This window comes from Sylvia atricapilla, chromosome 10 (genome assembly GCF_009819655.1).
Source record: "Sylvia atricapilla isolate bSylAtr1 chromosome 10, bSylAtr1.pri, whole genome shotgun sequence".
NCBI lineage: Eukaryota > Metazoa > Chordata > Aves > Passeriformes > Sylviidae > Sylvia > Sylvia atricapilla.
In genome coordinates this window covers 24,005,042-24,293,399 of record NC_089149.1, presented here as the reverse complement: position 1 = coordinate 24,293,399, position 288,358 = coordinate 24,005,042, and the positions used below count along the sequence as shown (strand labels likewise).

General features: G+C 39.6%; 2 protein-coding genes and 1 long non-coding RNA gene across 3 annotated transcripts; 1 reads left to right on the top strand and 2 right to left on the bottom strand.

Annotated features, from left to right (window-relative positions):
• Positions 1–50,245: 50,245 nt before the first annotated feature.
• DIPK2A (divergent protein kinase domain 2A) lies at positions 50,246–69,822 on the bottom strand. The gene is made up of 3 exons (XM_066326368.1): positions 68,952–69,822; positions 55,639–55,942; positions 50,246–53,207 (listed from the first exon to the last, which is right to left on the bottom strand). The coding sequence occupies exons 1-3, from the start codon at positions 69,603–69,605 to the stop codon at positions 52,876–52,878; spliced, it is 1,290 nt and encodes a 429-aa protein (XP_066182465.1). The 5' UTR covers positions 69,606–69,822; the 3' UTR covers positions 50,246–52,875.
• A 22,200-nt stretch (positions 69,823–92,022) lies between these two features.
• On the top strand, positions 92,023–267,027 carry SLC9A9 (solute carrier family 9 member A9). The gene is made up of 16 exons (XM_066326367.1): positions 92,023–92,333; positions 97,910–98,112; positions 100,973–101,050; positions 101,634–101,710; positions 130,210–130,325; positions 137,570–137,675; positions 160,207–160,345; positions 161,185–161,290; positions 171,341–171,429; positions 190,623–190,736; positions 191,919–192,030; positions 197,178–197,331; positions 221,465–221,513; positions 226,653–226,732; positions 264,535–264,640; positions 265,138–267,027. The coding sequence occupies exons 1-16, from the start codon at positions 92,159–92,161 to the stop codon at positions 265,357–265,359; spliced, it is 1,926 nt and encodes a 641-aa protein (XP_066182464.1). The 5' UTR covers positions 92,023–92,158; the 3' UTR covers positions 265,360–267,027.
• On the bottom strand, positions 107,270–208,962 carry LOC136365681 (uncharacterized). Its single transcript, XR_010744388.1, has 5 exons — positions 208,380–208,962; positions 181,256–181,403; positions 118,934–118,999; positions 114,688–114,857; positions 107,270–107,524 (listed from the first exon to the last, which is right to left on the bottom strand). It is a non-coding gene; the product is annotated as an uncharacterized lncRNA (long non-coding RNA).
• Positions 267,028–288,358: the final 21,331 nt, after the last annotated feature.

The window sequence follows — 288,358 nt, the reverse complement described above, 5'->3', positions numbered from 1 at the left end:
AGGGAAGTTTACATGACACACCAACTACCCAGAGCATTACTGGAATTTTCTGGTGAACTCTCACTCAAGGCAAGAATTGCTCAGGAAGGTTTTCGGCAGAGGAACGGTGGATGGGAGCTCTCCAGCCCTCAATTTGTAACACACTGTCCTGGCAGGGAGCAGGGTGGAGAATAAGAGACAACATTTAACCAAGCAGAAGTTTCACAGAACATTTTCTATGGTTTCTGTTTTTAATTTGATCAGTGCAGCCCACACTAACATATTCTTTCTAAATTGAAATGCAGTGTTGTGTGCAGTGAGACATCCACTGCTTCCTTCCTCTACATTTCATGTTCAAGCTTCTCTCAAACTGCTCCTCATCCCACATGGAAAACAATGTCTACTCTGATTTCTTTTCCCAATCCTCTGCCCCTTTCTGCAGTCAGAGTGTTTGTACCTCCCTCTCAGCAGGCAGGAGACTATAAAAATGTCTATTATGTCATCTGGAACACTGGTTATATTTGAAGTTGAAACTCACTACATTTTAATGGAATGGAGCTTCACCAGTTTCCACACCCAAAACTTTTGTGCCATTTAGCAGAGCTTTTCTACATGTACAGAGTCTCAAGATCTGCTAATTTATTCTTGGAAAGGCATTGCAGCGTCCTATTTAGTGTTTGATTTATCTGTTTTACCAAAGGACACCTACAGGAAGGTAAGAGGTTACTCACTTTAGAGGCTTTACCAGCAATACCAACACTGCAATCTTCGAGGAGTTCATGCCAAAACAATTCCTCCAGTCTAGACCCTCATGGTCACCTGGGGGGGAACAAGCACCTCCCCACTGCAGTGTGTCATTGCCAACACCACAAACCAATGCTCATTCCTCAGAACATCCTCGCTGCCAGTACTTGTCACACCACTTAAGTGAATGCTCATAATTTTTGGATTCCCTCTCCCAACAGTGGATACACTATCTGACCTTTTAATGCTTTCATTTCAGAGAGAGAATAAAGGGGAACGAGAGGCATTGTTTAAAAATCAGCCCTGCAATGTGGATTTTATTGAAAGTTATTGGAACATCATTCATGCAGTCACATCATCCTCAGAAAAAGAGCCCTGCATTCCAGCCTTCCTCATTCATTGTCAGAAATGGGTAATTGGCATCATTAACATTCTTCTCAGCTAGAAAGAATTCCCTCCTACATCACAGGTTAAATAATATTTTGTTCAGAGATGCCTGTTCTTCCACAGACATTCAATGGCAACTTAAATTTTCTATTTGTTGCTTTTATGTAGTAGTATTTTAATAAAGAATGCATTCCTTGTATTCTTAAAGAAGCTAAAATGTATCATTCAAAGAACAAATCCTGCAACAACTATAAACCAGCAATGACTATTTTGGCATTTCAGCATGACTATATCATATCCATTCCTATGACTGGGAAAAACAGAACTATAACTACTAAAAGAATCTCACCGTATGAAACCAAAACCACAAAGCACTTTTAAACAGAGAGCATGCAGTGGAAATTAGCACCAAGTGACAGAAACTTAGTTTTTTGTTATGGAAGTTTATGCAGGCTGTGATTTGTATGTCTATTTATATGAAAAGCCAGTTCTCTTCATATAATTAGAACATCTCTCGAGGCAGAAAGAATATAATAGGCAGTAATGACTTCGAAGGGAGAAAGCCTCTCTGGAGTTAGCACTGCATCACAGCCAAAGCACGTTGCATAAGGAGAGTTCTCAGCACAAGAGACAAAAGCAATCTGGGGGAGGAGCAGCATTCAGCTGCAGACATTTTTCCTACTCCTTGGCTGTGAACATGAATGGCTGGAAAACTGACAAGTTTTCACAGGCATGACTGAGCCCAGTCTTGACTCAGAATTAAATGGGACATCAGGCTTTGGCTGGCCAAAATCACTAAGCATGAACAAAAATTAAAACTAAATCATCGCTGTCTTTGATATTCACTATTTGTATCAGGGTAAGAAAAAAAAAAAAAAAAAGCCCAAAAGCAATTGGGAATGGCACTGTTTACTGCTTGGCAGGAATCCATCATTACTATGGGCTAATGAGAACTGAAAAGAAAGAAAATTAACCTGAGTGTTGTTCCAACCTGGGCAATAAAAAGTAGTAAATTCTTTTTTGCCAAAATTGAAAAATAAGTTAACTTTGTTTACACCTCTGATTGCCATAGATTATGAGTTTATTTTTGTAAGCTAACATGATCACACTTCGGGCATTTCATACTTCATCTTCTTCTGTATTTCCAGCTCCTGCAAGTGCCCTGCTGAGGTGCACAGAGTCTCTACATTTCTTCACTGGGCTGGTGAATCAGTCAGCGGGAAGGGTCCATAGTAAAGCTGAACCAAGGTTTCAATGTTAATGACACTGCGAGATTGGTGTGAGGCAATTATTACTGCAGCTCTGCCTTCAAGACAGTGAAGAGCAGCAGCACCAGAGCCCCCATGCCAGTGCTGGCAGCTCTCACCCACAGCCCTGCAGGTGACACCCAAAGCGGGTGTCAGAGGTAGCTGAGCACTACCCACACGCCCCATCTAGAGCTGTGCAGCTCAGAGCTGTTGCCTTTACACTCAGCGACTTCATAAAGCTACGGCTTACAGATTAAACGGAACTTTTCCATTTGCTCATATCAGAAAATAAAAGGCTTTGTATTACTTTGTACTTCTTAGAAATGAAACTGAGCTGACAGGCTTACTGGCACTCCTGACACTTGAAACCATGCTGACTGGACAAAAAACCTGATGAGCAAGTTCCCTGGTGGAGTCTGGCAAGCAACTTCCAAACATGGTTATCTCTTTACAATCAAACAGAAAACTGCACCGCAGTCACACTTAAAAAATACAAGCTGGGAGAAAAATAAAAAATTATGAATGAAGTTCTCAATTTCTCTTTAAGAACCTCTAAAAATCTGGGTCCATTCATATCATTTGGCTTGCAAAATTATCCTTTACCACCCCTGTTCCAGCCAATGTAAGCTAGCTACTTATCCACCTCAAAAATAACTTCAGCATTAACTGACACAAAACCAAAAGCTCAAAATAATTGCTGCAATTGTAGGTTTTAATCTTGCAAAAAATTAAGTGGATGAATAATTCTGCATCCAAGAGTATCCCTATTGACTTCAATATATGCAGAGTCAGCTTAAATATCGAATTCTACCTACATGTAAATTCCACCAACTGAGCAGATTCTACAAACACAGAGTAACAAACATTGCTTTAGAGGGCTACAAACTGCATGTAAAACAGACACAGGAAAAAATACTATCTAAATTTCCAGTTCTAAAAGTTATAATGTCTACAGAAACATAGTCCTAGAACCAGTAAGAGGAAAGTGTGGTTAGGAAATGGGGAATCAGAATTCATTAAAAACGACCTGCTAGTAAAACTGCAGAATTATAAGCAACTTCTTGGTTAAATTTGGACCAATGATGAAAGATAGGAAAGGTTATAGAAACCTACAAGTTTAAAACCAAATTGCAGCTAAAAACAGGGTTGAATAACAGATAAGTCATGATGGAGAGCAAACATATAAAACCTCACAGTAATACTGATTAGCTTTCATCAGGTATTAGCATTCTTTTTCTGAAGGCTGCTCAGGAGATATATTTGTTTATTTGGCTTCATATTCTCCACTACACACACGCTGCTGTGCATCAAAACAACTCCCAAAATATGCAAAAAGAAGTTTCAGTACCACTTTGATCTTACCATCTCTGACAGCACCAGGTTTTTGTAAAGCTGTTTAAAAGTTTTAAGTTTATAGAAACCGAAGTACTACTCCCAGAGCTGCTGTCCTATGAGATCACAGCAGTCATGGAAGACAGTGACAAGAGCACTGGAACTGTTTGCTGTTCTATAAAAATACAGCAAATCATAATGGTGTCACAGGGCTGTGTGTGGCTATGGTTTGGGTAGGTGATCAGAAGAGTGTTGGGGATGACAGGGAGGTTTTAGCTCTTGCTGGTCCAGCATCAAGGCCTTTTCCTTTTGTCATGTTCCCTGCAAGCAAGGAGCCTAGGGGTGCAGGAAAAGCTGGGAGGGGGCACAGCCAGGACAGCTGACTCAGGGATGGTCCATACCATAGCGCATCATGCTCAGCATATGGAGGTGCGGGAAGAAGAGGATGATGTTTGAAGTACAGTCCTAGTGTTCCCAAGCAACCATTACATATGGTGAACTTCAGCTTCACTGAAAATGGCTAAATATCTGCCTTTCCACAGGAAAGCAGAGAATGAATTCCTTATTTTACTTTGCTTGTGCACCCAGCTTTTTCTTTACCTAATGAGCTGCTTTTATCTCACCCCTGGAGTGTTCTCACATGTATGACACAGTTCAGACAGCTCTGTAGTCATTGCAGAGCTTCTAGCTCAGGTATCCAATCAGGGAAATCAGAGGTGGATAATGCTGGTGAACTGGTATCACATAATTCACTTCTGTTCTCACTGCCAGTGTAGGGCAATTTTTTTGATGTAGATGACAGTATCCCTTCCCATCTCGTTTATACTCTTTCAACTGCTCCCATTCCCCTCAGGAATCTCTTGTGCAGTAGTTTAATCTCACTGAGCTAAACTGAAATGTAGACTATTCTCCCTTCCTAGGGAATAAGAACAAGGTACAATTTTCCTTTCATTCGGTGCTGTACTCAGACCTCAAGTTGTAACACATAAAATTCAGCAGGATACCTATGAAAGTACTGAAAGAGCCCGGTGAGCACTGCAGAGAGGTTTGGCTTCAGTCTTGCTTCTCAAGAGAGGCAGCTGAAACAGTACAGGAGTTAAATACCACTGCCATGTAAATCACTATTGCCCTAAACAAGTAGAAAAGACACTTGTGACTCTTTCTGAAGTAATGCTTCCTGAATTTTTCCTGAAGTACTTGCAACTTGCTCAGTGTTTTGCTCCAACAAAACCAAAATTTATGAAAAAAAAAAAAAGTATTCCTTTGCACTACTGAAAAATCAAAGTTATTAGAAACACAAACTTAATTAGCTGTGGCATATGAATACTACACTCAGTCATTTTAGTTCCTTGTATGACAAAGCTGTAAGTCTTCACATTTTAAGCTGCCTTCTTAAGCTTTAGGTCCAAAATTCCCATGTATTTCCAAGGCTCTTAATCTGACCCCAACTGTGGAAGATCCTGTTAGCTATGCAGCTTCTACTTGTCCCTCTTCTTTATTCTAACCACGAGAATGAAAAATTTTCAGAGACCTTTTACAGAGGCAATTAAGCATTTCTTAGGACATTTTGGCAAGCTGGCAAATCATCTCCATCAGCCTCTACTCACAGGTGAGCCTTTGCCTCTGAATAACTGGTAAATGCTCTTCACTTCCCAGCCAGCACATCCAGACTGACACTTGCTGTCCCCTTGCTCTGAGAACGGTTGGGTTCAGGACAGGGAGGTCAGTGCATGGGGCAAATATTAATAAATAATAGAAGAGATTTAAATCTCACTGCTTGGAGGTTATTCTTTAAATTTAACCTCAAAACTCTGAATCCAAGAGAGAATATCCCAGCCTTGGAAAATAGCTTAATGTTATGATTTTTTTTTTTTTTTTTTTAGCTTTTAATTCATAAAAGAAATTTCAATTCCTTCTCCCTCCCTATTAAGAAAACAGACCTTACACAGATCCAACTGTTTACCCAATAATTTACCACCTTTCCCAGTATTTTCAGCAGCATCTTTCAGCTGATCAGAGCCAAGGCTAACATCCATACATAGAATCCATTCTCCATTCTCCAGTACAGCAAAAGGCCAGAATGACATTTCACAAACAGCAAGTTTTTTAAATCAGGCATCCATCAAAAATGCATTTTGCTTCAGTACCTTGGCCTTGAAAACACCCCATTTTCCAATTTCCTACATGCTGCTTAATGTTATGCAGTGTCAGTCACACCACATTGTGTCATTTGATAGAGCAGGTCAGCAGGAGCCACCACGTTCAGAGGTATCTGATATTTTGCCAAATCATTTGGCACATCTCACATTCTCATCAGTTTGAATTACTTGTAGATCACTTCAAAAGAGGCACATAATTATTGGCAATCATTCAGAAAATGGCAGGCAGTCTGAGTGCTTTGCTGGACTTTTCCTCCATCTAGAAACTGCAAGATGGACAGATTTCCCTGAAACAATGCAACTGCATGTCAGATTAATACCTGTGCAATTCCTGCTTACATTTACTATTTTGGGAAAATGTTTTACAGTTCTTCCTTCCAGTGAATAGTACTTTGCTCTACAGCTCCCCTGAAGGCAGCTCATAATCTGTGTTATTAGGAATACCAGATTCTAACCCTGAGGCAGAGATTAAATAATACTGGATTCAAGTACTAATTCACTACCATATACTTTCTCAACTAAGCATATGTCTTCCATTCTTTAAGACATTTAATTTTTTACGGTAATTCTACACCAACTGGAATAATTACAGCATTCTTTACATCAAACTCTAGGTGACAAACCCCATTATGCACATTTGGTTTTGTGTCACTTAACCCATTGCATGTAGGAGCACAATAGGTGCCACACTGATGCTTAAGTTCTGCTTACACAAACAGGAACATCCTTGAAAAGGCCACAGGTAGCGAGAGGAAAACAAATCCCAGACTGTATGTATCATAACAGTGAGATATTTTCCCACTGAAGGCTGCAAAACAGAGAGCTGCTTTCTGTGTAGAAGGACCTTGCCGCTGGAAACTACAGGGAGCTGTACTCCAACCACAGCTGACTGCAGGTCAGCAACGAGAAAGCACAGGAAATGAAACTGGAAAAGCATTCATTTAACTAAAACAATACAAACTCTTCACCTAGTTGCAGAACAGGTTCCCATACATGGAGAAAAGGCTGCAGAGCAGCAAACAGACCAGAGGCTACAGATCTATAGTGAGTTTGCTCTGATGAAAACACGGGCCAAGAAGATCAACCAGCAACTGAAATCTGATGGATCAGACAGACAATGTGTTTGGGGAATGTGCCAGGAGCCTGCAGCTTCACCCAAGGGCAGCCAGTGGGATCCTAGACTGAAATGTCAGCACACTAGAGCCCATTTTTGAAATACAAACCCCCAAGCAGAGAGGACTTGACATTTTCATAGGTTCTTCAGCATACCTGCTTTCTCCAAGTATAGTTTTTAATTTAAAAGCCTTGATTTTAGTAAGCAGTAATTTTAAAATGAGCATAAAAATTGATTTATATAACTAACAAACCAGATTTACAGAATATACTCCAAATCAGGGCCAAATCTAAAGGTGCCCTGAATTAAATTGTAAGAGTATCTGCATCCTACAAGCACATAAATGTTTGTGGTGTTTGACCATGACAACAAAAGCTGGCCATTGAGTGCATGTTTGTAGAGATAACAAGGAAGATGGAAACTATAAACCTCATTCCACGTTGACGAAGGTGTGGTAAATATCTCCTCACAGGCAAAGAATGAGAGCAGTTCAAGACTGAACAAGCAGCTTTCATTGTGATCTGCCAAACAGTGACAATTATTTCAAGTGAGAATATTTTAGCTTGTGAGGGGGATAAAATAATCTTTAAGTGTTACAAGGCAGCTAAAGGTTACTCAAAACTCTATCTAATTTCCACCCACAGTTTTCCTAAACCCAGAGATTCAAACATAAGGAGTTTGAAAGCAAACCTGAAATCTATGTGACCTAAATGACTGTTAAGAAAGCATTTTGTTGTCAGACAGACATCACCTGTTGAAGATGAAGGAGTAGTCCACAAAGTGGAAGGAAAAAGGGAGGAAGAGAACTGAGAGTTAGGAGAGAAAAGGAACTGTTGTGTCAAGCAGAGGTGACACTGCATAATACAAACCTTATAAGAAACCGGTTTAATTTTTTATAGTTAAATTAAATCCATGGTCAAAAGGATTTAATTTTGCAAATTCTCAGTGCAAAAGGCTTGCTTAAGATGTGGCGAAAGTGAGGAAAAAATGGTTTTTATATTCCATTCTATATTGGACAATAGCACTTGTCTAAAAATGGGCTTAGACTCATAGTACTTGTAATTGCATTTTCCTTTCAATCACCATCTTTTCCCCAGTGAAGTTCCCTCTAAGTGAATAGTATCTTTTTTCCACTGTCTATAAAAGCAGCTGTGCAGCAAATCTAAATAAGGCTAGACACAGGAATATACCACCAACATTTTTTTTACTAACTTCTCCTGTTCTATAGGCACTTCAGTTAGGCTACTATCATAATATTAGTAATTTAAAGCCTCAAAAAAAACCAGTACAATAAGTTTTCTGATCAGAGGTGACACAAAACAGAAGGTTCATCTCAAAACACATATGCTTTCAAATTTTGCTTCCAGAAATGAATTAAATTTTTAAAAAAAACCAGTGGTTGTTTTCAGTCAAGCAAAATACTTGATCTTCTCCCAGAAAGTAATTTTTTCTCATTTCCCAGCATTTAAAGAACAGCAGCAAAATCTTTGGACACAAGTAGTCAGCATGAGATACAACCACATACAGTGCTTTTGTCCAGATGTTCACTGAGCATTAAAAGCTCCAAAGAGCAGAAATGTGAAAAGCAGAAGTACACAGTGAGAAAGATAAATCCTTTCAGAGGCCATCTAGTACCCCTAAACTACATTGGATAGATAAGGAAGCATCAGCATTTGTCCTTCTAATCCCCCCCAAAATTACTTTCATTTTAAGGTTACATGTTTCTCATCATCAAAAAAGAATTTCAGTATAGACATTAGCTAAAAACCAGGGCAGGACAGGGGTTACAGTCTTCTAGAAATGGGCAGGTATTTATTTCATTTCAAATTGGTGTCTTCTTTCAGCATTACGGTTCAGCTTTAACAGCCTTAGAATATGACTTTAACTTACGTCTTTCGTTATTTATAAGAGCTCCTACAAACTAATTCATCTGTTTCCTTGGTTTCTACCCACATTTGGAAAAGTTTTGGAAGACAGAGCTCCAGTCAGTCATTAGCACTGTCAGAGCACACGAGAACCCAGCCAAGGTCTGCTCTGGGACAACGAGGCACTTTGGATGGGGCCTTTGGCCCAAGGACCTTAAACTTTTGAACTAACACCAAAATCTGTTGAGCACAGATTAAGCCAGGGTTAACTGCACTGCAAACACAAGTGTCAGGGCTCACAAGTGTAAGATTCTAACAGATAATTATGGAAAAAGAAAGGATCAAGCTGAAAATAAGATCACTTAATTATACAGCTGGGTATTATATAAGTACAGTACAGGCTGATGGCACCTGAAGGTACTAATTATCATTACTATTTCAAGAAATATCTTCTGTGCAGATGTAAGCCATCACTTCTTCATACATTTTGCCAGCTACAGGTACCTCAGTGGAATTTTTTTCTTATTTATTTTGAAACAACAATAAAAGTTTAATTTAGTGATCATTTTTGTTCCGTCCTAGTACTTATTTCACTAGGAACACTTTTTGTGCTTGAAACTGAAAAGATATTTTAGCGTTTTTGAGAACTAAGCAGGAACATATAATCCATAGGCTGTCCTATGAGACAGGGTCCAACAAACACAGGCAGCATCCCTGCAGCTCATTGAAAGAGGCTCAATAAGAATCTCTAGGGAATACTGACTAACAATAAAGTTCTTCTCAAATAATGGACACACAGAGGACTTGGCAGCACCGTGGCAAAAGAAGTCCAGACAAAAAGGTTGTTTCCAAGGTGCTGTGTGAACAGACCCCACGTTCTGTCAAAGGAGCTGCTTGCACAGGACTGATAACAGGGCTCTGCACGGGATGCTGTGCTGGGGAGTTAATAAGACAACACTGCCATGCCCCCTGCATGGGGAGAGGCAGATGGACTCAGCGTGTTTTCATGCTTGGTCAGGTGTTATTAATCTACGACCAAGAGAGCAGGTGGCTGTCATAAATTGCAAGAATTTTTCAAAAATCATTCAGCTCTCCAAAGCCTGAATATGTTTTTTTTAAAAATGGAAAAAAAAAAAAAAAAAAAAAAAAAAAAAAAAAAAAAAAAAAAAAAAAAAAAAAAAAAGAAGAGATTGCAACCAAATGTTGTTTCAGTAATTGCTAAGTTTAGACACTGGTGCATAGTGAACATAGTGTGGCAATTTTCCCCCTCTAAAACTCAGCCTAGAATAGTGCTTGCTCAGCACAAAGATACATTTCAAAATATTCAGGGTTTTTTAAAACCTTAAACCACATATCATCTTGATAGTAGGTTCCTCTGAAGGATTACTGTGGCAAACTGCAACAAAAAAATTCCAATTGCACTGTTCCCTGAAAGAACATATACAAAATCAAGAGACAACACACAGAGGTCAGGTTGTTGTCTCACCTGATACATAGCAAGCAGGACAATTTTTACCAGGATAGTATAGGAGAGAACTTATCCAGTGGGGATTTTATGAACTCATGTAATTAGAAGTCACCAGCTTTTACCTTCATAATAAAAATAGAATTGTAAAGTATATTTCCCCTTTTCATAAGTTAATGCATCTGGTTACACTTTACTTTTACACTCAAGACTCAACAACAAAAATAATGTTGAATAAGCATAGAACATCAGTTTCAATGTTTCATGGGCAAAATTGTCTCAGAAACCCTCTTATCTATACTGACTACAGTATCCCTATTCAATATAAACTTTTACATTTTATCCATTTACATTTCAAAAAAAAACCCATTCACATTATGTACAGAGTACATAATGAGAAGTCTAGAAAAGGCAGTTTCATTCAAGCACAATGGAAAACAGATGTTTTCTCAAAAACCTCTAATTCTGCTATTCTTCTATGTAACTTGGATCCAGTGAACTAAACACAACATTGCAATACTGACATTTGAAGTAATTGTGTAATTATTTTTCTGTACTCCACACGGTTAATATTTCCTTGGAGTACTGTTTTTCACTTCCACTGTGTTTGGGGGATTGGACGGCTCAATTAAAAGAATAAATAAAAAAGGAGCTAAACTTATCTTGTGTTTCAATCTAGGCAATGTCACTGGACATAATGACTCCATTTCCCATCTGTAGGAACATAATGCAAAATTATCTACTGCATATAGGCATATTTAAGCAAAAGTATCATTTCATTGAAGAACCTCTAGCCTTTCTCCTAGCAAGGAAGTGGCTGTTTTTAGCTCAAACAAGATCTTCACCCTTGTCACCAAGCTGACTGCTCAAACAACGGCAACTGAGAAGGCACAGCATAGAAGAGAACTGACTAATCCTATCCCACAACTGAAAAAATAACTCCTGGATATGTATCTCCAGTGTCAGTGCCCCCAAGACAGACTGTGTTAGACAACAAACTCTAGATTTGCTGGCTAAGTACTGGCTAAAAATCCTTTTGAGAATAGAAGCAAACACATATTGTTTGCTAATAAACACAAACCAGCAGTGATGTTTGAAAGCAAAGGAGATGCACTATTTCATTCACAATTCAGTAACAATCTGATTGTTTCCTTCCTAAAACCAAAGGCACTTTTCTTTTGAAGAAGGAAAGGTTAAAAAAAAAAAAAAAACACCACACCACAGAAATCCAACTTTGCTCTGTTTAATTGTAATGATTGTTTCCGTCAGCAAGGTCATTCATTAACTGCAGCACTGCAATAATTGCCACTTTTTATTGCAGGGGTTGCCCAAGACTTGATATTCTATTACAGCATTGTTGAATAGTAGAAATTGGACAGAGGTTCAAGCAAACAATGTGGTCATTTAACCACCACAAAAATGGATTGCTGTTTCTTCCCTGTTTGCAATAACTGATTACCTCAGTAGGCATTTTCCATATGGAGACTAGCGGCTTTAATTTTATATATAATCATTAAAATCTAATTGGTGTGCTCTTTCCTTGGAGCAGACAAGGTATCTAATGTAGTAATAATTGCTGCTTAAAACTTACATTATCCCAGGCTATTTTAAATGCAAAGGAAGGAGTACTGTTAGGACAGTCACAATCTTAAAAGATAGAAAGTTACAAAATACGACCATTGGAGAGGCGCCAAATTCCCCTGAAATATCTACTGGATAGGCAGTGCTGAGGAACTGGAGATGGTTCTTTCTGTGATGCACAGGTCTGCAAAGCTAGATAATATTAACCACAATACGTGAGGCAGTACTGTCACAATGATACAGTGCCTGAGAGAAGTAACCCTGACAGACCCCATCCAACACCATCCATGACACAGTCAATCTGCAAATAAGTGCAAGCTGACTACCTTCCTTCCCAAAAAAGCCAGTTTGGAATACTGCTTGCCAAAGTATTTGAGAAGTCATGCTGATGTGTTGAGGTAGATGTTTCAAAAATATGAGTTTCTTCAACTGTTTAGCAAAAGACTTTAGGTTACACTTTCCAAAACAAAAAGCCTTTGGAATTGCCAAATTTAACATACAAAAGCCTACTTAAATACTAAAAGGATTGAAATTTTACATTACTATCTAGACTGAGCGGTGAAGAGGTTTTATAAATTCTTTACCTAAATGTCATTAACAGATGTGAGCCATAACCACCAACATCAGAACACCAAATAGTTTTAGGGAATATGAATAAATTGCAGAAGGCACAATTCTCAGACAGACCACTTTTGCGGGGAATAGTTTAAGCAAGACTCCAGGTGGATGCAAGGATCTAAAACTGCAAGAAGAGATGAGTTTCCTATTACCAAGTATTTAATGACAAAGAAAAATGAACAGTCTTTCTATAAAAACAGAGGTAGGGAATTTATTTTTCTCTAGCTTTCATCTCTCATTGCTGCTGTAGGCCTAGATTAGTATTTGCAACAATCACAATCTATATGCAAAAATATCACACTATTCCTCTTTACAAATTACTTTGGCTGCCCTGTTCTCTGAACAGTGTCATTTTTAGCATGCTTTTAACACATACTTTTCCTCTAAAAGCTGTTAAAAGGCCTCAGCTCTGTTAATGCAGGCATCCCTTTATCTGACACCAATGATTTTTACCAGGTCACTGGTTTAATGCCTTTAAGCCCTTTATAAATTAATCATCAGTGCGGCCAAATGATTTTGTCAACTTCCTAACAGTATCTGCAGTATAACTGGCTTCCAGTGGAAGATCTGCAATGAAAACCCCGATTTTAGCAATTTTTAAAATCTCCTGTCTATGAGAGCTAAGGACCACAAGCAGCACCCTGCCATCATCACAATGCCCCGTCCCATCCTTGGGGATGGCAAGGCCTGACAAAGGTGGGAAGATGGAATTACATCAGGGCAATCAAGGCATTTTTATTTCTTAGGAGTTAAACACCCACCCCTGTCTGCCCCTCTGGACCAAACCCAGGAAACCATTTCAGCTGCAGATAGCCCTTGCTGATCTCAACTGGCCATGTGCATTTTTAAAACTAGGCATTGTTTCAATGCTTGGATCAAGCTACAGCAGTAGTTCCTGGATGAAAATGTAAAAGCACAGTACAGAAATCTTCTACACATGTAATTGCACTTATAACTCAACATTATACATCTTTGTCTAGTTAACAACCCTTAAAAAAAAAAAAAAAAAAAAAAAAAGAGGTGGCGTGATAGAACAGAATTTCAGTCTCCCTTCCAGAAATCAGATTTCTTCCTAAAAAATTAGAACTCTTAATCATATACAAAAGCAGTCCATGTGGGCCTAAAATCAATGATAAAACAGTGCTTAAATGAAGAAAACTTATATTATTGATGGTTCTTGTGGCCTGTGAAAATCTTCTGGAGAGAAGAACAATTCCAATTACTAAACCATTCAGCACTCTAATAGGATCTGCATTCCTCCTTAGATTATTAGAGGACTTTGGGAGCCAGCCTTAAACAACGCCTGCAAGATGTATCTGTGTGGGAGACGTACAGAACGTACTGATCTGAAAGCACATCTGTTTGGGTCAGGAACCACCACCAGAGAGAGTGGTGGATTTCCAGCCCCTGACAGAGCTGCCTCTCCCCGAGGAGGACAGGGCTTGGGCAGGGCAGCTGAGTGACCTGCCCACACTGAGCAGGCCACAGCCGCACGCTCCAGGGAAGTTGTGACGTTCTCAAAGCAAGACAACAGCAGAAATATTGCCAGAGGTGCTGCTACTACAATAAGAATTTGTGAGAAGGGGAAATGAAAGAAACAGAAGTTGTTGGGAAAAAGGATCATGACAGGGGATGAGTAACCAGCAGGCCAAAGAGAAAGAACTATGTGATTTGCATACAAATCTACTTCATAAAAATAGCAACATGTTCTGTATTTTCATAACACTCTTGAATGTCAGGCATGATGCAGTTAAAGTACCAAGGAGCTGTGGACAGATGATAATCTTATTCTGTGTGTTATGCTTGTGCTGAACAATTAATGATTCACTTTTTCCTTACAGCAACTAGAAATCACTGGAGGTAGAACTGTCTGTAAAACAGACCTTGACCAGGGAGACACCGCGTTTATTTCTCAAGATAAAATGTAATGTCTGAAGTTATATGCAAGTGTCTAAAGCAAGTTTTATTATACATATTCCTTTTCTTGTCCCCCTTCACTCATTTCTAGTTTTCTATTGGTTTGAAAAGGTGGTAGAGCTACAACATGAACTCTGATTTAAAACACCTGCACATATCTAAAATTGCCATTGCCCATTCCTGTACCAACACAACTCCAAATTAAACAGGAAACTAAAGACATTCACAATTAGCATCAGCAAGCAAATAATTTTCTATTCTGGACACTTATGTTGAAACCTCAAAGTAGTGGAGGGGAAAAGGGAAAGAGGAAGAGGCAGGGTCAAGTCTCATTGCTTTGAGTTGCCTTAGAGTCATTGTTGTCCTCATTCTTTGTTGGAAACATGAACCCCACAGTACTTATCACTGGGCTAAACAGAAAGCGTTTGGTTCACAGCATTGTAACTCCAGCATTAGATTTGCTTGCTGGCAATTTCTAGCAATTTGTAGCTGCTGTTGCCAGCAAGTGCTAACAATCACCAGGAGCCAGATTCCAGCTAATCCTGTCAGCACTTCAGTTTTTGGCAACCATTTCACTGACAGTGTTTTGACGCCTCTGCGATCACTTGCAGTCCAGTCAGATTAGAGATCACAGGTTGAAGTACACTGCACTATTGTGCCTTTACCCCAGTTACCCTCTGTTAATCTTTGAAATGGAGGAAACCAGCACTGATTTCTTAACAGATGTTTCAAAATAGCATACAGTCCTTATAACCTTGTAGGGGAATTGCACCCACCTCCATGATAGCTTCCACAAAACACTCGCACACAGGGGTTGAACAAGATAACCTTTGAGTTCCCTTCCAATTCGAATTGTATTAAGCTATACAGAAAAAAATGAGTTCTTAATTGAAACATGGGAAAATTTTAGTACACCTCCTTAAGATCCAGAAAACTTCCACATACAGAAATGCAAAGGCACAGATGCCACCTTTGCATTGCCAGGGCACCTTGCAGTTGTAACCTTGCACTTAGTTCAAACTTAAAGTTCAATAGAGACGTATTCTAAAAAGGGCTCATCCTAAATCTAACATCTTATTCTCCCTCCTTACCTCCAATCTGGGTCTCTCAGCTTCTTGTGGCCTTCCCTGCCCACATTGCCTAGTGTGAGTCTTTCATGTAATTCTTGCCTGACTTCACCTTAGAGGAAAGGCATTAATATATTGAACTCTGGCCCCATAAATGTTCCCACTGGAACACATTTTGTACTGGAATGTGCCCCATTGTGACAGCAACTGGAAATTTCAGGCCAGATAATGAAACAGATTTTCAAAAAAGTAAAATAATGTGTAATTAACCTTTAAAACAGCTTATCAAGGTATGCGGCGGGCTTCCAACACTCACCGTGTCTCAAATCAAAATCTGAAAATTAAAGATCAGCAATAATTTTAGCTAGTGGGCATGATACTGGAGCTATCTGTGAAATATTCACATATATTATATAAGGCCAGGCAGTAAGATTCCTCTTGAATGTACAGACAAGAATATCAACCTGTAATAACAAAGAGAGCTTTGATTATGGCAGCGTGGCTTTATAGATTTCCACGAGAGAAGACTACCATGTATGTTTTGACTGCTCAGAGCTCTGTGATCATTTTCAATAAAAGGACAGGGTTTTGTTGCTCCATCAATATTCTTTGGAGACAAATTCTGTCCACAACTGCCTTAGGAAAAAGCAACATAAATCTAAGACTAGAGTCTAAATGGATTACGAGCAAGACACTAACAGTATACAAAGTACGAAAGGCATCTTTTTCACAAACCAGCAACCATAATCAAAACAGAAGGACAATAAGGCAGATGGAGTTAATACAAAGTAATAAAATTCATTGTCTCTTTAGTGATCCCAGCAGTATCATTCAGATAGAAAATAATTATCTCTTATTTTACCTAGTTATACTTGAAAGTAGTCCTAACATTCTAGGTCATGGAGTTACATCCAAACAAATTAAATGTCTTAAATTTTTACTTGGTACAAATAGTAATTTCATATAATCTCATTCAACAGACTATTTGTTCTGATATTAAAAAAAAAATAATAAAATAAAAAATAAAACTCAGATTAGAAACATTACAGGTATACATGACCAGGGAATAAAACTGCTAGCTATACTAACATATTGACACAATATCAGAACAAACTGCTGCTGTTACTTGAAACTAATATTAAAAGTCACATCCTGCCTTTGGCATCACTACAAAAGGTTCGTTCGTATTATGATAGTATGTAAAAAAAAAATTAATCTTGTAAACCATTGAAGGGTTAAGCTTAAATTATCTCCATAATCTGAAATGATGCCTGAAGAGTGTACTACTCTCCCGAGTACTTTTGTTTTCTGACAGCTGCTTAGGCAGCCGAGCTGTGTGCTGAATACAGTGATGATGAGGCTTTCACGAGCTTAAACTGAAGCACCACTTCACCATATTCTTGTGGATCAGTTTCACTGTGTGCTTTTGGGATGATTTTTTTTAGAAAGTTTGTAGGCAAAAAAGAATTAAGAATTGGAAGATTTTTGGTTTAAAACAGCCACCCTAGTGAGGTACTGGGCTGGTTTGTGCCTTGCCCCAAGAGTCCCATGGCCGGGCCTTAGAGCAGCGCGGAGAGGTTTGGATTTCAGTGCTGCTGAAATCGGTTCTGCGCTTAGAAACAAACCCAAAGCACAAGGCAAAGGCCAGCTCCAGAGGAGAGCCGGGACAAAGCTCCACAGCAGCACCCTCAGAGGAGCTCAGCGCCGCCTCCTCGGCCCGGCGGTGACAAGGGACATTTCCCCTTGAGAGCTGCCAGCTCTTGTCCCCGGAGCCGTGCTGCCAGCCCCACCCTGCTGACCCTCAGCGGTGTGACAGACCCCTCACACACACAGCGACACTTTCCACATCCCCTTGTCCCCGGAGCCGTGCTGCCAGCCCCACCCTGCTGACCCTCAGCGGTGTGACAGACCCCTCACACACACAGCGACACTTTCCACATCCCCTTGTCCCCGGAGCCGTGCTGCCAGCCCGCACTGTGCTGACCCTCAGCGGTGTCACAGACCCCTCAGACACACAGCGACACTTTCCACAGCCCCTTGTCCCCCGGAGCCGTGCTGCCAGCCCGCACTGTGCTGACCCTCAGCGGTGTGACAGACCCCTCAGACACACAGCGACACTTTCCACAGCCCCTTGTCCCCCGGAGCCGTGCTGCCAGCCCGCACTGTGCTGACCCTCAGCGGTGTGACAGACACCTCAGCGACAGACACACAGACACACAGCGACACTTTCCCCAGCCGCCCGGGGCAGGGCACGGCCCCTCGGGGACACACGGCTCCCTGTCGGTCCTGCTGCTGTCCCCGCACACCCTGCCCCATCCCGGTGCTGCCTCTGCCTCTCCTGTTAGCTGTCACCGCCATGTCCCTCTGTGCCCACAAACGGCACCTTCTGGGGCAAGGCAAACACAGCACAGGCCGCGGCCCAGCAGGGTTCCCGGGGGGAGCACACTCAACAACCACCACCAAACAAACCAAAAAAAAACACAACAGAAAGGCAGATGAAAAGAGAAGCGTGTGAAAAGCAAGGCTTTAGCAGCCAGAACGCTCGGTAAGTGTTGACCACAGCACAGTGCAAGGGATGGTGTAGAGAAGACAAGTGGTGCGCTTCAGGGACAGGCCCAAAAGCTGCAGACAGACCAAGCTCTGTGAACAGCCACCTCGTTTTAAAAATAATTGTTCCTAGAGGAACAATCAAATGGATCCATGAACCAAAAGTTTTTACGCAAACATATGCTTAACCGAGGGCTTACTGCAATGTTCATTTTTCCCACTCACCCAGTGAATGATCAAATTCTGAGAAGTCAAAATTAGTACTGGAAAACTCATCAGCCATCTCCAGAATCTCACTGCCAGTACTTTTTTTATATTGGAATGGTGTCAAGGAGCATCCTTTGCTGGTACAGAGCTATACCAGTGCAGCACAGACACGGAGCTGGCGCTTGGTGCCTGACTCCACAGCACTTCAATGCTGAGACAGAGGAAAGAGCAAGGCAAAAAGAGCTATTTGATTTGGAAAAATAAATAATTCTGAGAAGATCATGGTGCTTCTTCAAAGTTTATGTTGATGAAAATATGCTGAACTGTTCGCTTTTCTTTTCAAGCTCGACAGCCGCTGACTAAGCTCTTACTGAAAATTTTGAGGTATGTGTCTTCAGGGTATTTTGCCAAACTAGAAACTAGTAAAGTCATTGCACAAATAGCTTGTGAGATTAAGCTGTCACAGGTTATAAAGAGGGTCAATCATCAGAGTATTTAATACAGATTTACTCTGCCATACTTTAGGTTAGTTTCATATGGAGGAGGGCCATTTCTTTATCTCCTCTTTTGTTTCTCTATTACCTGAAATAAACCAGAAACTTGGTACCTGGTACAAAACAAACTGAAACCTGAAAAAAATTTGGAGTACTGAATTCTCCAATAACACATTTCATGAGATTCCTGTAAGCTTCGTTAGGCACAGTCTTGAAGAGAAGATGGATTAATAGGAAATTGCAAAGTATTGTGTAAGATAATAGTCAAGGCAAAACATAGCTATTCCTTTTTTTCAAGTTTGTAATAATAAATATTTCAGCTAAATTGTCATTCTGAATCTGTTTCTTTTTCTTTAAAAATAAAAGTTCTATACTCACATGGCACTATGGTTTGACCTCTGTCTCATACAATAGTACACAATGCCAGCAATACCAAGGAAGAAACTATCTTTACACAGACCAATTTTTCTTTATATTTCATAATTTAACTTATAAATAGTTCCACACACAATGTGTCCATCCAGTTAAACAATCAACATACAAGCAGGACAGTAACCAGCCAAGATCAGATCTTGGAAAGGAGAATTAGACAGGAAAAGCAAAAGGAACACTGCCTTTTGGATTTATTGGTCCACAATTTGCTACACAGCCCATAAAATATGCTCCCTGGTAGACCTTTTAAACTGGGGGAATGAGATCAATCTTCTTTAACATAAAACAGAACTGCATCTATTGTGTATTCTAAATAGTAATTGACTTTGAGATCATTTGAAGAAATGAACTAAATTTCATTAAAGATGATAGTATCTTTAACCAAGAGGCCCCAGAAATGATGGGCTGACATGGGCAGTAAGTGTGCACACCAGAGATAACAACCACCCTTGCAGGAGGCAAATTGATTTTCTGCTTCTGTGAAGCCTAACAAATGCTACCACATGCTTTGTTCCCAAATCACTCTCAAACCAACTACCATGGTTGTGAGATTTACTCAGTCTCTTAAAAAAAAAAAAACCCTTCAAAATTTTTTGAAAAGTTAGCTATGTATCTTTTGAACCTCGTATCACCTTTTTAGACCTCTAAAAGCACAAAAGCTGGTAAGTGTGCTAGGAAGTTTCCATTCATCCCCATCATAACAGAAGCAGTTTCTAAAAATATTGTCAAGCATAATGAGATGATTAGAAATGATTGACTGGCTTTCTGCCTTCATACAATTTCCTTGCCCCTGATTTATTATTTACACAACGTTACACATACAGTAATGGTAGGCAGATCCAGTACAGGATTGACAAAAGATCATTTCTTGCCTGTTTGCTGAGCTAGCTTTTTGATAAGAAATATCCCACTAACATATAGCTGAAGCATGCTGGCATAAGTTCCTACTTGTGTTTTCATGTGCTGTGTGGGTACTTGCTATATTTAAAGCAGATTACTGTCCACAGGAAAAATAATTCATTTGGATCCAGTAGAAATGCACTGAGGTGTACAGCATACTTGTCAAAGAGATTAATGCAGACCTCAGTAATAAGATTCACCTCAGCACTAGGGTTAAGCTCTATGTCAGCCTCCCTGCAGACAGACCAAGAGAGCCACAGCAGCAGAACACACCCACAACACTTCCCTACACAGAGGCCAGCAAATGCCAAAAGCCACCCGCAGCCCAGACAAAAGCAGTTAGTCACTTGTGTGACCCCAGCAGCTGCCTCTTCCAGGGTTTAGGCAACATCTCTGAGCTGCTATCAGGGCTGTTCAGCCAGGTAAAACCCAGAAGGAGCCAGTGTCAAACACTTTGCTACCCTTGGGATGAACCTCAAATGAATGCAGTGGGGTCCAGGCAGACACCACCTGGGGAGGCCCAACCAACATGCCTCCAGTGCTTTCTGTCAGCTGGTCATAGCTCCAGGGTTTCACCCCAAAGTATCAGTATGCACACATGTGAGTCACTGCTCACAATAACAAGAAACAAAAATCATTCTTGGTCATAGCTGCAGCTCTATATTCTGATTTATCTAATGTACTGATCTTAAACAACAAACAAGAAGTAGAGCTAGGACACACCTAAACAGACTCCTTCTAGGCAGCCACCTAGAACAACTTCTCGATTAAGCAGGCACAATTTAAGCCTGCTTGACGACAACAATAAAAAAACAGCTAACAGGAATCAGCTACGCAGCTGCCACAGTCACAAAGGTGTTAAGCCCTCCTCCAGGACAGTGGATTCTGCAAGCACAAATTACCACCATTTTTCTCTCCCATCAAAACCTGCAGCTCTCAAATACTTACTCTATTTGAAACGGTTTTTATTTCCCGGGTGTGAATTCAGTTTCCTACAGCATAATTGCATCACTTGGAGTAACTGAAATGGCCCAAGCTGTCTGACTAGGCGGTACCAAAAGCTGCTAAGCCAGTCTTGGATCACAAGCCAATTTCTAGCCAGATGTGCTATAAGTGAATAAGCTAAATGGGGTTACAGAGAACAAAACACAAACACATTTTGTAGGTGTTCCATACCTCTTGAAGACATTTGATTCCTGTGAGCACCCAGGAACACCAAACTGCTGTGCTTTAACAGTAATTGGAGCTGAGAACAGAGAATGAAGGTTCTTTCTTTCATTACTGCCTGTGACAAGAACAGGCTTTCCTAATGTAAAGTTAAAAAATAGGGAAGCTGCAAATTTCCCCTAATAGAACCTAATAAAATGAAACAGTCTTTAAAAAGCAATAACAGATCTCCTGTTGCTTGGAGAATTTAAGGCTGCCTAGCCAAAACACCAAAACTGGTACAGAGCAATTTTCTTATTTCAGGAAATTGATGTAAAAGAGGATCTTTTTGGTTACAGTGAATTAATATTTATTACACTGAAACAATGCAATTGTACTGAAGCAGTAGCAAGTGTTTCATTTTGCAAGACTCAAAAGGCACAGTAAAAGACAGAGATGTTCAGCTCATGTGTTGGTTATGTGTGTTGTCGTGTGCTGTCACCTGCAGAGCACAAATTGCTGCAGGCCAGCCTGTCCTCAGTTACACCTCTGCAAATCCTGCTGAAAGCTAATAGATTTGGACAAGTTTATTCAGACTTGCTTCTTAAGAAAGAAAAAAATGGGGGCAAAAAATATTTTAATGATGGCCCCATTTAGCCTGAGCTGCTCGTGCAAACAGCAGAGGAGTTGGAAAGGAAAGTATCCACGCTGGCTTTCAGATGTCAGTCAGGTTTACAGAGCTAACAGGAATCATAGAAAATCTTTAATTCATGAGGAGAGGACAGCTGATAAAATTCCATGACAAAAGAAAAAGGCTCTTGACTCATTGACACCTTTACAGACCTAAAATAGACAGGTTTGAGTTTGGCTTGAGTGACTTTTTTTTAATAGACCTACATCTAGAAGGCAAAAGTATACCCTTATTCTGTCATTCCCTGTCCACAATAGTACCCTACATTCTCTTTCTAGAAACTACATTTACTGAGATAATGAATATTAAAAACCTGACAACTTTTCACGCCACAGAAGTAATAACTACAGGTATCTACATACGAAGATTTACAAATCAATTAACTAATGTCAGTAATGATGCTATCAAATCCAAAGTAAAGCAATAAGGATAAGGCATGACTTGCATGGAGGAACAGCTCAAAATGAACAATGAAAATAATGTAATGAAGATTATTATGTCATCTCTCATCAAGGAAGCCATGGCATTCCTGAGGGATTACTGCTACTAGGGAGGAACATGACTCTTAGATTAAGGTCAATCAATATAGAGCTCATCAGAAAACCATTGGCTCACATTGATCTCGTGCAGCAAAGCTGAGGTTAAGAACACCCCAGTGCTTGATCTATTGGCACTTGAAGATGAACTGAGTAACGTTAACATTTCCATAAGAATAAATTCTTTAAAGCAAGCTAGCAGTAAGCTGGCCTCTGCACCACAGTATAGCAACTACGCCATTGTCCTTCCAGAAAAAAAACTTTCTTCAGATTCTGATGGATTTTTTTCCCCTTCACATTTGATATAAGAGTGAGCCCTCTGACCTCACCAAGCACTTTTACCGCAACTGGCAAATCAACAAAGACTATGAATGCCAAAGGAGGTGGTGATGACCAGCTGGAGACAGTAATCTCTGGGATCTGTAAGAAGGATACAAACCACAGTCTCACCCTAACATTTTTGCTTATTGCTCTGAGAGAAAGGGCCTACAGAGCCAGTTTTTCAATCCTGTCCCGGCTTGTGGAGCAGCATTTACTCCACTTTCTGTTTGGAAACATGCCCAGAAACAGTGTATGTGAACTGCCTCAGGAGATGAGCAGGTCTTTGCCAAAGTACCTCTAAAGAAAGCCAGGATCTCTGTTCTGGCTCTTACATGTGGAGCTGACAGTACCTCTTACAGTCAGCACATTCAAAGCCTTCCATGATAAGACCTATTTTTAGTTGTTTATAACGTTGCCAGTGTTGACCATTCTGAGGAATTTCCTGTGCTGCTGGGTGCTTGCCTCAAGCTGAAAGATTTTGGAAAGCGTCAGCTTAAACAAATGAGCCAGTTTCAAGAAAGATACAAGTGAATAATGATCTACAACTCGAAGAAAAAGAAAAAAAAACATATCTTTTGATACCTTCTAGCTAGAGAGTAAGAAATTGAAATGTGGCAGAAGGAAAACATCATTGCAGTGTCATGGTGTGAAAACCCTCCCAAATTTGTTTAAAATATAAGCTTCCAAAATTCCAGTTCCCACATGAACAGTTGAGACTTTTGGTACAGCCTGACAGTAAAATGCTTTGAATATGCAATTTCTGGCCTGAATTAAAGAAAGGGGTTTTTTTCTGCAATTGCGCAATTTCCATGGTTAATTTAACACCACACTTGAGAAACAAGAAAAGAGAAACTCCTTCTGTGTTTTTTGTAGTTTTGGCTCTGAAGACAAGAGTGAGCCGTGTAACTCAGCAGAAAAAAAAGCTGTGACAATTTGGAAAGACAAGAAGTTAGAAAGATTTGGCAGTGACAGGGAATAGGAAAAAAAAAAAAAAGTTTAGTAAGAATCACTGAAAAAAATAAAAAGAATACAATTTAGAAGGGAAGGCACGAAAGTAAGTGGGAAATGGTGTAGAGACAGGATAGGTACAAACACAGTACCAGGACAGGGCAGGGCAGGTGCTGCCAAGGTCCCTGTAGACACCCCAGATGGTTGTCTCAGAACAGGTGACATCCCTGACAGGCATGTGCTAACACATGCCAACTTTTGGACCTCTGTTATTTATGTGAGGATCTGTGATGCTTCACATCCTTTCTACTCTGGCACAGCTGGCAGGATTTGGGTCCAGTCTGCTTTTTCTAAAGTCTTTCACTGCGCCCAGTCTCACCTGAAAGGAAGTGATCTGCTGAAGAGATCAATAGTTCATCAGCATCTCTTTTACCCAACTCACAGTCATAAAAGATGGAGTGTTTTGTGGGGTTTTTAAGCATTATGGAAGCAAGCAAGCCCTTGGCAGGTATTTAGTCCCAGCAAGGGCATTAAATTGCATAATAGCACTCTTCTGTTCTCTTTTTCTCAGCAGGGTCCAGTTTCTCCCTTCTCATGCCAACGTGACACTTTGTTGGTGAATTTGGCCATGCCCTGCTAAACTTTAGGCACAGTCTAAGTTATAAAGTAAAGCAACAATACATTCTCTAGTTTGCAGGTTTCAGAAATTTGAAGCGGTTGACCCAGGTATATTTGGCCTCAGAAAGGCTGTTTTCCTTTCCTGTTTTCTGCTAGAATGTGTAGGACTGAAAGCTTTCCAACAGTATACTGAAAACCTTGATCTTCTAATCAGAAATGTAACGAAGGAGATAATTTATTACCTCGTGAGTTTTATGTGGAGAATGATTCTTTTGTATAGCATGATGGAGGAGCAGAAGGGTAAAACTCACCAGTTGCAGTTATCAAGGCAATGCAGACATCACTAGAACCACAATATAATTAAGGAGATGTCTCTGATCTAAGAAAGTTGTGCTCTTGCTTTTGAACTCATTCTGAAGAAAGGCTCAGTCAGCACTTTGCTACTGTAAAACTGAAGCCCTCAACCTTTGAAGTTATTAAAGGTTTTAGAGCTTTTTTTTTACAGTGAAAAAGCAAAGTTTAGCTAAGTCTCTAAGTACATTATATTTGAAGTAAGCATTTCTTCTAAAATCTTAACTAAGTATTTCACTTGCTCTTCTGAAGCATTTTTGTGATGTTACTTCAGACATCTAAGCAACAACATTTTAGCTTTTAGTGGTTCAGTCAACATAGTCCAATTTACATAGAGAAAGACATTTTGGAAGGTACAAATTTGCTCCCTTCAGCTGCCTGCAGAATTAAATAATACACGTGATTATTTTATTTCAGAGACATCCAGTTCTCCCCTACCCTTAAGGAAAGGATGTCTGGGATATTAGGTAGGTCATCTCTGCGACAGTCTAAAGGTAACTGCAGTGCAGGCACAAGCTGCAGTGCTGCCAGCCACTGCTAAAGACAAGTATTGTGTTTGTTCTTGTGCCCTAGTTAGCAAAGTGGTGCATTAGAGGAGCTGTATCCCCCAGCCTGTGTTGAAAAAGTGACAGTGGAGATCACCATGGTTCAATTACAAGTCCATCTCCATAGTTAGATTGGCCCTCTTCAGTTTCCTCATGGATAATGGATACAGAAAGGCAAAAGACATTTCTGCAGCTTGATTTTGGATGAAAATCACATGCATGTCAGATTAAATTACAGATTCGATGTTTAGATTCTGTGTGAGTAAAACCTTTCCATGTTCACGGGCAAAATGCTCTCAAACTGTGGGTAACTTTGCACCACTTTGTCATTCCTCAAGCAGAAAATCCCACAGAAGTTACTGGTAGCTACATGAGGCTCTGGCAACCTCCACAGCCATCTCTGGGCACTCTGGACTGTTTCCTTTGATGTTAATAAAGACTTGGCTGTCTGTGTTTCCCCACACCCTGTAAAATTTTAGGCAGCTCTTAACCCAAGCCGTTTTCTGTTCATCGCAGAGCTTCCAGCCACCAGTCAATGGATATTCAGCTGCTAAGAAAGAAATGATCAAGATTTCAGCAGGATCCTTCAAGATTAATTTCAGATTCTGCATGGGAGAAACAGAAGGTTTATGTGGGCCTTTAAATCTATTTTTAATGAACTTGACCAGACAGTTGTTTCTACTGTCAACAATAAAATATCTTGTACACAGTCAGTGTAAGACCAGAGCTGATTGAGTTTTACAGCCAAACAGTTGCTGCTTATTTAGTTCCACGTTTACTGAATGTGGTCTTCTTTCATTTTACTTTCCTCAAAGGGAAGGAAAAAGATAAAAGAGAAATGAGCATAAATTAGTTCTGTTCCTTACCTCTGAGCTCCAAAGACAAGTATTCTCTAGCAGCAGTGATTTGTATTCACTTTATGTGAATTTGACAGAGTTAGAGCTGTGCTCAGACAGAGTTTTTGCTGAGGAATGCTACCAGGTAACAACAGGACTCCACAGAACTCGACCTTTAACCTCCCTTTAAAGCAGACAAGCTGTCACTCTATGGGCAGTTGGAGCTGCATTGCTTCCCTAGTGCTAGTTCCTTCTCAAATTATATATTTGAGATAGTGGCAAGAGAGCCTCTGTTTTACTGATCAGATTTTTCACTGAACTACTGAGCATCCAGTGACTTCTGACAGTCATATGGTGAGTGTACATCTTCACACCTTCACCATAGGCCTGACAATTTATCAGTGCATCAACTTTGTAAGCTGCATTGTGTTAATTATGCTAAATTACTAAATGCACACAGCTAAATCCAGGCACTGGAAAATGAGCCTTCTGTTGTAAAGCAGTTTCTCTTGAGAATAAAGTCATTATAGAAAGCTTAAATACATATCGTTGTTATTATTATATACTAATAATAGTGTTCTTGATATACAGAATATTTGAATTCTACAGAGTCTTTAAAGTTCTCTGAGTTGTTAACTTCACTAGTAAATTCCACACGCTGCCTAGAAGCAAAGATCTTCTTGTGGCATCGGTCCACAATGACGGATAATTGGACTGCATCTGCAATTATGGGTTAAAGACAGCTTCCAAAAGTCTTAGAATATGCCTGAAAATTATTCTAAAAAGGGGCCTGCATTTTTCTTGGGCATTTGACAGCTTTTGTTCCTTATTCCACAGTTTTAAATATGAATTTTTTTTTTTCATTGACTCTCTGTTTAACTTTAAACTTACTAGCCAGGAGTCTTTTGGGAATATCTGATAACACACAGACTGAGTTCCTACAAATGGTAGCATTGTATTACACACTCTGAATTCACAGAGTCCAAATTTTCAGCTCTTGGCTAGTGAAGTATTTCTGAAAATCTTCAGATACCACCCCAGAAATATTACCTTTTTTGTTTGCTTCTTAATTTGGAATTTTGTGATTCAGACTTTTCCCAGGACATTTTCCAAGACAAGTTAAAATTTGAACTTGCATAACTTCTAAGTTGCACTTTTTAGATGTATTTCCATTGCCATCAGTACCATGAGTCAAAGCTATGGTAAGGAAAAGCAATTTATTCTGCTTCAAGTATCAAGTTTTCTATTTTCTCATGGCAGTAGCATCTTATTCTTTAATATTTTTTGCAGGTTTTTTCCAAGACCATTTCAAATATTTAATCTTTTTCTTAAAGCATAATTCATTCAGGAGAATAACTATATTTAACAAAACAGAAGAAAAAATTTGTGCTTGGCATGATTTATAAGTCAGATTACTTTACATTCATATATTCCAGAATGATTGCTGACCACTCATAACTGAGACAGGGTTCTGGTCTGACTGAAACTGGTATATTGCAGTTACTGATAATCTAAAAATATTCTAGTATGAGAGGCTGCTTTCCTTGGTAGCATTTGCACTGGCACCCAGTGATTTTAAATATCCTTTTTAAAATGAAATTGGCATTTCTGTAGGAGCCCGGTTTTGAATGTACCCCCAGCATTCAGTGCACAGACCTGCTGCCCATTGGATCACACAGGAAAGCATTTGCATGATTTGGGAAAGCCCAGTGTGTTTTTCAGGAGGTCTTTAGGCAGCTAAAAACATCCAAAATCTGGCATTAAGTCATAACTGACAGTGAGACTTGGTTTATAAACTTCTTTGATTCTTTCTCTTACAAGTATCCACCTACTATTTGACCTGGTAGAGAAAACCAACACAGAGCCTCCATACAGCACACTCATGGTTCTGTGGGGGGATAGGAAAGACAGCTTAAATCACTCTAAGGCTTCATTGACTTCAACAGGCTTTGGATCTGCCCACAACTGACAAAAATCTCAGCTGATTACCTTCAACAATGCCACTTTTCATCTATTTAATTATTCCCCACAAAATCCCTTAAAAGGTTTTCTTTTCTATATAATGCACAGCTAAACTGTACTGATAAAGCATAACGTGACACCATTATTTCCCAGAAAAAATGGTCAAGGCTTTTGTTTTATATTCTAGATGTTTAATGCTTAATTCTTCTATTTCTTTGAGCAGAGAAACCTATGTATATGGTGGTTTCCAGCAAAGATCAAAGAAGAGCTTAATTTCATGGCTTATCGATAAGAAAATCTTTCATTTTCCCAACTAATGTTTTTATTCATAGGTTGGAAACTGAGATAAACTCCCACAGAAGAATAAAAAGGCATTTACTCTCCTGTGAAGGCTGCACAGTCAGAAGGAAAGCAGACTGATAAATCCATGACTAAATGGAGAGCAGGAAACAAGGACAGTGTTAGTGCTGCTTCTTCTGCAGTACTGCGCCAATTAGCACAGGGAATTCCTCCACCAAATAAAGGAGGAACAAGGACTAAGCATGACTTCCTGGCTTGAGACAGCCAGAAAGGTGCTGTCCCTTTTTTTTTTTTTTTTTTTTTTTGCAAATGGCATTGCTGTTGTTCTTCTGTTTGTTCTCCCAAAAGATGAGGCAAATAGGATTTACCTTATGCAATATGTAGGCATTTGAGGAAAAAAGCACAGAAAGCATTGATGTTACAAGCTGCTGAGCAGTTCTCTCAGGTAATATGCCATTGGTCCAGGAGCTGACAAGGACCCTAACCTTGAATCTTCAAAGAATTCTGCCATGAATATCAGGCCACTAGGGACAATCATGTATGTTTGACTAGGGTATAGGAACAGTGGGTGATATAAGATAAGAATACATATTGACATGTTCTGAACCTGAATTCAGTAACAAATTCAGAGCATAATTAATTACTAGCCAAGGTTATGTCTCCAAAAATAACTAAGTATGACTGGCAGAACTGCTCTGATTAAACCAATGTCCATCCTAAAAGCGAAGGAGCTGTGAGAAATAAGGAACACACAGAATCCCAGGGAGAATGAAGCACATTCATCTTGTCTGTACTTGCAGAACCATCAGCCTTGAGTAAGAAAAGACACATGACTACAGTTTTCTAATAAAAGCCTGCTTTATATGAGAGTGAGATTCATTATATTGATAAGGATTTTAAAGTCTTCATTTTGGTTACTGGGGAAAAGTCAGGAGCAGAAGCAGAATTGTTTAGTAGTAATTTTTTCGCATAAGAGGCAAGTATTGGGATGGGATGATCCTTGACTGGCAACACTGCCAAGTGAATAAACACTGCTCAGTGTGTGTGTGCTCAACCCCAAATCTCAGGGAAACACCAGAGGCTGTACAGAGCCTGCTGCAAGGAGACAAACTCCCAACAATGTCGTTTTGACTGCAAATCCCCTTCCATCCTGGGTAAAAAGCCTGATGTCAAAGTACATTTCCTTTGCTTACAAGAGGCAAAAGTGTTCAGGTCTCCTGGCCTGCAGCCCTGTGCCACTCCACTACAAGGTTTAAAAGTTTTCCAATGAGGAGTGTGAATTCCGAGTTCTCCAAAGGACCAAGATGAAGTTAGGGGAAAATGAAATACATATACATATATATACACAGATATATATATATATATATATATATATATATACAAATATATATATATACACATATACATATACTTGAACTCACCAGAGAGCTTTTTATTGGAAGAAGACGGTTTGGCTGCAGTAGAATCCTGTGCTTAAAATGTAGAAAAGGATTGTGGGTTTTCTTCCCTCTGAGATTTTGTTTTGTTTGTTTTACAAGGCTAACATCTCAAAAAGATGACTTATGTTCCAAAGCCATGTGTAAGTAATTTATATAATTTGGTATAATTTAGAAAAAGAAAACAGATCACTGAAACTCTGACTCAGTAAAGTACTGAATGTGTGCTTGAATGCCACTATGAATAGTTGGCTTTTCCTATAACTAAGCTGAGCACTTGAGCGGGCAGTGGCATGAAGAAATAACTTCCATGAAATCCAGTTATTCATTCAGCAGCCCCACAGTGTATTCCCTGTTCATCCCCTGTGTGTCCCCTGTTGCATCAGCACACGCCAAAGGTAGACAAGTGCAGGACACTTTGGGACAAGCCTTCCAGGCAGCACTGCAGATTCTTCTTGCATCAAAGTGTCCAAGTGTGAAAGAGAAGTCAGGAAATGAGAAAATAAACAGCTACAGAAAACTGATGCAGTGGCCCAGGGAGTAAACTTGTAGATTAAATTATGACATAAGAGATAGAAAGAAAACCTTCCAGTACATAATATTTTAACTAAAAGTCTAGAAGAACGCCAGGAAAGTTGTGCTGACAACCATTCTCACACAATGCTTTCCTACATTTCTTAGTCTATCCTAATGTGTCAATGTAACAATACTGCCTATCTTGTCAAGGCTTAGAAGGAAAGGCACAAAAAAGGAAAAGCTGAAGAGACAACAGTGAAAGAGTAAACATCAGTAAGACAAATGTGACTTGACAGGAACGTTTCTGGTTTGTTTTTTTTTTCCTCCTTTCTCCTAAATATAACTGCATTTTCTTAGGGTACAGTAGTGTTGAGATTCTGACCCTCTAGTGTTTATCATACAGGAGTCAATGACACTCAGCCTTCACTCTGATCACATTAGTCATTACAACAAGTCCATGTTACAGATTCTCACCCTTCACTTCAGGTTTCTGGTTATTTCTGTCAAAGCCCCTCACCACCAGTGAACTCTGATGGACAGAAAGGAGTTTAGCAATTAGGAGGAGCCGAAGGCAGGAAGAGCTGAACTTCTCCTGCCCTGCCGAGGCCTCTTACATCTCTGTAGCCTAACACGAAATCTAACAAATTGCTGTGACTTGTTTTCTAAGATCTTACTTTAGAAAGACTTACTTTGTTTCCCCAGACCTCTTCTTCCTCCAATAAAAATGGATGTGACCTGGCCTCTCCTCTTTTCTGCAAGGGAGTTGCACATGGTCACAATTTTGGAAGACATTCACACTTCTACGTAAAAAAGAAAAAACCCAGAAGCCCCAGTACTGCAGTTAGGCTACACAGCTCAATTATTCCAGGGAAGAAAATGTGATAACAGCAACTAGAGCAGGAGCAGTTCTTCAAAGTGTAAAGTTTATTCCAGTCCATTAGTAGTGAGGACAATACATCTCTAGAAATTACTGTCTGCCATATGCATCAGTATTTCACAGTGGTCTAAAAATTCATGGTTGTATCTATCATTTAAAAACACACGGACACACAAAGCAAGCCAATTTTCAGCCAGATGCAGCAGTACAATTTTCACAAGTAAACCATGACCTTATGTAAACACTAGTCCCAACTCCACTTCTTGTGCTCAGAAAGACAACTTTCAGAGCAAAGTGCACTGATGATCTCTGCTTTTCCAACCATTCCAAAATATCTTTTTCCCCCCCCTTTTCAATAAAAACACTATTTCTGTGTTTCTGCTTAAAAACACTTTAAACTTAGCTCTGCCATTTCCCATATTATTTGGGGGGGGCAAACAACAGGGGCTTCTCAAATGATGTCAAAATTCCATTGAAAATAATTTTTACATAAAAACATGTCAGTAATTATTGCAATTTCAGCTTCCAGTGTGCCCACTGTTCACAGCATCGTTTACAGTCCTTGTCGTACACGGTGCTGGAAGTGTCCTCCCACAGTCACTGTCACTGTACCAAATGTGCCTTGGACCTGAACTTGGATCCATTCAGGCACATTTTCCAAGTTAGCCAAAGCAGCAAGTCTGAAATTTAGGCTGCCTTACACTTTGATGGAACATTACTCTGGCTGCAAAAGACAAATAATGCCTGTTCAGTATAAATGAACTGGTACAATGTTAACTTGTCAATAATTTAAAAACTTATCAGAACATGCACAGGTTTTACACAGAGTCAGCATTTTTGCCGTGTGCCCATAGCAATTTTTCCAGTACTCAGAGGGAGTGCTAAATTGGGATTTATTATATCATTAAAACACTGCCCAACTCTGCCAGCTCAGTATCTGGATAGAAGTACAGTCTCCTGAGTGGGAAGGCCTTAAAATCCATTGACAAATTTAGGAATTATCATAAAGGGAATGCATAAAATGATAATGGAGACATTGGAATGAAACAGATTGAAGTTTAATGCTGTATCTGTCAAAGTTTAATACTACGAGAATTATAAAGGACCCAAATACCTCCAATGTATCAAATGCTCCAAGTTCCATGCTAGGCACCGTAGGGAATTGCAGCAGGCACTGAATCAAGAAGGAGCAGAGGGACATTACACTGCTGCACCTTGACTGGGCATAAAGATCCAGATGTCCCTGCACAGCTGGAGGCTCTGTGTCCCTCACCTGCCCACATCCCCAGGCCTCAGGAGCCACCAGCACATTCTACCTTCCTTCCACACATCAGAAACACCTCTGAATCCCTGGGAATCCACTGAAGTTACTTATGTTTAATACCTCAAGCCCAAAGCCTGCTGCTCCCTTTTAAGGTTTGACAAGACTTGGCAGCGTTGCCAAGAGGCATCGACCTCCACGAGCAGCTTTAAATTAAGTAAGAGCCTCTAAACTTCATTACAAGTGCTACCCTGGAAGCTGAATGAAGAGTCTGCAATAATAGCTCAGCACAATAATTACACCAGTCCCAGGTCTGTTGGTTTGAAGCTCATCCATAACCCTCAATTTGGGTTTCACACACACAGTTACCATTGTAGAATTGTCATTTTAGTTCTGGTTTGTGCAGATTTTTGTTTCACAGTCTCAGTTGCCACCTGTGATACCGCTTTTCTTTGTGACAGCTTTCTCTCAAGTTCTCAGTTCTTGGCAATGCACGGTAGATTAATATAATTGTTATTAATATTTTACCATACTGGTACTTTTCCAGTACAGCTTTGTCATTTCGTTTCTCAGCACTGGTGTGTTTTTCTCTGCGCAAATTCAACCTAAACTGATTACTTTAAAAATTATGCAATTTTTTATTATAGAATTTTCTGTTATGCAGTATTTTAGTAAAGGGTGTAATGATCAAAGTTCTGCAGTTCCTAGAACATGCTCTTCTCACAAAGTTTTTCTCCTAATCCAACTAAAATAGGAATTTTTATTACTTTGGAAAAAAACCCCATTTCTGATACAAAATATGTACTTAACATTTTAAAGCAACATCTGTTGATTGCATGAGCTGTTAGTCTAGCATTTCAGTATGATCTGCCCAACTGACTTTACACTCTAAATATTTAAGCCACTACTTTCTCAAAATAAAAAAAAAAAAATCCAGATATATGAGAAATTGTTAATTATTTATAGTTTATATTAGTTTTCATGAAGAAACATTAAGAATAGTTTTATGGATCATACTGCTGCCTGCAAAGTAATGTTGAATACAGGAACCATTTAATGATAGCAACCTCTCACAGAAAGGAAATATTTATCCAACTGAAGCTGGAAATTCAATAATTTAATGTCAGTGTAGTACCCTAAACCCACACTGAGGCATTGGCTGATATTGGAGTGGAGAACATCCTGCATGTAACCCTTGGGCAGCACTCCACTTCAGGCATCCAGACCTGAGCCTGTGCAGTCTCTGCTGCTGTGACAGGTTTGTGCTGCTGTTTGGGGCTGGCTGTCATGGTGATGATGGCTCTGTCACAGTGATGCTGGAAAACAAACTCAGAATCTCAAATGTCATTTTTTTGTTCCAAATTCCACAAGCATGGATGAGAGCCCTGGCTCTTACAGTGCTAGAATGGCTTTCAGCTACAACCTAAATGATTCTGTGATGCCAGGGGCACCTCTATTGTTTTAAGCACATTTTACACGTGGCATTTCCCCTATCGGTGACCCCATATGATTTGAGTGTCATGCATGCTTTTGGTGTGCAAAATGACACCTTTTTTTCATATGATTTATTAACTGCTATCCACATTACCTTCTACAGTGTCTGGTCAGCTTCTGCAAACCTCAAGACAGGGCACATATTCATCTTCAGAACGAAACAGGACAAGACAGCAACTCAGAGGGAATTTCTGTAGAGTGCAAGCGAGTGACATGAACACGTATCCAGTGGGTGTTTCACAGCAAGCAGGACAGAGCTAGGTGCAGTTTCTGACCTAAGCCTGGTCAGATCTGCCACCTGCCTGGATGGGAGGCTCCCTCTGGCCCCCAAAGCCCTGCTGAAAGCAGCTAATGCCCCGAGGCCAGCCCTGCTCTGTAAAAATAAGAAGCTGCTCCAGCACCCCTCCTATGCCTCTGCCTTACTGACTTTCAATAACCCCCTGCCTGACCGAAGGATGTGCTGTGAGGGATTTGGGTACCGTGTTTTCAAAGTGCTGAAGGACACTGTGCCACAGGGACAGGTCATTAGTGTTAATTATCGGCTCTGCACAGTGACTCAGTGAGATATTGGGTGATTGCTACTCTACTTGTTTTCTTTCTACGCTGATTGTAGTGTTTATTCATCAGTTTTCTGAGCTTTAATTTAGTTGATTGACATGCCCAGAGAACAGAAAGTTCTGGTCCTTTCATAAAATTCAGAAGAAAAACTAACACAAAATAAATCAGCCCTGGCATTAACCTACATTCAAAAAAAAGTTAACTACTTAGCTGATGTGCAGTTTTAATTGTGCTTTTTCTGATGCAGGGTAAAATCTTATCCTCAGCATAAAATCCAACCCTCAGTGGAAGAAGCCATTCTGGGGACAGGGACAAATGCCAACCACATGTTTCCAGAGCCACCCTACCATCCCAGCTCTGCAGCCAGCCACTCTGGGCACAGAGCACACGCTGCTGGGCTTAGGAATCACTAACACATTCTCCATCAGAGATGACATTAAACTCCCAGCTCACTCAGGCCAGCTCCAGGAGCATCCCATGTCCTACACCAGCCCCACCCAACCCCTCCCAGCCTTCTTCCCAGCAATGGGAAAAAAAACTGGAATGTAACTGCCAAGTGAACCGGTTCGTGGAGCTGATTCAGAAATCCTGGAGTTGAAAGCTTGGTTTTCCTCATGAGTTTTCAGTTCAGCTGCACGGAGTGGCTGCCCAGACAGCTGCAGGTTTGCCTGAGTGAGGACAAGGGCAGGACTGCAGAGCTGAGGGTGAACCTGCAGGCTCAGCTGCTTTCTGGAAACTTTCTTCTGTGTTTGGTTGGCTTTTCACAGCTACAAAGGCAGGGAAGGAGCAAAAGGTTCTTCTCCCAGTAGCATATGTGCAGATCAAAGAGGATTCTTTTCCTTACTCTTATTTCCTGAATCGGTATTTTAAATCTTTTCTAAAACATAAACCTGAATTTCACATCAGTAGTATCAGAAGTATTTGGACAGGAATTAAGATCCTCCTCTCTAAAATCTCATCTCCATCCTACTCATCAACAAATACTGTAGCTAGGTTCTGTTTTTCGGTCCCATCTAACCTAGACTAACAGCACATAAATATTTAGTTATTTTAGATTCATATCAGTATAATTGAAAGCACAATTTCTTTCTCTCTTAACTAACCAAGCAGGGACAAAGAAAACCCAACCCAAATAAATGCTCTCTCCAGGAAAAACAAAACTCCATAGCTTCAACCTAACATCATTTGCAAAGAACAAGGAAAAGCAAAACCTGAAAACTGCAAAACCTAAAAACTGCAAAACCTAAAAATTCACCTCCCATAACACTGGCAAACATTGCCAGATTTTGCCCCACCCTCTCACTGCTATCAACCTTCTCCTGCAACCTCTTAAAAATATTTTCCACATTGGTTGTGAGTTGTATAAATTCAAATTAAAAGGTAACACTCATATCTTAAGTCATCTAACAAGCTTTGATTGTAAAATTAAGCTGCTCAATAAACATTCTTGTGCAGAAAAGTCTGTCAACTTCATAGCCTTAGAAAGCCCTGAGATCCTGAATTTTCAAACAAGAAAGTAAAATATTAATAAGTTGCTATTATTTTAGATAACTTGGAAAGGTTTCTGAAAGTTACATACAGTGCCTGAGGCCACTACACTGGAAATCTTAATCATCAGTGTCTCCAACACTTTGGATATGAAGGTTTTATTAAAACAGAGCTAATAGATATTTTTAAGAGTCTCTAGCCTTTAAAAGTGGTAGGTGCACACATAATGTGCTATCCCCCGAAGAATTGTTGGCACAGATTTGATATGACCTACACAATTAAGCCATGGCTTCACTACTTCAAACTTGAACTCATTAAACCCCTGAACTCATTACATTATTACTCTGTTCTACAGATACAGAATTGAATTCAGATCAATACATAACCCAATTAGTAAACTTGTGAGCAACAGAGAGGTCTTTCTCAATATTCTTTCCCCCTACTGTAAATGCATACACGGGCCAACAGATTTTTGAATGTTTCATTGTTTATCACTTGTTTCAGGATTGCAAAATAAATGCCATTTTGACAGTTCTCAAACCAGAAATCTCTGATTAGAAAACATTCACCGACCAAAAAATGAGCAACACCTAAACAAAACCTCCTCAAAAACCAGGGCATCCCCATCTCCACCATTTGAAAATAAAGCTCTGTGTGCATACTAGAAAGACACATTGCATCAGTTCAAGCCGAGACGCTGAGCACTGCACAGGACCTCTTGGGGAGGGAAGGGTCTTTTGATTCTCTTTGGTTTGCTCAGCATCTAGATTGCCAGGCTTGACTTACCAGTTTGGCCTTCACTGACGTGCTGTAGACCTCACTTGGGAATTAAGAATGGCATTTTTTTTCTCATTTCTCTTAACAACGATGCAGTCTCGGATGCAGGGATAACTCAGTGTGGCTCCAGGCAAAAGTCTCCTGCAGAGACTCTGCTAGAAATGCCATTAGCACCAAGGTCACCCTCAAAGCCTCTCAAGAGCAGCTGCACAAGTTCCCACCTTTTACTCATGCTTCAGCTCTAAGATTGATTACATTAACAGATGCACGTAATATCTGATTTTACCGAATGAGGTGTAACATTTGTTGCCAAATTATTTAATTGCTTGGGAAGCAGAAGCTCCAGACGTAAATGTATCTCCAGCAGAACCATTAATAGACAGCCTCATTTAAAAGTTTGCAAAGACACTGTATCTTGGTACCCTGACCCATATAATGTTTTGGGCACTTTAGGGAGTTGAAACTGTGACATCTGTATATTCGCTTACATACTGATAAAATAAACTAAAAACTTAAAACAACTCATTACTTAAATTGCTTGCAAGTTTTAGGCAGTTGGCAGTAAATTTCCTTTTATATAAATAAATGTTATCTCATTACCAACAATCTCCATTAGGATCTAGCAGACCATGAAATAGACTTTGCAAGATCAAGCAGTGTGCTAAGGCCCAGAAAACCATTACTTTAGCTCCCAGCTCCAGAAATTATGAGGGAAATGAAGCACTATATTACAGTGTGAAGCACACACACTAAACAAGCCTTTTTAGTCAAGGCATTAGGAAAAGAAGCACAGATTACTCATTACTGTGAAAAGTACAGTTGGGTTATTTGGCACCTGCCTCTTTGCTTAATTTCCTACTGTTATTAACTTCTTACAGAATGTGCTTTTTGCAGAGGAGAGTCTGTAACACTTCTAATATGGGATAATGAAGAACTCATTTTAGACACTAGGGGAGGCAAATCTATTCTAACACATTACCCAAAACTACTTACCTGTTCAGAGAAAAAAATATTTACAGATCTATGGGGGGAGGGGGGGGGAAATCAAAGTGCCACAAGAAAAGACAAAAATATTGCTCTGAACGCTAAGTAAAATATTTAAGCTTCCCTCCTGTTTGAACAGAAATAATGTCCAGTTTATAAAACACACTGAGCATTAATTTCTCCATAACAGAGGATAAACTTTGCTTCCTAGATGCCATGAGACACCTAAAGCTCAGACAAAACGCAAACTGTCACCCAAATACAGTACTGACCCATCCTATCCACACACGGTGGGAGAACAGTGATTTTTATTCTGTAATGGAGCTGCCGCTTCAAACTTAACTATACTGCTCAAGGTTTCTTGTCAAGTTGGCTTTGTAGAGAAGAGAGGCCTCAATTAGTGAATCCCAAGAGAGGAGATTAGCAGAATCCAAAACTAAAGATATTTGCCCAGCAATAACTATTTCAGGGTCAGCAGCCTTCCCTCCAAACCCCAGCGCTGCTGTTCTTGTCCTGTGGTGAACAGAAAATGGAAAACCAACTTCAGGGGCCTTAGATTACAACACAGCCCACAGCAAACATTTTTAATTCATTTAAGACTTTAAGAAACAACTTTTCACCCTTGCTTAAAAAAAAAAATCTATTTTCCAGTTTATTAATATTACAAAAAAAAAAAAAAAAGTAGCAGGTTGACTACTACTAAAATGCCAGTGGATGCGCAAGAATCACCCACTCATCTAAGATAAAATGTTGTGATCCACAATAGAAATGCTTTTGAAATTCTGTGTTTAGCACTTCTTCCAGCCTTACTTTTCCTGAATCCATATTTACCAGAATCAATTTTAAATTGCCACTTAATTTAATATGATCTTAAATGGGCAACAATTGAAACCAAAGTTTTGTGACACCGTAATCAAGCCATCACAATAACATTATAATAATCATAATGGCAATACAGTAGCTTCTACAAATGCATTCAAATACAGGCCTACAGGAGCTTTAAAATGTCCAAAACTGATAACTGCACTGTAAATTCTCACAAAAGCATATTTAATTTATCCAGAAATTCCAGCTTTTACTTTTCATAATATTAACAATATTAAAAATTCTTTTCAGAATCTGCACTTATTCTGTACAGTCGGTTCTGTTATAGCTATATCATTATTATAAAATCAGAACAAAAAGAAAAAAATGTATGTGTTTTCCATGATAGTGACGCTCACAGTAATAGCAATTCTACAGGTTAAAAGTCAAGGTATTATGAACCCTGTATTCTTAAAAAAATAAAGGAGGGGGGCATTTCCAACCAATTTAGCTGTATTCTGTCCTTCAAATGTCTCCAAAATTACAGTCTCTAACGTATAATATTATTTCTTGCACTCACACTCTTGAAATCAGTTGAAAAGCTTCTAAACTGAGAGATCCTGAGAGCTTAAGACTAAGACTGTAATTCCTTCGGGCGATTATAGGTTTTTCAGCTTTAGCTGATAAACAATAGAGGCCAGAACAACCAAGCAACACTTTTACTGAAAGTCCCTCATGCTCCATCCCTGCAGCTCCTCAGCCACGTCACACCCTCAGACCCGCAGCAAAAGAACCCCAAAACAGCCCCTGCTTTTCACCCCTCCCTTGGCCCAGCTTCCAGGGCTTTGGGACAATTTGCCATCAGTTTTACTATCACACAGCCAGTAGGAAATCTGTATCAAGCGTGGGACTCTGTGGAAGATCACATCCTCCACCAGTGATTACTGGCATATTTCAGGGTATTTGAAATAAGGACTGAGCTGTGCAGCCCATGGGACCTCGTGTTCAAAAACAGAGCACAGCCCTTTGGGGTTGCTGAGGTAAGGAGCAATTGTTCATTTCTGCGGAGGGAATTTCAACTGCTACAAACTCAAATCCAGTTGAGAAAAACGCTCTGGGCGCTAATTTATCTGTCTGTCTTTGAGAGATGTAAATTCGCTCGCTGCAGAGCACTCCAAAGAAACTCAAGGTCACGCTGCTGCTCTGAAGGGGATTTAACCCCTCAATGAGTTCAAACACAGCTGAACTGTTCTCTCTGGGTTCCTGTGCAGCACCCATCACCCAAATGCCTGAACCAACCTCTGAGGAGTTGATTTCCATTCATCCCCTCCTGCCATACCAAGACAACCTCGGGTAGCTCTTTCCTACAGAGATTTTCTGAACCCATCAGAAAATATTTCCCATTTCCCTCAGTAAAATTAGGTCATGTTCAATAAACCACTCATCATCTGGGCTGATTCATCAGCTCTCCTATCAGGGAGGACAAGATCAACCCCCAAATCCAAGAGGCTTAAACTAAGCAGAAATTGTTGAAATTAACACATTTCCCCTTGTAGCCTTTGTGAGTCTCTGTCCCACGGTTCCACCTGGATTAATTTATATTGCCTTTGGCCAGGCCTGGGTTAATGTTTTACGGCAGCCCTGTACTGTGGTGAGGTTTGGGGTTGTGACTAAACCAGGCTGGGTACTGAACACTTTCTCCAAGGCTTTCTCCAGTCCCCAGTCTGACCCCAGGACACAAGGTGGGGACAGGAGGCTGGGAGGGGACAGCTGGGGACACCCCACAGCCATCACTGTGGCACAGGACGGAGCTGGGGCTGTCTTGTCTGGGGGGATGTAGTGGGTGACTCCCCTCGTGTCACTGAGGTTTTCCCTCCACCCATTAAAATGTCTTTATGTCAACTCAGGATGTTAGGAAAGGTGAGACAGGAAAAGCCTACAAATATGATTGCCTGGCAAGAGATACTAAAAATATAAAACTTGTGAGTGAAATAGAAATGAAGGGCAGCTTTGAGATGTAGGCAAGGCAGGCAGGAAGACGGTGATTAACTGGAGATAGGTTGAAGGACAGAAAACAAAAGGACCCAAGAATGCAGCCCCTCTCCACCCTGCCAAGGCATCAAAGCAAAAGTAGGTAAGAAGAGTGGTCTTTAGAGTTTAGAATATAGGATGACATGGTAATTTAGTAGTTCTCATAGGTTGCATGCAAAGTTTGTAGGTTTTGTATCTTGTGCCAGTTGGTCACTGTAAATTAGAATATTCGACACAAAAGGAGATATAATGTGTTGGAACAAGGTCCTCGCTCTCTTCTCGCCCCTTTTTCCTCTCTTGCCTCTTTGCCCCTTCTCTTGCCCACTCTCTTCCTCTGCTTCTTCTCCCTCCCTCTCTCCTCCCGCTCTGACCCCGGCACTCTTCTTACCTCTCTTAGCCCTCGTAGCTCTTTTACCCCCCTCACCTCACACCCCTCTCTCTCCCCCTTCTCTTTAAGGGCTTCCCTCCAGCCGAGGCTGGGGGCTGAAAGCAGCTCTCTTTACCCACCACCCTTGCAATAAAACCACATGTTTCTAGAATATCTCAGGTCTGCAGAGCTCCTTCTCCCTGCCGTCCACAGATACCCCTACACCAGGAGCTTTCTTGCTTTTGCTGTCCCTGTTGTCCCACCAGCCTATTCCTATTACAAGACTTCACTGCCCAATCCCAAAGCCACTGGACATTTAGCACAGATATTTCTGCACGCAGTTTCCTCCCTCCTTCAGAAATGATTATCACAACTTATAGAATAAGAGTCATAGGAGCAGAGGGATCCAACTGCTGTTAAATTTCTGCCTCAAAACAGGTTTTTTTGTTCTTTTAAAAATATTTCTGGAAATGCTTCTATCCCCCCAAAGCAATACAGCTTCAGTGCCATGTCATGCCATGGCCTATATATGCACAGAGGACACTTGGCAAATAATAAACTCAACAGAAAAGCCACTCTTCCAAAATACTGAAAAAGACTGGGGGATGCAGGCTAGCACATATTATGCAGAGATTTTCAATCCAACAGAGAAAATAGATTTCCTGGCTGAATCTCCTCTATTTTAAACAGTCAGGTTGAAAGATGGACAGTTCCAGATGGCACCTGGGTGAAAACATGCAGCTTCACTGACAGTGTTTACCAAAGATGTTTAAAAAACCACTCACAAATAAAGACAAAGTTTTACAGCAGCCTTGTAAAAAACACTTTCTTAGCTCTTAACAGAAGAGCTTTAAACAAAGAACTTTAAACAAAGTTTAACAGAAACAAGAAGGTAGCACTGCAGATTGTATGGAGCTGGTTTTTCTTGAGGACAGATTTTTCTCAGTTTCCTTAGAGGGAAAAGAAAAAAATCTGCATTTACCTGCTAAAAGGCAAAGTGTCTCTGTGGAACAGACCTGTGGAAACCCCAGTGACCACATATGAATGCTTGGAGAAAATGACAGCTCTGCACATCTTTCATCAAGGATTAGTGTGTTGAATCTGAAATACAATTTGGTTTACTGTAACCACACTTAAAGGTTATGAGCCATATGTAATGGAACTGTGACATTTCAGGAAATATTCATCTTCGAAGTTCAAAAATACTGAAGAACCTTTTTCAATTTTAGCCAGCTCTCCTATGCACACAGTACTAGAACAATCACTTTTAACTTTTACCTTTTCAATCCCATTTGGGAAATAATAAATGACAGTATCTCTTATGTCAGACAATCCACAGCATTAAATTTCATATCCATGCAGCAGCATTTTTGCTTTGTTTATTCCTTCAACAGAATTTCTGGAATATTATTCAGAAAAATAATATGTTAATAATAGGTTTCAATTTTTTATTTATTTTCTTTTTTAGGTAGCATTTAATAAATCTTTTTTCTAGAAATAGGTTTCAGATTAATCTCTGAGACAGCCTCTCCATTATGTACAGAAGGACCAGACTATAAGAACTTAGACTGCTAATGGGTGGTATTGAAGTGCACCCTCAATGAAGCCAATATTTTAAAAAATTACAGCTGTCATACCAAGCTAAAACAGGTTTTATTTTCATTAAGATTAAAGTTTTACAATAACTACTGCAAAGACAGTTTTAAAAAAATTAAGTCAATAAAATTATGTCTCCTCTGTAAACCCAGGAAGAACTTTGCCACACCACCTATTAAGGAGACCTCCTCCCCCTCTGCAAGTTTCTTTCATAGCTACATAGATTCTTTGCTGAGAAGATGCTACAAATATGTGAAATTCTATTAAATCAGTCCACTCAGTTTGCTGGCCTCCTTCAGTCAAATATTACCCCAGTTTACAGAGCATAATCTTCTCACTATTATTAAAGCTTTTTACCTGCATGATTAGCTTGATGTAGTCATAATAATAGTTTCCTAAATATTTTGTTCCTTTTCAATTTTCTATTTTGATCATTAAACCCAAAAACTAATGGACAGGCATCCCAGTGCCTGTTAAGGTTACACAAGAACTAGATGTAATCAATTTTCTCTAGTGTCTAATACAGGTTTCCTAAAAGGATGAATGTGCTAATGGTCCTCAAATGCATTCTAAACAACCACAAATGCAAACTGACTACTGTGCAACTTCATTTAAACCTCAATTTAAAGTGTGTGTTTAAGTGCTTTGCCAATTCCATTCAGCCCTGTGGTACAGGGAAGATCACAGTGTTCAAATCTTAATCTTTCAAAACCAGTTCTAGCAGGACAGAGCTCCTCTGATCCTTTCACGCTGACAGGAAAGCACTGGAGCAAACAGAACTGGGAACACAAGTGTTTATCCTTTTCCCAAAACAGAACGAGGAAAAGCTCCTGCTGCAGCTCTTGAGTTACCTTTTTCCACAGAGGTTTGCATTGTGAAACTCTGTACAAGAAAATGTTACCTTATTATGGCACAGCACATAAAGACATCCATTCAGAGCATTGTACATCTGGATTTAAAAGCTAAAGAGAAACTGTAAGGAAAACTGTACGCATAACCTGGGAGAAAGGTGGGGAAGAAGCAAAACATTTTCTGAAAATCAGAATCGCAGTCCAGATTTTTCATGTGCTTTACATTTCAGGATTAACTAATTCTTTGCTAACTTTCAGCCTCTCTCCTGCACTTTGACTTCCTTGCTACAATAAGCTATTTTTTTCCACGAGCTATTTTCAAGCCCTCTTCTCAGAGGACTCCTGGACTGCTCTGGGCGCACACACCTCTGTTTTCCTTCCGTGAAACCCGGAATGGGCAAAGGAAACCAGATGGGAGATGGTTATGCCTTTGCTACGGGGCTTGGAAACACTTCCTGCTTCATTCTTCAAACAGAAAGAAGCACATAGATGTTGTAGCACAAACCTTGAGCATTCAGTCCTCTGTGAGAGATTTTCACAGCTGAGCCACACTTTACTCACCCAAAAGTATTGCTTAGCACTGTTCCATAGCCTCAGCAACTCCCAAGAGTTCCCTTCAGGGAAAGACTTGGCCTGGAACAGTCTACTTAAAATCCTCACACTGTACAACAACTGCAGTGATTTATTTTGTGCCCTTCACCGCTGGGAGCTCCCCCTTTCCTTGCTGATTCCCTGGTGCCCTGGGCCAGGACAGGCTGGCAGGAGTTCAGGCAGTGAGCTCCAGCAGCAGCTTCCAGAGCTCACCACGTCTGTTTGCTGTCACCTCCTCCCACATCATCTCCTGACCCATCCATGGCCACATCAATACTCGACTTGAGCAGATTCTTTTTTTCTTTTCTTCCTTTTTAATTTCTCCAGGCACTGTTTTGTTCCACTGAAAACCCAGGTGGTATCAAAATCTTTTTTTTTTTTTTTTAACAGAAATCTTACTGTTGTACATGGGTTAACTGCAATGAAGAGATTCTCTACCCTGTATTGTACAGAGTATAGAGACATTATGCACAGCAAATAGGAGAGGTGAAAGGTTTACCACAGCCTTTTGTCCAATTTAACCAGCAGTTAATGCACATGTTCTTTTATTCTATCTTTTTTCACTAGGAAAACAAGCTGGCAGTTAGGAGGCTATAGTCTTGGATTTACACTATCAAAACAGTTAAATATTACTAGATTTCAGCATATTCAGCAAGGATGGTAAATGCTACCAGATTCCATTCAGCTTTGAAGTGTGATCTCTAAGTATTCAAACATTCCAAAACACACTGGGAAAAATACCTGCAGATATACAACCAGGAAGAATATAAAGGGTATCTGTGAACATTTTGACCCCAAAACTGTACTCAACATATAAAGTAAATAAATTTTAGAAACACTGTTTGGCTTTAAAGCCCCTGAATGCATGAAATAATTTTCTTAAAAGACCAAATTATTTCAAAGCACTTCTGACACCTCGGACATCTACCTAAATTACAAAAGGCATTGGTGGGCTGTCGTTCTTGTTTTCCCTTGTGGCTTGCTACAAGCATCAGGGGCTACTTAGGTGTCTGTAAGGAGGACAGCCAGCAAGAATCTAGAGGCTTTGAAAAAGCCTAGAGAAGAATAGGCTTCGATAAATATAACATTCAATAACACAGATATCTGAATTACAAACATATGGTCCAAATGCTCCTAAGTGGTTTGCCTTTAGGGGAGTCGTCTGACCACACATTTCAGCCACTGTGAATTACATCCTCTGATAGATATTGGTGGAGAAAAACTTCCCTGGAAACTGGGCTCAGTCCAGCTACAGGAATTGCAAAAGAATTTTCAAGGCACATGGCTATCCCACAGTGAAACACTGATCTGGTTTTAACTGGTGCCTGACAAGGTGCACTGGTACTTGACAAGCTGCCCCAAAGCTTCCTTTGGCAAGCTCCTACTTTGCATCAGCCTGAACTGGGAAATAATTCCCCCCAAGGCCTTTGCAGTCAGGAGGGCTGTGGAGGTGAAGCCCCTCCTGCAGGATGCTGCACCAGGAGCCACCACCAGCACCCACCAACTTTTGTCACTTTGTAAGTGAGGCTCCTTTGTCACCAGGTAAGCAAAAGCAGGAGTCAAATTTATTCTGGCTCTTTAATGCAAAGCAGAAAGCAGCTACCAAAATTAAATCAACAGAACAAAAAAATCAACATCTTCATGGAACACAGGATGATCATGGGCTGCTGAACAGATTTCCTTCTGCAGACATCTGTCAGCTGCCTGGACTGAGGTGCTATTTCAGCAAACATCCTCCCTTCATTGTTTCTTCTTTGGAAAAAAAAAAACTCTTACCCTGGTTCATGGTCTTCTAATTATACTTCTTTTCTTTTTGCTAAATATCAAGCACAAATAAATCTTAAAAACAGATCCTGACCCCCCAATACCTGCTCTTCCTGCAATTCATATGCTGATACCATTGTATACCACATACAGATTACCATGTGTAGCTCCTGGGAACAAAAGCTCTTCTCTCTGGATGGCTTTCCAATGTGTGGGTTATTTTAAACATGCTTCACTCTGCCTGCAATGCACGTGAAGCGAGTTTAACTTCAAAACCACTGCTTTTGTATCTTGTTCATTACTCTGCTTTCTCTAATTTTACCAGCTCCTTTCAATTCACACCAGCACACCTCAGCCTGTGGCTCATGTATTGGGACCCAAACAGTGCAAAAAATGCAAACAGTGCAAAAAAATCATTTATTTGTTGGTAGAATAGAGAAGTTCTGGTAACCTACCACTAAAGAGCTGTGCTACAGACCAGAAACATACACTACTCCATGTGTAACTGCAATTGTGTCCTTACTACACATCAGTTTTAGTGATAGCAGACAGGGAAAAACTCTGCCTCCTGGGTAAATCCAAGAGTGATGCCAGTGATGGTTTTGGTGGGCAGCCAGCGTTCAGTGTACAGAACAAACTGCTAGCCCACATACAGAAAAAAGCACACGCACATCATAATACAAAAATGTAGTTACACTTGGCAAAAAAGTTTGTAATTACTGCTTATTTATGGAAACACGTCACAGTAAAATTTAAAAATTCTATTTAAAAGGCACTAATAGAAATTTCTAAAAAGAAACTTACGTAAGATTTTAACATCATAAAGACAGCATAATTAGATTAATCTCACAAAATGTAACCAGTTGAACTCCAGATAAGTATGGAATAATAAAAATCCCAACCAAACAAAAAAACCAACCAACCATCAACCACAAAATCACCTATAAGAATGTATCTTCTCCTTTTCAGAACGCTCTGCCTTAAGGGAGATGGGTTACAGTTTCTCATGTCTCAAAAATCCAGGCATCAAAGGAAACAGTTTGTCTCAATTCTACATTTAGTGAATTACAAGAGATGTGGTCTTTGTGGGAGCATTTCAGAATTCCTACGATGGACTCAGCTGAGGAATGCTGGACATCTAAAAGCCAGAGCTGCACTCTTTCTCTTACAGTACTAACAGAACATCTGCCAGTCTGTAAGAGTAGTATTCCAAAACAAAATACCTTTGGAACTACCAAAACAATCAGAAACCACAGTTCCTTTTCAGTAAAGCGCCAAAATATAAATACGACAGTGTCATGTAAGTTCAGTTACCACATTGCAAATCAAAAAATTTAACTTGAAAATAACTTAAAGTAAGAAAAGGAAGATCCTGAGTTTGTTCCAAATAACAGTTGGTTACAGATCAGTTTTTAGGTCCTTAAGGCATGAGATCTGATGAACAAAGTCACATAAAAACAAGAAAGCAGGGAAATCAGGTTAGCAGACTTTCCACAAGTGAAGCAATCGAGTAAAGCATCATGAGCTGTGAGCCTGAAGTCTAATCTGAATTCTGCAATAGCAGCTCATGCTAAATACACATATATGTGTACATTTATATATACATTTGTATATACAGATAAAATCTGAATATGACATTAGCCGAAACTAATAGATAAGTAACATACAAATTTAACTCTAAGGAAGATCAGTCAAAATGCAGGGTGCTCGTTCTCCCTAGTGAAGAATACATTTAGCTCTCAGAGTCTGGGTTTACACTGACCCTGTTCAGGAGTAAAGCAGATTTAAAATCAATGTCTCAATCCTATTCCTGCTTTGGCTGTGGGGCAGCGTTGAGGCACATAAACCGAGTTCCTTGCTCTCACCCTCCACACCCAATGTTCTCCAAGCTCTAACAAATACCAATCAGAACTGCTAATCGAGCATAACACACTGAAGAGGTTCAGGGAGGAGACAAGTCCCGGCTGAGGTGGAGCAGGTCTGGGGCAGGCACACAGAGAGGATGCTGAGCCCTGCACTGCAGGGAGCAGAGGGCAGTGCTGGGGCAGAGAGGCCCTGCCCAGGGCACAGAGACACCCCCAGCCTCTGTCTCCTTCCTGCTGCACTCACTGCTCAAGCCCCTGGATAACGCAGTCATGACATGACAAGCCTTTATAAATTCAGACAGCTGTGTCCACAAGCAAAGGATTCCTACTGGATTCTGACAAGAGCCGCTCCTGATAGCGTGTGTGGCCCTGGGGCAGGCACACACCATGGCGAGGATGTGCCATGGAACATTTCCACAGTGCTTTCACCTTTCAGACAGTGAACACCACCACACTCCACCAGCCAGCTCCTTTCCACCCAAACCCCACCTTCCTGACAGGAACAGGGAATGAGGTGACCCCAACAGTTCTACTTCAATTGCCAATTAACTATTCAGAAAAAAAGACCATGTTAGCAGAAATCTAATCCAGTCTATTTATACTATAATAGTGCTAAATTATGCTGAAAATAAACAGGTTATATAAAGATCAAACATAATTTAGTAACATCTGTATACATAATTTTAGTATTTGGCAGAGACAAAATGCCATCTCTTCTAGGACGATGTTAACAATAATCCTAATATGAAGTTTTGTATAATACCTTTGGGGAAAAAAAGTAATTAGAAAAATAATTAGGAAAATATTGTAATGGACTGCTGACAGTACCTACAAGAGACACTGGGGAGAACTGCAGGAGTATGTATAGCTGAGGACAGGAAAGAAAACAGCTGAAGGGAAAGCTATTAAACTGGTTTTATCTTCCCTGTCAAGTTCTCCTCCTTTGTAAACTAGGAAGTTTTTTTAAACAAAACATCACCACCAACAAAAATAAACACAACCAAGAACATCTAAGTCAAAGAATGTAAGAAGGTGGTCTGAGAAGGGAATGTGTTTCCCTAGCCTTTGTCAACTCTCACCTTCCTCTAAAACACATTGAGAGCTGCCAGGTGTTTGCAGATTTTGATTTTATAACAGTAAGTAAATGGAGACTTTTTTCAAGTATGTTGATACATATTAGAACTGGGTAAAAAGCAGGATGGAAATCCCAGGACTAAAATGCAGAGTGTGCTTTGCCTTATTCCTGTAACTGTGTGCTCACTGTACAAACTCCACTCCTCACTGTAAGTGTGCTGCCTGTCGATAAGGACAGCAACTCTTAGAAGTTGTTAAACCTGCTTTTTGCCTGAGCTCTAAATTTACCCTTAGGAAAGTGAGCAGGAGTGTTCTAAGCTCAACCATCTCCACATACAGTTTCTTAAATGAGTGTATCTAAATACACAATTAGAATTGCTCCCAATACTCAGCAAGAAGTGGAATAATTACGCCCATTATTGCTACTCTCATTTTCTACTGTGAGGCACTGAAGTCAGCAAGTTTCCCTTCATTCAATTCCCCAGCAATATTTCATTTTTTTTTCTCAGAATTCTGGTCCTATTTTTCCATGCCCTGTCTTGATGGAGGTAGGCCCTTCCTCTCTTAGGGAAAATGAAAACTAATTTTAAACAGCAAACAATTTTTTTAACATGCGAAACTACAAAAAAAAAAAAATCCCCACAAAATAAGGAAAGTGTTAAGTTTTCTTCTAAGGAAAACACATTTACTGGGCTCCAGGTGAAATAGCTGCATGCTGATAACTGGTACATTCTACAGAAAACCAAACATTCCTACCCCAGACTGAAAAACAAAGCTGAGAACTTTCAAGTCAAAATTAAACTGTATTCATGGTTAGCAGCAATGAAATCAAATGTTTAACTGTTTTGAGGAGTTTCAGAACTGTTTTTGGAGAAGAAATCACCCCCCAAAATAAAAATGCACTACATTTTGAAAATTTTAAAAAGTCTCCTATCCGTCACTTCTGATGATGGTGCGTTCTGTAACACTACATTCTGGTTCTACGGATACTTTAATGCATCCTAGACTGTTGCAGCAGCCCTCTTGTTAGAGGCCAGAGATGAGCCAAGACAGATTTTCTGTTTCTCACAGCATGAAAAGGGTCCTGGTTTATTCCTGACTCCAACCATTCCCTGCCTGCCTGCAGCAGCTGCTGCTGTGGGTTCCCTTGCAGCCTCTGACTGCTGGGTATCTCCTTGTAAACTCTGATTACACGTGTTAGTTTGTGGACTGACTGCAGGCTTTTCCCTGGCCAGTCTGTGACTGCAGGTTCCAACAACAGGCTCCAACTGCAGACCCACACTGACCTCACTGCAGGGATCCTCTCCACTCAGGATCATCCTCCTCCTCCTCCTCCTCCTCCTCCTCCTCCTCCTCCTCCTTCTTCTTCTTCTTCTTCTTCTTCTTCTTCATGAGCCTCTCCTTCCCTCTTCCCCAAGGCTCCTCCTCCTTCATGCTTCTCCCCTCAGCAGCCTTTTATCCCCTTTTATCCCCTTTTAGCCCACGTGTCTTTACTGGATGCAGCTGTGACTCCTCAGGGCCAAGGTCACCCCTATTCCCTTCTCCCACACTAGACTAACACAATCCTAAAAGACTTACTGGTATGACAATGAATAGATGAGATGAGGTTCTTAAAGTGTTCTTTATTAATATCATTAGAAGTTGCAGAAACAACTTTCTTGTAATATAAAGGCACAAGGGAGACAGTTTTGATAAAATATTCCAAACAAACAGTAACTTACAGTACAAAAGGACAATTTTAATGCACATACAAACCCCAAACATCTCATTCAAAAATATTTCACCATGTTCATCAATAATAATGGGCAATGACTAAAAATATAAATTGTTATTGTACAATAAATATCTGACAGGTGCAAATGGAACAAGATTTATTGCTCTCCACAATGTTTTCCCTGTAGTGTTTTTGCTGTAGTGGGGGTTTTGGGGGGTTTATTTTCCTTTCACTTCCAAGCTCCTTTTACAAGCAGCTTTAGCAACTTGTTTCTGGAGGGACTAAACCCCAAACAAAATCTAAGAGAACATTCTGACAGTTACAGAACCGTCTCATGTAGTAACCAGAACTGGCAGTGTTTGTGTCTTTCACGACTTTAACAATCATAGTCCACTCTCTCTTTGGGAAATGTGGTAGATATTTAAAAATCAACTGTAGTGGTAAGTCAAGGCTTTTATGGCAGGATGGCAGTACCTAGTCTGTTTTCTTCGAATAAGTGGATTTAATGAAGAAACGTAACATGAACATTCTCCAACAGCTCGTGCCAGGACAAGCACATAAAAATGTTCAAATGAGAGGAAAAATTAAAATTAAAAGCTGCATTGGGCATTCTAACTTCAGAAAACAAGACAAAGGACTGGGAACAAATTAAAACTACAGAGGCAATGATGACATAAAAGTGAGAATTTCAAATTCTAAAATATCCTTAATTATGGAATCTTTAAGTTGGAAAAGACCTTCAAGATCATCAAGTCCAACCGGCAACCCAGCACCACCATCACGTTCACCATTAAACTGTGTCCTCAAAATACAGTGACCTAAGAACTCAAAGAGCACTCTGCAGCTCCGTGTGGCTCCACTCTGAGCTTTGAGAAAGGAGGGCAAGTCAGTGAGTTTGCCATCTTCCTCCCTTGTAGAACAATTGCCACCAGGCTTCGAGGCAGTACAGGAGCAGCTCAGCTCTTGGAAGCAGCACACATTACTTTGCTCAGAATTAAGTTTAGCTTGTAGAAAATAGTGTTTTATAGATGCGTTTAAGAAATATTAGTGTCCTTCATTACTGTTACTAGAAGTAATATGCACACATTTCCTAAGAGTATCTTTGCATGAACAAGATTTCAGGAAAATGAAGCATAGTAGTTGTAAAAAAAAAAAAAATAAAAAGGCAAAACCAAAAACTGAGGAGAAAGCTTTCAAGTGACTTCTTATAGCAGTAACTGAGGCTTTTATAAAAACTGTGATTTATGAGAACAACTCCATATTTACACAAACCTCAACAAGTCGATTTCAATTGTACTGGGAATAGTCAAACTTAGTTCAAGAAAAGGTACCTAGAGTGAGTACAGCTTACTGGTAAACCAGAAAATGAATATTCAGAAAATTCCATTCAACGCACTTGGGAAGGATGTAAAACAAACTGCTAACTCGCTTGACATTATTCAAATTAGGGTTTTCTCTAGCATAAGTACACATAAATTTTAGAAGTTCTTCAGAAGGTAACCAAGAACCATCAATATCTGAATTTTGAAAATTATTCGTTTCATCGCAGTATAGCATTCTTTGTTTACTGTATGTTCAAAAACTAATAAACAAAACCATTTTCTTTGGCTTATACTTAAACTACACCAGATTATGATTTATTATTTTTAGTCAATCTTCTATCCCCAATTTAAATTAATATAGATCTTTTTATTATAGTGTCTTTCCAATTTTCAAATTATCTCTGTCAAAAATAAGCATTTGCTCATACCATGATTTCCTGTTAGAGCCATGTGCATATACTGGCATGAAGGGTAAATTTTGTACAATAGTTACATTAAGTGAGATTTCCAATGGCAGAACCACAGAAGACATTAAATGAATGTTACTTCGTGTGAGATTTGAGCTTATGATGATCTTAAAAAAAAAAACAAACCACAATGTCTAAGCACAGTAAAATACAGTGTAAAACCCCCTAAAATCAGACAGGAAACTCGGGAATCCTGCACTCACAGTAAGAATGTTCTGCACAGCATTAACATGAAAGCCTGTTCAGTTTGAAACAATGCAGACAGCTAGATTTACCTGGATGTAAATGCCACTTCAAGGTGTTTAAACAAACACAAAAATGAGACAATGATGTCAGCAAAAAGGCCTTTAAAACAGGCCACCAGTCTAACTTGACTTTCCAAGTAAGAACATCAGTTTCACAAAACTGTGACACTAATGCAGTTTTAGGTAAAGTACCCTTTGACACACAAGCTGTCAATTAAGCTATCACAGTCTTTTTTGACCTATTCCCTTTTAAACAGTTAGGGAGGACAGTCAATAGTAGCTCAAGTTTTAAGTCAGTAAGTACCTTGTTTGTCTGCAAAGGAACATTATACCACCATAAAATTCTATTTTTACAGTATTTAGAAAACTGATAAACTAAGGTCTTTTACTCTCTCTTTTTAACACAGGAGTCCAGATGTTCTGTTTGTCTATGTGTCTTTGCGATAGCGCTCCGGCCAGCGCCGCAGAAGGATTTCACTGCGGACTACCTCCCGTTGTTGCTGAGCTGTGCGAGGTACTCCCGGAGCTCCTTGGCGGCCTGGAACCGGCCGTACCTCTTCTTTGGGTTGGCACACTCGTCCAGCAGGGCCTCCAGCCGCCCCTCTTTGGCGATCTCGGCCGGGGGGTCGTGCAGCAGCCCCCCCGAGGTGCCCCGCCACGTGGCGTGTCTGGACAAAAGGTTCTGACAAACGGCGTAATAGTTGTGGTCCACAGTGACGCGAGCACAAAGAATCTCTTTAGAGAAGGACAGACAAGCTTCTTTATCACAGTCATCAAACTTGCTTTCGTACCACACGTCCCAGTTCTCAGGTTTATCTGCGAGGTACAAGGAGACAGGAACAGCAGTGAGAGAGGGGAGGACGAAGCCTAGGTGTGTCTGAACGCAATCAGAAGCTCAATACACAGCAAACTGGTAATATTTAAACTACAAACCAGTTTTGTTTAAACTCGGAAATGTTCGAGCCTCAGCATCTGACAGTCTGATACATCCTTCTGCTGAAATGGCCCTGGCGAAACAAAACATACGGAAAAGAAAGAAAGAGAGCAAAATAGACAGCAAAGAGAGGGCAGGGAAAAAAAGCAGCACAGTAAACACATGAGATCTACATTCACACATACCCAGGGGAAAAAATGTAGCACGAGCAAGTACAAGAGAACAACCCGGAGCCAAAGCTAAGAGGAAAAACAAACGAGCAACACGATTTATTTTAGCAACATAGATTTGGGTTCTCCAGTTGCCCAGGAAACTACTGCTGGCAAGTGGTCTACCAAACACTAAAACAGCATTACAAAGTAAATGCTAAAAACTTCTGGAAGTTTATCTTCTGTCTTACTTTTGACATGGCAGTAACCAGCAAGAATACAAAAAAGCAGATACATTACTTACAGTCTTTGAAAAAAACTAAAATTCAACAAGGCAAATGCCATTTATGTATACGTACAGACCATTCTCCCCGTCACAGCTTTTCAACTTAAAACCTGATTTACGTAAAATACCTCATGCAGTAACAATACTTAAAAGGTTTCTAAGTGTGAGCTCTTCTGTGTTCTTACTACTTTTTGTTAGAAAACTTTCAACTTAAGTTTCCAGACTGCTGCCAGCTTTGAGAAGAGGTCCTTATGGAGTTCCATAGTTTTGCACATCTCTCTTAGCAGTGTGAGGTACAAAGGAAAATTAATCTGTGCTTGGCTAGTCTCTGAGCTGACTATTGGTCATCTCATTCACGGCACACTGAGAGCCAGTTCAGGAAAAAAAAAAAGGAGCTGAAGGATGACAGCTGAAACTATGAAAACATGATGTAAGATCTGTAGAATTAACAGCAAATTCAATGTGGAAAAATAAGCCAGCAAAGGAGAATGGGAAAAAAGGGCTTCAGCAAACTCAAACATGACAGCCCACACAGAGAACAATTAGGTGTTACTGTACAGTGCAACTGGACAGAAGATACTTATTGAAATATCTAAACAGGCATAGTGACCACTCTGGACAGAGACTGTCTAATGGAACTTTCCCAAAGATCCATGAAATCAATATTACACATCAACCACAACACAAGTTTATACAAGGGCTGAGAATTTTCTCATATCCTCTTTTGTTTTCTGTGTTCTTGATTGCTAGATCATAAAGCACACCAAAACCCTGCTTGGGACAACAGATGTGACACTTGCAGCATTCAGGTCCTGCAAGGAACTCCTGCTCCTGTTCCACGTATCTATCGACATGCTCAGAGCTCATCTGGACATGTTTCTGCCCGAGCAATTCAGACATACTCCAAAAATGAAGCCTTCAGTAGTATTATTTTAAGAGGGAGGGAAAGGAAAGGGTTCTACAGTAAATGTACTGGATATTCAATATATTAAAAGGTTTCCTTGGTAGGCTTATATAGTTTTAATCTAAGCTGCTTGAGAACATATAATAGATCTTATAAAAACAAAAACCCAACCAAACAACCCCAAAACACACTTCCTTGTAGAATAGTGTGTGGACAGAAAAACACAGCCTAAAAGTTAATTCTGCAGCACAACATATGAAGCCTATTTTCAAAGCTTAAGAAAATCCATTCACCCAAAGCAAACTGGAACCACTTGGCTTGTCACCATGAACTTCTGCAGAATCCAGAGTTTCATGTTCAATATCTCCAGCTTTCCTTAAAAGCTCAAAAAGAAAATAAACCTATGTGATGCCACTTTGTCAAACACATCTCCTGATGCCACTGCATTGAGCTTTTGCAGCTGACAGAATAAAAATGAATTTGGAAACAGCACTGGAATCAGCCATTCCTTCGGTTCCATTATCACAGGGAACCAACAGGAAGCAAAGTCAGGCTATGGGACCAAGGCCAAGCAGGCACTAAAGCTGTTTGTCATTCACAGAAAGAAGAATTCCTAGACTTCCATTGTTATGCAGGTGCCTGGAAAAGACAAAAAAAAGCTCTCTCTCTTAGTTAAGGTGGACAAAACAGCCACCTTAACTATCTGTCTGTCCATCCACCTGTCCAAACACACCCAGTGCAAACACCCTCTCTTCTCAGCCCCACCTCTTCCTTTATGCAGCTTTACAGTACTTAAAAGAGTCCAGGTATGCTCAGCAGTTCACAAAATTGACAAACTGGTCAAGCTAATTAGTAGTCTAATTGCAGAAGAAAACAAATTCATTTGTTAATTAGTAGTCTAGTTGTAAAGCAAACAATATGTGTATTAAGCAACCACACATACTTTATATGTCGCAGAGAAAGAAGATACTTACTCTGTCTGATCAACCTTTTGTCTGCTACCAGAACGTTTTCTGCATCTACAATGATAACCTTCCCATCTCTTGGTCCCACTGCGAAGTTGTCAAAGCTGACATCAAGGAGGTAGAGTGCAAATTCAAAGTCATTATTTGTCAGCTGCTCAGCTATTTCCATTAACTGCCAGGCCAGATCCACTCGTTTCTCCCAGGGGGCATTGAAGTAACTCCACAGCTCCTCTCCCACGTAGTTGACAGCCACCATCCTTCCACATGCTCCCAAGTACTTTGCGAATGGCCAACCCTCGTCAGATGGAAAACTCTGTACACAAAAAAAATTTAGAATTCTTCATTAATAGAAACAGATTTTAAAAGGCTCTTCAATAAAACTTAGAAGAGAATGCTGCAAATATCCATCAACACAATAATCTGTGTATTTTTAAGTTTTGAAGGGAAAGGAAAAACAATACAAAAGTTATTTATGTGACCTAGAGGCCTTGCTGGACTAACACAGGGAAAAAGTTGGATGACCTGAAACAATATATAACCCATATCTAGCTTTCCATCTATACACTACACACACAGATATATTTACACAGACAATTTCACCAAGCATCTTTTTCTCTTGGTTTTTTTTACACGTCTGTTGTAACAATGCAAGTATTCTCTCCGTCAAAATATTTTTGCATTTGATCTTTTAATTAAAACAATTTCTTTTAATAACCTAAAGAAAAAAAAAACTCTACAGAGTGGCACCTCCTTCTCTCCACCACCTCTCCTTCCATTTTCCCAGATGATGGGCTTCCTTTGAAGTTTCTTAATTTTCTAGTATACCTTAACAGTCTATCTCTGGGTTCATTACACACAGACACATAACATTTTTATCAACAGTAAAATCTGTCTCCAACACATCCTTTCTTGCAAGTTAGCATAGGAGACTGAATAGAAATGACACACTACAAGGAATTACAAAACAAGCCACAAAACACCAGCATGCTTTTCCCAATTCAGTTGTGCTGAGTGTGGCCTCAGACTTCAAGAACAGACAAGCACTTAAAAATGGAAGAATGCTGAATGGGAATGCAACAGGAAGAAACCAGGAAAGCACTAATTTAAGAAACCCCACATTTATAGAAGTTAGCACTCTAAGAATATGTACACCAAATTTAACTAATGGGAGACACCACCATGTCCCCATGCTCCTTCCTCGTGTTCTGCCTTGCTGTGGTGTCACCAGACACCACTCATGATCAGCTCTGAAGTAATGATGCAGTGAAGGTTTCACCACAGCTGGGATGAACACCAAGGTGGGTTTCAGGATGAAGGAAAGCTTTATACCTTCGGGAACCCACAATGGCAGGAAACATCTGCTGTCAGCTGGGGAAAGAGACTGGAAGGGAACACACCACGTAGAACAGGTCTGAACTACAAAACCAGGGAAGAGGTGCCTAACATAACCAACCATCTCTATATAGTACACCTGAAGAAACTAAAATCGTAATTAATATACTAATTAACAATATTCGCCATTTTTATGGCAACAGCCATGAAGCTGCTCTCTAAGGTGATAAATCTTAGAAGACAATTTCTGGGTAAGTAACCATGTTTTTTACCATGACAAAGAACCACCTTTCTTGGCTGGGCAAAAGGACATTAGAGTCATACTAATAACAGAATAGGTTCAAAGTTTTTGACATCTCTGCATGTTTGAATTTCAACTCTATTTTTATCACATGCTCTACTCACATAATCAAAACAGGTTGTGATAAATCCTGAGGATAATACGAACTAATTTGACAGGTCTGAGAGCAGTATGGTATTTTCAAGCTGTGTCTCTCAGCAACTAAATCTACCATGCAATAGGGAAGACATTATCCAGCCTCCAGGCTTATTCACCTGCAGGATTCAGGGCAATTAATGCAGGCAGAAGTACAGCCAAATAGCCACCAGTTCGGGTCAAGTCAAGTGTCACATTCCACAGTTAAGAGGGTTTTCGGGGTTTTTTTCACCTCTTCTGTGGTTAACAAAATAACCTTCCAACAACTGAAGTATGTGCTAATTTAGTGTTCCTTACCCATTCTGAAAACACTATATAACAAAAACATGGCTGTGGCATCAATAAATGTCAGCAAAGGGGTATTTCATAAGCATTTATTGTGACTGTATTCAGTCCTAGACCAAACCAAAACAATAAGAAAATAGCTGTTGTCCCTCAAACAAAATTATTTGTTTTACCCACATCATATAAGCTTCTCTTTAAACTGGAGAGAAGTTACCTGATTAATCTCCTGATAAACACATGCTTAACTAACTTCCCCAACTGTGCATGACACTTTCATATTGCTCCATTTTATCAGCACTCAATTCAATGACGCTCAAATATTTTTATTTAAATATTACTTTGGTCCACTCCCTTCATTTTCCACAGTTTTCCTTTTTTATGCTCCAATCCTGCTCTGCTCGTGACTTCGCCTCCCTTTTCAAACACAAACTCAACCACAAACAGCTGAACCTGGCAAAGGACGTGCTACCATAGGAAGCATAGGTGTCTGTCCCTCCCGACCCAGCAAGGACACTCATTTCAATCCCCTGCACACCATTGATTTGTTAAAAAAATATGGATATTGATCTAATACCAATATCCAACTATGACGGACAAAGACTCTCTAGCAGTTTGAAGTTACAAAGTGTATGTTTATTACGACGCCGGGCAGCGTGAGGAATAGCTCCCAAATACACACCACAATTTACAGATGATCACAGGGTCTTTTTATGTACAAAAGTGTTGAATACCCAAAACACAAATGCATATTCATGACTCTGGTCCATCCCATTCCCCGCTTCGTACGGTAATTAACCAAAAAGCAATTAAGCATGCGTAGTTTGTTCTTTGAAATGGGTCAGTGGTCCTTCTTATGGGGTGGGGTCTCAAAATGATGAAGTAAGATGCGTCTTCCTCACTTTGCCTTTTTAACCTTTTAGTGTTGGTGACACCTGGATCCTGTTTTCTCAAGACTATCTGATTTATGATCACATTGTGCTCTTGGAGTCTATTGATTAAGTTGACAAGTCTCCTGATTTATCGGTTCCTTAAATCCGGCTTATGTTAAAAAAAGGAAGTTTCAATGTAAAAGGGGAGTCTACGTCAGCAATGTCTAGTTTAACTAAAGTAAAGGGAAGTCTACGTCAGCAAGTCCACGTCTACTTTAACTAAAGTCCTTAATTCTTTAAAATTAATATCTCACCATCAGGACAGCAAGGCTGGTACTTGCCAGGCTGGAGCTCCCTTGGATCAGAGCCTGACCCCTACCACAGCACCACTGTCGGGGGGGTTTCCTCACCTGAGCTTTAGGTGGTTTAAAGTCCTTGGCCCTCTAAAAAGCCCCGAGTCGCGTCCGTGTAAGAAAGCAGAGTCCTCAAGGTTTGTTTTCAGGTTTCTCGTGTTGTTTATTATTTGGTATCTCAGAATTTTCTCTGCTCCCAGCCGAGGTCTGGACAGCAGCTGGGACACGAGGTGACTGCCCCACAGATGGGACGTCCCCTAACATTTATACAGATTATTACGTACTAGTTATTTACTATTTTGTGCCAATGCCCAGTGCCCACAGCAGAAGTGACATTCTACTTTGGTCCAATCTACTCTAACTACTTTGTGCCATCACCGCCCCAGAAAATGGAGGATGAGGAAGAAGGAGAAGTACATAAGGTACCACCCAAATTCCACCATCTTGTCCCCATTTACTTCTATTCTAAAAATTCTAAGACTATTAAATTCTACATCATCTACTGTGCTAGACTACAATTTTCACATCCTGGGAGTTTGTAATTACTTCTGCAATGTTGAAAGCTTTTCCCATGGATTAAAATCAAACCCGGTGTCTCCCTGGGTTCTGTGCCAAGGTCTCCGAGCCCCCTCGACCGTCTCCACACCCCCCTGTCCAGGGCTCAAACTCCTTTCCTCAGGTCCCAGGCCATCCAAGGGGATGTCCTGGACTCCAACACACCACCTCATGGCAGGATGTGCTGCTGAGAGGAAAAGAGAAGACTCCACAGCTGGGTGCAGAAGAGGGAAGGAGCCAAGAGGACTTTTCCTTTCCAGCAGCAGCAGGGATTTATGTAATGGATTAAACTGATTTTCAAAATACTGCGTTAGTCACTGATCTTCCACACACATCTCTAATGCTTCCTGCTCTGTGTACGCTGAATTTCATTCCAGACAAGAAATTCTCGGAGCAGTTTGGTTTATTCACAAGTGCGCACCTTCGTGTTACCAGCAGAATATCTACATGCCATGCTGTAACAGATACATTTATAACGCTGTGGCAATAAAAACATCTTTCGACAACAGGAGTGCGGGGAATCCTGCCAACATCTGCACATGTACAAACAACATCTCTGCTTTGGATCCCTTCCAACTGGCATGTAACAGCCACATCTACACTTCATTACCCAAGTCAGTAGCGGAAGAAAGGGATAAAAATATGTACAAGTGCCTCATTCAGTAGTTTTTATATTCACTTGGTGAATTTGACAAGAATATTAATTGAAGTGCAGATCTCTTGTCTTTGCGAGCAGCGGTTTGTAACTTTTTGTACCCTTCTATTTTGAAAGCTGTTTTCTAAGAGGAAACTGCAGCTATCTTGACAAGGATTTTTTGGTTCATGTATTAAAATTTTGAAAGCCAGTAAGAAATTAAAACAAATTTATATGATTAATAAACATGCTTTCCATGAACAAGGTGCATTTACAAACAAAAAGCTTCTTAGATCACAGTCAAAAATCTGATTTCTGGGGAATAGTAAGTAACTTTATTTTAGGTTTTATTTTAGTAGTGTGGATATTTAATTAGATAATTTTGTACTTGAATATGCTATTTGCAGACTTAAAAATCTGCATTTGACAATCAAGGTAAAAAACTAAGCTCTTGTTCAAAACCAGAAACAGCTGTTTGACAAAAGAATCTGATTCTGATGCACCCACTCACACTCTATCTGTGAACACACACACAAATGCCATGGAAACCATAGACAATTAAACTTTTTCAACTGTTTTAAAATAAAGTACTGCACATATGAAAATCTGAAAACAGGCAGCTTAGTAAGATTCCCATCCTTAACGTTACCTTTCTGTTTTCAGACAAATATGTATAATCTTCTAACAAAAAGATGTAAAACAGTAAAGATACCAAAAACTTCTGCTAGCTCCACTCTCAGCGACAAAGCCCCAAAACATATTTTGGCTGCTCTAATTACTGTAGCTCCAAGATTTCTCTAAGCAAGGTTTAAAAACCTAAACAAACCCTGACAAAAAGACAGTGGACATAGTGTTCCTGAAAGAGTAACACTGCATTTATGCCTTTAAAAAACACACTGTGTTCTCAGAATAAAATATTAAGAATTAACTGAGCAAATTTAGCACTTCGCTGAAAACAAAACACACTATCAGTGCATTTGTCTTCCTCACTTCCATCTGTCTAAACCTGAGAAGACACACAAATGTGCCAGTGCTTTTTGTTCAGAGTTGTGAATTAGATCAGGCAGGGAAGACTCACCAGCTTGAAGCTGATAAGGCCCATTGTATTCTGCAGTAACACAAATCCCCTTTGAATTAAACACTTAAAAGAATATTAGTTTATCACAATGAAGCGTATCATTCATCCTCATAATCAAGACCAAAAAGCCAAACCACTTTAAGTAACTGACACTGAACAATTGACATTTTTGTTCTAATATACCATTAAAAACCATGCTTTTTGATTTCAAAACTATTCCAGAAGGTGCTCTATTTGTCACCTCCAATGTTTGCATAAAAATGAGTTCCAGCTCAGAAAAAGCAGCCCAGACAAAACCTGCCCAAACAAAGAGCTACAACTTAAATGTGATGAAATTTTGAAAAAGACACACAAACAGAGAGGGGACTTGTCCCCGTGGGACCCTGAGGAACTTCACAGAAAACGACACCTGACACAGAATCATCCTGCTGAACTGCATCTGCCCAGGCACAAACAGGCAGGGCAAGGAGAACTCAACTGCTCTTCCTCAAAAGGAAAGTCAGGTCTGTCTCAGAGTACTGCTGATTCTGCAGGGTAAACCAAAGCAGCACTTGTATTAGTCACAAAGGGAAATAAGCTCTGGAACCATGAAGAAGAGCTGGACAGCAGATTTCACCATGAGGCTTTTCCAATCAAAGGAGTTAGAAAGCACAGTCTAAACTCCTTTTGTCAGGAATTGATCTGCAATCTGGAAGATATGTATTCAAATGTTTTTCTGAATGCTAGTGAGTAAAAACCGTGTAATTCTCAACTCTATGCCACACCATTTGCCATTTACCTAGAACTCCCACAGAAGTTACACATACACAGCCTACACACACAGCGTGCACAATGGATTTCACTGAGTACTCCAGGTATTCATTGGTTCCCAATGAAACCTTTTTTTTTTAATTTATTTGACTTTTGTTCAAGTTTGACTACATTTCAACCAGTAACTACATACAATTCATGCCAACAAGAGGTTCACGCCTGGCTTAATTGACACACTATAGAACAAAAACACACAAAACTCTAAATACTCAGCTGAAGATGAACATTTCAGCTGCAAAAGTTATATTTCACAATGTCAGCAGAGATATGCCTCTTTTCCAAATAAATAAATGAACGATGATTAAATTCGAGAGCCACAGTAAAGCAAATTTAATGTCATTATTGGTTGCCACCTATTGAAATTGGTTTGTAGTTCATAAATGATTTTTTAGATTCAATTTGCAACAGATGAAAATAATCACTGTATAGTTACTTCTCATCAGTAATGAGCCTGGAATACATCACTATAAAGGAGTCTTAGCAGAGATGGTCTTATTTTAAAGCTACTTTGCAAAACTGGAGTCTAAAACAAAGCCTCAATTACTTAATTCAGGGAAGTAACACAAAACTCCCCCTTTACATCTGACATACCAGAACATCAGTATTGCAAGGTTTCTAATGTGGGGTAACAATTTTTTTTTTCTGCTACTGAAAACTGCAAGAGTGAGAATTTCTCAAGAGAATTTCTATTTAAGTCTGTATAGTGACTTCCCAGCAGCCTTTAAATTCAGACAGTCATTCATCATAACAGACACCCCACAATAACTTCAAGAATTTCTCCACTATTTTAAAATATCCCTTATAATTCACCCTACATGTTTTCACTCTAGGGAATTTTCACTACAAAAGAAGGATGGAAATAGTTTTGATAACTTAAGGAACATAATTAAATATGACAGTTAACATGACAAGTACAAGCCAGTTCTGGTCTAACATGTACAGTCATATGTCACTGCAAAAAATGACTCTTCAGTTTTCAATACAACCACACCAATGGAACACTTTTGTAACATGAGGCCACTCAATTTTAATTCAACAGAGAACAATTTCTCGTTCCTTTTTAAAAGGTTTCCAATGGAAAATCAGTCTATCAAAATCTTAATATCTGTATGAGCCAGGACTTAAATAACACAAGTCCACCCAAGGACAAACCTGGTAGTGCAGGTAACCACTTTAAATCCACGACTTGGTTTATGGCATCAGAATTATGGAACAGAAACACCAAATCCAGTCATGAAGAAAGTTTAAAAAGTACCAAGTATTAAAACTAACTTGCCATTCTACATTCTACCACGTATTTAGAATAGAACTACAGAAAATAACTTTTGATTAGAAGAGTGTGTACAATAAGAGAGAAAAAGAGGAATTTGCCCATTTACTTCTTATATATAGATCAGCAAAAAGATTCTGTGAACCCTTGGCTGAATTGCTACTTTCAGTGAATTCTGTGCAAGAAATTGTTTCAAATTGATCAGTTAAAGTTTTAATCTGTTTACCAGATGTCAACTATTGCTCTTCCCATAACAAAACCAAACAGAAAGTCCAACAATGACATGTAGAGAAACCAGAAGAATTTTAGGTTACGTGGCAACAGACTGTTCATGCAGAGTAATTATACTAAGAATAGAGATACAGCTGTTGGGTTTGTTTTGGTTTGCTTTTTCCCCCCCACAAGGAACAAGAATTATCAGAAGCTGTGAGAAAAATAAAGTCATTAAGCCTAAGCACTTAGAAAGCTCAAACCATATTTGAGGGAAGGGGCAATGATTTACAGAGTCTATTAAAAATGCAGAAACACTGCTATTTGGCACATAGAGATTGGTATTTCTCTTAAGAGTCAGAGAAATAAAAGTCCTTGAGACTTGCAATTTACATACAAGATACAAATGTTCAGCATCATTCTTTGAACAGTGCTCATTTAAACACGTTGTTAAAAACTACAGCTTGAGACAAAGTTACATTAATGCACTCTGGATTTAATTGACAGATACCTTCGATAGTTTGAAAAACTCTTCATTACACACAAGCCTTTTATTTTAACTGCGAAGTATGTGAGCAAATTTCAAGTTTGCTTTGTGTGCTGGTCTAAGTTTTTCCACAGTAGCTGGTATGGGTGAGTGTTTTGGATTTGTGCTGGAAATGGCATTGGAAATGGAGGGATGTTTTGGTCATTGCTGAGCAGTGATTATGCGGAGCCAAGGCAGTGGTGGGGCACAAAGAGCTTGGAGGGGACACGGCCAGGACAGCTGACCCCAGCTGATCCAAGGGATTTTACATTCCATATGGCATCGTGATCAGCATGTGAAGCTGGGGGAAGGAGAAGAAAGAAGGGGGGGCCACATCCAGAGTGACAGCATTTGTCTTCCCAAGTCACCATTCCACGGAACGGAGCCCTGCTGTCCTGGCCATGGCCGGGCACCTGCCTGCCCATGGGGATTCTGAAGGAATCCCTTGTTTGGCTTGGCTTTCTTACACCCACAAGTTTTCTCCCAGTTCTCTTCCCCATGGCAGAGTGAGGGGAGAGAGCTGTGGGGCTGAGCTCCCAGCTGGAGCTAAACCACTGACGTGCTTAGTGTTACTGACCATGAAAACAAAGCAAAGGCAACGTTTTCATATGGCACCTGGCAATACTGTAAACCAAGACCACAGCCAACACAAAGTCAAGAGTTGGTTGCAAGACCAGCTCTAGATGCACTTTTGCCAAAACAATTTATAAATCTTGTATTTCAGTTTTGCCAGTACAGATGTAAACTGTCTTTTCAGGTAAGCTCAAGATCTTAGAGGAGAAATACAACCACCTTACTGAGAAACAGCTTTCTTATCTAGAAACAATTTCTTATTTCAGCAGTCTTGAGTCACACTGTGCTTTCTCCAACTCCCAGGACAAGGATTCGGGGAACTGTTGTTTTATAGTGTTTAAGTACAAAACTCAAAAATCTCTCACTGGCAAAATGTGTCAGACACCACGTGGCTGCACACCATGGCTCACAGCAGGGCAGCTGCAGTGGCAGGACAGCAGCAGCTCAGGAACTGTCATCCAAGGCTGGCCACAGCACCTCCAAAGAGGAAATCTGGCATCAGTGCAGGAGCTCTATGAAAAACAAGGTATCGCACCTTTCAGTTCTATTAACTGCAAGTTTATGTTCCAGCTTGCAAATGAAGATAAAAAATTAAACAAGTTACTTGATAAAGCTGAGTAACATCCACTATTTAAGCAGATATCCCTGTTGAAAATATTGCAAAAAACTTTCTCCACTGCATCTATTTTACAAGTAGAAGCTGGTGGTTTATAGAAAGTCAAAGGACAAGGATAACTCCACTTATGTCCACAATGTTTCTATGAATTGTGCAAAGAGTGAACAGTCACACTGCACTCAGTCTCCAATTCAAGTTATTTTTTCAATTTTTCTATTTATTCCCAAGGCAACTTCAGCCAACTTAACTTTGCAAGTGTTTGATGCACACCATCATCACACTCAGTCAGAAACAGGATGCCATGCATAGATCCTATCCTCCAGGTGATTCCCATTTAAAACACTGTTTACCATTAAAGGAGTTGAAACAGCAGCAAGTTTCTTGTTGCTATTGTTCAAATAAGCTGTTCATGCCTATATGAAATAATTTAGATGTAGCATTTTAATTACAAACCTGACCTTATTTTACTAAAAAATACTCACCTTTATTGCAGAAAAGAACTATTAGGAGGGGAGATGAAAAAATCGAAACCTATCAGAAGTTAAATCTTTAGCATGTAAACTCTTTGGTTCAAATGAGAATTCAGATGAAAATTGTGAAAGAATTTAATTTTTGACTAGTTTAGCAAGATTCTACAGAAGAAAAATTAGTATTTTAGTAACCAAAAAAAAAAAAAAGTAAACTGTACTTGAACAATACTGCAGCTGTCATTCCATGTGCTTAACAAAGTAAACTGGGAAAAGGGACTGAGTTCTTCCCTGAGTACATCTACACAATAAATAAATTAAAGAAGGTTAACAAGAAAGTTATAAAAAACACAAATAGTGAGTTAGGATTACAATATGTAATCTATACTGAACTGTGCAGTGTTTTACTTTCTATACAAATCCCTGAACAGTAATACCATCCTATGGGTTAAAGCCCTGCCTGAAAAATTCTCAGAGCAGAAGCTGTAAATCACTTGTGACAATGCTGTTCACAAGCAACACCACTTCAGGAATAATCCACACTCCACATATGCAGAGGCTTCATGGTAAAATCCCAGTAAAATCTGATGAAAAGCCTCATAATCCACAGATTGCTGGCTCTTGTGGACAACAACAGTGAATTTTCTATTATAAATTAAAGACCAAGCTTTGAATTCCTACTATATTGCCTGTTTACATTTGTCTATAACACTATTAAGCAGCACAGAACTTGCATGGACTGTACACCAAGAGTCCAGACATTACCTCCACTTCTAAACCAAAACTGCTATGAATAACAATGCTCAGCCACTGTAGCATTCCACGACAGGCTCCAGGCAAAAACAAGCAATATTTTTCCTTGTGCCCTCTGGTGACAGACAGCACGAGTTAAACGCATCAATTTATTGATTGCTTTATTTTAAATTAAAATCTGATTCTTCATACAACATCATGCAGGGTTGTTTTTTTTTTCTTGGAAGCTGCTGATTTTTAAAACAAGCCTAAAAGTTTCATTTCCCTAGCACTACCTGTCTTCATCAGTACTACAGAAACTACACCATAAAATGTTTTACAGATGTTATGTACAAACACAAACAACCTTCTCAGTAGTCAGTGATCAGCTCTAGAAAGTAACCACCTCTCAGAGTGTCCAGCTTGTTGCCGTTCCAAGAGCAGCAGAGCACAGAATTACCCATTCCTTACGTGTTTCTCAGCTGGAGACTAAACCTGGAGTACTATGGAATGGGAAGAGCTCATAGAGATTCATGTATTTTACATACTTCATTCCAATTTGAGGGAAGGTCTTCAAACCTTGAGTACCCAAAAACCAAAGTTAATTAACACTCTTCTGGAGAAACCACCAGGAGTGTTTAAGGACACAAAGCTGACCTGAACCTCCCCAGAAATATTGTCCAAGATATGCCTAAAGATCAAAGTTTACAAGACCCTATGAAACACTTTTGATCTGTTAAAAGGTGACAGACTTGCTTTACCTCACTCTGAGCTGGTAAAGGCTGCTTCACTTCCCACGAATTTGACCTGCTCTGCTCTCAGCTGCGCCCTTATTGAGATAAAAGTCGAGCAGCGTACTCAAGTCCACCCAAGATTTTCTTCTCTTCAACAGATTTGCCTGGCAATCTCAGGACTCATCTACAGTTCAACAAGAAGCTGAAAGGAATCAAGGCTCCTACTGAACCCACCGCGCACCATTTGTGATCCAGCCCAAGTGCCACAAGTGTGCCGTGCCCTTTGTCTGTAAAGAATTATGGAGAAACAGAGCTGTTCTCTGGCCATCGAGGTCTACACCCAATATGCTGGAACCACTGTTTAAAACCAAAAAAGTAGATTGTATGAAACACAGCCAAAGCAAACCACTGCTCAAAGAATTTCCGAATATACTCAGCAGACTGAAGCAGTTTTGATTTTCCTACTAAAGTGGAGTTTCCCTCTCACTGCGCCCAGGAGGAACTTCACAGCAAAATGGGACATCTACTGTATCCTCAAGTCTGCTGAGAAGCAAAGTGGAAACACACTCTGAAAACAAAACTAAAGAGCTGTACACGGAGAGACTGAAGGGCAGAAGGCATACTACTGAAAAACGTATTTGTAATTAAGTTCATAAACTGATTTTCTAGAAATTAGCCAGTAGGCAAACTTTCTGGAGGGTAAAGCCTGCAGCACTGCTTTTTGAGCATTTCTTGGCCTCTCAGTAGAGAAACAGCAGATGTTAATAGTAATCACGAGGTAGTGTTTTCAAAACACACTTGCAAATATTATTTTAATCATACGTTGGATAAAGGCAGCGACAGTTCAGTAGTTAGACAAAACAGTTTTGATTCCAAACCTACATGCTAAAGGCACACTTGGGAGTTCTCTTGATAATGCTAAAAACCAAAATGCAAAGCTCCCCATCTAAATAGATATGTAATAGAAACAACCGAGTGGTGCCACAGAATAGAGGTTTCCTACGCATTTTTCACCTAAAAATTCACGTAACATATTAAAGCACAAATTTCAGGTGTGTGCACATAACCCATCTCCCGAATTAGAGGCTACAGAACATGTAATCGCCGAAAAGAGAACACTGTTCATTTATTTGCCAGTCTATTTTCAGGCTACAAATACCTATCTCTAATTTTTACCAGCACTAACTATATTTAGCTCACATTAAGAACATGACAGAGCACATGAGTCAGTTTCTGTCAAGGAAAGCACAACAGCACCGCAGCACAGTGTCCACGCACTCCCTCTTAAACCAGACCCTAAGGAATGGATCACGAGCACCCAGAGCTGCCTGGGAACGTGCACTCCCTCTTAAACCAGACCCTAAGGAATGAATCACGGGCACCCAGAGCTGCCTGGGAACGTGTGAATCGCGGAGCACCGACACCGAACGGCGAACGGCACAAGTCAGCGGAGCATCAGCCTCCAGCACCGACCCGCACGCTGCTGCTCGGTCCCCAGCGGGACGGGGACGAACTTCAGACCCCGAGGAGGGCGGCAAATCGGCAAAACACACGCAGTCTCTGAGGGAGGAAGGACGGAGGAGAGCCGATCAGGCTGAGCGAACTAAAAGAACGCCTCCTGCCCGGAGGCAGGGACCGGGACCCTGCGCTCAGCCCGGCCTGCCGGTGCCCGGGCAGCACTCAGCGGGGCACGGAGCCGGCGGCGCGATGCGGCGGGTCCGGGGCCAGCCGCCCGGGAGCCCCGCAGGCACGGGGAAAGGCAGCAAGGGCCACGCCGCCCAGGCTCCCGCCGGGACCGGCAGCACCGGGAGCGCCCGCCCGGGCACCGCCGGCCGCGCTCACCTGCAGCACCAGCGGCTCGGGGTTGAAGGCGAGGGTGATGAGGAGCTGCATGCGCTCCGAGTCCTTTAGGTTGCGCAGCAGGAAGCTGCCCGAGTCCTTGGTCTCGGCGTAGCGGCGCACCAGGCGGTCGAGCAGGCGCTGCGAGGGGCAGTGCACCAGGTCGGACCAGCCCTCCACGGCGCCGGGGGTGAGCAGCCGCACGTCGCCGTTCAGGCTGGCGAACTCGGTGGCGGGCAGCGCCTGCAGCAGGTCGCAGCGGCCCCTGCCGGTGGCGCGGCGGCAGATCTTGGTGTCGATGTCGGCGAGCTCCTGCGCCGAGCCCAGGCGCTTCAGCACGACGCGGCGGGATCCCTCGCGGGGCTCCCCGTACCGCGCGAAGTACACGTTCTTCACGTTGAAGAAGTCCAGCAGGCGCAGGCGGCCCCAGCTCTCCAGCCGCAGCTGCCCGTTGAGGAACTTGCGGCACCAGCTGGTGCCCCAGCAGGCCGGGCACTTATTGAGCTGCAGGAAGCGCCGCTCCGACAGCTCGTTGCGCTGCAGCGAGGCCAGCAGCGAGTGCGTGTTCAGCACCAGCGCCGCCGCCAGGCTGCCCAGCACCGCCAGCTTCACGTAGCGGTACAGCCGCCCCAACTTCAGCGACACCAGCCGCAGCATCGTCCCGGGCCGCGCCGGGCCCCCCGCCCTCCGCCGAGCTCGCCGCCCGCCCCGGCCGCAGCGCGGCTCCGGCTCCGATAAACTGCCCGCCTCGCCGCCCGCCCGATAAAAGGCGGCCAAGTTACTGAGGGGCCGGCGGGGAGGGGGAGGGCAGGGGACGGGGGGGCGGCGCCTGCCGCGCGCGGGCCCGGGCGGACCCGCCCCCGGGGAGGGGCTCCGCCGCCGCCGCCGCCGCCGCCGCCGCCGCCGAGCCCCCCCCGCCCCGGGAGGCTCCTCCCCCGCCCGCCGCCGGACACGCCCCCGGGGGCGGAGCCTTAGCGCCAGCGCCGCCGGCGATTGGCTGGGCGTGACGCGGCCCAGTCGGTGCGGCCCCGCCCCATCCCGGAGTCGGGGCGGGGCCTCACGCGCGCGGGGGCGGGGCGCGGCGCCCTTCCCGCCCCCTGGCCCCCGGAGCCCGGGCCGCTGTGGGAGGGGGCGCGCCGCCATGTTGCGTGTGGCTGTGGGCGCCTTGGCCGTGCGTGTCCCCTCAGCAGCGCTCGCCCGGTGCCCGCGGAAACCGCCCTGCCCGAGGCCGGCCCGGGCCGGCCGTGCTGCCCCAGCAGTGTCCGCCGTCCCCCGTGTCCCTGCCCGCCCCTGGCCCGCCGCCTCCCGGCTTGGCTTGCTGTGCCACCGGATAGGTGCTCTCTTTCCCAGTGCTGGGAAGGGGCGGTTCGTGTGTCTCGTTTCACCTGACCCTTTACTCCTGCCGCTCTGAAATGCGTTCACGCTGTCCCCGCTGCGGGCAGGAGAGCCGGCCGGTCTCCGTGCCGAGGAGTGCCGTGCTGTGGGGCGGCGGCCGCTGAGGGCTGTCCCCGGGCCACCGCCGCTCCGGGAAAACAACGCGCCACGGAGGAACAGAGACTAAGGAAAGGGGTGGAAGCCTTGATCTCGTCTGACACCTTGCTCTCACAACTTAAAGACACTTCATATTGTGAGAAGTAACCCCCTTTATTACCTGTTCAGTCCCAAAAGTACAGTAGGGTCGTTGGGAAAGAAGTGTAGCAGAGTGCATAATTTCCAGTTATTTTATATGCACTATACAAAAATTTAGGTGCTTAGTACCTAGAATATTTGTCATAAATCTGTCTTTTTATGCTGGCATGTAATGATATCCCTATGTAGTGTGTTTGACATTTCCATGTCTAGTCTAAAATATTTCTCATACTGAGATTTGTGACTGACTGTATCTGTTTCAATACGCCTTGTTAAATGGTAGGGTCAAAACATTCCATCAGCAAATTCTGGTCTACAAAGCAGTGGGTTTATTACAAAATAAGTACATACATAAATATATATTATCTCCCTTAATTCAAGTCTGCATTAGGGGATGCACTGCTTGATGCCGTATTTCAAAAAATCATAATTGATACTGAAAGATGAACTGGGTTTTTTTCTGCATAGAAACTCCAAACTCACTAGCTAAATATGTTTGGTCTTTACATGTTGGTAGTGGGTTTTTTTTTCATCTAACAATATCTAGCCTGTATGTTATTAAATCACTAACAAATCCAAATATAAACAAATATACTGAATTAATGTTTATTTTCTGCATTGCTTTTTTTCTCAAGCTTTCTCATTTGCTCATTTATAGGGAAACAGCTTGATCCTTCTGAACACGAACGGAACATTTTAATCTTTCCTAGATGAAAACATTTTAAAGTACAAAGAATCGTTTAAATAGTTTAATGCGCTCTTTCAACAATGTGTTCTTAAAGCATTTGACATTGCAAATTCATAAGCAAATAAATCTCCTGTTTCTAAATAGATCAGAAAACTTGTTTTGTGGCTATTTCTGGTTTCACTGGCATTCACTGGAGACCGTGAGGGTTGTTTGTGAGGGATAAGGGAAGGTGGAGGCTGCCTTTCTACACTTGTCTTTAGCTTGGTTTCTCAGATTTACGAATTTTGGGTAAAGAAAAAAAGGAGACTGAAGGAAAAATGCAACCATTTGGACAACTAAAATGTGTGGATAAAAAAAGTTGAGGCAAAGTTGGAAAGAAAAAGCAAAGGAGGGGGACCAACTGAGTAAAAAATAGTTCATTTTGAAAGAATGACAGATATATCTTGTAGTTTTAAAAAGCTTGATTGTGAATGATCCATTTCAAAGTGCAGGGGGATGCAAAGTACACTAGATAATGCAAAATAATCTAGATAATGCATTATAATGCATGCATTTCCTGTCTTTCTAGAGTTGCCACCTTCTGACTAGCCTTCGAAACCAACTACAGCAGTTTTCCTGTGAAGACTTCATTATCTATGACAGTGTAATTCATCAAAGCTTGCAGTGACTGGGATGCAAACACAGGCCAGCAGTGGAGTGCCAGTGCAGAGGTTCTCTGATCTGCAGCAGCTTCTCACAAGGGGCTGGGCTGTAGCACAGCAACAGGGTCTCAGTTTGCTGTCTTATGTGAAGGGCCATTCCAACTATTATCTAATATTGCTGCTTCCATCCTGGGATTTTTCACACCTCCTGTAACAATGGTGTGTTGGAATTTTATTCAAGTGGACGTGATATATGCCCACTGTTTTCAGAGACATCGAGATGCCTCGTGGTGATCACAGGCTCTACAGCTGCAGAGATGTCCCACACAACATTAAATTATCTACAATATTGATTTGAAAGAAGACTTGAATAGATCCAGGCCTCCATAATGAGAAAGCAAACAACTGCTCAGAATTTAAACAGTTTAGAAAGAAAAGATAATCCAGCAGCTCTGCTGAAAGGTCTGATTACAGACTCTCCCTTATTAGGGCACTTCACTCTGAGCTCTTATTTCAAACTACAGAATAAGCAGCTGTTCAAAATGGCAGCCTTCCCAAAATCCTTGCAGATACTGCAAAAGAGTTTGTACTATCTTTTTTTCCTTAATTGTCTATACACACTTATTCCCACACCAAATCACCAAATCACATTGCCACTTTCAGAATAGAGATCTCTGTCCCTTCAGCCAGGCAGCTCTGAAAGATGTGCTGGGAAGAACAATTCGAAGTTTGCACCTTTCTACCCCAGAGTTTACATATTTATGTTCACATGCATCACTGACCACATATACATAGTTCAGAAGCCTGTGTCCCAGCAAGGGCTGCACTGGGCGTGCCTGACATTTCTGAATATTTTCCCTTTTTATGTTTGGGGGATACATTCAGTGTCCTCAGACATCTTTCAGATTTGATCCTTGAGCAGAAAGCAGAGCATATCTGAAGGAATCTGGCTATATGGCTGGACTATGTAAAGGATCTATCCAACCAACCATCCATCACACTGAGAGGGACGCTGTTTGCTGTTCTCTAAGGATAAAATGTAGCACAACTTCTGCTCTGTGCTCTACCTTCTGCAGATCGAAAATTTATTTTGTTATGTTGTGCCACTTACTGATGGCAAAATAAAATTAGTATTCTGCTTCTGGAAAAATAACACATAAAGGTGGATTAGGTTAGTCTGTTCATCTTACTAGTAGAAGGGAATGCCTTTCTTTAACCAATAAAAAATTGCAGTCAATTGGAGTTTTGATTGTCTGCGTATAAAACTAATTCTTGCTTAGAATGCAAGCAAAAATAGGGAAAAAAGCAACAAGATGACTTTTTTAAAATCATAAAATTTTTAATTGTGTTGAATTTTATGCAGATAACATACTCTATTTGGTGCAGTGTAACAGAAATACTGGCTGTCTAGAATTTTTTGCCTTTAGTAATCTAGCATTTTTACTCAGTTTCTTCTTCCTTTTAATTGCTGCCTATTGCAGCCTTTGAGCAGCTGAACAACATTACAGATTATTTTGCTGAATCAACATCCTAGCAAATGTGCTTTATCATCATGAATCGGACAGTGCCTGGTTATTGCACTGAAACTGAATATCAAAAGCTGCAAAAGCATTTTCAAGTTCTCTTTTCTCTTTCCTCATGTCTTCAAGTAGAGGTTAAGGATGGTCTTTGTCCTTTTAAGTCAACATCTATTTTTATCCTGATTTTGTGCAGTATGTTCTTTATATTTGAGTAAGAAGACGGTGACAGTGCATATGTCCTTGTGTGAAGTCTAATTATTTTGTTTCTGATGGAAATTTTGGGATTCTCAATGAAATCATGTTTTCATCTTCAAACATTACACAATAGTTTTACCATAGACACATAATATCTTTACTTTCAGTGGAGAATTTTGCTGGTTTTATGTGTAACTGGTTTTTCATCAATTAGCTCTACATTTATTATACAGCATCTGACATCTGTTTATTTAGAAGTATCATTGCTTAACATGGATTTCCAGGTTTGTCTGCTAGAAGAGTTTAGGTTGGATTATTTATTTTTTCCTGCATACCAGTTTATGATCAGACTGTTTTATGTTACACTGATCAGAATTTTCACGACATGGAAATTGTGGGCTTTATTCTTCTTTTTGTATTATTTTTGTATAAGTATGAACCTAGTAAAACAGCACCAAATTTAATATATCATTGTTTGGATATTGGCTTGGACTTTTATGAAGTTGTCCTGTGTCTGAAGTAACTGATTCAAATATTAATTTACTTCATCATGTTCTTTCAGTGGGGACTGTCCGTCAGATAATGAAGTCATTTTATTGTAAACATCTAAAATCCATAACACAGGAAACCACATGAATGCTATCAGCAACTTTGCATTCTTGTTTACTAAAGGCACTGTTATTATAAATGAATTTGAAAATGTCTATGGGAATGCATTGCTATGGTAACTGGGATCCACAACAGCAGCTGCTTGCTCTTCATTGCTTTGCATATATACATTAAAGCTGACAATGCCTCTTCATTCAATTTTAACATGTGTAGCCTGAAAAAAAGACATCAGCATTTCAAAAGCTACACATCTGATGTCAAATGCAGCCAATCTGAGTTAGGTTTATTTAGTTTTTGGTTTCAGTGGTAGAGTTGTTGAAAAATAGATAGAACCTTAGCTTTAACATGATTTTGTGCCAGGAGAAGTTACTCTTCCATACTGTTTTGTCATTCAAAACATCAGAAGATTTTCTGGTAATTCAGTTTTCAGAAAATGCCTTTGCTATCCATACTTATTGTTACGGCAATTATGTCAATAGTTAAGAAGTTTTTGTTCCCTGCCAGGATTTCTGGGAGGAATCTATAACTGGGGCTTCTGTTCTATTTTTTAATGTCCCATACTCTAAGAACCAAAATCCAGTCAGTTGTCCTCCAGCTCTGTGCTGTATTCTGTTTTACATTTCAGAGATGTCTTTAGATCCAAACTATGCAATTGTGCTGTGCCATTGAGACACTTCCTAAACAGAGTGTCTTTTAGTCCAGTGGGCAGAGGAAATATGAAATGTGTTCCTTGTGTCTGTAAGAGTAAAATAATCACATTCATCTTCTTAAAAATCTTGTCAGAGAAGTGTTTTATGTTATCCTTTCCTAAAAAAGATGAGGAAGATAAAACACAGAGAGATTACAAGTCAGACTGAAATCTCTAGTATTACTTGTAGAAGTGGAATATTATGTGGCATAGAAAAGGGTTGAAAGAATTAGAATCTGAACTTACTGTTTGTTGTGCTGGTCCTGTTGAAAAGAACAAACCACAAACTAGAAAGGACTAGAAAGGATTCAAAGAGCTGAAGGTTGACCAAAAATACAACTTCTTCCCTAGGAGCCATGAAGTAAACTAGGACTGTTGGGTTTGAGAAAAAGATATCATGGAAGGAAATGATAAAGTACAAGATGATGAGTGTGATGGAAAGGCTGGGCGTGCCTCAGAAGTTCTTCAGCTTTTCTACCAGCAGAACTGCAAGAACCAGTTAACCCTGCCTCCCCAAATTGAGCTCGTAGGATCCTGTTTCAGGGCAATGAGTGCTGCACTGGGTGACAGAGCTGTGGAACTCCAAGCCAAAAGGCATTGCAGATGACCAGAGTTTCTGTTGGTTCTAAGGAAGAGTGGAGAGCTCACGAAAGAGAAGCACATTGGGGCTAACCAAGTGCATGGAAACTGACTTTGGAAGTCCCTGAGCTGAAAAGGATTGCTCGGGTACAAAAAGTCTGCAGAAGTATGAGGCGACAGTGCACGCACAGCCTATTCCTGCGGCTTCCTAGACATCCATTTCCTGGATACACTTGATGACAGGCTACTTGTCCACAGGGATATTTGCTTTGGCCCACCAGCTTGTCCCAAAGTGGGACAAACAGCAAACAGCGTTGCCTTTCAAAGTATAAAACAACTCTAAGGTATTTAGTTTTACTATATTTGGTTTTCACACATGAAACAAATGCAAATATTTGAACACTGTCGGAGGATCAACTGTTTGACAGTAGGTCCATTATTATTCTGTTTATAAAACATTGCATCTTCAAATGCTTCAACTTCAGTGTAAACTGAAGGGCTAAAACACTTGCTTTCATGTCCATTTATTGATACATTTTTTAAAACCTAATTGAAAGTGCTGCCACCAGGGTGAATCTTGTAAAGGATGTAGAAGTTCCCCTAACTGCGTTTTGATAACTTCCAGGAGTAGAGAACATGATGTGAAATCACGGAGCTCATTAAAATTAAGTCCTACTGGAAGAAACAAAGAAACAGTTGGTGACTGAAAGTACTTACCACAGTCATGAAACGCAGAACTTGGCTTAGAAATAGCTGCCACAAAGGACACTACTTTTTTAACAGCTGAGGTTTTTTTCTATTCCTTTATCCCTATCACTTAAGGTACATTCATTCCACCCCTGCAGCACACAAACACACACCACGCCCCTGCCAGCAAAATCTTTCCACATAAACCCAATATAGAAATTGTTGAGAAAATTAAATTTTAATATGCTTATACTTGCCAAACAATCTTAAAGCTTTAGCTAGTAGATAAATAATTGCCTAAAGTAAAAAAGAAATTAAACAAATTTTACTTTGGTACGAAGTATGTGCTAGAAACATTTATGAGAGCTAATGAGAATAATAGTAATGAGAAATATAAAACTAAATTTTAAACTACAATAATAGAAGTTCAGTTTTTGTAAGGAGGGTTAAATACAAAGAATGAAAGCAGAACATACTACATAATGATATATGTTTAAAAATTAAGATTTGATGTAGAAAAGACAAAACACAGGTAGGAGTTGGTAGATAAATTCAAGCTTTGGCATAGGGCTGCCAATATAACTGTCTTTAAAAGAGCTTCTGAAAACACTGCAGAATATTATAAATAATTATAGTCAAGGGACTGCACCATTTTAAGAATATTTGCTTAGGAAGGGAAGATCTGAAATTAGCTTCTAATTAAAAAAATGTTGCAGTCAAGTTCAGATTTCCAAAGTAAAGGATTAAACTGTGAAAGTGTTACCAAGATTCACTAATGGCCTACATGTGCCTCCTTAACTAAGGCTACTCTTTTTTTCCTGTGAGGACTCTTCCCGAGTTGTTTTCTCCTGTGTAGGTCATAACTGAAATCACAGATGTCTCAGTTGTCAGCATTGCTGCAGTGTTCTGGAGGCACCAGTCCTAATTCCTTACGGGTTCAAATGTCACGGATAAATGAACCACTCATTTTAAACACAATTATATCTGATAAGTGAGAGCATCAAGAAAGTATGTGTTAAGGCAACAAACAGCAGAAGGTTTTGAAAAGGTATGGAAGACACAGTCCTGGAAGACAGCATGAAAGTATTTCCATTTTAATGCTGAATGTTGGATAAAGCTTGAATTTCTATGGAGTGGAGAAAATCCACAAAAGGTGAAATGAGGCTTTTACATCTTACAATAGTGGATAGTACCAAACTAGAAACTAGTTTTGTCACTCTTACATGAAAGAGAACACATAGAGAAACAACCTGGAGAATAATAAACCACACCAGGATATACAGATTTCAAAAAATTGTAAGGGCCATGCTTTCAAAGAAAAGTCTTGACCACATAAGAAATTAGCACACCTCTTCTCAAAAAAATACAATTTAAAAAGAATGTAATTTTTTTTTTCTTAACTGTTAAAAACATTACTTAGTGCAGAATCAGCACTATTACTATGTAGGAGCTATGAGAAGTTCCACATTGTCTCATGAGATGGATTAGTTTAGTCTAGGAAAAAAAATCTTTCCAAAGTGTTTGTCTAATAAAAGAGTAATTTATCTCCAGCAAGGAAATAATTCTCTAGAACAATTTTGCCTCGGCTTATGCAGGCAGGTTTTTCCTTCTTCTTAGTCAAGCAACCACTGAGGATTCTTAAAAATTCAATAAAATAACCAAGGTGTATTGGGAGCAGAGTTTTCTTTCAGCGTTGCAGACTGGTTTACAAGCTCGGAAAGTAAATTTTTGCTGAGAGGTGGAATGCACTGTGTCAGTCAGCAGCTGCTGCAGCCAATGCCTGTTGGTTCAGAGCTGACACCAGCTCTCACCACGGAGGCACAGTCCATTCCCACCTACCTGCAGAGTCCCAAGGACACATTACAAGTTGATAACAAGCCTAGAAAGGCTGGAGTCTCATGGATAACACTGGGCATACATTCATCAGGGAAATGGACTAGATGAGCTTCTGACTGCCTCTGTGTTCTAAATTAATCTGTGATTCTGTGATTTTTCCAATTCACACTTGCAGAATAAACTGTTGGTCAGGTAAGCAGTGGATTTAGCTTAATCAAGAGGTAGCTTTCTTAAATTTAATTGTATGCAGTATGTAAGGCACCAAACTGTGTGATTTAGTGTCCTTTCTGGTCTAGGAAACTACGAAGCTCATGAAAACCCAACTTTATACAATATACAATACAATAGTAGATATACCCAAAGGGGAAAAATGTATTGATGTATGTAGTCATCTACTTCACACTCTACTGAGGCTTTGCTGAGGAATAAATAACAAAGTGCTGTCAAGTGGTGTAACTTGAAAGCCAGTTCTAGCTAGTTTTTGCTTCAGCCAACAGTTTCCCATATGGAAAAACATATAGTGCTTACCCAGCTTTGCAGATGGACATGGCAACAAGGCCTACATGTTTTCATAGTAAGGATACTAGAATAAGGAGATCATGGTTACTCATGCCTCAGGCTTTCCTGAAAGGTGGTTATGTCCACACAGGTGGGTTTAGGTAGGTCACAACCACAGCAAATTCAGCTCAAAGGTTGGTACCTACTGGCGACTCTGTGTCAGATCACAAGGTGTTTTAGGTCTTCAGACTGAAGTGGTTTATCCAGAGAAGTTGCAGATAAATTACAAAGCAGCCTAATTTTGTGTCTGAAGTTTGATTTCAAGATCACAATATGAAATTACACCATTTCTAGCATGCGCTCATGAAAAATAATAGAGCTGTACTTTGTAATGTGCAGTCCAAAGAAATTTACTTTCAGGGATCTGAGGTCATAGGATTGAGCAGCAGTATTAAAGAGTCCTATTTTATTAAAATGGCATTTCTTTCAAGTTCACAATTCATTCACATTTCAGAGCAAGTTTTGCAGCAGTCCTTATCATACCACTCATACATCTCATATGAAGGAGAGAAGAAAAAAAGGAAACGGCCTCACAAAGGAAAAACATCAAGAGTTTCATCCTCTGATCTGAAAATTCCTACAAAGACAAGGTCAGTTAAATTACATACTTTCTGTACTTTACTCCAGCTGACAATCTGCTGGTTATAATGCAGGAACACAAGGGCTCAAATAGATTTTTCTGCCATGGTGTGCCATCTGGCACAGAGCAGCCTCACAAATGCTGCTTCCCTGCTCTGCTTCTGCAGATCCACTGAGATGGCATAATCGTAAGCCCTGTCAGTTTTCAGCAGCAAAGTCAGCTTAATGCAATCTAGCTGTAGGTATCAAAGTCACTCATGCCAGATGCAAATGTTTCGTTGTCCAAACTTAAAGATGTAATTATATATCCATGCAGAAAAAGATCTCCAACATTGGAAGTACATTTGAAAGTGCAGGAGGATTAAAAGAAAAAGAGATTATATCTGGGACTGGTTGGTATATCGCTGCTTAACGGAATAATGCATTAGGCAGCAGATGAATTATTTCACTGCTTTGGTGCCAAATTGTGATCTTGTTTTCCTCTGATATGAGAGATGAGGATCTGCTTTTAATAAGTGAAGCAGTAGCACAATGAACCATTATGCAGTCACTGCCTAAGTGTTCCCAAGCAGCACTGTCAGTACCTCTCACTACAGAGGCAAGGATGTGTGTCCTTGTAACTTGGGTTTCTGAGCAGTCGGAATGATGCTCCAACGTGTGGAAGTGCTGGGGTGCTGCACAGATGGTGACTGGCATAAAATTACTCTTTCATTTGTGATTCACCTCAGAATCCAACCTTGTGCCTTCAGCAGCGACAGGACAGAAAACCACCTCACTGCAACAGCTCTTCTTCTTTTAATTATTTTTTTAAGTATCTGTCTAAATGCTGCTGTTGCAAATCAAAATCTTACTGCCTGGACATTAATGCTACAAAGAAAAAACATTGTAGAGTTTATAATAAAAACATCGTGTATGAAGACGTGCTAAACTTCAAGGTCTGCTGCACTGAAAAAACATCATTTATTACACAGATTCCATCCTAGGTTTTCCCCACACTTATTAATATATGGCACTGACTGTGTATGGTGTTTATTTCATATTCCTCAGTACATTAATCAGTATTCAAGTGAACAGAAGGCACTCCTTCAGCCCATTTATGATACAATATTGTTCAGTGGAGTTAATATACATCTCACACTTGCAGGTACACAAAGAAATTGTGTATACTCACATTTGACAACCATAATTTTGTACTCCTACAGGCAAGGTTCCAGCTTTCTGTGATTTGCAGTTTTAGAAATGCCATTCTCCCATGGAAACCTCTGTTCACTGCGGAAGTAACTAAAAAATGGAGGCTTCTGAATTGCACTCCATAGTTAAGTGTTTAGAGAACAAAGACACCTTAGATTACTGAAATGGGACTGAAGCAGAGAGCACTTGGAAGAAAAGTTTTCTGTACAGCTGTTGGCAGCATTTCTTCAATAGCATATCCATATTAAGGGTGGGGCATGCTGGCATCAAAATATGAAGCCCCTCTCCAGCTGGACGCGTTACTTCAGAAAAATGTTGAATTACTTGGCAATTCTTCAACTACACTTCTGAACGCTTGAACTGTAACTACTCAGGAATCCCAGCATCATTTGCAAACAGAAATAAATTATAACTACTCATAAATTATAACTATGGAAAATATGGGGTGAAGTTAGGAAAGGAATTCAGCTGTTCCAGCTCTCTCATATCTGGGCTTTAGAAGAAGTTGGCTTCATTATTTCTACATTTATTATTAACAATTTTCACCCTGAGTTCGTCCTACCAAAAAGATCATTTTCTGAAAAAGAAGTGCCATAGCTCCCAAGACAGCCATGCTGGGTTCAAAGAAAAAGCAAACCCACTCAGTTATTGGGAAGCAGCTTCCTAACACCTCTGTGCTTTTGAGACAGTTTTTCTCTTGATATACAGGATCCATATTTTGACTGATGCTGCCTGCTTCCAATTCCATCTCAACATTAGTCTCAGTATTGAGGGCTCAGATTTTTCCTTTGATTCTGCATTTTAGCTGAATTTGCCTGATTTTCCTGTGTGAGTTTTCTTGCAAGGCATTGTTACTGTCCCATAGGAAATGGTTTCTGCTTCTTCATGAAAGAGAGATGGGACCAATTCCCACTTTCTTTGTGGATGTACTGCCATAAGCTGTGGCAGTTGTCCAATATCTCAAGAAGACCAAGGTGGAAAAAATAAATGGTGATTTGTTGTGAAGAGTGGTTTAATTCCAGAAGCCCTTTTACATTTTCCTTCAAGATTTCTTAATCGCTGACTGGGTTTTGTTCTTTTTTGTTTGGTTGGGGTTTTGCAAGAAAATCCCATCATGTGAAAAGGAGTAGGAGGAAAAATATTATTTATAAAGCCCTAAGTTTTTACTGTTATTTAAGAAATAAATATCTTTTCCCCCACTAAGTCACACCATATTGACTTCTATTTGCTTGGCAGTGGAAGCTCAGAAAGCAACTTTTGCTTACAGATATGAATGCTGGAGACAAAATCTATTATTTACAGTACTTTTGAAAAATGTTCTCACTTACAGGAAGATGTTTGAACTATTTAAAGAAATTTTACTGCTTTCTTAGGACAAAGAAGATACTCTATTTAACCATAGTAGATGGTATTTTAAGAAAATAAAGGCAGCCTGAAGCGGCTAAATTCTGATGTAAAAATATCAAACTGGATTTATTTTTATAATGAATTCAGATAGAATGACAGAACACAAGTAACAAGTAGTGATTGTTTGTTTTCATGGGAGTATCACCTCTATGAACTGCAAAAAAAAAAAAAAAAAAAAAGTGTCTAGTTTAGATTTAGATTGTGCAGAAAGAAAAAGCCAAGCTGAAAACAACAATAATTTATGGCCGAGAGGATGGCAAATCAAGCTAACTCTAGATTTAGTTTCTGAGCAAAAGTTCTGTTTAAAATACATGGTTTATCTGGCTAGCTATTCTTATGGTACCTTCCCATCCACTGCAAATGAGTGATAAATCTGGGGATTGCCTCAGGAGGTTCTTGCAATATCAAAAATGCTACTATTTTCCTTTACAAAATTATAATTTTAATATTAATTCTAAAATTGTTAAGGAAGGACATAATTTGCCAATTCCTATTCAGTATCAAGATATTCCTCTATTTGTCTATTGTGACTCCAATTCAGTTTAAAATCGCATCTTAACCTATCTTATAAAATGCCATATATCTATTGAAATATTGCATGAAAAGGTACATGACACACTTTCTTTTAAAAAAAAGCAATATAGCAAGATGTATTTCTCAGCACACAGTATTTAATTTTGAGGATATGCTGAATGATGCTTTAGTAACTTTAAATAATACATCAAAACATTTTTGCTAACTTTTTTCCTAAGCAGTCTAGCTCTTATGTGAGATGGAAATTATTAAATTCCGTGGAATTGTTTTCTATGGGGGATTCAGGAGGAGATTTTGAAATCTAAATTTTCACTGGGAAAATGCAACCCATTGTATTATCAGAATACCAACACACTGTTTTCTTCTATTATTTTAACAAGTGTAAAATACCTATCATTATAAAACATTATGATAGCCACATTCCAAATGTTGTTAGCAATAATACTATATTTTTAAATTCATAATTCTTAGATCTAGGAACAACTCCCAAAGCCAGATAATGGTATTTTCAGTTTTACTTCTTTTAAAACCCCAAAAATTAAATCAATATGCAAGATGTCAATGGAACTCAAGGAATTGCTTTCTTTCAGAGGCAATAAGTGACCATTTGCTCACCCGTGTTGAAATGGATCTTTCAACAAAAGGCCATATTCAAAACCAGAGAAGAGATAAGCATAATAGCCAGTGTTTTGCTGGCAGAGTCTTCCAGAGTCACAAAGAGAACCTTTAAGCCTGCACAGGAATGTGGCAAACATGTTTTATGATGTAATAGATCCCATTTAACACCCCAGAAGTACCCTGGGTTGTTGGGTTGGTTTTTTTTTTTTTTTTTTTTTTTTTTTTTTTTATGGGGAATATTGTGAAATATATGAAAAACTACATTCAAAGACTGTTTCTCTATTCATTTAGAAGGTGGGAAGAAGATCCAAGCGACAAGAAGAATGCTCAATCTTTATGACTCTTCTGCCTCCACATCCAGTAAAAGGTTGGTCAGTAAGTTCCAATTTCTCCTCTTTTCCAAGACCAGTTCAGTTGATTCCTCTTTGAAGTGGCAGAATATGTGGATGCACAGAAGTTCTGGGGTTGGCTGCTACCAAAACAAATAAGGACTGCTGTGAAACGTTGATCTAACAATCCCTTATTTATGGTTCTTTCTGTTTTAGAGAATCTTGTTTCTGGTGGGGGAGGCCCTACCCTGCAGACTTCTGTACACCTGCAGGGCTGTGCTTTTAATAAGTGAAGCAGCAGCACGATGCCAGGCTTGGACAGTCAGACATGGTGGAGAGAACATCCATGGAAGAGTTCCAGCTGTGCTCCAGAGAAGCCATGCCAAGCACCAACAGTATGTAAATCTGAGTCCAACGCCCTGTTTTCCTTTCTAGAGCTGTTTTAGAAGGACCAACTGTTTCGCCTGACCTGCAATGGAGGCAGAAGACTGGCAAGAGAAAAGGACACTTAACGGCAAATCTGAGAACAAAGCAGGAAAGCCACAAGTCCTGGCTCAGCTTAAATAACTTCCCACCCCTTTCTGTCTGGGGTACTTAGCTGATTCATCCTAAAATTGTTTTCTTGAACTTCCAAAGATGTTGAGCAGACATGCTGTTTCTTCCTGAACAGTGTCTAACCTGTGAGAGACAAGCACATCCACTGCAGTCTCGGTGTCCTGGGAGTGCACTGTTTAATCAGCTGAGCATTTATCAGGGAACACTTGTCAGAAAACAGGAGTGATTTGAAGACACACAAATCTAGCTGGGTCCAAGCCTTTAGTACCTTGGGATGGTGAGCCCCTGCAGTTCCTCTCCCTACCAGGGCCAGAGAACTGCTGCAAGGTTTAATATGGGGTGTGGATGGGAAGAACAGCCTCAAACAGGGAATAAGTATCTGTTTGCCACTGATAGCCACAAACACAGCCTTGAGTTTGTTTGTTGCTCAGGTCAGATAATGTAATTTTACTAGAAGAGCATAGAAAATAGTATCTCTCTTTCAAATACCAGAATGTACTTTGTCTGTAAATCATACAAGAATTCAGTAGACATCCAAACAGACTATATGAATAATCTAAATACATTGTGTAAGCATAGTAAAGACAGGAAGAAATTCCTCATATGGCTGAGAAATAGAACAGATTACACAGAACACAATCCATAAAGCTTTTTCTAGCAAAGCTGAAAATATCACAGATATTAATGGTCCCCAAGAATTTTTAGTATTTCAGTCTTCTGTGTCTTCCATAACAGATGGTGGAAGATGTTCATGTAAAGCCTAAGAAAGTGAAACCTTAACAAGAAAAGCAGAAGTTCTAATGTTATTCCATATCCAAACTGCCAGAGGAATGAAAATGCTGGAATCACCGTAAGATGTTTTGGATATGATGGAGTTTATTTTTGACTTTTGAATTTCATCCCTATATTATAAGTTTTTTTGTGTCTGTAACTCAAAATGCTGACATTACCAAATGCAGGACTTTTTTGCTTCCCCTCTTTTATACCTTCAAATTAAATACTCAGAAAAGAAAAAAAAACACAGTGAGACGCTGAGCATCTTAGAGCTCAATCTAAGCTGGTTCAGACTTTGGATGAGATGACCCTTGAAGTCTCTTCAAATCTAAATTATTCTTTCATTCTGCTTTTTGTGCTAAATTAATCAGAAATTCAAGAAGATAATTGCACAGGATTAACAATAGATCATTGTTTGCTATTCATGAGCCTCTGCTCACAGAAAGCCTGGCATTCATAAATAGCAAGAACAATCACTTTGACCAACAGGCTTGTGTCAAAACAAAGGAATGCCTGAATGGTCTTTGGTCAGCAGAGGAAACTGATCACTAGAGGAGAGCAGAATTCATAAGAAAGGATTTTTTTCATGATTCATCTTAAGAGTCTTCCACAGCTTATCTTTGGAGAGCAGAAGAAAGAAATAAAAAATACTTCTGCAGCAAGAAAAAAAAAAAAAAAAAAAAAAACAAGCCAGGTTTTGAGGAAATTATATGAAGGGAAAGGAGAGATAAGTGAGTCTGGATTCCTTCTGTATCTTGGTCTGGGTACAAAAAAATGCTCCAGAGCAGTAAGCACACCAAAAGCGTGGGAGTACACAGAGTCCTAATGTTCTGCAGGTGTCTGACAGTACCTGGGGAGGGACTCCTGTAGAAATGTGTACACATTATAAACTGATGCAATGGTTCTCCATTTCTTACTTCTCCCTTGGCAAATGAAAAACTCTACTCTGTTCATTCTGGCCTAGCTCTTTCTAAGGAGATCAATGACACTTCAGGTACTTTTTTTCATCTAGTCATGACTGCTTAAAATTAGCAGATTGTCACGCAAAATTTGCATGGTAGAAGTCTGTGAGAGGACTGCTTGGGTCTGTAATTTTGCAGCAGCTGCTCAAGTGGGCATATCAGAGTTGCTATTCTGGGCATGCTGAAAACTAGACATTTTGTATTCTTGCCTGTAACTTAACCCTTATAGACAGGATCAAGGGTAAGAACTGTTCTGACACAAACTCATAGCAAATTTCCCTATACTTCACAGAAACAGTGAAAGAGAAAGAAGAAAGAGGAGAACAATAATGAGTTCCTGAAGGGGCTGCCAGATAAAAGCACAAATGACTACAGCAGTTATGTGATAATTTGGATATAACCTAACAAAACAAACATTTGTGGATGGACACACCAAATACAGTGCTTTTCAACCTCTACTTCTATTTGAATGGGATTCCTGTGACTTTGAAAGTATCTCCAGGATACCTTAAATAGAACAGAAATAGCTCAAAGACAAAGTTGACTTTAAGACATTCTTCAGAGGTCATTCCCATAGTGTCGAAAAGGAACTTCAGGGATACTGCCAAGAAATAACATCCTTTGCAAGAACAGCATTATATCTACCTTTTCAGTAAGGATGCCTCTTCTGTGATGATATCTCCTTGATCAGGTTTTCTTTCTTTTCTATTTCCACAAAGCAACAAAAGGGAAATATTTCTCCTAGAAGAAAAACAAATAGTCTAAGTATTTTAAAGATTACGTTTTTGTTTCACAATTCTTCTGTTTAAAAGAATATACATAGGTCCCCACAAGGACTATGATATATTTGATCTGAGAATTGACTGTTTAGTCACAGAATTTCTGTGATATTCAAAAGAAAAAGGTGATCATTTAAGTCAGACTTTACTGAAATCCAGTCACAGACATCAAAGCTTTGTGCCCAGGTTCAGTGTTACTGACTGGATGAAGCCATACCCTGTTGGCCACAGTGCTGAAAGTGGATTCCTTTTGTTATTTATGGACAGAGGAGTTTAGGATCAAACTGTGGTCTCGCTGAAGCTAATGGCAAAACTCCCACTGACTTCAATTAGAACAGAATTTGGCTCACAGTCTCATTACTGAGCATAACAATTAAAAGAAGCTCTTCCAAGCTGTATTGCTGTGTAAAAGGGCGTGAACCACGGAGCAAATTTCATTGAACCCACAGCCAACAGTCATCACTATAGCAACTGAGGTTCTAACAAAGGTAGTCACTGTCTCTGTAATCATCAGGTGTCTCTATAGCAACTAGAGTTTCCAGAGAACAAGAGAAAAATATTTGAAAACTGTCAGTTGGAAGAAAAGAGGTTTGTGAATAAGGAGGTTGGAAGCAAGAGCAAGGTAAGGGTAAAACATGGCTCAGAGTAAAGAGAAATGATTGTCCCAAACACACGCAGAGAATGGCAAAGGAAGAGAGAGCACAGGCCAAGGGCTCAGCTGGAGATGAGAGAGGGCTTCCCCTTGAGTAAGGAAAAAAAATGGCACTCCAAAGAGATATTCCCCAATCTCAAAAAGTTACATTTCAGACAATTCTCGTAAAGAAAAATCGGTTACTATAAAAGAGCACAGGGCCAAACTTTGTCTGCAATAGGAGTTACAGTCCACCAGGATTTTCAAAAGCACCTGCCTGCATTTCTTGTGCCCACATTCCTTTACAAACATAGCCCTGTTTGTCCTCAAAATGGAAGAACACAATCTGTTCTCAAGAAACACTGCTGCAGATAGCACGGTACAATTATGTAGAAATTATGATTAACTGTTCCTAATGTTACTTATTTACAAGTTTTTAAACAGTGCTGAAATGAAAAAAGGAACAGCTGCTGTTTGGATACTGATAGGGATGCAAACAGCAGTGTTAATTATAGGTCTGCTTCTGTAAAATATACTTTTAGGCTCTGAGGTAGGATGCCAGGGTTATCTGCACACAACAAAGCACAGCGTATGTAAACAAAGTCCCCACAAAAATAGTTAATGATATTGGCAGAATCTATAAAATAACTTCAGACTAATCTGATTCCTACTGATCGAATGGAAATAAGAATTGGGGCAAGATGTTTAGTTTATTAGGGAATTATCCAAAACGTTCTTGTTCGCGCACTAAAAATAATTCAGTTGGATCAGCACGCTTCCTCTGAAAGTCACAAAAGTAATTGTGAATTCCAAATGGGATCCAGTCCAGTATACTGATGCACTACAATGCTTTGTTTAAATAAAGCAGAACCTATCTTTAACCTGGAGAGTGGATACAAAACGCGGTGGTGCTGGAGTCAGGTCTCCGTTTCACGTGTAACGAGAGCCCTCTAGTGGGATGTGCTCTCGGATTCACCCATGGAAAAGAGCAGCCCTTGTCAAGGCAGTCAGTTCAATCAGGTGTTTGTCCCTGCGTTCCTTACTAGCGTTTTGTTACAACACAATACAATGCAACACCATTTGTATCTGAAACAGAGGTCACAAATGACACACTGATGAACAATGAACCTGAGTAAAACGAAAAGCACTGTACCAAAATACTTTTTCAGGGGGCCTTTGGGAGGGGCCGGGGGGTTGGTTCTGTTGGGGGAGGTTTTCAACCTGAAATGGCAATGACAGTCGGTGTGTTTGCTGCTGTGGTGTGGCAATCCTAAATTCAGCGGTTTCTCGGTAGTTGCCATTTACTAAACACAATCGAATCAGTGATGTGGTGTCACCACTGATATGGAAGTGTGGGGTGTTAATATCAACAGCCCAGGAGAAATTGATCTCCGTGGGAGCTGCTTCAAACCACAAAGACCTCCCAAGATGCAGAAAGTCAGGAAACCTGGCAGAAGGCTGATGTGGATGAAGGAACACCTGGCTGAGCTCCAATGGGAGAAGGAAGTAGAGAAATGGAAGCAGAAACAGGTAACCCAGGAGGAACATAGAGACATTGCCTGAGCATAGAGAGGAGTGCTGAAAATTCAGTAGGGAGATAAGGAAAAGTGGCTCCTGGAAGTGCAGACCCAGGCTCAGTGGGGCAGAGGAACTAGTGACAGAAGACATGGAAAAGTCAAAGGAATTCAATGACCTTTTTGCCTCAGTTTTTAGTACACACCTTCCAGCTTGTAGCACAGTCTGTGAGACTGAGGCGTTGCCTGCTTTTATAGGAAACTAAATTTAAATTACCATATATGCACCAGCTCACAGTTTAAGAGTTTAACATGGGTCAGTTCCCCAAAGCTCTACCACCAGGAAACTGTAATTTAGAAAGATTTAACTTAAAATTGTAACAATAAAAATTACCTAGATTGTTTTCCAGTTTATTACAATATTAAAAAAATAAATACCAGAGGGCAGCAGTTCAAGCTGAAAATGAGTATTAAACCCACAGAAGTAAACATGGAAATAGTTCCTTCATAATCCTGACATTCAATTGTGGGGATTAATTTAAATTGCATAAACAGGTAATATCAGTTTTCTAAAGTTTTGTAAGAATTCATTTAGTTTTGAACCTGTTGGCTAAGACTGTCTAAACTGGAACAGATTAACTGTCCTGTAGCAATTCATAGAACCAAAACGCTTTCTGTGTTTCAAAGCTTTTATTTCTTAAGACATGCTGGCATTTCTGTCTTCTCAGTGAGAAAAGTACACATGAGCATTTCAGGTCTGATTAAAATTAATTTGGTCTCTGAAGGAAGATTCCAGCATGATGAGCTGGTTGTTACATCACAGGGTGCATCAAATTAATTCATGCTCTAAGAGGAGAAAGGATGTTTCTGTGTTGATACAATTCCTCTAGACAGTGACATATGAGCAGAAGGATCACAAGTCTTGGGAGATTAAAAGTCCAGTTCCATTCACTTCAATGTATATTCATCATAATTAGTACAGTATTTTAATAAGTCAGTAAAACAGTCTCTGAACCAAGGAGAGAAAAAGAAAACCCAAGCAGACTTTACCTTCTGGATAGAAAGCTGCATTCCAGTAAGCAGAAATTATTTTTAAAGCTATTTCAGCTAAGTGTAATAGGTGTAGCATAAAGATACATCGATTATATGGATTTATTTCTGTCTCTAGAGGCTCTGAGACCCACGTAGATTGAATACCAGCAATATCAAATAATAAAAACCAGAGTCTGACCTCAGAAAAAAAAGAGAGAACCAGATCAATAGTGTGCAACAAATAAACTGGTTTCATAGGAAGTTCTAAGCAGTAGAAGAGATTTTAAAATGCACAGAGGCCTGGCAGGTATAAATGATGCTTAGCCCTTACTGTGGGTTTAGTGGCCTTAGCCCAGTGTTTCCTGGGCAGTTGTGTGTCAGAGCAGGAGCTAGCAAGGCAGATCTTCTTGGCTGGAATGGATTAGAGAAGGATAACCACGTGTGAGCCCACTAATCCTGTTCCAGTCTGTCTGGGGATTTTAGGCAAGTGAGCTGTGACAGAACATTTGTTATCTGTGTACTCACAAAGTGGTTGATTTCTCCGTTTCAGAGTTGGTTTGGCTTGGTCTTCTAATTATATATACAGATGCACTTGTTTTCAAAGTTTGCTTTTACTCTTGTCTGTATCTTTCCTATGTAGAATTGCCAGTGGTGCTAAAGCATAGTATCTTTGCTTGGAATTCCCACTAACTATAATTTATTACAATTTTTACATTATGCTCCTTTTCTGACTTTGTCTTCAAAGGTGAGAATCCCTCTACTGATTTACAAGACTCTTCTTGCTTTCTATTCTATCTGTATAGTTTCTGTGAGAGAAGACTTCTACATCTGCCAAGCTAAGGATTATTGCTCGGTGAAATGTATATAAGGTGGACACAGAAAACAAGACCACTACCTCTTGTTCATTAAAATTCCATGCCAGAGGAGATGAAGCAAATATTAATTGTAATAAGAACACAGTATTGTGAGAATTACTTGATGTACTGCCTTCCACAAAAGCTTCCACTTGTTTTGTCTCTTTCACCTGTTAAGTAATATTCAAAATATCTTCCCCATGAAAACTTTCTTCATTCACCTGGTGGTAGCCTGCTCTTAAAGCCAAAATGTACCTTTCTATTTTATCAAGTTCCCTCCCTTCTTAATTTATCATCTGTTATCAATATTGGAAATATGATGCAGCTGTTGCAACAGATTGTTTTCCTCTGTAACCTGCAAACCAACTAAAACTTGGAGAGAAGTTATTCCATTTTTAGAAAGGGAAATTGCTGAAGGCCCTTTATAACCCTAAAAATAGGTTTACCTGAAATGATGTGGAAGACCTGAGGAAAAAAAAAAAATCAGATTACCTGATCACATTGCCAACAGTTTTTCAAGTAAGACCTTACTGCAAACCCAGGTAAGGTTTTCTGAGTCCGTGCTGTTTTTCTGTGTGTTTTCCATGGGGTCATTTTCTCAGTAGAACTGCTCCTAATGTACTCAGACTCATCCTTCTTTACAAAACTGTAACATAACTGTACATAAAAACTTGCTAAAGAAACACTGGAGAGGTGATTTGGCTTACTTTAGCTCAAGAAGTTTCTGGCTCTGTGTAGCTCTAATAAAATCACATGGCATACAAAGAACAATAATACAGCCACGCCAGTCCAGACAGGTGTAACAAAACTAACAGGACTGAAACACTTCATACAGGCTCTTCTATTACCCACAGCTTTCGCTTCATCTCTGCTCCATGTACAGCTCTGAACATTTGAGGCACCCCTCTACATAGCCTGTAGGTGCCAAATGACACCAGATTAATAAAAGCAAAAGGTATTCTTAAGGTCCTGCACCACTTAATTCCTATATACTTCCCCCGACAATGCAAGTATAAAATACAAACATCTTGCAACAGTTATCCTGCCTTTTTCCAGTTTCTGCCTTAATGGAATTAAATAAATCAAAATGTGTGAATAGCAGAAATTATGAAAAGTATATTCCAGTGCATTTTATTCAGTTCACTATGGGCATTTAAATACTTCTAATTCCAGGTAATTGGACTCTTGCTTTTATGGAGCTCTGTCCTCTGGCAGGATCAATACAAGTGCCTAAACCTTGAAATCCTTATCCATTGATATGTTTTCTTCTGTCTTTCCACCACAGTAAAGTGCCACCTTTATTCTATGTGATTTACATTTAAACGTGGGAAAGAAGAAAGGTTGTTAAACTTCCAAAATGTAGTAAAGGTTGTTATGCTTTTTTTTTAACGTAATATTTTTCTATCTTAAACTGTGAAGACAAAACAGGACTCCTAGGATTCAGATGGGCTGTAAACGCCATGAAAAAAAGCATAATGAACACACACTGAGTTTTACAACAGAATTTTAGAAATGGAGAGTCTGATCCTGGGAGGCAGTTTGTGCATCCACAGCCAGAGCCAGCGCAGGCCAGCGACACAATCGTAACATTAAAAATGAGACAGGGCAGCTTTAAGAGAGAAACAGGAAGCTGTAACTAGAATCCAGCTGAATTCTGAGCTGGGGCACTTTACCATGAGGCTGCAAATGAAACAGATGTGCTTGCTGTGAATTTCTGTAGTGTTTGGAGTTTTCGTACTAAAGGTGACAACTCTCCTTCCTGTGATTTTTTTTTTCTTTTTTTTTTTTCTTTTTTTGCATACTTTCTAGAAAGGGAATGAAATGGAGAAGTTGAAGAAATATATGTCAGTGAAAGATGAAGATCACTTCTATCATCAGGGAGCTGTGGAGCTGCTAATCTTTAACTTTCTACTCATTCTTACAATATTAACAATTTGGTTGTTTAAAAACCATCGATTCCGTTTTCTGCACGAAACTGGAGGAGCTATGCTTTATGGTGAGTATAAATTCAAGTGCCAGCATAACATCAGACTAGTTGCATATTTATGATCAGGCACTTGAGATCAAGTGCTGACAAAGCTCAGAAATGTGCTGAATTAAATGCCATCAGCTCCATAAGTGTACAGTCAAATAATGATGTGACAGCATCTCTCCTGAAGCAGCCAGAGGCTGCCTTGACAGGGGAGCAGCTGTGAGGAGCTGGTTCCCCCCAGCATGGGCATTCTCCTCCTCTGGGCTCAGACAGAGCTGGGCAGTTTCATCTTTACAAAAGCACTTTGCCTGGGTTTTTACAACATTCAAAGCTGTTAGTCTAAGGAGCCTTGTGGATACAGACATGTTGTCTAATAAAGTTTAAATGATCTCGGGAGCTTTCTCTTGGCTTTGCTCTATGCCTTTGAAAAACACACTGAAGAATGTGTCTCGAGTTTGCTCTCAATGCTGTCATTGTGGGGTAACTTTGGTTTGCGTGTCTAGCTCTAATCTTTTATGAAGTTTTGCCATGTTGCATTTGGCTCTGAAGGAGAGCTCTCTGCATTATCCCCTGCGTACTCTCTGGTTCAGTGGTACACACACGTGTAATGCTTTCTCTTGTCATTCTCTCAGTGCTGTTTCCCTCTGACTCTGCTGCCATCAGGTCCATACAGGGGGGCAGACTGTCAGAATGGGAGACAGGAACCAACAGCTCAGTCATTACCTGACTGCTGGCCTGTTCTGACACATTCTGTGCACACCACATCCTCTGGCAGTGTAATACCCCAAACTGATTTTGAAAAGATGGGTGCCTCTGCTGCTGTGGCTTCCTTCTCACCATTGTGCTGTTTGCCACGTGCAGCTGATGGCATTTTCTGAAGATTTAGACAAAAGCCAGTCAAAACAGAAATTAAATATGGGCAAATGCAAAACAAACAAACAAAAAAAAGTATGGAATTAGAGATTTGTCATTTGGTTCTGTTTTTCTGCCTGCTCAGAACATACTCTGTGCATTATGAGGATAACCTGCTGATATTATTTTGATTGGGTAAAGATCAGTGCTCTGGCAGGACAGAGCTTTTGAATTATTAAAATATTCCTCATGATTGTAAATAAACTATCTCTTTAGTCTTGCATTATTTATGGCAACCTTCAAACAGGGAAAAAAAAATTATCTGCAGGATGCAAAAAGCTAAGGAGGTGCTTCTTATCCTTCAAAATTTGGGGTATGTGTGTAGTTATAGCTACCATAGAATGGCATTATTAAAAAGAAAGTGACATTTCAGAAGTCATAAGAGAGGTTGTCAGATCAACAGGCAGCAACTTCGGAAGAAAATCCTCATGACACCAAGCACTGACAGTGGGACAAGTCCTGCCCTCACTTAGTTTTGCCTTCCCTATCCAAAAACTCTGATTTCTACCTTTTCTGCACAAAAAGAGGTCCCAGTCCTTACAGTTTGCTTTGCCCCAGCCCATTGAGCTCTTTATTGGATATGTGGATTGCAATACAATGAACTGATAATTTGGCATCAAGTGACAGGATACAGGCACTTATTGCAGAGTGTGTCCCACAGGATGACAGGTGGGTCCGTATTCCTCAACTATGCCCTTAGGGAAGTAGCAGTGGAGATGACAGGGAAGGCAAAGTGTGAGGAACACCAGGGGAAAAAACAGAAAGTCAAAAACAGGAAGTTTTACAGTTGCTGCAAAGTGCTGAACAGCCACAAATTGAGCATAGCCTGATAGAACGTTCTATTTAAAGTAGAGAACAAATGAAAGGGTGGATTGGCTTTTCTTTTTTTTTTCCCTTTTTTTTTAATAGGCTCCATAGGAAAACAGTTTTAGGCTGAATACTACCAGCTAGAAAAAGAGAAAACCATGCTGTTCATTTAGAAACTTGAATAGCTGAGGTGGGTTTTTTTTAATCAAAGCAATGGCTCAACAATAAGTATAACTATATTTAATTTTAATATCTTTCTACAAAGTAAAAAAAAAATTTAAATAATGCCAAATTAATTCACAAGAACTAATTCAATATTATTTCACAAAGTGCATATATATAGAGAGAGAGAGATAGCAAGGCATTTAGCTTGAAAGTATTTAAAGAGTCAAACTGTTTTGTTTGTTTTGAAACCAAACTGAAAAGTCACTCACAAACAATGAGGAAGAACACAGACTCACCTGTTCATTCATTCCTTCCTTGGTTTTCCTGAGTCTCACAGAGCAAGTTTCTCTGCCCGTTGTAGTTGGGTTTGACAAACAGACCACAAATAGCAAACTCAGCTTAATTCCTGATTCCTGTATCCCAGATAGGAGAGTTTCCTGTACAAGAGCACCCTCAGGAATAGTGTGGGAAATGATCTACAGCAGCACTGATGGAAGCAAAGCCACTTGCCTGCCGATAAAACACCAAAACGCCTGTAGCCACCTCCTGCAAGGCCAGATGTCTTTAAATGCCTCAGCCATAAACCATTAGGTACCAAATTCCCCATACAAGAGCTAAGTCCCGGCCCTTCACATCAACGCAGCAATAGTCCAGAGCTGTACAGTGACAAACTGAGTGCAAATATCCAAATTCCTCATTCTCCCCTCAGGCATCAGGCTCACATAGAGGTACCACCACTCAGCTCCCAGTGAGAAGCTAAAACACTCCTGCAAATAGACAGCCAGAATTGAACTTCAACAACAAAAAACCCAAACGAGCGGCATCCCAAGCTGTGCCTTTTATATGGGAGGTTAATTACCAAATTTCAATTGAAATTGTTCTCAGCTTGAGTAATTGTCTCCCCTAGGGAGTGGGAGGTACCCCCGAGGTGGAGCTGAGGCTGGTTGCAGATGTGCCAGCCTTCAGTGTTGTGCTCCATGGGATTAGTTGATCAGACTGGAAGAAAAACATGAAAAGGCTGAATGACAGAAGAGCCATTGTAGTATTCACATAAAATGGCTTTGGGTTGCAGGGGTTAGAGGAGTTTCAGCAGGTTTTGAGGGGCCAGGTTTAGGTTTTGACAGGTGTGCAGAGGGAAAGCTGACTTCACAGCAGCCCTTTGCAGCCCCTTCTGAGGATCCCATTTACTGTGTTTGAAAGTGAGGCACAATCACTCCTGGAGTCAGCTCTGGGGGAGGTGTCTAATGATGAACGCCAGGGTTCTCATACCTTCTAAACCCAGTATGCCTCTTGTGTGAAATAATTGTCGTTGCCTTCTTGTTGGTGTGTTCTGAGTATCCCTATTTCTCATAGGCAGAAATGGATGGAACAGGTCCCAGAAACAGGAATCTCTGAGCCTCAGTAAAGCAGAGTATTTCACTGTATTCCTGATTACAATGTTCACAATGAAGAAGCGTTGTTGGGACTCAGAAGACAGTATGGGAAAATCACAATTAAGGCAGAAACTGACTTTTTGTAGCGGTGAGGTGAAGAGAGGAGCATCATTCTTGAGACAAAGAAATTTGAAACAAAATCTTAAATATTTGGAAAAATCAAGTCATTACTAAAACTGCATCCCTGAGTGTCATCACTATGGAAAGCATTTAACAGATGACTAGATGAAATCCTGAGGAAAGAACGGTCCTGTTTAGCTCAGGAGTTTGGCACAATGACTTTAAAAATCCTTCCAGTGGTCACATCCATTATTAATGATTTTATCCTGCTTCTACTGAAGAATCTGGAAAACCTGTATTGTCTTCTATTGAAGCGAGACTGAGCTGTAGTTAAAATGAGATTTTGCTGCAAGATCCAACTTCAAAGTACAGTTGAGACTTTCTTAAAGAAATGTGTAACATTAGTGACATCCTTTTCTGTTTCAATGCTGCATTTAAATAAATGTGCTTAAAACACTTCTCGAATAGTCTTTTTCTGCCTGTGTCCTTGCACAGGCCTTGGTGAATGTCTACAGAATACTTTTGTTACCTGAGCAGATTAAGTAATACCTGGTAACAGAGGTGTATCAGAGGCTGTAGTTTAAATCATTGAGTCATAAGGACAAACATGGTAAAGGAAAACCTGTAAGTTTTCTGCTCCAGAAAATGAAAAATATCAAGTCTTGTTCAAGCATAAAATTAAGTTGAATTTTTAATGTATTTGAAATTGAATTTAAAAATTAAATATGTGATTCTTCTAGAGGAAATCTAGTAAAAATAAGCTGAAAACCCTGACAGTTTTAACTAATGAATGGTTTCCTGGTTTCTGACCCATGATTTTGGCCATCTGGGCTGTGGAAGTCGTATTTCATAGCTGCACATGCAGTGCTTGCTTCCCTTTACATATCCATACTTTCCCCTAGCATTCGGAGGGATTCTGCCTTTTACTGCAGCTAGATTTATTATCTGATTTATTGCAGGAATGCTGTGTAACTTTAAAAGGAGGTCTTGGGATTTTCTGCAGCTTATTGTAACCCTTTATCATTTACAGAAAGCAACCATAGTAAACAATAGGTTCTAAACAAGCACAGATGCATGCACACACTAAACCAGGCAATACAGCTGTTACTCAGCATCACTCCAAGAAGCTCCAAACTTGACTTACAGGTATGCCAGGAATCTGCAGTTCCAAGAGTCTCTGTTAGGAGAAGATGTGACACTAACAAGGGTTTTTCAAGGTCCTTGTGATCACTTGTATCGCCTTCTGATTATGGGATCAAACTAAAACTGTAACATCCTATTTTGCAGATGCTTCTCTGATATTTCATGTAATTTAATTTCTTTCTTATCTTTTAATAGTCAGTATATCTATCTAGATGTTTGGGTGTCTTCCATCAATATTTCATCTGAGCATTCTTAGCACTTTATGAATGTGTTAATAATTAGTAACTGTAAAGCTGTTTGTTCTATACATGGGACTTAAAGCATACAGGACATAAAAGAAGTATGGAAATTAAATTTGAAACCAAATCAAAGTCTCTGAGGGAGGAAATAATCTCAGTAATGTTATCTAGCTAAATATTACCTCTCCAAAAGCAAACATGCAGCCTCCCACTAGAGCCAAAAAAAAAGAGCCATACCATCCAGAGGATGGCTGCAGTACATTTTGCTTTCTGTTAATTGTAAAGGGAAACAAAATATCTGTCTTAGGTAAGAGCCCACAATTGTAGAGAGTCTTATTGTTCCTTTCCCTTCTTCTTGGTTTTATTTTTCTATGTTTATACAGTCTCAAAAACGCAGTTTTCTACAGAAAGCAGAATGTGCCTGAGGATGTGTCAGAGTTTTGTCCCCACAAATGAAGTGTGTAAAATACCCAACAGCACAGCTGATGTTTATATGCTCTGTTCAGCACATGTGTTGTGCAGACATTTCCCTGGTCTAAATAACTATTGAAAATGCAGTGGATGAGAAAACCCAGTTAATTATTATGCCAGCAACAGGATCAGAAAAACAGCAGCACGACTGTGCACATGTCAAACCAACATTGCATTGTAATGAAATTACCATTTTGGAAGAATATTTTGTGGTCATCCATGAAGTGTTGGGACGTGTTCTGTAAATGGAGAAACACTGAGAGGTATCTTAGCTTTGGCATAGCTATTTTTTTTTTCTCTAAATGTGTGGCATCAAATGCTTAAAAGTACTAGATTATCTTTCATTTTTCTTTTTTTCTTTATTCTCCAGGCCTTGTAATGGGATTAATTATACGGTATGTGACAAAATCACCAGATGTTGAAAGTGGCACTGTTTATGAATGTGAAAAGCTGAAATCTGGGCCATCCACTCTGCTTATTAATATAACTAATCAGGTCTACGAATATCAGTACAAAAGAGAGATCAGCCACCACAATGTCAATGGTCACCAGGGCAATGCAATGCTTCAAAAGGTAAAACCTATCTTATTTTTTGCTCTGAACTCTGTCAGATATTTATTTTCACGCTTGTGAGAGGAAAACAAGCTTCAAGTTAAAATGAGACAGAGAGTCTATCCTGAATTAAGAGTGGGCAAGGCAGGTGAGGAAGAAGAGCAGTAAAGGAAAGGAAGTGTGGTACAACCCTGACCATCATTTATCTCCAAGCTGACTGTGCACTCCACAATGTGGCCTGAGCAGTTCCAAATGACAGTCCCAGCTCCTGCAGACACTGTCATTGCACAGTGTTACCTTGGATTCATTGCCACTAAGCCTTTATAAATGCCACTGATACCTTCATTTTTCATCTGTCTTCAAAGTGACTTGCTCTGGCAGGATAATGCAAGGGGAGGTTACCTCCTGTGGATAACACAGGAAACTGCAAACTCTAAACATTTTTCAAAACACAAACTTGTTAAATATGTACTGAATGTACACTTAAATTCATCACAGCATTCTCGTACATTCTTCCACTCCTGCAGTGGTCCTCAGTAGGGTCTTCACTGCCATGGGGAGACAGCACTGAGGCAATTCAGGCTGGACACAAAAAGGGAAGTGTGGGAGAAAATTTACAGTCTTTCACAATGTCATACCTTTTCTTTTTTCCATGCATAAAAAAAAAATTACTTTGTTACTATAGTCTTTCCCTGCCCATGTAATATTTGCTTCTTATAATGTTCACTTTTTTTTGTTGTTTTTAATGGCAGCCATTTGAAGAACACTGGAGTGCAGAGGCACTTTTAAAAACCTGCATTTTGTGCTCAAATACCTTGTGTATTCACATGAAGCTCCTAAACCTTTACCAATGGCTTTTTTACAATATTGCAATGTATTATTTTGCTTTTTTCCAAGTATTATTGTTTGTCTAGCACAGTAATACATGATCCTGCATATTATATGGTTACTGCTAGGAAAACTTTTAAGTTATGCTCAGAATGTACATTGGGGAGCTCAGCAGAATTAGGATTTTACCATCTGCTCAAATTTCTTGCTGATGCAGCACCATTGTGTGCCTGTCTGCTGTTGCTGCCAGACTTGCCCTTCTCAGAAGGAACTAGACTGTCAAGGACCATTAGAGTTGTGGTGGGTGGAGACAGGAAAATACTGTGGCAGTCAGACTGATGAGGTTTTGCTGAATCTCCATCCTTTTCCCTGCTACTTGGTTGCATTTGCAGCTTTATCTTGGTCAAAGTGCAAGTTTAGTTTCCAGGACGTATGTACTAATTCATTAAATCTGATCAGCTTTATCAGACCTGGCTCTGAAGCTGACTTAGGAGAAAGCAGGAGCAATGACTTGCACAGAAATTTCTCTTGCCCTTACAGAGAACTGCCCAATCTTGTTTCCATAGTCTCACTTTGCTGGAAGGCTCTTAACTGTGAATTTAGTTCCTCTGAATTATCGGAGAGACCTCAGTCTGCCTGGATTTTCAGTTGTTTTTCCTTCAAAATTACCTGGCAGATGCCCTCTTGAAAAGAAAATAAATTAAAAAGGAAAGGGGGATGAATCCAGCTGCATTTAGGAGACAATAACAATGCCTGGCAGCCTTTCTGACTGGCAAAAGCACAAATGTAAAAAACAGAAAGCATGATCACACCATGCTCTGGGCTTTGTACAACTGCAATTCCCTTTTGACTGCACTAAAAGCGTTTACTTAGTGCCTTTTACCAGAGACAATAGATTGTGCCATGACTTACAAACATGTATTCTTCAGAACTTGATTTTGAATAATAAAACATGCAGTCAGGATTTCTGATGCCCACAGAAAAGATATTTTAACATATCTGCTGAATTAATTCCAGAATTAGCATTTGAGAATGTTGGTTCATAAATGAAGAAGATCCATTTTCCATCAGGTTTTCAGTGATGGTGCCAGCACAGCGAATGTTGCTGGCAGGTTATTTAGCTAGATGTTTTAGCTTTGTAATTCAAAGTGAGCAGGATGGAAAAAAGTCTCTGCTCTCACTTCCTGTTTAGTGAATCAAGCTGTCTGTTAGTAAGAAGGCAGAAGTAATTTTGTAGGCAAGTCTTACTCTTTTGAAGGAAAATAATCTAGAATACTGTAGTCTTAAAATATCTCTTCATGTGAACAAAGGAGCTGCAAGCCTTTGCACTAATTACCTCCTGTCTCTGAAGAGTATTGATATAATATAGCCCACTGACAGAACACTAAGCACTACACAGGCTTATTTAATTTGGGGGGGTTTGTCTCCAGCAACACCGTTATTTTAAAGAGAATTCTCTTCTATGGAAAGCTTTTTTGTAATAAATTGCAATGGCTGAGCAATGTCCTTGGTCTTTCTCTGTGCCAGAAGTTGAAGGCCAATAAGATCAGTGCATTTCTTCATTCTAGCATTACTTTAAAACTTTTGATGGCTATTTTATAAATAATTTCCTTCAAAGGAAATGTTACATTTGTTTTGGTGGAGTAGGCCTTTTATCACCCTTCTGTACATGGGGAATTGAGGCACAGCACTGCTGATGTGTCTTTCCTGAAAGTGACCAGGAGATCCATGTCTGAGCCAGGAGTTATGTCATGGGACTGTCAAGTTGGATGTGTGGGAGGGCAGCTGCTGTCACAGGTATGCTGCTTTTATTGTGTAATGTAGCAGATGACTGATTTCCTTCTTGAAGGAATACTTGTCAAGTAGTAATCTGCATCTGTAAGATGTAAGGAGCTACACATTTATACTTGCAAAAAACCTACTCAGAATAATCCCACAAACGGTGGAGGTGAGCCTGAGATCAAGTCCTGATAAGAAGATACAATTAAAAACTATCATATCAAATGAAATGCTGCTTTATTTGTCCTTACCTCTCTTTTGTCCTTTCTAACAGATGACCTTTGATCCTTCCATCTTCTTCAACATTTTGCTGCCACCCATTATATTTCATGCTGGATACAGTTTGAAGAAGGTATGTGTCTTTTCCTCATGTGACAAAAGGGACTGAGTGTGGCTGCTGCTCTGCAGAGCCAACAGCCCAGTGACAGAGGACAGTCAGCTAACAGTTTTATTGCCTGGGAAGAACTTGGCAAGAGCGGATTAAAATGAATGATTCGTGGCCCTCATTCTGCTCTCCTTCTGTCCCTGTGCAAAGATCTGATGGTGCAGTTTATAGCACTTAGGCCACCCTGTTTTCATTCACTTGGAATGCTGTGAGCTGCAGGCAGGAACAGCCTGTGTTTCATGTCCTGCCTGATCAGGACTTTGCTCAAGGGATGGGGTTGTGATACCATTTGCATCAGGTATTTCCAAGGTGAGCTTATGCTCTGATTCTGAAACATTTGGCCAGATACATAAAAAAGAGGGAACTTTGATGGCATTCCACCAGGGGGAAAAAAATAAACGCCTTTAAGTTGTACTTTCCAGTATTGCTCCATCTTCTATACAAGAAATGTGTTGTAACAAATGGCACTTCCAGATGTGTTTCTACTTGGTCTGAATGCTGGTTTATTTACTATACAACAAAGGACTTTCTTTTAATCTTTCCTCCCCAGAGACATTTTTTTCGTAACTTAGGATCAATTTTAACCTACGCCTTTTTGGGAACTGCCATCTCCTGCATTGTCATAGGGTAAGTGAGTGCCTTCTGCTGTTATCATCTGCTTGGTATTTCTTTCAATTAAAAACTAAACTGTGAAAAGAATTGCAGAGCTTCCATGGTCAATACACTTAGCAACTGGTGTATCAGATAAAGTAATTCCTGCTCAGGGGATGCCAAGATGGAAAAGGCAAAACCTGTGGATAGCCAAAAACTGTCACAGGCATTGGGACAAATAATAATTGGGAATAAATGCAGATAGAATCTACTACAAAAAGAGATAAAGATCCAAAGGATCTTAAGGTAGAGAGTAGTAAGCACTGGGCCTTGCACTGTGCTCCTGTACAAACCCACAGCCCCCTCTGGAATCGCTGCAGAGAAGGCAGTAATATATTCAGAGCAGGGCTTGTGTGAATGTTTGCATAATGTACATGTCAGGATAAGAAGGAGATAATGACTGCATGAAGAAGAAAGATGATATGAAAACTTTACTGAAGGGAATGAAAAGCAAGTCCTAAAAGGAAAATATGTCCTAAGAGAGAAAGGGTGAAGAACTAGCCGCTGTTAGAAAAAAAAAAGGGCAGAACCTTGAGGTACTTCTGTATTTCAGTGCTGTAGACAAATATTTTGTGCGCAGGTATGATAAAACTTCTCATTATATGAGCACAAGACACAGATGTGCAGTACTTTGATACCCGCAGGCTGAAGCTGTGTGTGTCTGCAGCCTGCACTGGGGCTGTGCTCCTGCTGCCTGAGTTACAGAGCTCTGTGTGAGCCCTCCCGGGGCTGCCTCAAGTGCCAGGGCACAGCCTGTAACAAAGAAGGACCAGACTTCTCTTTGTCAACCAGAAACAGCTGGGAAATATCATTAATAAAGAACAGAAACATCATTTGGGTTCGCTGCAAACTCTTAGAGGGCTAAAACGTTGCCATGGAACACACGGATACAATGGTGCCTGTCTGCTCTTTGTGAGTCTTTTGTGTGAAAGGCCTCAAGAAAGAGGAGCTGTGTGGAATTTGAGTGAAAAGGCTATAATCAGATATTCCCACTGGGGCTGGGGGAAGGAGAAGAGAGATTGGTTTTTTAGTGAAGATTGTGCCAAAATGTACTTGCTTTCAGCGAAGTGCTGCTCTAAGGAACGCCTGCCTGTATTAGCTGTAAGACTCTCCCCAGCCACTCAACACACATGAAAGACTCAAAGCTTTCCCAGCAAAGCAAAATTATGCCCTTCACACCAAATGTGACTAGCAAGGATCCATGCAGAGAGATGCCATGGGGGAAGGGGGAACTGCCCCTCTGCCAGCCCTGTTGTCTGCAGAATTGCTGAAGTGGTCCCCTTCATGGTGAAGTCTGCTGACTCCAGGTCTGCATGACATGAGATCGTATAAGATCCAGTCTTTCAACAGATCTCTTCTCTGTTAGTGGTCCCAGCTTCCTGTCTTCTGATGAGTAGTGTAGAATAATCACTGAGACAGCGCTTTCTTCCTGAGAAAAACCACACAGGCCAAGTCTCTCTGAGGCCCAGACTGACACAGGGCAGTCCTTTGCTGTAGGAGACTTCTTGAGTTTCATACTCAGAGAAAACTTTGGTTGGAAGCAATGCCTGCATGTCTGCAGCCATCCAGAACTCTGGGATATCTGTTCCAGTCTTAACCACCCTCACTACCGAGTGTCTTTCTGTTTATCCAGTTGGAATTTCCCTTGCTTCACCTTGTAACTTTTGCCTCCCATCCTTTCCATGTGCAGCCTTCAGAAGGTGGCTTCGTGTTCTCTGTACCCCCCTGAAGACAGCACTTAGCTCCTCTCCCCCATCTGCACGAGAAAGCTCAGCTTCTGTCCCTTCTCACACTCCACAGCTCTCAAATTTCCTTGGTGGCTCTCTGCTGAGCTGTTCTCTCTCTGTCTTCCCCGTAGTGGAGTCCAAAATGAAATATTCTATTCCACGTGTCACCTCCCAGCTGCCAACAGAAGACTAAAAGGCTTCTCTTGGTTTGCTCACTGTTCTTCCATGAACACAAATGTGGTTTGCAGTCACAGTTGCTCTTGTGAAGTCGCATTCTGATTTGTGCTCCATTTGATATCCTCCAGGACTCCGGGGGTTTTCTGCACATACTCGTGTGGGACTGCTGCACAGGGCTGCTCTGCTCGTCCATAGGTGCCTCACTTTTGCCTGTGTATTATGGCCACTGTCAGCTGGAGCACCACTGAGCCGATGCTACTCAGTGAGTGCATGAAAACTGGGCTCCTGAAGTACCAAATGAACATCTGCCCCCTCTTTCCTTTTCTTATTTTTTACATCTTAGGAAGGAGCGGGGAGAAGGACCTAATGTTAACTTCTAGACTCTATTTTTAATAAACTGTGCTGGGGTGCATCTTCCAGAGTTGGCATCTGTCACAGATATTTTCTATTTCGATAATGGAAGAGTGCTTAAGTATTTGGAAAAATCTTGACACTGTGGTAACAACCTATCAGAGCAACATATTGAACGGCAGAGGGTGTAGAACTATTTGCATTTTTTCCCCTCTTGAAATCCTTTTGACTTCTTTGATCAGCATTCTCAGTGGCAGCCGGGGCCAATATGCCTGTGCATGGGAGCACTGACATCATTAAGTTGGTCTTATCTGTGATTTTTCTTTTGGTTTCACTTGGGTTCTCTCCCAAGTGAATTGCAATGCGAAAACCACATTTTCACTATTCAGAATGCAGCATGTTTGCAGTCACTTACTCATATTGTTCCAGGCCATCTACTACATTTGGCAAGGCCTGATTTTTCTGGAATTTAAAGCTCTCTGTGTGCAACTCAAATAACAAATGTATTTGCAGAAAATGTAGGCCAAGTTTTATCTTTCTTTGTGGCTGCAGTTAGAATTTTGCTTGAATAAAGCTGAGATAAAAAATGGGTTTTGGATCAGAAAAAGTAGAGTAATTATAGTTTTGAGCAAATGAAGTTACGAAATGCAAATAACTGATAGTAGTGGTGTCAGGAAAAATCATTCCGGGATGATTCCTGTTTGAAGAGGAAAGATTTTTTTATTAGCTGCTCAGTTTGCACAACCTTCTCCTGGGGAGACAGGACTTCATATTTCAACAGGAGCCACAGGTGGTTAGTTTGGCTCAATTCATTCCAGTATGTCTGTGAGCACGTGGATGCTGCATTTACAGTAATGTCAGATCCCTTCATAACAATCAGTGCTCAAAATTCAAGTTCTAATTAAAAAACCCTCATAGAATCAAAGTATTTCTTTTGTGCGTCTGTGTTTAACTGCAGTGAGTAACAGTTTGGACAAAGTCTCTTCTGACATTTAAATTCAAGTGTGAGGAATAAGTCATCATACTTTATTCTCACAAGCAGTCAAGAATCCTTTCCTTTGCCATTCCTCACCATTCTACAAATGAATATTCAAATGCTGTCTGGATGTGATCACTAAATGCTGGGACTATAATAATACATAATAATAAATATAATTAATATAATATAATATACTTTCTAAATTCTTTCTTTTAGAAACTGAATCTTAAATGGTGTCACTTAAAAACAGAACATTTTTTCATTTCTATACAGAGACAAATACATAATAAGTAAATTTTTTTAAAAGAGAAGAAAAAAGGAGCATCAAGAATATCAAATACGAATCGAGATTTTGTTTTTAATCATGAGATTAGATTTCCCATCATAACTTTTTATAAAAGTAGACATTCTTCTTTCAAATGTCTGTGATATCAAGATTCCACCATCACATGAAATTTTTTCTTCACTCTTAACTGTATTGTTATAGCAGTGCCTCTTTGTGCCTTCTAAACAATGTCTTGGGCAGAATTAATAAGATTGCTGCTCAATTGCAGCACTAGCAAGAAACATTCGACTTCCCCTTGAACAGTTTACCTGGGTGAGATGCCTCCTGACACAACTGTCAAGTCAGAGGTTGAGTTCTGTCATTGTTATAGCTACCCAAACATTATTTTAAAAGTGAGGAGATGTACCCAAAAGCTTCAGCCGGAAGGAATTGTGGTTACTGAGCTCTGCAAGACTGGGGGATTTTTTTTTTTTATTTTCAGAAGTATTTTGGTAGTTTGGCAAAGGCTAGAGGGGAGTTAGTGAGGTTATGGGTGTGTTTATTACTTTCTGCCGGAAGCTTAATGGGATCTATTAATGGGGTCTGCTGATAGGGAACAGCACTGAGTTTATAATCTGGCTGTTCTTTCTCACTGGAGGGCTATGGATAGACTTTACAGCTTGGAAATGAAACACTTGTAGCTATGTGCTCCAGCAGAGCAAATGTTGTTTGGCTTGAATTTACTGTGTGGTGCTGTGGGATTATTCTTCTGGATTTTGGAACTCTTTCTGCAAGGGAAAAAGGGGCCAGGTTAAGGGTAACAAAAAACAAAACCTTCTCTGTTAAAGAGCTCTCCACAAACTAAAAAAATACCTTTACAAAGATTATCTGCTGCTGCACCATCTAAGTTCTTGCCTTCCAGGTGATAACTTTTGTATTAATTTAGGCCTAATTCATTTACAAGTAATATTTTTTCCTAATTAAAATGCATGTACTGCATGTTCCCATCAAATGACATAAAAAAAAAAACCCAGGTCCATCTTTCCTCCACACACCACTTGTAAATAGCAAATGCTTAACCTCCCCACAAGCAAGAATAAAAGCTTTATTTTTGGTACAAACAGAAACTGGGTGAGGAGGAGTGTTAAAGTATCTCAGTGCTGTTGGAATTAACTGAGGGAGAAAGAGGGAAAAATTATATATAGAATTGCCTTCCTCAGTGGTAAACCCCCCTGAACATCAGATGTCTGACTTCAATAATTTCTCACACTCTTTTGAAGCCAGATACTCAGCCTCTGAGTGGAAATAAAGACAAGACTAGTAAGAAAACTTTCCCTGAGTGTAGTATAACTGTTGTAAGAGTACAGTGGCTGTGCTGGTACCCCTTTTTGAGGTTTTGGCTGCTTCCATGTCCCATCTTGGAGTGAATGCAGGCATTTTCTTTCAGTCATGAGACTGTATTGCCTCGGTTTTGCATTGACTTGAGGAAACAAACCCAACAGAGATTATTCAGCTGAAAAATCAAGCTCTGTCTCTCCACATTTCTCCAAAGGCAGATGAACACCGAGCCCCAGCAGGAAAAGAGCTGATGTTTAGTTGTTCATGTGCAGCTTAGTTGCCCAAAGCAGTATCTTTGATTCTTTGGTCAGTCCAAATCTGAGGTAATTCCACTGCAGTCTGTGGAGCTGCCACCTGCAACTCAGAGCTGCAGTTGCAAGAGGTAGTTGCTGCTTCTCACTTTTGTTCAAAGGTGTGTGTTGAATCCAAAACGGGCTTGTAAAGTGTAATTTTAGAGAAGTTTGAAAATATACACCGACAGGGAGTCAAGAGGGAAGGGGCTTCCTCATAGCCATGACTTGGAGAGTTCTGGCAGGTCTAAAAGTGACAAAGTTATTTTTAAAAGCACCTCCTATTTGTATGACATGTGAAATTATGGATAAGAAGCTGGATTAAATCAAGACACTGATATAAAATAGTGTCTCCCAGACATCCACACAGAGTGGAAAGTTCTTCCAAGAGTACTTTGATGCCTTCAAGTATGTGCTGCTGCAAGTTCAGCCAGAATTTGTTGCTATTTCGCAATAAGCATCTGACATTGTTTACTGCAGCAGAGCTGATCATGCAGAAAACAGTTTTTCTTCTCATAAGCAGATGTGCCAAGCAGCAGGATGTAATTATTTGTATCGTCCAGAAGAATGTCTCAGCATACTAAGGAGAGAAATGTATGATACGGAACACCAAAGGTGTGGGGCTGCAGAGGCAAACAAAACCTGGAATAGCAGGAGATTCATCTGAAATAAAACAGATGTTTAATTTGGTATTTGATACCCAGGAATCCATCAAAAAATTTAAATCATGCACTCTTCTGAAAAACATGCAAATTACATTTGTTGCAAAACAGGGTAAGCACTCAAGAGCAGATATTTCCCAAGAAGAAACCCTATCCTGGAAGGAAGGGTTTGTTTGTGTGGTATTTGTTTGGTTTCGTGAGGGTTTTTTGCAAAGTGTCTTCCCAGTTGCCTTGAAAAGATTTAACTGCCGGAATGAATACTCTTGACTAGAGCTCCTCACGTCTGATATTCATACATCCTTTAAGAATTAACAAGCAATGTGGCTTCCAAAAATTTCCAGTCCCCTATTGCTCTGGCTGTAGACCATACACCAGTGCAAAAAAACCTCTCTTGGCTGCAGCATCATTCGCAATCTCAAGTTTGCAAGTCTACTCTTGCATTCCCTACAATGACTTTCAGGGAAAACATCTTTACAGAGCTGGTGAAATGGAAAATATGCATCCCTTATGGCCCCTTATCCTGAAATCCACTGCCTTTCTCAGTGCATCCTAATTTTCCAGGACGATTCCAGGCTACAGGGGAGATGAAAGCAGAGGGAAGTGCATTGACTCTATTGTGTTAGTTCATTTCCCACCTCGTACAGATATTTTTCTGTACTGCATGAGAAACCTGCACACCAAGCCTATAACTGGGGAAGGCATCTCCAGCCCAGGCTGTGCATTGCTCCAGGCCACAAACACCTGTATGGCTTTGCTGGGTGGTGAGCCAGGCCCTGTATCCTTCTGACTCAAAACAGACAACCACATGACCTCTATCAGGAGCACACCGACTTGTGAATTGGTTGCAAAGTGCTGCCTCATGGGGCAAGATGCAACAGAAATTTAAAACAGAGTGGGAAAAACCTATTCCACTACAGTAGCATGGAGCTACCTGCAACATGCAGTCTCTTCAAACTGACACGTTTACTCCTAGACAGATCAAATGCTGAGCAACACTGGGAAGGGTACAGGCAGCAAGGAGCTCATTGGAGCAGGGAGAGAGTGGGTGACTGAGATCTCCTGCCTGTTACCTTGAAAAATTCATAATATGCCAGCTCAAAGGAGGCTTTGTTCTCCCACCCACCACCATTTTGCATACCCCACTTCTGAGCCAGTTGATCAAATGGTGCTCTTGTTTCTGACAAGTCTTTTACAGAGTACAGCCGGCTTTGGCCTGAAATGTTCTGTAAGCACACCAGTTTTCATGATGGCCCTGGGACAGATGTTGCATTCATTGGAGACAGAACCTACAAAAGCTGGTATCCAGATCCTACACAGTGAGAGGCGGATGACATTCAAACAGTACACAGAGCATTTCTTCTGATTATTGAGATGACAATAAATCGTATAAGGTGTGTTCCTAGTCTTGCCTCTCCTAAAATACTGATTGTCTAAGAACTCCATTACATTAGACTCATATTCCATGCATTTGACAATGACGCAGTTGATAATTGCAGCAAGTTCAGTGAATGGCCACCAAGATGGACAGGGGCTGGGACATTCACCCCATAAAGAGGAAACTGAACAAACGGAGCTCATTTAGCCTGAGAGAGGCTTTGAGGGGAGATTACCAAGAAAGAAAAGCCAAGCTCTTCACAGTAGTACCTGATGAGAGGAAAAAATTGACAGACAAACTGTATTTTAAAAAGGTCTTACCTGATATAAGCTTTTTTTTTTTTTTTTTTTTTTTTTTTTTTCTCCATGAGGACACTCAAGCATCAGAGCAGGTTGTCCAGAGATGCTGGATGTGTAATCTCCATCCTTGGAGGTTTTCACAACCTAAGTGCCTAAAGCCCTGGCTACTCTGAGCTCATTGCTGATCCTGCTTTCAGTAGGAATTTTGACTAGAGACCTTTTCTGGTCCCTTCTAACATAAGTTACTCTAAATTCTATGTTGCTGTAAATAACAAAATAACAAATACAGCAGAACATACGCTGCCCCTAGTCCACCTCTTTCAGCTTTTTTCTACTTTAATTTTTCTGCCACTTTTTCTGATTCAATTATCTTGGTTTCCATCGCCCCATCCCCAACAGTTATCTTGCAGGATATTTGTCTTTCTCCTCATCTTTTGTTGAAATATGGAATCTGCAATAAAAAGGTCTTTCTAAAAAAAAATTTAGGATTATTTCACTTCCTTCCAAAGCAAGGACTTTATGCATGAAGATGGCTCTTAAAATGCTAATTAGTCTCAATTCTGAGTCAGCTCCATACCTTAAAAATGGAAAAAAAAAAAATCACTTTCCATTCTGTAATACATTGATTGGGCACTTCCTTGCTCTCTGCAACACCACCTCTCCCCAGCTAACCACTCTCCAGCTGAAGCTTAGCAGCAACCAAAATTGAAACATCAAAAGACCACAATTGCCACTCCTTTTTGACTTCACCATTGTTGAGAGCATGGGTGCTTTTATCTCTGATATGCTTTTTATGTGCACACTGAAAATTTTGAGCAGGATTATGTCACTGGTAAAAAAAAAAAAAATTAAAAAAGCCACCAAAAAAACCCCAATAATGAATAACAGCAAAACCTCTGCAACAAGAATTTAAGGCCATATACAGAATAGTGACGGACCCAGAGACTGCAGCAGTGATGTCTTTTCATAGCCTTGCTGAGGTATGAGAGAGTTACTATTCTTCAGACTTAAAATTAAAAACCATATCTTCTTTTTACTTGCTCACATTCCTTTCTTCCATCCTTACTACCCCTTCATTGACGAAAACAAGGAAGGATTTCATTTCCTGATGAATAGGAATTATTTTTGGAGTTCTGTTTGCCTATTTCATTTAATCCAAGTGGGACCGCACATGAAAACATTAGGTGTATTCCCTGTGAAAGATCTGCTTTTATTTCATTTGGGGAGGGGAAAGAGTGAATGTTTATTCAACCTCAATGAAAAATAAGCATCATAAAATGAAAGTAAGCAAGAGGGGAATCTGTCTGAAGTTGTTCTCTCTAGATATTCATGTTGTGGTTTGTGCAGTTGCCCTCTGTTGTTCATGAGGATGTGAATAACAGCTGGTTTCGGTTTCTTGCCCCGCGAATAACACTCAGAGTGAGATTGCTCTTCACCACTCTTCTGTCACACTCAACAAGTAAATGAGGATGGAATTGACCTTAGGTCCAATCCCTTGACAAAAACAAGGTTTAGTTCAAAAGCTGGAGCAGGTAATGTGGAGCCTGCTGGTGACATTTGGAATGCACCTTGGTGTCCGTCTCTCAGGACCCAAGTGCGGCTGGGTTTCAAACCAGGGGTCATTACTATCCGAGCCCAGCAGGAGGGAGGCTGGGCCACCTTCCGAGTCTCCCTGAGATGGGTGACTTAACCAGCTTCCAGGAATCTTCCTAGCAAAGTTACCTTGTCTGCCCCATACAAATCCCTGGTTTGTGCTCAACTATAACACAATACCTGTCTAACCTGCCTGCTGCTCAGACCTTCTCATTCAAAAAATACCTTTTAAGCTGGGCTTGATTTCTAGGAAGCAGAGTATTGATCTCGCTCTAGATGTGGAAAAACAGCCTTGCTGACAGGGGACAGGGTGAGACTGTTCAGCGGTGTCAGCGAGAGCTGCGGGACAGCCCAGCCCCCAAAGCACCTCTGAAAAGCGCCTTTTTGCCGTCACATGGCTCAAAAATTCAGGTCTCACGAAGGGAGAACAGCCTCAGAGAGACGGGCACCAGCGAGCGCTACACCGGAGCCAGGAGCCTTACGGCTGTGGCTGGGACACCGAGCATCTGCCTTCCTTGCCGTAATCCCGTTCTGGCACCTTTCCGAAACACCCTCAGCAGCGGCCAAGTGCTCTTTTGTGTCTGATCACCCGTCAGAGCGGTGCAAGAGGCTCACTTCTGGTTTCGTTCGGCACCGGGATGGTCCCATTCTGCTGCGGGTCGCGGTTTAAGGCTCAGCACGCGTGTCTGGGGCTGGGCGGCTTTAACCCCTTCCGCCGCCAGACCCGGCTCCGCGTCCCCCGCTCCAGGCCCGGGAGAAACACTCACCCCGGCTACTTCTACAATGCGGGCAAAGCCCTGAGCAGCAGCGCCAGGTCCTGCAGGGCTCGCAGCCGGTTTACCCCAGCCGGTTTATGGCAGTCGGTTTATAGCAGCCGGGTTATCCCAGCCCGTTTAACACAGCGGTGATCACAGCCGGTTTATCCCAGCCGGTTTATCCCAGCCGGTTTATCGCAGCCGGTTTATGGCAGCCGGTTTATCCCAGGCGGTTTATGGCAGCCGGTTTATCCCAGGCGGTTTATCGCGGCCGGTTTATCCCAGGCGGTTTATCGCGGCCGGTTTATCCCAGGCGGTTTATCCCAGGCGGTTTATCCCAGGCGGTTTATCGCAGCCGGTTTATCGCGGCGCTCGGGGTCCCCGCAGTGCCCGCAGCCAGCGGCAGGTGGCGCCCGCGCTCCGCCCGAGGCTCAGGCGGGATCGGGGCACGGCAGGAGCCACGGGAGGGATGGAGAGATGGAGGGATGGAGGGATGGAGGGATGGAGAGATGGAGGGATGGAGAGATGGAGGGATGGAGGGATAGAGGGATGGAGGGATGGAGGGATAGAGGGATGGAGGGATAGAGGGATAGAGGGATGGAGGGATGGAGGGATGGAGAGATGGAGGGATGGAGGGATGGAGGGATGGAGAGATGGAGAGATGGAGCGATGGAGGGATGGAGGGATGGAGAGATGGAGGGATGGAGGGATGGAGGGATGGAGGGACGGAGGGATGGAGGGATAGAGGGTCAGAGAGATGGAGGGATGAAGGGATGGAGGGATGGAGGGATGGAGGGATGGAGGGATGGAGGGATAGAGGGATAGAGAGATGGAGGGATGGAGAGATGGAGGGATGGAGGGATGGAGGGATGGAGGGACGGAGGGATGGGGAGATGGAGGGATAGAGGGATGGAGGGATGGAGGGATGGAGAGATGGAGGGATGGAGAGATGGAGAGATGGAGGGATGGAGAGATGGAGCGATGGAGGGATGGAGGGATGGAGAGATGGAGGGATGGAGGGATGGAGGGATAGAGGGATAGAGGGATGGAGGGATGGAGGGACGGAGGGATGGAGGGATGGAGGGATGGAGGGATGGAGAGATGGAGAGATGGAGAGATGGAGGGATAGAGGGTCAGAGAGATGGAGGGATGAAGGGATGGAGGGATGGAGGGATGGAGGGATGGAGGGATAGAGGGATAGAGAGATGGAGGGATGGAGGGATGGAGGGATGGAGAGATGGAGGGACAGAGGGATGGAGGGATGGAGGGATGGAGGGATGGAGAGATGGAGAGATGGAGGGATGGAGGGATGGAGGGATGGAGAGATGGAGAGATGGAGAGATGGAGGGATAGAGGGTCAGAGAGATGGAGGGATGAAGGGATGGAGGGATGGAGGGATGGAGGGATGGAGGGATGGAGGGATAGAGGGATAGAGGGATGGAGAGATGGAGGGATGGAGAGATGGAGGGATGGAGAGATGGAGGGATGGAGGGATGGAGGGATGGTGGGATGGAGAGATGGAGAGATGGAGGGATGGAGGGATGGAGGGATGGAGGGATGGAGGGATGGAGGGATGGAGGGATGGAGAGATGGAGGGGTGGGTGAGCGCCACAGCTCAGAGCGAGCAAAACTCTACACTGCTGTATAAAATCAATCCCAAAATTACTGCAGTTCATGGTATGTTTGTTTCACGCCCATCTTTGTTTCACGCCCGGGATTTCTATTCAGGGCTTCTCTAGGCTGCTCTGGGGACACCAGACTGCGTGGGGGGGCCAGTCTGGGACATCCAGACCCAGGATACGCTCCTGTTCCGGATCGGGGCGAGCTAGCGCCTCCTCTCTTGTTTATCCTGTGACTTAGCAGTTTCCAAGGTCTGCAGCAGCCAGGACTCTCACTTCTCTTTTCTCAGACTTTGAGCACAGGTTGTACTGCGTTTCCTACAAGTTACTAAAGGACCATCATCCTTTACTTGTCAGTTTGCAAACACTGATCTACCCAGGGCTTCTGAATAATATGATAACAATTGTATTATTGGATATTAAAATAATTCTGATGAAGGATTGTTAGTAAACTAGGGATGTCTTGAGGATACAAGCAAAAATTGCCCAGTCTGCAAAAATATCAGAATCAGTCTGATTTTCAAAAGTTTTCATGTAGTTTTGTAAGCAGGGATTTAGTTACTGGAGTTGTGACTCAAGGATTTAAGGACATCACTAACAAAGTTACACAATTTTCGGGAACACTTGGAAGACTGGAAGCGACTCGGAAGCCTGCAGGAGCTGTTACAATGCCCCTCTAGCAAAAGGAATAGACTACAAAACCCATTACAGTTGCAACCTCTCTCTGGCAAATTGCAGCCTCATTAGTAATCTTGGCAAGTTGACGGGGGTTTTACATTACTGATCCTCTTGTTAGCCCCTCAAGTGTGCCACTGAAGCGCTCTTTTGGGAGCAGTTTGTAGAAGTGAATGTTGTAAATATATTGCCTTTATAGGCAAACAGCCGCTCTCTGTCTTTGGGGCCATCAAACTGGCACATTCACGAACTCACGACTCACTTAAAAATAAATGGAAAGAGAAGGTAGTAGTTAAACCTGCCAAAAATTAGGCTTTAATGATAATTGTAAGCACATAAATTTTGTAGTGTTTTCCCAGTGAGCCAAGACACATGCAGTAACATAAAGTAGTTTCCTTTCCCCACAAAACTCTGTTTAGTGGTGTGGATGTTCTACTTATTTTTATTGTTCTGCTTAAGAGTTATTACTTATAACTCTTCTATATGCAAGGATGACATACGTACATATATACACACATACATATATATGTTTTGGGTTTTTTTCAATTGAAAACAGAATTATCAATCAAGGACGTAGTGACTGACTTAAATGCACTAGCATTACTGTCGGGCACTAGCAGTTGTTCTCAGGCAGGCAGTAGGGGGTCCTGTTCAGGTATTTCACTAAGACAAGAAATTTATATAATTAGGAATCCGTCTGTCACAACTGTCCCCGAGTGTCCCTCGCACCAGAGTCTGGCTGACAGCGTGTGGTGATGCATGCAGCCAAGGAACATCATTATCTCTCCACCGTGCCTCAGTTTTTCTCGTAGATTCTTTAAACCTGGCTGTTCTTCCATGAAACTCACCTGGGAGCTGGGGAGCATCCAGAGCAGACTCCTTCCCCTTCGGCAGAGCGCTGGTAGCAGTTTAACACATCTCCCAGTAATTGCCCACAGATGCTCCATGAAGGACAAACAGTCCCACAAAGCTTCTCAGATAATATTCTCCCCGATTACGGAGTCTCAGGAGGACTTTTCTGCCAAGGAGAAAAAAATGCCACACCTTGAGGTTACCTCCTCGCAGGCTGTAAAACAAGGTGTCCTTAGGCCACACTGCTCAAAACTTTTTCTCCTCTGTGTTTTTCCTCTGTTCACTACTGGCCTTGTGTGGCTTCTGCTTTGAAAGAATTAATTATTCAAGCTGCCTGCATGTCTCTTTTCAACAACAACTAGCCCCATTGTGTTACAAGGACAAAAACCTTCCATAACAGCCAGGACAGATGGCTGAAGCCTGGCAACACATTTCAGAGGAGTGCCACACCTCTGTGTTATCAAACCTGCCTTTATTTGCAAACCTCCTTATCTCTGATATTTTAATTATAGTGCTATTCTTGAGGATATTCTTGTTGCACAAAAACACTACTTTGAATTATTTTTTAGTGCTTCATTAAGACAAAAAACTAGGAAACATGATCCAGATGCAAACTAAAAGCTGAACAATCCAAAGAATACAAACTACGTAATTTAATAAAAATCTCGTTTAAGGACTTATTATTTATCTTTTGCTGGATTTTTAACACGTCGGGGATGGAAACACTCCAGGACTATTCAGCAAATATCCCCGCTGGAATATTTTTTCTCTCCACAGCGATACTATGTAAGCCGTGCTATCTCAAGGGAATGTATAACAGCGCAGTGCCAAGAAACTCTGCTGAGGTATCTGTGCCTTCATCCTTCCTTTCCTGCAGGGTTCTCTGCCTCTAAAAAGATGTCTGAGTTGCTTTCTCACACTTCTTTGATCCGCTTGATCGTTACATTCTGACCTATTATTAATCTCCTCTTGCTGGCCCGTTTTGAAAGCCTCATGTACGATTTCCAGTGGATAAAATTGCCATTGGGATGCCCTTGCTCTCCCTTTGGCGTTGGTCCTCATCACTCACGAACAGAGGCTGGGGAGGCAGATGATCTTTCAAATGTGGCCAGGAGGACTGGGAGGAGAACGCCTGGAGGCAGATTCAAGCACTTAGAAGGCTGTAGTCACACACGGCGGTGTTGGCTTCCTTCAGGGAGGGAGGGGAGCGAGAGCTGAACATCAAAGTGCAATGGAAATGTAAAATCCTTAGTTCTGTGATTCCTCCTTTCATCTGTGCTTTTTCTCCTGGCAAGGTGTTGCAGGCAGTTCTGCTTTCTGTGCCACCGAATAGACTCAAGCTTCAGTGAATGTAAATGGAGCCCCTGGACCAGTTTTTTATCCTTCAGAAGTCCTAACACCCTCTGAAATTAATTTGAGACTGGACATTTTAAATCAGTAAAAGCAGGTACAAACAGGCTTTCTAGGATAAACAAGGCGCACATATTCTTCAAGCTCAAGCTGCGACAAGATGAGGAAGAGCAGGAAAATTGGGAATAATCCATCCTAGGGAATGCCTTAGGCCGGTTCAAGCCATACACATGGTGCTGCCAGACCAGCACCTGGGACAGAAGCCTTGATGCAGGACCCTGGACATGGGCACCGTGTCTCACCCCAGATGTGGGGTGGCAAATCACAGGCTCAGTGATTTGGGCTCCCCCCAGCCCGGGTTCCACGGCCAGGCCAAGATGCCACAGGCACTGCCCACCCTGCCCAGCCTGCCTGAGGCAGCCTGATGTGTCCTGGCTTCTGGTTGCTGGTGCTGCTGCCTGGCTGCAGCCAGCTCTGCTGTGCCCACTCAGGTACCAGAGCAAACAGTGGCACCCTTGTGCCCTTGCTCAGCCCAGGTGAGTGGTGCCTGCAGTCTGGGGAGTAAATCTGTGACACCTCTGTCAGTGCTCCCACAGAACAGTGACTTTGTACGCGAGAGACTGCCGTGAAAAAGGAAAAGGCTGCACGTACAAAAACCACCTGACATGTAATATGAACCATATAATATAAAGTTAACACAGCAAGATCTCCAAACTGAAGGAAGTGGAGATCTTAAGACCAGTTTTTAAAGTTTTGCCTAGAAAATCCAGAAATAATTACTAACTGAATTACCTGTAGCTATACCAACAGGCAGCCTAAAACAATGCTTACTTATTCCTGAAGCATTCTTAAGTTTTGTGAGTAGCCTCAATTTTTTTTTCCATCTGTGAAGGCTTGGCCTGATTTAAGAAGGACTTCTCTAATGTGACATGAGCAGTATCTGATGAACTGAGGTTCAACCTATAAAAAAACCTGCTACTGGCAAGAATTTTGAGTAATCAGTTGTCCATATGAGATTAAAGGGTAAAAAAATATTTCTGCAACCCTCGGCTTACAGTGAGGTCTAAATAGACCCTGTTAAACTGTTCTTGTGCTGGGCTGACCCTGCTGACCCACCAAAGCTCTCTGTCCCTGCCCTCCTCAGCTGGACAGGGGAGAGAAAATACAATGAAAAGCTCTTGGGTTGAGATAAGGGCAGGGAGAGTTCACTCACCGGTTACTTTCACAGCAAAGGAGACACAGCTTGAGGAAATTAGCTTAATTTATTGCAAATCAATTCAGAGTAGGATAATGAGAAATAAATACAAATCTTTAAAAAACCCTTCTCTCTTTCCCTGGCCAGCCAGTCACACCTTCACTCCCTTCTCCCCATGGCTGCACGGGGGGACAGGGAATGGAGGTGGGGGTCACTTCATCACACCACTGCATCTTGTCTCTGCTGCTCCTTCCCTCTCGGGGGGAGGATCCCTCACACTCTTCCCAAGGGGTCACAGCCTCCTTCAGGCACATCCCCGTGCTCTGCCCTGAGGGCTGCAGGAGGATCTCTGCTCCCCCAGGGACCTGCAGGGGCACAGCCGCCTCTCCAGGGGCTTCAGGGGAATCTCAGCTCCAGTGCCTGGAGCACCACCTGCCCCTCTTTCCTTGACCCTGGTGGCTCCAGGGCTGTTTCTCTCCGTATCCTCACTCCTGCCTCCATCTGTGCAGGTTTTGTGCCCCTTCTGGAGCACCTCATGGCAGAGGTGCTGCCACCACTGCCAGTGGGCTCGGCTTGGCCAGAGGCAGGTCTGTCCTGGAGCCTCCTGGCATTGGCTCCATCAGTCACTGGAGAAGCTTCCAGCAGCTTCTCACAGCAACCACCCCTTTAGACCTCCTCGCTACCAAAACCCCACTCCACAAACCCAGCACAGTGTTAAACAAGTTTGGCTGCAGCTGCTGTATAAAATCAATCCCCAAAGTTACTGTAGTTCGTGGTAAGCCACGCTCAGTGAGGTAGTATCAGTTAATTTGTCTCGGTGTCCTCCCAGTGAGGGAATGTACTTCAGTCTTGCTCGTTTAAGAATATAATCTTTCTCTGATCTTTGAAGTGATGAAATGAAGGAATAGATCATGGAAGCGTAGAAATTAGAGCAGTAAAAGAGCTATTAGACTGTAGAGCTCATTATTTCACCCCTAAAAGGCTTTGCAGTTCATTCTTGGGTGCTTTGTCCAGTATACCTAAAAACCTGGGAGTACAGGAAGAATCAAGGAGCGATTCTAGTGCGCAGAAATGTCAGTCCTTTTCTCTCCGCTTTGATCCAGCTATAGGATAAAGCAAAGCAGTAATTGCTGCCATTATAGAGAACAAATCTATTTGCATTTCTACAGTGCTTCAGCTCTAGCTGTGAATGCCTAATCAGGCCCATTGCTGGAAAAATGTTTTCCAGCCTCTTGTCGAATCTGTGTCTGATTGCAGTGCATTACTACAAAGCCACTTCACCCCTGCCCTGGCCCACATCACCAGAGGGCTGGCTGAGAATTTTTGAAGCCAGTGCTGATGTGTAGGAAACAACAGAGCAGTGCCTGTCAGTGCTTCAGTAACTGGGCCTCTAACAGAATCCTGCCAGCATAACATGCAAAGGTGTTTGTGTTTCTAGACCTCAAAACCCTAAATAATGGGTGTGCAGAGATCCCCTTACACGCCTCTCCAGGAGCAGTAACATTTACCCCAATGTTCATGCTGGCCTTAGCCTTAATAATTCCATTGCATTTTCCTCAGCCAGACTTCTCCAGCAGTTTTGGCTGGTTCTCATTCCCTGTTCTGCATGCCTTATCAGAGTGATAAGCACTGTCGAGCCACAGCTACATCCTGATGCAAACGTAACTCCACGGTGTGACACGTATTTGTGTATTTACCCTGAATCCCAATGAGTTGCACCTGATTTTCTGCTAATCAGTAGTTTTGTTCTGCCTTCACAAACTCTGGAAATTTAAGGACAGTTTAAGCTTAGTATGCAGTTCTCAGGGCTGATATAGCTGCTTAGTTTCAACAGAAGTGTTGTAATCCCATTTTTTTTTTTTCTTATTTACACTTTTATTTAATCAGATATGTAATGCATGTGAGTCAGACAAAAATCATTTGTCCCATGATGCTTTTACATACACATTTAAGAATTTTATCGCCTGTAATCCACTGTCACTGTTAGCACTATTCCAAAGTCAAAATCATTTAAACAAATTTCTCAATCCTTTCTCATCAAAACCATTCATTTTTCCTGTATTTACAAAGTAAATTTTTCCATGAGAAAGCAGCCAGTACCCCACAACTGCATTTCCATTTAATGAATTTAATTATCGTTCTTTCGCCTCACCCAGGAAACATTTATGGCAATTTTCCATTTAATCATTTCAACAAAAAGCTACAGCAGTAGCTTTGGATTTTAAAGACTGTCAAACCTCATCCTGTAGAATGGGGAACTTTGTTTAATGAGACACAACAATCAGGAAAGACACTGTAATGGGAACAGCGTGTCCTAAAACTGGGCACGTGCACTCCTCAGTTAGAGAGGTGACCTCCAAGAGATGCCCCAAATCAACCTGCCCTGGAGGTGTTGCTTCCACAAACTGTGCAGGAGTGCCACGGTGGAACTCTCTTTTATACATCCAACTTGTGCCTCTGTAAGCTCTTATCAGATCCCAGTGCTAGAAAAATAAAATACATTTATTTAGAAGGTTGTTCTGCCTTTGGGGGAAAGGAAATGAAATCCTGGACAGGGAGTGAGGTAGGTCTTGACACATCTGTAGATTTATGCTAGAGGTTCAATCATATATCCTACAGGATCCTATAGGTTTATATCCTAAATCTCAGAAGGAATAAGAAATAACTTCCACCTACTGCCTTCTGCTAGCAATAACTAACCAAATGTTTTGGCAGTTCCTAAGCTTAAATGGAGTCTGTCCTTGGCTGTTGTCAGTGAGGAGCATGGATATAGGACAGAGCCACGGAGCAAACTCATGCTGCTGTGTGGGTGGGCTTTGTGCAGTGTGATCTGTGGCAAAAGGAGGGAAAAAAGAACTCTACAAAGGGCTTTTTATGCGGTTAAAGCCTGTGAGGATCCCCTGGTATGTCCAGATCTGACAGAAAGCAGCTTGCACTCCAAGTATCTAGAACCTTCTTGGTAGTGGGAACAGGATGTTTTCATTGGCATTTTCTATCACTACCTTGAGCTAGTCAAGTTGCTCACAACATACTTAAAAGCAGAGGATTAGGGAATGACTTCTCTTGTCCCACCCCTCACGTTCTCCACAAACAGCAGTTGCCTAATGTTCCATGTGTTTGGTTATCATGAGTCTTTGCCCCAAGGGATTTACCGTGAAAATGCTGCAGCTCTTGAGGCTGAAGGTAGATATTTTTGGCAACCAATGTGGCAGAATTTTTTGGAACGTTTTTAGGCCAGTCACTGGCATAAACCCTGAGGCTCCCTGAGGAGCAAGCACTGGACTGGACAAGCAATAGAAATGTTCTGTTGTCTTACTTCCCTCTTGTTGCCCAAATTCACTCTTCCCCCACTCCCAGAGCTGCCCAGGTCTTTGCCATATATGTTTTGAGGCATCAGGAGAAGACCTCAAATCTTCTGCACATCATTCTCGTTATCATAATTAGCCATAATTAAAGAACAGATGCATATTTGATGCACTTTGACATAAGAATAACAAAACTGCAATGAAGAAATGGCTGTGTGCTATGGAGAGGAACCAACAGGACTGTGTGAAGGAGCTGACGGAAATATTTGTGTTCTACTGGCATGGAATCCATGTGATGCAGGAGCATAGCCTGGGGGAGAAGAGGCAGCTCCCACAAGACAGCAGACTCCTCCTCTACAGGACACTGAGACTTGTCAAACTCATTATTACAACTTCAGAAGCCACAAACTTATTAAATCAGTGTTTAAAATAAAAATACAGTAGCACAATAGTAGGCTTCGGGGGACCCTGCTGCTATATTTAGTGTATAAAAACCATTTCTATCTAGCACACCACTTAAGGATAACTGTAACAGCAGGAGATAACCTGCTTACTACAGGTTAAGTGTTTTGAAGCCCATGTCCTGCTGATGCATTCTGAATCATATCACCACAAATACTTACACCCTGAGAATTTGTTTATTGGCTTTGAAAGGTTCCTGTTTCTGAAAGTTCATCACAGTAGTTTCATGTCACTGTAGGCCTATCTGCATGCCTGTCCATCAGTTAATTTTTCTTTTCCAACAGAAACACTATTTTCACTTGACTGATGAGCATCCCTGCCCATTAATAATCTTATATCCCTAGAAACAGGAGCCAGCCTGGGCACAAGAATTTTATCATTCTCCTCCATCTTTGTTCATCAAGGATTGATGAAGAGCAAGGATTCTCTTTAAAAATAAACCCAAACTTTAAATGTTTGTTAAAGGTTGAATGTGGTTTTTTTCCTGTGTCTACACTTGTAGAAATTCTCACACTTTCAGAGGTCTAAATTTTAGAATTTCATTACTAAGGCACAAGACTGATCCATCTCCTAAGATGTAACCACACCCGAATTTAGAAATTTGGAACTTTAGTATTTTAAAGTTGGTTGATATTCCAAAGTGTCCCCTGTTCCTAAGGGAGACTGAACCAAGCCCAGGTAGCTGCCTGGAAACTCTCAAGCCTTGGCAATATCCCTGCCTGTCCTAAACACATTTAACTTTTTCATCAAACAGTAAATTTTACTTTTGAAAACTTCACTGACTTAAAGGCCTGTCAATGGTACCTGGCAATCTTCATTTATTGTGCAGGTATGAATTCCTCTTTTCTTTGTTCTTGAGTTGCTTGTACCACTATTTGATGCAGCTAATCCAATAAAAATGCTAAAACCGTTTCAAACACTTTTCTTTATAGTTCATTTCATGCCCTATTTTACAGCAGGTTATTCTCTAATCTAATTTACATTATTCTGAAATCACAAACTGATCCTAATTGCCTTTTAATGACAATATAAGCTAATTTAAAGCAAACATCAGGTGCTGCAGTGAAAACCTGTTGTAGAAGTTCCTTGCAAATGAGATCACGGGGTTTATGTATTTTGAGATGAAATATAAAATGAAAATAGTTTTATGTGTTGAATTCAATATTTACACTGCAGTTTCAAATGTGGGGCAAAATTATTGCTGTTTCAGGATCTTTGGAGGAGATCATTCCGAAATTTAAAGAATAGATGAATTATTCATTAATTAGTTCTGCATGAATAATAACCAGGAGCATGAGTCTGCTTGTAACACAGATTGATAGCAGGTTAGGATCCAGGGATGTTTCTATAATTGGAGAGGGAGTTCAAAACATTTTTGGCTCTCACTTTCTTGACTCAAAACACTATTCTTCTGAATTTCTGCTGAATCAGACTTGTTTTTTTTTCCTTTAATCACTCAGATCTGAGAGGTCCAAGGACTTTTCACAGAAAAGTCTTTTATACTAACATTCTTGACTGTCCTGAAAACTATTTCTGAAGTAGGATTTTTCTCTCATAGTTCTGAAGAAAACTCAGAGGGTTTTTTTTTCACATATGGAATGTTCTTGAGGTTGAAAGAATTAAATTATCCTTATATATCCCTCTGTCAATATAATAATAAGGTGATACACAGAGATATTAAATTTTGGCACATTTGAAGCTTCACAGGGGAAGTAAACAGATGCAAAGTTTGTTTCTGGGTTCATAGCTGGCCCGTGACTCTGAAATGCTATCAGATGTGGTTAAAGCCATGGGTTTAACAGAGTCTTTAATATTAAAGTCAGACATTTATATAGATAATGGGATGGGATTAGGGGCCTTAACATTTCAGAATACAAAGCACCCACTCAGCTGAGAGCTAGAGAGAAACTTTTCATACTGGAGACAATTTAATGAGCTGCAACAGGTATTTTCTTGAATTTACAAACTCCCTAACTATTTAGACCAGACTAAATTCTTCAGAATATTGACTTTATGTGGGTGAGAAAGGACCTTGTGTGTTATGATTGCTTGAATTATGGTAATCATTGATGTATCTCATTGGTGAAGTGAATTCATTGCTGACTGACTGACTGAGCCAATTAACCAGTGAACCCAAATTGCCAACCCCTGACTGACTCTGTGTGTTAGTTCAGGATGAGACACTTGTATAATTTGAGAACTCTGAGTTACTGACATTTAATTACATTTAACTCCTGTAGATAATACAATCACTGTCTTATTTTCTCTCCGTAAACTGGGTATTTTCAGTCTTTCCTTTTTCATAATGAAAGTCTCTCGGTGTCACTAATATTTTTAGAATGCCACCACCTTCTGTGCAACAGTGATTTAGGAATTTCTAGAATAATTTTCATTATTGTATCTGGAAAATCTGTTTTTTCTAGATTCAGTTTTTACTGTCACGAGGCAGTCCCAAAGTATGCATGTAAGACTGTCAGTAATTCGTCACCTTTTTGAAGGTTCTTTCAATTTATAACACTGAGTAAAGTAAATCTTGAGGTAATATTTACATTTGTGTAGTGCAATAAAACATGAAGTGGCACTATGATTCGGACACAGTACAGTTGACAGTGTTTCATGGATTATTTACCCAAGTAATTATTACATTTTCCTCAGCACTCTGAGATCAAGTGCAGATTTTTCATTGCAGAGGTTCAGGTTGTTATGTATATAATGTCTAATGGCTATAATTTAAGTGGAGCTCAGGAACACAGGGATCCTGAAGCTGTGTCACACTCATTAGAGAAATATTAAAAATACATTAAATTATAGTGTGCAGTCATGAGTGGTGGTGAATTGGTTTGCATGCCTGTGAGGCAAAGTGTTGCAAAACTCTAATACAGTAAGGGCTATTTGAAAGCCAGTCTGAAAAAAGAGATAAGAGATTAAAAAAAAAAAATAAAAGAAAACCAAACCGCATGAAATACCATTTCTTGACTGTTTCCAGTGATTGGTGACCTCAACTAACTTTCATCTCACGTGTGTTCACACGCTACTCCCTTTTTTTCACTTTTGTTACACACTTAGCATTTACCAGCAAAGTCTACAACTGTATCTTGAAATTCTGAACAATGGATTTTTCCATTTTAAAGGAAAGCATCTCTGTATTTCAATAGATATTTCCCATGGTTGTATGTACTACAGAAGACTAACAAAAATAAAATTCATACTGACATGTAGCTATTCTTTACTTTCATGAGGACAAATCCATAGGAGGATATTTTTAGTTAAGCAAAAGCTCAGACACTGAGGCTTTCGGAGCACTCAGGACTTCTGCATAATCTTGTTCAAGCCAGTTCTAAAGCCTCCAACACAAATATGGTTGGCCTTCCCTCAAGTGAAAAAACAGCCCTGTAATTTTGAAGCCTCTTTCAGACCTCTTCATTTTTCCTGTAACCAGTGGCTCCCAAATTGACTGGCACAGAAACCTGGGCTGGACTTTTTATTTACATTCAATACCTGTTTGCTTGATTGAATAACTCTCAACAGCCTTCAACTTTCCCCAAACTCCAGTGGCTCAGGACTGTCTGAGGAGCCAAGGCGGCTGTGGACCCGAGGTTACTGAAACAGCCTTTCTTTCTCTGTCTCTGAGGTGGGAGGTGTGTTTCTCTCCATTTAGCCTTCCCGTCACAACCTGTGATGCTAGAAGCAGACAGAAGGCGGTCTGTGACTACCACAAAGCTCAGTGGTAGATCTTTTCCCTTGCTGGTGGGGAAAAGCCAAGCGAGGGCCCTGGAGCAGAGCGGAGCTCTCTGGAGCTGTTTCAGATCTGCTGAAGCCCTCTGAGACCTAAAGCTGTGCTGTTCTACTGCTCAGAGCTCTCTGGAGCTGGGTCACATCTGCTGAAGCTCTGTGAGACCTGAAGCTGTGCTGTTCTACTGCTCAGAGCTCTCTGCAGCCGTGTCACATCTGCTGAAGCTCTGTGAGACCTAAAGCTGTGCTGTTCTACTGCTCAGAGCTCTCTGCAGCTGGGTCACATCTGCTGAAGCTGTGTGAGACCTGGAGCTGTGCTGTTCTACTGCTCAGAGCTCTCTGCAGCCGTGTCACATCTGCTGAAGCTCTGTGAGACCTGAAGCTGTGCGCTTTAATGCTCAGCTGTTGGACAGTCACTGTGCTCCAGGTAACTGGGGACACAGTGAATTTGTAAAGTCGGGTTCTTTTCTTCTCTCTTTTATTTCTGTAGCCAGAGGGGTTTTCTTCTTGTGTGATTTATACAGAACATAACTCTAGGTAATGTTACCGTTGCTTTATTGTTACCTGACACACTTCAGTGAGGTTTTCTCCTGCTTTGATTAGTGAGGAAACGATTTTTTGGAGAAAAGCCCATGATAGTAGCCTTTCTAGTGACAAAACTGATTTAAAAGAGGGCTAAAAGAAGGAAGTAGTTGCACATAGAGCAGTTTGAAATAACAGATCACTGCGGCCAGAATATTTGATGTGAAGAATTCTATTGTGTGGAAAAAAGTATAGAAATATATGAGTATGGCAGAAATAGAAAGATCAAAATAAAGGAAAGAGTTTTTAATTTTCATCTCTACTATTTGTGGTTTTCAGCATATATTTTAAATTCTGACAAGTGACTTCTTTTTTTTTTTTCCTATTAAGGTACCAGCCAATCACTATGTTACTTCATATACAAGCAGGAGTAAAATCATCCCCTTTTCCTATTGTTGGCTTATTAATATCACTGTTCCTTGTGAAGAAGAAGAAATGTGAAGGAAGAAATATTTTTTCATCTTTTACTTGCATGATTACAATCAGTAGGCATGTTCAACTGCCTTCAAGCTACAAGATAATCATGTCTAGATAGGGTAAGATTCTTTAGGGAGTTCGACTATGAGATAAAAATTTCTCTGCAGACTAAAAAACATATTTTGGAAAGAAAGATTTAAATTACAAGTCTCTTCCATCCTACACAGCATAACTGCACAAACACTTTAAATCTAGAATTATGCTTTAAACATCTTTAACACAATAAAGACCCATAGTGAGATTCCTCAGTGATAATGCAACGAATAACAAAGAAGAAAATACAACTGCTGATAAAATCATCAGGCAGGATGGGGCTATCTGTATTGAGGCTAGGGCATGTGTGTGTGCTTTATATCTTCACTTAGCAGGTTCTGTTACATTCTATTTTTGTTCCCTAGAGCTCTAAATTAAGAGTAGATTCCTTTAGAACTGGTAGGTTTTCGTGTTTTAGTTTGCATGAGAGGATGCAGCTAGTTTTCAAAGAAGCAGTAGCCTATAAACCAACCTGCCAATATGTATTTATTGCCAATTTTTTTTCAGTTTGCTCTGTTGCAGAGGGATAGGTGCTGTGATGCCAGGTCCTGCAAGCTGAAGATGCGGCTGGGATTTGTAGGAGGCAAAGCTCAGCACAGATTTCTTACCTGACTACACCACTGAGGCATATTTTGACCACCAGGGATTTGAAGGGGTTTTTATTCAATTTGCGTTTGTCTCATCTCACGTGTACCTGAGGTACCTCATGCACTGTCATCTGGTCCCCCCGTGTGCACTGTTCATGCACACAGAGCTGCTCAGCGGTTCCTGTGGTTCCCAGGAGTGCTGTAATGACTCTGGCTGCCTGTCAGGAGTGCCCTGCTCACTTCGTGTTGTTTCTATGGCCTTAGCCACCCAGAGGAGTTTTAGTCAGCATTTCAGCCTTCCTTTCTTCAAGACTCCGGTATCTTTTGCCTTCCCACTGTGGTCTGATCCTGTTTGTGGCTACTTTCAGTGCTCCTGCCCTTTGCATCTTTCCTGCACCCTCCTTATTCTGCTTCAGACATACCCCACTTCCTCTGCTCTCAAACCACCAAGTATCTTCTACTATGCAGAAGAGAGGGTTTGCTATTGAGAGCTTTCTGACAAGAGCCTCCCAGAAACCCCCAAAGCAATTTTGCTGTCTCTTTTCAGATCCTTTAAAACCAGCTGCTGCTAAAGGAAGCTATTGCAAAAAAAAAAAAAAAAAAAAAAAAAAAAAGCGCCTCACTTGAGCTGCATCTAAAGCTCTTCCTGAGCATTTAGAAAGTTTTGTGTGTAGTAATTACTCCTTAAAGGCTTTAGGAGATGGGTCTCTTTTTTCCCTCTGCATGTAAACAGCAGCTAGTTCTCGGATGTCCCAGTGCCAGAGCAGCATTCCTAGAGAGCAGCTTTATAAATAAACTCACTGGACCCTTCCAGCAGCACACAGACAGCCAGTGTGCTTTCCAAACTCCTTTCCTCAATTCTCTGCAGAACTGTGGTAGGAAAAAAGACTGGCCCCTGCACGAATGGAGACTCTTCACCCCTATTTTTTTACACCAACAAGCTTCAAAATTCAGTCTGGCTCCAAAAATCTAAGGACAACCCAATGCTCAGAATAATTAAAGCCTTGAAGAGTTTTTGTTCTGGTTCTTCAGAGCCTGTTATTTACTATTATTTTTGTTAGTTTTGCCAGTTTAAAGGGGAATTTTGTGTTGTTATGCTGAGATTTTGTGTGGGTTGTGTGGTTTACTTGCTGGTTCGTACTGGAAATCGTGGTACTTAAAGTTCAGTTTCCCAGAAGATTCTTACTTCAGCAAGTCAAATATTTATATGGTGTCTCCTCTACTGTGTAATGACAGCATTCCATGTAGCATTTTTCAGTGATGAGGCACTCTGTAAGTGCCAGACTTGCGTAATCTGGAAAATCCTGAATTCTCATGTGTTTCATTACACACTATTTTTCTCTTTTCCTGCTGAAGTGGTAAAATACTTGCTCTAGCTTGATGGGCTCCTCCCCAGACTTTTGAAAAACATTTTTGGGTGGAGAAAATGTCAAGTCTCCTGCAGCAAGCTAATCTGCATTTTATTCTTCTGTTTTCTTACTTTATTAATGTTCCAAATCGATGGCAAATCAGTTATTCACAAACATTTTTTGAAGAACCAAATCGTCACAGTCCAACTGAGAAGTTTTCAGCCACTTTTAATTACTCAAAATTTAGCTGTAATTTGTTTCTAAAGTGCAATGTTTCTAATCATCTACTTTCTGATCACACAAATACATTGCTGAATCTGAAGATTTCTTCATGACAAAAAGAAGCTGATAAGGAGGTATGACAATTCCTAATCAACTCCCTGCTCTGTACTGATTCTGTGTAGCTTCTAGAGCAGACGTATATACCTAGATGCAAAAAAATGGCATTGTTTGGGACACTTTGTCACCCAGCAGAATCCATAGCGTTCTCTATCAGTAAAAATGTTAAAATTATGATCTCACAGACAGGAACTGGAAACGGAAGTGTTATCCTACCCAACAGATTCAGAGCTTCTTATGTTAACTCCATTGGTGTCCGTAGCTGCTCTGTGTCAGCAGTGAGCACTGGGTGGGAGCATGTTCCTGCAGGAAACTCAGAGTCTCTGATGCTTTGATTTATTTACAACTTACTAATAGATATTACATAAAATTTTTAACATCTATTAAATGGATGTTTGATTAATAAAGCAATCAGATTTACCGAAATGTGGTGTAAACTTGCTTAAAATATACTAAATGTATGAAATTAAATGACAGAAGCCCTAAAAATCAGTAAGACTATTTTTTCCAATTCTACTTTATAATGTCAGTAGTACCATCAGTGAAGAACATTTCTGTGGGATTAATGTCCTGCTGTCTTTGGGGTGTCCTTCCCTTGTTGGGTTTCCATCAAGAGCAGCTGCATTGGGCACTACTGGATGACAAGTAACACCACTGCCATTGGGAGCTCAGGTATCCAGCTGGGATCCAACTTTTCAATATGTAGAATTATCATTAATAAATTTGCCAAATAGAACTCAGATTTATTTATGGTTTTCAAATATTTATAAATGGGGAAGAGGAGTATCTCCAGTCAAACTTGCAAGTAGGTTTATGCAATTATTTCTAAAAGACATGGCTGTGCTCACTTCTTTTACTGTGGCTTTGGGTACAATTGAAAATCGGGTAAGCAGCAGCACTGTCAGGTTGTGAAGGAGTCATCCCTTAAAGCTGACAAATTTTGCTGGGGATAAAAACTTCTCTTCAAGGTCTTGGGTCATTATTCTTTGGGAAGGGAGAGAAAGTGAGCTCATCAGTCAAAGGAGACCCACTCTGGACACTGTTTTAGGGCAATTGCCGGTGAACTGTTTGCTGGAGAGCTTTGTAAATACCTACACTAATACTCGGTGCCACTGGGGAAGGCTGCGGTGACCTATCTGCTTCTCTCCTTGTGCAATACAGTGAGCTTGGTGAAGTATCTGAAAGCGATTTGTAATTAACTCGCGGGCTGATTGCTAATTGCAGTTTATCTGTCCCTCAGATCTGTGTTCATGAGACTCCGGGAGCACCTTAGGAGAGAGCGGAGGGCAAAACCTAGCTGAGGATGAGCATGCATGGGACTTGTTTAAATGATTGCTTTAGAGTCTGAAGTTAGAAGAGCACAGTTGTCGACTTGTTTATGGAACAGGCATTGAATGCAATGGGGTTTGTTATTAACCGGACTGAACATGAATAATATTGCAAAAAATCTGCAAGAGGTTCTAAAAACGAGTGAATCTTTTTTTCCAAGTTATTTCAAGATTCTAATTGGAATGCACATCTCGGAGGGCACTGCCTAGTTACATAAACCAGTGATAACATTTCCTGTGAAACTGGTGAGGCTGTAGCAGTGCAATTTGAAGTGTGACTTTGTTGGCTCACTGTCACTGTGAGTTGTTAAATATGCCCATTTAGAGACCTTATGTGAAACTTTGAGTGCTTCTAACATTTAAAAGCTGATAGAATAAAATAATTCACTTAGAAATACAGAGCAAGCCACAGAGCTGATAGTAGAATTGCCTTTGTTTAAATGTTCTACATTAGACAAATTTGTCTTAATAATGTCTTCTCTAAGCTTACCTTATCTTTCCTTTTGAAAAATAAACAGCCCAAACCATTGTTCTCTGCTAACAGCAGATGACAATTACCCAGAAAGCCTTTGATTTGGAACTGTCTCTGATGTTTCAGTACAATATTTGACAGTTGAACAGGAAATAGAATTTTTATATGATACCAGTTTATGTTCAGTATTCATGCGATACATTAATTGGAAAGAAACTGAAAAGAATAAGAACCTGTTTAATACTGTAAATTAAGCATAAGTATCAAATACTCTGTCTAAATACCAGTCTTATCTTTGCCCTGGCAGGTTGATAATGTATGGCTTTGTGAAGGCCATGGTTCATATTGGCCAATTAAAGCAATGGGAATTCCACTTCACTGACTGTTTATTTTTTGGATCACTGATGTCTGCCACAGATCCAGGTAACCATTTCAAATAAATTACTTTTTCAAAAGTCCGAAGAGTAAGTAAGAACTGTGTATGCCATAGAAATGTTTAAAGTCTGTGTTCTTGGTTTTTTTTCTTTCCTTAGCTGTTAAATGTCTGATATCTGATAATCATAAGTCAATCAAAGTTAAAGTCAGCTCCAGAGGTTTTTTTTTGTAGCCGGTTTTCCTAGGTTGAGATCACAAACTTTATAATTGGGGTTGCTGAAAAGATTGGGAAAATGTTTTGCAATGTTCAGGGCACCACCTGTTGCTTGCTGATATGAGAACTGCTGTAAGCTGGAGCCTCACAGATAATAATCACAATCCTCCTGTGACCCAACCCAGGTTAAAGATACGGGGAATGGAGCGTTCAAATTTGGCAATATAAACACTGTTTATATCGCATCAATGAAGTGTTCATGATAAACACAACTCTAAAAAACCAGATACCAAGAAATTGACTTGAATTTCCAGATGTGAGATTTAAAGCCCGAAGTTCCAGTAAATAGCAAAGTCTGGGAAGTAAACTCAGTGCATTCATTTTTTAGGAATCACAGAATTACAGAATCATTTCGATTAGGAGGGATGTTTGGAGGTCTTCTAGTCCAATCTTCTAATTAAAACAGACTAATCTCAAAGTTAGCCTAGGTTTCATAGATCTGTCCAGGATTTGTTATGTTGAAAAGGTCAATAAGAGTACTCGGATATTAAAAGTATTGCTACTTGCAGCTGTGGGAACACAGTAAAGGAGAAGGTGAACAGATTTTTTTAGAGGTTATCCACTAAGACAAATTACAAATTCTGCAAGGGTGCATTGGACTTTTGCAAAAATTTCAGTTGAGCTGTTAAGGGAGGCAGAACAGAAAGCATTTTGCAATGCCTGTGAAATGCTGCATTAGTGTTAAAAAACTACTCCTGAGAAGCTTCTCTGAGAGACTCAGGAATAAAGCTTTCAAAGTCCTAGCTTTTAAAAGAAATGAGAAAAAGCAATTCTACAGTTCTACATTTTTTTTACAGTCTTTAAATGAAGTCTCAATATTTAACAAATTTTGGTCTTGTGATTCATCATTCTGACAGCTTAAAAGTATGGTATAAAACAATTTACTTCCACAAAACCAGTTGCAAGATTACTGTAAAAGCTGCGTCAAATTGTTGTTCTCAATTAATCCACACATCCAATATGCTGCCACTTCTTTGATCACCCAGCTATATTAATAAGATTCAGCACATGATTGAAGCCTATCCTCAGAGCAAGAGAAAAACACAGAAGTTGGAAGCACAAGGAAAACCTAGGAAAATAAACTGCTTATGGAATAAAAGCATCCTTACCATTTCCAAGTGTATTTCTTGATAGTGCTATGAATAGGGTTTTGCAGCTGGCTTAGTTCCCTTTCCCATTTTCCAATCCAAGACTATTTAGTTTCACAAATGTTGACTTATGCCGAGTAATGTATAAGACAAATGCACTGATTTTGATTATAAGGATATTAAATCACCACTGATTAATCTGGAACAATCAAGAGAGGAAAAAAAAATCAACAAAGCAGAAGTTCCTCTTGCGCTATAAGGAATAAGTTACAAGGATTACTTTTCCCAGAGTTTTAAACAGGCTTAAAAAGCTAAAGCTGAAGTTGAGAAAACTATTTTTAGTGTGACAAACTGTCATTGATTAATATTGTTTTCTGATTATTCTTTTTACTTGCTTATTACTTCTCTGCTTATATAGTGTCTGTGCACATCCAAGAATTTTTAATGTTGTCTTGATCCCTCTGCTATCAATTCACAATATTCTAAGCTGTTTCATGTGTTCACTAATCTTATCCACAAATTTCAACCCCTCAAAGACTTAAGAGAATTTTGAACTAAGTTTTTCATTAATTAAATGGTCGACAGTGCTGAATATATTTCATTGTGTTGAAAGGTTTGCTAGTGAATTATAATTGCAAGTATGTAAAAAGCTCACTGGCATTCCAAAATCACTTAAAATATGGTTCCCTAGAGGACTGATACATATGAGGGCATAAAATAATCAGGATAAAGATTTTACCTGTGATAACTAGGGTTCATTTTGGGGTTTTCTTAAAAATCTTTAGTAAAATGTTGCTAGTGTTATCAAAAATAAATTAGTCTTAAAATGAAATAATAAATTCCTGTCAGATTTGCTACATGATTTTTTCATTTAATTCTTCACTGTGCAGGATTATAAACTCATTTCAAAAAGAGATTTAATTTCCCCTGGCTATGGAAAGCAATTAAGTCTCAAAAGATGCTAAAAACTGATCTGTTGACTTGACAGAAGTTGGTTTGATCGAGCTCCTTATTTGTGATAGTAAAGATGACTGATAGGTGTTGACATGTTAAATAAGACTTTTACTGTCAGGGCAGTAAACAAACGTATGCCAGGTAAAATTTTTTAGTATTGTTAAGAAGGAAATAATGTCACAGCACTCTGTAGGGTTTCGTTCTGAAGTTTACCTGAAGATTTTTAATCTGGATATTTTGGCATAAAAATAATTCAGGAGAATTATTCTTATATGCTGTGTGTTCTCTTACATAGAAAAGTAGCACTTGAACTAAGATTAAGAAATTAATTTATGACTGGATATTCTTGGGACCGTGTTTTGCATTATAGACTGTGATTCCTAAATATCAACAACACTTTGTGATGCCTCAAAAAACTTTCATGTCTCTAGAAAGGACAGTTAGAAACTTCAGGGACAGAACAAGGTTACTCTTGACGAAGTAAGATGTCTTACACAGAACATCTCTTCCCAATAAATTATCATTTTCAGTAGAGAAAGTTTCTCATTTTAAGACTTCCGGTGAGGCTAAATTTTAAGAAATAGAATTTAAAAACTCCCATATTATCCCATATTATTCTTTGATTTAAAACATGAGACCAGACATTTTTCTGGCAGATTCCAGGGCTGCTGCCATTAACATGTTCTGGGCAATGACCTTCCCATCCAAAGACATTTCACACACCTTTAGCCCTCCCTTTTGTTTTGTTTTCTAATTTTTGACATTTCAAGTATAGAAAACTGATTCACCTTCACAGGGTTTGCTGAGGCACAGCTATTTCTGAGCTATAAGAACTCCCTTACCTTTGGTCACATTGACAATCACAAGGCTCTTCCCTATTTGAAGTTACTATGGTTACAGCTGAATTGGAGCTGTGGATTGCACTGCTCTTGTTGTTGATAAAATTGGATATTTATCAGAAAGAGCAGTTTCTGTTTCTCATAAAATCAAAGGATTTTGCATTAAGAAGTGTAATGTATAAATTCAAGGTAATGCATTTCAAACACTCCTTATGTAAGACAGTTTATAAATGTGTTTTTAATTAAAACATATGTCTGCTTTCTTCTTATTCATGACTGAACTAATGTGAGTGAGTGTGACTTATTAATAGGGAAAGAAGTCTATAATTCAAATTGGAATCTTTATTTTTACACAAAGTCAATAGGAAATACAAGTTGGATTTCTCTAATTTTATTTTCTTTCCATTTGATACTGCACTCCTAAAAGAATTTAGGTCTGTGAGCCATGAAAAATATAAACAATTCTAGTCAGAAGACTGATGTACAATAATACCAGTACTTTATATAATGGTGTAACTTATTTTTTGTTTCTCTATTCTTTTTGAAGTAACAGTGAAGTAGCATTGGATACAGTTAGCTTAGGGATTGTTACAGTTTGGTGATATTTCAGTTATATATACTTTTTACAGGGATCCATAATTAGCCAATTTCTTTCTACAGTTGTCAAAAGATACCTTTCTCAAACCAGCTCCGTGACTATTTTTTATGACTTGGGTACAACTGAAGTCATGTTGGGCTGAGCTGCTGACAGATGTTACCTCAGCCCATGAAGTCAAGGAAGAAGTGAATCAGACTTCTGCTGGCATAAATACTGTGAAGGTTTTAGATGCCTCACTATTTCCTGCTTCCCATCTCTGAATTTTTAACTGAAGTTCACAGTCCTTTCTGAATCAGCAGCTCTGGTACATGTTATTTCTGTTGGTGTCAGTTTTCCACTGCCACAAGAGGTGTTAGTGCTCCTCCAATGACCTGTCCTTCCAGCCAGCCTTTTACCTGCCTCTATTTCTGTCCTCATAAGCTTACATTGAAATGAGAGATGCTGTGTGCTTTAATGAAAAGTAATTTGGTATTTTTATAATACATATTGTATCTAATGAATTATACAAGTCTTTGAGTAGTTACCAACACAAAAACCCAAGCCCTACTTAGTGTTCCTCAGCAGTGCCCTCAGAAAGCCAGGGGCCAAGCTGACTGCAGTGCAGCATCTGCAATCTTTACTTAAATATCAAAGTTCTCACATATTGCACATGTTACTGTGGTATAGGATTATTTTTAAATTACTTCCCTTGAGTTTTAAAGTCATCTGTTAGACAAAACATGATGTGACTTTATTGGGCATGATGACTATTCCTCGAGCATTTTTCTATCCAGAGGTAACTTAAATTAACTTTCTTCCATAGCAGAGTATCACACCCCTTTAGAGGTGTCCATTCTGACATATGCCTGTAGATTCTCATCATTAATGAAGGCAAATGTGATCATGGGGAAGTGCCTAGACAGTGGTGAGCAAAGCCAGGTGAAAATGTGTTCTGGAGTTCTTAAAGAGGGTGGATGTGCTAAAGATCCTGCAGATCTCTGGTTTTGAGCAGATACTATTCATAATTCCCATTAATGAGTTGGCTAACTCAACAGAGGGTGTTTCTTTACTGTACAGTATTCTGCTGAAAAGAGATGGCAAACCCTTTGAAAGGCATGGTTAGAGCTCAATATGATTCCTGTAATGATTTAAAATAGACAAGGATAAATGCTACACTTGGGAAAAAAAGAACATCACCATGGATAGCAGATAAGGAATGAGCATTCACTTTTGAAAACGATTTCAAGTTTGCAACCGATGAAAATGAGTCATAAGCACCAATACACAGCAAAAATAAAAGGAAAACAGGATTTATTAACATGTTCTACAGCATTTTCTCGTTCTATTTCTTGACAGCAAGTGTCAACTACATTACTGGGATCTGGTTTTAGGCACTATGTTTCAGGAAAGATATGAGCTGATTAGAGGGCAAGAAAACATTACTGAAAGGAGGATATTGAAAGAAGTGAGTCATTTTAGGGAGGAGATGTCTGAAATGAGTCTTTGAATAGACAAATTCTACTGAAAGAAAATCAGAATAAATATGACAAATTTTTGTCTCTCATTAGGCTAGGAATGGAAATTGCAGACTTGAAAAACAGGAGGGCAGATTTGAGTTAGAGATGATTCAGGAATAATTGCATTTATGAATTGTATGAATACTGAAGGGCGAGTTAGACTCCCTTGAGATTTGTGGAACCAGCGTCATTTCAGTTCTTTAAAAACAAATCAGATAAATATCTGTCAGCAGTGGTAGGGCTGAAGATTGCTCTGCCTTGGGCCAGACGAGCAGAGGGACAGAGCAGAGACCAGGATCCTTCAGTCAGGGACAGGTAAAAAAGATCCAATAACCTCCCCTGGAAATGGGAAAACGTTTGAAATGGAAGAAACTTTCTGAGAACTGAGTGAACTGGGAGGTTTCTCCCTGAAGAGGCAGTTGATGCATTACTGTGCTGCTTGCTTTATTATTTTGCTTTCATTTGAAAAGATTCAAGTCATGGTTTTGAGGTAGAGGTGGGAGAAAAAGCAAGAAGAGAAAGTTGTTTACTTAGGAGGCAAGAGGAAGGAGAGAAATGTGTAGGCATCTGCTAAATTGGCTTGGCCTGGTACACACAAACCTCGGCAGTACATTGGACTTTGATTACTGTTTTCTTTCTATCATTATCACAGGGACTATTAATGAGAGCCCAAACTAATTAGCTAATAAGCAAAAGCTGAAAGTGGCAAATAGTTTTAGAAAACAAGTCTGGTTTTATGCCAATGACATTAGAGAGCAGGAGACTAAACTGAGTCCACATTTAGCAGATTAAGTCAGCATTGCTAATCAGGCAAAAACCTGAATATAGATGTTGGTGAACCAAGAAAATATCTTTTGTCAATAAAGCTTCTGCCTACACCTTTCAGCTATTCTGGGGAAAGAACTCTTTTTCTAGTTTAAATTATAACTGCAGTGGGAGTAGATGGGTGAGGTTACCAGGATGGTTAAATATAACTGGCTAATTTAAATATAGCTACATCAGCAAATGTTCAGCTACACACATCTCCTAAATTGTCTTCTCTAGAATAACACTTCCAAAATTCTTCAGAGATAACACATCAGAGATCACTTCTACATAAAATCTCACAGGAGAACTGCGAATCTGTTTTGGATTTATAAACAGATTTTGAGATCACATAGATATTTAAGCTCCATTTAGAAAATCTTAGCAGCAATGCTGTGGAAGTTCCAAGGAATGTTATTAAGACAAAGCATAATCAACTGGTCATGGTTTTGTATGAATTATCAACAGTCATATGAATGTAAATGTATATAATTTTTATTTCTAAAATGTCAGATGTGAACATGGTATCCCAGGGGAACTCCTAGTCTTTGGGATTCCTGGGCTATGAGGACTGAGTCAATTGCACAATTATGTAGTAGAGTGATCACCAGTGAAGCAGTGAGTTACCATCTAATTTTTAACCAGACAGGTAACTGGGGGTCTTTACATAAAATTCCATTTGAAATGAGAAAGCTCTGCTTTGTCCATGCAAAGAGAAAATAATCAGAAAAATAAGATTTTAAATAATACATACACAGAACACAGACAGCCTTCTTCAGCTGGAGATTATAAGTGCAAGATAGACCACAGGAAGGACTGTGATCTCCTGTCTGCAGGGAAGAGGGAAAACCAGAGAAGGCCTAAGTTAATACCTACAGGACTTAAATACCTGAATATGAACCAAAAGCCCAAATACTCCTGAGGATGTGTCTAAACCATTTACCTTCAATTTACATACACCACTCTATTTTTTTTTTCTATTGCACTGGTAAACTGAAAATATAGAGTATAACTCAGGGAGAAGGAAGGAACAAAAACTACTGGTGTGCTGAAGGAGCCTTAGAGTTGATGAATTAAGGGATCTTATATATTCCAGCTGATCTTTCTTAACTCATTTTTACCCACTTATGCAATATATAGGACTGGGCTTCTCAAAACTTGTTTTGTAACATTGCTTTATTTCTTGAACTGCCAGAGGAATATGAAAATAACAACTGGCATTACTTTCTTTCCATACAGTGACAGTCCTTGCTATTTTCCATGAGCTGAATGTGGATACAGATTTATACACACTCCTGTTTGGAGAGAGTGTCCTGAACGATGCTGTGGCTATTGTGCTGACACAGTAAGTTACACCCACCTCCACTCTTTACTCGGTGAGATAATTAAAGCTTTACTCACTGATATCATTCTCACAGATACAGTTTGTTCAAGTATAGCTATACCATTTGAAGGTTTTGTTACAAAGAGGTAGTTTTAGAATTTTTCTTGGTTTGTTAACACTAGGATTTCAATACTCTTCATAGCAACTGTATATCCAGAATGCAATTTTAGTTCATGTTCTTTGACCCAGAAAGCAGTGTATTCTGTGAAATGGTAAACTTAATTTATTATGATTTATTTTCTCATCTAAACAAGGTATCTTGAAAAAATAATGCTAAATGAAATGCTAAACCTAGGACATAGGGCAACTATAAAATTCAAGACAGGGTTTTTTTTTATTTTTTGCAATCTCTTATTGTTCCAAGATTAAAACCACAAAGTGGTACACAGTATGTGTTTATCTACTTCTGTCTATGGAAGCTGGCAGAGCTTCAGCTGATAACATTATCTTAAATTCATGTTTAGCTTTTTTATTCCCAAGAATCCTCAAACAGATCACAAATGATGGGCCAAAATCACACAAGTATGTGCTGTCCTAAAAAAACACATGCTAAGTACATGATTAACGGGATCTCAAGTTTACTCCACCCTACATGTATTATATGCCTCCCAGAGCTTTGCTAGAAATGCAAATAATCCTCTCAGATAATCTTAAAAGTGACAGAACTACAAAGTCAAATTCAATTCTCCAGGATGTTTGAAGGTGCTTCACAGTAAGCCTCAATTCAGTGCCGACTTTCTCCTTACAACATTACTCCTTGAACATGGATTTATCCTATCATTCAGAAAAAAAAAAACTTTAGAGAGTTTTACAGTAGTTAAAAAATGAGCTTAGTATTTTGTTTGAAACCTCATGGAGTTTCAACCTCTACTAATTGTTGCAAAAAAAAAACACCCAAATGTTTTTCACAATACCAAAAAGAAATAGTATTCCTATTTAATTTATCATCCTCCTATTATTAATCTAGGAACCTTCACCTGCACTAAACTGCTCAGAGTTTTCAGAGCAGGAGCAGTGTTATCAAACAGTGCCAAGTGTCTGAGCACAGCAGTTCAGGGGCAGGTACAGCCCTCACACCCAGGACTGGAATGTGTCACCTGGGACAGCGCCTGCTACTTCGGGTGATAAACTAGACCAAAGGAAAAGTAAGCAAAGACCAGACAACTGGGTAGAGAGAACCGACAGAAAAGCACTGAAGCGGTTATTAGAATTGGAAAGAAGTGTGTAGGTGGCAGTAAGTCTGAGATTTTTCTCTCTCTCCCTCGGCGTTGTTTAATAACAGCCGAGACATTTTCAGCTCGTTTAGACTCTTCATCTGTTAGTGCCAGGTTCCCAGACAGGGAACACGAGGGCTCCAAGCAGCTCCAGGGAACCCAGAGTGTTTTTAGTCTGTCTGGTTTTCAGTCACCCTGATGATGCCAAAGCACACAGATCTCCCAGAGGAGCAGCACGACTGCAGAGCAAATCTAAAAAGAGAAATCCATCACATTCCAGTTCCATCGGTATTCCAGTACATGATTCGTGAGTTTCTAAACTCTGCTCTTCCCAGTACTCAAGTCTAGGTTATGCACCTCAGCCTATCTACTTCTGAGGTTTTCTTTGCTGTTACATGGGAGATTACAAATCTTTACTATAGAACCTCTTGCCACTGGAAAATTGACGTGGTTTTTTATATATTCACTGTGACTGATTCTTTGATTTCTATAGTCATTCGTAGAAAACTGAAGAGAATACATGGCATCGTTAGTTTCACATTTCATTACTCTCTGGCTTAAATAATCATCTTCTGCACAAATACAATACTGCTGCAACCCGATATCATCTTCCTGTAGCATTTTAAGTGAAGATATACAGTTAATATTTCCAGCTTCAGGTTATTTACACCCTACTAAACCAACTTGAGTTTAAATGAAGAAAATGGTTTTTCTGTCACTGCAAAAGAACAGCTTTTTTTTTTTTTTTCCTGTAACCCATACCATTCTTGTGTGCAAACACAACATGTTCATAATTACAGCAATAGAAGTCTATTTAAAAAGGTGTGAGAATAATGTTTACAAATCTGGAAAAGCAATAGTAAGTAATTTAGCGCACTCCATAACGATAACTGAAAAAACAGACTGTGAAAATACACGTTGTCTTTCATTACCTAACAGGATAAGTGAGATGATGTCTGCAGGAGTGACTCACTGCAGGGGAGCAAGGAGGAGAAAAGGGAGAAGCCCTCGTGGCTGGAGGTGGCAATTTGGCAAGGCGAAGGCAGTGTGGCTGTGTGCCAACAAGGGCTTAGATTGATCTCTCTCCTTTCTTTCAGCTCCTCCCTCCAATCTCTGTTTTCCTGGGCTCTTTATCATTTAGTTGAAGAAGGGCAGCAGCAGGAGCAGCTACCTCTGCATTTTTCTATGGATTTAGCAAGTCACATGAGCCGTGTTGCTGCAGAAGTGTGCGCACACAGTGGCCAGCTGCCCTCAGAAAATGCTAACCAAGGACACAAGTTCTCTGGGCAGGTTTCACAGCTCTTCTCTGGCCATCCTGCCCCACCAAACACCTGGGTGTTTGTCAGAATTGCAAGATTTCGTTTATAGTGCGCTATTTTAAGATAATCCATGCAGGAGGGATCACTGTGACTCAAACTGACAGCAGTGGCTGCAGGAAGGCTGACAAGCTGTTGTGCATCTGGGAGAGCTCACACACACAAGGGCCTCTCTAAACAAGGGCATTGGGGATGCTACGAGGATTTTCTCATGTAGGAATCACTTTCAGAGTTTCTTACAACTTTTCATTATTAGAATAAAATTCTCCTTTTTACAAAACTGGGTGAGAATTCCCACATCAAATAAACATCAAAAATTCAAAGTATTTAAGAAAAATTATAGCAGAGCCTTACAAGACAATACTTATTAAATTATTAAACATCTGATTTTATCTAGAAAAACCCATATGACTAATCGTGCCACAAATATTTCCTTCATACTTTGTTTTCCAGAATACTGACTGAGGAAAATCCTGATAAAAGTAGTTTCATGGTTCCTCTTAAATATTTCCAGGATGACCATATACCAACTCAGGTCACAGTACCTTTCTTTGCTCAAAAATACTTTGATTCTAGTCTATTAGTACTAGAATCTAGTCCAGTATAGGGCCTAAAGCCCTTGTATAGGGCTTTCTGAAATAACTGGCAAAGGTAACTGATTTATTGAAAGCGTAGCAAATTTATTGAAAACCAGTATCAATTTCCAGGGGAAATAACTCAGAAGGCAGAGTTCAGCTCAGTTTGTGCTGTGCATCCTCTAAGGGTGTCTTTTCTCAGACCGTGATTCCTATAATTGTCTTAGGCAGACAAAAGAATTCCTTCTGCCACACTGGTAATTCTTACTGGTAGGCACAGTCATCATATTGCCAATTTTAGTGGAGTTTACATCTTTTCAAAATATAAGAAACTTTTGATATAATGGACCTTAGATAGAAAATTAACAAGACTCTTTAAACCTTTCTAGTTTTAGGTACTTGTTTACCTGTATTGTTATTATTTCAGTGGGTTTAATTCTGTTATTATGTCATTGAACTTGAAGGTAGCATACACAAGAGAGAAATGTAATCAGAGACTGAAGAAACAGACACTTGAACATCGAATTTACAATTATTTAGTAAGAAGTTACAAATATTCAGTCTATATTTCATGTGGTCACTGGCCTGGTGAGGTAACTGTCCATTCTCTCCAACTGTTACTTCCCTGCTTTTCACAATTTCTAATTGTTGTTACTGTGTATTATACATTAAAATCAGCTGTACTGCAAAGGACAAGAAGATATATTTTAACTATGCTGCTGAATAATTAAGTTGGGAGCTGCAGGAATAATATTGGCTTTGAAAATTATGATGGGTGTTTCCTTGATGCATATCTCAGTAGATGTGAAATTCCCTTTATGATTATATTCTTTTCTTTTGTCATGGACTGTCTCTAATTTGGATCCTTTGCCCTTCCAATGCTTTTTGAAGCATCATTCTGTATAGTTTTTGTCATATTTTGATCCTTGAGCACACTGAATAACAAATTTTACAGATGAAAAACATCTGAATGTTCTCACATTCTCTTTTTCCCACAAACTGCAGTTATATTCAGAAAGTTGCCTTTAAAAGTGACATTGTGGGCTTCCATATGTACTGTGTCAAAATCTTTTGTTTCATGTGTATCAATTAAGAATCAAAGGCTTTTCTCTTACCTAATGCTTTGTTTCAGTTTCCTCCCCACCTGTAGGTAACTGGGAGTTTGTTCAGTCTAAGGACACAAGGGATTCTGGCAGCCTGAATCCCCTTCCTCGTGCTGAGATTTGTTACGCACAATGAGCAAATGGCAAAAAGTCTTGAGTCATCATATAAGAAAAGAAAAGGCTGATTTCTCTATAGCCCTTATATTTTTAGCCACTTTTTGAACCCTGTATTCATGCAATTTCTTAGTGTGTTTTACAATACCAACTCAGCCACTGGACTGAAAATGAAACTCATTTAAGTTCTGTGTATTTTCAACATGTATCTGAGTGCAGACAAGATGTTATTCACACATCTGAGGCATATCAGTACGTAGAAATAGTGTGAAAAACCACTTCTGTCCATAAGTGGGCCCTTATGTACACACAGCTAATAGCTTTAGTGTACTTACACGTAGAACTCTTCAGCCTAGGTAATTCTTTTTCAAAAGGATAAAAGCTTCACTCCTTGCCAACTAATGTACAAAGTGTGCACAGAGCATTTCCAGGAAGGAAAGAGAGAAATAAAAGCACCTGTGCCATCAGACAGGAGACAGAAAGGTAAAAAGTATCAACACATGCCACAGTTTTCTGTTTAAAGAAAACAGATTTCTAAGGTGAGAAGAGATGATGAAATGAAGATGTAAGAAAATGGGCTGCTGAAAGCAACAAATGGTCATTGTGAAGGCATGGCTAAGAAAAAGAAGCAAGAAACAAAGATAAGGCACATTGTGTAACTACAGATCATGACAGTGATACATAAACCTGTAGCTAGGACTCTAGAGGGAAGAAAAGCTTGTTTACTCACAGGGATGCAGAGGAAAACATGATTATCTTTCTCTGAATCAATTTGGCAGTTTTATATTGTTTTGTTATGAATGTCGATGTCGAAATCCTTAAGCAGTACATCAAAATTTACTCCTGAACTGTAGAAAACTGGCAACAGAATAAGAATTAGACCAACCAGTTCTAAAGAGTGATGTGCTGCAATAGACAGTGAATCTGAACTCAGAAAAGGAGTGAGATTCTGCCAGAAATACAGGGTGTTGCTCCCAGACCCTTTCTTTGTAGCTGTTTTCACACTGACTGCTCGGGCAGCCCTGAGGTCTCTGTGAGCTCAGTTTGAGCAGGTTCACATGAGGGGCTGCCTTTGCAAAACCTGACCTAGAAATCACAACTCAAAGTTAGAGCAGCACTGGAAGCCAACAGGTGTAGGGAGAGCTGCTCCGTGCTACTGACCTGCATGACCTCGGATCCCTGACAAATATTTAAAGATTTCAGTGTCTGTGAGCTACAGTTCTGGAGAAACGACTAATTGGATCTTTGGATGCAGGTCTTGCCTCATTCCAGAAAAATGTTATTTGTGATTTCATTCCCACAAAGATTCCTGAGGAGGGACATCTGTAACACTGTGGAGGAGGATAAAATAGAATCCCCTGAAATCCTGAAAGGAAACTAAATGCTGGGTGGAAGCTCAGCCCAATAATTTCCCTCACTGGCTCCCCTCAGACAAGATGAATTTGGCTACTATTCCAAATATTGTTGCAAAGGCTTATAGACCAAGCAGCCATTCAAACAGTCAAAAACCAGAGTAATTTATATATTAATAGAGCAAGCAGTTAATTGTGCAACATGTTAGTGAGTGTTTTTAAGAGGTAGATGAGGAGTTCTTTTTCTCTATTATTTCTGTAATAATGAAATTATGGTTGTCCATCTGCTCTTTTTACCTTTGAGGAAGGGTTTAGTCCCAGCTTATTTTGTTGATGATAATTAGAGTTTCACGTCACTGACCATCTGGAACAAGAGATGTGAGCACTGGGAAACTAACCAAACTTGCTATTAGCAGGAACTTTAAAAGAGCTTCTTTCCCAGAATAGAGGAAATCCCACATAAAATGTTTGTATCCTTGCTTAATAAAACTTCCTTTCTTTTTTGCTCCATGAGCTTCACTGTACAGACCAGTGTTATGTTTAAACCAGAGGAAAAATTGCTGTTTAATTTCTCTAATGCTTCTTAAACCCAAAATTTCAGTATGAAAATGGGCACTCGGAACAGAATATTTTCAGGAGGCAATTTTCACTCCTCAATTTTTTTTCATATTTTAGTATTTCATATCCCTTTTCCTGATATTAGAGCCATATTAATATTTCACTTAGGATATAGTTAATGTATGCTAAAGGTCTCACTCTCTGTGGTGCTGGGTGTGTCTGAGCTGGAGTTGATTCCCCCAGCAGCCCTCACAGAGCTGTGCTGTGCCCTGGGAGCTGGGAGGGTGCTGATAACTCAGTGCTGGCCCAGCAGCAGCTCTGTCCCTCCAGCATCCCAATGGCAGGAGGTGGAAAAGACCTGAGAGAGGACACAGCCAGGACAACTGACCCAAACTGACCAAAGGCATGTTCCAGACCATATGATGTGCTCAGCAATTAAAGCTAAGAGAAAGGGGCAGATAAATGTTACTGCATTTATCTTCTGGAGCAACTGCTCCATGTACCTGGCTGGGCATCACCCACCCACGGGAAGCAAAGGATAAAACTTTCATTTTCCTTTGCTTTCACACGCAGCTTTTGCTTTATTAATGTGCCTTTATCTTCACTCCTGAGGTTTTTTCCATCTTATTTTCTTCCCCCTACCCCACCCAGAGGAGGGAGTGATGGAGTGGCTGGGTGGGCACCTGTCATGCAGCCAGGTCAGCCCACCACAGCTCTCTAATTGGCACTGGTTTGTCTATGCAACTTGTTTGAACAGGCAGCTCTCCTTGCAGACTGCTAAGCTAGAGTGGATTTCAGTGAGCAGTGTTATGGGGATTGCCCTGAGGGATGTATGAAGATAGAGCTTAGCTCAAATCAGCTGGGAATGTCTGTACATGTCAGACCCAATCAAATCAGAGTAGCTGCAGGTATCTCTGTCCACTTATACACAAACAGACAGGTAAGTTTTAAGTTCAGAATTAAGAACGCTGCTTGCAGACCTTGCAAATCACACCTAAGTGGCAATTATTTAGCTGCGCTTTCCCTACAAATGACCAAACTGGCATCAAAGCTTCTTCTTTTCAAAGATTTCTATTGGGAGCTCTTCAAAACTGATGTACACCCTTGTACAAGTCAGCCTGCTTTTTGAGCTCCTCCAGATGTTTTTTCCTGTCCAAATAACCTTTCTCTAGTGAATAAGGCAGATTTTTCCTGAGAGGAAGATAATTACATACAGAATCTAATTTACTTACAGAGAACTCCCTTTTAGTTTAAAATGATAGTATTGATATTATTTCCCTTGAAGTGTTCCAAAAGAAAGCTCATTTCATCCTCTCTGTGTGTAAAAGTCTGTCTGGCTCTTGCAATAAATTAACATACATATCATGTCTCCTGGCAGAGAAGACAGAGGAGGAGTGTGTGTCAGAAAGGTGAGGGAGCCCTTTCTGCCATTTCATTTGCAGGGTAGCCACCAATTCCTATTCACTGCCCAAATCCCCAGAAATACAGTCCTGGAGAGCACAGCTATCTCAGAGAAACACAGAGTTTGTTGCAATAGGATAGTCCATAAAAATTCGGTTGTTCCTTGGAGATCAGGTTATGATAACATGAACAAAGAACCCATTCCTATTGTGGGAGAATGGACTATTTCCAGTGGCTACCCCGGAACACTAGGGAAGACTGATGTCTCTTGTGATCCCTCTGTGAACCCCTCCAGATGCTCTGTGCTACAGTTCAATCTGAATTTCATCATTCTGACCTGCTCTAAGCATATCTTTTTTTTTTTTACCAACAATATCAGGTAAACTGCTTGCTCCTGCAAGCCTTGATCTTTTAAGGCTCAAGTCCTTAAGCCACTGAGGCTGTTAGAGCTGACACAACTCTCCATGAAATTCTTTTGCATGTGTGCATGTGCAAATCTAAACATATATATATATATTTCTGTATAAATACATACATATTTTTTTCTGTTTGCGTGGGGAAATATCTATAAAGCACATCAAAATTATGCAAATGGTATCAAATACTCAGAAGTTACATAATGCCCCAAAAATTTTCATATCTTATAAAGGAGGAATTGAGAGGTGCTGTTTGTAAACATTTTAATCAAATGTCATTTTTAAGTTTATTTTTCCTTACACAGAACCCCCCCACCCTCCATACCCAGGATATCATTTCAATGTGTATGCGTCACCTTTTGGAGCAGGAGCTTTAATGGTTTCAGGACATACTTTTGTCTCTAGAGCAAAGAGAATAATTGATAACAGTAACATCAGTTGCCTTCCTCCAGTGCCAGGCACAGCAGGAGTGACTGCAAACCTCTAGTTACTGCACTTCACAGCTACTTCAATTATGAGACTCAGCAAATCTCTATTCTTAGAATTTATTCCAATGGTTACAAAGCTCCGCTCTCTCCTCGTATCCACTTGCTTTCAGGTTGGTCTCAGTCTTTCTCTCTCCTTGATCTTTTCACAAGACAATGGTCACAATCCCCATCTCACTTTACCCATTGTCCTGAACTGCATGACCAGCTCCACCACTTCTGTGGCACTCACCAGTCCCTGGTTCTCCCACCTGAGATTAAAGAAATTATTTCTAGACATAATCTAGGACTTTAAACTCCAACCTCCTTCATACTCTAAAGTCGAGAGAGACCCTGACTTTATTTCTGCTGCAAGCACCTCTTCATTATCCTCCTTATCACACTGAGACAAACAGAGGAGGTGATGAGGATAAGAGGGGTGATGTGACAGCTCTGGGGACAGCAGCTGGCTGAATATGGGGACCAGCAGCTGCAGGAAAAAAAAAATAATAAGTTTAAATGGTAGCGGCCTAAAAAACCGAGATCTTGGAAAATTTTTAGTTGATGAAGTTTATCAGATCCCCACCGAGACTTGTCAAATAAACATTTCAGAAACCTTAAAAAATTTGCATAATTTTGTCACATTTTCACAAGGGTGAAAGATATGTAGGAAACAGATGGGTAATTTCCTCTTTCCTCCCCTTGGAAATGACAAGTCTGAATTTCAAAGTGGTACAGTGAGGAAGCTTTGTAATTATGTGGTTGTAAGGCTGCTGTCCAAAATAAGCACAGAGATATTCTCTCTATAATGGTTCTGCAGAATGCCAGTCTAGAGGGGAAAAAAAGAGAGAGAGAGAGCGAGAGAGGGAGAAATCTTCATGGAAATTGCAAATGCAACATGGCAATGTGGTCTCAATGGTGACATTTTGGCAAAGTCACAAGCCGTGACAGAGACAAACCACACTCAGGGCAGCAGTTGTGCAAGTGGCCCTGAGAGAGCTCAGTGTGACAGAGCTCCTTCATTTCCACTGTGTTCAGGGCAATGGGACTTGTGAACATTCCCTGTGAAGACCATCGTACCAAGGAAAGACATCCAGTCCTTTTATCCCTTTGCTCTTAATGCATTTGGAACTTTGATGTTCCCTAACTAATCTCTAATTATAATGATCTACATATTCTGAATGTAATGTGCATATTTGTATGTTATTTGGATTCCTAATGAAATTTCAGCACGTTTCTGGGGAGACATAGTGACATTAGAATTTGGATTTTGAAAAGGAAGGTTTAAATATGATTAAAACTTTGAACAAAATAGTATCCCAACAATACGTTGAATTGAAACTGATATTCATATTTTCCCTCAGTATTTTCTCCATTACAATATCTCACAAAAGTGACATAGATTTTAGATTTTAAAGCATTTTAATTTTGTATCCCTGTTCACTGACTGTTTACTTTATTTTCACTTAAAAGAAATCAAACAGGGTTTTTTTCCACCTTGTTCTACTGATCTGTAGCATGCACAGCCAGAAGTGATAGAGAGAGAAAGGAGAATAATGGAGTGCATAGCAGGCTGCTGTCCCCTGCTTCAGACACTCTGGGAAAAGGTTACAGCTAGATGAAAATATTCCTGAAGAAAATTTCAGCCTCCTGAACCACTTAAGAGTGTACATCTTCTTTCATGCAGTATTTTTATTCCAAGAGAGTAAGGTGAAAGGTATTTCTTAACTCTCATTAGAGGATGTTCACAGTTTTGCATTCCATTTCTACCATTAGCAGGACTTAGTCCATAGCTTGGAGAATGTTTTCATTGTGCATTCTTAGAGTGAAATGAATGCAAAGTTTCTGAGGCAAGACTCCTACGTTCTAGTAATTATGAGGGTAATGAAGCTAGGCAGAATTATTTTCCTCTTATTAATAGCTGTGTTTAAGCCTCATAGAACTTCCTGACTAGGGAAAGTATTTATTTTTAAACTAAGTGGTGGAAATTAATGTGTTATACTACGTGTTTATCCATAAATCAATGGAGTCATTACAAAGCCAGAAACAAAAATTATCTATTTGGCTGCCTGTCATTTCTGTGAGATTTTTCACAGCAGATTGTATAGGCCATTAGCATATACCTTAATTTTAGCAAAGGAAGATGTTCCTTAACTCTTTCAGTCTTAGCACTGAGGAATAATTCACAATCAGCTGGCAGCTGTGTGTCCAAAAGCCTGTGTACTTACTAATAATTCATTCTTATCAAAGCAAAACCTCTCATCCAGTGTCTCTGGTATTAGGTCACTTTGATCCAGTGATTTATATTTAGGAAGTTGGGATGGGTAGAATTTTATCATCCGGGTTATTTTCAAGATTCCCATTAATGTTTAGATTTCCTTCAAGTAGCACGTGTTTAAGTAGCAAGGCTTAAAGGTGACTTATCATTCAAAATTCCTGTACAAAAGATAAAGAAATACAGACTCCCGATTATTTTGAGTAAAACATCCCCGAAGATGAAAGTCAGAGAAACAGAATGAGTGTTTGAGTGTGCATCTGTGTGTGTTTTCTTGTTTTCTCTTCTTGCTGTAATCCTTAGGGATAAAAAGAATGTTTTACTGCTTTGATTGCCTTGGAATTTGGGACTGAAATTCTATCCACATCAACTTCCCTGTCAGAGTGGTGATTCCCTCTCTTTGTTTAATTTTACCATGAGTGGAGTTCAGTAATCCTGCAGATTGCCAAGAGGTGTTGGCGGGTGCTGTAATCAGCACTGACTGAACGCTTGAGCAAACCAATTTCCACAAGGTTCAGCAGCCCCGACTCTGTTCTCAGCAGCCCCAAGCTGCTGAAATGAACCCCTGAGGCTGTGGAGAGCCAGCCACAGTTCAGAAGGGCTTCAGACAGAGCAGCCTTTGCAGTTCCAAGGCAAGGAGAAAAGGTACAAGAGGATGCAAAGCCACCTCTCAGCCCATCTGCACCCTGCCCTGTCAGACTGCACAGGCTGCCTCTAAACACCTCTCTGCTCCTGCTTGGAGCTATTGCTTTCCAGCCAGCATTCACCAGAGCTAAGGTTCCCTTTCAAATAGGTTTGGACCTATTCTTCTATCACCTTCTCAGAAATTCTACTTTTAATATTTTTTTTTTTCCCAGAAGAGACTTTCATGGACTATTTACCTTCCCAGCACAGTGGATTTTTCCAGTGGATGACTATTAGTACACGTACTGGGACTTGCTGGATTGTGCTTTCTTTGTAAAGCACAGTCCAGTAATTTTGTTTTAATGTTCTAACATTAAAGGTGTAACAGGTTAAAAAACTTCAGGCTATAGAGTGATAAAGCAGTAAACAAGAGGTAATATTGCAATTCTAAGGTTTCTGCCATAGCTGGGATTTTTCTTTTTATAAGCTGTAAAAAATAAAATGTTAGGATATTAGCAGAAAGGTAGAGGAGAGCTTGAGGCCCACCTTTCTCCTACAGGAATATTACTGCCATTCTCTATGCAAGGCTGACCAGCTTTTAGCAAGCCAAGTGCCTTTCCCTAAGGTGAAATTTCCTTCTGGTTATCTGCTATATTTGGATCAGGAACAGAGACTTCCAATTCGGAATATCCCTAAATCCCCATCCTCAGCTCCAGTATATTGACAAAACAAAACATGTAACATGTTTTGTTTCTGACATTATTACTGCCAACTCTAGATCATACAATTCACATCTGGATTTATTTTAGACTTTCTCATAACAACAGCTGCATTTCTTGTCTTCAGTTAGATACATTTTTTTTTAAATTAAGATTGCCATGGCAACAGCTGCAAGCATTTATTGTAAAGCAATAGAAGTGGAACTAATATTTGTGAGAGAAGCTTTGTTATCAGGCAGGATAGCATTTCATTCAGACAATGCCCAAGTCATTTTTTCCCTAGCTGGTCCATTTTTTAAAAGAAAAATATAGAAAAATATTTTCAATAATGAAAAGTAGGTGGGATTGAACAGCTCAGGAGATTAAAAAGATTTTCTTCTTTAGATTACTGGCTCATCTCAAATCCAGATTAGCGAGAGGCAAAAATGATCAGCTGTTTGGTGGGCACGTGGAAAAATCAATAGGGGTATGGAGCTCTGAAAATCCCATTCCCACAGCAGCTATGTTTTCAGTGAGCACAGAAACAGACAACTGAGAACACAGGGTGTGTCTCCAGTGAGGGAAAAAACGATGTGAGCCATCCTTGAGGAGTGCTAATGACGAATGCAAAGGAAAACTCCGCAGGCAGCTTGCAGTGCTCACACAGAAGGCTTCCAAGTGAACTGTCCTGCCCTTCACATCCCTTGCACTGCACTGTGTTACCTGAGAGAAAGGAATTGTTTTCCTGAATAGAATGGAGCTAAAGAGGGATGTTTGGCACCAACCTCAAGGTTAGGTTGTTCCAAGACAGGACTAAGGTGGGGTCATCTAAAGTATGGTCTGGGCATATTAGAAATCATGTGAACCATTTTGTTTGCTGACAATATTTCTTGAAGCATTAATTTTTTTTTTCTCTCCAAGAATCCAGGTAGGAGATAGATAAATTGTACTCCAGATAGTAAAAAGCTACGTGAACTGTAGATTTTTCTCATTTAACCCCCTTCTGACTGTGAAAGAATCTGTTTTGCCTACACAGGCTGTAGAAGGATGATATATCACATTTCTTCTTATTTATTACGCATAAGAGAGTCTTGGGCAGAGTGAAGGAGAACACTGAAAGAGAAAAACTTCAGACTTTCTTTCATTGTCCTTCCACTCTGATTTTTGTGGGATTCAGTGTACCTTATATTTACCAATTACATTCACCATCACCCCCCAGTGTACTGCTCTTTTCAGAAGCTCCTAAAGAAGCTGAAGTTCAGTGCAGGCAGTAGGACCAAGGGCTCCTCTCTTAATCTCTGACAGAAAACATTCTGGACGTAAAAAAGCCCAAGGCTGTTGAAAGGCCAGAAATTTGGCACAGCCCATAGAACTGGCAGTGGATTATCCACCTGCTCCAGGGGCTACCTGCATCCTCTAGCAGCACACTTAGCTCTATCTAGGGTATAATAATCTAAATATAAACAGTACCATAAAAATCTCTTAAAAGACAAAGAGTTGCAAAAGACAGTGCTCATGGGTCTAGTGGGCTCTCCTGCAGTGTTATGAGGATGAGTCAAAGCCTAAATGAAGCTTAAATACTTATTAAGCTCTAGGTTTGTTGCAAACAAAGATTATTATAAAGTCTGACTTCATTAGATTACTTTTGTGTCACAGACAACTTATTTCAGAGAGATATCAGTAAAAACAGAAGAAAAAACCAAAATTACACCTCATGCCTGAGAAAAATCTATGAAAGCATATAATTAATACATTACATTTTTATAATGAGATCTGGTAGAATATATATGACTGGTAGAATTTAAAACTGACATCTGGTAGAAATCACAGAGAGTTTTCTTTCTCCTACATACTCATTGAACCTTCCCATTCTTTGTAGAGTATTCCCAGCAGCAAGCCCCCAGTTCTGTCCTTCCTCTTCCACATTCCCAGGTCAGCTTCACAGCCACTGTCACACCCCCAGCAGTTCCAGAGGACAGCTGAGCCTTGGCAGACGGTGTGAGAATGGGGCCCTTGTCTGTCCCACTGAGGAAGGACAGAAGCAGAGGGAGGACAATCTGCTCTCCTCCAGCTGAGGAGGGCTGAGCACTTAGAGCTTCCCTCCTCTCACTGTCTCTGTGAGTACTGAGCTGTGCACAGACAGGCTCCTCAACACTTGGAATGTGGTCTGTGAAAAGACAGGGGCTGCACCACCCTTGAACGCGTCAGATTGTCATAAGCAGAGGTCACAGAAGAAAAAAGCCCTTGAATATTAAGCAGGAACCTGCTGTATATGTTCTTCCATTGATCAGCTAAGCAAGGTGATATATATTAATGTGATATAATTTCTACCCTCACTCCTTTGTTCACATTCATTGAAGGGGATTTCAGAGAGGATTACAGTGTATTGTAGTGCTGTTTAACCAGCTAAATCTCAGGGACAAGTTGGTTTAAAGCCTGGAGGAGGGGGAGGTGAGTAGGACTAGGCATTTGTGAAGGATAAGAAGCAGCTGTTATTATAAAGAAATGCTGCTAGTCATCCCTGGGTATTTCACAGTGCTCATGGGTCTAGTGGGTTCTCCTGCAGTGTTATGAGGATGAGTCAAAGCCTAAATGAAGAAAATGCTGTCTGGCATAAAATAGACACCATTTGCTGTTGTTTCAATCTTAACTGCTCCTGAACAAAATCATGGGCTGTGTGATTATAAGAAAATTACTATCTAATCAAGATTTAGTGGAAACTGTTTCCATTTAATCTCTGATAGTTGCCCATAAGAACAAAGGATTTTTTCATGGCTAACCAAGCTGCTTAAAACCTTCCTTATAAAGTGTTTGGGTCATATCCTGCTTTTTTTGTAACACCAGTGCACATCTATACCAGCTGCACTGAATCAGTGGAGTTACTTCAGATACTCATCACTGTGAGGGAGATTTGAGGCAGTTTCTCCTCTAGAGCACTCCTCTAGAGTAAATCAGTGATTTCCTGCTCATCTGCTGCAGAGTTCTAATGCTCCATGCAGGCAACCACCAGCCCACATCATTTTATCAACAGGCAGGTGGAGTTCAACTGACACAGATAAATGTAAAATCTGTTTGCAGGAGTGAAGTCACTGTGAAAGACGAGGGTATTGAAAGGCTTTGTCACCTCATCCTTGAGTTATCCCAAAAATTTTAGTAGAAAAAGGGAGGGGGGTTAATTAAGACTATCCATTCTTCCAGTACCTTCCCTACCCCTTGTATGCACGTCAGTCAGTGTCTTGTGAATGTGCCCTGCTGTTTTATTCCTTGCACTCTGTTTATAGAGTAAATGAAGTCCCACAGTATCACATTCTGTCACTTTTGTACAAATAAACCTGAGGCATGGATTGAATTCGGCCTCCAGGAGCACATTAAACTCTTGCTTATGCTGAAAGAACACCTGCAATTGCACATCAATTCAATTTTTTGCTTTCAAGAGATATGTATCATTTTCACAGAAAATCCTTATCCCAGGGTCTCATCACCCTCTACTAATGGGAAAACTGTCACATAAAGGGAAGATTGTGTAAATGTTTCTGATAAATATTTTTCAGCTCTTTAAGTTAATTTGGAGATAAAAATTGAAAGATAACACAAAGATAAATTGTGAAGAAGAATGTAAAGCTAGTAGTGCAAGAGCTGGGAGTGGACAATAGCTCTCAACTCGGGCCTCGGGTACAAGCCAAAAACATTGCTCAGGCTCATGAACTAACATTAGCAAGAGTCTTTACATATACAGCACATCTGACTCCCCTCACGGCACAATTAACATCAGGCAGCAGATTTGGTTCAAATAACAAAGAAAACGATTTCATTTTTCCTTACAGATATTGACTGAGGAATTTTTAACTTGTTCATTGTTTCTTGTTAACTCAGGGGGTTGATGGGTTGTAACTTTTACAGTCGTGTTTTCTTTGCAGAAAAAAAATGCCTCTTTTTTACAGTACTGTTCTACATTGTAAGTTCTACTTTGCATAAGTGATTACGGAGAGATGCCAGGCAGGGGAGAAGTCCAGCTCTTGGTATTAGTACAATAAATATATTTCTTTCTTCCTTGGTGGTTGATTCTTAGTTTCTACTTTCTTAGCACTGTGTGCATCTTCCCAGTTGCTGAAGCCACTAAAAGCTCCTTAACTAGGAGGATAGACTTCAAGCTGCTCTAGATACACAGGCCTTTCCTCTTCGTGCAAAGTTTAAAAAGAATGGAAATTAAACAGTGAGATGGATTATAGTTCTGATATCCAAATGAGAAAGGATATCAGAATTTCTGTATTGCAGGCACAGAAATGGGTAAATTATGAGCCTTTTGGTATGATCAGCTCATAAGTCAGAGGGATAACACAAAATGAAGCACATGCTGTCACAGACAACCCACACTATCAGCCATCTGTTTTCTGCTGATGTGCTTCATTCCTCTCAAATATGTGGGACAGGAAAGAGTTGTCACTGTGACTGTGATATTTCCGAATAGATTTATGAAAATTAGGCAATTAGAAGCAATAGCAGTCATTTGAGAATGAAATATTCCTATGCCAAGCCAAAACTATCATCTCACGTCTCCTTTCAACGAGTCAAAGTGACTGCAGTCCTGCAGAGAGCAAGTTCTGAGCGGGGTGAGCAGGATGCAGGGGTCCAGCCCCTCTGGCAGCAGGGATGGCAGCTTTTCCTGGCACCAGGGAAGCTGAGTTCAACCCCAGCCGGGTGGGTGAGATACCAGCTCCATTTCTGGCACAGGTGGTGGGATTTTAGGGCAGGAATGGGATCACTAGGGTAGATGGTTTCCAAGGCTCCCTAAGGAGGTAGAGCAGACTTCCTAAAGAAAAAGGGTTGGGAGACAGAGAAGGAGGAGGGACAATGACAGATTTTCTGCAGTCGCTCATATCCAGGGGTACAGGACAACTAAGATCTGCCTTAGGAAAACTCTACCTGGAACAACATAAATTATTTGTTGTTTTCTCTGACGAGCTGCTGCTGCTGTGTGTCAGCTCAGGCTTGGACACAGCAGAAGACTGAAAACATTTACCAGTGAAAAAGCAATAAAAGCTCATATACAACAAAAGTAAGTGTTAGCTTGGTTTAAAGTAATCAAGATAAAATGGCCTCTATTATTTTAGAAATTCTGGAAAAGCCTACAAAGGAACAAAGGAAGGTCAGAAAACATAGGAAGAAAAGAAGAAGCCATGACACAGACAAAAAGAAACAAGAGCGTAAGCCCAGCTAGAAAATAGTTTCTAAATACAACTGCTGAACCTTTCCCTAGAATTAAAAACAATAATACCAGTAGCAGTGATGCAACTGGAATAAGGGTATAAGTGGAATAAAAAACCATGATCTGCTGTATTGCCAAGGGGAATAAAATTTTGGGTATGCACAATGAATGCTGGCCATTTGGGCAGCAATTCAACTACCACTATCTTTTTTTTCTTCTTCTTCTTTTTTTTTTTTTTTTTTTTTTTTTTTTTTTTTTTTTTTTTTTTTTTTCTTTCTGTTATGTAAAGCTCTATATAAATAGAAAACTTAATATCTACATTTCTGCAAAGTCTCTGTTTCAGGAACCTTAAATATCTAAAAATTTGCAAATACTGTCAGGAATAAATTCCACGGAGAAAGATTCCTTTATAGAGAAAGATGTACAAAAGACTCCTCTGTGATCTTTTAATGTCCTGATCACTGTTTTAACACATCTGAAAAAATACATTTGTTTGGTTTTTGAAGTTTTTCACTAGAAAATCTCTGCATATTTTTTTCAAAACTGTTAAAATTAGCTGCCTCTGCTAGTCCTTCCTGCTCTGGTGTGTCTTTGCTTTGCCTTAACTGCCTGCAAACCTTCTCTGTTTCATATGGGGTTTTATTTGGCATAGTCACATGGCCAAATAGTCACATCCCCAATTTCCCCAATTGTTTTTATCTTTATTCCTCCTGTGTGAGGAGATCTTTTGTGAGGCAGCCTAAGCAGGCTTTACCTACTTCCCAAGAGAAGCTGTGGGTGTCTGGTGCCACGCATGGGCTTTCACATTTGCCTTCTGGTTCAAACACGTTGGGTGTAAATTATACCTCTGATGTTTTGGCTTTCTTCCAACACGGTTAGGAAAACTATATAGCCAAAAAGTTGTGTAGGAACAGAAACTGTTTGATTCAATCTACTTCTCTGAAAGATCCAAGTTTTCTAACATGCTGTAGTGACCTACCTCTTTCTGCAAAATTATAATCTCAGGAAAAAATAACCTTCTTTCCCTCTTAAAAACAACCTTGAACTCTAGAATACTTTTTCTGGCCTGTTTCATTTTTCTTAATTAGCAGCTGATAAAATCACCATGTAGTTCTATAATTATTTATCACCTGAGGGAGATCCCACTTTATTCAATGAAGGTATTTTAGGGAACATCTGACCTTCCTGTATTTTCAGGTGTTTTTTTCTTTTCTTCACGTTGTTCCTGATTGTCTTCTGTGCAGTATTACATGGCACATGATGAAGGGCACTTGGTTAAAGGAACCCTTTGGCTTGGCAAGTGGAAATAAATGTTCCTCTCCAAAGCTGTTTATTTTCATGTTAGTCAAATAGACAGAAGAAAGACAGGAATAAACTAGTCTTCACTGGTTATTATAAATAATATCTGTTTCTGCATAATTCTGTTAGAAATTTTGTCCTGTTTGCACACATTTTCCTTCTTGATACTTGAGTGTATTTTCTTCAGCATAATGCATTTTTCTAAAATTCATCCAATACAGGTGTTGCTTCACTTTGGCTTATGTCAAAACAAAGACTCTCTGCTGTTCTGCTAGTTAAAGCTGATTAGACTCTCTTTAGCTGATGCTGCCACATTAGCCCTCTGCACATCAGGTTTGGACAGAAACAAAAGCAGGATATAAGATTTAACCTCAACAACAGATTTTTCCTCCAAAAACTTTTACAGATTACTGGAAAACCTTTGCTGCAATGCCATGTGCTTTCTATTTTATTTCTTTTTTCCAAGGAAAAAACATTGTGCTGCACTCACAGGCTGGGAAAGCTAACAGGAAGCAAAAGATCTTATGAATAAATGAGAGTTTGCTTAAAAATAACTGAAGGTGTAAAAAGTGATCAGTTAAGATGTAACTGGAAATGTGACTGGATGCTTTCTACTGCAAAAGCCCTTCTAGCAGGCAGACCTTTAGTATTAGATCCCTATAAAGTGTGTAGAAGGAAAGTGTTTGTCATGCTAAAGTGATCTCAACAGATGAGGGGAGGCAAGTGGAATGCTTAGTGTGGTACAAACTGACACAAACTGTTAATCCTTCTATCTGCTTCAAGAAAAACTGCCACCCTCACTTGCAATGTATTGCGTATATAAATACTGCCTGTATTTCCTTTTTTGAAAGCTGTGAAAGCGCTTGAGCCCGTCCAATGCTGTTGGCTCAAAGAAACACAGAACTGGAAATAAAAAGAGATCTGTTCAATGGTTTTCTAATATAGAAAGTGCTGGCTAATCCTTATAAGAACGAGCCAGGAAGTGAAGTATTAATTATTCCTGACTCCAAGCAGAAGGAGAGGCAGAGGTTACCAAGCTCACACACAGACAGGTAGTAGGGACTGGGACAGGGGTCTGTGAGATACATGTGTTGGGCATTCAGTGAGGAGCCAACAAAAACTCTGTCATTCCTGTCCCTGCACTCTTTCTCATGATGGGTGGCAGATAAAGCAGGCCTTTGCCATCAGATCTGTTCATTTATCATTCTCTGAAAAGTGCCCTACTGCTTTTACTTTGAGGACTCCCTTAATCCACCTCTGATACAAATTTGCAGAAACAAACCCTTTTGGAGTTGTTTGGGTTTTTTTTCCTTAAACTCTTTCAGCGTTTAGAAAACCTCAGAAACCTAAAAACAGTTTGAAATTTAGTTTCAGACTCTCCCACATTGCTTATTAATGAACTGCAATCAACCTCTTTGAACAGAGAGCACAGAGCAGATAGCAGAGAGGGCAAGTCACGCCAGCAGGCCTCTTGAATTGCTCTCCAAGGAAAAAGAAGAAGGGTAGAGGCACTATAATTTTAATTATGGTTCTCTCCAGTGTTAAACTTTGCAATTTTGTTTTTAGGTCAAGTAATTGGTTTGGCAGGAAGTAGTGAAATAAACAGGATAAAATCCTCTTCTGTTAAATTGCAGCTTATATAGAAAAACTGTCAGGTAACTGTGTATTTTGGATGCTTGAAAGGATTAAAAGTTAGTGCTGAAAAGAAATGTATCCAGAAAAATAAATAGTAGAGAATAATGCAAAATGAAATATAGAAGTAGATATTCTTTGGACTGCAGGGAAACAGGAGTTCTGGGCAGATTTAGACCAGAAACCACAGTAGTCTAATGAGCATATGTCATCTTATGGTGTTTTTAAAAAATCATGGGGGGCACACTGAGTAGAAAAATTTTTCAGTGAGAATGAGTGGTTTCATATTAGATCCTGAATTGAGCACATTAAGAACAGGATGTTTTCTTCTAGTTTTCTTCATACCTGAAACCTGTTGGTAGATTGGAGGGCAGACTGTAACCCTAACCAATCTTAATAAAGCCAGCTTTTCTTGTCCTAAGATTAACATACTTAATAAAAAGCCATTTGTGGACTATGGCTTACATCTGACTAATAAATTTTTACTCTCTGTCAAGACTTTTTTTGTTACTGAGCATCCCTATCATGGTCAGAGCCCATCACTCTAACAGAACAATTTCCCTTGATTTTAGGACCTCTCTGAATTCACCACTCGATGCAGGCCACGGCACAAAAGTTCATTTCCTGATTTATAATTCACTAAGCAAAGCAGACCAGCAGCTGCAGTCTCTGTGTACTTGGCAGGGACAAACATCAAAGAACCCAGTGGCCGCTTTGCTGTCAAGACACACCTACAAGTTTTTAGGCAAGAGAAACGAAGAATTATAATTGATCCCCTGGTCTAGGAAAGCCACAGTTGAAAAAGGATGGAAAATTTAGATGGCAACGTTACTGATTACCAGTGCTTTGTGTCCTTGTGTCAGTAGCACCTCTCACTAGAAATCATCTCACTGATTTTGTGGTGGTGCTAATCGGCACACAGATAACAGATTGTAGTGCTTAGTTACTTCTGTTGCAGTACATGAGCATTCACCCCTCATATTTGTGGTGCTCCAGCATATGCCTTGAGAATCCTTGTGCCATTTTTGCAGACTGAAAGCATGAAAACTGTTTTCACACCTTCGTGTTATTTCAATGCAACTGTTTAGAAAATCCTTTATGCAGAACTTCAACACTAAGCTTTATTTCCAAATGAAAAACATCGGACTGCAAGGATCACATTCTTAATATCCAAAAGCTTAAAATATTCACAACTTTTTAAAAATTGTAACATTTTAATTCTTAAAATACCAATTGTTTTCCAGAATCCAAGACATGTTCTGGAAGCCAGTGCCAAGCTCAGCTCATTTTCTTAGACAAGGATCATAAAAGCACTCAAAACAGTACTCAAAGCAACAGAACACAAAACCTAAATGTTGCTTAATTAAATCTCAAATCTAAGTCTAAAATGTTGCTTAGTTAGATTGTGAGGCTTAGAGCTCTTTTGTATCTGTTCTATATAAAATTTCAACCAGGAAAAAGACATGCACCCCTGGAGCTACTGCTGTTCTGGGTGACAACTGACTGGTGGCAAATAACTCTGAGACACTCAAAGAGTTATGTGGTGCACAGCCCCTTTGCTTTGGTGGCATCCTTTCCCATTCCAAAATATTTCTGGTATTTTGCACTCCGGGGAGGGAAACAGGAGGTGGCCTCGGACAACCAGCAGCAGTTTCTTTCTGTGGGACAACATCCATTCTGTCCACAAGGTTTCCCATTGCTGAGCTCTTGCCACAGCTCCAGCCCTGGTTATGCAGGGTTACACCAAGAAGGAAAATACTTGGTGGATAGTGACAAAATTGCTGCTGCATGTGTGCTACCTGCTGTGATTTGTGTCACCCATTTGAGCCTCAGCCACAAAGCTGCACTTTTTATCGAGGATATTTGGGAATATGTAACTGCTCTGAGGACATATGGCAAATAAATAATTCAAAGTTCTCTATCTTCCCTGCAGTTTTCTTATCCACCTACCCCCTTTTAATGTTTTTTTGGCCTGGAAACAATATTGTTTATGGCACTTCTAGTATAAAAGTGTTGCTGACTGGCAGTAGACTATTTCCAGTGTGATACCTTGAAAACAAATTGCTTCTCCCCAGTCCCCATCTGCTCTGCTCTCATCTGCTATTAGCCCAGAGAAGCCTTGTTTTGCATTTTGAGTGCCTAAAACTGTTCATTTTCAATTATTGATTCCAAAGTTGTTACAATGTGATTGAATTTGTTATTCCTTTTTCTCTCCCTCTCCCCCACCCCTTTGTTTTCTTTTCAGCTCTATATCCATTTACAGTCCTAAGGAGAATCCTAATGCTTTTGATGCTGCTGCTTTCTTTCAGTCAGTGGGAAATTTTCTGGGGATCTTTGCTGGATCATTTGCCATGGGATCCTCTTATGCTGTTGTCACAGCTTTAATATCCTTTACGGTTTGTTTTCAGGGAGCAAATCAACATATGTTGGAAAAAAATATGCAATATCTGAGAGTGACCATCTTTAGTTTGAGCCTGAAGCTTTTCACTCTAGGCTGAAGAGTTTGTAAACCAACAGACAAATCATAAATTGTCAGGAAATGTCATTTGCCAGAATCTACAAATTTCTTTTTTACATTTACCATTAGGCAGAACTCTGGCCTTTATCATCCTATTTGTAAATAATTATATTTTAAGTGAAGTGCTTTGAAGTACTTTGAGGTTCAAACATGAATTTATTAAGAACAGCAACCTATTTATGAACTCCAGGCTAGCAGCAATTATACAAAAAATACAAGGGAAACACTACACCGTGCCAGTGTGACCAACAAGGCCATTCAGTTTAACTTAGCTACAAATGAAAGCTCTGTCTGTTGCCCTGGATTTTTTCTTATGTTTTACAGTTCATATAAAATGCTGCTGCAGAAAGATCAGTGATTTTGATCTTTCTCGGATTCACATAAATGCAAACAAATATCAGGTTTTTTTATAAAACTGGAAAAAATTACTTCCTTTTCCTTTTTTTATGGGAAAAAGAATATCAAATGCAATCAACTAGGTAGTAACACAAGCTCCACAAAAGTACTTAGAACAGCTGACATTAAAATCTCTTCTGGATACTCCTCCTTGAGATAAGCTAGGAGCTGTGCAGTTTTTCCCAAATTCAACACGTGTAGATGAGTATGATGGGGGAGCTTGCTTTCTTTCATCTTTCTCAGATTGAGGGTGATTTTAGCTTTTGAAACAAGCTGGGTTTTTATTTTTCCTTAGTAATCTTTTAGCACTTGACCAAATTTACAAAGCTCTGTGAGTTTCCTATGTTGGAGACAGGTCTGTTTTTCCTCCTGTCCTGGAGTGCCTTCTTATCAGCAGAAGCTGCTGGGCTTACAGGTAAGTGTTGAATTTAATGAAATAAAAGCAATTTTATAATATGCCTCTAGTGTGGGTAAAATGCATGGTTTACTTTAGGCTTGACATCATTCATATATAAAGCTTCTAAAAGCCTGTTGCTATAACTGAAGATTGTTTCATCTTCAAGAACAATTCTGTAGTGACATTGAACAGTTCTTGCAGACAAAGACATAATAGATCAGGCTCAAGTCCTCAGTCTTTCTTCCCTGCATTATCCCATCCCTATTAGTCCCTCTATTAATCCCCCTATTTTCTGGCCAGCTATGGGAGCGAAGATAACAGCAAGTACAAGGAAGGAAAGAGGCAGTGCCTTGGGATTAGCAGACTGTGTGCTCCTCTGCACACACTCCAGATCCTGGGCCCTTCTCCTTTGTCTCAATTATCAAAAATTGAGAGCAATTGTCAATAGTGAACCAAGAACAGGGGCAGGGGGTTGCATCCACCTTTGTACTTAGGGGGAAAAAAGTAATTTGGTTCAGTGCACCTACATGTACATATTTGGCTCAGCCATGTCCCAGTGATGTGTGATCCGATCATTTTTTCATTAATGCCAGGAAAGAAATTGTACAATCACGTACAAAATTGTCAATTTTGTCACATACAAAAGTCAATTATGTACCCAGGGCCTCCATTAACGTGTACACAGAAGTTTAGGCAAAATTTGTAAATAGATATAGTTTACCTCCACAGCAAGCTGTTGCATAGTGTGATTCAGAAGAACAAAGTTTCTATGACCTTGATTGTTTTAATGCTCTTGAGGTTGTCGCCCCTGAAATCCAGTGCTCTAATTAATGTCAGGGAAAATCAAAAGGAAAATGCTTAATGGGGTGGTAATGCAGCCCATGCTGGTTTGTTTGCAAAATTGTTCAAAGCCTTCTGAAGGCAACAGTTATATTTTTACTGACTTCTCTGGAGCCAGCATGTTACTTTTTTAATATCAGCCACACAATCAAACTATTTCTGAATGGGGTTTAATAGCTGCATCTCTGCCGTACTAATTAGACAACTTTGCATTCCTGTTTACTGCCAAATTCTTCAGGCCCATGAATAAAAACAGTGGTACATGAACTGAACAAAAGGATGGTATTTCATCACATCAAGAAAAATCAGATACCAGGTGGAATGAAAGTCCATTTTGTCTCTTAACAGCTCTGTGCTGGTTTGGGCAAGGGTTGTGATAATTTTCTTCACAGTGGCTGCTGTGGAGCTGAAGCACCATTGGTAATTGAGGGAGATTTCAGGTATCACTGAGAAACACCTGTACAGAGCCAAAGGAATTTCTGCTCCTCACCACAGCTCACCTCACTCCACCAGCAAAGGGGCTGGGGGTGCACGAGCAGCTGTGAGGGGACACAGCCAGGACAGCTGATCCCAGCTGGCCCATTCCAGAGCAAGAGAAGCGGGAGGAAGAAGGTTTCTCACTCTTACCCTTGTCATCGTCTCCCCTATCCCACCCGGGAGGAGGGAGAGAGGGAGTGAGCGGCTGTGAGAGTCTGAGCTGATGCCTGGAGTTAGATTCAACAAGCTTTTAAAAATGTGGCAAGAATACTACAGAAAAATGGAAGCAAAGGAGGGTGACTGTTGATATCTTGTCTGCTACTGATTTCCTAATCACTGACTTCCAAGTAAGGACTGTTTTAAAATGCATTCCTCACAGAGCACAAGGATGCTGTTTCACCAACTGAACAATTGATTATACATTACACACAAAAAGTAGATTTGTAAAGGAAACACTAATATCTTTCAGAGCCTCAGGCGCTGCACCAAAGGTAATTTCCATTTCTCAGGCATAGGAACAGACTATAAGTCCAGACAAAAATAATTGGCATATGTCTTTTTTTGCATGCTGCAAACATGATGATGGACAGCAGAGTCTCTCTTGGTAGTTACCCTAAAGAGTATTTCATTGCTCTTTCCTGCTGTAATATATAAAATATCTGAAATAAAAGACTTAATTATTGAACACCACAGATGGTGGTGGTAGCCATGGTAAGCAATTTTAAATGGACCGAGGCAGAGACAGAGGAAGGGAGTGGAACCAAAGTAAAGTTTCAATTTAAGGCAAAAAATAGAAAATTGTTGGGAAATTTAACTAATTGTTATCAAAAAAGGAACTGATAGAGGAAAGATAATTACTTCACCAACACATATATTCCAATAAAAAGTATCAAGCATTTTTAGGTCTGTCACTAGCATTTTATCATGACTATTTTTTCATGGGTTCTGAGTTTCACATGGAAATTTTTTAATTACACTGTTCTGAGAAGGCAAAGTTTAATCTTGAAACATCTACCAGTTAAATCTTTATAATTTAATTTCTGTACAAGGCTTTAGTCAGAACCTGTTATTACAGAAAAAAATCATGGAGCCTTTTTTGTGGCTTCAGAAGTTCAAAGCTGTGTTTTATAAATGCATTTATTTTATTAGTACTGTGCTGACATTACTCTTTAGTTGTCTGGCTTAACCAATTTTGATGTTGCTTTTTTCTTCTCTGTTTCCTCTGAAATAGTTCAAACTCCCTCCTTTCAAAGCATTATTTTAAACTCCAAGTTCAGCAGCAGAAACACTCTGTTGGTTGAGACTTTTTCCCCAGACTTTGGTTCAGCTCTGATTTCTCATACCCGTGGTGAGGAAATCTGTGCAAAATGCAGTTTGTGCAGTCCCCACACAGGTGGGTCCACACAAAGCACCTGTTGCAGAAAGCAGGGAGAGCCCAGGAAAAACTGAGTCATGCTTCAGGACACACTCAGCTCTTAATCCACACTCTGTCATTTCCAGTCTTTCCCAGCTTTCTTGCTTTTCCCTTTGTCTCAGTGCATGCAGGTTCTGGTTTTTCAGTCGCCTGTGCCTGTCCTTAGACAGAGCCTCACTCCAGCAGTGGCACAGCTGCAGCACTGCATGCAATGGACCACACTCCTAGTGCTGACCAGCTTCCAAAGTAACTTGTTCCATTAGACATTTATGCCTCTGCTCATCTTCATTTTCCTTGGATATTGTGTTTTCTCTGTTCATTTTTCTACATGAACTTCAAAGGATTAACACTAGACTAGTACTTCCCTGTAGCTATTAAATAATGTAATTGCAAAATAATTTTATTCTTATGATGCTTTCCACAGCAGTCCTTCAATCATTCTGAGCTTTTTGATGTGTAATATTGAAGTATTTCATAATTTAGAAATAATGGGCTATACTGGTTTTTTAGTGGGTAAAGTAGGTAGTAGGGCTCAGTTGTTTAGCTTGCAGATCTCTAAAATAAAATTTAAATGGAGAGTGGTACAGGTCAATATTTTAGAAAATATTTCATTGCTCTGCCACAAGATATCCCATGATATATAACACACAATATATGGGCCTCACCCTAGATGAAAAATGGATGTGATCGAACCAGCAAATCAAAAGAAAAATCTGGGATGACTACACAATTATTGTTATACAGGGAACTGGAAATTATAAATTAATGTTATGGTTATTAATCTTGTAGCTATATCATCAAGCAGTGACATATGCATGATAAATTGATTCTTATACAGTAGAACCTAATTTGTGCATTTTCTCATTTGCCCTGGAGTATATCATTCCTGACTGCTGAGCAAAGCTGTAATAACAGAATACTAGAGTAAGGTCAGTGTTAATAGAGTTGTTTTCATTTGCAAAGTTCATTACGTAGTATTTACTAGTAGGCTATGAAAAAAAATCATAAATAATTTAAACTAAGCACTTGTTGAAATAAATGAGGAAAGTACAACTTTGCATTTATTAATTGCATGTTATCTTGGTTTATAATTAGTAAAACTTTCTAAATTTTAAATGATCACTCAGTCTGAGAAAGGTTCCGTGATGTACATGGGCATTTAATGGTCATCTCAGTTAGACCTTCTCTATCTACAGCTGTTTGAAGGGACCAGATATTCAAATAAAAAGAGATTAATTTATCTGCAGAAATACACCAGAGCATGTGCATGGGAACTGTCTTGTATGTATGTATTCAGCTGGTGCATGCTTCAAAGTCACACAGTGACTCAGTGTAAAGGCATCAAACTTGCAGCCAAGCTCCTCTGATCTTTACACACTGAAGATCTGCATTATGAAGACAAAAAAGACAATAGACCTTGAAGGAAAAAATTGTTGGAGAGTGTCATTTTTGTTCCTTTACTGTTTTTCAGAGCCCTTTGGTTTCTGACCATTATAAAGCAAAAAGCTTGTGATAATAAATTACTGCTGCTTCCGCCCCTTCAGCAATTCTTGTCTGAATATTTTGTGATGTTTCTGCCTTTGTGACTCCCGCCTTCTTCAGGGGCTCACAGCAGATCAGTCTACCTAGCAGGAAAGCCTTTCCTCCTTTTCCTCCAAAAATAAATAAGCAGCACATTATGAATGAGGTACTCAGGATGAGTCCAAAGATCTGGTCTCTCACTGGGGCAATTTTGTGTTACCTTTGTGTTTAGGACATAGCAAGAGAGAATGTCACCAACTTCCATTTTCTTTAATACTCCTGACAAAGTGCATTTCTCCTCATGCTGTTCACTTCTCCTATCTGTTTGCTGTGATTTGTCTAGAATCTGTCGTCTACCTCATTGTTTTTTTTCAATGCCGTGATCAGTTCTTCTTGTGACACTCTCAGAAGGGATCTACCAAAACATTCCTGTCTGCACTGTGAGACCAAGGCAGTTTGGTGCCTGATGGGCTTTAATTCACTGAGCTGACATTATTCTGTACAAGGAAGATATTCTGGGCTTTAAATTCTAAACTGTGTGTTTTCTTTTCTTTATTCATTAGTAATGTGCCGTGCTGTGTCACGCAGAGTAGCCAGACTCCTGCCAGTGAGGAGGGAGAAGGGTACTTTGGCTTCCAGGCCAAAAGGAAAGAGACCACAAGCCTTGTAAGCTCTAGTTCTGCCACTCCCAGGAGAATAGGATGAAATCTCATCCTAATTAGGAAAACAATAGGCCAGAAGATGGCATTTGCCCTGCTGTGCAGAGACAGAGGACAGCTGAGCTGGTCTGCTGCAGATCCTTTACTGGAGTCTGGGTCTGGCTAATTTAATAGCTGCTGTAGGTACACTCTTCTAGGGCAGGAAGAAAAAAGGAGAAATGTGTCTGTTTTTAGAGAAAAGTCCATATTCTAGCAAGGCATTAACTGAGACCAAAGATCAGTCACATAAAATGTGGATAGTGGAGTCTTATTGCCAGTGCAGAGGTTCAGGATAAACAGAGTAAGCGCTCTAAGCGTTTCCAGAATAAAAGCTGTTATATGTCACCATAGGAGTTCCAATGGAAATTGAATTCAGCAATTCATTTGGGGTTACAAAAGTACAACACTGAAGCCCAGGTCTCATTTGAAGCAGCCAGGTGCAGTACCAATGAACAGAGAAGGGCCTAAAAATTCCCTTCAACCCCATCTTTTGTTGCTTTCTGTCACTTCAACATAAAATCAACCTTAACTCCAGAGATAAAAGCTTCATGAACAAAGCACAAGCTTTGGTTCTGCATTGGTGCAGGTCTGGTGCAAGAAGACTTAAATCTTTTCTTCAGTCTCAAGAAAATGATTAGTCACACTTGGTACCCTCAGTGAAAACAGCCTGGACAGGGACATTGTCACCACTGGGTGTATGGCCTCATTCCTGCAGCAACTGGGGGCAGAGCACATTCAGCCTGCATCCCACCAGGGGCTGTGGACATTCTGACATAAATATGACTCCAAAGTAAATGTTATCTGATTTAAATAATTTGTCTTTTACCCAATCCTCATTGTTCCTTTTCCCACGCGTTTCACCACTTTTGATGAAAGACCAATTCCTGCTGCTTTACTGTGAGATTTTAGTCTGTAGTGCATCTTTAGAGAGACATCCCAGAAACTCTGGAAGCCTTCGAAGTTGGGATAAAAACTGGTCAGTTTGCTTACAGATCTTTTGAAATGAAGCTATATTGGTTTTTTTATCTAGTCCTTTGCTCCCTGAGAAGGAAGCAGTTTGGGGGTTTTCTTTTTCTAAATTCCCTTTTTTACTACCAGAAGACCCCACAGCTGGAGAAAAATGTCTGATTTAATCTCTCAAATTAGCAAATTCTCAGGTTTTGATTGTGGCCACTCACTTCCAGGGTCGCATTAACAGAACATTGCACATGCTGCTCTCCTCTGACATTCCTTATTTGCATGTTTGTGAAATGATGTAAAAAAAGATTTTGTCTTTTAGTGACAATATGGGAGCTATTTTCAGAGCAGCACTTGTAAATTAATTCCTACACTATAATTTTAAGATTCACACCATCACCAAAATACTATTAAATATACAAGTCCCTATATAGTTGCTATATTTTTTATATTACTAGCTTTTGACTCAACAATGATTTCAACTACATGTATTTGTAAAAACTAATGTAAGAATAAGTTCTCTAGCTGTATTAACAGCTAACAAGCTGTCTCAATTTCTCTGTTACAAAAAAAAAAAAAAAAAAAAAAAAAAAGGCTTTCATTTCTAATAAAACCTCTTGGAAGAGGCTGTTCTGTAGCTGAAAGTTTACTAGTGATATAAACATTTTTCAGTGAAGTCTCTCATTTTTTATATTAAGAGAAAAAAATCCAGTAATCTGTTACTGAACACAAGGAGCTGTATTGCACTTAACAACTTGCCACCTGTTTCAGCTCAAAACATTCCCTGGTTACTTTTAGTCAGCATTTTGTTCTGCAGTTGTAGAACTGTTTCAGTAATTGCTAATTTTGCTATTTAAAAAAAAGTAGCCAGTGAGTGAGGTGTCTCCAACAGCCTGAAACTGAGGACAAATAAAAGGCCACCTTGCTTTATCTGCTCCCTCCATCTAATGGATACTTTCTGTTTATGGCTCCAGTATTGTTCTATTTGCTCTTTCCTGTTTCCCTGTGAAAGCAAGCCCACAAAAACAACCCCATTCTGTGCCCTACACTGTTCATACAGTACTTTGCTACCCAGTGATTTCAAAATCCAGCTTTAATAGTGCTACAAAGAAATCCAGATTGTTTTTTCCCTGTAACTAAAGAGTTCTGTGTTTGCCTCTTTAGGTACTTCTCTTTCCTTTTCAGTTAACATGTAATTGGTCATTACTCTTAAGTAATCATTTTTATGGATATTCATTGCAAACAATTTTCTCCAAGCCTTTTAATGAGCTGTTGATTGTGAGAGTCACGGCTGGTACATATTAAGCTTTCAATTGTAGCAATTGAAATATTCCACTGCATTCCCCCAGTCTTCCCTGGAAACAGGGTATCTGGTTTCTACACTTGCATAATTGCATGGTTCAGTTCATTTATTCTTATTGCAAAATCAGATTTAAGCCATTTTATTCCTCATGACACTCTCTCAGTTTTCTCACTACCCATAATTAACAGTTTCTTAGCAGTCAAAGCCAGTTTATAATCACAGTTGAATTTAATAGTCTATTTTAAAAATGCAAGACTTGACATCCTGATGATTAATAGAGAAGAAACTGCATCAGAAACTCTTATCTCCATTTCAGTTACTGAGCCTGGAGCTAGTGATACTTAGCAATATTACTGTTTGGCTGTATTTTTAACTGAAATGTCATTGTTTGAGCATCCCAGTGCATATTATTAATGCCTTGAGAATTTTTAAACTCCCCAGATCAGTTCTGCACAATCAAATACGGTTACTGAGAAAAAAGAATTAGACACATTTATGAGAGCAATTAGACCTCACAAAAATATAAACCTCCTGGAATATATTTAAGCAGTGACAATCTCACCCGACCCCACATTATTTGCCATGAAGAAAGTCATAGTGTAGCTAGAAAAAAAAAATGAATATCAAAACAGACTTAAAAAAACTAAATATAAAAAACAAAGACACACTAAAAGCTCAGTGAAATTTCTCTTGGCTAAAAAGTCAGTGTTCTGTAGAAGCAGTACAGGTAAATTTACAATATAAAGAAAACCCAGAAGCAAACCAAATGTCCATAGTGGTTTGTGAGGAAAAACATAGATTTGTTTCCTCATTTTCTTTCTGATGGTAGTTGTCCCTTGTGCCAAATCAAATCAAAAGTATTTACTCCATACTTTTTCTTCCATCAGAGGCATATTAATGCCAAGCCCCAGTTCTTCCCAGAACAAAGAGAGGGGCTTGCAAGAAAATTGGATAATTTTTTGGCCAATATTTTCTTGGTTAGCAATATAAGGAAACTCTAAAGACAGACATGGTAAGGTAATGATTAATTTAACTGTTATTGAGAATTCACAGATCCCACACACACAATCTCCCCCAAATGAAATAATTTCAGCATGGTCTAAATTATTACTTTGATTTGTTTCCTTTTCTGTGCTGTGGTTCAGAGCAGGAGGATATTTCATCTACCTCTTGCTGCTAAAATTCAAACATTTAGAGATTTGGATAAGCCTGTCAAAGAACCTGTTGAGGCACCAGTGCTTGAGGCAACTGACCTTAGTTCAGCATGTGCCTGTCCATTTTTCCTGGGACTCTGAAGCCTGGCCAGCTCCCATTAATGTTTTTGCAGTAGCTGATTGATTTATTGGGTTTGCTGTGCTACAGGTGCAGTGCTGCAGATTCTGCCCCCTTACTGAGCCCCTTCCTGCTGGCCCCTGGAAAGTCAGGAGAGACACCATCCTGGAGAAGATGGAGGGAGCTTTATCCACTTTCCAGGCCAGGACTGGAGGAGCAGACTGGGATTCCTTTCCCCATTCCACTTCATGCTCTTTGCTTCCAGTGGAACTGGTTTATACGTTTCACTTCATGCTTGCTTAACCCCGTGCGTGCCCAGAAAGCTGTAACACAATCACATCACAAGGATGAACAGTGCCTAAAGCTGGACAGGCATCTTTCTGCCCGCTTTGTTGCCTCAGACTCAGCAGTTTAATGTCACTACAAGTGAGCAGCCTGTGAGCTGAAAATCCTCTGGCAGCGTGGGGAAGCAGAAGGAAAAGGCTGGTTAGGGCGTGCTGCAGCGAGGAGAAGGGCTGAAAGGCACAAGGACTGAAAACCCGTGGGTGAGCGGTGGGGAATTGTGTGTAGTGAGCCCCGGAGGTGCAGGCACACAGAGATCCCACTGCTGGCTGGCTCTGTGCTTAGCCCAGCCCCTTGTGCAGGTTTCAGGGAACAGCGATCACAATGGGCACCAGAAAGCCCTGAGCTGTTGTGTAAATAATTATCTATGTAGACATACCCCAAGTTTAAGAAAAAAACAGAGCTTTCTTCCTCCATGGGCATTTACATATGGCTATTGGTGGATACTATTTTTGGCTTTCGCTTTTCTCCCCATGTGGGTTCCTCCTACATTATCCAGACCTCATAATCTTATCAGCTACTTAAATTACAATACTGCATTACAGTGATGTTACTCTCTGATTCTAGTGAGTTAGGGCCAGAGCCAAAAAAGTACTGAAAATTATCCCCACAAAACAAATTTGGTTTATTATTATTATTATTCCTGACAATCCTGCTTCCCCTCCAGATCTTCCAGAAGCTAGGAATATAACAGCTGCCACATGTCTATGGTCACCGACCTGCTTGTTCCAGGCAGCCCAGCTTGCACCTGCCAGAGCATCACTTCTAAGGAATGTGGTGTTGTTCACCTTGACATTGTTACACACTGCTGGTGATAAGATACAATCAGGCACAGACTGAAATGATTTTACCCTGTTGCAGTCATTCAGCATTATGTGGTCTCAAACCATTTAAATGTAACAAAATCATTTTTTTTCCTTTCTTATTCAGTCCCTGCCAAATTTTTTCCAATACTCCAAATTCCTACATATTACATTGAATATGTTAGTCCTACACTTACAATTACTGTCAGTTAGATTATGGTTGGATCATGCCATGTATTAACTGAAACAAATTTTCTACAGCCTTTGAATTTCCAAATACACATCAGTGGAAATGCTATGAAAGCATGATTGTCCTTAGAACGTGTATCTCAAATTTCTTTTGTTATAAAATGCTGTTAGACTAATTTGGGTTTTTATGTAGCTTTTGCAAGCCTAAGTAAGAAAAGAGAAGCAGCTAACTGTTTTTCCTTTGAATTGCAGGTATTGTTGCTGTCCTTTTCTGTGGAGTCACACAGGCCCATTACACCTACAACAATCTGTCACCAGATTCCAAAATGAGAACTAAACAGGTAAGACATGGAAATAACTGACATCGTGTGTTCTAAGGAAAAACAGCTACTGGAATACAGCTGTATGGGAGCTCATTACTGCAAAGCAGGAGGCTTATGTCTTCATCAGGGGAAAGACTGGAAAGATTTTGTCAGGAAAACAGTAACAATTAACAGGATAAGCAAAAAATATAAGGGTATAAGAATCTGTTGTTCCCTAGAGACCTGAAGTGTCAGACAGGTTTGGAGATAACAGCTTACACCAACTTCCATACAAAAATGCTTCAAAATTAAGGAAAACAAAGAGCTCTAGTAAATAAGACAGAAGTGGTCTGAAAGATTGGATCTCTGTAGATTTTTACAAAGGAATGGTATAAACTGCAGTCTGGCCCATAGATTTAAGCAATGACATGGTTTCATTTCTGTTTCATTAAAATTTGTCCTAATTAGAAAGATAGAGACTTTTTCTTTCCATTGTGTTATTTAGAGTTTAGAAATGCGAAATTTGATCATCTGGTTTTTGTTTGAACAAGTAACTAGAACTGTAATTTTTTTTAAAAACTTGGGGCTGTTCTCAGATCTATGGCATTTCAGTGTTCAAAATACTTCTCAGCACGAGTAATTTTAGACAACCCTGCCCCTACCTAGGTCCTGTAAGGAGTCATTTAAATGCAGTCTTCTTCCCTTTTAACGTTGACTCATATGTCCCAAGAACCCCAAGTCTATCTCCTAGAAAAAAATGGAAAGTTATGGCCCAGTGCTATAATTTTCATGATGCAATCTCATACCTTTTTCAGCAATTCCTTTCTTTTAAGCATTGGAAATTTTACGTAGAAAATTCATTGCTTCTTGCACATCTCAATTTAATAAAAAATCCAATTTTCTATCAAAAACAGCTTGATAGAAAAAAATACTGGCTACAGTATCAGTTCCACTGTTAGAGCCTCACAGATTTGAAATCACAGAAAAGTTTCTGGTCAGTACTCCCATAATAATGTTAGCTATTGAACAGAATAAGTCTTTTCGATTGTATTTCTTCATAGCAGTAGAGGCTGATGCTTTCAGAAAGTACTCCAGCAAAGAACTAACCTTTCTCTGATAACTGCATTGTAAGAAAAGGACATTGAAATCTACTGTAGAATTGTTTCTGTTTTGCAGAAAGACTGAATTACATATGCCACTACTCCCCTTGCATACAACTTACGATTTGAATAGAAGGTTTTTTTCAGGGATTCATCTCCATGTTTTAGTGATGTGTAACCTCAGAGAGAGACAGAAAAAGCCAAGGCTGTGATATTTTTAATTACCTATGAGGCTTTTCAGCTGCAGAATTAACTAATATTTTGTTTAAATGCATCCTGGTTTTGTTCGTGTTTACTCTGTTATTCCCTCCTATGAAACAAGTGCAAAACAAAATAGTGAAATAAACCAAATTTACCCTTGAACACACAGAAAAAGGATTATGCATTTCTCTATGGAGCTATGAGTTTTATGCACACTTTCCTATTCTGTTTTTCTCTTCCCCATAAGCCCTTAATCCTCAGCCTCCTTTATGATATGGTTCAAACACTGTTGTTGAATTCCTTTGAATTCTTCTAATTTATTTTCTAATCCAAATATTACCCTTTCATATGCAGCTGTTTCAGTGAGACCTTCACTGCCTCTTTCTTTCTCTCCTCCCAAGAATTCTTTTCAAGCAAATTTAATAAGCCACACACTTGGCATTGTCATAATCATATATAACTTCGGTGTATCTTCAATGAATATTGTTACTCAGACAGTTGGCTTTGCTCCCAATCTAAGTCATTTTTATTACTCATTACTGGCCAAAATCAAGGGCTTTTCAGTTCTTTTATAGAATTATTCCAAAGCAGCCTCTCTCTTTTGTTACATTATGACAGATCTTTCAGAAAGAAGTGCTGAACAGTAATGCACACTGACAAAACAGTGAGTTAAAACTGAAGCTGAAGCTAACAAAAACCATGGAAATTAGATTTAAAACTGTAAATCAGATTGTGAAATTGTGTTAGCTGTTTTTAAACAAATACTTTTTCTTTACTGCTTTGCATAATTTTCTTTATATTTTTTACTTGCTTTTAAAATGTTATAGCTTGATTGTAAAATATACAGTGATAGAGAAGGTATTTCTGATCCTGGTGCCAAGTTCTCCATTTCCCATAATACTCATCATTTGCTCTAAAAAATGAAAAGTTTCTCTTCAGTCCCTGATGTAAAATGAGAAGTTATCTACAGTTCTTAAATGAGAATTTAAGAGCCTCCATGAAAAAGGCCTGTTAAAAGATGCCATGTAATTATTAGTCCCCATGTATCCTTTATTATTCTGTCAATCACTCTTTAAGATTCCATGAAAGAGAAATATTAGATTTCAAGCACCTGAAACTTACAGAATCTGAAATTACAAAGCAACACATCTTTTCAAAAATAAATGAATTATTTTAACACTCTCTTAAGAAAAGTAAAATAAGAAAAAAATTAGTGAAAATGGAGGCTTTAGATAGTGTTCAATGCAATTATTGCCATTTTCATTAAATAGTTACAAACATTCTGTGTGGTTTTACTATCATCTTTTTAGCAAGGTGATGTTTTATGCAGTAATTTTAAGCCATCATCACTGATCTGACAAGGGTCGTCATGATTTTAGCAGTGAGATTGACCCTGCCCTCCATGGCAACAAGGTTGGGTCTAACAGAGGGAGCCTGAATTTCAGGCAGTTAAATTTGTCCAATGTATTTTTAGTGAAGGAGAAGATGAAACCGCTGGGATCTGATCAAAAGCTATTTGATTCTGAGCAGCTTTCCCCAGAATCATTTACAGCTGCTGTGTCCCCTCACGTATGCTGCAGCCAGACACTTGTTTCTAAATCTTGGGACATTACAGCTCAGATTTTACATCAGACTTCAAAGGTACAGTTGGGCTGGGTTGATTTGCTCTGCTACAAGTAAGTCAGTGGCTGGGCAGAGTGTAGTGAGATAAGTAGAAATCCCTAGTTTGTTAAAAGCAGGCAGAGTGTAAATCCCTACAGGATACCTCTAGAAAAGGATTCATGGATAATTTGTGTCTTCCACAGGAAGGTGACATTCCTTGCTCTGTTTTTCTCTTTGCCCTCTATCACTTTCACTCCAATGCCAAGTTAAGACCAGCACATTTTCCTAGTGGTGGAGTACTGACTAATAGCCATAAATATTATCCATCATACTTATGAGTTGTATGTTTTCTGGTTATGTTCCTTTAACTCTGGAGAACAACTGCAACAGTGAGAGTGGGGCAGGGCAAGACCTCTCTTTGGTTAAGTGTGCAAGGTATGAAGAATTCTCTTTGCAGACAAAATAGTGTCAGCAAGGTATAAATTCTGGAAAGGGAATTCTGAAATGCATCACCTATGGAAGAAGAGCCAGAGAATAACAAGAACACACAGAAAAGCATGTCCAGCCAACGAGGGACTATGTCACACACTGCCCTGCCTGTCTCCATTCATTCCCCAGTCTAAGCCTTTTTCTCATGGTCACCTCTGAGACAGGTGTCTAACTGTTGGTGAAGGTTGCTTTCTCAAATGAGGTGTAGCAGCCTTTCTAATCGCATTAGGAGTTAAACAGTTACTCACTGTTTTGTTGCTCCTGATAGCAAACCCATTATGGGAGCAGCTGCCGTGGGGACAGGAGCTCCTGGCCTGATTGTTCAGCTGCACCGGGTGTGCTGTGTGCACAAGATTCCAAGTTAAGATTTCAGTGGCCCTTCACCTCCAAGGTTTAACACAGGCAGGAGAATGAGGTAAAGATACACCAAGAGAGCTCAGTGCTGCTTAACTCGTGAGTACCTTTACCAAGACACGCAGTCTCACTCGGAGGCTTGAGCAAATCAGTTTGCACTGGAGGACTGAAAGTTCAGACTGGACTTGGGCTTTGCTCACTGATGGACATAGTACTGATTGCTTCAAATTTTAATCTCCACACTATAAAGCAGACATGATTATCTCTGATTAATAAAAGTCATCACTTTGCAGGGGAGCAGCTAATATTTCCTGGAAATCTCTGGAAAATACATGAAGCTTTCAGAATGTTCCTAGCTCATCGGTGATGCAGCTATATGTCTTCCAACAAGGACACTGGCTAGGGATCAATCAGCTGACTGTTGGATCAGAAATTAAGCTGCATTCCAAAGACACTTTGGTCTAAAAGGATTTTGTTTTTAAGCATATTAATTTAACTCTAATTAATCACATTAATCAAAACAGGTTGACAAAACAGTCATAAAGCATGTTTTTTATTCCTCAAAAACTACAGATCAAATCCTTATAGTCTCTTTACCCTAATATGTTATAGTACAGTCTCAATATAGACTTTAGACTTAGAATAACAGAACTGTTGAGGTAGAAAAAGATTTCCAAGACCATCGAGTCCAATCATCAACTGAATACCACATCTACTCATTTTCTGAACACTTCCAGGGATGGCAATTCCACCACTTCCCTCGGCAGCTATTCTTTCCATGATTAGAAACTCCCTTTGGAAGCAAAGCAAAACAGTAGAGTAAAAGTAAAGTATGGCAATGGAGATGTCCAAATCAACAGAAAGGGGGGGAAAAGTCAATTAATCAAAGGAGTGTTACCTGCAATGCCAACAGACAATGTACTAAGGAGAGCATTACAGGACTAAAGGCAGAGAGGTGACTGAAGTCACTGTGTCCAAATGAAGCACCATCACTGGGATCTCGACATTCTACTACTTTTCTGCTGGCCTTTGTATCTTGTAAACCACTTGCAAGCAGGGCTACAGCCAGCACTGCAACAACAAATCTCCTTTCTCTAGATACATGGTTCTGCCTTACAGGATTCTCCCATCAGCTGTCTTTTGATAAGAAAATAAATAATGCACTGCAAGTTCTGTTTTAGTAGCAGAATGACTTCTCCTGAGTTTGTTATTGAAAGCACATGCCAGGAACTGCAGCTACTGTTGTTATTTTTCTGTGAGAGAAGGAGGGCAGCTGGGTAGAGATGATGCTGCTCTACCAACACCCAAACTGCATCTGGTTTGTGAGGGTCCCACTCCAGATATCCAGCACCCATACTTGGGAGAAGCAGCCCTCTACCTTCCTAGGGAGCTGTAGCACAAAATTAAATTATTTGGTGCCTTTATCTTAAACCCTCCACAGTCACATTGGACATGTGTGTGCCCTGGAGCTTTGGTTCTGTTATTTGTGTGAGTGTTTAAGAGACCAAATAAAGAGAGCTGGGCTTGCTTCTATATTACACAGCCTATATTAATTTATCTCTGGTTAATGCCTACTGTTTTCTGTTACCAAACATTGGACTGTTTATAGATAATGAGTTTATACTTCTAAAAAGAAAAGTACAAGCACAAATGTCAGGTTTTAATGGCTCTTGTAATTCAGGCTCTTAATTTAATAAAAAAAATAAATTTTGAGAGTATTTCAAGGCTGAAGAAAACCTTACTTACAGCAAAATGCCCTAGATCATTAGAATTATTAGCAAGGCGGAGATACCACAAAACATAGGGATACACAAGGATAATTCTCATCCTTTTGAAATGAGCAGCCTAATTGACAGTTGTTGTGATTTATTCAGCAACTCTTCCTAGGGAAAAATGACCTTTAAGGCTCTGCAAGAGGTCAGGTATTTCTACACAAATGATTGGCAGAGAGAAAGACAGGGAAAAGTTATCTCTCAGAAAGGTTACCACCAGTACCAGATTCTAATCAGTCTTTGCATCTGTGCTGTGCAGGAGGAATCTGTTTTCCCAGTGCACCACAGTCACAGTGCCTACAGGAAAATTTCATACCAGAATGGGGCTTTTATTATCTTCCCAGCTATATAGCTGGCTGTCTGATATGAGATAACATATTTGATGGCTAGTCCTCTGGGAGTAAACTGGGAATTCTTTTTCACTAATGCTCAGCATTTGGGTCTGGCACTCTTCAAAAATACACAAGAGGTCTTTGCCTAAAGAATGCAGTGAAGTCTAAATTCTTGGTTAGCATTAAATAGGTTGCATGCATGAGGCACATTTTCCCATTTAAGTGAAGACTATGCTCTGATGGGCACTGTCTCATGGTTCCCTTTCTGCAGCTGAACAAAGAAAAAATCCCTAATTTCCGACCTCCTTGAAGTCCTACAAGTTCAGACTCAAAAGTAATAAAGACTGAGGCTTCAGGCAGTGCTGCTCAGGGAACAGCACGGGTGACCAAGTAACAGAGCTCAATAGAAAGGTCTGGAGAAGATGCTCCTTTCGATAACAAGGGTCTGAAAATAAAATAGCATTTGGGAAGATTTAGTTGTACTGGAATAGCATTAGTATAGTTTTTTCCCATGTTTTAGCCAGTTTTGCTTAAATACTTTGGAAATTAGTAATATTAATATTAGTAATATTAATATTAAGTAATATTAGTAATATTAAGTAATATAAGTAATTACTAATAGTAATATTAGTAATATTAAGAGCAAGGAAAAACCTTGCTCTTGTCTTCTAGTATTTCACCCATATATATATATATGTATATTTTTTAATTCTATTTTTTTAATTTTTTTATTTGATTTTTTTGTTTAAGACAAGGCCTAGAGCAAAAATCTTCATATTGCATATGTTGAAAACAATCAGGGAGAACATAGAAATGCACCTGGTTTGGGTATTTTTTCCTTTTGAGAGACGCCAATGATACACACATAAAAGGTTTGCAAGCACAGTTTAAAAAAGAATGGTTTGTGCAGCATTTATCTAACGGCTGTTAGGATAAGATATCTGAAACTGTGTGTAAAAACTGTTGCTAATTTTGAGGTAACTAACCTATATTGGAAACAATACCAGCCAGGGTCCTCTACCCTTCTAAAAGCCCAAAAGCTGAGGTCTCTAGACATTAGCTATCATTACAGCTCCAGCCTATGAACCCTGAAGAGAAGCAGCCCCTCATTCCTGTCTTGTGCTTTCCCTTCTAAGCTCCAGTTTTCCCTCCCGAGGCACCCATGGCTCCAGCAGAGTCAGACGTGCTGGCTGAGCCCTGTGCTCCTGGCTGCAGAGCCAGAGCATCTCTGCAGAGCCCTGGGTCTGTTACAAACAGCCTGCCCTCCTGCAGCAATTGCCTTCTTTTCTCTAATTGAATATGCATCGCATGCCGAGAGCTTGTAATAATTATTACCTTTAAAATGGATTGCAATTGACAGGAAGTGTACAATGAATTCCAGTTCTCTGCACGGCTATTTTCTGTGTTTAGCAGAGAAAGATAAAGGCTGGAAACATGCCAGGTGAACTGTTTGACCAGATGTACCATAAGATCTTATGGAACCCTATAGAACAGTGTAATGCTGTAAAGAAATCTAAAGCTGCTTACTGTATGGGTTAAAGAAGAAGAATCATAATAACACAAGAAAATCTTGATTTCTGCAGAAGGAATTCTACTACCATGTCTTTCAATCTGAACTTTTTAACAAAACCCCTCATTATCTGACTGATGTTTCTGATTACTTAGCCACGCTAAAAGAACAGTTAGTCTACAGTCTCTTTACATGTGAATCCCCTTAAATTTATGTGAAAACGCTGTAATTGTTTCCTCTCTTTCAGCTGTGAGCTACATGATGGATGGCAAACAGCTAGGAAACATTGCTATGAGTAAACCAATAACAGCATACTTTATAACTGATGCATCAGTAATTACCTGCATCATTTATGGTTTATATAACAAATTAGCTGCTTTCCTTTCCCTAATACAGAAAATATTTGGTGTCCATGTACAGAACTCTTGTTAGAATATTCAGTTCTATACTTCATTCTGTAGTTTCCATTTTCTCTCTTTTTGTACACCTGCATTAGTGAGTCCTTAACTAAGAATGTGCAGATGTGCTCTGGCCTCATTAGCTCCCATCAAGCATGTGCCCCTTTGTCATCAGCATTTTATGAGGAATGTCATATTCTAGTATCTTAAACACGCACAGAGAATAAAGAAAAGTACTTTGGACCTATGAAGAAGAGAAATTCTCTTGAAAAGCAAAGAAAAAAAATTTTCCTTCATTTTGCTTAAGCACAGAAACTGGAAAATAACACACTCAAATGTAATTCATATCCTGAAGTAACCCAGAACTGTAATGAAGCAGTATTTCTACAGAGAAGCTCATCTTGTTGAAAAATGATGTCATTTTTGATGCTGGTAGGCTAAGGAACATAATACCATATGCAAACTAGCTTCCAAATGGCTTCATTAAAGTTTTTACAATCTGTTTAAACATTAAACATTTTCTTTAAATATTAATAAAGATCTTAGATTGTTAAGGTTGTAGTTTACTCTTTACAGCACAGTATCAGACACCAGCAGATAGCTAACGTATACCAACTGGAATTATAACTCATAGGCCAAAATCTCGTTGGCATATGGAGAAATGTGTAAGGAACTTCTGAAGTGAAGCTCGTGCTGCAGCTTCTCTGAAACTGCCCTGAATCACAGACGAGGCTTTCATATGTCCTGCTCTGTGCAGTGGAGTCAAACTGCTTGGGGCTGTGTGGGAAGCCAAAGACAGCCTTATAGAACTCTGCAGATTGCTGCTGTGCTGCTGTCAATCTTCAGGTTTGAAGAGAGACCTCTGAGATACTTCTCCTTACTTTGGGTATCCCCAGTTTGTAAGTCCGTAACTATGCAAATATCCAGCCTTGTGCCCCACTGGTGTAAAGCACATCTAGTTTTGTGAAGAGAATTCTCTCTATGTTTGTAGCCTGTGAAATCAAGCCCATCCTAATTATTGCCACCCTCATAACAGCAACTGTGGAATGCATAAAGAGGAAAAGCAAACCAGAATCAATCCTTGGTGAGGAACGTGTTCTCACATCATCAACATGTAGTGCTGAAACAGAGCAGGGTGCACTTGAACACCCCATACTTAGAACAAATATGGTTAAATTTAGTTTGAACTTCTTTACAACTTCTACAATCTCATGTTTTGTAAAAACTGATAATTACAATTGCAAAAAACTATTCCCTCAAAAAGTCAGCCAGAACTCCCTCGTCTGAGAATTTGTGACAAGGATAAAAATAAAGGAAACCTTCTTTTAAGTCTTCCCTGACTTTTCATACAGGTAAACTAATTTAGTAAAATTTTAAATAATGAACCAAAGCCCTTTGACTTCAATGACATTTGGCTTATGCTATAAATAGCAAGATCTAAATATATATAATGATAACAGAAGAAAACACACTGGGCCTCCTACTTAAAATATAGTTATGTCCCAATAACCGTAATGATTTTCTCTAGCTTGGAAACACTGACACTTCATAATAATGTGTCAGATTATCTTAATACAGGATTTATCAATAAATTCTTCAGTTATGGAATAAATCTCTAGAAAAAAACTGTCTGTTTCGTATTTCTGTGCATGGTACATTTTACTGCTAAATTGGAATGCAGTAAAATTGTTCAGCACATAGGTTAAAATAGTTTTTAATGTTGAGGGTATTAGTAATTGAGTTCCTTAATTAGAAGCCTGTGTTGCCTTACACTTGCATGAGTGTGTGTCACCAGGTTCATAATTGCTGTTCCTGTGAGGCCTGTGTTTGGAAACACAATTAAGATTCTATTTCTGGTGTGGCTGCAGAGGCGACACTGGGATCTCTCTGCTGCACTGGGGACTGACCTCACCCAAAGCAGTCTGCCTGGTTTGGGAGCTTTGCTGCTTTTCCACTTGATGCTGTTTTAAACAGCAATGCCTTTGCCCTGCCCAGAGAGCCCTGGGGCAATGGGAGGCCTTAAGGAACCTGAGCTATTGTGTGACTCCTAAAAGCACCAAACTGCTGCTGACAAAGTGCCATTCTCGCAGTCTGATTTTCAATTTACATGACTTTTGCGGGAATGCCGATTCCTCACAGTTCTCTTTCAAGGGTTATTATCTGCAAAGTTTCTTATCAGCTGTAAGAACTGCACAAAAGATTTGGTCAAAACTTTTGGAAGCATGTAGGTAACGCTAGAATTCTCACACAATAACCTGCAAGAAGAAAATAAATCCATGTAAATAAGGCATTATAACAATCCAAAGCTGCAGCAAGCATTCTGTCTTCTTAGTGACTGCACATCTGTGTTTCCCTGACACGATTAATGGATTTCCCACCTTCCAAAGAGACATTTGTACCAAATGGTAGCACAGTACAAGACATAGTAAACAGCTCACTATAGCTCATCCTTTCTCATTGAACCGTCTGTGCACATAATTAAGGGCTAAAAAGCCCTTTGTCAAAAGTTTTCAGACTAAATGTCTAAATCATGACTAGGATTCAAATAAGTGCCCTATCTTTGCACATACTTTGGTACCTATGTACTTTGATTACCTACAACAATGAAATGGGGTACAAGTTTGAGGATCTTTTTCAAGCTTTTGACTTTTAATTCAGCTTCAGTCATACAAATTAAAGGAGGTATTGACCACTCTATGCCTCCAGAGAACCTGTGAAGATTTAAGAGTGTTTGAAAATTCCAAACAGACATTCAGCACCCTCAGAAGCACACGCTCATGTAGAAATTAATATTTCTCTTGTGAAAGTGTTTTTCTGCAGTGCTCAATGATATGTCCCTAGTTCACCCACCCTCTGCTTTCCCACAGAATCTTACAGAAGGTATTTTTAAGGTGCATTAGCATCATTTCACTACAGATTCTTAATTTTATGTAAAATAGTCACCTGAGCTCTCAGATTTAAGTACAGTCGAAGATATATAAGTACAGATTTACGTACAGTTGAAGAGTAGCATTTTTCAATTTCTGCCTGTTTTACTGTCTTTTTTTTTTTTTTTCCCCTTTTGGTGATGTCAGTAAAACATCACCAGTGAGACCACAAGTAATTTAGTAGACCTGAAAACACTGGAAATCTCAGCAATACTTTCCCCAACAGTTCAGCAGCTTCTATTCTGCTTCAGCTGGAGACAAATTATGTCTCCTTTATCACATCTCCATAGAGCACTCTAGATTACAGCTTTAACTGTAAAGGATTGTTAGATGAGAAAAGTCACGTACTCTAATACTGAGGGGGAAAGTGTGACACACAGAACTTAGCTGCTATCCACATTTCTCAGTTTCTTGTCCAAATCCTTGAATAGCAGCCTACATCAGGAGGCAGGGAAGCTGTTTAAAGACGGCTGTAGAAATGAAACAAAAGAATTCCCCAAATTCCCACATATAGACATAAAAGAGCAGATCAGTGAGCAGACTAGTTCAGCATCCTGCTTCAGATAGTGGTATTAGAATTGCAGAGTAATTGCAAATAATTCTGCCCAATGTAACTCCTGGCGTTCTGCCACGGTAACGTGGTTAAAAGTTGACTCATTAATAATAGGTCTTTTAGAAAAACAAAAGGAGCTTAATATCATGAGTATCTCATACTATTCCACACTGTTCAGAGCAAGAGCAATTCTCAGCATGAAGATTCTCTGCCTGGGTTAGAAACTGGTCCTTGTGTCTATTCCGCTCCAGCCTCTATAAACAAAGCAGTGTAAATATGGGAAACTTTGAACAAGTAATCGTTGCACAGAAATTAGACAAGTTAGACGAGTTACTTTGTAAGAACTCTTTTATGTTAGATTAGGCCCTGAATAAAAATAATTTTTTTTAAAAAAAGGCATCAGAAAAAAATGCACGTGGATACTGCTGCTGTTGTCTGGATTAGGCAAAATAGAGTTATTCCTATTTTATAGCTCTACAGCTTTATTTTTCCACAGAGTTAGTTTTACAGACTTTGAAGGGAAACATTACTATTGGTAGGTAGAAGCTGCAGTATCATGTCCATAGAACAGATGCAAAGAGGGCAAGTATTTGTCCTGTAGTGTCAGACTGGCAGTGAAATTGAAATCTCAGTCATGAAGAAAAGACACCCCAGCTTCATAAGAACCTTTTGGTTTTATTCCTGATAGGTTAAAGGCCCCCTTATCAGTCACTAATTCCTGATATGTCAAAGACTAACTGAATTTCTTTCCGACATCCAAAACTTGGCAAGGAATTAAACTATTTTTAAGAACACACTTCAATAATTAGTATTAGAGTATATTTCCTCTCAGCAAATTGAAATAGAATAAATTGCATTTGTCCTTCTTTGAAACTGAATTGCCTGCAAGAGGTCAAGACTGTGGTGGCAGGTCACTGAAAAAATAAAAACATACTTGTCACAAATGAAAGTGAAAGACGAGATTGATTTTGTGTTTTAATTTTGAAAAATCAGCAGCAGTTCCTCTAATTCTAATATAAATGCGGAGATGCAAAGGATCTATTAGCTCACTGCCTTTTTAAAGATAACTGCGTTAGATTGACAGCATTCCTATTCTTTGATCAGAAGAGGAACGGTCATGTTTTAAAGCAACTAAGTCTCCTTTGTTACCCAAAGTTTGCTTTGGAAAAGCCACAAATTGTTTCTTTCTTTGTATTATTTTTTTAATCATTGTTCCACAGAGCTCTTGACTCTCAGTTTATGTCCCCACTTCCACACGACCAGTGATTTGCCATCCCAAGAAAGCATCATTCAAGTTCTTGGGCCTTTAAGCTACATTTTCAGTGATGTCATTATAATCTTGCATTTTTAAATTCTTTTTTCTTCTACACAGAGTCTACGCTCTGATTTAAGCTTCATAAGAACACTTGTTTAATCCTGTACAGCATAGGCTGTCAACAGCCTCTTCATTTTCCACCACCATCATTGCCTCTGTCAGGGAAGGGCATCAATGTTCACGAAAATTTCCAAATTCAGCCTGAACACAGTTATTCCAGTACTACCACTGTTTGCTGACCGGTCAAAAGTTCTTTATACCCCTTCAAACAATTTCCCAGCTGCACTCTAGTAAACACCTCCAGAGCAGAACCCTTCCTTAATCCTTGCAGAAACCAGTCCCTGCTAAAATAAACTTAGCGAGTTTGAACTGCAGGAATCCCTGAGCACATAATCTTGAGACAACAGAGCGCTGGGGGACTCCTTCCTTCGTGCCTGCAACATCTCAGTTCAGGGATTTAAGATAAATAAGCACTTCTAAAATGCTTGTTTCAAGTCTGTGAACCAAAGAACTTGGCTGACAAGCTGTAGGAGCAATGGCACCATCCGCCCCTTTGTGGTGACACCTTCCATTCAGGGGTCATCCTGGGGTTATTTTTAGGTACCATTTAAGGTGCTGCGTAACAGCAAAAGTTGGTTGTGCTGCATGAAAAGGAGATACTGATCTAAAAATGTTCCCTCTCTTATAAACTGGGCCATGTTTAAAAAATAACTTTTATTTATGCAGAAATCCCCTTTTCTAAGCAACTTAGCAAGACTAATGATCTAGAGCTAGATCCAACTTTGATTGAAGGCAACATTTAATTTAAATGCCAAATTCTTATTGGCTGTCTAATTTTCAACATTTTTAGTTTAAACATCTTTTTTTTAGCAAAGCCATTCAACACCTATGATAATTTTAATAGTAGGATTTGCCTGTATATCTGAGGACAACAGTTGTGCTTTGCTGTTGGTGGCCAGAAGTGCATTCTGTGCTTTTCCCAAGCTTCTACCAAGCTGAACTTTGGTGTGATGGTGAGTAGATTTTGCCAGAAAGAGCAAGACATACCATAGAAATGCAAAATATTGCTGGCCTTTCCTTCTCCTTGCTGCTACTGCTTTCTTTTATATCTTTTCCTTTCCTACTTCTTCCTCAGGCTTTATGAATCCTTTAAACCTCCCAGATCTATAGGGAAATAGAAGGTTATTGTGTGTCTTCGATAAATCTGTTGGGGTGAAATTCATTTAATTCAGTAGCAAAGCCTACTGATAAAAAAGGCCAGAATTTTTCCCCAGGACATTAAAGATCTTGTAAGAATTTCCCTCTTCTAGTGTGTTTGCAAGTTCAGAGTCAGATATGCTTGTGTATCAAAATTAGGACCATAAACAAGTTTATATTCTATCGTGAACTTGAGTTACTTTTGCTGATTGGTTCGTGTAAGCATATTCAGAAATGAGCATTGTATCACTATGCTGTGAACATTCATTACAGCTGTATAGGATTATAAGAAAGAGGTTCAAATCCAAATCTTTTCCCAATTTTGAAACTTCTAATCAGAAGAGAATATTAAAAAAGGCAATTAGGCTATAATAAAGGTTTCTATAAAAATCTCAGGAAAACTATGATAGTTTGAATTCTCACTCCATTTTAATTCAAAAGAGTTAAGGAAAAGCAAATTTCATCAATTATTAATTTATCAATATCCTTTGTGGAATATTTGTGATATCTATATTTGTGAATATCTGTGTATCTGTGATATAATTAAATAGCATTATTCAAAGATAAGAAACTTTATACCCATCACTTAATACTGAATTTTTAGGTTTTTAATATCTCTGCCACTCTTAGATCTCCCTTAAAAGTATAATCAATTTTACATCCCAGCTTCTGAGCTGCTGTGGGACTATGGAAGCTCTCCCTGTTTTGATGCAAGAATATATCACTGCAGGGTGCACCTCCAGACAGGTGCCATTTTCCATGTTTTTAGCTAAATCAGTGCAACTACAGAAGGCCTGCAGGTACCTGCAAGAGGTGGATGACATTCCTTCAGCAGATATTAAATCAAGTGAACAAATGCAATATTGCCATCAATGATTCAAATTCACTACATTTTGCTGGAAGGAATTTGAGAATGCGATTCAGTTTCTACCCAATACCTCCATACTAATATTATTCCTCAAGAGGAAAGAATGCTGTTTGCTATTCTGCTTTTACCCAGTCCCATCATACTAACTTTATTCCCTTGAGAGGAGAAATGTTCCTTAAAATATCAGTATTTGAAAAATCTTACATTTCCCATCTCCCCAGCCACAAGGGGACTGTAGCATAGATTATGTTCATTTTCTCTTTTTGATGCTCATTTAAGGAATTCTATTTTCATTGCAGATGAGATTGGTACTCAGTGTGTTCCATCTTCCAGGTGCACTAATTACTTACCTAGAAAATCTCTCTAACGTGCAGTGAAAATATAAGTAGTTCTAGAAAATAAATTGAGTTGCAAAAACCATTCTGGCGTAGCTTATTGCTCTAATTGGCTGGAACTTAAATGTGGGGGTGGAGGAAAGGAAGGGGAGGAAAAAAAGGCCATGCTTTCCTTATCTCACAGAAAAGATAAAACTAATACAGTTTTTATATTATATAAATTTTTTCACTTGAGTTAAAATAAAACATTGGTGCAAGATAAACTCAATGGTTACGGCAAGGCTTAAGGTGCAGATAGCCTGGATTGATTCCTTCCTCTGCCAGTGAGAACTGAACTGCAAGTGGCATTTTCCAGAGCAATGGCCCAGCTTAAAACAGAATTTTTCCACCTCACTTCTAGTACTTACAACAGCTGAGAGTAGTAGAAAAGCTAAGCATATTTAATGAATGATGTATTTTTAAATACATGAATATTATGTCAATTTTAATAGAAATCTTTTGTAATAACCACTACTTACAGAGGAGATTACCAAAGCAAAGCAAATACCATTTTCAGTAACTCACTGAGCTAAACACCTAAACCAAGTGCCTGGATTAGTTCTGAACTGGCGTTCTTGTAATTAATACTGTACTCTGCAATGTGTTGACACTGGTGATTTATTACAGGTCTTACATTAAAAGTATAACCAGATTTATAGACTTTGTGGAGAGTTAGAAATGCCACATTACACACGAGGGGTTTTAGTTTCGTAACAAAAATATGTCTCATTGCTATGTGTATATTAAAATGGTTTTCTGCTAGCCCTGGGAAAGCTAATAGTGGTGTATAAGCACTTTATGCCAATTTCATTTAGAGTAGAAAGAGTTTGGTTGTCTGTGTGGGTGACAAGTGAAAGGAATTTATGGTTATAGAAAAAATACTTCCAAACACTTGGTATCCAGACCTTTAATCCTAACTTTTAATTTCCACAAAAGTAATCCTACTTGTAAGTACACATATTCAAAATATTAAGAATTTTTGAGTGGCCTTTATCAGCCCATGGGCCACAGCATGGACCTGGCTGTGCCCCTCAGACAGGAGAGGATGTCACCCAGAGGCTGCTGTGGATGGTGCAACTCCTTGGGCAACTCAGGAATTTGCAAATTCCTGTTGAAATCCTATTGCTCCTATTTTTTTTACTTCTCATCAAAAGGTTTCGATACCTCCTCTTTAAAATAACCAGAGAAACATTTGACTGAAAGGTATGACAATTTGGGAAAATACCCCTATGGAAGCTGCTTCTTAACATCATTTTCAGAAGATCTCTTTAGAACAAATTGTTTTTCTCTGAAGGGATTTGTGCTGCACAGCACTGACAGTTAAGTGCTAAATGGAATCTCTCCATGGGCTCAGTATTACTGTTGAACAAAACACAGAAGCTGAACACTAAATAAAACCCTACGCTTAAATACACGAATAAAAGTAAAGTCAGGAGAACAGTGGGTAATCTTTGTGTTATATCAGCATCATGTTCCAGGACAAGGCATTCAGATATCATCTCTTTTATGACAATAACTAGTTCTGAAGCAGTTGTTTCATTTAACTTTCTGTAACTCATGGTGAGAAATTTGAATAAGTTGCAGTCTGTGAATAAAGGTGTCATATGAGTGAGTGATCGACTTTTAAAAAATGAGAGCAAAATTTGTGGGGAGCACAGAAGATTCTGAATGAAACTAGCAAGCTACTTTTATGATTTTAAGGAGCTGAGTCTTTGATAATAGACCATATCATGGATGTGCCTGGAATAGAAAGGAGTGGAGCCTGCTCTAAATTAGCTATTGAAATAGCACCTGGATCTTTGCTACACAAAGGAAGAAAAGTAGGCTGGATGTAATCTTCGAGCAAGAAAACCATGCTCTGATAGTGAAAGATCAAAATGTGGAGAAAGTAGGGATAAGAGGGGAAAAAAAGCACAGTTCAGCAAAGACACACACACACACACCAAAAAAAAAAAAAATCTTTTGGATAAATGGATTATGTTTGCTCTTGCAAAAAGAAAAAAAAAATTAAAAAAATGTCCAGCAATACAATTCCAGCATTGGAGGCATCTGACACAGATGCTGTGGCTACAAATGTTACATCCATGGTGAACAGAGGTCAAGGAAACCACCAGGCCTGTGCTGTGGGACAGGACACATTCACCCAGAGGGCAAAGGAAAATGTGTTGTTCATGTTGAGTGCAAACGCCCAGACAAGAATGAGGGATTTTTTATTTTTTTTTTCTCTTTAACAATCATTTACTGAAATCAGCCTGGAAGTTTGAAGTAGGAAGAAGCAGGATGCATGTAGTGAGTAAAAGGAGGTAAAGTTAAAGGGAAATGAAAAATATGCACTAAACTGGATTTCCAAGACATCCATAAAGATTGTATCTTGATTGGATTGCTGGGAGAACAGGGGTGAGAAGTTTAAAATCAGCTATGCCATAAAAGTACTTCAGGCAAGAGTAAAAGCTTGAACTTAGTGAGATTGCTGAGAAAAAGTATAGAGCAAAGGCAGTGGTATAGAAAACAATCTCTTTTCCTCCAAAAAACGTATATTTACGGAAGTTTTGAAGATACAAGAAAGGAAATTTAGTTTAAGAATTTCTGTTTCTAAAATGCATCAATAGTACATCTGCTTGAAGTTTTTTTGAATCTTGAATGAGATTTTCTAAATGAAAAATGAAATATCATTCAGCTTTAAAACCTGTGGAGTACTTTATCTCGTCCCAACAATTAAATTATGCAGTTGTGGCTCCTCGTAGTGTGTATATGAAAATCCCTCAAAAGATTTTCATATACACACAAATATCTATTTTATAGAGATGTAGATCCTGTCACGGCACTCCTGATACATTTTTCTATCGTTTCAAACAATGCATCAGATGATATTCCCACAAAGACATGAGATCATGTTTGGTCCCAAGTGGAAATACAAGAATTTTTCATCATTTCTATGGGTCACAAGATCCCATACTTTGAAGTTTTTCATAACTGGTTTCTCTCATCTAAGTTTAATTCAAATAATTTAAGGTTGCTAGCCTGCAAACATTTTTTTGTGTTTGTTTTCATGTTGTTCAGTATTGCAGCAGAAACGAAGGGCTATGGAATGTGTGCTTGGGATAATTGATGGTGCTGCCCTGGGGTCCAAAATATCCTCCCATATACTAATGGGTTTTATGCCATTTTGCCTCTCAAATTTGTTTTAATGATTGTGACAGCTCTCATTTTTCCCTTGTTAAATCTTAGCGACTGTTACTGGATATTTATTTTTAGAAGCGCAAACATTACAAAAAAAACATAAGCCCACTGAGGATGAATAAAACATCTCCATAGTAACATTCTGGATAGTGATGTATGGCTGGCTGCAGACAGACTGACAAACTTCAGTCCTAACTCTGCATCACGATTTGCTAGCATGGAATGCTGAGCTCAAAAGTGACTTCAGAAGTGAAATGCCCCTTTTTCTTTCTGTGGTTATTTGGCAGCAATGATTGATTTTTTCCAGATGTGGTTAAATAGGAAAATTTATTTTATTAGTTTTAATATAATCTGTTGCAAATGCAATCAAGAACGTCCCCTCAAGGCAAATGAATTCCCCTCAATTTTAGCTTTGCTTTTTTTTCACAGAAGAAATTCTACCCTACTCATGTATTTGAAGCTTATTTTACAATACCTTTAAATGATATTTTAAATAGTTTAGTATGAAATGAGTATTGATATTGATGTCCATACAGTGCAATAAGAGTTTACATCTGCAGGATACTATTCACAGTAGTAAGAAAGACTGTGCTATGTTTTAAAGTGACGGGTTCTTAAAAAATCCATTTAAGAAATTTTTTTCTCTCTCGCCTTAGTGTACCCATACCCAGGGCTGCATTATTCACAGCCAGTTGTGTAACCAGGAGCCATTTCCCAGGCTCTCTCCTGTAAACATGAATGAAGCTAATTTCCCTCAGCTTCCTGGCAGTTTGCATTGAAGCTCACATAACTTACTTGCTGTTTATGTATTTTACCACTTGTCTATGTCAAGCTTTCATATACAAATCAGAGAAAAACAGAGAAGCAACTATGATTTTTAAAGCAGAAAGACACCTTGTTATACTGTATAGCAAATTAGGTGGGTTTAAAAGTCATGCTTGAAATAGCAGCAATTTCTGTTCCTTTCTTCTAAACCATTCTGTATTCCAAGGGAACTTGGGATAATCACTAGTTTGTTTTAGACCTAAGTCATAATTATGTTCTTTCTCTCTCATTTAAGTTGTTCGAGTTCATGAATTTTTTGGCTGAGAATGTCATCTTCTGTTACATGGGACTTGCACTATTTACATTTCAAAATCACATCTTCAATCCCCTTTTCATATTTGGTGCACTTGTATCCTTTGCTTTAAAGAAGTACATATCTCTGTATGCGTGTGTGTATATATATATAAAAGGAATGCATGTTCCATGTGAAAAAAAGAAGCCAACAAGCAAACCAAACAGTTCTTTGAATACTAAATATCAGATTTTTTTGTCAGTTGCAATTGCCTATATCCTAATAACTACCCCAATGGTAAGCACATGTTCTTTGGACAGTTGCTGTTTTTTTCCTCTACACCAGACAAATAGCTTTAAACCAGTTGGGGAACTTTTGCCAAGGGTTTACAAGCAGAGTGGGAAATTGGGGTAAGTATTAGGACACTTTTGTGGGGACAGGTGCAACACAAAATATTTTTTCCTTTCGGGAGCCGGTGCAGATTCACAAACTGGAGAGCTGCCTCCAGACGGATGTGTGCCATAAGCAGGGCTTCCCCAAAACTACTTAAATTACACGAAATCCTTAAAAATCACACAGTCTTACTTTGCTTAAATCTTTCCATCTTCCCTGCTGTCCCCGAGAGCCAGCACACTGCACCAGCAGCACACTTCGGCTGCTCTGCAGGGCACGGCGTGTCCAGACCCGGAGTGCCAGAGCTGAGCCACAGGACACGGGGAGGGCACAAACGTGCAAAAAGCATATATCAGGAGCTCTCTCTGCCTTCCTTTAAATCTGATAATGCCTTCTAATTAAGGCAACTCTTGGGATAGTCCCACTGAGGAATAATAAAGAACTCCATGGGAAGAATCTCCTCAGGGAAGGGGAAGAAAAAGCAAAAAGTGCGGGATATGGACAATATAAATCGCCAGGAAATAAGGAAGCAATAATCAGGTCCAAAAGCAGCACATTTATTCTCTGCAAATTGCTGCTCAAGGAGATAATGTTCTCTCTGCAATTGATGATGGGCATTTTCCTGAAAGGCTGAAGATGAAGTCACATGTGACACAAATGTGATGAGTAGAAGTAGAGTGATTGAAGTGAGATATATTGTGATGAATATAAAACCAAGACATCTGGGGAAGGCAGATTTCTGCCGCTGCACAGGAAGCATTAGAACATGGCATGTAAAACATGAAAGAAGATAATATACTTGCTTAATTACACCTTAAAAATAATTCTAGAGAAATATTTGGGTTGAGTTAATTCTCATTTTGTCGGTGGTGTGTCCACTATTTTCCTCAACATCTTACATTTTAGGTGGCAGTTTTTGTAGCAAGAGCTTCCAACATATACCCACTTTCTTTCCTTTTGAATCTGGGTCGAAAACAAAAGATTCCCAGGAACTTTCAGCACATGATGATGTTTTCAGGTAAGAGCTATTTTCGGATTTTTGGTATTTTTCCTGTCCACATTTAATGAATGACAAAAATAGTAATCTATCACTAGAAAAAGCCACATCTATCACAAAGAATTCATTATCTTAAAAGGTCATCTCTCCAAAGCCACTGAAGCAAATGGATGCCTTCTGATCAACCTCTCTGTGCTCTTGACCTATTTTAATTAACATTTTGGAAACTCTCTGCCCAGGAAGCCATTGTCTTTCAATCCACCATCCCTCTGTCTATCTACACTTCCATGACAGTTTGGGAATACCATGTTTTTGTGTTGTTTTAGAGGAACCTGTGGCATACCTGAGAGTATTTTACACAGCAGCAAATAGATATCCAACTTCAACAATGTTAGTACAGATACTCAGATCAGACATGGTCTTTGGCAATTCCTTAAACTTCAGGAACACTTTTACTTTGAGACAAGAACACTTCAATCCCACAGACCTTTCCATGTGTACTTATATGTATTCCAGCTTGATATTTAATTCTATTCATTTTGTTAACCTTGTAGAATAATAATAAAAAAAATTAAAAATCCAGAAGAGGGAGCCATGTTCTAGTCTGATTTGCACATCATCCCCAGAACTGTTAAAGCTCATCTGGATTCCATTTTTTTTTACTTGTACAAGCTAGAAATAATTCCGCTTGACTTTCTGATGCTAGTTAGGAAAAACTCACTCATAAGCTAAGAATATCTGTTCAGTAAAAGACAGAAATGCAGATCCCCCAATCCTATTGATGATATAATTTTCTAAAATTAGAAACTCAGCACCTTTTTTGCTTCATTTTCCTGCTTTTTATGCAAAAAAAAAAAAAAAAATCCACATTTGTATGGATTAAAGTTTTTGATTGACAGCCTTGATGTACAGAGATCCATTTAGCCAGATAACGAGTGAAATACAATGTGCTGCATTTCAAGCTTCCTCATCAGGAGTACTCCACATCAGGGGGCCTCATTTGTGCCTACGTAATTCCAGCTCTCTAGAGAGCAACACAGCAGTTCATTTCTATACCCATTCAATCCTTCTGCTAAAAGCTGCCACTGAAAATGTCAGCTAATTCCGGCGAGACTGGAGTGAGGGATGATGACACTTCCAGCAGGAGCTGCCTTTCAGCCCAACTGCTCCCCTGCCATTGTTCCACGGGTAGCTTGGATCTGTAGATCCCTCTGGTAAAGCCTAGCAGGTGGCAAACTAGACAACAGCATGAAAAATAGCTTCATATCATTTGGTATCCAGTTCCTGGGCTCCATTTTGGCTTTTGGTTTTCATCAGCTAAAGTATGGAATGGAAAACCTTCTGAAATCTCTTTTATTCTTTAACTTTTCTGTCCTGGTTTTCTGCAGTCAAATTTCATTCTCCACGGAACAGGAGCAGAAAGCAGCCTGCAGCCAGCAGCTGAACATGAGAACTCACACACATTAGCTTTCCAGGACAATCTGGCAGCTGAGAACTGAAACAGTAGCATTGCAAGCTTTTAAAATGTAAATGTTAAAACTCTCAGAAAAGTAATTTTTAACTATTAAAAAAAAAAAAAAAACCTCATCTATTTTGTAGAGAAAAATGTCTTTACATATTAATAAAATAATGGCATAATCTGCAACTATAATAATAAAGACTGTCTCTGGTGCTGCCAGCAGCTGCACACTTCACAGAAGAACACAGGATACAGAGATTTTCTGTGTAATTCTATTTTTTAAGATGCACCAATGCGTACTTAGTTGCTAATAACATTCTTCATGCTGTAAACTGATCATACTGCATATAGTGATAGACAGAGAGGACAATGACTGCCAGAAGAGAGACACATTTCTGATGAGTAAACAAGACACTGAATTTGAGTTTGAATGAAATTATCTACAAAGATCAGTAGCAACAGTCATAGAACAGTTTGGGCTGGAGGGGATCTTTAAAGGTTATCTGGTCCAAGGCCCTGCAATGAGCAGGGGTATCTTCAACTAGATCAGGTTGCTCAGAGCCACATCCAACCTGACCTCGAGTGTTTCCAGGGAAGGGGCATCCACCACCTCATGTGTGTTTTACCTCCTTCTTTGTTCTGGTGTGGAATCAGGTTCTGGTTGAACACAAAATTCATTCACCGCAGCACCACACATTCAGATGTAGAAAACACTGATTTTGGGGTTAGTTTTGTTTTCTATCTTATCATTACCAAATCTGCCAAACATTTACGGCTTGTTTTACTGCCACAATCACCAAAGTGATTGCTGAGAAAAATTGCTGAGAAAAGCAATTAAGGTCAGGCAAGCACACTGTTGATTAGCATTTGATTATACCTTACTCTGCAAAGAACTCTCCTGAAGTCATTAAGTTCTGCTTTTTTATGTGTATTAATACAGTTCAGAAAAGGTGGAAGAGTTATGCTTGGAGGTGAATTATGGAACATTTTGATTTATCACATTCTTTATCTGCTTCTGCCACTCCTCTAACAATAAATTTCAGAGGGTGGATTCACTTCTACAACTGTTTTTAATCATGATTCCTGATAACTTTCCATAGTAAATGAAAACTTTATTAGTCCTTTATGCAAGACTAATTAATCCCAAGCTTCTCAAGTTAAGTTGAACACGAGCAAAAGCGAGCAGTCCAACAGACTCTGCTCAAGTGAAAAAGAAACATTTTAAAGTCTCAGACTTCATAGCACCTTCCACTCTTCTCCCAACATCTTTATTTATGTTTTACTCTGTTTACCTCTTCTCTAGAGCACATAAATAGGCAACAGAGAGGATTGTGGGACACGGTGCTACAGGGGTGCTTGCTGTTAATATAAGGCATTACAGCATCAGTGGAGTCTGAAAAGATGAACACAAATGCAGAATTAAACTAAAAGTTGCCAGTGTCCAGGCAGCTGTTGTGCAGGGATTTACATCTACACACTCATACAGACACAGAGGTGGGAAGTAGTTATGTGAGCTTGTCCAAGAGACATAGATATCTTTAAAAAATCAGCTAAATAGAAAAGAAAGCAAAGAAGAAAGGAGCAGAAAACTACAGCTGAAACCAAAACACCACAGGGAGTCTTTCCTGGCAGATTCTTTTCACACCACCAACAAACATGGGCTCTTCAGAGGGCTGGGTTTGGTGAGGTGTTTGTGTGGGGTGTGGGAAGGATGGCCAACAGCCCTACAGGGCACAAGGTTCTGTTATCTGTACATCTCATGGTAACAGCCCTACAGGGCACAAGGTTCTTTTCTGGGGGACTCTGGAGCTTCACCCTGGGCTGGTCTGCTTTGAAGGCTCCGGCACATTAAAGAATATTGCTTAAAAATTAATCCCTAATAGCTGGCAAAAAAAAAAAAATCTGTTAGGAAGTCTGTGATTCAGCCCAAGGATTAATGGATTAACACAGATGTGGAGCTGCCATCAGTGTATCTCTGAAAGATGAGGGGAGAGAATCTCTGCTAATGGTTCATCAGAGCTGGTCCTGCTGCACCACTCTCCCCAGGTGTAGCTGAGGTACCAACATCCACTGCATCCAGTCATCCCACTGGGCTTGGGTGCCATTTGTCTTGAAGTTTTACAGAAAATTCAATCTTCCTTAACTTCAGTCCATTTCAGTATCTCAGCATTTTGTGAGGTTATTAAAATTCCCTTCCTTCATTTGTATTATTACCTGGAAAGTATTTTGAGATTGGGATACATAGATAGGTAGATAGATCCCTTCTTACTAAAAGAGGTGTTCTACACTCAAAATTAAAGGTGCCATGCAATTGTGGGAAGTAGCATTGTTTTCCACTGGAATGTAGCTGTGCTAATCATCCAGATTGCCGCTATAACCACTGAAATAAAGCCCAATTCAATAGCAGTTCATCCTCTCCTCAGGTACGTATTTAAAATGAGCTGATATTCTTTTCATGCTGGAAAATAGTAAAGCATCTGCATCCTCAGAGGTGTCTCTTACACAAAAGCAAAGCCAAGGACAAGCCCAGTGTCTGCCTGCGGGGTTTTGAACCTGCTGCCACTGAGTATTTTCAGATAGTGCAACTCCAGTCTGCTCCTTCCTTGCAGAAATGGCTTTATGCTGTTCCCTGGATAAACTTCTATACCAAATAATTGGAAGCCCAGCTTGTATTCCAAATAATTCAAATTCTAGCTATGTAATCTTGAAGAGCTTTGGAGTTCTAGGCCAAAAATAGCTGCATTTAGCAGTTAATTAAATGATTCTGCATATGTCATCAGTGCCTTACAAGAGGTTTGATTACTAGATTTAAACTCTCAATACTTTGCAAAGTACTTTTTGGACTCGGAGTATATTGTATACACATAATGACTTTGCTCTCTACACTAACTTTGTGCATTTTTTTTGGAAAACTATAAAGTACATTTAAATAGATAAATGAAAGGCATTGGAAAATATAGAGTATTATTTGCATTATGCATCCTGAGGGCTGCAAGCAATAGCAGGCTTTTTCCCCCTCAGTTTTTAAACATGGCATTCTGTCAAGAACTATTTAGTCACCTTATTACTACCTATGGGGCTTTTCTAAAAACTCACTTAGCTATTTTCACCACCTTTGTAATTTCTTGTTTATTCAGTCTCTGTGGGTGTATAATTCTACAACTATTATAACATTTCTAGTACATTAATTTATTCTGCATCCCCTTCTAGATATTTAAAATCATCTTTGAAAAACTATTTATTGTTTTTAAGTCATGTTTTTTCTGACTAGTCTTAGAACACTGAATTATTTTAAAGGAATATTTTCTACATTTTCAAGGAAGAAATGAGTAGCATATTTGGTTAGAGATTTTAAGGTCAATCCTCTTTTTTCACTTGCCCCTGACTTCATGAGTAGTCCCAGTTAATACAGGATATATATTTCTTTTCAACCTGCATTAAATTCAGATTACTACTTATTTTGCAATTATTCCAGACAAATAATTCAGTGGATATAAAGCAAAAGTACAATTATTATGTGAATATGAAAGTACTTTCGCTGTTCACTTTTGCAAATTTGCTGCATTAAATCCCACCTTTCCAGTTAGAAGATTCGGTACTTTATGATTATGATCTGAAAATTTCCTCTGCCCTTGGAAGAGTGTTTGCACTGAAAAGATTGAAGCTGTTTCTCCATCCCACGGGGTTCCTCACGCTTGTCTCGTTGCAGGTTTACGTGGTGCCATTGCGTTTGCTCTGGCCATCCGGGACACCCACTCCCCGCCCCAGCAGATGATGTTCAGCACTGCCCTGCTGATGGTGTTCTTCACGGTCTGGGTGTTCGGGGGGGGCACAACACCAATGCTCACCTGGCTGCAGATCAGGTCAGTACTGTCTGCACCGCGTCAGCCAGCAAAGGGAACGGGATCCCTACCCATCAATCGCCAGGGCTTAGATATGTGCTTTGTATGAGCTTTAACACGCACAGAGGAGGGATTAATGTACCTGTCAGAGGCTCCAGACCACAAGGAACAGTCTCTTCCTAAGTTTGTTATGGGTTTAGACATAGGTCAGACACACCCTTGTTTCCTAAGAGTTTGTTTCACTACTGCTCCTTTTAAACACTGTGAATACATCTTATAAGTGTCCTCCTTGCTGCTGAAGAAAGAGCTATACAGGCAGATTTTGCCTTCATCCTAAAATCTGTAGATATTACACAAACATGTAATAAATCATGTATTTCTGGTTATAATGAGAATATGTTGGAAAAAATCTTCCTCTACTGCTGCCTTATTCAGGCATTAATTTGTTATGCATTGTTTTATATAGTCTTCATCACTATATTATTTTTTAATTTACTTCATAGTCACTTGTATTCACAGAGAGCAATGAATGACAAGGGAGGTTAAACGACTAGAGAGAGGGAAATAGAAAACTGGAGTAAAAAGGAACTAATTTAAATGCAATGTCCTTCCAATTGTGCTTTTCTGAAGCCAAACTTTTAATAATGAGTGTACTCATGCTGGTTATTGATTCTGGTTACTTCACAATCCATTCAGAACTCCCTGCTGTGATTTGCAAGATCACCACAGAAAGCTTCAGTATCAAGATAGGCCTGAAATTCACAATTCCTTATCATTTGTTCTATAAATAGAATATGTTTTCCTTGTTTACAAAATGATGTCTGATTACAAGCCTTCATGTCAGACTCTTGCTATAAAATAGTAGCTGAAGATAACCAAATTGGGGCTTTTACAAGGAGCATAGATAAAGCTTGCAGACAAAATAAGGACTAGCGTACAAGTGTACTGGATAAACACAGCATGCAGGCATTGTGTACTGTGTGGAGGTTTTCTATTTCTGTGACAGCTTGATTCTTCTTCATGACATGTCTCATGTCCCATAATGTCAATCAAGGCCATTACAGTTTGGATACACTCTGGCACTATCAGTCATCTTTCTGAGATTTGCCACTTTTTCACTGTCAGTCAGCAAGAGTTTTCTAGTGTGGCAAGAGAAATGTGGATGAGGAAGAGCTTTCTCATTAGATCTTGGGGGGCAAATCAGTCTGGGTTTCTATAACAGGACATAAGGAATAATGCTGAGAATACAGTAAGGGAAAAAGCCTGTGAGCAGTAGTCAGTGTGCAATCTAAGAACTTGGGTCACTAGATACGCCTCATGGTTTAGTTCTCCAGGGAATTTTTAAATTAAGATTGTGAAGTGCTTTCAATGACAAACAATTGAATTGGATGCAATGGCATTTCTTCTGCTACTTAGTGCTACCCAGAGGTGCAAAGTCCCCCAAGACCACAAGTGAGAGGGCCTGACTCTCATATGAACTGTTAGCACTGTTCCGTGCACGTGCTTCTTTCTCTCACCTCTTGTACAATAGGTTTCATCAAAGACACTGAAAGCAGACAATCATCATTGATTTGAAATGCTCATCTCTGAGGATTTCCTCTGAATCCCATCAGATCTGCCAAACATTTTTACCAATGAAATAAATTGGGTTTGTAACAAGGATATAGATTTTCTTAATATAAAGATTATATTAGGTTCATAATTTCCACTTAATTTCTTGCCATTGGAATATACATCTTCATAAATTATGAGGAGGTCAAATTGAGATAAAATTTTAAATAGACATCTTTAATTACAAATGTATCTCGAGGCTCTGATTTCTCCTTCTAGGGAAGATGTTCAATTGTCATTATAATTTATTACACCTCAGTGTGGAATTTTGTCCTTAACTACCAGCATTTGTCTTTTTAGTCCTAAGTAATTTTGCTAAGTAATTGTATTTCAAGGTGGTGGTAACTCGTAAGAATAACTTGTATGGATTCTGGCAGATGAGTTTGCTGAGGAAAGTTATGGAGCTGTGGCAAATGACACCAGCTTGCTTGGCACAGTCCCCCAGCATGCTGGCACCTGTGCCTGAACAGCAATTCTGTGCTGCATCTATCACTAAGTTTCTTTAGAAGAAAAAGATGGTATTTTTCAAGCTAGTTTGAAGGGTTCAGCTCACAAAGCCAAAGGAAAATGCGTTATAAGTACAAAAATTATATGATTGTCTCTGAAGACATTTATTGGGATGGGTTTGTGTGTCATCAGTTACAGAAAAAAGGGGTGAAGCCAGGGAAATGCTGCAACCACGGCTGTGAGCACAGAAGAGGGGGACTGGTCTCACAGCAGCCCTTCGTGACACAAATATACCTCAGGCTCCTTCCCAGGGCAGTTGGAAACTCTTCTGGGTGATTCTCCAGTGCTCCAGGGAACCAGATCTACCACTATTGGTCAAATCCAAAGCGCAGTGCTAGCTCGGTTAATCTAAACAACTGAAGTTGTTCACCTTATCAAAATTAAGTGCTTATGGGAAATAAAATATATGAATGATTATGGTGATTACTCTGGCTTTCCCTGCATAAACTACAAGTTGCTGTATAGGTAAAGCTTCTCAGGAGAGAAAGTAAAAAACTTCATGATCAAGCAAATAACAGTCCCGAGCAGAGTGTGCTTATTTTTGCCAATTTTTCATCATAAAATGGTTATCCAGCACATAATACATTTAATTCAACTGGAGGCATTCAGAGACTAATAGAGAGGAACATGTGATTTCCGAATCTATTTGAATGGATTGAATCTTATTCACATGCACTGTTTTGTGTCCCCTTTCCCTCTGTGAAATAGGCTCCAGTTCCCATCATTAGTTCAGGAGATGCAACTCTAAACTCCTCAAGGTCCATCAACTCAGTCTTATCCTAGAGATAAATAATTGAGTTTATATGGTACAGACCAGCTTACCCACAGTTTGGTGGATTAAAACATAAAAAAAATTATCATCCATTCAGTTCAAGATATGTAAAAATAACATAAATCAGGAAGAACTCACACCAATATTTTTACCATTTGCTCTGCCATAATGCATTACAGTGTTAGCACAGAAGACAGCACCCAGATCTGTACAGCTTTCTTGCTCTATATTGTTGCACACATATTGGAGCATATATCAATTATTTATTGCACTCTCCATAATTTACTTTGTGAAGTTCTCATAGCAGTGACCAGGACCTTTGGTGTATAAGGGAATAGAACAATTACAGTCTTTAAATAAGAGTAGGAATGAAACTTCTGAAAAAAATCAATCTTTGTCTCCATAATAACTGGAGTTCCCATCATTTTCCCCCCTCTCCTCACAGTAACAGCATCAGATCTGCACTTTTCTTTTTCAGTTAAAATTTAACATCATGTAAATATATTTTGTCACTCTATTTTTAGAGAAAAGATTAGGACATCTCCTCAAAGATAACTACCAGTTGATTTATTCTAGGAATATGTATGGCTTATACAACACTTGCAAATTGTTGCTAAAACATATAGCAAGATACACTATCAAGATTAGCCAAGTGCTACCGAAAAAGGCTCAGCTTCCATCTCCCATTTAATGCAGCAACATCAATCAGCTGTGTCACAAGAAAGCAGCTAAGAGCCTTTGGGGAAAAAAAGCTTAAATGGATCCCAGGAATTTACTAAGTTTATTAATAAGAATTCTTGTTCCCTTTTTTAACAAATTAATTATATTAAAACATGTATTCCTACTTAAACTCAATCTTGAATCTAAGAAAAGTTCTTAAAGCCTTGGAAATATGACCTGCTAATGACAGAATTTATGTCTAAGTGTATCTATATGTCAAAACACAGTTTTAGAAGAAATCCATACCAATAATTCTCATTTTACTACTGCATTTAGTCATACACAGCAGCCTTCAAAATGAGTCTTAAAATACTTGGCAAAGACTGAATATTTCTTAACTTCGTTCTAAAAGACTGAAACACACTTTTGGAAATGTCTTATTCATTTAACTTTCTCCTTTCTTAACACCTGAAACTCTGAGTTTCAGAATGCAGAGTTGAGTGTTGAGTGAATGTTGAGTGTTGCCTTTCTGAAAACGAGGTTATATTTAAGAGTTTCCAGTTGTCTAGTGCAGTAACTTAGCACTTCCCAGCACAGAGACACACGCACGGTGTTTACAGCGTTAGCAGCTGCCACACTGAGAGCAGAACTGGCTGCACCACCTTCCTAAATACATTGTCTTTTGACTTACCTGACAGTTGTAACAGGAAAAAATATTGCTTTTACTCCCCATGCGGAAGGACTACAATATTCAGTCCTTGGCAGACAATGAATAAACCTGGATCAGCATGTGAGAATAATTTCTTAATACATCAACAGCAAAACAGAGATTGCCATTTTAGTTCGCAGTTAAATTGAACTATTCAATAAATGTGCCTTCAGAGATGTTGAGCATTACTTGCTAATGCTTTTGGATATATGATTCCCTTCATTCCCCATGCTCTGATTAAAAATAGAGAGCTACACTTTACAGTAAATCTGCACTGAGAGGTTTGAGGATAAAGGATTCTCCTGACAAGCAGAGCAAAAATTCAAAGCTGTTAATAAAACCTGTCCTATAAAAAAGCATTGTGCTATGTATTAGATCTTGTTTGTTTATCATCACCTTCTGTGTAAATGTTTTTCAAGGGATTTCCAGACTCTTTGTGCACCACTTTTCAGTGGTTCTTCAGTTAACAGGAAAATTTTTTTCCATATTCTAAATAAATACTAAGAAGCATTGAATAATAAGTTTTACTAATGTGCCTATCTGGCATTGCTGTTGGTAAACGTATTTTACAAAAGAGCTTTCTCTGTGTGCCTGGCCACCCCTAAAATCATACACTTTCTAGTTCACTGAAAACTTAAGTTCCAAACATCCAACTTTCCCTCCATACTGAGGCCTGGCATACCACGTTTTTGGGCAATGACCAAGGCTGACCAAACTCACATTCTCAGCAAAAGCATCTCACTCAGTAGAAGTAGTCAATATTTTGGATCTTTCAGTATCCAGTAGTTTGTCTCAGCATCAAAGGCGAGGGCAGTGCAAATGTTTACCAGAATGGCCCATTAAGGGTGTGAATGGGCAGTGGGATGAAATGCTGTGCCTTGGCTGTGACTATGGCTGGCTACCACAAAAACCCCAGAAACCTGGTTAGTGGAATATGATTCTGTGTTTATCTCAGCCCTTGAACAACTAGTTATAGGCTGCTGAAAGACAGAACTTTGTGACCAGAGCAGCCACATTACCACCATGACCTTGTCCAGGATTATAGCACTACTGCTTCTGTAACAAAAATACTCTTTTCATTCTATAGCGGTATTTGCTGTGTTCAGCTGTGTTCAAAGGGTGCTGCAGAAAGGCACTGGACAGAATGGTCTCCTGCCAGGTGATGTAGGCAATGAGGCTGCACTCAGCTGAGGAGGAGGAATGATCCTGCTGCCTGGTTAAGAGAGGCCTCATCAGAATATTGTGCTGCATCACTGAGTGCTGCTCTGCTCGTGGAGAAGAGCGTGAGACATTCCCTATGAACTAGAGTCAAACTAGAGTTTGATCTCAAGTGCCTCTCATTTATTCCTAAATTAAGGAAACACATCTTGGCTTTCCTTTCTCCCTCACATGGGCACACAAGGACTATCCTTCCTGAAACATGGCTATTCCACAAGACACTCTGTACCAGCCAAGAGTGTGTGCACATATCTTCAGATGATCTATAATTCAATACTTAGAAATTATTATGAACCTTGTTAATTGTGTTTTTTGCATTCCTTTGAACACATTTTCCTGCCACCATTTGTCCAGAAGAAGGAAAGACAGTTTAGAAAAAAAGGTTTAGCTAAATGTTTTTTCCTGGCCCTGGCAAGTTCTCTCTTCTATAATCATATTCCCTTGGGTCATATTTCCTCTAGAGTCCTGGAAAACAGTTTGGTTGAAGTGAAGCATCTGTTATTTACTGTTGAAAACAGAATCTTCAACTGTAATTTGTAAGTGACCACAACAGAGATGAACAGTGCAATTAAAGACGTGATATTTTCAAGCACAGTTGTATTTCCATGCACTTTGTACTAGTTATGATTTTGTTTTGTGTTTAGAACAGTCATAATCAGCCTAACTGGTGTTCCCTCTTGGTAACAAATATAGCTCCAAAAACAAAGTTTGATCTTGTTTGTAGAGTCATATTGCTCTTTAGCCATGGTACAGTCTGCATTTAAATCACACTGCAATAAACACTTCTGTTGAGAGACCAATTTCAGCCAAGTCTCTTCAACCCACTGTGGTTTTTTTCACCCAGCTAGACTTTTAAGAGAGATCACACTGTCTTTGCCTGGAAAAGCATTTAATCCTAAAAAAAACCCCCTCTGAATTCCAGAAACAGCTGTAATTTAATGTAACAAGTTTGACCATAAATGCTGCAACTATTTTTAATATACTGTCCTTAACTGGCCAACTATCATCCCTTGTGAAAATCTACAGGACATCCTTTTCTGCCTGGCATCTTTTATATTGATCATACTTTGAATATTCCTGCATTACCACTAATGGCATATACACGAGAAAACATGTTGCCAACCCTCAGAGTCTCCTCAGCATTAGGATATTACTGATCAATGTGCAGACTCTCAGGTCACAAAATCTACATTGCTATTTTAAAAATTATTTTCACAATTGAGAAGAACACCTTGAAATTGATCCAAGTAGAACTGAACTAACAAGGAGGCTTTTGTGTGTTCATGGACAGCCCAAAACAAAGGCTCAGAGAGAATGCTGTCCCAGAGTTATTGAAGGAGCATTATCTTCAAGATGCGCTGTTTTGCTGATGAGCTCCATCATTGTTCACACACAGTAGTCTGGGTGCAACACAAAAATAGTAATTAGGGATTCACTTAGGAAACTCCATGGCTGCCAGTCACCCTCTGTCCACCCAGTAACTCACCTACCCTGCAGGGTGGGGAACTGGTCCAGGAAGACAATGGAAAAGGCAGAGTTTTGACTTCAGCTGTAGGACATTGAGCCACTGTAAATAACTGTCAGCAATTTCAAGTTTAGCCAAGAGATCACTGTCATTCTGTATTTGAATAATTTGCATGGTAATATATCGATTACTTGTGGCATGGGTCACAGACAGTGGAAGATCAGATTCTGTTTTATCACTTTGTTCCCCTTGATCCCCTTTAGCAGCACAGACTAAAATACTGGGTTAGAAGTGAGTCAAGGATCTTTTTTTTAATACAAAAATATTGCTAGATGTGATACTTTTCCTTGGGTTGGTGGGTTTTGCCACGTTCTGGATTTGTGGGTATGGAAGACCTTCCTATGTATGTGGTAACTACAAGAAATAGCAAATGGTCTGGAGCTCCTGACTGAAGTCATATTGGAAAGGCATTCTGCTTCAAACCCAGAGGAGTTCAACATCTCACATGAAATTATCTTTGACCAAAGAAAATATTTCTTTGGAACACCCACGCTGAAAGGGTTAAGATGATAGCTGCTTTTGTAATGGTAGCTAGAGCACGATTAGCCTGGGAAATGCTATAAATCAAGAAGCACTATAAAAATTGGACAGTAAATGTATTGGATGTTATTATAAAAAAAAGAAATTGGATAATTTCCTTTCATTTCTATCTGAAAATGAGAAATCATCCAAGTAATGAATCTCAGTGATCTCCTGAAATGCCTGTCATTTATTTGCAAAGTACTTCTCTGCAAAGATAAGGTGTGCATTTGATCTCTCACAGTTATTCATCACAGCATTTTGCCGGAATGGCACTAAAGATTTATAAACATTTGTGCTTGATAACAAAATAAAATACTAAAATACAGAGGGCTTGGGCTTTCTGACTTCAGCTGTGAAGGCAGCCCAGGGCAGATGTTGAATAGGAGATTGTGGATTGCATCTGTGACTCATGCGTGACTTGGACACGACTCCAGCTATCAACTCTGTGCTCTTCATTGGCCAGAGGGGTCTAAGTTTGAGCACAGTCTCCTAACAGGGCAGACAGCTAAATCCCACCTCACACAGCTTGTATTTCTAGCTCCACATGGCTATTCAAAACAGAAAAAGAAAAATATAAAAGATACTCTTTTATTGCTAGAATATTTGGTACAGGAGAGAAGGAAAATTACACAACAATAAAAGATTTGTGTCTTTCAGTTTCCTAGCAAAAAAATTGTAAGGTGAACTCTCCACAGGCCAAAAATCCTGAATAGCTCCAGAAAACTATAAATAAATCTATAATTTGGAATATAATCTATCCAGCTGGATTTGTTTCAATTAAACTATTTCGTTTATCCTATTTTAAAATACTGTTGCTTTGATATGTCTGAGTATGCTAAAAAAAAGGTTTCTTCCAACTAATGCACTACTTTTTTTCTCCCATTAAAACTTTTCTCCTTGTCATACAAAAGATGATTGTTATGCAGCAGTCAGAACTTATGATGAAGTTCTCAAGTTACAAATAAAGAATCAAAGAAACCTATCTCAATCAAAATAATGCTAGGGAACATCTTAATTATTTCATACTCTGGAATAAGACTGATGTTTTATTGCTTTCTACCAAAATATCTAAAATTAATCTGGAGCTATAACTATTTTGTTAGAATTAAAGTGGTGCAAGCATAAACCCAGTTTATTCCAAGTATATGCCAAAACTGTGTCACTTGAAGATAAACAAAAGTCACAGAAAAATAGTTTAGCCCTTTAAAAGTTTGAGATAAATATGTGGCATCGAACTGGACTCTAGAAAAAATAAGGATCACATTTACTAACATATATCTTATATTTCTGCCCTGTAAGTATTGAACTGCTTAATTCTTTCTATTATTTGCTTCCTGCAAAATTAGTGCTTTCAAAACTCACCAAACTTTCATATTTTAAGAACTGTGTGATACTGTCAGCTGGACTAAAAAGTAGAAGGGGACGTAATTAATGGTTGTCACATATTTTAGTTTGCATAAATTCCAAATTGTGTACATTTATCCTTCTCCTGTTTTGCTTGACTAAGAACACTAGAATATTTTCACCAAGAAAATATGAAATTACTGTTTCATTAAGAAGGGATAAAAGTTTTCAGCATGACTTAAAATATCATTTCAGTATAAGAAAACCTCAAAATTTTTCAGACTTTCTCTTTTTTTTAAGCTTTCCTGTGGTTTTCCTTTCCATTATCAATTCCACCAAGCGCAAAAACATTTTATTCCATTTTTAAACTCTACATGAAGGAAAAAACTCCGAAACATACTTTGTGTCTTGCCACAATAATAAAGGTGCTAACTAGGAAAATTTGGGGTTTTACAGGCCCTAAGGGTCTTATGCAACATATGGACTATGACATAAATATTCTAATGAAACAATAGTGAACCAAAAAAAAATAAAACATTACTGGGTACATCTGGGTTTGCAGAGGAACTTTGTGACAGAAAAGAAGTGTGACTTCAACTTTCATGAAACTCGCAGTTCTCATGAAACTTTCCACGGGAAATCCTGAACTTCATGTTCTTTTTTAAAATGTAGAGTGGAAGGACAGGTCTGGCATCCTTGATAACAAGCCTATCAAATTGTTTCAGAATTAGTTGAATGTGAAAAGTTAATTAAAGCAGATATTAAGTAATTGAGGCTCTTTATGGCAGTCTGGGCTTTTAGCTTTTAATAAACAGATAATTACAGTGTAATAGAGACTTTTGTATAGTGAATTATCAGAAACAGCCCAACAGTGACTGGCTGGTCAGTATATCGATGAGCTTTAAATGAGAAAATTACCTCTTATCTCAGCAAGAAGTACTTGATTTCAATGCCCTTAAAATTATATTCTGCTTCCAAACTTTGTACTTCTTCAAATAGACACACAATTTTGTGATAGTGACAAATAACATATAAAGGAATCTTGAAAGCACACATAAAACTCTGGTTTTATAAGTCAAAAATATTTGCTCTGCAAATAGATATACAGAAAATATGTTTGTACAAAAGTTTATGTATAAGTGCTGTTTATGTAAAATACCCAAACAGGAACCCTACAAAACCACTCTTTGCTGATCTTATCAAACAAGCAGATAAGGTGTTGTAGAGGGTGACCTAGGAACTACCCAGTTGCCTTTGCTATTCACTTATTCCTGAGCACTAAGCAAGGTCAGAAATCACTGTGTGGGTTCAGGGAGCCTTCCTGCATCTTGATCTGAGTCTTTAATCAGTCCCTGAGCTTTTCTAATCTCCACCCCAAAGGATCCCTACAGATGCCATGGCAGCCTGTTTCCCATCCAGACACAGCAGTAGCAGCCCTGCTCTCCCTCTTGCCTTCATGGATTTGATGGTTTGCTTCCTCTGCCTCATTCAATTCCTTCCACCCTCCTGGAAGAATTCTAGCCCAGACCTCATCAGTTCTGTGTGTGGATGCACATGCATCATAAAGTGAGGAAAACAAAGAAGTTAGAAAATAATTTTAATTCACCAGAAAATGAGATAAAATTTTTGTGTAGACTGGTGACTAATGGGCTCACTAAGGAGATGTTAGCTTTTATCCAAGCAAGCATTTCTGTTCCATTTAAATGAGTTATCAACTAAAATACAGTCATCTTCTGCAGAGTAAAGTTCAGAATCCAGGTCTTCCAGTACCCTATTCAGTAGTCTACAGAGGACTGATTGCTTACATACTTTTTGATCTAGTAACTCTTACATATACATATACTTGAATTTGAATTCTATTTTCTAAACTTAATTCCAAAAGACATCTGCAGCCAATGCGCTTTCTTATTTATGCTTAACGCAATACTGAGAAAAGAGACATTGAATTCTCTGTCAGAGAATTTATTTGTATTGCCTTATGACTTCGAAATCTAAGTCATAATGCATGTATGCCACTTTCCTATTACTTACATTGAAAATCAAATTATAAATAAGCTCCCCAAGTTAGATGAAGCAAATGTCGATACAATTCATTACAAATATCTCAACTTGCATGTCCGAGGAAGGAGTAACGCTACATTTTAAAAAGTAAAGTTATTCAATCTTTTCTTTGTTTCACAAAAGAAAGGAAGAAAGATTGCCTTTCCAGATGTAGATGTGACAGATGCTTTAGTTGTGGGCTTGGCAGTGCTGGATTAATGGTTGAACTCGACAGTCTTAAAGGTCTTTTCCAACCGAAATGATTCTGTGACTCTATGGGGAGTTTTAGGCATTAAACTTGCCTTTCAGCCCTGAAGTTTACTGGCTTTGCTCAGTAAGGTAGGAACCTGAAGCCAATACCAAAGTATCACATATTTATGAACACACCGACAGAAATATCACATTGCCTGAAGTCACTGGCCACAGAGAAGTAGTTAGAGCCCCAGGGAAGCTGAGTGGCAGTGGAGAAATGGGGACAGATCCTCAGCTGGTGCAGCCTGTCATAATGACATTCATTTATTTTCTTGGCCTGTAGGCAGAAGTACACTATGCTTTCAGAATCCTTGATCAAGGCAATTTCTCACTCTACTTTCTCACTTTGTCTCTTCTTAATCTCTTGCAAGCTATTGCTTTCCTCGTCATCACAGCTAGAATTCAGATATTGGCACATAATTGTACACGCTGCAGTTTATTCTTATTTTTACAAGAAGGCAATGGGAATGGAGTCCTTCTCTTAACTCTGATGCAGCAAACACCTCCCAACACATGACAAAGCAACAGAAGAAGCTTAAATAAAACACTGAAACTTTATAGCACACTCCCTATCTCATCCTCCCAGCATTCCTTTTCCCCTGCACTCATTTTAAACTTCAACTGGGTGCTTCAGGATTATTCCTCAAATTGTATATGGCTATAGAGCAAAGAAAAAGTAGAATTTAAATTAAAAAAACCAAACACTAAAAACTTTGAAGAGCGTCTTCAAATGCACTTGTGAAAAGAGAGACTTGAATTAAAATGAAGGTGTTTTACCAGTGCTCCCCAATTCATAAGCACTGCTCAGCAAAGGGGTGATTAACCCTCCTGGGTGCTCAGGAAAAGCTTGCAAGGACTGGTGGAGGCAGTATAAAAAAAAATCTCAAAACAGCACATGTTTATGAGAGAGGCCCCAGCAAACAAGGCAAAAATGCCAATTTGGTTCATTACCAAAAGAAAATTAGGAATTTTTTTACTTGAAATCAACAGAATTAGCAGAATCAAGAGGTTTGCAGCCACAGTTGAATTGCTGACGCAAAAGGAAAAAGCCAACATCAATATCTGAAACCTTTGCTTTGCCAGAATAAGAATGCTCAAATGCAAAACAAATGCCTGATATTTCCTCAATTCTCCTGAATACAATGTAACACAATACAAATACATGTATACAAGTTGAATTTCATCTCTGTTAGGGCATCAGACCTGAGCTTCTGTGCCATTTACATTCCATTTAAGCTCTTATTCTCTCCAAATCAATGAATTTTTCTCAAGTCAAACATATTTAGAAATGTGAGTTAAAACAATTCAAGAAAAATGTGAGTAAAAACAATTAAAAATAACCCAAGCCTAGAATTTGTAGTGTACTTTCTGAACTCTACAAAGGCCCTTTGCACACTGTGAAATAAGGCCATTTCCTATAGTTCTTGATAAACACAGCCACTAACTCACAAGTTTCTATCTTCATTGGTGGTGGTGGTGTACAAGTAAAAATCATCCACAAACTGAAAAGGAAATAACCCCCCCTGAGCAACTCTGTCCCAAAGCCACATCTGCTGCTCCATGAGCCCTGGGCCACTGGCAGGTCTGACAGTTTGGGATGACATCTGGTCCAAATTTGCTAACTGCACCAGAAATTTTTTCTTTCTCTCTGAAACCTTTGCAGCTCAAGGGCTTGGAGGGTGTCTGTGAGCATGCACACATGCATATTTATGTCAGAAACAGCTTTGCAGTGCCTCACATTGCCAACAGTGTAAATTCATAGATCACAAATAAATCAGTATCTGGTTTAGGTACATTAAGGTTTTGTATGAATGGCCTAAATATTTTTAACAGTCACAAAAGATCTAAATGTGTTGCTTGAAACTGGTAAGGATGGCCAAGTTTCTCAAGGAAGGATTATATTGCAAAAAACAAATTCAAAACCAACAGAAATCTGCACTGTCTACACTAAATGGTGCAATTATCAGAACAACTGGTGATATAAAAACAACAGGGAACAGCATAAACACTAGATAAAGGGAAGCACACTTTTCTGGCACTTCTATAGTCACTCTATCAAAAAGACTATTATGCATTAATTGATATTTGCTTTATCAGTTTGGGGTTTCAAATGGTATAGTAAAAAAAAAAAAAATAAAATAAAAGTCTTTGAGTCAATATTTTATTGCCATGTTGCTGAGAAGCAAAGTGGTACAAAAGAAATGAAAGCTTAAGTTTTCCATTAAGCAGTGTCTTAGAACATTGCCTTCAGAAAAGACACTACTGTTCATCCTGCTGTATTTAAAGTGGCTTTAAATGGCTTTAATCTGCCATTTAAAAGAAAGAGTAATAATTACTGGCACTATGCCCATCAGACATTGAAAATTTAGGCAAAATTTGTTTAAGTGCTTAACATTTTCCTGGTTCTGAGCTCTTTTTCCTAGATGAGGAAACACAGAATGATCCTATCAGTGTTACTCAGATTATGCACTGCAGCATCTCTGCCTATGAGCAGAGTGACCTCAGCTCTACACACCCTTGTGCTGCATGGTGTTGAGAATTCAGAAATTACATTTGGATTTAATTTTTGATTTTAAAAAAGTAGTACAGCATATCTTATATGGTACACAGGAGAATATACATTCAACCTGCTTTCCACAACCTTGGGTCAATCAATCCATATATATGAGTCATTACTAGAATTCGCTGCTCTTCTGAGCATTTCAGACAGAACTTAGGTGAGCATATTTCAAAGCAGGAATTAAATATTATCTTAAACAATGCAGCTGATTTACCAACTTCTTGTGAAAAGAGTAGCCTAAATGGGCAAATGGGTGGCAGCTTTCATGGCACCAGATCCCAGCAGCAAAGGCAGAGGCGTTTACTCAGCATGTAATGGACACTAAGCTTGACCACTTGTACTCCTTCCCTTACAATGGCTTTGTGCACAATTGCTTCATATGATAAATTTCAAACAGCAGTGCAGGAGACGAAGTGTAGAATATATTTTTCCCCGTGCCGTGAGCCCAGGGAACTTAAGAGTTGGTCATCTCATTATTTAGACTAATGCCTCAGGAGGATTTAATGTTTTACTTTGGGTTAATCACATTAGCAATAATATAATGCATCTACCATGGCCTGGGCTTCTTTCCAGCACTGTGCTGTTTATGTTCAAGGAAAATAAAGGAACAGACACCTAAAGTGATTCAGAGAACATTTTATTGCTCTAAAAGCCATTGACATAATTCATTGGAGGGAACTGTTATTTCTGAGCCAGAAATTGACTAATCTCATCTATAGGATTTTGTCAAAATACATCTGCGTGCAGTTTCTTTCCCTCATACAGACCTTCTGTAAAACCAGTTCTCATTTTTCCTAGCTGACAAAGTTTATTAGTAGCCTAAGTAAGACACCAACAAAACAGCCTAATTCCTTTTTTTGTTTTGTTTTGTTTTGTTTTGAAAGCTCTAATCATCTCCATGGAGTTCATAAAACTATCCTAGTTAGGATATGTACTACGTGCAAAAAGGATACCTTTTGTAATGCAGTGGTGTTTCTTTCTTTTTGCATTACATGAAAATGTATTTTTAATAACGTTCTAGAGATTTTTTTTATTAATACATTTCCAATATTTTGTAGAGAGCATTTGATCTGTAGACTTCCTCACAGCTTGGGGAGAAACATGGTAATAATGAAACTCTTAAAGCACATGAAGGCTGATCAATATTGTGTTTTCTTTACTGCCTCTTATTGAAAAAATGATATACAGATGCATCTGTGTGTCTAAACCTCTCCATTTGCAATATCTTAAGTTAAAGCAAAAAAAGTACCTGCCATCACCAGCAGCTCCTTAAGACATGGAGCTGGGGTAAGGCCCAGCAGCTGTTGAAAATACAAGATCTTTGACTTAAAATAATGGAAATGGAAAATGTATCTGTGCCCCTTTTTTTTATTCCCCCAAAAGGGTAAAGATTTTGGATGGGAGGCATCATCATCGTGACAAACTTCCCACACTGTGCTGTGATTCAGTATCTCAAAAGCTCACCTTTGTTGGGATGAATTGGGTTGGCACTCAAAAGAAATAATGTCATTACTACCAAAAAAGGGACCCAAACCCATCCTTTGTTCAAAGTCAATGCTACATCAATAGTATAATAAGATATCTAGAGATTCTCTTATTCTCTGAGTCCCAGTTCTCATCTGAGATATAAAACTCTGATGAAAACTAAATTGCAAAATGACATCTTGCTGAGAAAGTGATAATTGCCCTGTATATATCTCAGCTAGTACCATGCACACTCCTCATATCTGAACTTCTCCTGCAGTTTTACAAAATTACTCAAGTCACATTATTTTTCATGTGTTATTATTTTTCAGTTTCTCTGATTGGAACACAGTGTTCCTGAGTTATGTGATCTTTGTAACCACATTTTTTTCTCCAGAGGTGTCTCCCTCTCAACTAAGTCTGAACAACTTTTTTCCAATCTAAACAAAGCAAAATTTTAATAATTTATAACATTTTTATATCAAATAATCTACTGTTAGCATGAGAGTTTCATTTGAGAAGCTTTCTGGTAGCAATTTTCCTGAATTTTAGATTTACTGAGGGTTTGGAGTTTGTTATTTTTCTGTAGCTATGATTAAAAATAAAAATTCAGGAGAATCAATCCTCTAAAGCTTTCCCATCCTTTGCCCATAAATTTATGTCTGATTGCCTACAAATAATCACCTCCCTGCTCAGTAAGTGCAGTGTCACTGTGAGGGGAGTGCCTATTAACTGACTGTGGCTGTGCCTCCTTATAACCCTGTTCTGAATTCCTGCCCTCCCTGCACTTCAGGAAGGGAGATTATAGACAGAATCTGAATGCTTGAAAAGCAGGTAGTAAAAAAAAAAAGCTTATCTTGTCCTACAGATCTCAGGTTTTACATAAATGAGCTGCATGAAACAATCCCTTTCAGTGAGTAAATGACAATGAATGCCAGTGTCCAGTTAATGTTAATGAAACCCAGGCTGATGGGTGATGCCAGTACAATCATAAATGGAAAATTAAAATGACCACCAGGTCCCAGTATAACTCAGAAATGGAAAAAAACCTCAGAAATGGAGAAGATGGAAAAAATATCAGGGGAACTGTCTTTGGAAAGACGCAGTGCTGGTGTAACTCTCCTCCCTGTGAAGTCAGTGACAGCAAGTGACATTGCTTGACTTGGAGCTGTGAGACCTGTGAGAGCCCTGGGGAAACCTCCCCTCACACACTGCACCTCAGAGCCTGCTCAAAAACCAGTGGAGGCAGTTTAGGGTAAAAATGGATTTTAAAAAACTGCTCTTTTGGTGCAGGGAGAGTGGAATGACTCATATACACACACATGACACACAGACCAGTCCTTACTGAGGAGGGGAGAACAGAACAGAGATTTGTCAGAGGGATCTGAACGTTGCCACGCTCCTAGAAAAACAATTGCATCTGAGATACATTTTCCAAATAAGTATATAAAAAAAGAGGGGAAATAGTGGTGTTTTCCACATACTTTAGAACAGAAAGTTTATTAATCTAAATATGGAGTCCTAAAAATATCATTTTATGACAGATTTTTCTTCTCCCTAAGGCAGAACTAGAAAAATAAAACACAAGTGAGTTGTTACTCACCAAACTCAAGCTATAAACACCAAAGTAGAAGGTGATAGCTGGATCACCTACCACAGTGCAAGGAAAGGTACAGGAACAACATATGATATAAGCATATATAAATAGGAAAACCAAATCAAAAGGCAGGGAGGGGTGGAGAGAAAGGCAAGGGGAAGTAAAAGAAGCTAAAAAGTGTTGATCAGCTGATGTCCCAAGAGGGTGCTTAACATTGCTGCCAAGGGTCCAGGGGTTTTACTAGCTGTCTGTGAACCACATACTGAATATATTTAATTGTGAAATCCAAGAAAACAGTTCTAGAGAAAGCAGAGAATTCACATTTCCCATGCATTGACTTTGTCAGAGGCAGGAAACAACTGTGAGTTTGGATCCCTAAAGACACATGTACATATAGACACAAGGATGTAAAACTTTTGTGAAGCCCTGCATTTTTCAGCATCACACTTTAAAGCAAGAACCCCCTGCAGCCACTGCCCGAAGATGAAGAAGTGCTGAGCTGAGCTGCAGCCCTGTGCTGTGACTTAAACCTCCTCAGCTCGCTGTGAGTACCATGGTACTGGGGCAGAGTGGGTCTGGCACAGTCAGTAGCTGCCATTTTTCCAATTTGACATGGAATTGGCTGTAATTTATGTAATTACTGTGTCTGTGGACATAAATATAGAACTTGCACTTCCCATCCAGCCAGATTTGGTGATCTTTGATGTAACAAGCCTGAGATTCATAATAAACAATAACACCTTTTATTCTGTCATAGAATCTACTACATTAATCTTGGCTTTAACATGAAAACTCATCCCAGTTCTGACATTGTCACCAGGAATTTATTTTATTTTGGATGCTGCCAACTTTCCTGCTGATTTTGTTCCAATTCTATTCATGTACATTGATACTACTACAAATGATGATTTCTAAAAATTCTACAGAAGTTAAATCATGTTAATTTGACTCAACTTAGGTTCATATTTTTCAGCAAGAGACCTGATTCCTCTACAGGTATATTCACACAGCACAATAACATTGATAATCTACTCTGCGTGCCAGAAGCATTGTAGGGATGTAAATCACTGCTGCTCAGGATGCTGCACTGCTCCATGACTGCAGGACATCTGACATTGCATTCTGCCATGCAGGTGTGCCTCAGGACTCCAAAGGGGCCATGCTGTTTTAATGCCCCTGCCCCATTATTAGGATAAAATACGATTATCTGAATGGAGAATCAGATTCTAGCTATCTACAGATCTGGTTCATCATTCTGGCTGCTCTATAAGTTCATAATATAAATGCAAGCCATCGTCAGTATTTAAACTTTAGCATTTTCTTCACACAGCTGCACAACTACAGAAAAGTGGTAAAATTTTATGCAGTGACATTACCCTCAATTTTACAATCTTTTTGATACTTAAGGTCATGTCTAGAAACTATAACTTATGAATCTCTTATAGAGCACTACAGTTCTTTCTTCAGCCTTATCTTCTATTTGCATTTACCCATTATCTTCATGCATTTCACCTCACCTTTATTTGGACACCATTTATACAGGTGTATTAATTTAACTGTCAATTCTGCAACCAAGTAGACTTTGACCACAGAACAAATGCTTAGCATTTAAAAAAAATTATCTTACCAGTTATTAAATTCCAAGTTCAAAAGTCAAACTATGTCACTTTTACCTCTTGCATGATTCGACAAGCTCAAAATTATACTTTTTGTCCCATTTCAGCATGCTGCATACAGAAAGCATCAGCTCCATGACAAACAGCTGTCATAACCATTTAGGAAGCATAATTTACCTGATAATTTCTTTTAATCCTCCTCAGCATGAAATTAAACTGATTTGTTCTTTCTACTGTGAGATGTAAGTGATTACTCTTGCCTTAAACTTAAACCGAAGTGTTTTCATTTATTAACAAAATCAGCTTGAGCTGATCTTTGAAGATCTATACTCATGCCATAATTCCCCATGGGTTTATGTCAATGAAACACTGTGCTATAAAAAAGCAGATGTTTTTGACAGCATCAGTCCACAGAAAAAGCAGCATGCAGCAGCAATAGAGCAATCTAGAAGCAAAAGCAGATTTTAGGTATCAATTTGTTAGGAATACACATCACACTTACTGCCACATGGACAAGAATAATGTCCTGAGAAATCATTATTTATCCTGAAGGTTTTTTAATTTAAATTACAATGATTTATTAGAGATCATGAAACAATCTTTTTTAGGATTTTGCTCATGTTTCTAGTCTTTACAGTTAATAATTCTGTACTGAATGCAATATGCTGATGATGGATAGCTACAAGCTTGAGATTTATTCATGCAAAAATATTCAAGACTCCTGTTGCAAATGCTGTTTAATGGCCATCTTTGAAAATTGGGTTCTAAATCACTGATTCAAAAACCTCTTCCTGGGATGTGCAGCTTTTGAGATGTAAGCTGAGGCTTAAAGACAGTTTTAGTTACAGTGAGACAGCCAGTGGAAGGCTGAGGCGATTGCACTGACAAGGTGAGTTCTTCCAGTGAAACCTTTGACAAGCAAAGAAGCCAATACTGTTATTAGATAACTTACAGCAGCACTCTTAGAGCTCTAAACAAAATCACAGCTGTGCTAGAATCTGTACAAACATAATAAAGGATGTGTACTTACAAGCTAAATACACAAAATAGACAAGCAATGAGGTGAATGAATCCCCATTTCATGATATGAGGCCAGAAATGGATAGAGATGCCTGACTTTTCACCTCTTGCACTGCCTTTGTTTCCCCACTGATGTAGAAAAGGACGTAGAGGACAGTTGGCTAATCCTGACCTTATAGGACAGCTCAGTGATGTCCTGTTCCATCAGGTACACATTTACCATCCTATACTTAGATCAGAGGAAGATTGTTACTCTCATTAGGGGATATTTCTCTTTCCCAAGCTTGATCTTTTATTTATTAAATCATTAACTGCATTAAATAATACAGATAAAACCAATTTTTCTAGGGGCTTCAACTCGATAGAATCAATTACACGGTCTCAAAACAAGTTTTTAAATAAAAGCAGTCCTGGCTGCCTCAGCTGGAACACAATTAACCGACGTGAGTTGTGGTAGTTGCATACCAGACTAGGTAGGGCTGCAAGCAAGATTTAACCTGCATGAACCAGGCTCTGCTGTGCCACTCCAGAAAGCCTATACAGGCCCAGAAAGATAATTTTGGTAACTAGAATTCAGATTTCAGAGGAATGTCTCTATTTGCAGATTCCCCAGCACTTAAAGTGAGGGAGGGCTGAGACTCACACTTGTAAGTATAGACACCAACATTCTGCTCTGTGTGCCTCGATCCTCATGAAGATGTGCCTCTATATGGGGATTTTTGTGATTTCACTGTTGAATCAGAGATTTGATCACACACTGTTGATTTTGTGGTGATGTGAGGGAATCAAAAGTTTACAATGCCTGAATAGTGATTTACTACTCAGTATTCCTAGGGATTGGGTGTGTATTTCTTGCTGCTGGTTCCCCTGACAATTTGGGATTTATCTTTTGATCCATTTTCATTTCAAACCATATAATAAAAGATGTTATCAACTGCTTTGTATTCAGTGACAAATTCCTTCCTTTATTACCAAAAGCATTCTGACTCTTGCTTAAAAACTGATGCACTTGATAGCACACAGGGATTTAAACCCCATCCACTGCAAGGGGTACTTGTGCAGATTAATGCACAGTTCCCAGCAATTCTTAGGCCTAATTGCTAGAGGCTGGCTGAAGCCAAAACTTCCCTTCCAGATTTTGAGCATAGCAACTCGAAGCATTCTCTGAATCCAGGTTTTGATCCAGTCCTTATTTAAAAACAAAAAATCACCACAGCACATGCCCTACCACACCCCAACCCCCACCAAAAAAGCCCAAAAGGACAGTACAGAGAAGCTGTCAGGGTTTTGATTGCCTTCCTAGCTAGAGCATTTGGACCTGAGATATTACTAAAGCCTATCTAAATATATAAAGAAAACTTCATTGCAGTGTAGAACTGATTAAGAAATCTTTGTATTTGTCTTCATGGAAGAGCAATCATCCTAATGTTTAATGTATAGAACCAAAAGATGCAAAAATAGGCAGAAATAGAAGCATACAATATCTCGAAGACAAAGAATGAACAGAGAGCATCCAGGGAAAGTGGAACAGAAAGACAGAAGAGAGGCCTCAGGAAGTAAAAGAACAGGAGAATAGAGACAAAAGTTGACAGCAAGAAAAGAGAAAAAATACTGAGAAAATATTTTTTCTGAGCATCCATTAGATCTTCTCACAGGGATGGAAACCTGAGAATGTTAAAAGGGGAAAGATGTTTGTACAAATACAATCAGGATATTTCTTAGGGGCAGTTATAGTAATACATACATATTCTAAGCTTGCAAATTCTACTGGCAATAACATTAGATCTAGCAGGTTTTTGAAGATGTCAAGGTTGTAAACTTGAAGTGCATATCTATGATTAATTTCAGTTATCTTGACGGTCTCATATAATTCGGCATAGTTTGTTTTTTCAATATTTAATATTTAGAAATAACATTCTACTTCATGTCAAATATATCAGAGTTAATTCTAGAAGACCATGATTTTCAATGCTAAGGGCCTGATATTAGGCTCCCAAGACTATGGTTGGATATGAAAAAAATAGCCACAATTTCAGAACTGACTGGACTGAGTTTGCTTAGTTCATACTTCTTAATATTACAGAAATGTATTGCTATTTTAATTCCTTAAAGAAATCTCACATAAAATGCAAAGAATAATTTGGTTCTTTTCCCACAGGACTTTAAATTACTTGGTAATACTGTGGTATCCAGGCTAATTCCCAGTAGTGAGATACTATTCCATGAGAAAAACAGCAATTACATCTGGCCATGTATTTTAAATGAGGGCAAAGAATAGACCAAAAAAGTGTCAGCTCAGGCTCTGTGAATTCATGTGGCATAAAGCCTTCTTTTCTTTTTCATATGTGAAAAATCTAAGTTTGATTTCCTTATTTATTGTTGCTTTTCTCTGGCTTTAAATGTAATACTCCTGCTGGGATGTCATGTGAGGATCTTCATTTGTGCCATATTATAATTATCTGTTGTCTGCAAAATAAACAAAGCAAAGTTTCTATCTGTCTCTGTAGCTGTAAGGAAGAGAAAATATGGATGCAGAGAAGCTTCAGCGCATCACAAATTCTGCGGAACTCAGGAAAAAAAAATTGGATTTACAATACCAGTTAATTCCTGTTGTCAGTGGAATTAGCTATTAGTTATATCCCTGCTACTGAATCAATATCACAGCCAGAAACTCTGGACCGATCTTCCCCCTTTTCCCATTTGCTATTACAGCCCTTTGAGTCCTGGTGACACATTTCTGTTGTCTCAGCTCAGTCTCTAATAAGACATCACAGCTCCAACACACAGAGTCAGACGGCAGTGGTGGTTTCTCAGCTCCAGTAAGGTGAGAACTGCATGAAGGCTAAATTGCTTCTGTCCCAAGACTGACCTTTTCCGAGGTCAAGTGAAGCTCATTAAGAAGAGTGTTGGGAAGCCTGTGCCTCTCAGCTGCACCTATCACATGTCAACACATTGAATTGTTTTATTTCCAGAACTCTGCAGTCCTCCAGCTGATGTACTTCTGCTGTGTTTGGCTTGGCCAGGTGCTGATGCTGGTGAACACATCTAATGAACCAGCACAGTCTAGTAAACAGTGCCTGGGAATGTGTTCAGAAAACAGATTCTCTTTCTGATTCTGACCTGGGTTATGAGTTTGGGACCATAGCACTTGCATTTGTGCTACTGCTTCAGCCTTCACTGCAGCCACTGTCCTTACCCTGCACCCTCTGCAGGGCAGGGCTGTCTCCCACTGCTCTGTTTTACAGGGCTGAGCACAGATAAGGGCCTGCACGCTTCTGTTGTGCACATGGCAATGGTAAACCCACTGTCAGATGGTTAAACCTCTGGGTAATGATTCTTTCTTTTTCATATGTAAATGTTTCCCTTTTAATGAAATGGAAATACCTTACTTGCTTTATTCCAAACTAATGAATAGGGTTGGTGTCATCAGAAGCTTTTCCTTGCAGTTTAAGGGCCAAGAGGACAAAACAAAGAAAAGAAAAGAAAGAGAATCTGCTACTGATTCTGTCTCTTTGTTGAGTCACCACCAGGATGATTATTTTTAATAAAAAGATAGAAATATTTATGCCTGAAGGACTCAGGTTTGTTGAAGCTCTAGAGCTATGATAGAAAAAATGTCTTTAATCTTTTTGTCCATTCAGTATTTACATATAAAAAGCATCTTCTTTGCATATAGTTCCTGTCATTGTCTCCAATTCAATAAGAGTGCATGCATAACATTTACAGGAAAGAGTGTTGAGGTATGTAATTGTTAACACTAAATATTATTTTAAAATAGAATGTGATGTGTTATTACCAATACCAAAACTATACTCAAGAATGAGCACTATCAGAAAACCAGTAAAGTGGCCTTAAATTAATATCTAGTGAAAGACTACATTTTCTCTGCACCAGTAAATTCTGGTTTAGCTTAGTGGACCTGCTGGTATGTGGGAGCTTGCAAGGTACATGGGGGTTGTTGGTCACCTTAGCTGTGGGCTTCAGATTTGGGTATAATAATAATAATAATAAGGTGCATTATTTATCATCCCACACTGCTTTCCATACTTTCTTGTGGCTTTCATCAGCACAAGCCTCTGTTGTTCAACTTAAAACATTTTTCAGTTGCATTTCTCCTCAACTCTGAGTATCAGCCATAATCAAAAGATGTCAGTTCTTCCACCACACCCCTTTAAACAGCCATTTTTATTTTTTTCCCATCCATATGGGATGGGAAAATGCCACCCAGGTTATCATCATCTTACACATCACTCACTGCAGTCTCCTCTCCTGTCTGGTTGCTTCCCTGTACATGGTGTGCCAAGTAAAGCCTTTTCCAAGTGCTTCAAGAGATCCATAATGCAGCACAGTCAAGAAACACTGGAGTTCTGCAATCCCATCCTCCACTACCAACTGCAGCACCTCAGCATTGTTCTTCTGCCAGCAATTAAGAATTTCCTAGCATAGATTAAGAATTTCCTAGCTTGATTGTCTCTTCTCAGAGATGGATCAGAGCCAGGATAAAGCTCAAGTCTCAGGAGTGAGGGGTGGCAATTACAAGGAACCTTAAGTTTTCTAAAAACTTCAGAACTTCCTTAATTTAAAAAGTGATCCTAATGTTTTCCCAGCTCTTCTCCTCTTTTCTCACCTAGTAGGAAATGACACAAGAAACATTTTCACACTCAAAGCTGTCTAATACACATCAGATCATTACCATATGTCCTCAGGTTTGGTTTTTTGGTTTTGTTTTTTTTACAGAGTTGGCGTAGACCCAGATGAAGATCTGAAAGCTAAAGCTGCAAGCCAGGTATGTCAGGCTTTTGGACATAAGTGCTGAATTTAAAAGTGTTCAGGGTTTGGCAGATCATGGCTGCATCTGTGGCAATGAGACATCTCAGAATAATGTTTAATCCCCCAGAATTAAAAAGGAGAATGTGTAATGTTCAATTCTAATTGGTCAGGCATATGAAAATATTTTTCAGTTATTTTTCACATGGAAGCCAAAGTACATTGTGAACTTGAAACCTCTAAAGGGGGCTCCTGAACAAGCTGCAGCTGTTCAGGAAAAATCTGTGCCCTTCCATTTTTTTGTCATGTATGTATGGTGCAGTTTCCAATGCAGCCCTGCCTGCAGCAGCAGGAGAAATCTGCAGAGCCAATGCACAGAGAGTTGACCTGTGGCTCAGCACAGTGAGTGGGACAGCAGTGGGACTGCAGAGCAGCCACAGCACAGCTGACAAGGAGCCAGAGCAAAAACCCAACAAGTGCCAAATGCTGGTGATAACCATCCCACACACCTTTCAGACAACACAACTGGAACTGAAATTCAAATCATCCAACAATAACATAAATTTAGAAAATAAGCTGAGGAAGATGTAAGATGTTTTATTAATTTGAAAATATATTCGAGATATCATTAGGCAAAACTAATGCATCTTATGTACTAAGTATTCCTAATGTTTATACATTTGCATGAAGGCACATAAGGTAAATCTCAGTTTTTCCTTGCAACAAGTAGAAATAAGGCACCTAATTATCATAATATTTCTTTTAAAAGAAGGAAAACCAATATTAGTCACACTGATCACATCCTTCATTTTATAACCCAGTCAGTATTCATAAAGGTTTAGCATAACCCTTCATTGCACCATGGCAAGGCACTGTTTTATTCTGAGTCTGAGGGGACTCATGCTAAATTCACTTTCCTAAGCATCTTGGTAGGAATTCCTGCAATGCCTCTGTCCAAATTCTGAACAAGTGCAGGACACTGAACCACAGTCTATTCTTGATTGGAGTATAGAGACAGAGAATTGCAGAAATTTTCTGCTTTTCAACACTCAAGAATTTTCAAAGATCAGGGAATGCAGAATGCAGCATAAAATTGACTGAATGCATATTTTGCAAAAAACTGATTTCTTCAGAGGCTGCTAGGCATCTAATTTTCTCATTCTTTTAATGAAAATGAAAATAATAATGTTTATTTACAACAGTAACACATCCAGTGTCCTAACTGTGCTCTGTGAATTAACACCTATCTCTCCTGACAAAACTAAGCAATATAACACAGAAGGTGTAAATAAATATAACACTTTTCATGCCTTATCATGTCCAGTTCAGTATTGCTTATAGTAGTATATTATACCTTGGAAAATAGTTTTGGTGTTCTGATTATTCTTCCCCCCTCCCATGGTATTTTATTTCCATTCTTCTGACTTTTTTTTAATTTGACATCTCAATCTTCTGGTAATTCAGGCCTTTGCTGCATTCTCTGTAGTGCTCTCTGTTTTAACTCAGTGCCTCTCATATTCAAGTCAGGTTGTTTCTTCTAATTTTCTCTTTCATCTCCTATCTCTCTCTCATTCCTCCTCTTCCCCTGTGTTTCTCTTTTCTTTCCCTTTATTTCCAAAATGATGTTTGTATTTAGTTTACTTTTCATTACTTCTTATTCTCTCCCTGTGTTCCTGTGTTTTCCCAGTGAAAGCAGTTGATTTTCCTGCACATCTATCCCTGCACAAATAATGTGTCAGGTGCCAGTACCTCCCACTGCCAGTTAAAGCTCTTGCCCAGATGAACCTTAAACCACCTGCCCACTCTCAGTGCTGTTAATTGAAGCTTCGGGGGAGAGTGCACCAGAAATAAGAATGAAATCTCTTCAAGAATAAGATGCTTAAAAGAGAGCAAAAATTAATGGAAAAGAAACCTCTAGGCTCCTCCCTGCTCGGTCAGAGGACTCAGCCAGAATGGGAAAGCTGCAAGGTCTGCTACTGAGATTTGCATTTAGCTCCTCTGTGACCACTCTAACTACCAGGACACAGGAACCTTGCTGTGGGAACCTCTCAATCCATTCTGTAACCATGCCTAGATTTCTTTTTAGGGGCAGAATAAGCCTTAAAGGCCTTCCACCTCATAGGCACTATGTCAGATGCAATACAAGCTACATGACTGCAAAATCCTTTTCCTTTCTTACTTCTTCATCTTTATCACCCTTCTTTCCTTCCTTTGCCTCCCAAAAATTCAATTTTCTGTGAAAAGATTTGAATTATTCAATAATTCTATGTACACAGTTATTTCTAAACTTCTGATTATGTTCTATTTTTGACTACTTGAACCAATAATTTTGGCAGTCAGCTGGCAGCAAATTCCAGTTCAAATTGTAAGACCTGGAACCCAGAGCCCCTTCCCTAGAAAAGATGTAGAGCCTTTTCATGTATAATTAACATCTGCACTTCACCATACCATGATCCATCAAAAGCATATCAGTTTCAATTCTGTCTTGCCACCCTTAAATTTATCATTAAATCATTATCACTGCATAAGCATAAACAAAAGAAAGTATCTTCAAATTCACACCCATTTACTTATTGATGGACTGTCATAACTTAGTTCTGCAAGAAATTACATAATACATGCTAAAACTATATATATCATTGTATAGAAAATAGTATGTAAAAACAAACCACTTTGCTGCCCATCATGTACATTCAGTGCATAAACACCAAAAGCTAACTCTGAAAAGCACAATGCAGGATACAATCACTAAAGAGAGTTACAAAAGGCAAAAGCTTTATGGCAGTGAGCTAGTTAACTAAATTCCCATTAAAAAAGACAGTCAATAGCATGTTTCATTCAGATGGCTTATGTAGCTCAAATTCTGCTATGTTAACTTCAGTTGAGAGAAGGTAAGAATGTATTTTCTATAAGCACTTCAGAAAAAAATTTGTAGATATGCTGTTGATCTCAGGAAAAAACTAAATAGCCTGTGAAACACTTATCAATATCATCTCTGTCAAACTAATCTGCATAGTTTAACCTTCCCTACATCTTTTTAAGTATAATAAGGAATTTAGTTACACTGTTCTGATAATTTTCATCTTCCAGCTGGTTGGTGAATTTATTGCAAGGACTAATGAGAGTAATCTCCAGATGGGCAATTCCCATATGGAAGAAGAGATGTGAGAAACTTTGGCATTTTCCCTTCCCAGAGAGAAAATTGTCGGAAGACACAGAGCACTGTCTCCCCTACTTTTACCTCTCTGAACTGTAGGGAAAATGAAAAGTTACTTTTTAAAATCATAGGATCCAAAATAGAATCCAATGATCTGCAAGAGCCCTGAAACCTTCACACCAAAATCTCCCATCTTCCCTTGTACTGTTTCTGCAGGAGCTGAACTCCAGATAACCACCCAGATTCCCACTACTGCAAAAGCTGATAACACAACACAGATTTCATAGACAAAAAGAGGAAGGTGCAACACATGTCAAGCTAGAAATAAAAGAAGGTCCAGGTCAGGACCAGAAAATGCTTGGGGGATTATACTCTTGTGTAGACTTCTTTGTCCACTGCTTTCACACAGGAACAATTCATGTTCCTGAATGACGAAACCTTTTCTGTAAGAGGAAGCGAGAGGTACAATGAGTTTGGAAGGAGGAATAAACCAACAACAACATTACCATTCAAAAAAAAGGACACAGGCCATTTACAGAGCTCACTGTTCTTTTAACAAGCTGTCCTCTGCACCACACACAAGCAGCGCACTCCACAATATGTTTATTTCCATGCCTGTCCTCCTCTTCCTCATCTCTACCCCTGTGCACTGAAGTCCTTCCCTCTCCTTTATTCAGTGCTCTTGTTCTGACCTAACACAGGTTTTACCTACAATCACACTTCCCGCTTAAATGTTTCAACCCTTCTCCCAGTCTTTATCTTGCCAAAGTGCACTATTAGATGTTTAGAGCCTGGAAGAGTGTTCTGCTGCTCGCTAAGGGATTAGTTCTTTCTTCGTCCCACCCCATAGCTTCCCCTGTCCCTGGGAAGAGTTGCTAAAATACTCAAGTCTATTAACAAGGGAACAGATACCAAGAATAACATTTTTTCTGTTTGGTGCATTTGTAGTGTGACCACATTAGCAAAATCATAACAGCTACAGCACGGATTCTGTCTAATCTCATTCAAAACTCATGACATGAGTGTCCCCATGGTTGCAAAGCTCCCATGAACAGTGTTGCCTTTGAACTAGACCTTACACTTTTGAGGGTCAGACCACTGACATTATCCTCAGTCAATTTACGTCTATCTTAGTCTATAATAATGTATTATATTTCAATATATTATTAGATTAAAACATGAAAATTAAAAAATGCATTGGTTTAAAACTGCATAAGGAAAAATATTCTCATTTAAACTAACCTAACTTGCCACAAAACAAAAACAAGATAATAGTTGAACATCCTTAGAGAACTGGCCATCCCATTCCTAATTTCATCCTGCTAGTAGTTCTTCCACTAGTACTGGTGTGAGACCTAGAGTATGACCAAACTGGCTGTCTTTGTACAGATAACTGTTCCTAATTTATTATTCCAAATTATGACCCTGAGCAAAAGCATAATCCACCTTTCTACCCGTGCAGCATGTCACAGAACTAGCTTGCAGAATGGAAAGGGTATTTTGAGACTTGTCAAAATACCCTTTTGTATTCAAAAATTCAAATTTTGTTCCCCTCCCCTTGGAAAGAAGTATAGAAAGGACTTTCCTAGTTATTAGAATATCTCAACCCCTTTGGGAAAGGCATTTTGTTAGACATACACAAAGAGCCTCTGATCTCGTAGGAGTAAACTGAAGTAATTCCACAACAGCAATTAAATCAAAATATTATTTTATTGACCTCAGAGTATAGCACTTCTCAACTGCTTAAAAAAATTGGAATAATTCATAAAAGTAAATGCTGCATTCTTCCAACGAGTGCAGCAATGAGAAATGCGCTGCATGAGCCAATTTTCTCCTGAACTGATTCACGGGGATGACATTTGTGAGACAACAAAGCTTTTTAAATTAAAAAAAAAAAAGTGCAGTTAATTGTAATTTGGTCTGACATTTTAATATCGGAACTCCATGTTTTATTTATTTTATAAAAATGCTTCTCACTTCATTCATTTGTTTGTTTTGCAGAGTGCATCTAACTTGGATAAAAATACAACCAAAGCTGAGAGTGCGTGGCTGTTCAGAATATGGTATGGCTTTGACCACAAGTATCCTTTTCTGTTACAAACCACTGAATGAGAGTTGCACTACAATTCACCTTCAAAATATTTAAGAATCAAAAATCATTATACTTTTAAAAACCAAAACAAATTTGTGATCTATTTTAATGTGTTTAGTAAGGAAAAGAAATTTTGCAAGTCCAAAGCAACAGAAGGTGCAGCCATGACTGTGGCTATGGGAAGAGGGAACAAGTTAAGGAGCTCTGAGCCACAGTGGTTTATAGACAATACATTTAAATTCATTAACCTTCTTAAATTCCTAGATAAAACTAATCCAATCATTATTTAGAGAGGGTGTAGATTCTGTGTTTGGGGAACGAGAAGGTTGGAGCCAGAAGCAGCCAAATGCCTGCTGACCATATACTCAGAAAACAGTAGCTACCTAAGAAAAAAAATAAGACAACACTGGTTTACCCACACTTCTAATAAAACAGAGAGAGAGGCATCCATTATGAAAAGATCCCAGGACTTCTCTGAAGCTCATGCTTCCTAATCCCTGGATACCTGAGCCTTAGTGCTTTTATTCACATTCCTACTGAGGCACGTGTAGTACAGACCTTGAATGCTTTATTCCAAGAAGTCTGGTTTCCATGTCTTTTACCTTTCAAGAAAATATTTTAAGTGATAAAAGAACATCCTCCCTAAGCCAAGGCAGAACATACAGTCTGACACTAAGGCCTGTGTGTAAAAATAAACACTAGCATTCTAATTTATTGTGATTTTAAACTGACTCTGCCCAGGTTTGCAAAGCAGCCAGTGAGATCCCACAACACCAGTCCACCCTAAGCCTCTCGCAGAGATACACAGAGATAAGAGAAGCCCACCTGCTGATTTCCCTGCGTCTTGGCTCAGGAGCTGAGCAGGCAAAGCCCTGCCAATACTGTCTCCATTATCCAATAGCACATCTATTGCTCAGTCACCCTGCACTACTGAGCAGAAATTAATGTTCAGGTTGCATACGTGTTTTTCCTGATAGCAGCTGCAGCAAACTAGAATGAAACATTTCAGCTGATAAAATGTAATTCTTTGGGAATACAGTTTCCTTGGAGAGTTCAACTGAAGTTATCCCTCAAAGAGACTTTGATGGAAAAAACATCTTTTGGGTTAAAAATGGATGTTTTTCCTTAATTCATCTACTCGAGCACTTTTAAAGGCCAAAAAGCACTTAGCATTAAAATGTTTCCCTTGGATAATTCTTCAAGAATACATAGAAATAGTAGGTAAATGTTATATGAAGTGAGAAAATCTGTTTAAATGTTAATGCTGAGTACCAACATGACTGGCTTTAACCACCCTTCTTTGAGAAGAAATAGCCTGTGGTGGTGGTATATCCTAGAAACTATAAGTCAGAAAGAACAGATGAACAGGGTGAGGGGAAGGGAGATTTTTTCCTCTGAAGTTAAAAAAAATTAAAAGAGCAAGCAAAAAATGTGGAAGGCAGAAGCAGGACAGAAGCTTGAATTAAAGAGATGAAAGAGAACAAGGGCGGAGATAGAAAACAAGGGACAGAGGCAGAAGAGAGAAAGAGAAATCAATGTGAAAAAATCAGACAGCAGTACATGCAAAATGAAAAGTCTGTAGAAGGCACCAGAAGCACCACTTCTCAGAGATTATCTGTATGGCAGAGATCTTGAATATGGGTGCCTGATGCTTTATTGTAGATATTCAGCTTTCTACATCCTTTGCATTTCAAGAAAATATTTTAAGTGATTTTGAAAAATAGTATTTTTTAAAGAACACATTTATTCATGTCAGTCTCACTACCAGTCAAGTCATAATCTTTCTTTAGAATTCAGATGTTCAGAGATTATAGCTGTGCCATTACCCTAAAATATATATTTATTACAAATAATACATCTACATTTCACTAATCCTGAAAATGTATGCCCATATTCCTGCATGGAATGATAGTTCAACCCACTAATGCTGTGACTCACAGCTCTGAGCATTTCTTTGGTATGACTATTTCTGAAAGACATTCTTTTCAAGGAGAGAAAAATTATCCACCCAAACTTTCTTTTGCCTTTCCCTGCCTAATGTTATAAAGCCATGCTGCTAAATTTAGAAGAAGAAATTGTCATGTCGCCTAGTACTTGTCCCCAGTACAAGATTGCAGAGAGGATTATGATAAAGTTTTCAAAGAAAAGATACAGTAAACTAATAACCTATCTGTTCATATACTTTGAAAGCATACAAGACTCTGACATTTCTATAGTTTGACATTTGCTCTTAGGCATTAACACAAATCTACCCACTCTTCTGGCAATAACGTCTCTTATGCCTATTTATTTCACAGGAGGAAAGCAAGAGGGAGGAAATATCACTAAGGAAATCAAAAAGTTGTGCTGTTCCTTGCTGTCGTTATGAATGATTTCCAATTAGTTCAGTGATCTTAGGCAATGGCAACATGCCATGCTAGGATAGAACTATACCAAAAATCCCTGCAATTCTGTTTGAGAATCACATTTTATTTTTATCCTGAAAGAAACATCAGGAGCCTGATCCAGAGCCAAATGGGTTCAATGAGGATTGTATTCTTTCAGCAAAAGTTTCTTTGAATCAGATATTGACACCTAGAAAAAACATACCATTCTCTAAAATCTAGGCTAAAAATGTTAATATTGAAATAATAAAAATGAAGAACAGATCATTTTAGTATGTAGAGTTATCCTCTAGGATTTCAATTTCAATAATTTAAACAAGAAAAATGCAAAATAAAATACTTGCATCTGACAGAGGGCAACTTCTAGAGTCAACTTTTGTTTTTACAGCCTAGAGTGCATTACACCATTTGAAGCCATAATATCCTATTGAAGGCTAGTGGGAAAGCAAAGGAGTAAACAAAGGTTTTTCAAGAATTTATCAGGGAAAAGAGACACCACAGATTTACAATCCAGCACTATATGCACATCTTTAAACTTTTGTGTTTTTTCAAATCAGATATAGGCAAGTTTAGCTAACAAATGAGTGCATAGATGGAAATTTCATCCTGCAAGGGCAAGAGTCTGTGTGTATATGGGCAGAGCTCAGGCAAATGGCAAGCAAAATGTTCCCATTCCACAGCATCCCCAAAAAAGTCCTAGCTCTACTCCCAACTAAAACCAAATTTGCTTTTTACTCTGCTCAGTCCCAGCCTCTCTACTTGTTTACTGTAGCAAATATCCTCCTTTTGCCTGCATAGTCCTAAGACATGGTGTACCTGACTGGAGCTGGAATTCCTCCTCTACAAAGGCCTGGAATCCCAGCTACAATTCTAAACATGAAGGGAAATTAGTCTGATAAAAGCATCTTGCAAGCCACCTTCACCTGGTTTTCCAGGTGCTCTAGATTAAATCATTTCTGGGTTCATACTATTTTATACAAAGCTCTTCATCCACTAAGGATTCATTCTCTCCCAGAACCAGTCTAATTCCCGTTTCCTCATGTGGGAGAATTCTTGCTCTTGCTGGCTTTTCTGTAGCATCCATCAGGAAGATAACTACATTCTCCCAGTTTCTCCTGCTCTATAGTGAGAAGAGAAAGAAGCACTTGGGGTTGCTGCCCTAAAACAAAAAAATAATACAAAAATAATGGAAACTGAAGATGAGAAAAGGAGAGTGCAATGCACGCACTAAGATATTTCTGGATAGAAATGTTCGCCATCTTCATACAAAGAAGCCCATGTTGTGCTGTGGGACACGGACTTGGCCAGTACACACTGAAACCTGCTTTGAGAACAAAACACTTACTGCAAAACAGGAAAACATATGCAAGATTAAACAGAAGAAAGCAAGAAGGGAAGGAAGAGGGACAAAGACATCAAATGCAAGGTAAGTTTCTTTAAATACTTTGTAAGTGTTAATTTGTAAGACACATTTCGCACCCACCTGCAGCAAAGCTTAATCATGCTTTTGTGGCAAAGGGGTGAGGGTGGCACTGCACATGATGTGGCCTTTTAAGACTAACGTGACAGAGCACCAAGGCTGCCTGTCTTTGGCATAAGGGAGGGGCCAGAGGGAGGCAGGAGAGGGACTGTGACTTTTGTCAGCTGGCTGGGATGACTTCTAGGAGTATTGCAATGACAGGCCTACTGCACCCTTGGCACTGCTCCAAGCTACCAAAGAACAACATAGCTGTCTAACTTTGCACAAAACTCTGCTTTTTGAGTAGTTCACACACATTGATACCTGGAAAAAAAGAGGGAGGAGAGCTTTCTCCTTCTAGACAGATTTCTTTTCAATCTGAGGAACTAAGTTACACTGAATAGAAGTAGGTGTCTGGGATAGAGTGAGACAATTCTCCACGAAGTAACTCCTAAAAGTATTTCTGTTTAAACTGCAGTTATCCATCATTCAGATTCATTCCTTTCAGTTTGGTTAAAAAAAAATAAATAAAAAGCTGTTTATGTCCTCTGCACTTGCCTGAAATCAATCAGCCAAAACGAATTGCATTATTTGTAGGCTTCAAAACTTTATCCTCCTCATCAGGGCACCTATCATTTTATTTCTCCTGTGCTTTGTACGTGGATAAAACAGACATAATGGCTCACTATTGAGCAAGATAAGTACTATTCTGTGCCTGGGAGAAAATGGAAAACCTACTAAAAGGAAAAGTGCATTCTAAGGTGAACTGACAATCAAAGACAAACTCAGAATTTTGTGGTCTTTTCAGCTGAATTTTCTTTCTGGGCTGGCTTGTCACTCTGATATCAGAGACATCTTTGGAAGGAAAAGGCAAGGAAGAGCCTGTAAGCATGCACATGCATGCTGTTTTCTTTTACCTGCTGGAGAACTAAAAGTTTCTTAATTAGCAAAATTCCGATTTATTCTTCTTTTAGCACTTCAGCGAAAGCAGCAAAATAGCACATAGGGTCCTAGTTTTGGCCCAGAAACTCATTTTGCTATGCAGCTTTCAAACAGAAAAGAATCTTATCTGAGAGAGAATTCAGTCCAATCAGGAACCAAAGCAGCATTAGATAACACAGCTCAAGCCAAGCCAGGTGCCACAGAAGCACTGCTGCAGAATGGGCAGGCAGGAAAGGTAGCCAGCACGGCACAGAAATACCAAGAGAGCCCAAGAATCAGCTTTGCAGGTGTTAAAAGCAGATCATCATAGAAGCTGAGAGGAAAGCACAAACCACAGTAAGTGAATTACAATGGATCTCATCAGATGAGCACGACAAATGCCGCTGACTGTATCAAAAGGCTTCCTCAAACAGTGCAAACTTAAGCAGTACTGGGAGGGTCCCCAGAAGGTGTTTTATCATTAGAAACAATTTCCTGAACTTGGTTCGAAGCTCATTCCCAAAACACATTTTCAAGTACATGGTCTAGAAAAACTCATTGTTCTTTGTGCAGCACAGATAATCAGTACAGCTGATTTGGGGCTGTTTTCTGACTCTTTCAAGGACACACACTGGATTGTTGAAACTCTGCAAATTAACCTAATAAATAAACATGGCTAATAATTAACCAGAATAAAAAGTGACCTCAGTTTGTCCTCTATTCAAAGAAAGAAACATAGATAAATAATTCTGAACCAATTCCGCACTGAATGAGCAAGTAAAATCATTCTCGTTTGTGAAGTTTCACTCATGTCAATTCTTTGAAAGTCTCATTCACGCCCAGATATTTTTTTTACAATGACAAATTACTAAGCATGACTTAAATAACAAGTATGAATGTAAAATTAAATACAAAGTATTAAATGAAAATTGCTGGGGTTTTTACAATATCGTAAATTCTGGGCCTTGTTTCCTGTTCATTGCATCAAATGATCATTGATTTTTATAAAAGTTTTGCACAGCATCAAAGGCAGAACCAGACCTAGATCCTATTGTGTACAATTGCTTAGAATTACCAGCTTTTCTGTTTAACATCCAGGCTCACATGTCATGTTATACCTTTTGTGAGTGCTGTTCTCTGAATTTCTGATAACAAATACCTCAGCTGAATACAGACTTCTCACAGATTCTAGGTGGCCCAGTACAAGTATATGGCTTTTTATGCAATTATCTCACTTTCTTTCCTGTCATATATAAACATTATTAGAACCTGTAATAGATAGAAATCACAAACATCATCCATTCTGGGGTTTTATAATTTAAAGATAAAATTGTTCATAGAGGGAATACATTTTGGTCTTTCCAATGCAAAACCACACAAAAAACTCCAAACCAAACAAAAAACACCTTCCTGTTCTGCAGCTTACTTCCACCTGCATAGCTGCCTGTTACAGTACCTGTCAAATGAAAATACAAAACCTGAAGGAGTTGATCTAAAGCTTAGTGCAGTAAAGACTCACAGCTTATTGACCCAAACAAATTATAGCTTAAACCGTCATAGTATCTGACTTTACTGATAAGTATTATCATTCTGTGTGACAATTCTTTATTTCCCTCCCCTTCTCACTTTATTATTACAGCAAACTAAAGGCAGACTGTACAAAGAAGCAGAAGTCTAGGCTTGTATTGGTCCACTCAAGCATGAAATTATAGTTTGTTGGCTGACAATACTTAATAGCACCCAAGAAACCCAAGTATGATATAGGAGTACCGGAAGCCTATAGCACAGATTTAATCAAGCATAACTCAAAATCTTCTTTCAAGTCTCTTATTATTTAATTTACACCTCTATATGTGCAAAAAGTTACTTTGCAGTACATCTAAAGTGTTTTAAAGTGTTCTTCTGCATGTGCATCTTCCACTGTTACGTTTCCAGATATTCAATGTGTATTGGAATGCCTGGATGTGCATGTAGCACATGCTGCACCTGTAATGCCATTTATAAATAGCACTTCTTTCACAGCAGCAATTGTCACAGCAAGACATTGCTAATTATAACATCACCTAGGCAAGAAATTGGTAATACTTCCTAGTAAGGGGCTGCTATTAAAGTTAAATTACAGTGGTATTCCGGTAAAAGCTGTGAGACTAAAGGAATAAGGATGATTAATGTTATCAACTAGGAATGGCAAAGAGCACATTAATGATTTCCCATCAGAAAATATTGTTGAATTGAACTCTTTTACAGAAAGTTGACATCTGGATGCAAACTCTTTATAAAGTCAATGAATGTTCCAGTGCTTTTAAGTAGGTGTGAATGAGGCCCTGCACACAAGTCTTTGGAAGTTTGCTCTGAATTATTGGCATCTGCTCCATTTTAAGTTGTTGTTCTAGAAAAAGCACCATTGGTCCCCTTAGTTTGTTTTGGCTTTGACAGTTTCAAGTTTAATTAAACTAGTTTAGCACCCTGACAAAGCACCACCAATAAGGCTGAGGCAAATGTGCAAACATGAGAGGAAAAAAAATTTTTGCCTCTAATTTTAAGAACATTCCAGCAATCAGCAATTCAAAAGGAAGCCATTTTTGGCAGCAGAGAAACTCAAGAGCCATTTTCTATTTCTGATATTGAAATAGGCACATGATTCACTAGAACATGAACATCATCCTGCATTCAGACAGATTTAATCAACCACTCTTAGTACCAGTTCTTAATTCAGCTCTTCTTCTCAAGGGATGCCAAGGAAGGTGGAGAGGACAGATCAGAGGAATGAATCCACTGGTACAGGGCTGACTACAAGTTTGCAGGAGGTATTGCAGTAGATCTTCACATCTGACTAGCTCACTTTAACTATTGTCAGAGGATGTAAAAGTCCCAAGACAAAGGCTGTCTTTCATCTTACACTATAATGCAAGCTTCTTGAAATGCATATTTAAATACATGAAGGAAGGGAATAAGTATTTTGATCTGATTATTGTCTTCAAATTTTCTAACTTGTGCTATTATGCCCAAAGAAAAAAAATTGATTTCTTAAATACTTATTTTAAAGTATTGCAAAGGATGTCTTATTTAGGCAGACGATTCTACAGATTGTTTTATTTTGTTCTTCCATGTAATTATGTAGTGAACAGAGTTGTGCTATGAATAGTAAAATCTCATTCAAATTTTTAAAAATTCCTAGTGCTGATGGACTTGGAGTGCTTTGCTATTTGTTCATTAGGAGTTATAGGAAATGTTTCATTCAATTTGCTAAAAGCAAGCTGGTGATTTTCTAAACTGATTCAGTAAATTGTTATTTATTATGTCCCTAGTAGGCAAACTTCTGCTCAGCGCTGTCTATTTTAAAAAGTAGAAAGCCCCAGCTTTGCAACATCTCTTAAATAGTTCAAGAGGAAGCTCCCCCCTTGTTTCATTTTGGTGCTTGTTCCACTAAGGACCTGTGGTCTCAGCTCAGCTCCTGTCACACCAAGAGCCTCACTGAGGCCAGCCCTGCAGTCTGGGCTCACACAGGACAGGAGAGCTGGCAGTGCACACCTGCAGGCCTTTCCCTGCACTGCTTTGCCTTCAGTCTGAGATACTCCAGATACTTAGATACTCTTAGTTACTTAGATACTATCACCTTAGATAAAACAAAGCCTCTCTATTCACATCCCTCTTTCCCCACACTGTGGGAAATTCCCTTCATTCTACATTGGTTTAAGCCGGATTCCTTGAGATGAAGTTTTAGGAAAGTGGATTTTTCCTCAGCTGTTGCACTGTCCTGCATAGCCTTGGCCATGAAACTGCTGATGTTGTCTCTTTCTCTGGTGAGCAGCTGCCAGGTGGGAAGGGGGGCACAGCATTCAAGTGCAGAAACCTGATTCACACTTCTGCTGTTGATTGAACATCTGAAAGCATTTTGAGGAATTTTGAGCAGTAACAATAACCCCTAATATTTCCAATATCATTAAGATAAGAAGTGATAGTCCATTTTTATTGGGAAGCACAGAAATGGTTTTTACTCATAAAAAGACTGGTATAATTTATTCAAAGGTTGAATTTAATGAGATTAAAGATATAGAATAGTGCATGTCACAAATGGTTAAGGCTTTGAAATTCTTTGTGGATTATTCACCGAAATTTGCATTGCTACACAGCATGAACTATTTTTGGATTCTGCATAAATAGAATATCTAATACAGAATTACATTATAATGAAATATTCAATAATGCAAGTACCCATAGAGTGCTTTTCATGTACTGCAGGCATCCAAAAGTTTCAAATGCATAAAAGATGGTTACAACACTTGCTGCACAAATGACAGCATATGAGGTTCATTCCCATTGAGTTAAAACTCAGAAGTAAAAAATACCTAGGTTCAGGCTGCTATGCCATAGTTAAATTGTTATTGATATTTTGTATAATGAAAAGTATCAATGGGAACTGGAGTGAATAAAGATCATGACTGGTCATGAGGGCTTGGTCCTCCCAGCTAAACTGAAGACTTACACTTCGTGTGATGCAGAAAATGCTGTTTGTTAACAATCCATGGAAATGCAGAAAAAACAACTCTGGATCAGATTTTTCCACAAGCTGCCACACAAATTTAAAGAGGCAATATAAAAACACCATTATGTTTAGTTATCTTCGATTGTCAATTCAAAAATACTTTATATTTTATAATATAAGGAAAGAATAAAAATAATATTAAAATATAACATATTTACAACCATATACAGTTCACATTGAATATAATCTTTTTCTACTGTCATTTCCCCAGCTTTCATTCTCACGTACACAATAGTACAACCTCAGCAGCAGGATTGAAGAGAGAAAGCATAGCCTCAACACAGGCTGATCTCTATCATGCCTGCTAGGATATTTTTAGGAAACAGACACAGTGGTTTCAAACCCTCTTGGGCTAAGAGGAAGCAAAAATCCTGATCTTTCCCTTCACAGATCAGTGCTTTAACACCTACGCTATTATGTAAAAAAAGTGGCCAGTAATTCACCTGGCAGCAGAAGGGGTTTTTTGGTTGAATTCACTGCTGTCTCAATGAGTTAAGGATGGTACAAAGGCAACTAACTTACCATGTCACTTTAGGAAATAAGGCAGAAATGAAATATCTTCATAACCCTTTCCAAATTTCAGGGACACTAAGGCATCCACCACTTTGATATGTGTCTTCCCAGCCCAGGTTGCTCCTTAGCATGGGCAGGGATATGATTAGGAACCTAAGGAGATTAGTGGCTAATAATGCAGGTAACTTGTGGTTTAGTCTTAACAGGGTAAAATGCCAGCTGTGCTCCTTTTATGCACATTCACCAATTTTTTCAAACACAAAAAGTACAGCTGAAAATTACATTTTTGCTTTCACTTCTTACATAGCAATAAATACACCTACTTCTCTGTGTTTTTGCTTTAGGCTCTGTTGCTACAGATTTAACAAAACAGCCTTGTATTTATGGTGATGGTTTTACTTTTGCACATAGAAGAGCTAGATCCTATTTTTTAAGCATAAGTACAGGATGCTTCCATTATGGTGCAACTGTAAAATTAACATTATATCTTGGATTGCTTTCAGTCTTCCTCTATTAACATATCTATCACCTGTACAGCACAGGATAATAATTTGCTACCTATTCCAGTAATGACACACTTAAAATATTTTCCTAATATTAGACAGGTCTGATCACAATAGAATCTCCTGGACCAAACCTCCCTGAGCCTGGGCACACAGCAGTTCTGAGAGTGCACAACACCCCTGCACACAGTGGTGCACAGGAGCATCCCTACAGAACTGCTCAGATCAAACCTGACACAAGGCATGAAATAAATTTGAGGTATGATTTCATGCACGCAGTGGCAGGTCCACCCCACACAAAGGAGCCCAAATGCTCCCGTGCCTGCTCTGCCTCTGTGTGCGAGGGATTTGTCACCTGAACCCGCACGGGAGAGCTGTGCCCAGCTGGAGCTGCTGCCTCATAACGCACATGCAGCAACAGATCGAGGAGTTCGGCTATGAAATACAGCTGTGACAAGAACTGCGGATCTGATCAGGTTGGAAGCTCAAGGCAAATGCATCACGAGTGCTTTCTCAGGAGTTCCTCACAAGATGCGTTGGGGAGCCTCTCCCACACCCCTTCCCTGGAAGCTGTGCTGCTCTCTGGGGTGGGGAGGGAGGTCCCGCAGCAGAAGCTTCAGCAAGACCTTGCCTCCCTCTCTATGGCTTGTCACTACAAATAGGTGTTTTCTACCCCAGCTTTCTGAAGAGCAGTTGATCTGCTGAAAAGCAAATAGCTATGACTCAGTTTATCACAACAGAATGGGAATTAGTGTTAACAAGCTAATGCTTCATCTGCTTGTGAGGAGCTTTTTTACACTTGTTTCTAATTAATTTTGACAGATTGAATTAAAATGTTTATTTGCTTTGCATTTGGTGCATGAGGACCATCCTGACTTCCTCTCGTAAGACGTGCTGTCAGCACCAACCTCTGTGAGCCCTTTTTTTCTAGGCACTGGACAAGAGGACTAAGTCCTTTTTTCCACCTGTTAAGAGGCTTCTGTTTTTCAGCAAGGTTTTCCTTCTTTTTGTTTTGTTTTGAATTTCTCAGATGTATAAGTTTTATTTTAACTTGGATAATAATGCGTAAGCTCCCATTTTGACTATGGAGCCCCCTCACTATATTCTTTTTTAAAAGTCTTCCTGTGTTAGTTCCAGCTGAAGTATCAGAGGAATAAATCTCTTATCTTTCTCTGTACTTTCTGTCAAAACACTTGGAAGAAACCTTTTTGAGCCATTTCAGCTGGAATTAACCAGAGAAGACTGATTTCTTAAGGTATGCATTCCTTCTCCTGACAGTCAAGGAGACAGGCTGCTCCAGGAGAGAAATTACTTTTCTTGCATTCTTTTCTCCTTCTGGTGCATGAACAATTCTCATTACCATTCATTTGAATTCTAGTTGCTTGCAGGGGTGGGTGTAAGTTCCTCAGCAAAGAGCATTTTTTAGAGCTACTGTGTGCGAAACTGTAACTATCAAACAATACTCAAGACTAATTCTCACGAGCTACAATCTATCACAGTCAGGAGATATTGGATTCCTGTGATTGTTAATACCTGCAGTTTTGATGACTGCTGCTAGAGTGCACAAATTTCAGGGAAGGGGAAACAAAAGAGGTGAGTAAAATCCTCTAGCAAAAAAAAAAAAAAAAAAAAGCCCTCACAGTAAATGATAAAGAGCTTAGAAGATCAGGAGGTATAAAGATTCTATGAAGAATTTCAGCTAGTCCCCTTGGACTGTACAACAACCACACTTCTAAAAGGCATGGCATTGGAGCACACTGGTGATTTTTTTATCTGTTTTTTTTGAAAAAAAAACCCTACAGTTACACAATTTCTTGTAAAAACAGCTTACAGGAAAAGTATATAGACGTATTGCATGCAAAAATAGCACACATTCACTGCCGCCTTGTATTAGCATCAATAAAATAACAAACAGCCCAACAAAAAAGTAAATCCAAAATAAGCCCTTTGGAATGAATGGAATTGATATGACTCCTGACATAACTTAGCTCTCGCTCCAAGTGCTAAACCCAGCACAGATGGAGTCAGTTACTCTGCCTTAGATTTGCTGTACCTGAGGGCAGAATTTTCCTTGGTGACTCTTTCCAGTTGTTTCGTTGGGGTGGTAAGAGTGATGCAAAATCTTCACACCACCCCCCCACCCCCCAAAAAAAAAAAATCAGTGAGATTCTGTCCTTTTGATCATCCTACATGGTTGTATTTGACTGATCTGAACTATTGTGTGTCATCCATTATTTAATGACACCACCTGCATAGAAGAAGCAAGACTTTGACGGCCCCCAATATAAGTAAAATAAGTTAAAAGATGTCCATAAGTCAACAGGCATCCTTTTCATAGATTCATTACTTTCACTGGAATCATCCATTTTCTCAGTATTATCATGGTATTTTCATATCTTAAAGTTGCCTCATGACTGATTTTAAGAGCTACCTGCAGATTTTATTGTATGTATGCACATAGTACTTTTTTTTTAAGTTTCATATACGTTAAATGACATGAATTAGATATACGTGAAAACTAACAACTCTTTTCATAAATATTAGTTAAGCCATACACAATATAGTACAATTCCAAACTGAGTCATTCAAAACCTCTCTATTTACTGTGAAAGGCAACTTCCATAATTACACACAAAGCCTCCCACCAGTGTAATTATCTCCACTCTTCCTCACTAGGACAAATCGCAGTACTTTGAACTGATCTATAAGGGGAGAAATATAGGATCACATATTTCAACACAGCTCTCCTCCTTCTGCCTGAAAATTACAAGCCAGCAAACTTGTGATTCAGAAAAGCTCTCTGAGGTATTATCTCTAGTACCTGGAAAAATCTCCAAGGCAGAGAATTCTCTGCAAAAGATGCAGGAGGAAAAGGTTCTGCCCAGTACTCCATTAACAAAATTGTGTCTTGGAAATCTGTGATACTCTGAAGTAGCTGAATTTCTTCCCTACCCAAATTCCCTAGAGCACTGAGTTGTCCTCCATTTGAAAATCAGCCCTTTGTTGCTGCAGCACATTTTAGCTTATATTTCATTTAGAAACCTTTTAAATATGTTGTTCTCTACAATTCAAGTGCAAGTCTCTCGAAGTTTCTCATTCTTCAGTTAAATATACCCCAGCATGGCCACTGCTTAGCAAATTGTAAGCTCTAACACCAACAGGCTGTGACTAACAGCCAGCAGAGAAGGCAAATTGTTAACCTCGTGTGAATGGAAGCTTATTTTCTGATGTTCACAAGCATTTGATAATGCCCTGTTAATGAAACTTCAGTTGCTCTTTATTCCTGACAGATGAGAGCATGTTCTGTATCTCACTAGATTTAATGACTATGACAAGTCTTGCCTGTCTGCTCGTGGCAGTGCAGAGCTTGTCCTGACATCTGAGTTGATTCCCCAGCAATTGATCCCCCCTCCAGTCTCGGGAGGCAAGGATGGCCAAAAAATTACGTGATTTTTTTTATTATTTTCAAAGATGCACAGCAATATCTTTCAGTGCTGAGGGCACAGGGGAAGGTTTAGGGAAGAGAAGAGCTCTGGTTCACCCAGTCCCTTTCCCACCCTCTCTCAGCACAGCACGGACAGCCACTGAACGCCAGTGCCTGGGGCTGTGTGTCCCCAGAGGCAGACCACCCTTCTCCCCAGGCAGGGCTTTAGGGAGCCCCACCTACTCCAGCTGTCACCAAACAGCTGGGCACTTAGACCCCCTCAGACCACATCACTCCCATGATGACTGTGCTGATTCCTCAGCACCACTGCGTGAGCCTAGAGTGGGCAAGTGACATCATTTTTCCTCTTTAACGAAATTAAAAATATGGATACATAGATTATTTTTTTCTTCCAGCAATTTCTTGTTCCTCTTTCCACCAATGTTCCCCTAAAAACCAACTCTCCCTTTTCTGTGTTTTTTATTTCTATGGAAGTCCTATTTTGAATGCTGAAATCTCTCCCAAATTCTTCAAATATTGGTCATGACTGGTTCCCACAGCATTGATTCTATGCCATGTGGCACCAGTAGATATCATCCACCTCTGAGCATGAATCACTTTCTCTAATGATTGGCATTTTCACCAATTAGCATTCCTTCCATGAGATGCACATGTCAAAACAGTATGCAAGTTTGTTTTCATGCTGCTGCTATATGTCTTAATTTGTTAATACAGCTTGGACATAAAAAGCAGGAGTATTGCCCAACTTCTGTGATTTCTTTTTCTCCCCTTTAAAAATGTCTCTAATTTTAGGAGTCAAATTTCACAAAATACACTACATATTCAAGAACTGCTGAATTACAAATACCCTGAACTTTTGAGAGAATTTTAAGGAAATTTCTACTTAGAAATTTTAGCATATGACAGAGGTTTGCAAGGTAAAAGACCTCTGACTTCTGTGCTCTAAATCTCAGCAGCTTCCCTCTCTAACTGGCCAGAGTTGCATGGGCCATGATCGATACCAGTGAAGTCAAGGGAAGCTTTTTATCTTCTTGATACACACAGATTTGGGCCTCTTTGACCTTTAATGCATGTGTAAGAAAAGTCTGTCAGCACAGACAGGTCTCAAATCAACCTACAATATTTACTCCATCAAAAGCACGCGTGATATAAATATCCCTGTTCTCTTTTTGCAGATGAATAAACCACAGTAGAGAGCCTTAAAGTACCAGATATCCATTTCTACAGATGCAGTAACAGTAAATTGCACCTGCAACTTTGCTTTCAATGATTCACATTTTTTATAAGGTTGTGGGGTTTTTTTCTCTCCATAAGCAGCGGATATAAAAGAAGTTGCCAATAGAAAGGAAAAGTGTTCATGGTATGGAAGACAGTCTGGAGAAAAAAAAAAACAAACCTAGAATGTTTTACACTGGTGGAAAGAAATAACTTAATAGATCTCTATTTTGCTATTGTTCCAGCTCTTATCAAAACTTTCTCATCAGATTTGCTGTCATGAGAGAAGCAAGACACAAAACTGGCCAGTGAGCATTTCTTATGCTATCAAGTGTGCTGCCTGCAGGCAGGCTGACTGTTCTTGCTGCAAAAAAACAGGTTGATATTTAGAATAAATAACAGAATGAGAAGCAAATTTGTGAATTCTGCTTTTTTGCACATGTTAAACAATTGAAGAGAAGCAAAAGTAATACCATTTCTTTCATAAAGATGGGAGTGATGACAAATGCCAGTTACACAATGTAACTGCCACTGCATAAATGCAGAACTGAATGCTTCTATATATACAAACACATATGCTGCTCCATTAAAAAAAAAAAAAAAAAAAAAAAAAAAAAAAAAAAAAAAGGAGGGGGGGTTTATAATCCAGAGGGAAAAAAAAAAAAAAAAAAAAAAAAAAAAAAAAACAGAAAGGAAAAAATGTGAGGAAATGAATTGATTTAATAAAGTAGGTGGAAGAAAATATTAGTGGCATCAGAATAGGCAGAAACATTTCCGCTGATACCACTGAAGTCAGGATTCCACTGCACCTCTATACTGCACTGAAAGCTCTTCTCTTTGAATACTGACTCATTTTGACAGTGAAGTATATCTTCAGTGACAACAAAAGGCAATTTTCTAGCAGAAGGGATTCTAAATAAAGGTCAAGTAAAACTGTACATAAACTCGAGGTCAGGTTTAGTATGGCCTTTTGGACATGAAAATGAGGAATAGTTTCCTGTTTGCAGCTAAAAAGTAAAAATTTTGGAAGAAGCTTTTCTTGACCTACTTATATGTGGAAGCCTAATGACTTCAGAGTACTTCCTACTGGGGAAAAAATTTAATAGCAGCTGTCCTTTCCAAACTGCACACACTTAAACATTAAAAGGTGTATTCTTATTTTCCTACTCATCACAAACACAAAGTACATTTTAATATTTAAAAACACCTTACAATATCTAAAAATACATTATTTCCAAAAAATTAATATTACTTCATTTGCTATTTGAAAATTCATGTTAGACGTTTCCCCTTTCCATGGATTACTGTAAATTTTTCTTCTCACCCTTCTTTCTCTGTAAGGGAGGGAAAATTATATATGTATGTTTTCTAAGGGAATGATTCACTGGTTTCTGCAGCTGGAATGTCAGCCTTGCCAGTCTTGGAAAAGCCAGATTAGCACTTGTTGTTACCTGAGAGGAGCAGTGCATTTCTTTCACTTCAGCTCTCATCAGGCTATTATTTTCTTAGCAATAATCTAATTTGGGGGAAATCCTTTAAAGTACCACAGGTAGTAAGAAAGGGAGTAAAATGCACCTTCTTTCACTATTCAGATAAATAAAATATTAACTACTAACTGGAAACTTTTTGAACTAAGTGAAGCTTATGTAAAATGCTGCTCTGAGAATCTGATTGATCTCACCATGTAGAGTCTTCATAGATTAACTGAATAGATCCAAGCCCTGGTTCTTAACTAGCATCCCTAGATTTAGAAGAAAGTCTAAAAAGTTTGGCACAGCCTTATATTCTTCTCCTATTAATCCGCATTTTATAACATTTTCTCTGTTTTGCTATCTCTGAATGTCATATCAAAAGCTATATGTTTACAGTAGGCTGACACACTTATGTGACCTTCAGGTATCTTCATTGTATTCTAGATTTATTTCCTCTATCTTGAAGTTCATGGTGGATCTCTGAGTTTTATCTAATATCATGATGAGAATCCCAGAGCAATGTCTTCCCCATCTCCCCTTTCATTTGTCATATTTCTGTGAAGAAGCCAATACTGTCTGCCAATCTAAAATAAAGCAGCCATATACAGCTGTATGAGGAGCAGCTGAGGTCACATCTTTTTGTTGAGCCTGGAGGAGACTGAGGGGAGAGCTCAGGGCAGGTACAGCTTCCTCCCGAGGGGAAGAGGAGGGACAAGCACCGATCTCTGCTCTGGGCTGACCAGTGACAGACCTCAGGGAGTGGCCTGAGGTTGTGCCAGGGGAGGTTTAGGTTGGATCTTGGGAAAAGGTTCTGCCCCCAGGGGGTGGTTGGACACTGGAACAGGCTCCCCAGGGCAGTGGTCACAGCTCCAAGCCTGGCAGGGCTCAAGAAGTGTCTGGACAAGGTTCTCAGGCACAGGGTGAGATTGTTGAGGTGCCCTGTGCAGGGCAGGATTTGGGCTCAGTGATCCTGATAGGTCTCTTCCTCTTGGGTTTGGTTCTCTCACCCAAGATTTAGGTGGTTAGAGTCTTTTGCCCTCTGAAGGCCTTGAGCCAGACGCAAGAATGAAACAGAGTCTTCAAGGTCTTGTTTTTCAAGGTTTCTCGCGTTGTTTATTAATTCTTATCTTACAATGTTCTCTGTGCCCATCCCAGGTGTTCTGCTGCTCGGACACAGGACGACTCCTCCTTCGATGGGATGTCGGTACCTCCTTGTATAGATAATTATGTGTGTCTTATTTACAAGTATGTGCCAATACCTGTCACCTATACTAACAGGGTTGTCTCTACTCTGACCCAATCTCATTGAACTACTTTGTGCCACTATCACAGCAGGAGATGGAGGCCAGGGGAGAAGAAGAACCACCCAGGGCCCTGCCCTAAGCCCACCATCTTGTTTCTCCATTCACCTCCATTCTAAGACCCCCAAAACTACCGAATTTTTCACCCTGTGATAAGCTACACTACTGTTGTCACACTCTTGTGGTTTGTAATTCTTCTCTCAAGGTTAGAAGTTTTTTCCATGGACTGACATCAAAGCCAGTGTCTTCCTGGGCTCTCTGCCATGGTCTACAACCTCTCTGTACAGATCCCAGACCCCTCTCTCAAGTCCCCTTTCTTGGGTCCCAGACCTCTCTACCAAGGTCTGTGACCTACCAAGACGCCCAGAGGAATGCCCTGGACTCCAACATCTTCCAACATAGAATATTATGTGATTTCTGTTATACTGCCATCATCAGTGTTGATCAGTAACATTTATCAATCAGATCAAGAAGGCTTTCTTAAAGACAGACTTTTTTTCTTTTAAGTTTCCCAAGTTGTCCTCGCGCCACAGCGCAGTGGCATGTCTGTGCCTGCAATGATGTCTGCCACAGGAAGAAGGACTAGGTCCTGTTGCTTTGATAGGTGTGAAAAGCATCTCATGAGCTTCAAAACAGAGGACAGAGAAGTAGTATCTTCACATATGAAGTATTAAGCCATTATCCTCCATTTTAAGCACTTTTTAAAATTAAGATGTAAAACTACTGTACTGATTTAGTTTCTGTCCTGAGTAGGAGTCTTTGAGTGTTCTGCAAAGGAGAGACAGACTATGTCTCAAATATCATTAAATTATATGATAAATACATAATGCCAGGTAAAAATTTTATACTGCCTAATGCACAAGCTGTTACGCCCCTATTAAATCTGATGCCTGGTAGTAAATCCAATGAAATGCAATGAATGAAAAATAAATAGATCTTTGTGTTTACTCATATTGTAGTAACTGTCAAACAACACTAAGCATTTTTTTCTCAATGAAGAATATGTTTTCAGCAAAGCAGGAGATTAGTAAACATATTTCAGGTTACAACTAAAAAATATGTTTTGATTCAAGAGTAGAAATCTGAATGTTTCCGGGTGTTCTTTGGATAGATATCAAGGAAGGACAGCAGTTCTTGTTTTTCTAAAAGCTAGAGTGAGCTAGCCAACAGTATTCAAAAGACTACAAGATATTTGAAATGCAACACACAAACCTAATTCAATCATAATAAGGTTCAGGTGACAGAGAAAAGCAAAATGGACCAGAGAAGGAAATTAGCCAGTCCTCCTCCTCTGTGTGTTCCCACTGAAGTTATCAGTGCTACCAGCTGTCTCTGCGCTCCTTCTTTTCTCAAGACCTTGATCCACTTAGGATTATTGCCTTTCCACACTCCTGGCTGCTGGGCAGCAGGCTCTGAACAGAGTAGGCAGACCTTCAGTTGCTAAAGGAATGGTCCAAGAAGACTTGTAAAGACAGACCGTGTTGAGAGGACAAGTCCATCTATTTCTGATTAATTAGCAGAGCACTACTCCACTTGCCTACTGTTTTAAAGTAATACTAAGATGATGACTAAAAAATACTCCTACAGCATAAACCTCATGTGGGCAAAATTGAGTTGTTAGGCTACTCTTTTTTTCCAAAATACTCATTTAGCTATGCGGTTTTTTCTGTATGTATTTGCTATGAACACCTTTCTTACTGACTCAAACAGCCTCTTTTCTTAGTATCCAGCTTCAAACACACAAAGGATATGTCTAGCTGGATACTAAAAAGAAAAAAGCAGTTACCACCTTGGAAAAGGGCCCACTTTATTACCAAATACCATGGCCCACACATCTGGCTTTCTCAGTAGAGGAAATCCTTAGCGTGACTTGACAACAATCTTCTGGATAAGCATCTAAGCCTGCAGAAATCAGTGCACTCAGCTCGGGACAATGCTGCGTTTGAAAGCAGAGAAGACCAACCCAAAGTTAAAGAATAACTGTCATTTTTGCACAGTAAATAGTTTTCTTGGCTAACTAATGTAAATTAAATTCTATAAAATATTCTTCCATTTTGCAGGCAGATATCCTAAACAGATTTTCTAATTCTAATAATACTTAGATTTATAATGCTATTTCTCACTTTTCTATTTCCTCTTTAGTCTGTCACCCAAGGGCATCAATTACTTCTTGGGTTTTAGTATATACTGACTTGATTTGCATAGACATCTCGCATGACATATTTCTTACATTATTGTGCTTCTCTGTGTAAATAATTTTCTAAAATGGTTGCAGTGCTGAGCTAAAATAATATATATATATATATATATACATTATGCTCCTGATATATTTAAGGCTGTAATCTTGTTTCATAAAGCTATAGCATGATTCATAGGATAAAGGAACAAAACCGTTGGACTCAAGAACACACTTTCAGTGTACCCAACGAAAATTACCAGGGCATGAGAAGCAGTATACCAGAGTTCTATAATTTCCAGAAAAAGTTTCCAAAACAAGTTAGAAGCTTCCAAGTCTTTACATATGCTGATGGTTATCAATCTATATCACAGCTATGATACTCTTTATTTGTGAACTCTGTCCAGAAGCACCTGTATTCTGTGGTGATAAATTCTTAGCCCAGATCTCTGTATTCCCACCAGCAAGCAAAGCCTTCAACCCAGCTCTAAGTGCTGCCATGCTGGAGCATGCCTGACGACTGGCATCCCCTGCCTATGCTGCCACTCTGCTCCTGTCCTGTAGGCGTGCTCACAAGAAGACAAGACCCTTTGAAGGCAGCTTTTTCCCATCCCAAAAGAGCTCACTGGCTTTTTAAAGTGTAAAGAGCCACATGTTTGCATCAGAGAATAAATCTCAATCTCAACGCCTTCAGCTACAGAGTTCTCTTGGTTTCTCCCAATAAACTTTACCTTATCTAAACAATTAAATAGTCCATGAGGCAGAGAGATCAATGCACTGAAGCCTGTCTTTGCCTCCTATGAGGAAAATTGAGGCTTACGTCTAAGTAGATAAATAGTTCTACTACTATCACAGATGGGACCCACAGAGACTATCACAGAATGCCATGTAGCCCTCACTGTGCTTCACCTTGCAACCCTGGATGAGGCAAAGGAAGTGTGAAACAAGGCTTTGGAATGTGCTCCATTCCCCTGGGCCATCAGCTGCCTGGAGTTTTGGGAGGCAGCAGTGCTTCCCACAGAGAATATCTAACATAAGATTCTAGTTCAAGACCCCAAGACAGATCCACTGATGCGAGTGCCTCCCAGAGCAGACAGCTAAACAGGAAGAGGTACTTTTGCTTCCCACCCTCTCAGCATCTCATTTCAGTGTAGGTTCAGTGGATTTTCACTCATCAGAACTCCAAAGTCTCTTTATGACTAAGCCTCGTTATTACAGAACTCGAAGCTCACAAGTCTCACAGGAGCTTTGAGATACAGCAGTTAGGTGATGCAGTGCTGAGTGCTACAACACCAAATATCCCAAAGAATCAGTTTCACAAACATATTTCATGAGGACTTTATAGAACCTCGGCAGATGGAGTTCCATAACTCCTGTGCACACTACATATGAGGTCAGGGGCTTGCTGAGAAAATGGTTTATCAACAAGGACTATAGAACTGCACCCTCTGACCTATTATAAAGCAATATCATAATTACGTGTAAGTGTTCATTACCTTTTTTACAATATTATGTAACTACCACTACACTTGTTTCACTGCTGATGGCAAAAATTAGTTACTTTCTTGTCTGTTTTTAAGAGAGGTCTGCAGCCCAGGCAGTGGCAGACCTCTAGGTACTCAGAAGTACCTCTCAGGGTACTTCTGCTTCAGAACAAAGTCCTGCCCAGCCACACTGGCTAGACAGGATAAGGGGAAAGGGAAGCAATCCATCTTTGCAGGACTGTGTTGCAGGAGCTTGCTATTTTCATCTGGCATTTTGGTTTATGTGACTGCTGGTCTGTGATGTTACTTGTGAAAAATCTCTCTTCCCCTGTTCCCCTGTTCTCAGCATTACCCCATTAAGCAGGTGGAGAACTTACACCCAATCTTTATTCAAAGTCACACAGGCTCCATAGAGATATTTTCAAACTGACTTAAAGTCAGGTAGAACCTTGAGTGGGCACCTTTAGTGCACCAGACACTCAATGTACCTAATTTATGATTGAATTACCTGATTCAAGTTTCAGTTACAGCCCTGAATATAAATGTGCCCAAAGCTAACAAATTAAATAGCAAAACACAGCAAAACGTCTGAGCATTCTAGCAGTTCTTTGGAGAGATGCCAAAGTTTAATAGCACAAACAGAATAAATAAACTCTACTAACAAATCAATTTTTCAAAGGTAACATCTGTTGTGCACTGGCTCCTGGTGTGAATAGATTCATCTGTGCACTCATAAAAGTGGGCTAATGGGATTCACTGTGCTCCAATACCCATCAGCATGCTTTGTCTTAATCAAAAACTTCAAGAGTTTTTACTGAAACAAGCCAAACAACTTATACCTATTTTGCATTTTTGTGTTTCATATGAATCGTTACATTAATTCCACAGAATCAAAATCTGAGGATATTTACTCAGAAATGTAAACAGAGAAAGGAGTCTGAAAATCTGTCTGAGAGAAACTGTTTCCCCCTGCTTCTGATTTTTTAATCTTGTGCTTTTGATAACTTCCCAAGACTTCCTAAACACCAAAACTGTGCTATGCTAGAAGTCATGTGACTTTGGCTTATGCTATGCTTCATCAATTTAAACCAAATTTTCCACAGTGTACGTGACACAACCTAGTTATATCAAATATAAAAAAGAAGGTGCACGAAACAAGTTGCAAAAAGGATTTTTTATCTTTGTTTTATGAGTTATCTGAACGAGCAGAAATCAATGTTTTAGCTGGGTAGAAATTAGACTTAGTATTATGCTATGCATAAACACAGATTAAGTCTTAAAACTATTAAAATTAATTGTGCCTTTACACAGCCCTATCATAGAGATTATTTTTAAAATGATGGGTTTAGTGTGTTGAGTTCTTCCTCAATACTTCAAAATTGCATGTCGGTTTAGTTTCTTTTCTATAACTTTACTTCCCACTCGGACTTTATAAAAGCCCTTTAATGCTTTCTTTCGGTTTTTCCCAAGCAAGATTTTTATCAAATTTTGCTCAGAATGTCGTTATGTGTCCTTGTAAACACAAGCTTTGTTAGCAAATAAAGTTATTAATTATTAATAGGAGTTGTTAATTTGAGGACAGATATCTGGACATTATGTTATTCCAACATCTCCTGGGAGCTGTGCAGTCGAGGGGAAGGAAGCAGCATCCTGTAAAACCTAGGAAAAGAAGCTGGGTAGACTGGGTTAGAATCTTCCTTCATGTGTGTGATAGGACAGCTTCACCTCCCAGCAGCTGCTGCACCAACAGCTTTGCTGCAGTGCAAAAGAAAAGTTGAAGAATTTGGCTGGTTCCTAATCTCAGCTAACACCCCTTCCTGCCATTGCATCCCTCACATTTCACAGTGGAATGCACAGGTTCAACCCAAGACTTGGCATGAGGCTGGAGCCCCTGCAGCTGGTCTCAGAATGGGGCATGAGGAGGGGAAGGAGGGAGAGAATGTGATTTGGCCATTGTGAGAAAATACCGAAGCTCGGACACCACACTATTAAGGAATTTTCAATTTCAGCCCCAATAAGACTCAGATAAGCAGCTGTGATTGACAGCAACATTAATTCAACTTTAGCCAGCATCAGGATCAGATAAAATTCAGTAGCAGAAAGAAAATTGGCACATTAATGGCCAAAAGTCAAAGAGAAACTCATTTTGAGGAAATCACTCCTGCACTGGGTAAAAGGGTTCTGAAAGGAAACAAAACAAAAGCAACAACAACAAGGTAATTATTTCTTAGGGTTTGGGCTTTTACTTTTCTAGTCTTGATTTTGATCCTTAATGGTGAGTAGGAACCATTTTAATCCTAATCTCTATTTATACTTAACATTTGGGGTAAGGTATGATGGAGAACATGTGTATAAACATCATGATAGAAAACTCCTGCACAATATTAATGAAAAATTATCAGCTTATTTTTTTTTTATTACTACTTCTATATTCTTTGTTCTCAGAACAATCAGTAACATAGTCACTGCTGTGCTAAACACTGCACAAAACCAAAGTTTTCCCACACCCTACAGGAAAGCAACCTGAAAGACATAATACCATACAGAGATACAGATAATTTCTTTCTGTACCTCCCTCTATCACATAGTATATATTTTTAAATAACATTATAATATTTTAAGGAACTTAAACTAGTTAAAGCTTTTCTGAAGTATTTGTCTAAGGAAACTCAGTGGAAGTGAGAAGGACAACACAAAGAACATGCTGTCTGGAAAATCGTTAGATAACACGTTCTAAGATGATGACAAACAGAGGTAGAAGGACAGTTCTTAATACTGAGTGAGAGAGGAATGATGGGGTGGGAGTTATCTGTGAAAATTATTTCAAGCAGAAAACCCAGGGAAAAAGACAAGAAAGAGTCAAAAGGAAGAAGAAACTAAAAAGTAGGACACACTTGCGTACATGAACCTCCTGGGACCAAGAATGACAAATCATCACCAGGTCTCAAATCTAGGGGATAAGTCAACAGCCCCTTGGCAGGATCTCACTCTTAATAACAGCAGCACACCAAAAGGCTTTGCTCTTCTTCTAAAGCTGCAGTGTTTCAGCTCCAAAAGTTAGAAAATATATCTACTTTTTTTATTCAGCATGCAGTGTACACTATGGTACAAACCAACATTTATCCACAAAAGCCAATTTTTTCCTTCAAAACTATTTTTCTCATGTTTGAGTGATCAGTGCACATGCTACTACTTTTTCTATCCACCTTGCCATTGAGGGCTTTTTTCACCTGCCAACTCTCCATCCCAACATCAAGAGTGAATTAAATATGACAAGTTGATGAGCCTCCTCTCCCAACCCCTTCATCCAGCCTGGTTGACAGAGGGTCAGAATCTTCCAATTGCAAAATTCATCCAATTATGCTGCTCCTTGTCCCTTGTTACCACCTGCCAACTCCTCCAAGTTCACACTAATTTTCACAGTATAAGCACAAATGCACATGTCCAATAGCTGTTCTTGGCATCTAAAAGACAAAGATCGTTAGGGTAGGTCTAGAACTGGAGGAGGGAAGAAAGTGAATCCCAAATGTATTCCAAAAAAACATTCAGAATGGAAATGTTTATATGAGTTCAAATAGTTTTTAGGTAGCATTACACTGCCAACAAGAAAATCAAACTAATATTAGTACTGGTATTGTGTATTTGAATTTTCTGCCCTTTGCTAGGCTGCCCCACAATGTTTTCACACACACACACACACGCACAGAGGGATCAACTGTGCCTTAACTGAAAGTCAAACCCTGCAGGTACAGACCATGTAATATTGACTTGATGCAGCAAGGGCACAGATACTACCTGGGAGCTGGGACCTGCCAGTCTCAATTCCTCAAGGAAACTGCAGAGTATTTTCTGTACATTTCTGAAGCGAGGAATAGAACTTGAAGTGGATGTAGTCAGCAGGTTAGTTATGGTCAAAGACTGAATGAGTTCTCTCTGTTTCCTCAGTGACAGAACTGAGATGCAGGCAAATAAAACAACCTGACACACAGGGTCAGTTCTATCTCATCTATACACAAACACAGAAGCCTGATTTAACCATTCAGACCATGTTACTGCAGCCATAAAAGATAATCTGCTGTCATCTTTTCTTTCAAGATAAAAAGTTCTGCTTGCCTCTCGGTATGATGTTTTAAGAGTTTCTTTGTCAAAGCTGTGATGTCAAAAGAGTGCTCTGCTATTAAACCTTTCTGTGTCTTAAATTCCTTCCACTTCGTGTGTCACAGACTCCTTTCAGTTTGCTCACCTGAGAAGGTTTCACAGGACAATGCCTCAGTGCCCCAGAGTGACAGGAGAGGAAACATGCACGTCTCAGACACTTCTCATATGTCAGAGTGTTTTACTGTAAGTGACAATCAGCATGATACTGAGAAAAAACAACTAGAAATAGGAAAATCAGGGAGGGAATGATACAGAGAGGGCATAAGATATTTTATAGTAACTGATATTTACAAACACAGCACAGGACAGCCGTGCAACACCACAGATTCAAAAGCTCTCTATTGCCAAGACTTGGGCCTGAGGCACACCCCATATACTCTTTCTTCCCTTTCTAAATGCCCTTTCTAAGATGACCCAAGCTGGCTAAACAGGAAATTAATTTCTTATCTGTCTTCAAATGCATACTATTCCCTTTTGTCTCTCTCAAATAATAATGTCCCGTGAGGCAACGTACCTTATGTGCCTTACTTAAAACTACATATATAGGTTCGATTTGCTACTTCAACCTTGTCTAGCCAAACAGGTCTTATCAAAGACAGATACTGGTCTAATCTGACACAATTAACTTTTGTTAAAAACACATTCCGTTTTATCCAATTTTCCATGTAACTCCACGTCCTTGAACTACCCTTTTCCTTCACAAGTGGTTCAAAGTCTTTGTTTAGTACTGAGGTCAGACGTACATAGCCATCCTCAATCCAAAATACTTACAAATCTCTGTCTTTGACTACTATCATAGTCAGACAAAGCTGTATTAAATGCAATGGTCAAATTATTTTCAGCTGAAAATCAGCTTTCAACTGAATGAAAAAGCCCTTGGAAAAATTCTGAATTTTCATTGAGCTGTCAGGGATCTAAACCCAGAATTATCTCCTACAGAGAAATCAAAGATATTTCTATTATAAATGATAAGTTAATGTCGTAGAGAAATTTAGTTCAAATCCCTCACTGATCAAACAGCTTTCCTGAGGGTGGATCAAAAACTACTATGAAAGAATGTGGAACAACACCCACCATCACGGACAGATACATAAAATAATAATAATTTAGGAAGGGCCAGACTTCCTAAATTATTTGGCATATACATCTCTAGACTGTAGACAAGAAAGCTGTTGTCTACTATCTAGACACATATAAGCCAGAAATAGCAGAAGGAGCTGCTGCAATGGTGCTCTGGAAAACAATTAGCTACAGAGTAAAAAATACATATTTTTAGTAAAAGTGTCAATCTCTTATCTAGACTACGACAATGCCAGTGATCCAAATGAATTAAGGGAAATTGAGCCTTCAGGGTATTTCTGTGGGCTGAGGAAGTATCACTATAGAGAGGCAACCTTATTTAAATCTTTCATAACATTGACACCCACAAATTATTATTCACACACAAGATAACAGCTCCTTCCACATTATTAAACCTTGTGGACAAAAAGCTGATGAGATTTCTGGAGACCATACCAGTATCTCTGTGTTGGAGTTCACTTAACTCCCCAGAAGATGAGCATCTGCCCCTGGGAGAGGAACTGTCCCAGGCAGAGGCACTGGGAACACCCTGCCCCAGCAGGGCTGGGCACACACAGGTTTGCTCCGGCTCCTCAGGGAGCACAGGGAGCTGCACCACTGGCCAGGAGGAAAGGAGGGGAAATCCATCCCAGTCCAGGAGAAGCAGAGGCTGTGCGAAACACCAGGATAGGAACTGGAGAGCACAGGAGTGAAGAAAGACAGCATGCAGAGTGGATGGGCCCAGCTATCCAGGGCAATCTATGGCCACACACAAAACTTACTGTAGATACTGCCACTGCCTGGTAATTTTACTGCTGTTCACCAGGGAAACATTCATCATCATGATGTTCATGGAGATTGAGTCTACTTAACTGGGCTTTAAGTCAGCTTCTGTGACACTACTGAAGGTATCTATTGCCAGGAACACCTATTTTGTTCAACACCTGCAGTAAAATAAACATTTGAGCCTCTGAAAGCTATTTATCATTAATCATGTTCTGCCTGAGATAGTGCTTTCCCTTTGCACCTTGCTAACAACAGTTCTGCAGAAATAGAGAAATCTTTGAACTAGTGTCAATTTCCACAAGATTTAGAATGCAATTTGGAGATTTCTTTTTTCAGAATAAAAGAGTATAGTCTATTACTGTAATTGTATTCTTAGATGTTAGAGATAGGAGTTTAACAACAAGAACAAAAAAACTACTTCAAATCTAAATACATTGTGCAAAGCATTTTTCTCAATATGGTAAATGAGTTAAGTGTTTCTTTGTTGACAAACTTCAAGCTAATAATTATAACTTATAAGCTAATAATTATATATAATTATAATTATTAGAGAGCCAATACAGCATTGTAGAACTCATTGAAGAACTACAGGTTCGCACACAAAGACAATGAAGTACTCATTCCACTGCTGGAGAACAAAGAGGAGCTAAGATGTGCTCCTACAGAATGCTAGCAAGATAAATGAAGCAGAGCTAAGTAACTGGAGAGGGTTTAGCAAGTGTAGTCACACAGATATAACCCAGGACAACTAGGAATACATAAAAAAAAAAAAAAAAAAAAAAGGCATCATTTGAAGAATTATCCTAAATTGTTCTTTGCACTAGAATTTGCATACCTCATGGGGGACATTAATTTGTGAGGGCTTTCTAGAGGGTCTTTCTCTGTATTAAAACATCCTTACAACAGCAAAGATCGGGCTTGCCAGGAGGCTGCTTTCTTTGGATCACAGCAGAACCTATTCCTAGGCAATGTGTCTTCACATCTTCAACACTGAGCCCTCCCCTTCTTAGTGTGTTTTTTCCACAAACCTATTAAAGAGTGCCAATTTCATCCAGCTATCTAATTGTGTCTCTAACATGGGTTAAACATTTGGACCACACAAGAGTAGATTTTCAGAAGATGTGTCAAACTAAACAGACTTTGTATTAGCAAGATTTCAGAAAGGTTGTTCTGCTCTCAGCAGCTCAGCTCAGCACAGGAAGATGTAAGGACAGTTTATTTTAAGCCAGTTCCAGCACCTCTTGTTCATTACCAATCTGGCCAGAATACAACATACTACTGCGTAAAACACACTTCTGCAAAATGCTAAACCATGTCCTGATCTTGCCACACAGCTTTTGAATCTGCTCCCATATCTGGAATGAGCATGGTTTCCCACAATCACACAAAAAAGCAATGCTATATTTCCATGACTACACTGGATGTTATGCAGGTGCTGTCAGCTCGCTCAAGGGTTTCAGCAGCACAGGTCATGGCAGTATCCTGCTTTTACATTCCATGGAGACACACACATCCCTGATTACAAGTTCTGTTTGTACAGTCATGCTGGGCCAAGGGAGCAGCACTCCAGCCTATCTTCACAATTGTACCAAACAGTCGTCAAAAAGCTTTTCCAGAGTTTTCATTTTCCTTGGAGCTACTGTTCCCTTCTGACATGACACCAATCTCCTGTTTTATTCTTTATACCACAGTCTTCTAATAAAGGAAGAGAGGTTCTATTGTCTTTATACAGATTTTCTTTTCTAAAATATATAGTGAATTATCCCTTTTGTTCCTATTTTTTTAGAATCTTTACAAAAACAAGCAAGCATCAGAATAAGAGAGGCATTGTTCCTCTAAGCCTTCTTCCACATTTGTTGTTCATCTTTCTACTAAATTCTGCAAGAAAAGAAGTTCTTTACAGGACTTTTCTCATAAGGGATCATATTTTCCTTTCAAGTTGTACCTTCAAAACTCTGAGAGCATCCGTTAAATCATGGCAATGCAGAAGCTGGATATTTCTCAAAAATCCTCTCCACAGATCTGTGAACTATTTTAAGTATTACTGTGCTGCTATATATGGTGTATTTGATTAAATATCTCATCTGACTTCCTGAAAAAACGCCAAATTATTATTTTCCTATTTGAACATAATTTTGGTGCATTGGCTTTAGCTCTCCATCTACATCACCAGAGGCCCATAGCAAGACTATTACTCAGCTGTTACTCACATAGATCTAGAAGCCATTTTCTTGCCTTGCTTTCACTGCAGTATTTTAGTTTGAGCAGAATGATGCCCATTTATTTGGAAACTCTTGATCACATTATTCTCTTGTTACCCTCTACTTCCACCATCCTCCTGGTCCATGGTTCTCCTGTTACAGGGCAGAGACACTACAACCACTGCTATCCCTCAGGAGCTGTCTTGGTGCAGATTCATTTTACCTGACAAAATGTATTGATGAAAGATTTCTGAAAGCTTTCACTTTATTTGAATCAGACCTTCTCTGTGATTCCTCTGTGTTCTCCTCTGTGATTGAAGTAATTCACTTGATCAAAAACAATTTGTACTTACACTTCACTGCATTTAATTTTTATGTTTTATCCTCCCTGCACCCTGCAAATTATTAGATTTGTGGTGCCACTGGTATTAAATTGCCATTAGTAAGGGGTGTAACCACTGCCAGCCCTCATTCTTCACACATCTGCCTTCTGGAATACCTCTCTGCCAGATGGTGATGCCAAGGACAATCTCATTGTACAATCTTCCACACACAGTGCAGAAACCCCTGCTAACTTGCCTGTTCTTCTAAATTAGTTCCCTCTGCCAACACCGGAGTTCAAGTGTTTTATACAAAAGCTGCACTTCACGTGAACAACTTCAAAGTGATCTCACCTGAGGCAGCTGGCTCCAGAGACTTTCTAAGGCTTGAAGGTTCTGGGCACAGCCAGGTCACAACAGTGTTCATCCTTTCTAATGCAATAATTTGTCTTACTCATACCAATGGTATCTCCAGTTCTGTAATCATGTTAAATGTATCATATGCAGAAGATCCTTTTCTGCAGGAAAAGAAACCCTATTCCCAAGCCACAGACAGAGCAGTTTTGGAATGTCCTGAGAAATTTCTATGCCTTAAAACATGCCAAGAAATCCTTTTAAGTTTTCCGAGGTCAAATTTCTTTTTACGAAACCCATGTTCACTCAGGTTTTCACTAGCTTAACATTTTTGAAGTTTTTGCTGGGTTTGGGGCCATATTTATTACACAGAAATTTATATGCTTTTTATCTTCCTTTTTCTTCTATATGTATTTAATGTAGTATTTTCTAATTATAAAAATGAATGCCTTTTATACGCTCCTAATTTCCTTGATATGGAGGACATTTTGTTTGATTTCTTATATTTTGCCTTAGGAATTCTATATTCTCATGTTCTAAAGTGAGATTCATTTCACCAAGTTTTAGATAGTTAATTTTTAGACATCTAAGTCTAATTTAATTGTTTAGACTGTTTTACAATCAATAAAGGGAAAGAAACTAATCCTAATCTTAATTCATTCCAATTAGTCTTAATCTGCAGTGCAGGAGTTAAAGGTCTTGGATTTGGCCATTTCTCTTTGGGCATGAAAAAGTAAGACTGGCAGTTTAGATGTCTAAATGTCTAAATGTCTAAATGTCTAAATGATGTCCTGCTGTAAGGTGTCTGAAAATAGGGGATGCCAATGATGTCAACTTAAAATCACACACACTTGTCAGAAAAGTCCTGAGCACCATGCACGTCCTCAGCACCAATGGGATTAGTTGCAACCTCTTCACTGTGTGTAGCTGACTTCTGCATCTCTGGTGGTGCTGTTGAGTTGGTTGTAAGATTTGGGGTATTTTTAATTTGTTTGGGCTTTTGATTTTGGTGGCAGTAGTTGTTGTTTTGTTTGGGGACCGTTGGGAGGCTGTTTTGAGGGGCGGTTGTTGTTTTTTTGTCAGATGAAGAGTCATTTTCTTGTTACTATACAACTGATGTCAGGGAAGGTTTTTCTTCTACTCTTTGTCTGCCTCACATTAGTCTGCATCTTCCAAACCTCTTTCTAATGTTAATTTGTCTCTTCATATATTCTTTTTAATCTTATATGAGTATTCTTACATCCTCTGCATGTTCTATCCTTCTATTTTCAAGAGTAGCTGCATTACCACTTATCAGTTATATAAGCAGGTTTCCATTTAGGTCTCTGATTTTTACTTACTTGGAGGCGTTATATTCAGGATATAATAGACTTCAAATAACTTAAGTAAGCTGTCTCAATTTTCTGCTCTGCCTCAGGGAGCTATCAACTGAGACTCTGGTCTGCAAATACCCCAGACATCTTACTCAGCACATCTAAAAGAACAAGCCACTTCTCAGTCTGCAGCTACTTCTATAGAAAAAGATGTCACTGAGGTCAGTTCCACCAACTTCCTCCATTTTGCCCACATCTCTGCAATGCTTCCAGTTTCAAAGTTGAAAGCAGCAAAATTTCAACCCTGTTCTGTAAAAAAAGCCAGCATTAATTCTTAGAGTCTGACACTACATCTGGATCTGGAATTTAAGTAAGACAGACTTTCCTGTAAATACACATTGAACCATATTTTATTAATACAGATTTTCATTAATCTCCCTTCTTTCAGACACAAGAAAGACAAAGAGAGAAAGAATGAATCTTTTAAAAAAAGAATCCTGATGATTTGACTTTGCAGAGCTACAGTATTATTCCTTTTATCCTCAGTTGTTAGGTATTTTAAGCTACAATAGTAGCAGGAGTTTTCAATTTTTTCTTAAACCACTCCTTGAAAGGATTAAAAAAAGTCACAAAGAACTAGAACAGAATTTTCTAGTAACAGCTATAAGTTAAAATTAAAATATAATTTATAGCAGATTTAGTGATTCCTCCTCAGCTTTCTTCACAGTCCAGACTAATTTATCTTTACATGTTAAATAACCATACGTCTCACGGGCTTTTCAAACACACATCTGTTATTCTAACAAATCTAACATAACCATTGCCCAATCTTTCAACCAGTCTATTCTGATAACTCCAAAATCTTCTACAAATTCCATGAAGAGCATGTACAGCATCCTCTCTTGCAAGAGCCAGGAGGAAAGCTCCATCTAAAACCCCTCTCCTCCCTTGGGGCATTTTAATCTGCTGAACATGCACTTCAGAGCTGACCATGTCTCTGTGCCTCCCCAAATCAGTCATGCACACAAGCTGTGCTCTACAGCACCCAAATAATCTCAGTCAGCTGTTAGCAGGAGTCAGCCACGTGCACAGCTCAGCCAGAGAAAAGTTTCATGGTTTAGCTGCTCCCACTCAAATGCTACCAAAATGGAAATGTTTGTTCTTTAGGCTAACACGTAACTCATACCAAATCATCCTTTAAAAAACAACACACACAAACTGAACTCTAACAAAGAGCAAAATGTGAATTCTCCTTGTTACAGAAAACAGATTGAAAAAAAAAGTTGAAGTGACATCTTTACTTTCATACCTTTCTTAATTAGATTTCTTCATAAACATAACAAAAAGTAATATTAAAAACTTATAAGTAATCTACAAATTGAGACTCCAAAATATTCACAGAAAGGACACTAAAACAAAAGGCTGCAAAGCTCAAAAAATCTTAAAAATATTGCACAAAGAATGGATTTGGGGAGTGGTGACATTAAATTTGAGAGATTCATGCCTGCGGCAGAAATATAGCACCTAGCAGTAGGATATCAAACAACATATGTAACAAATATGCACTTACAGCAGTCTGATATAAGAAAACATCCTCTGAAAAAATGTTCTATGCAATTTTGTCTAGTATCACAAAAATTCCTATACTTTGGGGCTTTTTAATAGTAAATATAGTTGGAACATGTTTTCCTTTGAAGGGGATGGGATTACCTTCAGTTACAGAGTTCCCATTACGTGATGAGGCAAAAGGCAAACTACCTTTGGACCCAAATGCAGGGATTTACAGAGCTGCCACATTTCCACCCGGGACCACCTCTGCTGCTTTGTTGAGGGGGTGGATGGGGTGCTTGGGTTTGAATTTTTTTGTTGGCTGTTGTTGTGGTTGGTTTATGAAGGGGGTGCCCCACCCCAGCAAGTTGTTTCTCTCTTAGTATGATATTTTTCATACTACAGCCACAGTTGGACTAGGATTCTGCTCCTCTGACAAAACAAAAGTGAACGTCCAAGTCTAAATAGCCACAACATTTCTGCCAGAATTTCTTTCCCTATTTGAACATGTCTTTGAATATGAACATTTATTCAGAACAGTCTTAAAGGTGCAGAACTTAATACCCAGCATATACAGAACAGACAACTGGGGACACAAGTATCATAAAGTCACCCTAAGACAACATACTAATGCTATTTTATCAAAAATATAGTGATTTTTGATACTCAACATCCTCAAAATTAGACAGAAAATATCAATTAAACAAGTTGTCACGGAAATTTTTACATTCTGATTTTTCATCCTAGTATTAAGTCAAAACTTTTTTTTACATCTTCAGTTTCTCTGTATGCTGGAAAACCTAAACATTCTGCAGTATAGCAAACTGCAGTAGTGTTTCTCCTCAGATTTACCTGAGACTTCTCACTTAAAAATGTTTGTTCAGGTTACCTGTATCTTTGTGAAGCAGGAGCTATAAAGGGGGAAGATTTCTATCTTAGATGTCTGTTTCTGACAATGTTAAAAAAAAAAAAATCACAATTCTGTGGTCTGATAAATCCTCATGAGATTATTTCTAAATACATTGCACTTAGAGCAAAGAGGACAATCAGACCAGTCAAACTCAGAATAGACAGAAGCTGAACCAGGAAACAGATTTAGATATTGAGCCTGGTGTCAGTGAGACAAAAAGGGAGAAGAACTTTGCCTGCCAAGACTGAAACTGCCTGGGCAAAGGGATGGTCAAACAGCAATAAGGCAAACCAGGGTAAACATTTCTGGGTATGTTGCAGTGATTGAAGGGCATGGACCATGCTATGCAAGCTTTATTAGTTTATTGGTTTTATTAGTTTAATACACTAATCACCAGTATTTATAGTTCTCTAATGTCCATACAACATTTTCCACTGGGACCCCTTTGCCTCTGTTCCCTTAGCAACACAATCTTTTTGGTTATCAAGTCCCTGTTACATTATCTTGCACCACCAATGTCCTTGTTGCATCTTCTCTCATCAGAGCAGTCAGAGTGACCAGGCATGATCACTCTGAATTTTCTGACAGAAGCTTAACTTTTAAAAATAAATAGTCTTCACTTTTCTTCTTGTCTTGAATTTATCTCTCCCACAGCCTCCACTGTACCAGGGCCAGGAGATCTGTGGCACTACCCAGATCAGCTTCTGCAGCTGTCTGATCTTCCACAGCATGTGAACTCAGAGCAGGAGCCAGGAGATCAATGGGAAAATGGGAATTTGATTATAAAAGCAGAGCATGGTAACACTCCTGTATTATTTATAGATTAAAATTCTATGCATGTGCCTATACTGGCATCCTTAATCCAGTTTCACACTTCAGAAGTTGCCACCTTTCCAATATTAATACCATTCTTTAGCAGAGGCTGTTGTATGGCACAGATGTGCAGGTGGGCTGTGCTGCCCAGGGAGGGCTGAAGTGCAAAGCAGTGCTGCCTTGCTACCTTCTCCCTATCCCTGGGCTGGACAGGCCTGAATTTGATCCAACTGGAATTTCCCAGTTATGCCAAGAGGTTTACACTTAGTTTCTTCCAATCTTTAATGCAGCCTTAGTGCAACATCTACCTTTTTCTATTACACTATTTAAATTACATCTCCCTGGAGATGAAACCAGAGCAGCTGGAGTGTGATAAGGCTTCTTGCCAGCCTTGAAATGCTGTAGGACCCACATCTGATTTGCTTTTGAAATGCCAGCACTGCACATAGATTTTTCTTCCCTTTTATGCTGCCTTAAACGACGTGATTATGTCTGTAATACTACAAAGCAACTGTGTCAACAATAAAGAGGAAACATTTATAGCACAGGTTACTAAAACAATGAAAAATAGGCCAGTGCAATTTAAGTTCCTTGAGTGGGCTGAATAATAACTAGTTAAATAAGGAACAAAGATAAATAATTTATTACAGAATCAACACAACAAGCACAAGAAAATTGCATTCTCTTTAAAATGCATCTCAAGAGGCTTCAGAGCAGAAGCATGGACAACACACAATGAATGTGTCAGAGCAAATGCAAAATGAAGGGGATTTAGAGAACCTGTTGCAAAATGGGTTAATCACTCAACTTCAGAATATCCACATACGTAAACACCAGCCAGTTAAACACACCAGACAAAAGATTATGCTTAAAGTAGTAGTGGCTGAAAGGACTGAAGATCACTGTGGTGGCTGGGTAGATTGTCTGCTTCAGCACACAGCCCCTACTACTCCTTGTGGTCAAAGCTCTGTGCAAGTGTAGGCAAAAACAGGACTCATTTTTACAGAGTGGGATAAAAGCTCATTAGGAAATTATAAGGCCGTTTACAAGTAAGGCCTAGCTCAGACATCATCAGACTAAGAAAGGCAGAGTAGTACTCATCTCCAATTACTTATTCTGGAAGAGAATGAAGGAACAGAGGAGACAGAACTCAGTATAATCAAATGCAACTTCTCTTACAAGCCTGTATTTTTCACGCTCGGTCTGACAACTCAGTTCAAACAATTCAAGTTGTTTGTAATAACAAAGCAAATATTTCCAAAGATTAAAAACCCAGAATTAGGCTTGTATTTCCATTTTTGGCTTTCTAATTAGGTTTTTCTGAAGTGCTGAAAACAACAACTCTAATTAATAGCTTTCATACTTTGCTTTTTAATAATAGCTCTTAACAGCCTGGCAGTTTGGAGGTTTCAGATAAAATTTGGAATGGATCAGAGAAGATCTTTTGGCTTGGTTTCACTCCAGCAGAAATGAGACAAATCTAAACTTTTCCTAAACAATTAGATCTCATGAGATTCTCACCTTGATCATGATTCTGATAAGAATTTATATTAAGACCTCACCATCTTTTCTGAAGTAGACTCAATTAATTTTCCACACAAAGTCAGCATATGACCTTGTATGAAGAAATTGATCAGAATTTTCTGACAGAAGCTTAACTTTTAAAAATAAATACAAAATGTGCACATACAAACACCACTATAGAACAATTTCCATGTCTGTAGTGTATAGGACACAGCAAGTTATTTAGCCTTTCAATTTTAAACTGAGATCTGAAGCATATTTTACATTTCTTTAGGATAAAAATTTGTACTTTGTGTTTTAAGTACTGATACCATAAACAGCCAACAAAGAAAAGGAGGCCCTGGTGTGGACAGGCTCAAGACTCAGTGTTCCTTCCTCAGTATTTCTACAATATTGCTGCAGAACCTGAATCACTACGGTTACATTTGTTCCTTTCCTGTTTAAGGAGCAAGGAAGAAAGACTGGGGAAGATGGCACAAGCAAGAAGGCAAGAGAAAGGAGTAGGGAAGAGAAAGTGGGATGACAAATCAATAAATTAAATTTTCCCTAGCAGCAAAAATAGCTGACAGATCTGCTTTCCAAAGAACGCTAAAAATGACTTTGTGAGTAAAAGTGGCAGAGAAGAGAAGTTCAACTTGAAGGACTCACGGGAGAGCTGTTATTGACAGATACGCAGATGATGTAACTGCTCAAGATGAGCAGGTTTTTCTTTTATCTCAGTAAAGCACTTCTGGAAGAAAAGATTGGAAAGACAGGTATGAGACAATAGCATAAAGCCTGTTCCTAACTTAGATAATTTTATATAAAGAAGAGTTGATGTATGAAGTAGAAAAGAAATGCATTGAATGCTGAAGATAAAGTATTGCAGAGAACAACTTTATGTACCCAGTAAAAAAGGAATTTAATGTTTGATGAAATATACTTTCTCTGTTGAAGAAATGCATTGATTTTTCCAAAAGGCTAAATACATATGTTTAAGAAAACATTTGCTACTGTTCTTATATAAATTAGCTGATAGAACGGCATCTTAATTTGTCCTGTTTACTCTTCTACATCTTGCTCCAAATGTGATTTCTTATGCGATTTGATCAGGAGACAATCTAGTGTACACTTCCTGTGTTTCAGCTTCTGCTGCATTATGTATCCCATGACATTGCCTTCAGCCATTCTGGAACCCTTTCATGATAGGTTTTGAGTTTGGTTTTTGGAGAGTTTTTAAGTTGGTTTTTTCCTGTTTTACCCTCCTGGGGTGGGTAGGGTAAAGAGATAGTATTTTCCATATTTCCATTTAGTTAGATGATTTTCTTGTGCTTTAAAATGAAATTTCTTAGTGCAGCATGTTGCCACCAGCATCTCTACGCAAATGTCCTTTAACAAACCTCACAGATATCTAAAGCCTCTCTTAACCCACACTGGGCCACCTCTCACGTCAACGTTACCTGAATGGTGCAACCCTGTTGCCAGGCTTCTGACCAGCCCAAGTGCATATGGGGTAAGTACCCAGCTTGGCTAATTTTGTTCAAGGTGTTAACCAAAACCTGCCACTATAGATTTAACCCTTCAGTAGAGTCCCTTTTCTAAAGCTTTTTACTTTTAATTCTAAGAATTATACCATTTTTTCAGTTGTGAAGAAGACAAGGTACCTTTTCATAAATGGCCACTAAATAATATAAGCTTCAAATGTGAGTGATACACACTAAACAATTTATCCAGATGCTGAAAGTACTGGCTACCCATAGCGATATTTAAGCACTGAAATCATCTACAACATCTGAAGGGTAGGTTATGTTTCTCAATACTGCTTGAGAGTAGAACATAGTAAGCAACTATTGGCTTTAATCAACAAGATGGTAGATGAACACCGAGAAAAGAAGCAAGTAATGAAATAAAATGAAAGTGAAATTGCATCAGAGTTGTGTTGATTTAAGCTTTAACAAAAATCTCCCTCAGGAGTCTCTTCCACAGATCTTTTTCTTTGTTTGAATACAGGATCAACTGAAGGATGGCGACACAGTTTATATCATCAATAATGATGAATTGACTGAAAACTATGACTCGTCTGCTCACATACCAGTACCAGCACAGGACAGCACAGGCTCCACCCAGGCTACAGGCAAGGAAGATATCCAGGAAGGAGACCTAGGACTAGGAGGATACAAACTCCAGCTTCAACACACTGCAGGTCAACCACAGAAGAATTCATTGGCATGAGCAGTGTAATGTTAATCACAAGAAAGAAAATTAAAACAAAGGAACAAAAGATCCTGTTATGTGAACAAGAGGTCAGAAAAAAATGTACTAAGCACAAAAATCAAAGAAAATTTAGATTTCAGCAACTAAATGCCTGCTTCTCCTAGGAAAGGAGTTTGCTATCATATCCATGTATCTACAACCGTGTGCAGGTTTTATAACTATAGCAGTTTTTAGTATAAAGACATAGGGCAGTACCTGCTCACTGTTCCATTACAGAAATGTTTTGTCTCAGCACTTGACTGTACCGTGCCCCTTACACGTACACAGGCCTTTGAATATTGCTTAGAGCCTTCAGTAAGTTAAAATGGAGGGAAATACCTTCCTAACACTCATGCGTACGAGATGACAGCTCTTTTCTACAACTGGTCCTGACAAGATCCACACATAACTACTCAGTAGCTTGTACATTTATAAATAAGAAGCAGAAGATTCCTTATCCAAGGAGTATGCAATCTAAAAATGCTTAAAACATGCATTGCAGCACCTCTTTCTTGATAGATAAAGCTCCTTCATGCTCACAGTATAGACTTTTCCTGACACCCAGCCAAATATTTTCTTTCTAAATGCACCTTATAGCCTGGTCCACAGAGGGTTTCACTAGGCTGCCTGAAACTGAACACTGATAGTAGGAGACATCAAGGTGTATGAAATCAGCAACAAACACCCCTCATGGTGTTTGAATGGGCAGCACTGAATGGGCACAACCACTATTTAAACCCAGCAGCTATTCCACAAGGCATTGATCATCACAGCTTGGCAACACGCAAAGCTTAAACGGAGGAAAGGTTTTCTTGTTTTGAAAGATCATTCTAAACATATACTTTGATTTAAGAACTCAAATATTCTTTACTGCTCAGGAAGAGTTGTTTCTAATCAAATATTTCTGCAAAGCAGTTATATCTTTAAACTGTCTGCTCCAAGGACGAATTTGTCTGCCTCTCTGCTTATGCTGGGCACTCAATATTAGACTAAATGAGGACTGTGGTGGTTAGATACAAAAGGGGGAAAAAAAACAAGAGAGGTATCAAAGTGTTCATTGTTCTGCATAAACACAGTAAATGGATAACCAACTGCTCAGCCACACATACAGCTGGCTGCCACATACTATCAAGCATTAGTACAGACCAGGTTTGGCACACAGCAGCTAAGCAGTGCAAAACCAGGGACAGAGCCAGGCTTCTGTTGTTATAGCATGTGCCTTTCCTCACAGCATAACTTTCAACTAACTGCATGATGATGTTCCTACAAAGAAACTCAAAACATCAGGAGTTTTTAAAAGAAGATCATTCTTAGTATACAAAGACAATGGGCAAGAAGAAATTTGTGATCTAGAAAACTAAAAATCAAACTGTCTCTATTAATAGTCCTAAAGATGGATAGGTCTTAATTTCACCACAAATAAAATGTAAAATACAAATATAATCAAGTTTTAGTCATTCTTTTCCAGTGTAAATTATTTCTGGTTATATGTGACTCTAGAACAGCCATTTTAAGCATAAATTTGAACACAATGGAGTTGTATGTGCTGTTACAAAAGATCAGAAGCTTAAACTGGCCTTTTATTTTGTCCTAAACTCTAATCAAAGATCTTCAAAGGGCCTTATTCCCCAAATGGTACAAGTAATATTCAGGCATGAATAACAAGTTCTAAGAAGAACTATTGAATTTCCAACTCCATGTTTTGCTTTGTTTAGCTGCATGGGCTGGGAAAAGATGTGCATCAGCTTGCAAGAAGGGCTGGATAATGGGTAAGGAGGGAGGGTTTTGTGGCCAAGTATTGAGAGACAGCAGAGAACAGGGGAAGGAGCAGTGGGCAGAGAGACACTGGAGTGAGGTGAAGATTTGGCAACACAGCAAGAAGCTCTTGGGGAAGATGCAAACACTGTCCTGACTTCAGTAACCATTTTCTGGTTTCAGTCTTTGCAGGTATTGAGGGTGTGTCACCAGGCTTACTAAATATCTTGGGAAGCATGGATTCCAGCCCGTAGATTATACTAGAAATCAATAAAGTGCCGTAGTATAACAAAGATGCAAAGCTGTTTTTCACAATGAGACATGTACTGGGAATTACAAGCTCTTCAATAGTTTTGCTCTTAGATTCTACTCTGAAATGCATCCTGAAGCATACCGTACAGAGGCTTGCTGATTTATTTATTGTGCCTATGTCCGGGTTTCTCACATTCGTACCATGATAAATGGAGAGCTATGGGGTCTGAAATTCTCTATTTATAAAAAAAGTCTGCAACAAATCCTTCCCACACTGTTCTATCCTTATGCCTTAAAGGCTGCTTTACTCGGTAAAGAAAGTCATCCCTTATGACAGACAAGTCATATCAACTTCACATCTTCACAGGTCAGATTTTTATGTTAACACTACCAAAGAGGCTGAATCAGTGGTCCCAGCAGGAAGGGCATTTATCATCTGGGATCATGCTCAGCAACCAAAGTATCATTGGCTTTTAGGGAAATTAGCAATATGAGCTGCAAGCAAGCCTGAAGCACCTGCAAACTGGCAATAAGAGTCTCAGTTGTCCATTACACTCACCATTTCCCTATTTTAAGATACTCTTTTCATGACACACAGCTCAAGAGAGTTACAACAACATTAGAACAAATGACATATTTGTATTCAAGAAAAGATTACTGACAACTAGTAATTCTGCATGACTGTTTAAACAGAGTAATGAATGTTAAGAGAGGCCTTTAATGTTAATTTACAATTTATACACTGGAGATTTAAACTACTCAATATCAGACAGTGTTTGACTGGATGTGCAAGTCGCTCATGATAAATGTGAATCTATTCCTTCTACCTGAAAATTTAATAAAACACTGCCTGAAAAATGAAATGTAATATATATTGTCAAAAATGCAGTGATTGCATATTCAGAAGGAAGGCCAAAATGTGAGGCAAGGCAGAAATCTGAAATACTGCTAAACCCTTCAGGTCTCAAAATACCTGACATTTTATACAGAACTATGAAGGGCATTTTGCTAAGTTTAAAAGCAGTAGGACACATCCTGACTATAGAGCAGAGCCAGTCCAAGAAGACACTCTACTCAAAATATCAGATCAATATGATAACTTCCAGAGACACGCAATATTTGGTAACCTCACTGAAAACAGGGGCTACTGGAGATAAACACCTATGTTGCTGTGTTAAAAGCTGAAACTTTTCAATAGTAATGACATTAGGGCTATCTCCAACTGGTGAACCCTGTGTATAACTACGGCCAGGAATTGCCTTGAAGCCCTGAGGGCTCTTCACATCCTTTTCACTTAGCAACTTATTCAAGTGCCTTACTGAGCTGGTCTCTTTCCTTTCTTCCCTCTGTATTTTGCTATCAGCCATCAAGAAATATGAGCCCTGTAACACCTTGAGTGCTGTGAACATTTGGGTACAACATAAATGCAGCAATAATCACATCTGCATTTTAGATGCACATGCTTTTGAAATTCTTTGTTTTCACAGAGATTGAGAATTCTTAGGATACAAATATTAACTATAAACTTCAGAGAACCAAGACAATATTCCGAGAGGCACTGCAGAGATTGGAAAATACTACTTCCAACTCAGCATATTTTATGATTCTATAATTCTAGCCACAAAATTGTTTTTCCCCTACTTCCTCCTAGCAAAGTAGAAAATAGCCTTTATTGACATCTTAAAGCAAACCAGTTCTGAGCATTTTAAATAACGTAATACAAGGAAGCTCATCTCTGGCAATATAATCCCAGCAGACATGAGTTCTGCTTAGTGAACTGTGAAGGAATCATCAAAAGTTTATTTTAGAAACTCTCTTTCAGAACTTGAAAGTTCACCAGTTGACCCAAATTTTCTAAGGAAATATGGAATTTATTCCACAGCCTTGGTCCCAATACCTATCAATTTTCAAATCATGAAATCCTGTCCTTCCTTGGGCTCAGCAATTAGTTTTTGTGGTAGGTATTACTGTTCAGGAGAGTCAGACAAAACATGTTTCCTTGAACACTGGTTTATTGGCATTTTAGGGGTTTTGCTCTAGGTAACCTATGCATTTTTTACATCATGATCACATAGTAGAGTGCAAGTTTCTGAACAGTACAAAAGAAAACTTTGCCAATATAGTAATTATCTATCTCTTTATTCATGGCTTTCAAGTTATTAAAAGAATAAGACAGCCTAGTGCAGTGATGGGCATCAGCCAGCTGAACATCCCCTTCAACAGCCTTGTTGTGCAAGTAACACTTCCAGTCTTAAAACTGCCTACTGGACATCCTGGCACATGGTTAAAAATGCAAAGTAATTCTTCAAAAACCAAAACAATGCCAGCCAGGGCCATGGTGCCAATCTATGGCCCTGTTTTGTCTTTTCTCTGTGAGAAAGAGACATTCCTGTGGTTACCCCAAGGTGTGTAAGGGGTCCATCTCCAGCTTTGGCTCTGTTCTGGCAGCTCCTTGGCACCACCAGCATGGGCCCACTACAGCTGCAGGGCTAGAAAAGCCACCAGCCAAGACTGCCTCATACTTCCATGGAATTCTGCAGGAAAAACCCACAGACTTTCTGTTTCCAGTTAGGAAACTGTAATTCCAATCCTTCCAGCTTTCCCAGTGTAAACAACCACACTGGCTTCCTCCCACACCAGCCCAAATAAACCAAAATGTAAACCTTTTTTTTTTTTTTTTTCCCAACAGTGTCAGAGCAGAAGCTACATTTTCCCCAACTAATTCAGTGTTATTGGTCAACATTATTACCCTACAAAAATCATATCTGAGGTATGGAAGAACAAATATTGTTTCAGGCCTCAGAGGCTCCCAAATCTGAGCATGTCAAATTAATCATCCTTCTGAGGACCCAGCAGAGCTTGAAATTCTGATGCAGGAAGCCAGTAGAGAATATCCAGGAGTGTTTTCCAGCTACTGTTCTACATCATTGTTTACAACAAACCTGTCTGCTTCTGGTGTGCTACAGCAAAAGCAGATGGATATAAAAAAATATGGGTACTTTACTGAATAAGGACTTGAGACTAGATGGAGCCTTATACTCAACAAGCTAAACACTGAAAAAAATAACCTTATGCCATGATATTAGACATGATGCAAGTCTAGGACAAGTTATATGTAAGTGAATTGAAACAGGATAATATCCCATAAGCATAATGAGATTTCTTTTTCCAGAGGTAAAGTAACCTTAGAATGCATGCCTGACTGGAAATGAAAATATAAAAGAGAAACTACACGAATAAATGAATGATGAAGAAAGGAAAGAGGGAGCAAGGGTGGAAAGAAGCAGTGCCAAGGAGATTCAAATTGAAAAAGATCAGAAAGATATTCATAGCAACTGCAAGGTAAAACCCAAATTAAGCAGAGTGAGAAACTAAGGATTATGTCAAAGAACACTGCTAAAAACTTTACTGAGCCATAGTAAACTTTCCCTGACACTACCGTATTGCAAATCTCAAGCATTCCACAGACTTAAAGGCAGGAACAGCTACCAGCTGAAAATTGACCAAATCTAAAGAAAATTAAGAAAAAGGACCAAAGCTGAAAGGCTAGTCCTCCAACAGCACTGTTGGAAAGCAATAAAAGCAACACAAGCGTTATATTTGCAGAAGGGTGGAAAAATTACTAAATATGTAAGTACTTCAGTCCTCTTATTTCATCTCTCCCTCCTTCACCAGCCATTCATTTTCTTCACCCAGTTGTCTCTTACACCTTCCTTGGTTGACTTTTAAGATGAAAACTTTACTTTTCCCATCCCTTGAGCTAACAAAATTATGAAGTCCTATTCTCCCTCTGCATGATATCTACACCCAGTACAATTTTAAATAGTTCTTCAAAAAGAAACTAATGTGATGCAAGATTTCATGAACTACACAACTTCTACCCCAAGTAGTGATCATGCTCAAAATCATGGGGTCAAACACGTTGTAATATCCTTTAGGCTCTTCTCTATCACTACTCATGCTAAGAGCAAGAGCTCATGTGGTTTTAACTACAGGAACGAAGAGAAGGAAAAACCTTTAAGAAAAGCTCCAGAACCATTCTCAGGGAGGCTGACTTGAGGATTTCAGTGCCAGGCAGCAACATCATACGAGCACTCTCTCTGCATGGTTTTATCCCAAAGTGAGGATGGGCCCTCAAAGGCTTGGGAACACGAATTGCACCGCTCCAGGGAGGGGCTGAAACACAGGCAAGAGCATCAACACACATCCTAAATCCAAACGCTCTCTTTTCACCCTTTGCACATATTCCCACAGCCTGGGGCAGCCCCAGGAGGGACAGCTCCCTCGCCCATGCATGGGAGAGCTCACGTTTAACTGCAGCAATCCCAGCAGGTTTCCAGCTGGCAGAGCAGGGAATGTGGTGCTGCTATCCTGCTCTTTCGTGGTCCAGGCACGTTTTCCTGCTGCTACTCAGAGAGTACTGCTGCCACTGCTGATTAGAGAAGTGACTAGAGCACCTTTTCTGATGAAAGCTAGTGTGAAGTGGACACTTGAGACAAGTGCTCCACTTTCTGCTGAATGAACCATCAGGCCCGTGCAAAATAATAAGAAAACACTGTTCTATTTCTTAACTGTTTTGTTTACTGCAAGAATCTGCCTACAGCCACCAAGCCCCTGATATTTTCAGGCCTAAAAACCAGTAATGGAGATCTGGTAGGAACCCTCAAAGTCCCTATATTTGGCTCAGAACAAGCATCCTCCCCCTCTGCATGAGCTCCCCCATCTGCCATCATCTGACAGGCTTTCACACTGACCTGGTTCACAGGAAAATTGCAATGGTCTATCCCTGAACTCAAATTTTCAAGCACTGGAAGAGAGTTTCAGTAAAAAAGTCAGATACATGGATACAGGTTCCCCAGTTCTAAGTGTAGTTCAGGTGCTCTTGGAGGGTAACTGTAAACCACAGTTGCCAAAACTTAATTTTCACCTAAGAAAACCGCATATACCTAAGGAGCACTATTAGCACATGTTTGTAACCAAAGGCAGGTATTCCAGCTGAATTTCACAAGGAATAAAACCCTTATGGCTATTTTACAGGAACATCCACCTTCTGTGCACACAACTACAAAAGTAATTTGTAATATTCCTTTCTGCTCATGCAATATCCTAAATGAACAAGTAGTGACACACTTAGTGTGTACTGTAAAGATAGAGTCAAAAACAAAGTTTGAATGCATTTGCATGAAGTAATGAATTTAAAAAGCTTATAAACTTGGTTGATCTCCCAACTTAATCAGGTCTGAGGAAACCTGGTTTATTCCACAGACAGCTGAAACTATTTAGAGCCTAGTTAACAAGGTTTATTAGAGAAAAACAAAGATACATCGGTAGCCTTAAAAATAGCCAGAGGTCATAATTGACTTCATGTGGTTCCTCAAAAGATTTAGTAATGGTTGCATCATGAGTATTATCTGAACCACCTCAGACATCCACTAGGTGCTTTTGTCATAAACACATGCTCAACACAGCAATGGAAGTAAGGAAATCCAGTACAGAAAAAATTTTACCTTTAGGACTTTCCAGATTTTTTCTAGACCAGTCAGTGTCTTCTGATAACTTAGAAAGTTATTTCAGTATCCCTGAATCTGCCTAACCACTGTGGTGAGTGACCTGAGGCAGCAAGTAGTCCATGAAATCGGGCTCCACCAGCCTTGAGGACTGGGACACGGAAGATATAGATGCTGTTTACAGAGTACAGCCTCCCCCTTGCCACTTCCCCCTTCATTTCTGACAGAAATCTGAGAGTCTAAACTTAAGCTCCTAAAATTCATGGGCTTCTTATTAAATAATCTAATTTTTGCAACTAATGAATACTGAAGAACTCACACTGAAACCTATTACAGCCTTAAAGTCACACTGAAATTAGCCCACACAAGTGCCAAAACACACACTGCTACCAGCAGAGCCTCCATGACAAAAATACAGCACAAAACACACCATATTTTGATTGGCACAATAAGCTCCCTATTCCAGGAATGAAACTGATTTTATCAAAGGGTGACTCAGCTTCTGTGTAAGGAATAAATTAGCAACCAAAACAGGACTGACCCCTTTCAGGCCATTGGTGCTGGATTTGGGTTGGTTTGTTTTTTTTTTTTTTTAATTTCCTTTTTCTTTTTGAAGGCTACCTGGGGTGGACCAGGCTAAGCCTGAGGAGTGATGACCTCATCTTTTGTTCAGCCTCCCAGCCAAGGTGGTGTGGAACAGTCTGTGTGAATTCTCAGCAGAGCCACAATTTGTGTGAATGCCCAGTGTGTTGCAGTTTATTTTCCCTTGGCTGCTCCAGCATGTGCCTTCTGTATGATTTGGCCTCCTGCTCAGAACAGCCTTAGCTGACGGCAATTTTTTTCTGAAATTTCTATACAAAAAGGTATCATTTCAGGACACAATAGTGCAAGGCTTGAGAAGAGGTTGTTAGCATTAACCAGTGCCTGAAGTTCCTGGATTCTTTGTGGGTTTAACATCCAGGATTTGTGCATGTAGAGAGCCCTGGTTGGGACTCAGTTTATTTAGAAGAGCTTTCACCATCTGTTCTTCCAAATCCTGAAAACATGAAGAAAATACACTTCACAAGCAGCTACAAACACAGATGAGCTCTGTAGTTTATACTGGAAAATACTGCATACAGGGAAAATAATTCATAACATCTCTGAGGTTTCTCCTTCAGGCATAAATTGAGGATTGAAGCTCTAATGCTTCAACTTTTTGCCACAATGAAAGAATTATCTGGTTTACATGAATTTACCATCATACATCTTCATACTACGAAGTAGAGACCCAAACTCTTTGAAACTAAGATGACTTAAAAGATTTTCTAATTAACTTGTCAACTTCACTAATACATCACCTGTCATCACACAGTGCTTATAGACATTTTTTATTACCTAGACATCAAAATCTCTGAATAATCAGCAAGTGAAGTTACAGCTACATTTTTTTAATACCTTCAAACCACAGTCCAATGAAGAAAATCCATTAATACCTACTTTCCTTAAAGTACAGCTTCCAGCCTTTATCCCTGACTTTTCAACCCATTTCCACCTACTTGACAAATGATGCCTCAGCAAACTCTGCCCCAGAGTTCCAGACATTATAGATATCAGTTGCTGGGGATAAGGCATTAGAGCTTCCCTAAGCAGACTTCTGTGAAGGACCCTTCAAAGGATGACCTGCTCAGCAAGCTCCCAAGGAAGCAGGAGCCTGCCCACACCTGCATGGACAGCAGCCATTTTAGGCAGACAAGAAATACACCCTTCCCACTCTCCTCCTGCAAAGACTCGTATTTCCACATTTTACTCCCAGGTAAACTGGTTTGACAAGAAGCCACCACCCCTGAAGGCTGGAGAAACAAATCCCTCATTCCCAGCACTTATCCTTGGTGTCTGCTGTCACAGTGTTATGCTGATGCTTCCCTGAAGATGGCAAACTGTTCTTCACAGGCTTGCTTTTCCTGCCTGTCGTCTTTAGAAGGGCCAGATCTGCCTCAAGACCCATGAAAAACAGTGTGTGTACAAAGGGGAGGGTCAGCAAGCAACATCCCTTTCAAGGCAGCCATAAACCCTCCTGCCCTCAGAATCAGTCACGTCCTTTTTTGTCCCCTTCTGTAGACAGAATATTCCTTCTTGTCTCAGCAGTGCAGAAAACTGGCAAAGTTAGTGCAAGAGCTGACAGGACAAAGTCAGAGAACTCTGGTCTTGGCATTCACCGATGGTTCACTTTCTATACTTATTTCTTCTTGGACAACCATACCTTTGGTGTTCCACTGCAGTGCTGTCCACAGGTTATGGAACTCAGAATGACTCAGGCCTGGTTCAATTATCTCTTGTTTTTGCAGGCACTTACTGTAGAACTGGCCAAAAATACCACGTAGATGTTTTTCAACAAAAAAGGACCTTTGCATCAAAATCAAAGACTGTACAGTACTGTGCTGATTTCATCAAAGGTTCCATGTAACAGAAGTCTAACATTAATCATTTTTATTGTTTTGGTTAAAAACTTGCCCATTTATTATTAATTTTTCTGCATTAAAAATTCATATAGAGTGATGCTATTTGCCCATATACTGTACCCAAATTCACAAGCAAATCTTAAAATAATTCAGTTATGAAACAACAATGCTTAATGTCCTCATAAGAAATTTTAGGCTTTTATTCTAGTATAGAAGGGGAGGAAATATTTCAGATAGAAGAAATTTCTGTCCCCCCTAGGATTAGCCATCACAAAACACCAACGTGTCTCTTTGAACCTTAGCTAACCATGGTTTTAGGCTGTTTCCAGCCCAACTACTACAGCCCACAGCCCCTCTGGGGATGCAGGACATGCACAGGGCCTCCCAGATAAGAAAGGAGAAGTATCTCTCTGCTCCAGCCAGTGACAGGATAGTAAAGAATGACATTTATCACATGAACTCCAGCACTCTCAAACCAGCTCACTTCCTCTCTTTCCTGGCTCCCCGTCAGCTTCAACCAAATAAGCTGCATCCCACAGCAATAATCTTTTTCCATGACAAGCCCTCAAAACCCCCAGAGGTTTAAATGGGAACAAGACAACAAAGCCAGGAAACACACTAGTTAAAGGAAGGACAACTGTCTATTAATACGATCACAAGCAAAAGCATCTGTCAAATTCCTTTTTTAACGTAATCTTAATTTCAGGCTTAACTCCAGTTCATGAATACATAAAAGAGAAATTTCTTGCATAAATTATTCACTATGAATTAAACACCCAACTGCACAAAGTTGACAAATTTCTATTAAAAATAAAACGATGAGTCATTTATATAAGCTATCCTTTTGGTAAACATTCATTTTACCCTCTTCCAGGGAAAAAGGATATTTTCAAGTGTCACATATCCTTATGTCAAAAGGACACCTATACAACAGGAATCATATTTGGAAGAACTTGACACATTCCCTGGATTTGCGAAGTTGGGGTTTAAGAGTTACTTTGGTTTAGTGTTTTATTTAAGAAAAGTTCTGGGGAAAAAAGAACGTATCTAACAAAGTTCATAAAAAAAGAAAAAAACTTTATTGAAGAGACAAAGTATATGAATTCTTCCCCCAGTAAAATCACTACTGCGAGAATAAAATCAGGACTTCTACATTTAGAAGAAAACACTTTATTTTCTTCAGTTTCTCTTGGACGAACTAAAAAAATCTTTTTCGAACCAAACAGCAGAAAAGTGCCCTCTTTTTCTCCACAAAATCTAAGTTATTGCTCAAAAGAAAGCCGAGTGCACAAAAGTAACAGAGAAGCATCAGTTTCCCTTTTTTTGAACTTGCCTTTTTTCCTCACCTTTTAAAATTATTTAGGGCAATTAGGACATTTCAAACCCTGAAGTTTATTCAGTTTGGGGGAGGCCAGAGGAGGGCACACTGGCAGCCCTAAGGCACAGAGAGCAGGCTCTGGGCACAGGGCTCCAGCCAAGCAGCAGCACTCCCAGACTGCAGCCCTGCCTGCCCAGCACTGGGAAACGCTCCCAGCCGTGATACCCAGGCAGCTCTCACATCCTCCCACCTGTATTTCCAGTGCTGATGACACAGATGCTGCTGGCAACCTTCACAACAGCCCTGCAGTTCTTAAGTTCTAATCATCCTGATCCTCAGATGTAAGAAAAACAGGTGTGGTTCACCTTAGGACAAGGCTATGGGGAACCAGTGTGATCTTAATTTCAGATCTGCCTGCTGAAATCTTAATCTAAACATTAGCCCAGCTCCAGGTTTATCATCATGTGTAAGAACCTCAATCCTGATAATTTAGTTCCAGCAGGCAGAATTCTTGTGTTAAGAAAGGGGCCTGCCATGCACAGTGGCCATTGCCCTGTAAATGTTTCCCTTTGTGTGGTGCTGCTTTTTCCTGCCTTGCACCAGGGGCTTGAATTCAAATACCTAAAGTGGGTTTTACAGCAATCTGAAGAATGGAATGGCGCATGCATCGGAACAGTGCAGCCAATTTCTGTAATGCACTGCCAATAGGTTTTTCTGAGAGAATATATCCTTCTCACTAGGAATCTGGTTTGCATTTTTTATATTTTACAGGGTTGTTTTGGTTTTTTTAAGGAAGAGGACCAGTTTGACTCCAGAAATCTAAAAACTCAGAAGGCAAACATCAAATAATTTGATTGATCTTTGAACTGAACTTTTAACTTAAAGGGGATAACACCAAAAATATCCTGTCTGCCTTTCACCCTAAAGCACCACCTGCCTTTACACCTGGGAATCAGATGCACAAATGGAGCCTCCTCTTCACTGTATTTTGGGGAATGTAGCTTAGAAAGTTTACCAGGAGAGACATGCCAGGCACATGTCACTGTGCATGTCTCTGGCCTCCTTTGCCAGTGCTGCCAAGCAACCCTGCCACGGGGAAGGCAGTGCGTGCCCTCAGCTGAACTCAGACACGCTGCGCTACAGGGAGCCAGAGCTCTGAGAGCTTTTGGAATCATCTTTTCTGCTGAAGCAGAAGATGACCTCAAGGTCAGTGCTCCAAGGAGCAGGAGGACAGGGGACATAGGCACTGCTGTTACACAGCTGGGATGTTAGTAAGAGCAGTTAAAGGAGAACATTTCTGAGAGTGGGTTTATTCACTGATGTTTTCTTGCTGGCTGAACCACTATTACAGAGGACATGTCATATAGTGCATTCCTGCTCTGCTTCCTGGCCTTCAGAGGGGGGAGTGGTGGTTTAGGTTCTGTGGGGCTCTTTTAATTTCCTCCAATCCGCACTCCACTCAAAATATTAATGAGAAAACTGACAACTTGAATTCACCTAGTCTTACTCAACAAAGCAACAAACAGTGTTTGCTGGAAGCAATTCTGTGCAAATCAGCAACCATTAGATTGAACTGAGGGGTCTCCTGTACTCCAACAAAAATCTGTTGCTTTGTCCCTGTTATATGACAAGCTGCAGATGGGCTGGGGAATGTGTGTTCAGATGGATAGAATTATGCTGGGTTTACATTCAGAGCAGCAGAGAACTGAGGCTGAACACTACAAATAAAAGCTGACCCATCTGGTGGGAGCAGATTGCATCAGAGGCTGCTTCTTACTTCTCTTGCAAAAACTCTACACACCAGACAACAGTCACACTCTGAGAGGAACAAGCTTTGTGCTACCAGTTCTGGGAGTGGACAGACTCTAGCCAGAAACCAAGGCCTAAAGGATCTTTACCTCAAGTTTGAAAAGGTTGGGAATTACAGTTTGGGTCTCCTACTGCAACTCCAATTTTTACCCTTTCCTTCATCTCTGTCACCTGTTTCGGCCACAAGCCTGTGCACATGGGCACCACTGCAAGTCTCCTGATCTCCTCCTCTAGGCACTTCAGTTTTCCAGTGGCAAAAAAGAGCATAAAATGCATTTAATACATACTTATATATTTAATATATACTATATTGAAAAGAAATTATTTCACAACCAGCCTTTCAGGCTGTTTCTTAGCTCTGAAGCCATAGATGCCTATGCATGCCCATAGCTTGGAAAGCACTGCAAGGCTCCTGCCAGGGAGCATGGCAGTGACCCAAATCTCTGCCACACATGCCAGCACTCAGCATGAGGCACAAACAAAATAATAACCCCAGTCTCACTGAACTGATGCTGATCTCAGACCATCATACCATCACCAGCTACTGCCAGGATCAGGGGATCAGTGCTTCAGCTTTCCCACATTTAAAGCAGCCAGTTGCTAGCATGGTCTGTCTCTTCCTCAGAATGTGCCAGTGGCACATAGGCTGCACTGAAAGACAATATTTCATGATATAAAGTCTAAATTTTTCTTCCCTTAATTTCAATCTGTTGCTCCCAGCATGTTGCTCATCATTATGGAAATGAAGCCTCCTTCTTGGAATTTACACCCTTCAGAAAATTGAAGATTTTCATATTCTCACAGAAAATGAGTTTACCTTTTATGCTATTTTAAATGGCCCAAGCCAAGCTCACCTCAGCTGGGAAAGAGACTGCAGCATGAGCCAAGGAAAGCCTTTCTCTTCACTTCTGGTCTACTTTTTAGACCAAAAATTCAAGCAGAGAAGTGGTTCTTTCAGCCCTTACACTTTTACAGGCTTGCATAAAGCAATGGACAAAAATTTCATTTAGAACAACCAGATTTTTCTTGCTGAAGCAGCTGACTCTCCACAGGAATACACCTCTTACGTTTTCTCAGAAAGATGGACAGGCGCCTTCTCTGCCAGAAGTACCCAAGAGCTCATTATTAATATTGAGCTAAATGACAGATAGCAGTGCCCCCTGGTCTCTACAGGACTGAGTCAGAAAAAACATTACCACTCACTGAATCAACAGAATCATTTTAGAGTCATTTTTTGGGAGGCAGTTTGTCCAGGGATGTCTAGCAGTGCTTTGCTTTAGTTATGGACAAAGAAGCCAGAGTTGAAAGCACTATGAACCGTAAATAAAACAGAGACTAGCACCACCATATGAGCTTCCTTTTCCTGCCCCAGCAGAGATGTGCATAACCTGACTGAACATATTCATTTGTTCAGCAAGGCTGTTGGCTGTTTCTCCCCTTAGACAAAGGGCTGATTATTTCCTCTCATGTTAATGACTACTCCTATAGGCAGGTAGGCTGCCATCTCTCTCTCTCATCGCTACCTTTCCCTTTCACAAAAAGAAAGATCCCTCCCTGTGGCACCGAGGGGAACACAGAGCCCTTTGCGCTCTCTGCAGTACTTGCCTGGCAAAAAAAGGCCAGGGCTTTCACTGCTCTGAATACCCCCTCCTGAGACCCACTATATTGTCAATCCTTTTAACAAGCCTCAATGCCATCCCCTTTGTGAAGGCCTAAAAGACAAATCCATCCTTGGTGTAACACTACTGCCCTCAGTAGAGTATAGTAGAGTTGAATTTGGACCAAGCTTCAGTTTGATTTGCTTTAAAAGCTTCTTTGCCCATGTGTATAATTATTACAGGCAGATTCCTTCTTTCCCAATACTAAACCTCATCTCTCTACCTGCTATTTCATCTTAAGGTGGTCATCTGAGTTATAGACATGCCTACATGAAACAGATCAATAGATGCTCTCCCATCCCTGCCAGTAATAATTCTTTCTCAGATATGTCTTTGCCACTTGCCTTTTTAATGTTTTGGGTTTTTTTGGTTTTTTGTTGTGTTTTTTTTTTTTTTTCATAGGAGGCAAGGGGGCTGGCAAGTATTTTTGTTAATTTGGTGTCTTTGTTTATGATAGAGGGAAAGCTTGCCAACAACACACCAAATGCTCTCTAATTAAAGTCAGTTCAGTGGCTGTGATTAGATGAATTGTGACTGACTTCTAAACCCTCCACTTCTCAGCCATAAATCCCTCCTGCTCCCCAGTCACCTGCAGTGATGACTAATGCCAGGTTCCCCTAGTTACACTGGAAAAGAGGGAGGTGCTTGGGGATTAGACAAAGTCTGCTGCCTCCAGCTTATTTTCAGGCTTTCAGGCCCATGAAAAAATTAATATGATGAAAGAAGCCATATTAATTATATTGCTCCTGTCCTTTTCATTCCTGGCTGTGTTAAGTGCTGTACACTGCTCATTTTATTTTCAGTTGATATTAACTCCCATTTCCTGACATGCTCTCCTCCATTCATTTCCTGATTCATTTGTCATTATTATTCACACATGAAGATTTCCACTGCAGAAGCCATCATCCCTTAAAAAAAAAAAAAAAAAAAAAAAAAAAAAAAAAAAAAACTTAGGGGTCCATTCTTCTCTCTTTCACTGTAACCATATCAGCACATCTGTGGAGTTTTACTCCTGACTTACATCAGCAAGAAACAACCAAAATGTTCCCTCCTGTCCAGTGCTGGGTATCCCCAGCTCTAAGGCATGAAAGTCAATGGCTCTCAAGCACAGATCCTTGTTAGAGATAAAATTAGGTAGGCATGACAGACAGCTTAAAGCCTTCCCCATACCTTCAAATGCAGTTTACAAGATGAAGTAACTGCAATACTAATAATCTTATCTTTTATTATAAACACAAACCTCATTATGAAGTACAGGAATAATCATGCATCTTCATTTTATTTCCAGATCTAGGGGAATTGCCACCTCCTCCCCACGTTTCCTCTGTAAATGGCTCTATGGCACAGGTAGTTCATTATATGCAACTACTTTTCCTGAAGCTGGGTGGCTTGAAAGAGCAAGGCTACAAAAATTAAGAAACTTCTCATGGAATTTACACAGCACATTTTTTATAGCAGTTTTCTCAGGGAATTCCCATTCCTATTATTCACCTCTCTGCTCCACTACCAGCACCTACAAAGGTAAAGCAATTGCAGTCTTTCACCACAGCAGAGATAACAGCAAATTGTTTGCCTGTGAAATATGTCAACAGTTCTGCCTCAGCCAGAAAAATTTCCAGAAGCTAAGAACTCATTAAGCACTAAAAATAATTAACTCTTTGCACATTCTAAATAGGGCTTGTTAACAGAAAATGTTCCTTAAGAAAGCACAAGGAGCAATCTCTTACCTAGAGAGATTACACAGAAAGAGTTGGACTACTGACAGCTTTAAGTGTCTCATCATCACTAAAGACAAAAGGCTTATTAGATTTCTCTGTTTTAATTAGATTTATCTGTTTTCATTGTGAAAATAGGGTTAAGGACAATTCGTTCCTTACAGTTTTCTTTAAGTTAAAATGGCACCAGACCGCAGAATTTGATTTGTCTTTTTGCACCTGCTCCATGACCAACTATTCTAATCACAAACTCCTCTTCATAAAGAAAAAGGAAAGACATCTCTGCAGCCATCTCTATATTTCATTTTTGTTCCCAGTACCAAGAATAGTGTCTCCTATAGGAACCTGTAGCCAATATGATATATTCTGGGCATAAGCCATCATAAACACTAGCTAATATGTGTTACAAGGTGTTCCAGCCTAGAGTGCAGTGAGTCCCAGGCACACACAGCAGCAGCTCTGACTGTGCCTGCCCCTGACAGGGCATTTGTTCAGGTGCCCAGCACCGGTTGGAGCGGGGCCATTTCTCCCCAGCCCTGGCAGTGAGAAGGGCAGTGCTGGAGGGCAGCCAGGCAGCACACCCACCCCCCTGTGCTGCTGGGGGATTCTGTCACACACAGCTGCTGCCACCGAGCTGCTGCTGCTGCCAAGCCACTGCCCATCCACACTGCACAAAAATCCACCAGTTTTGGCAACCCTCAAACTACAGCAGGACATCTCTATCCCCCTATGGAGAAAGAGATGCTTCATTATGACGGAGATTATGTCAAGTCAATTTCTAACATCACAATAGAGAAGCTCTGCCACAGATAGTTTGTTGAGTGCTAGTTTGTGGTGTGCTCCAGTTTTTTAAAATTCAAAATCCTATCTTCAGAAAACAGTTAAATCACACTTTTTTGCAATTCAAAAGCTGTAATGTTAGACAAGAACCTTATAAAGGATTAAAACAAAAAAATTATAAAGAATAACCAAGCACACACCCCAAATGTTGACATATACCTTTTGATAGCAGCATGTAATATGGATTTGCTGCTCTCTTAGTGAAGGGAAAAGGAGGGAGGGTGTGGATAAGAGCAGAAGAGTCCTATTCTGTCTTCAACACCTGCTGGAGAAAACTATTGGATCCAGCTGAGCATTTGATCAAGCTGAAATCTGTAGACAGATTGACAATCTGATTATTAATCTTCCTTGGAAATGCAGCAAGTAATCATTTGGGGGAGGGGAGAAGAACAGGAGGAAGAAGTAAAACAAACACTGCAACCATTTTAGTTCCTCACCCATGGTTTTCATCCCTTTAACTGCAAATTGTACCAAATGCCAAATCAATTGTTCCATGACCTTGCACTAAGTGAAAGGGCAAAACAAGAATCTCTCAAAGTGATAAAGGTAGGCTATCACAGCTTGCAAAAATAGTAATCAATAAACCACTTCCCATTTAACAACCCTCCCTCTAACCAGATTGGGATTGAATGCACTCTGCCTACACTATTCATTTGGGAAAAAAAAAAAAAAAAAAAGGAAAAAAACCCCACACCACAAAAACAGATACTACATTTTTGGCTAGATAACACATATAGGAACCAAATGATCCTTTTATGATTCCAAATCATATAATTAACAATATGCACCTCATTAAGCCACAGAAGTTACAGACTAAGAATTTACGAACATCTTTATTCTCACAGCAGGAGCAGCATAATCCATTCTAATTCTGTACCCCTTTCTCCTAAGTATCCCAAGTCTTATTTGGTTTTAATCTTCATCTGCACTGAAAGGTCAGGAAAGATAATTCTCAGTTCTGCCTTTATTTCCTGTCTATAACTAAGAATTAAAACTCTGTGAGGTTCATTTATTTGATTTTTGGCATTTCACAGTTATTCTTCACTTCCCACCTATGTCCTCTTTTTTTAAACTGTAGCATATTGCTGGGGCTCTCCTAACAGCTTCCTGACAGTGGTACATAAATACGCTTCAATTGCACATGAGTTATTTCAAAAGCTGTCTGGGCATTTCTGGTATTTAGAACGCTTGGTATAACAAGATTCACCCCTGACTGGGGTCTCTGGGCCTTCCCACAGACAAATGATGGGCACATACCCACAACATTAGACTGACAGTTGTTAGTGTCCCTGTTTTAGGAAGAGGAGAAAATTATGGCAGAGAGGAGCAGGATCATTTGTAGTAGAAGCTGCTCCCAGAGGTGTACTTTTTGGTCCCAAGACATTTTCAGTCTCCAAATCCCTCTTGCCCACTGTGTTTCAACATTGCAGTTTCCCCATTTCCCACTCCATGCTCCATTCCTCCCCTTTCAATTTAGAGTACATCATAGTGAACATTAGCAGCCTTCCTGACTTTTCTCCCCTTTTTTTGCTTGTGGGCACATTTCCTGTTTCACATATCCAGAGTACCTGTGACAACCTCATGTGCAGCACTGACTCTGCTGCCCTGTCTGCACATACCCCCAGGGCAGCTCCTCTGCCTATTGCCCCCAGCTTCTCTCTGCATCCAGGTGGGCACCCAATGCAGCCACAGTCCCATGTGGTCTCTGATCAAGCCTAAAACCTCTTCCCAGGCTGCTCTATTTTGCTTCCTTAGGTTGCTGACCTCCAGCTGCCCTGGTGCTTCAGGCAGGTCTCTCATAGTGCCTTCATCGTGGCAGTGTTACACGCTGAAGTTGTTCAGCCAGGCTTTTATTTGAATCAGCTCAGAATTTCTAAAATAACATTTTCTGTTACAGCTGTAGGCTTGGCCTTATGCACCACTGCACCCAATGCTTTGCTCCTCTTCCCTGAGCAGCTGCCATTCCCTCTGGAGTACTGGCATGCTGCTTTCCTTAGAAAAAATCACTGAGTGCAGCAAGGGATTTGGTAAGTGCCTCTCATCATCAGGAATGGGAAGCAGGACTTAATTCCCAAGCAGTTTCCCTCAGCTGCTGCTCTCCTGGAGCAAAGCACAGTAGTTCCTGCTCCCTGGGTGTTGGCCAGCTAGGCAAAAAGCCTGAAGAGACACGCAGAGCAGCACAAACAATTCCCTGTCTGGTGCATTACCCTTGCTTTAATCCAGTATCCTGTTTATTATCCAGAATATTAAACTCATTCCTGCTTCTCTGCAGTCAAGAGAAATTTAGACTGTGAAGGTGGATCTTTTTTTGGGAGTAAGCCAAGCCAGGAGTGTCAGGCCACTTACTCTTCTGCTCTAATTTGTTGACACGTATGTACACACTTGGGGAAGACCAGGCTTGGCAATAGCAATTTGCAGCTAGTAACTTACAAATGCAGAAATGCTCTGAATAACAGCTCAGTTTGCAGCATGAGCCTTCTCCAGCTCTGGTGCTTCCAAACCCCATGTGCAGCTCCAGGAAGTCCCACAGACCTCACAGACAAGGTCTGTTCTGTCCAAGGCCTGAGCTTGTCTTGTAACACAAAAAAACCAGAATGCACAAGTCTGTGCAATGTCCTCTCACAAAGACTGAGCACATGGAGGACCACCATTTGCCTCCCATCACATAGCAAGTCATGATGGAGCATTTTCTCTCCATCCATTTCCAAACTCAAAGAAATGGAGTTCCAAGGGAACAAAAACTTTCCTAGCCCCACGTCAAATTCAGCACACATGTTTAAAAAAACTGTAGATGAGGATTATTGAAGATGTTTAAATACCTGATTTTTTTACATTTTCAGATGAGGTTCTCTTGAAAAATACCAATATATGTTCAAAATGAGTGTTCAACTAGACTGAAATTCTATTTCTAAGATTTTTTTCAGAGAACAAGGCTTATGGTGGTCAAATAATCCAAAACCTTACTTTGTTTTTAGGGGGAAAAAAAAATCAATTGACACCAAAATAAGTATTTACTTTTTTTCCCATTTTATTGAAAAGTACATACTCAAAGTTCGAGTTTGAAAACTGAATTGAAAGGCAAACTCAAAACTGATTAAACAAACTCCAGCTTTTGAGCAGCTCTTTCTAGCATCAGTCTATAAGCTACTCTGCTCTCTTTGAATCCTACAAACTCTTCAATAACCATAGAACTCCTAGGCAGGCAAATATATTTTTGCAAAAACCTGAACCCAAAAGAGCAGTAGATTAAACCTCTTCTTGCTTGAATCATCCCATAAATGTACAGATTCATGTGAGAAAACTACATTCACTGCTGGAGCAACAGGACAAAGTCGCATTGCACAGCTTGGGAGCCTACAAAAAAATCTTACCACTTCCTGTGGACAAGCATTACCTCTCCAATCTCTATTCCGTGTAACCCTCTCTGGAAAAGGTGTGATTGTTCCTCTGTCTTCAAATGTATACAGCAGGCAATTGTATTTCTTCTAGACTGTTTGATGAGGCCACTAGAGCATTTAAAAATGCAGTTCCATTCCCAAGAAAATATTGTATATTTGTTTGGATAATGCCTCAGTAAACACGAAAGGAAGCACAAGTGTTTCCAAAGGAAGAAGCCTTACATCTGCACAGCTGGATGCTTATGGCACATCACTTAAAACAGTCAGCCATGCTGTTCCTAGAGCTGCTTTTCACATACACTACAGGGTTAGAGATAGAGGACTTTTGGGGGGTTTTCTGCTTTGACAGACATTCTGAAGCATTATCTAAATTTAAAAGGCTGTTTTGCAAGTCAGCCAATTTGAAATCAGACCTAAGATCAACAAAGCCAAGTCCTTGAAGGCACATTTTTCCAGCTGACACATAAATATACCTTCTTTCCTTGGTCACTAATTAGAGCCATGTTGAACTTTAAGTCTGGCTCTGCTGTATGCTCACAGAAGCTTCAAAAAGGCAGGTAAAGGCATAAAATTATTCTCTCTGAACCTTTGGCTAAATTGCTATTCCTCCCCCCCAGTTGCTGGGAGTGCACTTAGTTCTTTTTGCTACAGATTACTGTATTTTTTGTGGCACCTCACATATCTCTACTTTCATATATTTGAACACTCCATTGAAAATAAACAGAAATTGCAGTCATGCCCTCAAAGAGTTAAAGAGGGCCATAATAAAGGAATCCTATTTAAAAATCTTAGACTCAGTGACAGTTTGGTCATCATGCTCTCCAATTTTTCTGAGGTGACTGCAGTTCACCAAATGTTAACCACTGTGAGCATCACACACGCTATGTTGGTATCACAGGACACACAAAAGGGCAGGTCACAGACAGCCTCCTCAACTATTTTTGCTGTGCATCAGCCTGCACCCATGTCTAAGATGATGCAAGCTGATATCAAAACTCTAAAATACCCTAGTAAGATGTTGGAAAGCATTATTGGTTTGAGGCAAATAAGGCACAGCTTTTCCCTGGAAATCAGCTTATTGCCATTGGAAGACTCTGCACAGCAAGAATAATACTACACACAGTCTTTGTGTTTCTCTGTTTCAGGGTGAATAAATATGTACATACATAAATGAAGTTATATATGAAGTATATCTGCAATGCAGTTGAGAACTGTGTCTGCAATACATTAGAACACACTCAAACCAGCTTTGGGCTAGACAGCTCTCATCCATGTCAGTAAGACTGCAGAACCTGGGACCCACCAAGGCCTGCACAAGCCCTTTCAGGGTCCCAAGTTTGCTCTCAATAGCTCAGACCATGCTTCAAAAGCATGGCTGCTTTCAGAGGGGAGCTTTACCATAGCTGATTGTCCTTGAGTCTTCACAAGGATCAATTCTACCCTGGACTGAAGTAAAGGTATCCTCCTACTAATCCCTTAGAATCTGCATCTTGCTTTTCCTCAGAGAAACTGACCCTGGACACGTTATCACAACTCCTCACATGATGCCAATGCCACAGTTGACCACTTGGACTGAAAAAACAGGAAACACTGTAATAATTGTGCCTGAAAAATACTGGAGGAGTTCTCCATTTGTGCTCCTTACGAACATATGGTCTAGGAAGATGATGTACATTCCTGCAGAACTGCTAAAAAATCTCCCATATGGGCTGTTATTAGGGATAAAGCTACTAAAGAACCTTCCCTGAATGCACACTGCCTCATAGGAGTGGCCACTCACTGAGGAGAAATTTTTGAATAGTATGCATAATTGAAAGCCTGGCTTTGCAATTAAAAAGCAAAGTAAACAGGAGAATTGTTGAGTCTTGAGTCTAACTACTTATTCTGAGACAGCTTTAAGCACTTTGTGCCTCTGTGAATTTATCACAAAATACATTTACAAACAGACAGAAGAATTAACATACAGAACTATTGAGATACACTGATTCCCTTGAATAAAATATAATAGATGGAAAATAAATTATTTGCCATATTATACAGGAGGGAGACCATCTGCAGGATGGACAAGATACTTGGTGTATGGCCAACAGCCTTTTCATCAGATCAGAATTCCAGGAGCCTACACACTGTCTTACTGTCTGAGCCAGTAGCATCACTGCACAGACCAGAGACAATCACCCACTGACCAGAGATGACACTGCCCCTGTTTCCCAGGTCCTGACACCAGCACTATGATTTCAAGTCTAGCCTCTTAAGCATAATCCCTAAAGTGTCCCAGCTTTTCA

What these genes read in the sequence shown, in the direction of transcription:
- DIPK2A (XM_066326368.1), bottom strand. Translation starts at nt 69,605, where the DNA reads ATGCTGCGGCTGGTGTCGCTGAAGTTGGGGCGGCTGTACCGCTACGTG. An exon ending in CCGAGCCGCTGGTGCTGCAG is followed by an intron (nt 55,943 to 68,951) that starts GTGAGCGCGGCC and finishes TTTTGTGTACAG; the next exon opens with AGTTTTCCATCTGACGAGGG. An exon ending in CAAAAGGTTGATCAGACAGA is followed by an intron (nt 53,208 to 55,638) that starts GTAAGTATCTTC and finishes TGTACCTCGCAG; the next exon opens with ATAAACCTGAGAACTGGGAC.
- SLC9A9 (XM_066326367.1), top strand. Translation starts at nt 92,159, where the DNA reads ATGGAGAAGTTGAAGAAATATATGTCAGTGAAAGATGAAGATCACTTC. An exon ending in GCAATGCAATGCTTCAAAAG is followed by an intron (nt 98,113 to 100,972) that starts GTAAAACCTATC and finishes CCTTTCTAACAG; the next exon opens with ATGACCTTTGATCCTTCCAT. An exon ending in AGAAGCTGCTGGGCTTACAG is followed by an intron (nt 161,291 to 171,340) that starts GTAAGTGTTGAA and finishes TTTGAATTGCAG; the next exon opens with GTATTGTTGCTGTCCTTTTC.